Source organism: Triturus cristatus, chromosome 5_2 (genome assembly GCF_964204655.1).
Source record: "Triturus cristatus chromosome 5_2, aTriCri1.1, whole genome shotgun sequence".
Lineage (NCBI taxonomy): Eukaryota > Metazoa > Chordata > Amphibia > Caudata > Salamandridae > Triturus > Triturus cristatus.
Genome location: NC_140588.1, coordinates 491462694 through 491751051, shown reverse-complemented (window position 1 = coordinate 491751051; position 288358 = coordinate 491462694).

Here is a 288358-nt window from a genome sequence, read left to right as displayed (position 1 = left end):
TTATATGACCTGTCATTGAAGGAGTCTTTCTGGTTTCTGCAGGCTGCTGATAGTGAAGCTAATAATTTATATAATTGATGTTATTGGTCACGAGAGTTTAGTTTCAGTCACTGAATTCCAACACCATACTTTTTATTTTATTTTTATGGGGAGATTGAAGAACCTTATTGTAACTGTGTCTTCTAAAGTTCTTAGGTGCCCAGATTCAGACTCAAATTTCAACGGCACGGAAATGGAAGACCTTCCCTCTTAGAAACCTGATAATTCCTCAGGCACCATACCTAAAATACAGTTTTCAAGTAAATTGCCTGCAATTTCCACCAAAAGACCCAAAAAAGATCCTCCTTCTCCAGAAAAATCATCCTCGTCAGTCATGGATGTTATTCTTGAAGAGATCCGAGCTCTGAAGCCCTTCATAGAAGAAACCAATAAAACGTTATAATTTTCGAATGATAAATGGTCTTCTCTGGACTCACGAGTGCTCATTGGGGAACAGCGAGCGGAGTATCTTGAAACTACGTGTTCTCGTATCTCATCTCTGGAATCTGAAGTGTGTCTTCTAAAAAAACAGGTTGAAGACTTGGAAAACAGAAATTGTAGGAACAACCTCAGACTTTATGGTCTTCCTGAACATATTGAAGGCTCCAACCCAACCGTTTTTTTTGCACAAGCTTTTGGATTTACCTGCTACTACTTCTTTTAACATTGAAAGGGCCCACAGGCCATCATGCTTTTTCCGCAATCAGCAGTCAAGACCAAGAAACACATTTTTTGGGAACGTCACTGTCTTTTCTTTTCCCAAGATGTAGCTAAAATCACAGCAGATCGTCGGAAAAAGTTTCTTGATCTTCGCCCTCAGTTACATTCACTTAATGCCAGATATGGTCTTCTTCATCCATGCATCTTCAAGGTTACGTATAAAGACAAAACTAAAACATATGATGATCCTGCTGTGCTGCAAGAGTTCCTTCGTCTACATGGTGCTGTTACTATGGATACTTCTGGACCTGCATAATTATCATTTATATCATGTCTTATGTAGTTTTTATCTTTTTCATGTTCTACGTTTTTCAATGAATGTTGTCTTCCTTATATCTCTGTAATGCTGATATCATGTTGTCTCTCTTTTGTTCAATATATCTTTTTTTTAATATTTCTAACCTTAAAGTTTTTTCTTATTACTTTTCCTATTAGTTTCCGTTCTCTCAATCACAATTGTTTTTACATCAACAATTTTGTTACCTCCTGATCCTCTCATAAAGTTGAAGTCTTTGATTGTGGTTCTTTTGGATTCGGTGGAGCTTTGATGCTGTCGTTGTCATCTTCTGGTGGAGTTACTCCCTAGTCGTGTTGTATTTGTGGGTATGTTGTTCAGTCGTCTTTGTATGACTTGTACTGTCTCTTGTTTCTTTATTCTTTTCCTTTTCACTCTTTGTTCCCTTCCTCTCACCTTCCATAACTGTTTTCTTCTGATTTTTCATCATTCCTCTCTTCTTTATATTTCTGACTTACCTTTTCCATTTCCCCTGATCTTCTCTCCAAAAAAAGTTATTTGTCCTTTATTTACTCTTTATCTACTTCTAAACTTTCTTTCATCATGCAACTGCTTTTATTCCTTCAATTTGTTTCTTTCTACACTTTTAAAGTTAATTTAGCTTTGTATCTTGTAAGCATATTGTTTGTTCATACTTTTCTCACTAAATTGCATTTCGGGGTACTACCTGGAATATTAAAGGATTGAATAATACTATTACAAGGCAACAGGTGTTATCTCTCCTGGCAAAGTTGAAAACTGATATTGCTTTGCTTCAAGAGTCTTATATATGTGATATTGAAGCCTCTAAGTTAAAAAGATCCTGGGTAGGCCATGTGTTTTATTCTCCGGCTTTAGATAAGAAAAATGGTGTTTTGATTTTATTTCACAAAAAATTAACTGTTTCTGTTGTTCATCAAGAAGGATGCTGAAGGACGTTGGGTTATTGTTAAGTTGCTTATAGATAAGATTCCTATTGTCATATTTAATGCGTATGGTCCTACCTCCATTGATAAAATATTCTGGTCTAATGTATCAGAAAAACTACTCTCATTTGAGGATGACTATGTTATATTTGCTGGTGATTGTAATCAAATCCTAGATCCCATTCTAGATAGACACTCTACTGTTAAGTTTACACCTTCTAAAATGCAAGCCCAATTCGTCTCCTCAATCCGGCGTAAAGCATTGGTCGATATCTGGAGACTTTGTCATCCCGATCTTAGAGAGTACAGTTTCTATTCAGCTCCCCACCACTCTCAATCCCGTATTGATTATCTTTTCCTAAGTAAATCCCTGTCCCAACATGCCATCCACTCTGAAATTGGTTCAATTTTAATATCGGACCACGCCCCGATTTTTGCTGATATTGTATGGTACCTTTTTCCCCGCATCCTGGGCGATGGCGTTTTAACAATTCCTTATTACTCGATCAAAATTTCTGTCAGGCTTGGAATTTTTCACCATCAACAACATCCCAGAGTCTCCTTTTGTGATGGTCTGGGATTCCTTTGAAGCAGCTGCCAGAGGTTTTATTATACATTTTGTATCACAAAAGAAGAAATCTTGTGAAACTCAGTCCCCTCAGTTACTTACTCAAATTAAACAACTAGAATACACGTATTATCATTCTAATAATGAATCTGCTTTGAAAAATCTTCTTGATGCCAAAATTAAGTTTAATAAATTGTCCACTGATGCAGCCTCCAACTACCTCCTGAAAAGTAGTTACCATTATTATGGTGGTCAGAATAAGATGGGTAAGCTACTGTCCAATTATCTAAAAGTAAGAAAAGATAGAACTAAAATAGAATCTTTGTAAGGCCCTGATGGCACCCCTATTTATAAAGATAAGGATATCTTAAATGAATTTGTTTCCTTTTATAAAAATCATTACACTCCTGAATCTCCACCAGATAATTCTGACCTTCTTTCCTATTTTAGATCCATTCCTTCTCCTCCATCTAATCACATTGATTTTTGACTCTTTGGGAGCTGATATTTCCCTAGCAGATATATCTCAGGCTGTTTCGGTACTACGTCGTGGGAAGGCGCTTGGGCCCGATGGATTTACCATTGAATTTTATTCTCATTTTGCAAATATCTTTCTTTCTAAGCTTCTCTATTCCAATCCTTTGGGAATACTCGCGCCTCTAGTGGCACATTTCAGGAAGCATTGATCTGCTTAATTCCCAAAGATGACAAAGATCATTCTCTTTGCAAGAATTATCGGCCTATTTCGTTAGTCAACACAGATTACAAAATCTTTGCGAAGATTCTGGCACTCCGTTTTGATCCGATTTTGCCTGATCTCATTGGCCCGAAACATGCAGGTTTTGTTAAAGGATGACTTGCATCTGACAATTCTCGAGTCTTTTTTAATATCCTAAGTAAAGCTTCTTCCCTTGATCATCCAATTGCAGCGATTTCCCTAGATGCTGAGAAAGCATTCGACAGGATTGGTTGGGACTTTATGTTTCAAGCTCTGAAATGGGCTGGTTTTCCTTCTAAACTGATTACTTTAATTTCTTTATTATATTCAGACCCCCGCACTTCAATATTTGCTAATGGCAAGACTTCTGATTATTTCTCGTTATGTAGGGAGGTGAGACAAGGATGTCCTTTATCCCCTTTATTATTTGTCATAGCCCTAGAACCTTTCTTAAATAAAATTAGACAGGATGACCGTATTACAGGCTTCCAATTTGGCTCCCACCAAATTAAGTTGTCAGTTTATGCTGCTGATATATTTTGATATTGCTCCAATCCTGAATCTTCCCTCACTCCTTTGCTTCAGCAAGTATCCTCACTTTCTAAACTCTCTGGTTATTGTCTAAACGCTCATAAATGCAAAATCTTACAGTTAAATTTTCTTTGTCAAAAACATCTCTTTGATTCCTCTGGTTTTTCCTGGCAGTCCCTTAAAATAAAATACCTTGGTTTATGGTTCACCCCTATGTTGTCCGATACCCTCAAAGTGAATTTTGATTACATTATTAAAAAATTAAGTGATATTATTACTCGTTGGCTTCCCCTTTTTCTCTCCTGGTGAGTCGGTTAGACTCTATTAAGATGATGCTCTCCCCTTTAGTGCTATAGATTATTTCTAGGATTCCTCTACATATCCCTCAATATTATTTCAAAAGAATTGATTTCACTTTGACAAAAGTTTTATGGAAGGGTAAACCTTCGCGTATTGCTTTATCTTCCCTCAAGTAAGATAGACCAAACGGTGGCCTCAAATTCCCCGACGTTAAATCTTATCATCCTACTTTCTCACTAAAGCAAGCTGCTAAGTGGATTTCTACAGACCTTCCCTTACATCCACCTCTCTGGTTACAATTAGAAAAATAACTTGCTGCTCCTTTTGACTTTCAGCAGATTCTAACCTTTACTGTCAATATTACTTCTTTGCACTCTCCAGTCATATCTCACTCTCGTAAACTTTATCTCCTCTTTTCTCTTCATCATATCCCTTCCTTAATTCCATTCATAATCAGCCTATTTGGCATAATAAATCTATACAGATTTGGGATTGCACTGTATACTGGAAAACATGGCATTGTAGGGGCTTACGCTGGCTTTCTCAACTTATACCTGACAATAAACCCCTTACTTTTTCTGATCTTCAATCTAAATTTTCTTTACCATCATCCTCCAGATTGCAATGTAATGTTCTTCAGCTCTCCCTCAAGCAATTTCTTTCAAGTTTACCAGCATCTACTGACCTTCCTCTAACCTCTGAATCCTTACTCTCAATTCTAGGAGGTTCTTCTTCAGCATCCAACATTTACAAATCCTTACTATTCTCTTCAGACAGGCTCAAATCAAAAACTGAGAGGATGTGGGCAAAATATTTTTCACAAACATGGCCAATTACTACTTGGGATAAAATCTGGTCTAAGTTTCATAAGACCTCTCGAGCTGCAAACACCAGACAAACCCTTTTTTTTCATCTACCATAGAATATTACTCTCCCCTATGTCCTTAGCCTCTTTTTCATCGGACTCATCCCCTACATGTTGGTCCTGTCCTTCCCCCGCCACAGATTTAAAACATCTGCTCTTTGAGTGCCCCTCATTATTCATTTCTGGCAGTTAGTCTGGTCTCAAATTAAGGTAAGTTTTAAGGTCCAAATCCCTTTCTCCCTTGCAAATTTTTAGGTACTCTCTCCCCCCAGTGGCCTCAAATGCCGCTAAGTTTTAAGCTTTGAGACTTATTATTAGCTATTGCTTTTCATTTGTTAACTTCAAATTGGAAACAGGCTGATAAAGTCACCTTTAGAGCTTGGTGGAATGCTGTATGTTTTCATCATCGACTAGATACTAACTATGTTTCTCCCATATCTCTATCAACTAAAAGAGATCTTTTATGGCTCCCCTTAACAACTTATTTATCCCAAGCTGCCTCTTCCTTTGTAGCCTCTAAAAATGTATCTGATGAAGTACGAAAACCACCTTAAGTTTCTCCCTTTGCCCCCCTTTTTATATGGTTGTTTAAATGGTTCTCTCTCTCGAATGTTTACCACAGCACTTATTTAAAGTTTCATTTTATTGGCATGCTTACAATGTTATATTATCTGTACAACTTGTATGATATTTTAGATGCTTTATATTAACTACTTTTGTTCCCTCTCCCTCTGATCCCCCCTTTCTTTTTTTTTCCTCTGTTTTTTCTTTTCTTTGCTCTTTCCATAATGTTTTTCCTCTTCTAATATACAGATACAAAGTTGTATTTCTATATTTTCTTCTTATTTTCATTAATCACTTTATTGTTAAATAGGTTTGATATATTCATTTTATTGATGTGTTACTTCTTTTGTTGTCACTCAATAAATCAAATTTAAAAAAAAAGTTTGTTTTTCTCTTTACATATTCCTGGTGTTCGAATACAGAGGCCAAATGTCAAGCTATGTCTTCATGTAGATTAATGTTTAGTTTTCTTTCTCTAACTGCCAAGTCAGAACATTTTGTAAAGTGAACTATCTGACAATCTTGTGGGGCTACAGTGAGTGCAAAAGGAAAGACTATAGTATGTCATCATTTTTCTAACACAGGACAACATTTAAACACTTTGGGCCCGATTCACAAAAGTAATCTGGGACAGAATCCTAACTTTACGACTTTAGGTATTCACAAAAGGCATTTAGTAGTAGTAAAGTTAGGATTCCTAACTTTACTACTATTAAACTGAGACAAAATCCTAACTTTACGACTTTCGGTATTCACAAAAGGCATTTAAGAAGTAGTAAAGTTAAGAATCCTAACTTTACTACTACTAAATGCCTTTTGTGAATACCAAGGATTTTGTCTCAGATTACTTTTATGAATCGGGCCCCTGTAAATGAACTCTAATAATAGTTCAAAATAGTTTATCTGGGAAGAAAGCACAAATGATGTACTTTTTTTGCAATTCTGAAATGTGATGAAAACACAGTTTTTAATCAGATAAAAACAAATCAAGATAAATGGTGATGTGCAATAAACATTTGCTGAAACCTGATTTTCAAAATGTTTGTTTGTGCTCTATGCTTTTTCCAGTAAAACTGCATTCCAGTGTGAATTGTGAGGCCATCTATAAGGAAAATGTGCTGGCTTTACAAGTTATAGAATTGCAACAATATGCTCCAAAATTCACTTCCGGCTTCTTAATTCTTACCACACAGTTACTACTCTCCTGCTGAATGAGCGTAACTCATTTGTTTCACTTGTTATTTGAGTTTTTTACAATCCTCTTGATTTAAGTAATGTAAATTGCTACCCCTCTCTGAAAAATGTTCCAGCACCACTGTTTATGCTTCCTTTTTACCTTCTATGTCTTATCAAAACATTGATTCCACTCTTCAATATAGCCATCCTGTTGCTTTTTCTACCTTCTTTGCCCTCTTGCTTCAATGCTTTCTGTCCTGTTGGTACTGTCTGTGGAATGCCCCTTTTGCATTACTTTACTTGATTTCACTCAACATTTTCTTACATTGTCTGTGAAACTCTTCTGAGATGATCTCAACAGCCAACGTAGTCACTTTTCCTCTATCTTCTTTCATTCTCCTCTGTAATTTTAATCTCTATTTTTAATTTACTTAATCATGCATTGCCTGTTTGTGCTCTAATTCCATTATCTTCCCACTCCTCTCTCCCACACAACAGGCCAGATCTACTTATCTGATACTGTGACCTCTATCATGTATGGCCTCTCTCTTTATCATTATTCTATCTCGTGTTAGTCTTGTTAAAGTGGAATCATCCTCCGCACAGCCCCTTGCACACTGCCCATCAACTTACACTGCTCTGTCCAATCCGAAATTCAATTGAAGAGTATTCAGATAATATTGGACCAGAAGCTACAGAGCTGTCTTATCATTTAGTTAGCATTTCTAGCTGAAGCATTGCTTTTGTGGTGGGGTCAAATCTGGTTTTTATATTTGGTTTGTGACTGTAATGGTACAATGTTCAAAAACATTTGGATGGGATGCTAAATAAGTAATTGCTAATGGATAAGACTAATGGAAGGTTTTCCAGCCTTTGCTTTTAATTTTCTATATGATACAACCAAATGGGCATAGGTCTGCACAGATAAGGATTGCAGTGCAACATAGATTGAAGCTGCACCTCTACAAAGAGGCTGAGGGCATTGATTGCAGCAGAACAGGTTGCACTATCCCCTTAGGGCCTGGGACAAAACCTCTGTGCATAAGGTTAGTGTTGAACTGAGCCTTTTCTACAGGGTCATCCCCAAACTTTTTGACTTCACCCTCCTGTTTTCAAAACCCGTTTTCCTAGGCATTTAGGAATCTACGCATGTTATCACAACTAAACAGTGCTAAAGTGCTCGTGCTCTCTCCCTTAAACATGGCAAAATTGCCTTACACCGAATTGCCATGCTTAATTTACTTCTACATCCCTATTAAAGTGGTACTACATGTACTTAGGGTACTAAATGCTTCTAGGGTGCCTGCAGCACTCATTGTGCCACCAACTTAAGTAGCCTTTTAAACATGTCTCAGGTCTGCAATTGCACATTGAGTGCAGTTTTAAACTGCTTTTTCAAACTCACAGAAAAACATCTTGCCGGGCCCAAACCTTCCTTTTTAATACATATGTCACCCCTAAGGTAGGTTCTAAATAGCCCATAAAGTAGGGTGCAGTGTATTTAAAAAGTTGGACATGTACTTTTAGGTTTTACATTACCAGGTAGTGAAAAACTCTTACATTCATTTTTCACAGCTGCAAGGCATACCTCTAGAATAGGATAATATTGGGGTAATGTATTACATCTAATAATTGATAACTTTCAGTTGTGAGCAGGTAGGTATCATGCTTGGTGTCTGATAAATTGCAATTAAAATTCCTCTTTAATAATAAAGTGAGATTTTAAGTTAGAATTTGGAAAATGCCACATTTAAAAAGGCAGCCGCACAATAGAGGGATTAGGTGTGCCTGGATAGGTTATCATCTGACAAGACGAGGCAGTGGAGCTGGGCACAGCCCCACTTGCTACTGAATAGGCTGTGCCGTGGATTCACACAAAGGACTTGTCACCACTGCATCGTTCATACAGCCAGTTTAGAGCCAGGGCAGGGGAACAGACTTTAAAATGAAATGTCTTGAAACTTCTCCTGCTTCAAAGAAGGCACCCGTATAAACAGTGGACCACCAGACCCAACTCTTCAGTACACTCCTGGGCCTGTGGGTAATATAGAAGACAGACTGCTGTGCTGCTGTGCTGCTGTGCTGATTTGCTGCAAGAAGGACTGTCACTCTGCCACTCTGATGCCCTGCAACTTTGCTGCTCTGCTGCCTTCTGCCCTACTAGCTTTAAGGAGGAATTCTCCCTTCATCCCAGTCTGAGGTGACACCAAGGGGCAATTGACTGACCTTCTGTTTTGAGCTACAGGGACATAACAAGCTCCATAGGCTCCCTGCAACGGCACAGTTGACCATTTGCCTGGACCTACAACTGCACCTGCAACTGGACCTGCCTTAGCCCTGCTGACCTCTACTTGAGTAAGTTCCTGACCCCCAAATGGTGCCTCTCAGGTCCTGGTCCCTTGATGTGGCATCAGTTGAACTTCTCTCTAAAGACAAAGAGAAATCCTAAAGTTTTGGTCTCTTTGCGAACACAAATAGGCCCTTTTGTGCCATGATATTGCCAGTGCGCTGCCTGCCAATGTGAAGTTTCAGCAAAAGCAACTCTGTGCCACATCGACTGCCAACGACTGCTGGTAGCACAATGACCATCTGTGACAGTTATAAGGATCTTCACGCTACAGTGATGACCGTCCCTGTCACCCAGCCTGCTCTTTGTGCTACATCAATGACCATTTGCAATGCTCTCTATTGTAGTGGCACAATCAGTGAAAAAACATAGTGTTTCTCTTTGGTTTCTCAGTGTGCCATTACTCCCGAGAAGGGAGGGACTCTAGATATAAAAAACTGTTCTACTTTAGCATGAATGTGAGAAAAAGAGAAAACAAAATGGAGTTGCTGGATGTGTGTTTTGGTGGGGAGAGTGGGACAAGTGGGGAAGGAGCCTGAGATGAGGTGTACTGAACTTTCAGGACATAAATCACTCATGCACAGTGTGAATGACTGGTGGGGGTGCACTGTGGACTTTATGGTTAGTTTTCAAGTTCAGAGTGTATAAACAGTGCTTTCTTTGAGCCAGAGGTTGCAGATGGTGCTCACCAGCACTTAATTTTGGGATCAGCACTTATTTTCTTAATTAGATTTTCACCCAGAGCAAGAGAGAGAAAAACTCTCATGGTGGAAAAGGAGGAAGTGAAGGCGACAGAAAGCAGGGATGAAAAGGAAGCAAGAGTGAGAGAAAAGGCACAGAGCACCTGGAGTTTTTTTTAAAGAAGTATGAGAAGAAATCAAGATTCTGCAGCCCTGGTATAAATCATTCCAAACTTCGATAGAACAGGCTGCGATCCTCTAAACAAAACTTTGTTTACAGGCACTTCATATATTAGAGGTTAGGCCATGTGTATAAAGCTCACTACTTTTCAAGATGAAAATGTAAAAAACTCCCTTCCTAATTGTAGGTGGGAAATGGATCCACGATGATCCGACAACAGCTTTCTATGATCATAGTTGATAATTATGCCAGGATACTTGCCTCCGGTTAATGTTTTTAACATTTCTTAATATATTTAAACATTTCTAAATATGATTATATTCAGCTGAAGACAAAATTAGAGTTAATTTCAACACAACTTCAAGGAAAATTTCAGATATTGAAAAAACTCACCAAGGTGTTCCCTGTGTGCTGAAGATATAGACTCTTGCTTCATCATCACATGGAGGACAAACAGTAGCCTGCTTAATCAAGCATGCACTACAATGCAACTTCAGGCTGGGTTCCTTTTGCATGTCTTACTAATTTATTTTGAGAGTTGTCATACATTTAGGGGCGTATTTATGAGAGGCTTGTGTCGCGTTTGCACCATGCAATGTGGTACATACATGATGCAAACCCCCAAGTAAGATTTTCGAAGCCACTCAAAGCCCTTTTGCATGGCTCTAAGTGACGCCATAAATCTGGAGTAACGCAAACCATCTCAAATTGCTGTGTTGCATTACTCTACCCTGGGGAGGCAATCCATGGGCATTGCGTGGGTGTTCCCAAGCAACTCCAATGCTTTTTGATGCATTCCCAAATTTACAAGAACCTGTAAACCTGGGAATGTGCCAAAATCTTAAACCTTCCCTGGGGTAGCATAACGAGGAAAAATATCTCTTTTTCTACTTGGTTCTTTCTCTTTCAATGTGTGTTGCATTCTGCAGCACACTTAGAAAGAGGAGTATTCCTCCTAGGATTGTTTTTGAGAAGGAAGTGGTCCTTTCCTGTACAAAAGCAATTCAGTATGCAACAAAGGCTCCCTTGCACCATGGTGCAAGTGTGCCTGCGTTGGCCATTGTGAGCCAGCGCATGAGAAAGGGCAGGAATGTGACATATTTCCTTAAATATGGCACATTCCTGCCCCCTCCCTGTAATATAGTGCTGTGCAGCAAGGTGACTTGCTGCGATGCACTGCCTGACTTTCCCCCAAATGAGTCCCTTAGTGTTACAAGTACATAGATTATTTGGTAATATATATTCATTGAAACTGTTCTCATTCTAGGTAACGTTTTGGGGGACCTACAACAGCATAGAAGGGTCTGGTCTGTCTCTGGTGGGGTAAGGTTTACCTTAATATGCTGGGAGGAGGATCTGTAAGCGAATGTGCGATATTACAGTGTTCAATCGAGGGCAATCATTGTGTGAATAACTGGAGATGCAGCACAATTTGGGTATAAAAAACGTTTGCACGTATTGTTAAGGGTGGAGTTGTGAGTGACATTTATGCCATGCACATTTACGTATGGACAAGCCATGCTTTTGCATTTATAATTGTTTACATAATCACACATTTTAAGTGCATTAAGGGCCATTTGTTGAGAAACAGTTGGCCTAACCAGGCATTAAAAAATCTGTGCTTACAGCATGGCAGTCAACAAATCGGGCTGGAAAAGAAAAGTGAGGCACTTCTGAAATTTAATTAAGGACAACAAGTAATTTGCTTCATTCACACATGTCAAGCCAATCTTTATCCACTGAAATAAAGGTTAATAAAAGTGTCTTGTACATAAATCACTTCCACGGAGGATTTAACACAAGCAACAAGGTTATATAGAGAGCGGAAAGCTGCCTACTCATTCAAGAATTAGTGATGATGTCGTTTTGTTTCACTTCATTAATAAATGTCCCTAGCTGAATGCAACCTAACAGTGAAATTGTTGAAGCTTGGTAAAGTTTCTGAGAATGAAGGCTGCTAAGAGAAAATAAATAATTTGAGATACAAAATGTTCCATCCTGATCCAGAATATGAGGATAAGTGGATGTTTTAAATCACACAGTACATATATGGTGGCGAACAATTAACTGTGAGGTTTGTGTGGCCTTCTAAAAGGTAGATTACACCCCCAAACTCATACATTTTTTATAAATCCTAAATATCTTTTAGTTATTTTTTTTTGTCAGGAATAGGGCTATTAATTCGGGAAGGGGATGCCTACCACTTACTAAATCCACTTGTGTGAGGACAAAATATAGTTCTAAGAGAATTTCTACTCAACCTATTGTAGATATTGCATAGGAAGCCGTCAATTCCCAGAGAACTGTGTCTTAAGTTCAAGCAATACCAACAAGTGTAAAGAAATTAAAACAAAACAAAACAATTCCCAATCAAATGTTGGAAATTATAAAAACAAATAATGTGCGAATGACACAAAGATATATTAAGGGGAGTCAGCGCATTGGTTTTTTGAAGTTTTAAAGGAAAAAGGCATGAAGCAAAAGTAAGGCGCCAATCAAAAGTCACTGTTCATGATTGGTCCATTTTGAGGCTGACACGATGGAGTAAAGGTCGAATACACCAAGCACGTTGTATTGGTCAAAGTTTTACCTTCAGACTTACGGTAATATTTAGAGTTAGCAGACTAAGCACTTTGACACAAACATGGGCAAACATGGCAGATATCGAGTCTACCATATTGTGGCCAGTAAAGGACCCTTGAAGTCAGATATGTCATCATTGAGCTCCCACTGAAGCTGTTGGTTTTGGTGCCTACTTCTGAGAAAGGCAAACCTAAATTTCATAGCTGCTGAAGTTGCTTCGCTAGTCGTGTAGATTTTCTGTTGTTCACCAGTTCAAAGTTTTATCTAAAGATTTGGTCACTTTTTTAGAAATCAAAATCTAGCTGGGCATGGCTGAAAGCTGCATCCAAGTAGGGATTCCACAAGGCTGGTTTCCTTTGCCGCAAGGCCCAAGTAAACCAGTTTTCAGTGTGACAAAAATCTCAGAGTGGAATCAGTCTGGTTTGCTTGCCCAGCTTGGGTGCAACCTCTATGGCCAAACTCAGTCTCTTGTTCCGGTCCTCCGGAGATGGAAAGAATTTCTATGACCCACTGCTGTAAAAGTTCCTCCTGAACACCCCTGTAGCACCGAGCATCACAGGGTAGGGTCCACTTCATCAGGTCTCTCTCCAACCAGGTATTCTGTAGGGTCCAGTCCTTTGTGGTCAGCTAAAATCTCTTGTTGTCTGGAGAACTTCTGCTTTTAGCTTACCTCAAGGATTCAGAAAGAGTTCAACTACATGCCTCTCGATGCTTACAGTATTCAGGAGTCCTTGAGTTCTTGAGTCTTTGAGTGAGTCCTCTTCTTCCAGCAGGCCATTCTTTTTCAGGTGGAGTGGTGCAAAGGTCCAGGAATCTTCTGAGGAGGTGGTGGTTGAAGTGCAAGATTCTTCCTGTGAAGTAGCCAGTGATTTGAGAGCTTCAAAAAAACAATCCTACCTTTTTTTTGCCTTTTCAGCACTTTCTCTGTACATCACTTCACAATTACCCAGACGCCTCGGTTTCAAGTTGATAGAATACATCTGCCACCAAGAAGGGATGTTTTTAGCTCCTTGGCCACTCCCTACTTAGAATTATTCACCTCCCATATGACAGGGTAAAAGCTGGTTATTTACCCTACTGTGACTGAGGTCTGGATGTGTGAGGCAGTCCTAGAAACAAATAGGAGAAGCCCTTCCTGGAATCTCCAAGTAAAAAAAATGCCAAAACTGCCCTTTGTTCTGCCAACTGTTCAGCTCACTACCATTTAACTAATCCCTGCAAAGTGGTTCACAGTTGATAACCATCTACTCTTCTTTGGCTCAGAGACAGGCCACTGTCCTCTGAGTCAGGGGTGTTGATACTGCCAGCTAAGGATGTGCTTTCCAGTTCTGGATGGGCTGAGTAGCAAAACTGTTTTTAGGTCAGTTTTGCCCAGGCAGCACAACATATGCTTTTAGAGTTACTTTGCCACATATGTTATCAAACATCTTACATCCTCATTAAACTGGATTTGGAGAATCAAATGAGAAGTTGCTTTGTGCCACAGAAAAGAAAAGTGAAAACATGTGATATGATCCGGTGAAAGTGGCATACTGCTCTCCACTACCATTACATCAGTACCCAGACAAGAGCCAGCAATGGCATTATGGGTTAAATGAACATCATACCATAGATAAAAATACAAAATCTTTAATACACCATGCCATATCATTACCGTTTTGAAATGTGCAATAAAACTGAACCATTAACATGGAATATGATTTTTGACACAAGAATAACATAAATCAGTCCAGGCAGGTGACTCCTTGAAAATTCATGATGGACTACAGGAGTACATATACTATCTAACTCTCTATCAGTGAAAGTGCAAAGAGGGCATACACCTTTCTGTTTGGAAACCCATTGCATTGGAATAATCCTGTTTTAGATAATTTGGAGAAAATTTACATAGGCATTTATGATTATCTGATGTAGTACTCTGTAGGGTGACTTTGCATACTCATTGATGCCACAGTGAATTAGCCCCTGTATCTGTTATTGAAACTATTTGTCACTAATAGCAGTAGGACACATTGGGTCCATTCATAAAACGTGAAAAAAGTCAAACATCTACGCACTGTATGTTTGCTACTATGACTTGCTTCGTTTTGTGACTTTATAGAGATTGACAAAACTCTCCAGTGCTACTCAAGTAACTCTGTGCAAGATGTAGATTACGAGTGCTCTTCTGCTCCACACATGCTCCTGCAAATCTTCTGTAGAACAGATACATCCCTATTCTTTATGAAGAATCAGCAAATAACACTTTGTAGAACTAGTTTTTTTACTACTTTATCTATGCACAAGAAAAATGATTTCCGTATGGAGAAACTACTTACACCACAACCCATTAGATTGCTGGCTGTTTCCTTCCCTTTCCAACCTTAGAGTTACAGTTACGCCAACGCTTTTGGGGAACTTGTAATAGTGTTTCTACAGTGATAATGCCGGAGCAAACTTTTTTTGGAAACCGACAATCCAACAGGTTGAAGTTGTTCCATACATTTTCATTTTCATCCCCCAGGAAGCACATTATTTCCTGCCCTTCTCAGAGAAAGTTTTCAGAAATATCTTCTAAGTCCGAAGGCAAGCACCAAATGGGGTCAACCCACTTTTTTATTCGACTCATGCTCCATTGCGGTTGGCCATATTTTTCGACTTTGACCCAGTCTTGTGCAACTAGATGGCCACGGTTGGCTCGCTTATCTTTTAGGTGTTATTTTTTTTAAACTTTAAAAATTCATATCTCTAGTTCTACTGATTGAATTGTTGTTGTTTTTGTCTCAGGTTTTTTCAAATGTATTCTATTTTACTTAATCGGTGTGGGATTTTTGTTGTGTTGTGGTTTCACTTTATTACTGTTTGTGTGTTGCATAAATACTTCGCATATTGCCTCTAAGTTAAGTCTGACTGCTTTTGTGCAAAGTTAGCAGAACTTTAAGCAGGGGTTAATTTAGGGACTTTTGTGGTCTACCATGACAGGGATTGTGGCTGTTGCTTGAACAGGGTTAACCAACAACCCAATTTCACACAGTCTAAGGATTTCTTTTGTGTAGGAAAATGTTCTTTCCTACACAAAAATAATCCCTCAAGTTGCACATGCACCCTTGCACCATGGCACAGTGGTGCTTGCATTGGCATTAGGCAGCGCTCGGTGCACCTGCACACGGAAAGGGCAGGATTGTGTCATATCTTAGAAGATATGGCTTATTCATCCTCGCTCCCTACCATGGAGCGTAGCAACTTGTCTTTTTGTGTAGGCTAGTTTGACATTTTGTTAAATCTTCCCCCGTAGGAAGAATTCACTTGGTCTCAGACACGATTATTGTATTATCACACTGTTCAAAATTAGGAAGTTAATGTATGAAGGCACTTTGTTAAAGAGAAGACTTGAGGAATACGCAGGACCGCCCGTTTGCTTGAAAGGAAGATGCAATCTTCATTGTCTAAGGCCACACAAAGTCAATGAAGTAGTCAAACAATTGCCCCCCTTACAATGGACGAACACGACGTGTACATTAATGCAAAACCTGGTGTTATATTCTGAGATCTGACCGAATTCCAACTTTACCTGTGTAATAAGACCACTGATTTTGATCAGAGGCACTACAGAAACATTCTCCCAAAACATTTAGCAGCAATCAATGCCTCTAAGCCAGGGGTCTTCAAAGTGTGGGGCGTGACCCCCAGGGGGGCCGTGGAGCGCTGCAAAGGGGGTCGCGCATTCCCGGTCACACTTCTGCCCACGCCCATACAACTACAAGGGATTCAGCCCCTCTCCTCCCCCGTAGTGTATCTCAGCTCCAGCTGCAGTGGGCTCCGCTGGGCTTTGTCTGCAGTCTTATCTCGAGCAGAGCACGCCTGAGTTTTTCACAGGTCTTTAAAGACCATTTGCATGTTTACATACCTTTTGTAAACTGGTTACTGAGACTTAGTTTTTCCCGCAAGGGAAACAGGCGTAGGCCCCCTCCTCTCTCCCCTCCCCCTGCTGCCTCCTCATCTCATCTTTTTTTCCCCCTTCCTTTGCTTGTTCACATTGCGTTTGAGGAGAAATTTAAGCTAAATCTATTTCCCCCATCCTGTAAATGAAGCTTCGCCCTCAGTTCAGCAGCAGGGATGTTAAATTCATCTGGCTTGAGAGGAAACTCGAGAAGGTAACACAAGATGCCAGCCACTTTCACGCAGACACACCGATGCATAACAAGAGGGCCATGAGCATGTCAGGGGGCCCGAGTGCTGAAAGCCGGGGAAGTCGCTCTACTCTCCAGACTGGGGGATGGGCCCTGCTTCCAAGAACAGGAAGAAAGGCCCTCTGATGCCACGGATCTGACACCCGGGGGGAGGGCAGCTAGGGTGGGCTCAGGCGTCTCATCTTAGACTCGGGCTTGGAGCTACTTGAACAATAATAGTTATAATTTCAACGTGCAACATTTAAATGCACCGGTGTTTCCTTTTGCCTGTTGCAATTCGCGGATAATTCCCCTGTCCATAAGTTTGTACTCAGGGAAAGTGAAAAATATCTCAATCTCTTCACAAGCTGGAGGTTTAAAGCTTTTTGGGGGCATTTTCTTAACATCCTCACATTGAAGGTAAGGGACAGCTCTGACGAAGGACAGAATGGAAATGCTCTGGTGGAAATGGGATGGGGGAGAGAACTGGATAGGGGTCTGGTATATGGAATGCGTGAAAGGGAAGAAATGGCGAGAGCTAGTGTGATGAGTGAGGGGAGAGGGATGCCTTACTTCCAACTTTGGTAAACACTCAAGAAGTATATTTACGATTTAAGAGAGAAGTGTCTACTGTTCATGCACATGTGAGGATAGAATGCCATTAAGAAAGACCCATGCCCCCACAGATCTGGCCTCCACCGGTCACACCACGAATTATTATTACCTATCAAAGAATTTTCAAAGTTTTTCAGTTTGCATGAGATACAAAAATAATGCAGTGGGCACCTGATTTTTAGGTCTTGCCTGACCCAACGCATGCGCTGATCCGGCGAGACATTTTGTGAGGGCTCCAAAAAGTGCTACCAGGCCAGCCTGGAGCTACAGTGCATGTGCGAGTCGCGCTTTACCGCGATTACTTTCACTTTCATGGCCGCTTTGATGTTTGATCGCGATCACTTTCGCGGCCGCACGGCCAGTTTGATGTTCTCCCTGAGGCTTCAATAGATTGCAGCAGTTATAACAAGCATTGGCATAGCCAATAGGTCTCACTTTTGGGACCTTATAAGTGTTTAGTTATGCAACTGTTGCATGACTAAACACTTATAAGGTCCCAAAGGCGAGACCTATTGGCTATGCCAATGCTTGTTTATAATTAGTCCAAGATAGTAAGAAAGCACCAGGACACAGAGATGGGGAGGACGGGCTTAGCTTCCATTGTGCAGCAGGTGTAGTGCCCCAGGGCCCAGAGGACTGAGGGGCACACTGAACCATGATTATTTCTGAATTTCATAATTCAGGCAGCAGTCAGTACGTATATTTCCACCTTTGCACCAGGGCCCTTGACACAGTAGCTTTGGTATTGTGCTGCATAACTAAATACTTATAAGGTCCCAAAAGTGAGACATATGGTCTATGCCAATGCTTGTTTTTCTAGTTCCAGTACCCCCTGGGCCCCCACTCTACAAATGTAAGGAATAGCTATTTTACATTTACTACAGTAGTGTGAGAATGCATTTCATAAAAAGAAATATAAAGTAGGGTTGCCAAAAGAAAAATACCAGCCATTTGATGTTTACAGAGCCTGGAAAGGCCTCCTCTTGACACTAAATAGGATTGTAAATAAAATCATATGCATTCATTCCTAATGTGACTTTTCTGTCTTTGTTCCCTTTAATTATCAGTCATGGATCATTGAGGCAGCCCTAGAACACAATTAAAAGTGCTTACTATTTATATTTGCTGTTCCAAGTACACTCAGATGAGTACTGAAAAATACAGCTTTAGGTGACTGCTTATTTTTGTACCGTCTGGGACATCAAAATAATGAGCAGGCAACCCTAATCATGAGGCTGGAAGTGTGTTGCCGGATCAGCATATTATTTATTTCCTCCACCCTTGATCCCTGATTAATAGGGCAATAGTTTAACTTATATCTGAAACCCTACGCCACCGTCAATAATATGCTGAGTTACTTCAAGTGTCTGAGAATGCACCCTGCATTCAGAGAACTCACTTCTCATTCTCACACTTCACTTTCACGCTCACCCCGCACTCACAGCGATCACAATGCACTCACACTGATCACCATGCACTCACATCATTCACCCGCTCACTCCACACTCACAGCGATCACAATGCACTCACACTGATCACCATGCACTCACATCATTCACCCGCTCACCCCGCACTCACAGCGATCACAATGCACTCACACTGATCACCATGCACTCACATCATTCACCCTCTCACCCTGCACACACAGCGATCACTCTGCATTCACAATGCACTTGCGCTGTTCACCCTGTACCTCACCCTGCAGTCAAACTACTCATCTGCACTCATGTGACACCTCATTCACCTGTCCCCTCACTGCTCAATTTGCAACTCACTCAAACAAGCCCATCATTAACCATGCATTCATTGTCCCCCTCTGCACTTACATCTGCACCCAAATTCATATGGTCACCTCACTCACCTTGCAGTCACTCCTTTTTCCCTACTCTCACACTGCTGCATCGCTCACCGTGCACTCATATGGTCACTCTTGTCATCCACAGAGTGCAGAGGGTTAATGTGCCTGCTACAAAGAACATGTACTATGCAGATCACAGAACTGAGTGTGAGTAAACTATGAGTAGCACTATAAATAAAAATTAATGTTTGTCAGATAGGTGCTACAGAGAGATGAGCTGCATTGTTGGTGAGTGGTAGTGAGGGAATTTATGGAGAAGGAGGAAACTGGGGAGGGGGCACCAAAAAAAGACTGTTGCACCGTGTGTGACCAGTGATAGGGCCTGGCCTGCCTGGGAGTGTAGGCCCCCACAAGGTTTGGGTCTAGTGGCTCCCATGCTTCTGCCTATTACTATTATTTTTTACATTTGTAGTGTGCTACTGTTACCAAAAGGTGTCCAGGGGCTAATGGCCATCTGCTGCCTGAAGGCAAATGAGAAACACACAGAAGGGGAAGGCGAACCAGCCAAATGAAGTGACCTACAGAACATAGAGCCAGGTTTTTCTATCTTCCTAAAGGATAACAGATTCTTGGTGGAGCGAAGCAAAGGAGGGTGCACGTTCCATAACTGTGTGGCCTGCACCAAAACAGCAAGACAGACAATTCGTGCCTTCCTGAATTAGTGAACAATAAGCAGAGTGGCACAGGCCAAGAGGAGCATACGGGTCCAACCCGTGTGCTCGGTGAGGAGAGATGAGAGGATGAGAAAGGACAGCAAGGGAGTGAGGGAATTTGATTGAAGAGGTCAGGGATGAGGAGAAATGTGAAGTGCCGAAGAGAAGTGTGGACTCGCAAGGAGTGAGTGTGAGGGAAAGTTGAGGGCACAGAGGAGGGCTGCAGTCAGACTGTGAGAGAAGAGAGCTGAGAGATGATCTGTGACCTAAAAAGTAATTTGATGCGACAGGGGTGAGGGACAGCAGCGATAGGGCGGGGTGGGTGCTGAGCAGTGATTAATTTGTAACAAAACATGTGCCAGGGCCCTCACCAGTAGGCCACCGCAACTTTAACCACCCACCCATTGCCTTGCCAGTGCGGCCAATGACAATACCTGTGCAACTACCAATCATAACACTTGTACAAGTGTGACTATTTCATGCCCCCAAAGCTATAAGAATGGCATGGATGTTAGGAGTTTATCGTTTTTAATGTATATTGAATTAATAAACAGCTGGTCTGCTCATCTCTAAATTACACAGACAGAGCCACCATGTGGCAGACTGTCATAGTGCCAGTGTGCACAATTAGGTGCCAGTGAGGAGCACCGGAAATCACCTGCTCAAATTAAGCACTGGTGCTGAGGTAACAGGGGAGAGGGACATTGGTTCAAGGAGGTGTGAAAAAACAAAGGAGAGATGTGAAAGATGAATGGGGGACTGTAGAGGTGTAAGATACAAATAGACAACAATTTGAATGGAGAGACTTGAGGTGAATGAGAAGTGCAGATGGGCACGGGAGGTGACGGGCCAGAGAGGCCATGAGATAAATGTGAGAGACTGTTAGAGATGAGGGCAGTGAAAAGACAGAATGGCAAGAGGTGATTAAGGGTGAAGTGAGAAGTCGAATGGGGATATTTCAGAAGTTGTAAAAAGGGGTGAAAGAAAATTGCCTGCAAAGTGAGAGAGGGATCCGGGATTGGGAGAGGAGAGGAGTGGAGAGAGGGATGGAAAGGAGGGGTGAGAGGAAAGCAGCATGGGTAAATTTCTTAACTCTGCACAAGATCGCCATGGTTTTAAGGGACCCCTGCTGCTCCCGGCCAGGGCCAGGTGAGCTTCTAATGTGGCCGCGCGTACCTGTGGCGTGGAAGACCCATCACAAAGGTTGACTAGACATCTTTCTGATGTTAATTGCTGTATTTTGGTTATAAACTGGTACTGATGGGGTGAAATCTTTCCTCAGTGTTGCTGTGTACAAAAAATGTAAAAATAATGAAGCAATTCTATCCCAAAATAACGCGGCAACACATAACATTATTTACATTTTCTTCCCACACAATTTAGTCAAGCCTGTCGTGTAATTTGGTCCTCACCTGCCTCGTAAATCCAGTAGCCCTGCCTACAGGTTTAGAAATGTTTGTCAGGAGGGGGTCCTTACGACTGAAAATGTTGACAGGGGGGTCTCGGCACCCAAAGGTTTGAAGACCTCTGCTCTAAGATATATTAGTCTGTAAGGAAGAGAGTCGACATTGAAAGCCCTCTTTATAAATCAGCGTTATATAATCGCGCCTCAATTAAGAGGAATACATCCAGTATGAGCCACGTGAAAAATTAATGGGAGGTATTTTTTGATAGCCAGAATGGAAATGCCATCTAGGCAGGTGACCAAATTGTCGTAAAATAAGCTTGCCAGTTACAATGAAATGTGACTACACATAGCAGAGACATACGGAAGGTCAGACAAGAGTCTTTTCCAGGTCAGTTCAGGCCAGGATTAATTCCTGTACCAACGTTCAACCAAGGACCAAAGTATATGGGTGTCAAATGTGGCTTTTGCTGCATCCCTAGCTTACCACGCCCACAACCTACCTAACTTTTTCTTTAGTCGTATCGTGCGTTTGCAAATCCGGCAACAAGATGCATGTTTCAAAAGTGGTGCATTCCTATTCGAGTGCCGAAAATGTCGAAGAAGTATGCATACCTGACTCAGGGCCGTATACAAACATCAATTGTCAAACTAGAAATTTCGCAGTCTTTTTCTTGCAAGGTAGATAGACATGTTGTTCTATCTTTATCTAGATAATTTATCATAAGACAGTAACACTCAATAAAGTCAAAGCTTTTCTTTATTAAATGCTCATGAGGGTCACAAACCAGAAGTTCTATAGAAGCAACTGTGTCACAGTAATAGCTGCTTTCTTTTCAACTGTACTGACTGACTTGACTCTCAGTTACCCAAAGAAGAACCCAAGTCGACACACATTTACTCTGATGGAGAGTTCTTTTTAACCCAACAGAAAAGCATGAATCTGGCAAGGCAAACGTCAGAAAAGAAGCAATATAATACACACAGGCCAGCCTCCTGTACTAACATATCTAATATGCTGCCCTTAAAACAAAAGATCTCGCCCAAAAACCAACAAATAAATGACTGCCCAAAGGTCAGACTATACTCCAAGTCCCTTGCATTCCAATTTCTGCCAGTAATAATGGAGTAAGACGGAGAATTTGCAGTGTTAGCCCTGACTCCATTGATTGACATTTTATCCTTGCCCCTGAAGTTTGGGTCTAATCCCGCCCCTCCCTGTATATTCCTTAGGTTTAGCAGTTAAGTGCAGGGTGGGGTTTGGCAAAGTCCACGTCGGCACGTGCGACCTCGCCTCTGCTGTATGGCACATTGCAAATGCATGGCCCGTCCTGTCAGTCCCACAGATGAGCCATCCCCAGAGTGCAGCTTCAAAAGAGTGGGAGGGGTGACGGCTAAGGAGAGTGACGGGTCGGGTACTCAGCACCCTTGCTTCTTGCACGTTCCCTCTGGAGCAACCTTGTGTTACATATTACGGAAACTTAAATTGCCTTAAATGAAAATAAATGTATGGTGATTTAGATTTTGGATGTTGCCTTCTTTATGTTGGAATGTTATATTTAATACTGTGAGCTATCTAAAAAACCTTTTCCTATTTAGCTCGTTACTGAGTGAATGATATAACTAAGTGAGAGCCTTTTGTAAAGGACAGGCAGCATGAAAAAACATTGCCAAAGAACGTTTTCTAACTGCTGCCCCTTGTGTGACGGAACTGAGTCTCAGTTCCCTCAAAATAATGTTGGTGGGGTCCATGGGTACCCACTGGCAAAACTGAACCTGTGCTTTCTGCTGTGCTACCAGTGTGCACTTGCAATGCTCTACCTCTGGATCCTCGCTTCTCTGCCAAAAGTCACTTTGCTGCTCTCTTGCACCATCTCCACACAGAGCTCATCCTTTTGTGTCTACAGATAACATACAAAATATTATAAAGCTCAGTTAATGAATGATCAGGAACAGAACAGGCTGCCCTTATAAGTTGGTGTTAGGCATCTGCTATAGCTATCCACGTGTTCATGCATTATTATAGCTTAAATGGCTTTTCAGTGTATAAAAGCCAATATGCCTGGCATAGCCAATGGTTGTTTAAGTTTCCCCCCCAAGAAGACAGCCCTCCGGAAAGGCACGTAGTTGAGCGTTCATTAAAATATAACTGCAACTATCTACAAGAGATTTTTATACAGCAATTGCGAATTCTGTTTTTTGAAACGGCAAGATCTGTCAAAACCTTGGTACAAATTATACAGTAGTAATAGTTTCTAAAGCTACTTTAATTAACTTCAAGATACCGGGCGAGAGATTGATTACTAGGCTTGCACTTAAAGCAATATTTTATAGCCTGAATATTGGAAAGTAAATTCAAGATTGGTAGGGAAGATCAGAAATGCAAACCTAAAAGCAATGACATATATATAAGCAACTTTGGCGCTGGAGCAATTTTCAGAGTGAGGGTGCTGCCATCATACTACATTAATGAAGTCATAGGGATTGTGAACAATCTCAGCATCACACTCACAGAACAACTGTAGCAAATGAGACACACACACAAAGAACATCTGTAGCAAATGAGCCACGTTCATGCAGCACGGGGGTGGTACGAATATAGTATGCAGCTGATAGTGTATTTTTGAACTCCCTGTCACAAATATATGATCAAAACATGGGGTGACAGCACACTGTCATTTACAGACAGCACATTTTCCATTGAAATAGCCAGCCACTATTTTTGCACAGACATGCAGTTTTACAGATAAAACTGTATAGTCAACAAACAATATCGGATCTCACTGAATATGTATCATTTGCTCGTCAGCAAGAAAAGTACCTTGATTAGTTTTGATCCTATTAAAATCTTTATTTACATCACACTTCAGAATTTTAAACAAAAACATGCCTCATGTGTGCTTTCCCAACAACTGATATATTTGAAAATATTTGTACAATAACTTTACAAGTATTTAAATGTTGTTGTATGTTGGAATAAAATTGACATCCAACATCCTTTCCTATTACACTCCCTGTAGCCCAGCAAGATTGTCACATAGCTGCTTTACAGACTCCTTTTACCTTGCAATCAGCGAAAAAAAGGCCATTATCCACAAATTTCTATGTGAAAAATATAAGCAGCAATTTGTCAGAAGACATAGACTGCCATTTGACTGCTATCTTTGAATGTATAACAAATATGATAAGATAACAACAAGGTTTAAAGTCATCGTTATTGGTCATTCGACTTCTGAACTTCAGCATGGTTATTTGGGGGAAGCTGCAGCACCCCCACTATCCTGGAAAAAGTAGGATCTTGCAGATATAGATGCATTTTGTATGATATAATAACACTTCTATCCTAGAACACATTTTGTCAGCATGTATTACACACTATATAGACATAGAGCCTATTTCACAGAGGCCTCTCAGACCTTTGAGTAAGTTTACTACTTTTTGGCTATTTTAATGATCCAAATGTAAATATACTCTAAAAGTGTAATTCTTCCATAATTATGTTCTTCTGGATCACATGTATGTGAAGTTACAAATTCTCATGGCTCACAACTCACTGTCAGTATTATCAAACTGCAGGTAGCAGTGTGTAATTATTTGTAGCTGAGAAGAAAAATGAATGGGGTGCCCTCCAGGCTATGCAATCACTTTAACTCATACCCTGCTGTGAGTCCTCCACTCACCTAACATACCTTCCTGTGACCCACATAAACCCGATCTCTGTTACTTCCTAGCCAGTCTTACCGACAGAAGTGTTTCTGTGGCTCTGTCAGTCTATGGCACTTCTAACCTCAATAACTGAGTTTACTTCCCACTCAGATTACCACATTGGCTTGGCTGCTTTTCCTGACACCAACTGGTGTTCTGTGGAAGAATCAGGCCTTTCGCTTTCCATTTTTGCTCCAGTGTGTCTAGCGCAGAAACATCCCGGAGCATATTGGGTATAGCCAGCATCCTTCATGCGATCTGTTCAGTATGAGATGCCTGCTCCTGGTATAGGGTAGATGTGGCCTTATACTGATACATGCTCTTTGTGCCCTGCTCACACTTCTCTATTGGGCACTTCTAGGATTATTAAGCCTTGCAAAAGTGGTTGTATCTTTGATTTTTCAGATATCTTCCCTTTGCAACTCCAACCTATACTGCCAATCAGCCAAGGGATGTTTCAAGGCAAATAAATCATAGTTATTTCACAGTCTTCAAGCAAGGTGGGGTTGATTTTTTCATCACTAAACTCTTAGGAGGATAGATTAGCCAAGTAGATAGCAACAATAGGTGGATAATATTAAGGGATAGCATGGCTAGCCAGAGTTAGTACAATGTCCTACATGTAGTCTTGGAGCTTCCTTAGTCGGGAAAGCCGGCATCCTTCATTCGATCCATCAGCATTAGGACTTGAACAATATGCAGTAGAGGCTGGTCATCTTTTAAATTTTCGGGGCGTAATACTTGTCTCAAATTTGAAAGAGCGAGCACAGTGAGCTCCAACCTCTTCTAGAAGGGTTTGTAGAGAGGAGGTAGCCCTCCCTCTCAAAATATTTAATGAGGTCAAATAGTTCACTTTAAAGAACAATTTTGACATAAAACCTTAGGTTCCGGAACGCACTCATTAAATATTCAAGTCCTTTCATGATGTACCAAGTTGATGAAGCTGGACTCTCAACTACAGTTGTCCCGATTGTTTGTTTCTTAAAGTGCGGTGGGTACCCTCATATAACAACAATTATCTACATAGTGCCTGAGCCAGAATTTTCTCATGGATACCCTTCACATGCTGCTATTGCCAAATTTTGCCAAAAATGACATAAAATGTAAAAGAAGTTTGCTTTTGACTAAATCCATTTACCATGCTTAACCTATATGTCAAATATTACCTCTAGTGTGTCAAGTCTCAGGGTCAGCATTTTGTCAAGAATGCCTGTTCGACCTGTCGGCCTTAGTGTGGTCGTCCCCTAAACATCTTCTTTCTTACCTACATTTTTGTTGCTGAAATTGTTTTTTATTGGCCTTAGAACTCTTTGCACTTTACCACTCCTGACCAGTACTAAACTACTTGTGCTCACTCCTCCAAACATGGTTTAATTGACTTACAGCTGATTGGCATACCTAAGTCCTTTGTAGTGTGGTATACTATATATCTAGAGGGCCAGTAAATTAAATGCTACCAGCGGACCTGCAGCATTTAGTCACCCACTTAAGTAACAACTTAAAACATGTCCCAGACCATTTCAGCCTGAATGCAGCTTTAAAAATGCCAGTTTGATTTGGCAATATAACTCCCTTACCAAGCCTTAAACCTTGTTGCCACGGACGCCACACCTTCCCAGGACCTCTGCAACAAGCTCAGCTCCTACTTCCATCAGGGGATCAAGGTCCTCTATAACAACTTCAGCGAACAGACACCGGACACCACCTCGCTCCCCACCAACAAGCCTACCATCACGCACTGGAATCCCGCCACCGTCGAACACATCACCGCAACCATGAAGAAAACCCACTCAGGAGCCCCTACGGACCCCTGCCCACCACACATACTCCACAGGGTCACTGCCACCATCGCACCCGAACTAGGACGAACCATCAACGCCTCCTTAAGAGCCGGCATTTTCCCAGACAACTGGAAACGGGTGGAGGTTAAACCGCTCCTCATAAAACCTACAGCCGACCCGACGGACCTGAAAAACTACTGGCCCATCTCTCTCCTCCCCTTCGCGGCCAAAGTCACAGAGAGGCTCGTAAACGCTCAGCTGGCCGCCTTCATTGAAGAGAACTCTATCCTAGATGCCTCCCAGTCGGAATTCTGCAGCAATCACAGCACCGAGACTGCCCTCCTTGCTGCCACTGCCGACATCCGCATGCTACTAGACCAGGGACACACTGCGGCCCTCATCCTTCTAGACCTTTCCGCAGCCTTCGACACCGTTTCACATCGCACGCTAGCAGCCAGACTTAAAGACGCAGGGATACAGGGAGCCGCCCTCGACTGGATCCAATCTTTCCTCTCCGGCAGAACACAAAGGATTAGACTCCCTCCCTTCCCCTTCGAACCCACCGAAATCAACTGTGGAGTACACCAAGGATCATCGCTCAGCCCAACGCTTTTCAATATCTACATGGCCCCCCTCGCCGCCATCGTCAGACAGCATAGACTCAGCATAGTATCCTACGCTGACGACACCCAGCTCATCCTCTTACTCACGAAGAATCCCGAAGGCACTAGACTTCTAGGAAGGAATGAAGGACGTCTCAGCCTGTATGAAAGACAGCTGCTTGAAGCTCAACTCAGAGAAAACTGAGGTCCTCATCCTAGGACCCTGCACCTCCACCTGGGACAACACCTGGTGACCATCTGCCCTTGGGAATCCACCCACCCCTACAGGCCACGCACGAAACCTCTGCATCATCCATAACTCCTCCCTCTCCATAAATGTAAATGTAGTGCATTTATATAGCGCTCCGCACCCCCCCGAAAGGGTCTCTCAGGCGCTGTGCACATACCACTGTGGAACCCTTCCTGGCCTTTCCCTGTGAAGTACCCCCAGCGCGTAGCGTAGCGCTGGGGGTACGCACCGTACATACACGGGTGGGGGTACGACTCGAACGTACACGGGTGTACATACACGGGGGGTTCGACACGTACAGTTCGACACGTACTCGGGTGTACATACACGGGGGGTTCGACACGTACTAGGGTGTACATACACGGGGGTTCGACACGTACAGTTCGACACGTACTCGGGTGTACATACACAGGGTGGTACGGCGCGTACATGCGGGGGCTGGGGGGGGTACGGCGCGTACATGCGGGGGCTGGGGGGGTACGGCGCGTACATGCGGGGGCTGGGGGGGGTACGGCGCGTACATGCGGGGGCTGGGGGGGGTACGGCACGTACATGCGGGGGCTGGGGGGGTACGGCGCGTACATGCGGGGGCTGGGGGGGGTACGGTGCGTACATGCGGGGGCTGGGGGGTACGGCACGTACATGCGGGGGCTGGGGGGGGTACGGCGCGTACCGGGCATCTGTTTGGACGTCTCCATGGTTGCTATTGGAGTTCGGTGCGGACGGTCTTTTAACCATACGGTTGTACAATCGGACGCCCGGGACGGATCGTGATTCCCCGGTCGGACTTCGCTTTTCACGTTTGTACGGTAAATCGTCCGAGGACGTGTCGGACACTTTTTCCGACCCGAGGACGTGTGGGGAATTATTCCCAATGCGACTCGTATGGGCTTTTTACCATGTGAATCGTGATTGCCAGTTTGTATGGCACTTGTACGATTCGTACGGTAAAAAGACCGGATACGAGTCGTACGGGAATTTTTTTTACCGGATCGTAATTGGCACCAGAATGTATGCATATTATGTAAACATTCAGATATGGATATAATGTAATATTGGTTTGAAACATGTGATACCTTTAATGATGCTTGATACTTTTCAATGTTATATTCGGTCCACAGTCCAGGTAATCTAAGGCTGTCCTTTTTCACGATTCTGAGAAACGTAGCCTCACTTTCAAACTTTGTAAATGGAAGCCACATTTTAGGAGAACAATGAGATCATTATTGTATAAATTAATAATATCTTCTCGTCAAGCACATCTTGTGTTTCCTTGGGGAAAATATCTTATATAAGATTTTGCTGAACGTAGCAAGTTTCTTTCATGTGATTAGGTTCCCCAGACTTTATTAGCATAATGATCCAACTGACCTTTTTTCTAGCAAAACCCCTTGTCAGTTGCAATGACAATTGTCTTTTACCTATTTTGCAGTGCTGCTTACTATGTTGTATTAAATGTAAGTTAGACTTTGGACATCCCGACGTGCTGTGTTTTATATTTTTCAAGAGCTACAGTGTTTGCAGTCTTGGCCAATGGTACTGACACTACAAGCTTTAAAATACCACACATTTCTCCCAAAACTAGCCCCTGATAGTAATCAAAACATTTTGTCAATTGGTAGTATCCTCAAATGTGGGCCACTTTTTGTGGGGTGCTCCAGCTTCTTAGATCCTGTGGCCTGTGATAGCTAATCCATAGTTATTGTTATGGTTACTAGAGTTAGGAATGTTTCAGGTTTTTCATCATGAATAATTTTGCACCTATTTGACAATGATGTTGGTGATTCCTCAAGTGGGTGCAAGGAAAATAGGGGGTTCCTGAAACAAAATGTTCTCTCAATGCATTTTCTGTAGACCATTGGATCAGATGTAGTGCTAAAATGGCGGGAAATTTGCGCAGTAATTTCACAAAATTACACAAAAGCAACGCTGTGCATGCAGATGAAAAGGCTTTATGTGATTGGCTCATGACTGCCTTTACAAAATTTAAAGCCAACCATGTTGTTTTAAGTACACTTTGCTTGTGTTCTGGGTTGTGCTTAAAGCTACAAGCTGAATTTTAATGTTGTAGAGACAGCCATTAGCCAATCATATATTGCCTTGTCATCAGCTTGTACCATGGTATACATTGAAGTTACTATGGTATGCTAGTGCATAACATTTAACTAAGTATTTGGACACATAACTTTAACAACAATTAAACTAACAAACTAACATTTACACTTCATAATCTATATTCCTGCCACATTACATCTACATCCATTCACTCGCTTTCACACTACATCTATTTAAACTTCCACTACACTTCATGCTACCCCTCTCTATGTTACTCCACTCTGCCCCACTTCACTGTACGCTATTCCACTATATGCCACTCGAGAGTGCACTATTTACTTTACAACACTCCATGCCACTCCACTGTACACCACTCAACTATACCACATTCCACTCTATGTCACTCTACTCTACGCTAATACACTTTACACCACTCCACTCTACACCATTTCAATATACACCACTCCACTGTATGCAATTTAATTCTACCCCACTCCAAAATATCCTATTAGTCTGTACACAACTACACTCTACCCTATTCCACTTTATGACACTCCTCTTTAACCCACTCCACTCTACACAACTTCAATATACTCTACTACACTGTCTGCAACTACACTCTATGCCACTCCACTCTATGTTGTCCACTTTACGCCACTCCACTCTACAGCACTACACTATGCATTACTCCACAGTACCCAATTTCACTCTATGTCACTCCACTGTATGCCATTCCCCTCTACGCTACTCCAATGTATGCCACTCCACTGTTCCCCATTCCACTGTACGCAACTCCAGTTTACACTACTCCTCTGTATCCCACTAAACTCTACGCTACTCCACTATATGCTATTCCACAGTATGCAACTCAACTCTACGTCACTCTACGCCATTCCACTCCGCTCTACTACACTGCACTCTATGTTATTCTTCTCCACGCCACTCCACTGTGTGTCACTCCAGTGTACATGACTCCACTCTACCACACTCCACTCTACACCACTCCACTATAAGCTATTTCACTTTATGAAACTACGCTCTACAACCCTCCACTCTATGCTATCCACTCTAAGAGACTCCACTCTACCCCACTCCAGTCTACACCACTTCACTTTATGCTGCTCCATAGTACGCAAGTACACTGTACTCCACTCCACTCTATTAGCCGCGGCCTGTGCAGGTAAGAGTGGTGGGCTGTGGGGCCAGGTGAGGGGGGTTTTGACAGACGATGAAGAGGGAAAATTAATTATTAATTTATTTTTCCCTTGTCATCGTCTGTTGAAATCCCCCCTCATCTGGCCCACCACCCCACTGCTCTTACCTGAATGGGTTGCGGCTGCACTCTATGCCATTACATTGAATGTCACTCCATTCTAAGTCACTGCACTCTACACCACTCCACTGTATGCTATTCCAATGTACATTATTCCAGTCTACACTACTCCAGTTCACCCCACTCCGCTCTAGGCAACTGTACTATATGCTATTCTACTGTATGCAACTACAATCTACACCACTCCACTCTATGCTATTTCTCTCTGCACAGTCCACACTATCCCCTCCACTCAACACCTCTCTTTTCAATGCCACTCAACAGTACATTATTCCACTCTATGTCACTATGCTCTACACCACTCCACTCCACTCCATGCCACTCCACTGCCCTCTACACCACCTTACTCTATGCTACTCCATTCTACACTTTTTAACTGTACTTCATTCTACTGTACACTATTCCACCATGTGCCACTTCACTCTCTCCATTCTACGACACTCCAACCTGTACCACTCTACTCTACACCACTCCAATACACGCTATTCCACTTTATGTGACTACACCCTACCCCACTTCACTCTATGCAATTCCACTGTAAGAGACTCCACTCTATCCCACTCCACTGTATGCTGTTCCACAGTACACTCACTACACTGTACTCCACTTGACTCTATGTCATTACACTGTATGCCACTCTATTTTAAGCCACTAAACTTTACCCCACTCCACTGCATGTTATTTCACTATATACCACTCCAGTCTGCAATACTCCAGTTTACCCTATTCCACTCTAGGCCAGTGTACTATTCGCTATTCTACTGTATGCAACTACACTGTACACCACTCTATGCTATTCCAGATTGCACAATCCACTCTACCCGATCCACTCTACGGCACTCAACTGTACACTATTCCACTGTATGCCACTCCACTCTACACAACTCCACTCCATGCCACTCCACTCTACTCCACTTTGATGTATGCCACTCCACTGTATGAGTTTTTGTGTACATTACTACACTCTACCACACTCCACCCTATGCCACTCCACTCGACACAACTCCACTGTGCTTTATTCCACTCTACACCACTTCACTCTATGCCACTCCAGTCAACGTCACTCCACTGTGCACCATGCTACTTTACATCACTCTAACTCTACTCTATTTGACTGGAGAACCGACAGCCCAGCCTCTAGAACACTGGGATAAGTTTGTCACATTACTCGGAGAAACATTTTTAAATAGGCAAGGTCCAAAACAGAGGAATGCTTCACTAATTCCAACTAAAATGGCAAAATGTCCAGCATCTATAAAATTAAAAAACTTATAAATCAAACACTAAAACAACTCCGCAAATCTCCAAACAATCCGAGTCTGCAAAGCTCCCTCCGTGAAGTTAAGAAATCATTAAAAAAGAGGAGATGGGCAACTAAAAGTACAAAGGATAATGAATGATGGGCAAAACTTCTCCATGAAGCTAAACAGAAAAACAGCTCCAAATGTTGGCAAACAGTTAATAAATTACAGCGGCCCAACCATCCTGGTATAGACTCTAACATTACAGAAGCGGATTGGAATGAATATTTATTTAATCACTCCAATGACTCGAAGCAAAAAACAGATACCTCCCTCATTTATCAGGGAAACGCTAGCATTATCAGCCCAAAAATAGAAGCAACTATTCAGCATCGTCCCAGCAAAGAGTACACCAGCAACACTTGGCAGACGCAATAGGAGATAGACTTGTCAATAAGCCAAAACTGCCTATCCATTGCAGCAGAAGAGCATAACAGCCCTGCGGCAATGGCCATAAAGAAACAAATAGCTAAAGGCTGGCGGGAGCTCCCGGCCCCAACGGCATTCCACCAATGCTGTTTAAACAAGACCCAGAATTCTGGAGCAACGCACTGGTACCAGTTTTCAGATATGCACTAAGAACCCCCACACCCCCAGATTCTATTCATGGAGAGGCTCAATTATCAGCCCTATATACAAACAAGGTGAGAGGTCCATCCCAAACAACTACCGGCTTATAGCCCTCAAAGATACTGAGGCCAAATATTATGCAGGGATTATCCTAAAAGAACTAGCCGACTGGGCCTCTGAGAACCACATCATCCCCACAACACAAACAGGGTTCCACCAAGGCCAAGGTACAACAACCTTGACCATGCTTATGAACACTGCGAAAGAGGGCAAATACCCCCTGTACCTCTGCTTTATAGATTACACAGCAGCTTTTGACCACGTTGACCACACTAAGCTCTGGCACAAGCTGGCCAGCTGGGGGATACCAACTTCTCTTTTAGATCAACTTAGGCACTTGCACACCAACACGTGGATCAGGATAAAACTAGGTGGCGGGACGCACCTCTCAAATAGAATTCTCACAACTAAGGGACTAAAACAAGAATGCGTCCTAGCCCCACTGCTATTTAACCTTTTCTGGGCAGACTGGGGGAACTGGACAGCTGTTCATCACACGCCCGAAGTTAGGAGGTATGACACTGACAAATTTGTTATACGCTGATGATCTAGTCTTGATCCGTCGGACCCCTATCGGTCTTCAACATCAATCATGACAGTAAATTTCCACAAGAAGACAAGTCCGAGCTGGTATATCGACGGGAATCGTCTAAATCAAGTAACAAGCTACAAGTACCTGGGGATACTTTTAGATCAAAGCAATTCCTTCAAGCCACAGTTGTAATCCTTGCGATGGAAGGGTGCTATGACCTACCTGGCACTTAAACCTCTGAAGAAGATGCTGTCCGATCTATCATTAGACCCTTTCTTACAAGTCCTGCAAGCCAAATTACAGCCCACAATCACCTACGGGAGTGAACCAATGAGCGGAAGAGAGGCAGCAACTTTAAACAGCATAATAACAACCTCTTATCGAGTGATATTCCAGCTCCCTAAATGCATTTTGCCGTCCCAAATATGGCTGGAATTTGGGCTACAAAATCAGGCGACAGAGAGAATGGGAGCCTATGTAAAATGCTGGCATAAAATCAGAGCTGCCGAAAACGGATCCCTAAATAACCATCTCTGGGTAGAACTAACGCGTACAGGGAAATTGCCAGCTAACAAGTATCTCTTGGATTCTATCAAAGGTATAGGTCTTACAGACCTTTTGAATACCTTAACGGCTCACTGTGTGTTAAAAAAACTAGTTACAAAGTCAACAAGACTTATATCTGCTGTAGAGGATAAGGAAGCACTGTCAAAACGAGCCCTTGGCTGGGTTGTGTTCAACAATTATGAAGCCTGAAAACCCCAACCTTACTTTAATGCAGGAATAAAGATAACAACTAAAGAGAATTTTTTAACACTTCACTTGGGAGTTGGTTCAATTAACACATTCTTACCACCTTGGGAAAGTAGAGGAGGAGACCAGCTATGCAGGCTATGTGCTTGCGGAGTCGAGAACCTCATCCACATCATTTGTATCTGCGACAAACTAAAGGACATAAGGAATACTGACCCCACCAGGTAGGTTGCTCCCCTCCGCACAGCACCACCTGTGCATCCCTGCCCCAGCTGCCGCTGCTGCTGAGGAAGTTTGAGGCCCTCCACCACCTGTAGGCTACCACCTGCGCCTCATCCCTGGTGGCCAGTGGTAGGCCGTAGGTTTGTTAATCTTCCGCTCGATTGTTTTATTGTATTGCCTGTATTTCATTGTTGTGTCTGTGACTGCTGTTGTTCTGTCTTCCCCCGCTGCCTGTTCGTGGTCCATGCCTGTTTTCTTCCCTCTGTTCCCCTTGCTGTCCCCGTGTCTCTCAGCCCAGTTTTACCTTCTGTACCCCTCGCTGCCCCCATGGCTCTCAGCCCGTTTTTGCCTTCTGTTTCTCAGCTGCCCCTGTATTCTTGTGCCCTGTTTGCCTTCTGTGACAATCGTTTTTCCTGTATTTCTGTGCCCTTTTTGCCCTCTGTGCCACTCGTTTTTTCCCTGGATTTCTGTGCCCTCTTGCCTTTTGTGACACTCGTTTCAACTGTATTTCTGTGCTCTTTTTGCCTTCTGTGGCACTCGTTTTTTCCCTGGATTTCTGTACCCTCTTGCCTTCTGTGACACTCGTTTTTCCTGTATTTCTGTGCCCTTTTTGCCTTCTGTGCCACTCATTTTTTCCCTCGATTTCTGTGCCCTCTTGCCTTCTGTGACACTCGCTTTACCTCGATTTTGTGCCCTTTTTGCCTTCTGTGCCACTCATTTTTCCTTGTTTTTGTGCCCTTTTGCCTTCTGTTCCCTTCTTCTTCCCTCACCGCCCCCGCCGCTGCGTCCCCTGTGGCCCCGCCCCCCTGACTGCCCACTGCCCATTCACTGCCCCCGCCTCCCTGCTGCTCCTCCCTCCCACTTCCCCATATATGCCGGCCGCTATGCGGCCGCGCCGCTGGCGTACCGATGGCGCACCTAGGGCAAGCCCGTCTGCTCCCGTCCATGCCTTGACTGCGCCCAGCGCCAGAACCCCTGGCTCCCGCACCCGCCAGGACGACCGCCGCCACAACGACGCCAGCACTCTGCACGCTCTCAACTCCGGACGGACCCACACCTGCTTCAAGGCCGCCCCGAAACGCACACACGGTCCCTTCACCTGCCGGAACTGCAGCTACACCAGCCTCAGAGCCGATGAACCACCCGCCAAGAAAGACCTCAACCACCTTCGATGCATACTACTGAACAACCGCTCCGCACGCAAACACGCCGTCGAGCTCTGGGACCTGCTCGACACAACATCCCCGGACGTCGCCTTCCTGACAGAGACCTGGCTGAACGACTCCCGACATCGCCATAGCCATCCCAGACGGCTACAAGATCACCCGCAGAGACCGCACCAACGGAGTCAGAGGAGGAATCGCCATCGTCCACAGCATCAGGGTCTCGACTAGCACTGAAAATGCCCTCAGCACCGCCGAACACATGCACATCCAGATCCACACAGACCCTAACTCCACCCTCAGAGGCACCCTCGTCTACCGACCCCGTCCCCAGTTCATCTACTGCATCGCCGACTTCATCAGCATGCACGTCCTGACCTCCACTGACTACATCCTCCTCAGAGACCTGAACTTTCACCTTGAGAACAACAATGACAACAACTCCACAACCCTGATTGATAACCTCGCCAACCTCGGACTGAAGCACTCCGCCGGCCACACGCTAAACCCCGTCTTCTCCTCAAGCCTGCATGTCTCCATCAGCCACACCACCGAACTCCTCTGGACCGACCACCGCTGCATCCACTACACCTTCCAGAAACCCACCACACACCACTGCACACAACAGATCCCCTGCCACTGCTGGAGCAAAATCACCAAAGACCAACTACATGCAAACCTCGCTCTCAGCCCACCCACCGAACCCTCCAACACCAACGTCGCTGCCCACAGCCTCAGACGCTGGATCGAGGACTGCGCCAACACCCTTGCCCCGCTGAAGAAACCCCCCCACAGAGACATCAGCAAGAGGGCCAGCTGGTTCACCCCAGAACTCCTTGCCTCCAAGCAAGCCTGCCGGAAACTAGAGAAGGAATGGCACAGTGAACAAACTCCGGACAGCCACGCAGCACACAAGGACGCCATCCGAAACCACCACCACCTCATCAGGGTGGCCAAGAGGACCTAGGACCTCCTTCAAAGACCGCCTCAACAACAACGCACACAATAGCAAGGAGCTCTTCAACATCATGAAGGAACTCTCCAACCCCATCTCCAACACCAACGACATCCCACCATCAAAAGCCCTGTGCGACTCCCTCGCCACCTTCTTCCACCGCAAGATAGCAGACATCCACGACAGCTTCAACACCCAAACAGCCCCAACAGACAGCAACACAACAGACCCTCGGCACACCATCGGCCACGACCCCCTGCTAGCCTGGGCCAGCGTGAGAATCGATGACACCATCAAGACCATGAGCACAATCCGCTCCGGCTCTTCGTCAGACCCATTCCCGCACCACGTCTTCAACAAAGAAAGCAGCTCCATTGCACCCCACCTGCGCAACGTCATCAATCTCTCCCTCGAGACCGCGACCTTCCCAGATAGCTGGAAACATGCCGAGATAAACGCCCTACTCAAAAAACATAAGGCAGACCCAAGAGACCTCAAGAACTTCCGGCCCATCTCTCTGCTCCCCTTCCCAGCCAAGGTCATCGAGAAAATCGTCAACAGACAGCTAACCCGATACCTCGAAGAAAACAGAATCCTGGACCCTTGCCAGTCAGGGTTCCGCAGCAACCACAGCACTGAGACTGCCGTCATTGCCGCCACCGACGACATCAGGACCCTGCTGGACAATGGTGAGACCGCAGCACTCATCCTCCTAGACTGCTCCGCCGCCTTCGACACAGTTTGCCACCGCACACTACGCGCACACCTCCACGCCGCAGGGATCCGAGCAAGGCTATGGAATGGACCACCTCCTTCCTCTCCGGCAGAACCCAGAGCGTCCGCCTCCCTCCATTCCATTCCAAAGACACCAAGATCATCTGCAGCGTACCCCAGGGATCCTCCCTCAGCCCGACACTGTTCAACATTTACAAGGCCCCGCTCGCACACGTCGCCTGACAGCACGACCTCAACATAAACTCCTACGTTGACGACACTCAACTGATCCTCTCCCTCACCAAGGACCCCATCACCGCCAAAGCCAACCTCCATAAAGGAATGAAGGCCATCACCGACTGGATGAAGATCAGCCGTCTGAAGCTGAACTCGGACAAGACGGAGGTCCTCATCCTCAGCTCCAACCCTTCAGCCTGGGATGACTCCTGGTGGCCCACAGCACTGGGGGCAGCCCCGACACCCACCGACCACGCACGCACGCAACCTGGGAATCATCCTCGACTCAACGCTCTCAATGACCAAGCAAGTCAACGCCGTCTCCTCCTCCTGCTTACACACCCTCCGCATGCTCCGCAAGATCTACAGATGGATCCCGACAGATACAAGAAAGACAGCCACCCAGGCCCTCATCATCAGCAGACTCGACTACGGAAACGCCCTCTATGCGGGAGCCCCGACCAAGCTCATCAAACGACTACAACGCATCCAAAACACCACGGCACGACTGATCCTCGACGTACCATGACACGGCCACATCACCCCCCACTTGAGAAACCTGCCCTCGCTCCCCGTCAACAAGAGGATATCCTTCAAGCTCCTCATCCACGCACACAAAGCACTCCACAAGACCGGCCCAGCCTACCTCAACAGACGGCTCTCCTTCTACACTCCCAACCACCAGCTATGCTCAGCCGACCTCTCACTCGCCACCATCCTGCGCATCCGAAGAACAACCACCGTTGGGAGATCCTTCTCCCACCTCACCGCCAAGACATGGAACACCCCCCCACTGAGCCTACAACAGACCCAAGACCTGCTAACCTTCAGGAGGATACTCAAGACCTGGCTGTTCGATCAGTAGCACCCCCCCAGCACCTTGAGACCCTCGCGGGTATGTAGTGTGCTTTACAAATGATTGATTGATTGAAAACCATCCTTTAACCAGCACGGCATCAGCTCCTGCAGGCAGGCGGTAATCCTGTGCTTTAATTCAACCTTAGCACAGTTGAATTGTCGCCTTACAAAATTCTTTGATCTCACCGAACAGAGACTGAAAAACATATTTTGCTGGTTATGAACTGGCTCCACATGATGGTACTGGGTACTATTTTAGTCAGCTCAGCAAAGTTACTTTAAAACTTAAGCACAGCATCATTAGCTCACCAACAGACATAACTTGAAGCTGTTCTTGTTGCCCTGAACTCACTGAGTGGCAAGAGAACCTCTCAGAGAAAAAATATTAACCCAAATTTTGATAATGAATTTGGGGGACTGATTGCTTAATAACACAACCCACATGAGATTGACTTTTAATCTGACTAAACACTAATTGTGTTTTTGTATACACTTGTATGTACGACACAATGTGCATCATTTTAAAATTGGTTAATTCTTTTGTAATAGTGAATTGTGTTTTGATTTTAATGACCACATAATATATGCAACGGTTTTAATTAATCACGCATAATAAAAATTACCTTACCCTACTCTATTTGACTATATGTAATTACACTCTCTGCCACGCCACTCTATGCTATTCCACTTTATGCCACTTCACTCTACCCCAGTACATTGCAAGCTATTCCACTCTAAGCCACTCCACCCTAGGAAACTCCACTCTATGGTACTTCTCTCTACATCAATGCACTCTATGCTATTTCATTGTATGCCACTCCACTTTACCCAACTCCACTCCACGACACTCCATTGTACTCCGCTCAATGAAACTGTTCTCCACTCAATGATAGTCTTTGCCCCTCCACTCTTCCACACTATACTCTACTCTATAACACTCCAGTATACAACATTGTACTCATGTCAATGCAAGTCTACAGCACTATAATTTACTCTATGCCACTGAACAACACTGTACTTCACTCTACTGCTCTCTAGACAATTTCCTCTATGCCGCGTCACCCAACTTTACTATGCTCTACTCTATGAGACACTACCCTACTCTACTCCACTGTACTCCACTACTTCTTTATGTATCACTCCACTGTACGCTACTCTATGCTACTGAAATCTATGGCAGACTATGCCACTTCACTCTACTATACTGTACTCCACAATACTCTACTGAATGCCACTCCCCTGTACAACACTTTAATCCACTCTGTGACACTCCACTCTAGTCCACTCTATAACACTTTCTGACATTCTACATCACACCAGTACACTCCACTGGGCAACAATTTACTCCACTATATTCTATGCCAGTCCACTCCATTCCACTCCATTCCATGCTACTCTACAACACCCTACTCCACTCTACGCTATGCCAATCCATTTGACTCTACTCCACTCTAATGTACTTCATGACACTTTCCCCAATTCCATGCCACTGTGTGACACTCCACTCTACACCGCTCCAGTCTACCACACTCTACTTCATTCTATGCAACTTCACTCTATCAGGGATTAGCCAATTTCTAGATGTTTTAGATTTCGGATCACATACACTGGGCACTGGACAGCAGTACCCCAGCATTCAAAGCCTAAAAATCAGCAATAAAATTCAGAAAATATGGGGATGACCAAGCAAAAGAAGCAATAATAATAATAATAATAATAATAATGCTTCGTAGAGCACAGAAATATGGGTGTTGTCATCCTGATACTAGAGGAACCAAATGTCCCAAAAGAGAGATGGATCTACTCAGAAAGAGTCAAGTAATAACACATTTAGGTATCAAAACTGTACTACGTGTATTATACTTTGAATGTGCTTCATCAAATTTTCCTATTTTGATCTTAAATATGTATTTCCCTAATCATCAAGTATTTACAACCTATGTATAAACCCATACGGGACATGTAGTCTACAATTGCAGAAAGCTGAGAACAGTGGAACTGGAAAGCACTTCAGATTTCCCAATCTTTGGGGTCTATTGCGATGGCGGGCGGACAATGCAACAGCAAAAGGGACCGCCCGCCATTGTTGCGGCGGTCCCGCCATATGAATTAAGATGCACCCACCACACTGGCGGGCGCATCCTGCATTTGATACATTGCGGCAGGCGGTTCTGCAAGCTGCACCCGCCGCAAGGTACAAAATGCATGATGTGCATTTGAATGCACAACGTGACAGGCACCGCGCGGTGCCTGCCACCTTGTGCATGCAAATGTAGGGGGGTACCATGGGTACTCCCCAAGTGCACCCCATAACCCCCCAACACCCGGGGGGCCCACAATTGGTCCCCAATTCAGAAGACTGCATGCCTTTCCATTTCGGCAACGCTGCCATGGAAAGGAATATCTCAGCCTGCATCATGATATGGATGGCGGTGTCTTGCAGACACCGCCACCATATCATGCCCTTTTTCCGCTGGGGTCCCCCTCGCCATCGTAATGTGGCGGGGGAAAATGGTAGGCGGGCGGTGGTAATTGGCCGGCGGATCGCCACCGCCATACGGGCGGTGGCGATCCTCCCGCCAACATATTCGACCCCATAGTTCTGTTCCTTAAGCATCTAGACATCTATTGGAGGCATATACATGCTAAATGTTACTTTAAAGAAGGGTACGCCTTTTGTTAGGCTAACAATAACAGGTATTTTTCACTGCTGAGTATTTGAGGTTTTATTTTAAGTTGCAAACATTGTGTCCAGACATATGTGTCATCATATTCCTGGGCTCATCAACAGCTATCAAAAATATTCTGCAAGAAATTATAACATTATTTACCGGAGTGCTATAATCATACATCAGAGCATGTCAAACACAGGAAAGAGGTAGCAGCAAGTAGCATTTGACATTCAAATTTACGGAAGTTGTGCTCAGTGTGTCAGCTTGTCAGGGGTAATTTGTGATGGCTATATAGGCCAGGGGTTGTCATTCACGGTGTAGGAGGGCATGAGCCAGTCATCACTTCTCAGGAGGACTGAACATTGGCTCTGAGTGCAGGGAAAGTTTCAGGTTCTTGGCAATGCTGTTGCTTTGCAGATTCTCGCAAATCATCATAGGAAGTAATTTGACTAGATTAACAGAGAGTAGGTTCTTCAATTTCAGTTTTCTGCACTAAAATAGAAAAAACCATTAGGTGTGACGGCTTCAGTTTGTATTCATTCTGCATGTTAGTCTTCAGCCTTTCAGTTCGTATTCATTCTGTGAGTCAGTATTCAGTAATATGGGCTTGAGATTAGAATTTACATTAAATTAGTAAACTTACAATAGTCGCTTTGACTAGTTATGGATCCAGATACATTCATCCCCATATTGCTCTCCTGCGACCATTGTCTTTCCATTGCCAGAGACATGCGTGGCACCATCTGTCATCCATGGCCGCCAGACTGGGATCAGAAATCAGCCCTGGTGGAGTCGCGCCCATCACGACCCAAGATGGATGCCTAGCTATGGAGCTCCGCACTGCATCGGACATCGCGGTTGCTTACTCAGCGGTTCCAGCACCTTTCCTGACATCATGAGGGCATATTCTTGAATTGGAACGCCTGCCCTACAGGAGGCTTTTGTTTTCACCCCTCTTCACCGTGGATTTCTAAAACAACTATGCAGGTGACTCCTTAGCTGCTTTGCAGCCGCCATTTTGTTTTCTAATTCTCATCTCTTCTCCTCAAGTTTTTTCACATGGCGTTCTGAAAGGCTATTTTCCAACATTTTCTTCACCTTTTTCACCTTTTCTTCAACTGAATATCTTTTCACATTGGGAGGTCTATTTATTTAACGGAATCTGCTGAAGTTTTGTGAGGCAATTTTATAGCTTTCTTTTTTGGTGCTTTTTTAAATAAGACTTTTCCTGGTCTTTGAATGCAACATTTCATGGGTAGGAGCAAATATTTACTCAACTATACTAAAAGACAAATGTCCAACGTTCCAGCAGCTTGCTTTACCCATTCTACAGCTCGAAATAATTCCTCACACCCCTCTGAGTTTTTGGCGCAAAAAGCTTGTTCTAGTAACATAGCTCTATTGACCATGGCCTCTAAAGCACTACCTTCGGCTACCGTTCAGAGAATCAAACACGACCCTCCATCTCCTCCTAAATCTGTGTCTCCGGTTTCTTTGGATATTGTTTTGTAGGTAATCCGTGCCTTTAGACCTTTCATCGAGGAAACTTACTCTCGCCTACAGACCTTGGATAATAAATGGTCATCTATGGAATTCCGCCTTACTATGCTGGAACAGCATATTAGCGATGTACAAGATTCATCCTCCAGAATTTCCTCTTTGGATGACCCTGTTGCATACTTTACTTCCTTTCTCCCACAGTTCTTGGGTCTCCCTACTTCAACCAAATTAAATATTCAACGAGCACATCGACTGGGTCCATGTTTATCCTCCTCAGCTGCTCCATCTAAACCTCATGGTGGAACCCAGCCATATGCAAATCAGGCAAGATGGCCGACTGACCTCGACTAGAGCCGCTGCTGCCTCTCCCTTCTGCACCTGTTTGAAAATGCTGGGGATTGCAGAGAACCTAACAAACAAGGGATGCTAATGGAAAACGAAGGAAAGAAGTGATTTCATGTACTCATTTTCTGATATGTCATGCGGCTGCTAAGTGCCGGGATCCTGCTGCACAACAGGTTGATCATTGCAGCCCTGCATCTGCTGATCCGGAACACCCGCTGCCCTTCTGGTGTACTGCAGGAGCTGCCTCACCGCTCGGACCGGGCCATGGCTAGAAGACTGGAGAAGGTATACAAGGTGGCCAAAGGGGGACCGAAAGACCCTCCAAATGCGTTGGCAGGTTCGGGGGGGCCGTGGGGGTCCCAGTGCCCCCAACGCTAAGGCTACAGCTAACGCCGGTGACACAGCGTGGGGGCTAAATTCGGGACGATGACGCGGCCAGGCAAAAAGAGCAGATGGCGGCTCCAAGGATGTTGGTGCTGCCGGAGGGACTCGACTTCAGACTACAGCGACGGGTACACTGAGGCAACCCACAGTAACTTAGGCATTTTCTTTGTCTAATGCCCCGCTTGTTTTTGCCAAAAATATTTAAGAAACTCCCCTTGATCCGACGTCTGCAAGAGCTGAAGAGACTGCTGTGCCTGCCCAGTCAAGCTTGGTTACAGGGTTGGAAATATTACCCGGACCGGATCAGCAGCTGAAATCAGGTCTGGCTCACCAAGATGGAAACTTGCAGACAGATCCTGGCGCCTGTATAGACCCGCCCGAAAATAATATAACAAGTGCATTTTTACTACAAGGACCACTGAAGAACAGTAATTTACTTGTAATCACAATACCTGCATCCGAAAACGGTGATGGTGGTTTAATGGATCTGTTGGAGTCATGTGGGATCCAAGTGGGGCTCCAAGAGAAGAGTCGGGCAGAGTCTGCTGGAATAAGCCATAAAACAGCAATAACAATATCGACACAGCTGTCATCAAGGGGTGGCCTGTCAGTATACAGGATGACGTCACTAATGCTACAGACAGTGATTCTGGGCAAATGCCCCAGCTCCTGACCGCAACGACGCTTGGCTCCCCTGAAGGAGATAAGTTCTACTCACTCAATGATGATTCAGATCATGACTCGTTAGTTTTGAGTGATTCAATTATCTCTAGCGGTACGGACTGTGGGGAATCTTCAACAACACAGAAAGCTCATTATAGCAAACCGACCTTGTTAAAGTGAAGAATAAGAACTAAAATAAGCCCTGTAAAAAATGCTCTGACCACAGTGAGAAATCTGGAATGGGACTAAACTGCCACAAGTATGGTGTATAAAAATACGGGGGTTGCAATAGAAGATGGCCCAGCTGTACCCCCGGGTCCTGTTGCCCCCCCTCTCTGGATTCAATATACTCTACCCTAAAACAAATACAGGGTGAGGCCAGAATCGAAAGTAGGCGGGAGCTACAAGCAACAAAAAAACTACAGGCCTCAATACGTAAAGCAAATAAATGATGTATTGAAATGACCGAAAGGGTTACAGAAGTGGAGGACAGGACAGTGGCTTTATGGGAAGCGGTTGATAAACTACAGGAGTCTAAGGGGCAGCAGGAAAAACAGGCAATGGATATGTGTTGGAAGCTCGAGGATTTCGAAAACCGACAAAGAAGAAATAACGTTCGATTACTGGGAATCACGGAAAACGCGGAAGGGGGGAATATAATGTCTTTCGTTGTATCCCTGCTAAAAGGCGCACTTCCGGAACTCGCACAATGGAACTGGGGGACTGAGGTCCAGCGGGCCCACCACTTCCCAATCATGCAGAAACGAAATCACCTAGCTGGGCAAGAAGAGCGCCCCAGAGCAATCTTGATCTACATTGGGAATTTCCTGCTCCGACAATCCATAATAGATATGGTTAGACCAGACGCCAAGAGGACTTTCGATGGGCACACCTTCTTTGCACGCTTGGAGTTTTGCCATGCTACTGTGGAGCGTAGGTGGAGACTCCGCCAAATGATAACCGCATTCCAGGGGCAGGGCTGTGAGGCATACTTGCTCTTTCCAGCCCACCTTAAGGTTATTGCTAATGGGCGGGTTAATATGTTTTTTTCAGAGGTTGAAGCCCAAGAATTCCTGACAGAGCTGAAGGTGGCAAAAGGAGTGGGAGGAGTGCTGACATGTGATGTTTCATGACTCTGTCCAACTGCTAAAAATGCTAAAACAAGCCAATCGGTATGAGCGATAGCTGAAGGGCAGAGTAGTTGTTTATTTGTAATACGTTATACCCTTATCTCTAATATGTTTTATAAGTGATGGGTCTCAAATTGGATTTGCTTTGTTTGTTTCGCTTCACAAAAGGGTGCGGAGGGGGGTAGCCTAGACTGCGAGATCGGCCGCCACATATAGGTCGGGTAGTAGGGGGGAGGGGTTGATGGGTGGTCTGGCCCGGGGGGGTTGGGACACCGGGTAGGGTAAGACACAGCCCAGCACAGCATAGTACAATGTATGAGGAAACGAGTTTTTGCACGTTTTAGGCATTTTGGACAGGTTATTTATAGAAGAGAAGAGGAGATTAAGATGGTGTTAAAGGAAAAGAAAAACAATAAGCTCATGATGGAGGAAAGAGGTTTCAAACTATTTTATGAATCCATTAAAGCTTAGAATTATAACTATTAATATTTGTGGGCTCAATGGCCAAGCTAAACATCAAAGGGCGGCTATTCTATTGAAAACTATGAGAGCCGATATCTTATGTGTACATGAGACCCATATAGAAGGCCTGAGGGGCGGCGTCCTTGAAAAACTTGGGTTTAGGTTATTGGTTGCCAGTGGCGGACAGTGACATTTGAAAGTGGTGAGGTGTAAAATGTTTGTCATACTTCAGCATAGCGAGCGAGCGTAGCGTGCAAGCCCGAACAACCTAAGGGGTGTTCGGGGGGATTCTCCCCCCGAGAAAAGTTTGAAAAAAGAGTGGAAATATGGTGCATTTTCAAGCAAATTTGAGAAAGCAGAAAGGTTAATAAAGCAATTAAGAAAGTGCAGTTATTACAGTAATAAAGAGATCATGTCATATAACATAGGTAGCTGCTTATTCAGTATAACCACAGAGCTTCATAACAGACTTTGAGATATAATGCATTTCTGAGTACCTCACAGGTGTTTTTTATTTATCAAACAACTAAACAGGTGGTCGGAAACTAGCATCATTGAACATACATATGTTTACTTTTTGTATCTAAAATCATCAAATATAACAATTTTGGTGCTTCCTATGAGGCAATTATACCTTGACCGGGAAAAAAATCAATTGTAGTTTTTATGTACATCACATAAAATAGGATTCCTATTGGTACAAAGAAAATGGATTTTGGGGTTTGACTTACACTGCAAACTGAAGAGATAGTTAAAAATAGGTAGAAGGATGGCAAACGTAAAAAGGATTAAGAAGAGCAACAAGAAAAAAAGCATTGGCAAATTAAATCATTGGGCCCTGGCACTGACGTTCATTTATTTTTAGGAAAATTAAGGGACACGCCACCCCCAATGCATAATGTGAAGAGGGGCCCCGACCCCGAGTCGCCCACATCTCTCAGATATTCACTGGCCTTGGTCGACATGGCCGGGGGGGACAGACACTGACGGGTCAGGGCCAGGGGACCTCAGTCGAAGGGCTCGGTCTCCAGGCCCTGGCTCCAAATGCTAGTTTCTGCGGGCAGGCTGCCAAACAAATGTCGCTGTCTGCTGTTTCTGGTTCTGGCGCTGCTATTCTGCTAATTAATGACTAACTAGGGCCGGAGGGGAAATGACACTACAGAGTCAGGCCATGTTCTCTCCTACTAGAGGTAAATGTTTATCGGCGAATACCTACACAAGGCGTGTTTGCGCTTTGTAGAAAGGGTGTCCATGTTGGTCATGCTTAGTGTGGCTACTTTGGGAGTAAACTTTTGCTGACGAAATCCCATGAGAGAAACGCGTGTCTTAAAAGCTTCTTCAAAACAGGCACTGCACTCCTACTGTTTCCCAGAGAGCTGCTTCTAAATATTTACAGCAGGGCATAAAACAGAAGTAAATACCTTCTGGTTCGCGCTATTAATGTGTTGAGGAACAGTCAGGAAAAAATAGCGTGCATCATTTAGATGGGAGGAAGGGCTGACTTCAAAGGAGTGTTCGCGAATGCTTTTGATGGAAGTACATTTTAAATTTTCTTACAAAAATCGATTGCACAAGAATTTAAATTAAAACAAAAATCAACCCAGTGGAATACATTAGTGCCCCTGTCGACCTACATTGCTGCTGCGCCTTTCACAAAACCAGCACTCCAGCAATCTGTTTAATGCGCGGGCACAAAAAATGATCTGAGGGGAAGCAGAAACAGGCGAACCACAGACACAAATTAATTTTAACAGTTGCTTTAGCCGCAACTACACACTACTCCGGACATCCAGTACGAATATAGGAACTTGGAGATGATGATGACGCATTTACACCACATCTGACATGGAGGCAAAGCCAACAGCACGACACACACACACTTATTCGCCGAATCCCCCCCCGGCCCGCCCCCAAACCACACTCTCATTACAATTAAGCCTCCACATAGTGAGTGATAGGACTCACTATCTGACTGACTGGCTGCTGCACTGTGTCTCTCTCGTCTGCTCGTCGTGCTCGTGACTCTCTGACTCCTCGCACCTCGTGTCGTCTCTCGTGTGTGTGTGTCATGTGGCAGCAGGCACTGGCGCGGTGACGTGGTGCACCGCCAGCGTAGAGAAATGGCCAATCACTACTGCATGGCTTCACATTGCTGCAGTGTGATTGGCCATACGCACGCACGGCACGACTCAAGTCTGAGTGACTTGACCAGACCATGCTGCTGCACTGCGCGCGCTGCGCAGTGAATATAGACTCAGCCAATCCTGGCGCTGCATTACCAGCGCCACTGCGCCAGCAGCGTCAGGATTGGCTTAAGAGCAGGGTTAGTCCCTGCCCATAATGAGACCCGGGGGGCTGCGTTATGAGAAGTACCCTCGGGTCCCAGTCACCACTCACTGTAGTCAAAGTTTCTAAGTACACGTGTGCGCTCACTGCACATGTTCGGGCCAGGATTCCACAATATAGCCCAAATCTTGACATGCGCATTGCGCACTGCTGTCTACTGCGTGCTGCTGTTTCCACGTCAGCGGCTGCCCCGCCCCCACACACACCCAGCCACAGACTGCGGCTGAGTGCGCGGTGTGCACTTAGTCAGTGCGCTGGCAAATTTAATTTGCTGGAATGATCAATTTTATATATTGATTATTTTGATCCAGCTTATCCAACTTAGTGGGGCAACGCCCCAACGCCCCCAATGGACGCACCGCCACTGTTGGTTGCTACTGAACAGGGCACCAGTATAAGAGGAGTTGCTATTCTTACTCGACAGAATGACATGACTGTTAAAAGGAAATTAGCAGATAGATGGGGCCGGTGGACGATATTAGAATGTGCGTTTGCTAGGGAGGCTTTTACTGTCTGTTCGCTGTATGGTTCGACTGCTGATGAACCAGAGGTATTTGAGTATTTAGACACGGAGTTAGAAAACTGGCCCAACCCCCTAATAGTTTGTGGCGATTTTAATATCAATGGGCTTGGGGGGTTGTGGGGTGGTGGGGGAGATATTTACTCAGGGCGGAAAAAAAGGGTCTTTAAGGCACTCACTAATATGGCTAGCAACCACAGACGTATTGACTTATGGAATCATATAAAACAGAAGGATCCCGGGAGCACTTTTTTCTCTGCTTCACATAAGGCAGTTTTCAGACTCGATTATTTTTTTATTTCACATTCACTTGCATATCGGGCAAGGATAGAAAAGTACCCTAATATACTATCTGACCATAACCCTTTGGCTCTTACCTTGGCTTTTACTAATGGTCTGTGTAGCGAGTGGACATGGACTTTTGAAAGAGGGCTCCTAACTGTCCCCGAATATGTCTTCCATATGAAGGGATGGATTATGTCATACTGGGACTCAAATAGATATAGTGCGAGCTCTGGAATGGTGTGGGACACTTTTAAGGTGGGTATTAGAGGGGAGACACTTAGCTTCAGCCTTTCTCGACAAAAGAAGGAAGCATGCCGGGTGGAAGCACTGTACAAAACGCTGGCTAGTATTGAAGAGGAATTGGCAATTGCAGTAAACGCTGATTTATCACTCGATGATATTTTACTTCGGCTGGCTTGGACCAAGGCAGAAATAGGAGATCGTGCTGCCGCGAAGGCAGCCAAACTTTTTTTTAACTAAGAGAGAACACTGCTATGAATTTAGTGAAAGAGTTGGTCATACGTTGGCAGCCAGACTTAGACAAAGGAGTGTCAAGAGTGAAATAAATGAGATCATAGATGAGAGCGGGAATTTAGTCAAGGACCCATTCAATATTCAGGAAGTATTTCAGCGGTTTTACCAGCGATTAATTGGGCTGGACCCCCGGTCCAGAAGGAATCAACATTAGGATATCTCAATAGCATACCACTATCTTGTATTAATGATGAGGCTAGATTGAGACTTGAAGGTATCTTGACATATAATGAGATCTATTGTGCCCTGAAGAATCTCCCGTCACGTAAAGCCGCTGGACCCGATCAGATTCCCCTGGAATTTTACAAAACTTTTTGGGATGAAATCGGACCTGTTCTGGTGGATACGATCTGCCTAGCACAACTCGGGAGCTCGGTCCCCGACTCTTGGCCAGGAGCCGATATCATTATATTTCTAAAAAAGGGCAAACCACCCCAGGAGCCCGGATCATATCTACCTATCACCTTAATAAACCGCAACGTAAAGATTATGTCTAAAGCTTCGGCGACTAGATTAAATTTCATAATAACGAAAGCAATCCACCCATATCAACATGGGTTTATTCCTGGAAGAGGGACTACCCAGCACATCTGAGGGGTAATAACCCTATCTGATGCAGCAGAAGTCTCAGGGGACCCTATGGCTATGCTTCTTCTGGATGCAGAGAAGGCTTTCAATAGGGTCTCCTGGGACTATCTCTGGCAGGCAATGAAATGGTTTGGAATTGGGCAGGGATTTACAAAAGCTATCTGTACCATGTATAGCGCACCAACAGCCTGCCTTAGAGTTAATGGGAAGTATACTCTCCCCTTCGTGATTATGCGGGGTACCAGGCAGGGTTGCCCCTGCTCACCCCTATTATTCGCCATATATATTGATCCCCTAATCCGGCAGCTGGAGGCATGCGTGAGATCGAGTCTGTTATTTATCACGGGGCTGCCACAAAAGTCTTAGCATATGCTGCTGACGTCGCCTTAGTTACTCCTAATCCTGTAGCAGCGATTGTGGCAGTTGAGGAAATTGCCTTAACCTTCGGCTCAATCTCCGGATATGCCCTAAATAAACAGAAGACACAGATTTTCGTGAACAGGGAGATAAGACGCTCCGATCCGCAGATGACAGATTCAGCGACATATCTTGGGATCACTATTACTCCAGATCTGAACAACCTAGTGGCTATTAATATTGATCCCATTATCCGGAAGGCCAACATAGACTTTGATAAACTTCATAACTTACATTTGTCATTGGTTGGCCATTGCAATGTGATAAAAATGGTATTCTTACCAAAGATATTGTACTTGTTTAGAACAGTACCTTTGGAATTTGAGAAGAAGTGGTTCACCGCACTGGATAATTTGGCTAATAGATTTGTCTGGGCTCATGGTAAAACCAGGAGGGCCCTACGCTTCATGACTCTACCCCAATTGAGGGCCCGGACTACAAACTATATTATTGGGCTGCTGCTTTTCAATACATGGTTGGACTATTCGATGACAGTTCTGAAAACTCGAGCATGGAAGTTAAGATCCCAGATGTATATAGGTTACTGGTGGGGGAAGATACTAAAAACTGCTTTATGAAATTATGTGAGCCAAGCTATTTCAAGCGAACTAAATTTAGAACTCTTCAGGCTGCTTTTAACCCCTTGCGTGTGGGTTTATTTCTCCCGCTTTGCGGGAAAAATAAACAGCCTTCGCTAACACGACGTCTCCCGGCCGTCGTGCGCACACGCCCACCGTAATGCATGACGGCCGGGAGACGTTGTGCGCACACAAGGGGTTAAAATCTGGGCCACTTTAAAAAAAAAAGACCGGTTTAGGGAGGTTGAATTATTATACACAAATGTATGGCAATCCAACGCTGCCAGAAATTTTTTCAGATCAAACTATGGTGCTCTGGGCAGGATGTGGCCTTACGAAAGTCAGGGATCTATTAGGTACTGACGGAGTCAATCAGTTTAAGGATATTCGAGATAAATTTGGTATTGGGACCGGGAACTTTTTTAAATATCTTCAGCTCAGAAGCTGCCTGAGTAAAAAGCTGGGGGGACCCAATGGGTTCGGTAAGGTGAAAACCATAGAAGTTATAAGAAGTGGGGATGGCTGTACTATTAAAGGAATTTATAGCGAACCTACGGCACTTAAACTAGACGATCTAGAAAAACATGCCGAAAAATGGGTAGACAGGCTAGGCACTGATCCGGACAATTTCTTCCAGTCATTAGAGCTGGGGCAGACAGTACTATGCTCTGCTGGGCTTCAGGCCCAACATTAAAAAACAGTGTTTTCCCTGTACTACACTCCGGCAAACATTTTACAATGGGGGGGGGGCAGCAGGGAACTACGTGTCCACGTTGCGATTCCTCACAGGCTGATTTAGACCATATGTTTTCAACCTGCCCCCAATTAGACATGTTAAAGACCGCAATTTTGACATTTTTAGAGTCCACCCTGGGTCTTAGGGCTAAGCTAACCTCATCCTTAATTCTTTTTGGGGTTGATAACACCCAGGGACATACTATGTCTCTCCGCTTTCTCTTTCTCGCCATGGCAGGTCTACGTATTTGTGTCGCCTCAGCTTGGTTAGATCCAGCTGCTCCTACATTCAATCTATGGTTGGCCCGGCTCCTCTCTGTATTTAACCTTGAGAAGAGAATCTACGAAAGAAAAGGCAAGAAAGGGAAATCTCTTGGTAGACATATCTGGGTACCCCTATATAGTTGGAGGGAATCTCAGGCTCAAAATAGGCCCTAGGTCGTGTTAAAAGAACGGCGCTTACACATCGCCTAGATACATCTTTGTCCGCTATGTATTTATCCATAATATCCATTTTCATATAAACTGTAGCTTTTGGGCTTTTTTTATTTAATCCTTTTCTTTCTCAAATGTCTTTAAATGAAATGCTGTTTGTAAAAAAATGGTATTATGTTTCCTCAGATATTATTGCAATGAATTGTTAATTGCTGTGCAAAATAAAAGTAAAAAAAATATATATATATCAAAAAAAATAAACCTCGTGGAATAATCCTTTTATTTCTACAGTTCTCAGACCTACTACAAATGCTAAGTGCAGCTAAGTCCAAAAAACAGCTGACTTGGCATGGCACAAAAGTATTTATCTCTCAGGATGTTTCAATGCCCACCGCCAAGCGCGAAAATAATTTCTTGATCTGCATCCTGCTCTTTCTTCCTTGGGTGCCCAGTATGGATTAATCCACCCATGCCTGTTTAAGGTCACCTTCTTAAACAAAACTACTACTTTTGAGGATCCAGCGGATTCTACTGCTTCAATGGAGATTGCTGGCCCTCCTCCTGACAATTGACTTTTATGTGTCTTTTGTTGTGCTATTTTCGTGGATTATCCTGTTATAGGATTATTTTATTTAGTTCCATTGTTTTTCTTGTTTTTACTTGCATAACTCTCTGTTTCCTATTACAGGTTCTTTGAAATCCACTGTGTTCCTATTTCATGTTCCCGCTTCCGTTTATGTTAATTGACGACCTGGTGTGGTGCGTTGCCCTTTGTTGGGTGTGCTGTTTTCGTTTGTCTGTTGCCGCCTCTTATCCTTCCCTTTGTTCCCCGTAAGGTACGTACCACAGTCGTCATCTTTGACATGTACTGTCTTCTCTTATTCTTATTTTTCCTTTCCTTCTCTTTCCTCTTTATTGTATTTTCCCCCTTCTTTTTCCTGGTGGTATTGCATTCTTTCTCTTATATGCTTTTATTCACACTTGGTTTCTTGACTTTCCTCTCGTGCGTATTTTTTCCCCTCTCCTTGACACCTCAACAGTTTCTTCTATTCCTCTTCCTTCCTCTTCTTTTCTCTTACTTCATTACTTCATTGTTGAATGTATTATTCTTTATTTATCGTTGATGTTTTTACATTCAGAGTTATTTCTTTGAATGTGAAAGTTTTTTTTAATCCAATTAAAAGACAGAAAATATTATCACATCATGCCGCTTATAACCCTGATTTGGTTCTGCTACAAGAAACTCACCTTAAAGAACCAGAGGAATAACAATTGAAAAAAGGTTCTGTTGTTTCAGTTTTAGTTTCTCCTACCGCCTCTAAAAAAAATGGTGTTCTAATTTTAAGTCACAAAAAATTGAAATGTAAAGTTATATCGCAGGAGACTGATACTGAGGGGAGATGGTGGTTAGTTAATTTGCTCATTAATAACACATCTTTGACGGTATTTAATGTTTATGGCCCTACTCAGCCAGACTACTCTATTTGGCCTCTGGTCACACAAAAATGTATTCAGTTTAAAGATGATCTCTTTATACTAGATGGTGATTGCAAATCAAGTTGTTGACCCCTTTCTTGACCGTCAGTCTCAGGTACGCTTCATTCCTCATAAATCCCATAAACAATTTCTTGATTCTATTTCCCAATCACACCTTGTGGATGCTTGGAGGCTTTCTCACCCTGATACTATTGACTTTTCTTTTATCTCTCCACCTCACAATTCTCTTTCCCGCCTAGACTATATTTTTCTTTCTCAATCTTTACCTCAAAATATTTTCTCTTCCTCTATCGAACCCATTGTCGTTTCTGACCATGCTCCGATTGTGGCTGATTTTGATCTACTCCCTCCACACCATAAATCCTCCCATTGGAGCTTTAATAATTCTATTCTACTAGACCCCTTTTTCTCTTCTTCATTTACCTCCTTTGCTAAAGAATTTTTTTAACTGAACAGTGATCATAATACTTCTCCCCATAGATTATGGGCCTCTTTTAAGGCCACGGCTACAGGTTTTATCATAGACTTTGTCTCACAAAAAAGAAACGTTTCCTTCAACAACACAAAGCTACTCTAGCAAATATTAAGGCCCTAGAGCACACATTTTACACCTCACAATCGGACTCTATCTTACAAGATCTTGTTCGTCCTAAATTAAACTTTAATAAAGCTACCTTTGATAATGCATCTTCTATACTTCTTCGAAGTAGCGTTCGATATTAAGGTGGACGTAATAAAATTGGTAAACTTCTGGCTAATTGCTTTAAATCTCGAAAATACCATAGTCTAATTGACTCTATTTATTCCTCAGATGGCATCCCTAATATACAAACACACCTTATCTCCTGATCCAGATCGTCCTAAGAGTAAAGTAGAACTTGCCTGGGAGTTGGATCTGGGATGTAAATAGACCATGAATTTCTGGGACAAATTCTGATCCAGTTCTCTCAGAATTTCTAGATCTTTTTCTATCACTCAATCTATATTTCTCCTTTATCATGGACTTTATTTCACCCCTACTTCTATTGCTACTTTCTCCCACTCTACTGACACGAAATGCTGAACTTGTGGTTCTCCCGCAGCTGACCTCATGCACCTTCTTTTACTTTGCCCCCCTGTTATTTGTTTTTGAAACAAAATGTGATCCTATATTTCTTGTATGTTTAACATTCTCATTCCATTGTCGAATCCCATTCTTTTCTCTGGGAGTTTGTTTGAGTCTTTAGATCTCCCTGCTCATAAGCATGGCCTTTTTAACCTTATGTTGGCTTTAGCTTTTCAACAAATAGCAATTAATTGGAAAAACTAACAAAACTTTCTATCCAACATTGGTGGAATAACTTGTGCCATCTTCATCGACTTGATAGAGATTTTGCATCCTCTTATAAGCCAATGGTTAATAGAGATCTATTTTGGTTGCCTCTTCCCACTTATTGTGAGAAAATAGTATTAACTAATAATTCTCGTTTAAATTCTGAAAATTTTAAACCTCTGTAATTGTTTAATTTCTCTGTTCTTGTTCTCTCTAACCTCTTGGTGGCAAACTGTATTTTCTAATTATAATAAGATTACTGTTTACATTCATTTGTAGATTTGCAATATTACATATTCTTCAGTTGTGTACCTTCTTTCTCCCCTTATCTCCCTCCCCCCATTCTCCCCTCACCCTTATTCCTTTAGAAAACTTAACCAGCTTTATTTTTTGCTCTTATGGCTAGCTATTTAGCTTGTTTTTCTTTTATTATGACGTTTTTTGTATTTGCTGGTCTTATGTATTTCTTGTCATTATCTACATGAAGCTTTTTTAAACATAGAAATCAGCCCTGGCAACACAGCTGGACCGACCCTGGTGGGGGGGGGGGGCTTGCTACTGAGAACCTCTGGCCCTCCTTTGCACCGGTGTCGCTTATGTTACAGGGTGCTGATATTGGAGCACTGCTGCAAAACCGGCCCTCAGTAACCAATAAGGCCCCCATTGCCCAAAAACCAGCATCCACCCTTCCGGCGTACCAGGAAAATGCCCGGTGCCCCTTACGGGCCTGCTGTCATCGCTGCTAAGATAATGTAAGGTATATCGCATCACGTTTGCACCTACAGCACGAGCAGAATGGGTACTGTATATACACAGCTAATTATATTAAATCAGAATGACGGATTGTAAAGCTCCAAAAACTACAGGAACTCACAGAGGTCCACACAGATAGCCTGAGCCGTTAGCCGACTAAACACCCAAGAATGCGCCCTCTCGCCCGTTGTTGCTTGCTGGCTTTGGGTTCCCCCCACCCACTTCCCCGGCCCCTCGATTGCAATTACCTGAGGTTTGATAGGATTCCGCATTTGCAGAGTACTGTTCCGCTGCACTGCAGCTTTTCCTGAGAGCCGGAAGATCGCTGGTAGGGCTGGGTGTGTATCCACTGTGTTTTCACTATTCAGAATGTATGTGCAACTATGTGAGCTGAATGTTTCTCTGTTGTTTATTTAGTTTGTCAAAAATTTTGAACCAAAACCTCCTGATTGGGCAGCATCTGTCGTTCTGCAATATTTTGGCCCTTTCAGGAAACAATGGTACTGATTCTGTTTTATGTATATGTGCATGTATGCCGTGCTTTTGTATTGCTCTGTGAAAAACAATAACAATTCGTTCAAAAAGACTAATTGTAGAGGGAGTGCAAAAGGGATGGGTAGGTTTGAGTGGAGTATCAAGGAAAGGCTGAGCATGATAGAAGGATTTGAGAGCCAGAGACTGATGCACTATTCAGATTATTAATGATCCAAGCACGTCAACCAGTGGTACATTGTTACTGGGAAATCACATACATATCTGCATTGGCTTTGACGGAGAAACTTGCTGCTGAGAAGTGTGCAATCTGCAGGCCAGAGTAAAATAACTTTAGTGCTGATTCTGACTTTGAACACCACAAGATTGATAACATTTGCAATAAAACATGCATTTACACTTATTTCATTGAGTGTGAATCAGATATAAAATTTGAAATGCATTAGCATTGATGAATATTTCTTCCAATTTAGAGGAATTCCGACCTGGCAGTCCTTAACCGAGCAGGATTACGGATGATTTTCATATTCTGGGTCTCTTTAGAGGAATCCTGGGTTGGTATGTCTTAACGGAGCAGGATTAAGGATGATTTTTGTCCTGCTGGTCTCTTTCTGCAGTGATATAGTGAGAAACAAGCATTTGCAATGCAATAGGTCTCGCTTTTGCAAGAGTTTGAGCTATTGGCATCCTAAATGATAATGCCTTTTATTTATGTATTTTGAAAACCTTCAAGTGGTGTGTAAACAACACGCACTTTATACTTAAGTGATTGCTTACGAGAAGCAAGGCTGGCATTAAATGAGGTTAATTTACTGCCAGCCTTGCTTTTCGTAAGCAACTACTAGAAGTACAAAGTGCATGTTTACACACCGCTTGCAGGTTTTCAAACCAAATAAATAAAAGAATAAAAGGCATTGTCATTTACAATGCTAATAACGGAAACTCGCAAATGCGAGACCTATTGCATTGCAAATGCTTGTTTTTGTTATTGTCTTTGTTTTTTGTGATACCGTAAGTGCGAGGCTGTATATATAATTCAATTAGCTGGAAAATCAATGGAAAATGCAAACATTCCCAGAAATAATCCCTAGTGTATCTTTTGAGCCTGCTAGATTGTAACTTTGCTTCCATTAATTTCACTGCCTCTGTTATGAAACTTGCAGTCTCGGATGCATGATATAATGCCTAGCCACAGTTTAGTCTAAATGCCACATGGCTGTAATTTACCCAAAGTTACTTAGTGGAAGAGGTTATCCTGAATCTGATTCATTGTTGCCCATTAGCAGGGTACTTGATACGCAGAACGATTGACACTGTTTTTAAGATCTGGCCGAGAGACCGCTTTAGCTCTCTTTTTGTCCTCATATAGTAAAACATCATACATAAATAGTAAATACATGTATACAACAACCAACACGAGGGATGAATGTTGGTGGTAATTAGAGCAGGACAGAAGGTGGGATGGTGCGGCAGCGGGTGTGAAAGCAAGCAGAAACAGCTGGGAGGAGGCGGGGGTGGGGGGGAAGGGATCCAACACAAGCGACAGAGAAGCAACAACAGGAGCGAATGAGGAACTATGCTTGGCTTGATTGCTGAAAACAAAGTTAACCAGGAGAGAGGGACTGGAGGGGAGGAGCGAGGATCAGCTGAAAAACCAAGCTGCAAGCGCTTGTGTTTTTAGCCGATCTTGGGGGCATATTATCAAGCACGGCGTTAAAATTATCACTGCTTTAGCGGCAGAAAACTGCCGCTAAAGCGGCGACAATGGGCTTGATAATATGCCCTGGAGAATTCCCATAGAAGCCAATGTTGACACCAGAACATGGGCTTCTATGGGAATTCTCTGCGGCATATTATCAAGCCCATTATCGCCGCTTTAGCGGCAGTTTTCTGCCGCTAAAGCGGCGATAATTTTAACGCTGTGTCTTGATAATATGCCCCCTAGTTAGTTTGCAAGCAATTGATGAGGATCAGCTAAAAACACAAGTGCTACTGAAACAAAGACACACTTTATTCCGCCTGTACAGTCATTATATTGGGGACTGATGTCCTTAACCTCTCAACATTGTAAGGATACTGACTTGCAAACACAGATGCAGAATTTAGAAAATTCATCCCGTCTGTATAAAGATTGTAGCTCACATTAGGGATGCAAACGTGGCCCAGAGCAGGGGACTCTGTGCCATGAAGCTAGCAAACCAGCCTGTCACTGCTATGGCGCAGCTGCTTCCCAGGAAGCAATCTCACGTCTGACCATTTGGGAGGCTGCACACTGTGCGCGGAGTGAAAGAAAAGGGCTGTGGGAGGGAAACGGAGAGCAGGGGCAAGCGCAGAACTCCGGAAAGGAAAGAAAAGAAGCAAAAAAAGAAATCGAAAAGTATATTCTGTCTCCTATGCAGCACTGATATTAGGAGAAACCTCCATGTTGACCGCAGAGCGTGCGAGGAGCATGAGGCACGAAAGAAATAAAACAAGCATTGGCATAGCCAATAGGTCTCGCTTTTGGGACCTTATAAGTATTTAGTTATGCAGCACAATATACTTGGTGCAACAACATCAACTGTTGCATGGCTAAACACTTATAAGGTCCCAAAGGCGAGACCTATTGGCTATGCCAATGCTTGTTTAATTTTAGCCTTTAACACACATGCCTTTACTACGCATCTCGTAGTAAAGGTATGCGTGGTAAAGGCTATTCGTGGTAATCACGCATGCGTTATAATGCATGCGTGGTTAAGTTATGCATGGAAACGGCTGCGTTGTAGTGGCTGTTTCCCGTATTTCAGTATACATCAGAATTAGGAACATAAATGAAGTACATTTTTGTTATTTCTGAAGTGAGTTGGAAACACATACTTTAATATGATCAAAACAAATCATTACACTATGTGATGCAATTTCTACACATTTTCCTTAGTGCACTGTATAGTTTTATTAGGAAACTATGTCTGTGCAAATGTAATGGTCATTTAAATTGAAAATGTGTTATCTGTAATGGCAGTGTGCTACCACACCATGCATACTCCACTCTACGCCACTCCACTCTACTCCGTACCACTCCAATCCACGCCATTGCCCTCTACTCTGCACCATTCCACTTTACACTGCTCCTCTCTATGCCACTGCACTCTATGTCACTTCATGGTATGCCTCTCTACCCTGTACCACTATACTCTATACCACTCTTCCCAATCTACTCTTCACCACTGCACTCTAGACCATTCCAGTCTAGGCTACACCAATCTACTCTGCACAACTCCACTCTACGCCAATGTAGTCTATGCCACTCTGCAACAATGCACTCTGCGACACTGCACTCTATGCCAATCCACTGTGCACCACTCTAATCTACTCTGCACCACTGAACTCTATGCCACTTCTCACTACGCCATTACACTCTATACCACTCTACGCAACGCACTCGACCCTGCACCACTCCACACTATGCCACTTCACTCTACTCTGAAACAATCTACTCTACGCCACTGCACTCTACTCTCCTCTCTTAACCACTGCACTAAGCCAATGCACTCTACACAACTGCACTCTATGTCACTACACTCTGCATCACTCTACACCACTGCACTCTGACACTGTTCTCGGCAACACTGCACTCTCCGTCACTGAACTCTACGCCACTCCACTGCATTCTACAGCACTCTACTCTGCACCACACCACTCTATGTCACTATACTATATGCCACCCGACTCCACTCCGCACCACTGCCCTCTGCATCATTTAACACTATGCCACTCCACTTTGTGCCACTGCACTCTACTATGGACTACTCTAATCGATGCCGTTGCATTCTGCGATGATGCGTTGTATGCCACTGCAACTCAATGCCACTGCACTCTATACCAGGCCACCATACTCTATGCCACTCCAGTGTATGCGACGGTACGTGACTCCACACTATGCCACTCCAATACACAACACTCTTTGCCACTCTACAACTCTATTCTTCGCCATTACATTCTACGTCACTACATATGACTCTCCTCTACCCCACTAGCTTTTAGCCAAGATTAACAGCTGCCAAGCTGCTGTACAACATGGCTAAAGACACATCTCCTGGTACTAAAAAACAGGGGTGGAGAGTAGGGGAACAGAGGCCGGAATGCCTCTATGAGTGGTTTTAAGAGGATATTGCCACAAAATCCTTTTATTGAATTTCCAGTGAGTTCTATACTCAAAAAGAAGTGGATCTTCATGTCCTAATACGAGAAATGACTAAGGAAGTATTGATGATCTCCCAACTGAATGTCTTGCTTGTAAGGACATGCTTCAAATTCATGACTAATATCTCTCGGGACTGTGAGGCCTGATAAGGCCTGATAATGTTGTTGGTAGTTTGTTTTGTCTTTTGAGGTTAACTGGTCTCCAGGATAGACTGGAAATGTATTGAGATAAAAGTCCAAGAACCAGAGTGTGTGATTGACCAGTGAAAGATTCTTAGTTACTACTGGGAATACGAAATAGACATTTAGCAGTTGCACAATCACCGCTGTTCTTTTAGGTACTTCTGTGAAACTTCTTTTTTAAAGTTCAGAATTCCTGGAAATTGAGGTCATAATATAGAGGAGGCCTGTTGTTACTGGAAAGGATTCTGTTTGCTTTTATGTTAAGAGGGCTTGTGCGGATGTAGCTCTGCTCTGAACATCTATTTTCCAAGATTTTTCCAGATGACAGAGATCACTGAAACCTTTTTCTGAAGTTTCTGGAGAAAAGCCTATCTAGTAACACTTGTTTTAACTTAAAGTCTATGTTTTGTGAGAAAATTGGCCTATTTTGGGGTTTAAATGCTCCATAGAGCTGAGTTATGGAGCAATGGGTTGAACCCAGTGCACCAATCTGATAAAGAGATGGCCTCATTCGATAGTCACCTAGGGCCAGATGTATGAAAGATTTGCGACTTGCAAATCGGTTGCATACAGGTTTGCGAATGGAAAAAGGTCCGTACACCATGAACTATAGACATTGTCAAACGTAAAATAGCGACACAACTGATTTGCGACTCCCAAATTTTAGTGAAAGGAAATAGTGAGTCAGTATTATGGAATCACAAATACTGACTCGCAAACAGGATGCGTGCGTGAGTCGCAAATAGGGATTTGTCGATAATTGGTCTATTTGCAATTTACTCCCAATTCAAACCAGGTGGTAAATGGCTCTGAACTGTAAGAGCAGGCCCAGAATGCACCGTGCCAGTCCACAATGGCTGCCTTGAAAGTGATAGCAAGGAGGATGCGCATACTGGCTGCTCAGCAGAGGTGCAGACGGAGACAAGAGAGGATATTCAGAATAAGGCTGACAATTTTTGACCAATAGAAGGGATATATGAAAAATACAGGCTGAGTAGCACTGTCCTTTTGAATGTAATTGCCCTCTTAAAGCCACACCTAGAAAGCAGTACTCTGTGCAGCAATTCCATCCCCATCCATGTCCAGGTGTTGTTCTCGTTACACCTAGTAGTCACTTGTAGTTACCAGGATGTGGTAGCTGTTGCAGGTGGGGTGTTGCAAGGTGCGCTCTTGCGTTTGTTCCCCTCTTTTCTCTATGCTATGCTCCCCAATATCCATCACCACATATACATGTCCAGGAATGAGGGGTAAATGTGGATTACCTAATTTCAATTTGACCATATTGCAAAATCTCCCCAGGTCACTCATGAGTGTATAGATGGGACACAAATGTTCATATATCCCCCATCCAATTTTGAATACCTTTTTAGGTACCATAAAAAATGCATTCCCTTAATATGTTGTTTGCAATGTCCACAACCCAATCACTGACATTGCATCACAATATCCAGGAAGTATCCATGACTCATAGATGTTCAGGCACAGCTGATTATACAGATGACCTGAAAGTGGGGAATTTGATGAGGATACTTATTAGGTAGTGACAACTAATGTAAATGCTGATAAGTAAATGCCCAATCTGCACAAAATGTATGTTGGCCACATTTATGTATGTGTTTCAGGAGACAATGCATATGCCCTACGCTCATGGATCCAAACACCCTAAATGAAATGTGATACAACATTGAACATCGACTTGCCCAGGACTGTGATTGAGCAGACATTTAGACTTCTGAAATCCCGGTTATGCTGCCTTCATAAGAATGTGGGAGCCTTGCAATACAGATTAGAACCTGCTTGTAAGATTTTAGAAACATGTGCCATCCTCCATAATGTTGCCTGCAGGAGAGGACTACACATTGTGGTCTCTGAATCCAATTCAGAGGAGGAGGATCCTGGTTCAAATGTTCATCAGCCATCAGAGGAGAACAGAGCAGTAGAAAGGAGAATGCCCAGGGAACACACTGCTAGACATTACTTCACCAGATAAGACATTCTCAAATCCACAATATTGTTAAATAATGCCACTACACTTGATTGAAGGCTCAAAGTAAAGCTACCTTTAATGACAGGTGTCACCAAACAGTTGAAAGACAAGCTCTCATTCTCAATACTTCTTACACCATGTAGTCAGTATGTAGCTTGGTTACAGCACCGATAACATAAAGAAATTAAATATTTCCACTTCCTGAGTGGGGCAACTCATTTATCTTCTGGGAGAGCATCTGGTCTGTGTAGTACCACCATGTTGAGGTGCAGCACTGCGATTGGTAATGTGTCGCAGCACACATGCCTCTGTGGCAGAAATGCTGCTGAGGCTCGCCACTTCATTGTCAGGAGTCTCTGCACCCACACCAGTGGCAATATTTGCTGTCTGGTTTGCCTCCACTGCAGATGTAATCTGGCCAAGACATTCCCCTTGAAGTGGCCCATCTGCACCTGTAGCATCACAGTATGTTTGGATAGTGTAGCGGTGGCCTGTGCGAGTTGCCCACTGGCCCAGGTCATGGCATCCATTCATACAGCACTGCTTCTCGCTCTGCGTCTTTGAGTGCGCCTATTCTCTGACATCTCAGTGTACAATTTTTCTATAGCACCTGTTAGTAGGTCCATTTTTGTGTCCATGCGGGCCTGATTATCAGCCAACTGATTGGCCACTGTGCTGAGCCCTACTGTGATCGACTGTTGCTTTGCCTGCAATTTGCGGTTAACCATCCGAATTTGTTTGTGCTGTAGGCACTGAACCTGCAGCATTGATGCATTAAGCCCACCAAACAACACCGTTGTTCAGCAGTCACCTGAGACTCAGAAGCCTGCAATGTGTGACGGCGCCTTCAGCCATGTAGGGTGTAGCTCTGCTATTGGGACCTGATGACTGGCTGGAAGGTTGGAGTGGGTGACTGTATGGCACCCTCACCCTTTGCTGATGGTAGATGTGGGGAGAGTACACACTGCTGAAGTGGCCAAGAGAGGTAGTGGCCATGATCTCAAGCAAAACAGTTTCCTCTTTCTCCGTTTGTGCCTGTTCTCCACCCTCATCTGTTGGGCCATCAGTGCCTTCTTCAGGTGCACCTAATTGGATAATGGCAATACCATTAAAATATGTTACATGTGAAACACATTCTTATTTGTCATACAATAATTTTTCTGCAATTTCTTACACTGACTACACTGTTACTCTCTATGACTACAATTCCCATGATGGGCCATGTGGGATATTTTGGACATGGAATTATCCCATCCAGATATGTCTGTTTTAGTTTGTTTTGCATGCATGTGGACAGCTGATTCAAGCCCATAAATGTTGCACTTACTTTGCAGGGTACAGGCGCAGACAAGTCCAGGTTGGCATATTCTAGCCTCTGGCTCGAGAGTGTCCTCCTCCATTGCCTCCTGTGTCATGGGTGGGGGTGCTATGGAGGGTCTGCCATCTGTGGCATGGGACTCGCTTAGCCATTTTGCAATCTTTTCCTTCGTGTGGGAACAGAGGTCATACTACCTCATGCAAATCTCTTTGACCGAGCACTCTGCCACCTCCGCAGCACGAATCTTCTGTTCCATCCCTTTCCATATCTTGCGCTTCTATGACTCAGGAATGTTCATGGATCCTGGCCAAACAGGAGGTAGTGATTGTTACAACACTCCTCAGTGAGAATCTCTAGTTGCTGCTCAGAAAACGTCAGGTTTCTCTTCCTCCCCCTGCTTCCTTCCCCTGCTTCTGGCTGACCATTCCTGATGTTGGATGACTGGTGTTTCGGGTCCTCAATTCACTGCCTGTGCTCTGCAGCTCTCCTGTCTCTCTCTGCCTCTTTTCCTGGATGCTGAGATCCTGAACTTCCTGTTTCAGGGGTAATTTCCCTGACTCAGGAAGCAGAATTGCATTTTTTTTAAAGAATTTGTAATTAGCAATTGAATTGGTAATAGCGAATTGCAATTACCTATTAAGCGATCTGACTCATTTCTGGCCAGCCTGCGACCGTACATGCCATTTAACGATTTCCTAATAGTAAATCACTAAAATCTGCAATTAGGAAATTGCTAAATGGATTTTTCATACATCTGGCCCCATGTCTTGTCTGGCTCTGGGCTATTTGAAACCTCTATACAGTGCTGCATAATACCTACAACAAAACCATTCTGATGTTGTTGAGCCCTTCCCAGATACATCCTTTTCATTTGACCCACTTGAGCTGCATACAGTTTCAAAACTGAAAGGCATGAATCTTATTAGATGAAGACACCAGCTTTAGACTAGCTATGTTGGCTTTCATTTAATCACATCATTTTAAACCCAGTGACTGGCTTTCATCAAGGACTCTGGCAACACAAATCCAACCTCAGGGAGCCCTTTTTAAGTACTGCTTCCTAGTTGGTACCACTTCACTTTCTAGGTCAATCATTTTTTATCATTTGGAAAATAAAAACGTTCACTGAGATGTGCCACCAGCTTGCATTGGCCACTAGCACTTGCGGATGGGATGCAAGCAGTACGGCACTTAAACGTTGTGCTGGCATTTATGTTTTTGTTCCTGATGCAGAAATTTTGTATGGATAGGTTGATACTAATATTACTCACACAAATTTCCCTAAGCAAATCTACTAAAGTTCTATCTGATTGTTTTGCAGTCTGACCCCCACAGAGGTCAAACCATGGTAAGGGAGAGCGAGTAGGGTAGGATTCTTGGTGCCAGGCAAAAAGCCAGAGGATTTATTGATGATCGATTGGGAACAACTTGAGGGGGCGGGGAGCCTAGCTTGATGCTGATGTGGAAAGTTCTTCAATTTGTTCATTCGCAGGCCCCCCCCGAAGTCCATCAGCTTAATTTTGAATAAGCAGCCAGAAAGACGACTATTTAGAAAGTTGGATTAAATGAAATATATCTTAATGTAAGACATCAAAGATAACTATAGTGCTACTATTTAACGAGGATTTTAGAACAAGAAGGTACTAAAACATTTGTGGGACATGAACCATCTAAGACGTCAACAAAAATGTTAAGTGTTTCTCTGATTAGTTTCATTTAGTTCAAATAAATTTGGCTTTACACAAAACTAATACTGTTAATTACAACTTCGTGAAGGCACTACATACTGTCAGTGTGACACTTTTCTCCCATCATTGTTGCTAATGAGAAAACCCTGCTTTTATTGGGTTGATAATCAGATGTATAAAGATGGTTGAAGAATGGTGGATGATGGTGGACATAAGTATTCTTGTGAGTGTTCTGCAAATGTAATATCCGTGTTCAGACTGGTGAATCTGCAAAGCCAGAAATTATTTAAGCACCGGAAAGAGAAAATACAGAGATTTCTATTTTTCTGAGGTAGGGTTCGAAAAACTTGGAGAGGACATTCCAGGGTTTAATGCTTTTCCAGAAAGTGCATGGGTGATGGAACATGTGTCCTCATCCTTGGGACTCATGGAGGCCCTGCCTTCCACCAGCCTCTAGAACAGTAAATAGAAACCCGTATATCTCACTGTGCCCCAGAAGTGCAAGTACAGGAGACAAGCTTTAGCACAGAGAGCAAAGTCCCCACCATCAAACTGTTGCCACCCTGCCTCGCTGCCTGGCCATACTAGAATAAAGCAGTGAATAATACCACTCCGTTCCAACATGGCAGAAATTTAGCAGGCTGCTGGCAGGAGAATGGAATCCACTATCCAAATAGGGTAATTATTGCCTGAGTCCCTACCTTGTAGTTGACAGCTGGAGTTAAATGTGGGGACCACGGAGAAGTGAGGTACTGGCTCCATCTTCACAGGCCTAAATCAATGAATACACGAGCAGTATTGAACAATTCCGTTGAACTAACATTGTTTTGATATATCTTTTCATTGTACTTCTAGAAAATTACCTGCACAAATGGTCATTCATATCAATGATTGATGCAAATGAAAAGGGGCTGCATTAAAGGGTTATAGAATGTAATGGTGTGGATATGTACAGAGTCTTCAAAACAAATACACCACACTTAGTTTTCACGCTAAACCTATTTCTAAAAGGAACTCCATTAACCTCCAACAACAAAGATGTGTTTGTCTCCAAGAGGTGAAAATGTTAATTAATACATAATGTAGCTTCATTTGCATGATCTCATTCAGTTTTTCACAACGTTAACATCTAATTCAGAGAGATGCTGTATGCAGCAGTTGAATATATGAAAATAAATAAGCAATTAGTAGGTTCCCCACTAGTCTAAGTCAGTGGTTTTGGCTTTATTTAGAACTAGAAACGTTTTAAAATTGTCTTTAGGATTTAGAACAAAAGACATGACTCCAATTACTGCTGATAACTTAGGGCTAGATGCACAAAGCATTTTTCCTGACTGTGAATTGGGTCGTCTGCAGCAGGAAAACTGCTTTTTGGAATGTACAAAGCCCAAATTGCAATTTGGTAATGTGTTACCGAATCGCAAATTGGGTTTTGCAATTTGGTATTTGGAAGGGGCGTGTTGAGGGCGTCCCATCCAAATACAGTATTGTAATGATAAGTACAAATGTTATGCAACCGAAATGAGGGCACAAAATATTTGCAATTTACCACCAATTGAAGTTTGGTGGAAACCCATTCACAAATGAGAAGGGAGCCCCTTCTGCTTTGCACATAGTTGGTAAAATACTTTTTAAGAGTTAGGATCACTTCCACTGTGTTCCCTTAAGGAAATCAGGCTGCATTAAAACAAAAAAATGTTGCTTTGTTTAAAAGCAGTTACAGACATACTGGTCTGCTGACCCAAGCAGGTCACCATCCCTGTGATGGCTGTGATTCCTAATGGGTCATAAATTGCGACCTACCTCATTAATAATCATGAGTTAGGTCTATTTTGACCCCTCTAAGAATGGCAAATGAATCTCAAAAGAGTATCATATGCTAGAAATAGCAATTTCCTTATTGTAATAAGCAGGGAATCGCAATAAGGTAATCGCAATTAGGAAATCGCAATTCATCACTTTTGTAGATCTAGCCCATAATTATTGGTGATGACAAAAATAAAAGAAATTCAAGAACGTGAAACTAAGGGAACATATATATACATTCCTGATTTAAAACAACGATGTACTTTGGATACAAGTAATATATGCCATCATTTTATCCTATCTCCTTTATTAACCCCTTCCCCGCTCATGACGGAACTGCTCCGTCATGAGCCACGGTTGTCGTGTGCTCATGACGGAACGGTTCCGTCATGCCACGACCGTTTGCGGCCGCTCCGCCCACGCGGCGCTATTTCCCCGCCTGTGCGGGGGGACAACGCAACTGGGCGGAGTCATGATGGAACCGTTCCGTCATGAGCACAGCTCAACCGTGGCTCATGACGGAGCGGCTCCGTCATGAGCACAGTGCCACCGCGCTGCCCCCCCGCACCCCCCAGCGCCGCGGCGGAATTCCCGCCGCGGCGAAGGGGTTAAACACAGGAGAGAATGTTTGCTCTGTGCATGATCAAAATATACTCAATGAAAAATCTTGTGGTACACGTCACTTCAGAAATGTGAGCTGTGGTATTCCATTGATTAATTTGTTTTTGCATTTTTTATGGAAGTATTTTGGTCATTCATGATCAGTAGAGCTGAAACAATTTTCAGAGTGGTGGTGCTGCCACCAGTGATACATCATTGAAATCACAGGCAGTAGTTAATTTGTAAAAGAACAAGTGCCAGGCATAAACTTTTGTTCAGAAGCCTACGGCTCCTGAACAAAAGGTTGAGGTGCTGTATACCGGGGCTGAGTATTCTCATTCCAACTCCTGCCCCTTTATATTAGCAGCAGACACTCCCTACTTCTTTATTTTACTCATGCATGTTCTTTCTCACCCCTGCTTTCTCCCTTTGCCACTTTTTTTCATTGTTTCTCTTCCTCCTTCATTCCCCCTTTTGTGCTTTTCTCTCTCTTGATTTGGATTTTAAAAAAAAGTGGTGGTCTCCAAAAATAAGTGCTGCTGGGCCTCACCTGAATTCACTAAAATTTGGCACTGGTGATAGGGATTTTAAAAAATCCAGGTGACACACAAAGTGTTGCAAAAGAGCCAAGCCCATTCATCAGGAGAACTATAAGGATGTAGTATGTAGCCAGGGATGCATTTTGGAGCACACTGACATTTACAGAGAGCACATTTTCCATCAAAATGGCTGCTAAATTTGCTCAGACATGCAGTTTTATTGACATAACTATAAAGCACACAAACAATAAAGTGTGAAATTCGAATTTTAGCAGGTAGTTATCATGTATGTCTCAGTAACTAAAGTGCCTTGATTTCTGTGTATCCTATTAGAATCTTTCTAACTTCAGAGCTCCAAACAAATGTGCATCATTTGTGCTTTCCTAACTGCTGATGTGTTTTCAAAGAGCAGTACAGTTCATTTATTGCTATTTACATTTTGTAAATTTGTGTAGAAAATAAAGTACATCCAACAGCCTTTGTTTTCGCACTCCCTGTATCTCAGCAAGAGTGTCTCATAGTTCACTTTATAAAATTCTCTCAATTTACAGTCAGAGAAAGAACAAAACACTATCCATGTTAAGGGATAAATTGCAATTGCAGAAGACATAGACTGACAATTGCCCTCTGTCTTTGAATGTACACAAATGAGACATGATAAAAAATATAATTAAAGGCATCCTTATTGCTCATTCGCCTTCTTTTTTGCTAAGAACACTTTATTTGTTTTATTGTAGGCACATGGCAGTCGCACACATTACAAACCCTTGCAGAAGCTTTTTTATACAGTGCTGGGGGTTGCCCTCATTCAACCCACCAAGTCTCTTGGATTACACACAATTGTAGTATCTAGTCCATAGTCTGCAGTGTTGGCTCCTCCGCTAAGGCAGACGAGCATCGCCCCACTGCTGCAAAGCAGTGTAAGAAAGAACAAATATAATGATAATAACTCAAGGTTATCGTCATTGTATTTGTTCCTGCTGTGCAGCTTTGTGGGGCGGGCTGGGTTTACCCACTCCAAGAGTGCAATGACTGTTTGGCCGGCCCTCTAGGACCATCCAAAACAGTCATGTGCACTTTGCATGGTTTCCATGCAGGTTGGATTACAGCCTGAGTGGAGATCATGCCAATCCATTGTGCTCGGACCAATCACAACGCTGCAATGCAGTATTGTGATTGGCTTAGGGGACGTAGCCTGGCTGCTTCCTGTTCTGGCCCCGTAGAGGAGAGACTGAGACGATGTGCGGGAGACCAGCGAGAAGGTGCGTTCTTTTACTTATATTTTTTACATCACTACTTCCTCCCCCCCACCTGCCCCTCCCCGCCACTCCCAATTCATTCCAGCCGCTACTGGTAGTATGCCCACCATTTCCTCCATATCTTCCGGTGTTTCCTGGGGCAGCTGTAGTATACTCATAAATGAAGTCCAACTCAAGAAGTATGGTATAAGATGAGTTCTTTATTACAGCCCCCCGCACACGGGAATAACACCACCAACGCTGACAGTCTCCACAGCAGAACTGTCTTACTACAGAACTCACACACACAATACATTCTACAATCTAGAACTGTATGACTCTTATACATCTTAAAGCTATATACTACACAATCCCCCTTCTTTAATGAAAACACAAAAAAAAAAAAAAAAAAAAAAAATGAATAAATAAATAAATAAATGTAACTTAAAATCTACATATTATTAAGTACAATCAAAAATTTCTAGCAATTTTGGTTTCTTGACAATTCTACCACTAGACGTTTTAACAATGTTTTCATCGCAAGACACTTGTGGTAAAACAGGATCCTGAACATTTTGATGATTGCCCCCCAGAGAAACATTTTCATCACATGGAACCTCTGGAACAGGAACACTATCTGGAACAACACTACAATCTTGTGAAACCTCCAAATTAACATCAGAAGATATCCTTTGATTAACATTTTCATCATTTGGATTAGAATCATCAATATGTTGTGACAATTTACATGTATCTAGCCACCAAAAATTCTTGCATTTGTTCCGCTCTTCAGATTCAGAACTATATGAAACTGGTGCCAGACGACTACAATGCCAAACCTCACCATTTTGAAGTAAAGCTGTGTTATTCATAACTTTGACAACCAATTTGGGCTCACTAAACTTGCTTTCAGTCTTAGACACTTTCCTAGCACTTTTAATTCTAACCCATTGACCACTCTGTAAATTAACTTGTTTAGTACCATGTTTTAAATCATAATAGGACTTGTTTCTCATTTGAGAATCTTTGATATTCTCTCTTACAACAGGAATATCACACAAAACCATCCCACTTTTATTCAACCATCCTGGATTAATCTTTGAATGGGGAATCCTCCCTCTCATTAAGGAAAAAGGACTTTTACCAGTAGTACCATGAATAGTACTTCTATAGGCCCAAAGGAGTTTTTTTAATTCTTCTTCCCAAGATAGGTCACCTTTGTTAGCAAGTTGTATGACACCCTTAATACTGCGGTTAGCTCTCTCAACAATACCATTGCCACTAGGATGATATAATGCTGTGAATCTCTGTTGAACCCCAGAAGCACTCAGATAATTTTTCATCTTACAGGATTTGAACTGTACACCATTATCAGATAAGATAAACTTAGGGAAACCTTCTCTTAAAAAGATATCATCTAAGAATGTTATCACTGTTTTGGTAGTGATGGTATCCACAACACACATTTCTAACCATCGTGAAAAGGTATCGACGAGTACCAAAATGTATTTCTGCGAATTATCATGCCAACAAATTGGTCCCATGCAGTCAATAGCTACAACTTCCCAAGGAAAATTGGGGCAACTAGGAGAAGCTAAAGGTGGATTGAAAGTTTTCAATGTTTTATCCGAAACTTCGCACTTAACACACGATCTTACACACCTTTCTACATCTAAGTCAATCTTAGGCCACCAATACAGTTCTTTTAGACGCAATTTGGTGCGAGTGATTCCTGAATGCCCCTCGTGGCCTAAACTAATTATTTTATTCCTTAAGTTTTTCGGTGGTACAATTTTGTCACCCCGTAAAACAAACTCGTCTGAAAGACTCAGTTCATTCCGAACTTCCCAGAAACCACGCAAGTCATCATTCACAAATTTTTTATCAATTCCATTCCATCCTTTCATAATTAATTGTTTAAGAACAAGTAGAATTTGATCTGAATTCTCTGCTTCAAGCCATTCCTCTTTACTAAAACTGCACTGGACTTTTGACGAAATGTGAGCTACTGAGAATTCATTCCAAGGATTCATATCGAGCTCAACTAAAGGTAAAGACATGCGACTCAAAAAATCTGCAGTAAAATTTTTAGCCCCAGGAACGTATTGCACCTCGTACATGAAATCTTGCAATCTCATTGATAACCTCGCTATCCTGGCTGTGGCACTGGTTAACCCTTCAGTGGTTAGTAACTTAGTCAAAGGCTTATGATCACACCGTAAAATAAACTTCCTACCCCAAAGAAATTTTCTAAAATGTTCTAGGGCCCACACACAAGCCAGGGTCTCTCTTTCAACAACTGAATAACGTTCCTCAGTAGGGGTAAGGGATCTTGAAGCAAAGGCAATAATAACTTCTGCATTATTCTCACCCAATTGTGTAAGCACACTCCCTAACCCCTTGCTACTGGCATCAGTGGTGACAATAGTTCGTGCACCAGGGTCAAATCCTTGGAGACTAGGTGCTTGCGCTACAGCTTTTTTTATTTCTTCAAAAGACTTTTGACATGAATTACACCAAATAAATTGTGCCTTATTTTTGAGAAGAGATCTCATTACACAAGTTTTTTCTGAAAACTTGTCCACAAATTTAGAGTAAAACTCTGCTAGTCCCAAAAAGGATCTAAGGTCTTCTTTAGATTTGGGAGGGGGAGCATCTTTAATGGCTCTTACTAAGCTGGCCTTGGGTCTAATACCTAAAGAACTTACTTCATGGCCTAGGTAAGTTACACTATTTTCTGCAAATTTACATTTTGAAAGCTCCGCCGTAACCCCTTTATTTTGTAAGATATTCATGACTTTCCTTAAACGCTCATCATGAACCTTCTTATTAGGACCCATTATAAGAATATCGTCCTGAAAGAAAATTATACCTTGCATATCACCCAGAAGTTCGTACATAAGCCTTTGAAATACCGCAGCCGCGGATGCTAACCCAAATGGCATGCGACGAAATTGGTAACAACCAAAAGGGGTACAAAAGGCTGTAAGGTGTTTACTCAATGGATGTAACGAAACTTGATGATATGCACATGACAAATCAATTGTTGAAAACCATTTAGCCCCTTTGGTGAGTGCAAGCATTTCATCGATTCTCGGGAGAGGAAACTGATCAACAATTATATTCTCATTCAAATATCTCAAATCTATGCACATGCGAATTTTCCCATTAGACCGTCTAGCAATCACTATGGGAGAAATCCATTCAGATGCCTCAATTGGTTCAATAATATTTGCATCTAATAATTTCTTTAATTCATTTTTAACCTCATCTCGAACAATTAATGGAATGTGTCGTACTTTATGAACTCTAGGAACTGCATTGGGTTTGGTCAAAATTTGGTGCGAAAAACCTTTAAGGTTTCCAATGTTGCCACTAAACAATTTTGGAAACTCTTCTAAAACCCATTTCTTAGTATTCTCCGCTTCACACATGACAAGCACTTGCTCAGGACTATTCGGATTCAAAATGATACTTAAAGAACGTTGGTCTCTCCAACCTAAAACTGAAGGCCCATCTTGAGCTACATACAATTTACATAGTGCTCTTCTACCCTTGAACTCAAAAATTAAAGATCTGAAACCCAACATATCAATTTTTTGCCCCGTGAAACTTTCTGGATTCACATCAGTGGGTTGCAATTGTGGACCAATGGCATTAACAAATTTGTCATTCCAAACTGATTTAGCAATGATAGTGAAAGGAGACCCAGAGTCCGCTGCAACCTGTAACACCACACCTCCAAAGGAAATCATACATAAAGGTTTGTTGCTATCATTGCTCGTAATATTGACCACAACATGTTTTGTAATGCCGCTGGAAATACTCGAGTTCTCTGGAGAGTCTTCATCTTCATTGTTGTCTGACAAATCTGAATTGCTGTTAGTGATGCAACTTACATGTGATTTTTTATAACGCTTCCTTCTACAAACTTTAGAAAAATGTCCCACGATTCCGCATACAGAACATTTTGTAGATTTAGCAGGACATTTTTCAAATCTCGCAGTATGCGCAGTACTTCCGCATCTGTAACATACAAAGCCGGACTGAGAAGAAGAATTTTCCTCTTTCTTGGTGTAAGGTGGTTTCCAATTGCTTTGATACGATTTAGATTGTTTGTACGTAACACTTTTGTCTTTTCTGGTGTCAGTAACTTTATTAACAGTGACTGTCTCAGTTGAATGAGAAACAGCTTTAGCACACCTTTCTGACAATTCCGCCTTCTTAACTAATGTAATGATGTCTTTAAGGCTAGAGTCACCCTCAATCCAGAGTTTGTCTTGGATACTTTTATTCTTTGTACACATGACTATTTGGTCTCTAATCATGTCGTCATGTAAAGCCCCAAATTTGCACTTTATGGCAAGATTCTTTAAAGCGGAGACATAATCTTCGATTGATTCATTAGTCTCCTGTTTCCGTTTATAAAATGTGCGTCTAGATACTGCCGCACACACAATAGGTGAGTAATGCTCATCAAGATCAGCAATTGCGCACTTGAACACGTCAACATCTGCGCTCCTCTCATTTTTCTGCATCTGATTATATACCCTGAGACCTTCAGGTCCTAAACAATGCATTAAAATTCTTTTTTTCCTTTCAGGAGACATAATACTACCATTATCCTCCAAGGTAGCAATGTAATTAATGAAATACTCTTTCCATTCTTGCCATTTAATAACGGGTTCTCCAGGATTAACTAAGAATTCTTTTGGATTGCTGAGAGTTATGCTGACATTTGTACTTTGTGAGTTCTTGCTTGCAGTGGAGACTGTGCTAGATTCACCATCCATGTTCACTTAATTTTAAATGTCTACTATAAATAAGTATGGCAAATAATAAAATGGTAATGGAGGAATTTCTATGCAAAACGGTAAATTTCTTGAACTGAAAACTGTCTGAAACGATGTTCCGATCGAAATGCTTCACTTGTATTGCATTTCTAGCACTGATCAGATACCCAAGATGGCCACCAGGGTCACGTTGCGTGACCTCGTAACACACGTAGACTGACGTATTGCGCGTTGCTCTGCCACCAGCTAGAAGCGTCTTTCAAAGCAAGCTTACGCGCTGAAGAATGGACGTCGTCACTCGCGCGAGGTAAGCAATACTGAAGTCTTAAAATAACTGCCGCACTTTCAAATATACGCAGCACTAGCGTTGGCAGGGTTGACTAAATGGATAAACAAACAAAAAGAAAACTATCTCACGGATTGCTAGCAAGCGCAATTGGACTCACGCACAAGTTGTAACTTCCGTTGTGATTCCTTTCGTCGTATAATCCATTTATTTCCCAAATTGAGTCTGAAATCACGCACTCGTTCCAAACGTTGGCAGGGGGCTGAGCATCCTTGTCGCCAATTCAATGTAGTATACTCATAAATGAAGTCCAACTCAAGAAGTATGGTATAAGATGAGTTCTTTATTACAGCCCCCCGCACACGGGAATAACACCACCAACGCTGACAGTCTCCACAGCAGAACTGTCTTACTACAGAACTCACACACACAATACATTCTACAATCTAGAACTGTATGACTCTTATACATCTTAAAGCTATATACTACAGCAGCCTCAGGCTAAATAAATCAGTTCAAAACTTGCAGAGGGCTCCATGTCCGCTCCCCACTCCCTCATCATCAGGGCCTTTGGTGACCTCCAGTATTTAGCCACGTCCCATCTTGCTAACAGTGTGCCAAGTGCGACGGAGGTTTGGCCCCCCTTGGGCCTCTCATGTCGTACACCAGACCCAACAGTGCAACCCTTGGTGATTTCTTAAGGCTCCGCTCCAAAACCACAGATAAGGCAGCAGATATAAACAACCAGTACTTCTGGATGATGGGGCACTCCAACACCATGTAAAAAAAGTCACCTATATCCCCCCACATCTAGTGCAGGTGGGGGCAGGATGTTTGTGGGGACTCCACAAATGCTTAGGTGTATAATAGGTGCTGTGGAGGTAATTTAATTGAACAAGATGCAGCCAGGCTGAAATAGATAAGGTCCATGGTGCCATACACACCTTTCACACTACTCCCCATCCACTGGGCCCAGCCATCCCTCCCAATACTCCCTCAAATGCATCAGTGTATGTGGGGAATGAATTACCAGCCCTAACACCCTTAAAGTCAGTCCACCCAGTCTAGCCATCTGTCAACCCATAGGGGGGTTTCCAGCATCACTAGTCGATTCCAACCTGTCCATCTCAGGACAGCTCTCCATGTCAGGAAAACTACTCTGTTGATCTCAGGGAAAAAGTGAAGGATCTGCATGCTGTAAAACATGCCCATAAGATTATCAAAGCTAATCAATGAAATCTTTACCCTAAAGGTGGGGTCCACCCAACTCCCGGCACAACCAGTCATTCACCACTACAATGGGTGCTGCCTAATAACAAAAATAAATGTCGGCCATTGCACGACCCATTCAAGGTAGGTCAGACACACTTATCAAAGACATCTGGGGAGCTTTATTGGCCCAGAGGAATTTTCTTTCTCGAGTGGTTATGGCAACAAAGCTTCAGTTGGGGAAGAGGAAATCCTGGAGTACATACAGGAGTCATGAGAGGACCATTATTTTGTACAGGCCTACCCTGCCCAACACATTGAGTGGCAATTTAGTCCACCTGTCTAGAACGCTCTGGATCATGTGGGTAAGGGGGGCAAAGATTGACACTCTGGACTAGATCCATCTCCCACGTCATCTGGATCCCTAGGTTATGGAAGCTAAGGCCGCAGATTAGTAGAGCAGGGAGCCAGCTTTCGTCGTCCATGTCTCCTCTAAGAGGGATCAGTAGTGATTTGGACCAACTTGCTGTCAGTCCCAATTACCCCACACCCCCCAAATTCATCAAGAGGGAAAATTAGGAGGGGTCTATTCTATCCTCCAATACCATCTCCCAGTCAAACCCCCAAACCTGTGCATTACAGTGTATCCATGAAGCCAGGGGCTCTATTCCCAGGCAAAAAGAAGTGGAGACAGAGGGTATCCCTGTCTAGTACCCTTACAAATTTTGAATCTGAGGGAGATCTCACCATTCACCAGAACTTGCGGGGGCAGCCGGCGTACAGAACACGACTTAAGGCCTGATGGTTGCAAGCCCATTTTGACCAGCACCTCATCAAGAAATGCCCAATCTAAGGAAGCAAAGGTCTTCTCTAAGTCCAGCAGTATCAAGACTGTGGCACAGTGGAGGTTCTGGAATCTGGCCAGGACGAGGGTAGCCCTGCAAATGCATTGTCTAGTGCTACAGCAGCGAATGAAGCTGCATTGGTCTGGATGGACCAAGTGGCCAAGCACATGACTATGGCACCTCGCTAGAGTTTAACTTCAGTGTTAATGAGAAAAATAAGCAGCAAAAAGTGCATTGGTCCAGGGGCTTGAGAGGTTTTTGCAGGACTTTGATAGTGGCCAGGTCTCCTTTGGGCAAAAAAGCGCTGCGGTCAATCACCTCAAGGATCTTATTTAGGATAGGGGCAGAATGAATGTATTGAACCTGCGATAGTACTCTGTGGGGAACCCCTCTAAGCCTGTGGTCTGTCCAGGCTGAGTTCTGTTAGGGCGTCACCGAGCTCCTCTATTGTCAGGGGCTGCTCATGGGCCTCTCTTTCCGTGGATGTCAGAGTAGGCAGTGGGATATCTACAATGAGGGGCATCCCAGTCTCACATGAAGGGTGAGGCCTCACAGCGTACAGGTAATCATAGTAGCTCGCAAACACATAAGCCACAGCCGGTTCTGTAGTGACCAGTGTACCATCTGGACCAATGATATTGGGAAGTACCTTCCATGCTAAGTCCCTAGACGCCAGCCAGTGAAGATGCCTTCCTGACTTGTCCCCCATTCATACACTCTTTCTGCGGAGGCTTCCTAGAATCTATGGGCCACATCCAGGCATCATTGTCATAGGCCAGACATCTCCACTGCCAAATAGCAGCTCTGAAGCTCTGACAGGGTGCTTCCACTATCAGTTTCAATCTTCAAGATTGAAGTCCCCAATTGTGCTATCCGAGTCTGTGTCTCGTGGGCCTGACCCCCTAAGGCGGTAGCAGGTGTTCCCTTGCATAGATGCCTTGCCAGCCTCCCAGAGAGTACCTGTTGAGTCAACTGTTCCACAGTTAATATCAAGGAAAACCTCTGGGTCTATCTCCAGTGTTTGAACAATTCATTTGTCATTCAGGAACCAAGCTTTGAGGCACCACATTTGTTTTTTCCCTTCCCTCCTGGTGTCTCCCACCTGAAGGGTGACTGGTGCCTGGTATGATATTCTTCTACTGAGGCTGAGGGTTCCCGACATGTAGAGGAGATTGGTGGCCAGCAATAGGAAAAGTTCTATATGGGAGAGTGAGCTGCGGGCTGCCGAGATATGTGAGTATTTATGTGCTATAGGATAACCGATCTGCCAAGCGTCACACAGCCCCAGTCGCAAGGCAAAGACGGATAGACCTCTATTCTGCCTAGGTCTCCTAAGAGAGTCCAAGGGACCCAGGATATAATTGAATTCCACCCATGACTCGCCTGCCGGTTAGGAGATATATGGCTTAGTCCCTGAGTGATAGATGTGTAGCGGTGGTGATCTGCATGGGGACATATAAACTTAGGAGATTATTCTGGGAGCCCTCTACCAACACAAACCTCCAAAAAACATCACAGGTTATGCTGGACAACACCATCAGCATAGAATTGTGGAGGAGAATATCCACTCCCCTAAACCAATTCCGAATTCCGAGTGATAGACTCACTACCCCTACACGGCCAGAAGTCCCCCTGAGGTGTGTTTCTTTTTAGCATTACAACCAGGGAACCATGCCTTTTGGGGAACTGCAGGACCACGTCCCTCTTACCCTATTAATGCAGTCCATGTCACAGCCATGAAGGCCATCATGGTGGGTCATGTGAAGCCCTGGATTGGGGACAATGGAGTGCCTTATGAGTGCCTTGGGGGATAAGTAACCTCTCAGTGATCTATGCCATGTGGGTTACAGTGAGTCTGTAGGGTGTGCTCACCACACATAGAGCCTAACATAATAACTATAAACCAAACAGAATAACAGATCAACCATAACTACATCTCCCCACTCCCTATACCTTCACGCAAGAAAGGCATCTCTCACTCCAAAACTTTCTCCATCACAATTGTGGGTGGTGAAGGAAGCTGATGACAGAGGTACCGTCATGGGGCTCCCAGCCCCTACAGCTAATGAGGGATAAGATGGTACTTGTGTGGTTTTGATAAATGAAAGCCCTAAATTCACACAGCATTATCAAATATTGTCCTGTGTGCCTGGGCCGGCGGCCTTTTGGTGGTATCATTCTCCGTTGTGTGTGAGCCCCTCATTCCTTCGTAATCCAGGTCTGAGTTGGCTGAGACTTTCTGATGGTTGTGGCACTCTCTAAAGGAGCACTTCCTGCTTATTTGCCTTCTTAACGCTAGAATGGTTATATTGAGGTGCTGAAGCCCCCCTACTTCCAGCACCAATGTTCATAATAGTGCTTTACTCATGGATACTAGTATCATGAAGCTATGTGTTTGGGGAATTCTTTTTCTCAGAACCCTCATCCCTCGTTCTTCATCTTGTCTTCTTAATTACCAGCTGGGCTACCTCCTCTCCCTCTAAAACTGTGTGTACCACTTTGTATGGATAAGTGTTTGTAAGAAGTTGGGTTTTTGATTGAGGGGGTGAAGACCCTTCTTAAGCAATAACCACAATCCTTGTCAGGGTGAACCACAAAAGTAACTAAATTAACCTGTGCTAAGCCTGTGAAATTTTGTCACAAAAGCAGTCAGGCTTAAGTTAGAGGAACTGTGTCAACTATTTATGTAGCACGCAAACAGTAGTAAAGTCAAAACACAACAGAAGAACAATCCCACACCAGTTTAGAAAAATAGAGAAACAGTCACTAAATAAAATGTCACCAAAATGAATTAAATCCAATCAGTATAACTGAAATTATGAATTTTTTAACTTTTAAGTGAAAAATAGTGCCTATAAGATCAAAGCGCCAACTGCAGGCATCCAGTCACGCAGGACTGAGGCAATGTTAAAGGTTATGGCCAACTGCGATGGAGCGCGGTTCAGATACATAAGGTGGATTCAGCCTGGTCTCTAACTTGGAAGAAATTTGGAAGAAAAGTTCCTAAAAGGAGAAGGTTCAGTGGGACAAGGCAGACGGTGGTTTCCAAGGAGGCGGCCTGGTCATTAGGGAGTTGCTGGTTGAAGTTGTGATAAGAATTTCCATCTTCAGAGAATTTTCACTTTTGTGGATGTCGAAAATCTTCAGTGGGATGAACTGTATGCTGTAGCCAACGAGGGCTCCATGAGGCTGGATACTCTTTCTGAGAGGTCTCGCTGAACAGGACTTTCTACTGCTGAGAAGAACATAGCGGGAGCTACTCCAAAGCCAGGCCAACCTACAAATGCACCTCAGGCAGATCAGCAAGCACGTATGTCCTGGTCTTCCGTCAGATCTCAGGCCACTTTGGTGAAAAGGTTTCTAAGCCTCACGTTTCAGGTTTTGGCTGTAGGTGCACCTTTAACACAACTTCCAAAGGTCTAGGACTGGTTGGGCACCACTTCGGGGGGGTCAGGACTCATTCCAGGCAGAGGCCAGGTGCAGGGTTCAAGGTCTTTGTCTCTGGAGCTCACACAAGAGGCCAGCTAACTGGCCCTTGGAGTCCCTCTGATAGTCCTGGGATCAAGCAGCAAGGCAAGTCTAAAGCAGTCCTCTGAAGTACAAGGCAGTCCTTCTAGCGGTCCTCCCCAGGCGCCGGAGTGTACTGAAGAGTTGTTTGAAAGTTCCAATATTTATACCTGGTGCCAGCCTATGAAGTGGGAAAAGCTTTTAGACTACCCCTACAACTTGTTCTGGAAAATTCCTCCCTTTTCCTGCCCAGTCTCCAAGTGATATATGGTAACAATAGGGCTGGTGCCAAGTTAAATGTAAGTGTGGCAGGGAACAGCTCCACCTCTCCTATCTTGGCAGAATAGCCCATCCCAATTACATACCTCAGACCTGTTTAAAAGGGCTACTTAAGTGGGTGGCTCAATCAGTGCTGCAGGTCCACTGGTAGCATTTAATTAACAGGCCCTGGATATATGTAGTACTACTTTACTAGGGACATATAAGTAAATTCAAGGTGCCAATTGGGTGTAAGCCAATTTTCCCATATTTAAAGAGCACAAGCACTTTAATGCTGATTAGCAGTGATAAAGTGCACCGAAAACAAGTAATGAAGACACCAAAAGTTTGGGGGATACCCTACAGACAGGGCCAAGTCCAACATTGGTATTTTTCTTCAGTAGTTCCTTGCTCACAGTCAATAAACTATAGGCCCAGTTGATGAAGGTACATTTACCCATATGTGTAAGTTTACTATTTTTCTGTATTCACTAACTCCAAGTTTAATTTTGATAGTTAGTTTATGACTTCAGGACTCCACTATCCAGGTGGGGATCTCCGCACATAAAAAGATAGGACAGGCCTATTTTTGCATGTGCATAGTCTCCACCCCAAGAGCAGGAAAATTAAACTTGGACTTTGCGAATACTAAAAAAAATAGTAGCTAACTTATACAAAAGCGTAAGATTATTGTTGTTAATCAGGCCCACAATTTGCATGAATGAAACCCCATAAAGTCAGTTCTTAGTTTGAGCCGATGGTTTCCGGTGCTCGTCACTGGCACATAGTTGTCAACACCGGCACTTTTGAGAGCTGCCACATGGTGGCGCTTTTTATTTCATTTAAAGATAAACAGAACAACAGTTGATTATAATTTCAATATTCATTTAAAACAACGAATTCCTGCACCAAGCCATTCTTTTTGCTTTGAGAGTATTGAACAGGTGAAGTTTGAACTGTCACACTTGTAGGAGGCTGATGGCTATTTCTGTTGGTACTGTCATTGGCAGCGGAAATGGTCGGTGCAAGCTGCGATGACCTACTGAGGAGGGACCTCGCACTTTTTTTACAAATTAAGCACTGCATAACGTTGACTTATTACCAAAAAATGTCCACCCTGAGTGCATCCTCTCCAGCTTTTTCATCCTCTAATGATTTACTTTTCAAATGTATGAAAAGTTTAAATTACTATAAGCTGAGTAAATGTCTAAAAGACCCTAGGGGCATATTTACATGGAGGCAATAATAAATTATCGCCGCTTTAGCGGCCGTTTTCGGCCGAAAAGCGGCAATAATTTTATCGCCTAATTAGCAAGGCCACGCTAACGCGTGAAACCTTGATTTAGCGTGGGGATTCCTAACGCCCAGCTTTGCATCTCTAATGAGATGCAAAGTGGGCGTTCCTGACCTGACATGACAGGAGAAATGTCGCTAAGCGACATTTCTCCTATCATCAAGCCCCACGCTATGAAGCATAGCGTTAAGAAAAGTAGCGATAACCCCTGTTATCGCTAATTTCCTTACGCCTGCTTCAGGACTCACTTAGCCATGATATCCTATGGAAGGTGGATATCATGGCTAAGTTTGTGAGTCCCTATCAACAAGCTAACATGAGATTATCGCTAGGTTTCCAGCGATAATCTCACGTTAGGCAGTTAGCGCTAGGATTTTTATCACTTTTGAGATAAGCGTTGCTAATAGCACGCTATCTCAGCGATAAAAATCCATGCTAGCCGGCGATCATTATCCTAGCGCTAAGTGCGCTTAGCGATAATTATCGCCGGTTGTTGTTGATATGACCCCTAAATCTTTTTTGCAGCAGTTTCTTCATTTAACTGTACCTCCTTATCATCACTTCAGAAGGAAGGTTTTCTACTTTATGTTCTGCCACAAAAGCAAAGTAGGGTACTGTCTGTGGGACCGAAATATTCTCATTGTGCATCCAAGACAAAAAACTATTTTTAAATCCCTACACACTAGTTTAGTGCATCACATAGAAGAAGCTTTCTGAAGTTTGTGAATTCAGAAAATTTCTCACAATTACTCGTAAAAACATAACTGGTTTCCAGGAGCACTGGACAAAATGTAAGTAATAATTATTTATAGAGCGCACTGTGACCAGAAATGGTATCCTGCCGCTAAGAGCCACTAAATAAGGAGACAGCAGATCCAAAAGCTTAGAAGCAGATTGCTAATAAGGGAATAGCCAGATTTTCAGTGCCTCTCTAAATTTTATTAAGTCAGAGTGAGCTCGTAGCGGGGCTGGTAGTTTGTTCCATATACGGGCTGCGTTAAGAATAAAGGTGCGTCCTTATCTGACTTTTTAAAATCTCAGTTAATGAACACAATTGCCTGTAGTGGATCAGAGATTTCTACCAGGAGTGTGTTTTTCAAATTTGTTTTGTAGAGGTATAGGTCCTTTTTTTGTAGTGCCTTATGCACAATGCAGAGTGATTTGACGATTATTCTCTGTTTGATAGGCAACCAGTTGAGCTCCCTCAGAGCTTCTATAGCAGATGAGTAGCGAGGTTTATTTCAGCGTAAGTTTGGCAGTGATTGTCTGAATGCATTCTAGTTTTTTTAACTGGTAGTTAGGGGCTCCTAGCAGCAGGATATTGCAATAGTCCAGCCTGCTTAATATTACCCCACGCAAGACTAATGCTCTAGCTGGTTGGTCAAGCAATGGATATAACTTCCTAAGGGCGCTGCTGTTCACACATTGCAGACTTCTTACAATTGTCCTGGACATGCCCAGGGATTGCCAATTTCTGTGTTTTGGTTATTAGGGAGCTGGGAGACATCATAGACATGACACACACACCTGATTCTATACTGGCTCTATTAGGGTTTTACAAGCCCCTATCTAAGGCAGTCAGAAGACTTGTTGACATTGGTCTGTTCATAGCCAGATGCAGAGATGAGATATGTTGGTCAAGAGGCACGATCCCTACGATCGCTGGCTGGTCAAGAGATATGCTGTACTGCCGCACGCAGACTGAGAACTATAGAGAACTTCTCCCACCGCGCAGCCATCCTAAAAACTTCTGGGCACTATACAAGACATACCTAGTGACCAAGGATAATGCGGCCGAAAGTGCGGACACTCCTGCACCTGGGGAAGAGGGTTTAGGAGAACAAGGGTAGTGGTTACTGTGCAATATTGACTGACAGGAACACTGAGGTCAGAATGATAGAGGACCAATCACTGATGCGTCAGCATGATCAGGAGGCAAAAAGCGACCTTGTGTTTAGGAAATGAGATGTAAGCACTGTCGACCTCAATACAAAATAATGTTGCGAAATGGGACTGTTATCATGGAAAGCAGACATTACTGGTTATAAGCTGGCCGGACAGACTGTGATATTGTAATCCACGCTTGATTCCTGTGCAGCATTGCCAATGTACTGAATGGGTACATGTCTCTTTGTTATTAAGAAAAGGTTAATAAAGGTTGTTAAGAAAAAAATAGAGATATATATAACTTTCTAAGGGCCCGAATCAGTGCAAAACAGGTCCTGGTAAGTCCATTGACTTGATTTTCCAGAGTCAGGCCTTGGTCGAATGTCACACCCAGGTTTCGTACCGCTACGGGGTTACCCATTGGGGTTTCCGTAGGTAGCAGCCAGAAATTGGATGGTAAAGGTACCGGAATTTTATTAGAAGGGCAGCAGAGGAGTTCCGTTTTATTTCCGCTCATCTTAAGAGAATTTATGTTCATCCAATTAAAGATGTCCAGAATACAAGCTTGAAAATTGCTAATGTTGTCCTCCAGATTATTGTTCAATGACAGAATCAATTGTGTATCGTCTGCTTAGTTAATTAACTTAATATTATGAGTTTTTATAATTGATATAGGAGGTTTGATATAAATGTTGAAGAAGATGGGGCTCAGGGAGGAGCCCTGAGGAACACCATTTGTGTCTTTCTAAATTTGTATGAAAAAGGGGGAAGAGATATGGCTTGGCAACGCTCTGACAGGTAGGATTCTAGCCATTTCAACATCTTTCCCCCCACACCCACTGCTATAAGTCTGGACAGTAGGGTGTGGTGGTCCACCGTATCAAATGCCACCGATAGATCTAAGAGGACAAGTACAACTGATTATCCATTATCAGTAGTCCTCCGCAGTTCATCGGCGGCACAGATTAGGGCGGTTTCAGTTCCAAGATCAGGACGGAATCCGAAATGCTCTTCCTCAAGTTGTGCGGCATCCTCTAGATAATGTGTGAGTAATGCACTTATGTAGCGTTCTCGAATTTTTACTGGAAAGGGAAGAAGAGAGATCGGCCTAAAGTTGGCTAAGTCAGAAGGGTCTGCTAAGGCTTTTTTTTAGCAGTGGTTTAAATATAGATTTCTTCTAACAGTAAGGTACCTTCTCAGTTTCTAAAGAGTGGTTACAGAATTGTAGGAAAGGGCCAGCGAGCTCGTCTTCACATAGTTGCCATTGCTTTGGCGGCAGAGGGTCCATCGGTGACCCTCATTTTATAGTCCTATACAAGGATTTAAAGTTCTCCCCAGAGATAGGATCCAGCCTAGTGAGTGTCACAGAGGGTGGGTCTGACGGGGAGAGATCTAAAAGGGGAGACAATCCAAGTTGAGCTGGACTTGGGGGATGTGTAATAGAATGTTTACCTACAGTAGGTTTGTCAATTCCCTCCAGAATAGATTTAATTTTATTCTCAAAATATTCTGATAGATTATCACATAGTGTCTGTAATGGTTCAATCTCTCGCTTGAGACGAGATGGGTCAGTAAATTCTGAAAGAATTTCAAATGTTTTCCTTACTTTGTTGGGAGCTGCAATTATTTGGTCATATTAGTAGTTAGGTCTTGTTTTCCTCATTTATTTTTATAATTACGTAACGCGTTTTTTAAATGAAGCTTACCTACTTCAAGATAGTGACGCCTTCATTTCCTGTCCAATTGCCTGCATTTTAATTTGGCATTTCTCAGTGTAAGATGTACCAGGGAGCTGAGACTTGTTTGAGACTTTTTTCCGATTCTTTATGGAAGTCAGGGGTATAATTTCGTCTAAAGTTTTTTAATTCATAAACGTTGCTTATGTGCATGTCAGGTAGTTTTGCATGCACAGGAGAACATGCCTTTGCGGGAGTGCAATTTCATTTTTTTTCCTCCTTTACCACTCGGAAAACAATTCCTTCTATAACTCCTTTAATTTTGTGAGTGCTCCCTTCCCATACCAACTCTTTACAAGATTAAATATTTTCCTATTTCCAGGATAGGAACCGGTCGCATGAGAGATTTATTATTTGCCATAAATTTCATTGGATTTACCCTAGAATTCGGATTCTTCACCGCATAGGAGGATTTTTATATTGCGCACGGGAATATTCACTCTCAGAAGTTTAAGTGAGGTCATTTTATTAAACGATAAATTCCTTACATATTCAAACTCGTTCGATACATTTCAAAAGTAAAATTGGCTTAGTAAGTAGTCAATTTCATGTAAATAACTTGTATAGCTGAAATGTAAACATACATATTGGTTTGTGAATCGGGCCATATGTGTTAATTGCAACATATCATTTTGGAATGATTGAAAGTTGTTGAGCTATTGATGGCCTTACTTGTCCTCTGCCCCACTGGTAGTTCAGAAAATTCATCCTATTACTACGATAATCCTAAAAAAAGTGGTCGAAATCCAAAAAGTGTTTGAAGTTTTCTAGGGATGAGCTTACATGCAACCCTGCAACAAGCTAGACTAGTACAATGTTTTCATAAACACTTATATTTAATATTATCGTGACTGAGTCATTTTATTTATACTCATTGTCGCATTAAATATCCAGTTTTGTGTTACCACTAAGGTAGTAAATACTTGAGCCTAACCTATATACCTATCAACCGGGTGCAAAAGAACCAAAACTCCTTAGCAAGATCCAGCGATAGACTGAAAACATCGGCTCAGTACACGGTCCCATTAAAAGACTGCACTGGCTGCTCATAAATAAATCTTTTTGAAAAGCATCTTGTATAATGTACACAAATTATAGTAACGAAGACCCTCACTTTCCACTTTTGGGTGCATCCGTTTGGAACTCCATTCACCTTGAAATATGCACCCAGTCATTTTTAGGAAAGGTCTTAAAACCTGGAACTCTGTTAAATATTTGTAAAGTGGTCATTTACAATCTTAAAGCCCTTTCTTGACTTTTTATTACCATGGGACTCCATTTGTGTGTCAGTACGCTTTACACCTCCACAAAACTAAAAAACACATAAACACATTTATAAGCATGTCTTGTCCTCTCTGAGGCTCTTTAATATGAATAACGAGCTATTTTAAATGATAAGCCTGCATCACGTTTTCATTTATCACTGAATATTCTCAAAGTAGTCTTTCTATGGGTGTTTGGAAAGAACAGCTTTATCTGTCTGCCAGATCTTATGTAGTGAAGAAAAATAATACAGAGAGGTGCTTTGATCAACCCAGTTCACAAATTGCTTGCTAAAAGTGTCATTCACAATGTGAATTAGCTAACAGGAGTGCAATTTGTTGTTTGGAGTGTTATCATAAGTCCTGCAATGTTTCATGTTTCAAGTTTGCCAACTCAGAGGGTACCACCGTGTGTCACACGATTTAGGATCCCTTCACACGGTCACCCTGTGAGTAGCTGGAGCTGCTAAGACCTGGCAGCGGAAAACGAGCTGAAAAGTTCTGTAAACAGTGGATTTCCAGATCGATTTCGGCGTCAGTATGCAGCCAATTTTTATTGAGAGGTTTGAATACACCCCAGGACATTGGCAACAGCCTCAATGACCCTTTGTTTTTTGGGATTGGATGAGGGACTTGGTGAGAGACAGGGAGCCTCTTAGATAGCTCTGGGCACGAGGCCCAGCCTCTCCAAAGCCCAGCCCCTTATCACTATGAAATCCATATGTTAAGTTGTCAGATAAAGTGTAATTAGCCATTTTAATTCTCATTGGACGGTTTTCTCTCCAATACAGAAACATACTGCTGAAGATAATTACACCAAACTTGGCACAAAGTTAGAAATTTACTCGGGAATTGTGTTTTTGTTGGTTTGGTGAAAATCCATTCAGTAATATTTATGAAAATAATATTTAAAGAAGAGGCTGTGTTTTGTATTTCTATTGTGCTTTATCACTCGTACTAGTGTGTAATGGTGCTAAACACATAGAACCCTGTGAAGATATTCAGAACCATCAGAACTGCAGAAGGCTGATGGGCCTGGGGGGTATATTCAGGTTTTCCAGGGCTTTGTAAACTTCAGTTCAGTAGGAGATATAGGGGAAAATCTTCCAATGACCAGAACATTTCTGTTGTGCATAGATTTTAGACAGGACTTTGAGGTTGTAAGAAGGTAAAGACTGGCAGATCTTGGTGGAAGGGAGGGATGAAATCACTCAAAATGTTAGTAGAGTGGTGAGCTGATGAGAGAGTAAAAGGCTTTGTGGATGTGACAGGTCAATTTAAAGAGAATGTGCTGCTTCACCGGCAGCAAGTGTAGGGAAGAAAGACAGATGGAATATGTTCCCTGTAATTGTTGCCAATAGACAGTTTTGCTGCATAATTCTGAATCAGCTGCAATTTACTGAACATTCAAGAGGGCAGTCCCAGATTTGGTTTTATCTGCTGGCCGAAAAGATAAAAGATACACTTCAGGTGTGGAGTTGGGAAAGACACCTCAGCTGTGTAATCCAGTTCTGAGTTCACTTTTGTTCCAGATTTTTCACCACTTCAACTGGGATGGAGTTGGGGCCAGTGAAGAGGGTCAGTATTAAAAGTTAAACAATTCTGGAGGATTTAGGTGTGCTCAAAATGCCAGTCTTATTTCCATTGAGTTTAAGAGCATTTCTGCTCTTCCATTGCTGAATATTCAAGAGGCATTCATGCAATTTGGCTGCCATCATGAGAGGGTAACCTTCAAATTTGACAATGATTTCAGTATTGACTGCGTAAAGGAAAAAGATAAAATAAAAAGACTTAATAAGGTAAGCCAAAGGGATAACAAGAAGAATAAAAAGAAGTAGAGATAAGATGGAACCTTGAAGCACCCCGCTAGAAAACGGGATTTGGACTTGAAAGAGGCCTGATTCACCTTGAAAGATTACTGGAATAAATAGCTTGAAATCAAGTGCAACAGCTAAATAGTGATGTTCAGTTCTGAAAGCCTGGTCACAAGGATGCCATGGTCAACTTTATCGTAGGCTGGTGTGAGAACTAAAACGGTCAAAGTGGGGAGAATGCCAGCATGAGTAGCCCGCCAGAGATTGTAGAGTACTGAAACAATGGTAAATTCAGCTCTGTAGCCTGTTCAGAAGCCCATCTGAGTGGGATGAAGCCATTCATTGATGATCAGAAAAATAGAACGTTTTCAATAGACCAATCTTTCTATTAGCTTTGTGAAATAGATGTGTTGTGTTTATTGTAGCGCGCAGCGCAAGGGCAAAGAGAGATTTGAATGTAAACTTGTATGCGCACGGACCCTGGTTAGACTCTATAGATGTTATAGAGTCTGGGTCCGTGCTGGGGGAGTACTCGGAAGGCAGTTACGAACCTGCCTTAGCTGTTGGTGGATGTATTTCGTGTGGTGCTGCATTTCTACAATAAATCCTCGTGTTACACATTTTTCGGATTCTGGATTCATTCACAACAGGGTCTTTAGTTCCATGTGTCCTCGGGTATTCAAAGAGGGTTTCTTTAGAAGGGGATTTTCATCAGCCTTTTTAGAGATATCTGTGCTATTTCCTTCCCTGAAAGAAGAGCTAATGATGACTGTAGCCTAGCTGGTATTATGCATGAGGTAATCCTTGTGCTGGGCCACTGAGTTAGGTTCCCAAGGGGACTACAAAGTTTACTTTGCGCAAACAACATGCCAAGTTTGTTGCTATACAGAGGAGAAAAAGCTGATAAGATGAGATCATCTGGATGAGGAAGCAACAGGTCTGAGAGTAATTGAGAAGATACATCAACAGACAGCTGGATATCCTAAATTTTCTTTTTATAGAAATCCACAATTAAAATGTTTTTTACATTTGAATTTATAGCCTTATTCTGGGGGATGGCTCCTTGAGAATTTAATGGTAGAAAACACAGCCTTAAAAGTTTTGGCAGAATCAAAGATTTTCTTGGAATATAAGGCAGGTTTAACCTTCCAAATAACGTCTTTTTTCAGGCATAGAGTGACGCGTAAACTATGCAAAAAAAGAAGCAGATAACTCTGGGTAGTTCTCAAGTTTAGGTGGAAAGCAGCTCCAGTATAGAGCACTCTCAATACCAGCGACACTCTAAGTTTGCTGACATCAAATGTCTGCTTTTCTATCAAAGTCTTTAAGCATAGGATTAGGGCAGTGCCATCCACACCGAGATAGAAACAGTGCTATCCTTGCTGAGCTGTAAAATGGTCAAAGCCTTTTACCACTCCAGGCACAGTATTACAGCTTTGGATTGGTAAGTACCATTCAAGCCAACCTGAAATGAATAAAAGCGACCCCTGACACGTGTTTCACTCTCATTAGAGCTCTTCAGAGAGGTACAGCTTTGTCCACGCCGAGATATGCTTAAAAACTTGGCTGTCGAAATGGTAAAAGACTTTGTCTCTTTCTATCTTGGTGTGAATGGCACTGCCCTAATCCTAGTAACTGGTGTTGAGAGTGCTCTATACTGGAGCTGCTTTCCACCTAGACTTGAGAACTACCAAGAGTTCTCTGCTTCTTTTCTTTCAAATAACGTGTTTTTAGTTGTAATTCAATTTATTTTATTTCGAAGTGGTGCTGAGATTTTAATATCTGCACCATTTGTTGTCTGCACTTTAATTAATATGTGACAAAGAATGATGTGGAGTATAGTAATTGTTCCACCAGAAGAAGTGTGCCAAGGGGGAGTAAGCTACATTTAATTTAGCTAAATTAAATGTAGTTATGGTATTACATAAATCCCCATCCGTCACCAACACCTTTTTCAAACATTTCTTACAACAATGGAGGGGAGGGGTGCTTTAGAACTACCTGTACATCTGGTAAAATGGAGAGAAAGGGTATACTCTGATGGCTATTCCATGGAAACAGGACTGGAATAAGAGTAAAACGTGTAAACACATTCAAGTACTTTGACGCCAGAACAAGGGAAGGCTGATCAAAGTGCAGATATAAATCCTTCATGGGAACCAAATGTGAGTTAGGGCTGGCTGCTTTTGGCTCGGGCTAATGCCAAAGAATTATATGCACTTTCAGAAACAAATGGAGGATAATAAACTAAAATGGAGGATCAATGAATACCTGAAGGATCTTTAAATTACAGTGCTGGGTCACACCTAGAATTTCTTTCTTTTTTTATCCTGTACCAGTAGTTTTTGATTATAAAGGCAAGATCTTGTCCTCTTTTTCCTGAATGATGAGCTTCATGAATTGAGAAACCGTCAGGTTTGATTTCTCTACTGACTTTTAGCTTCAATCAGTAAACCAAGTTTCCATGATTGCAATAAATTGGTTAACATCAACAATCAAACCTTTTACCTCCTTCAGCGCCGCGCCGTGCTGAAGGTTCGTTGCGCGGACGGGGCCGTGACGGAGCGGTTCCGTCATACGCACAGCGCGATCGATGCGCATGACGGAACCGCTCCGTCATGCGCATCGAAAGGGTTAAAGAAGGTGCCTTTTGCACTTCAGAGCAATTGTTTATCAACAGGCCATATAGCATCTGTTAGACCTGGCATCCTTGGCGTGGTTTCCCTGACTTTTTGCCTCTACCTCCTGTATTTTTGACATTGTGCTGGATTTTGTTTTGCTGATTTAGATGCTTTGGGCACTTTGCCACTGCTGATCAGTGCAAAAGTGCAAGTGCTCCCTGGTTAAATTATTACTGTGATTGGTTCTCCATGATTGGCATATTTGTTTTACCTGTCAAGTCCCTAGTAAAGGGCACTAAGTGTGTCAGGGCTGGTAATTCAAATGCTACTAGTGGGCCTGCAGCACTGATTGTGCCACCCACCTGAGTAGCCCCAAAATGGTGTCTCAGGCCTGCCACCGCAGTGCCTGTGCGCAGTCTGTGAACTGCCATGTTGTCCTGACCAGTGTACACACTGACCAGGCCTAACCCTTCCCTTTTCTTACACATTGGACACCCCTATGGTAGGCCCACGGTACCCCCCTGGGAAGGGTGCAGTGTATGTGAAAGGTAGGACATGTACTAGTGTGGGTGACATGTCCTGATAGTGAAAATACTGCCAAATTCGTGTTTCACTATTGAAAGGCAATCTTGCCCATAGGTTAACATGGGGAATGCTGTTTATCATATTTACCTGCATATCTTCCCATAGTGGCAATATGGATATATGGAGTCTTGTATCTCTGAACTCAGGATTTGATAACACATTTTTTAGGAAAGGTGGTTTTTAAATTCCGTGTTTGAAAATAGCACTTTTAGAAAGTGGCTATTTTCCTGTTCAACCTTTCTGTGTGCCTCTGCCTGTTTGTGTATTGACTGTCTGGTTTGTGAGTGACAGGGGTGGGGGTGGCTGCAGGAGGCTGGGGGAGTCAGCACTAGACTGAATAGACCTATCTACACTTAGAGAGGTGGGAGGAGTTGCACCTTGGCCTGAATAGGACTGTGCCTGCCTTCCACAATGCTGGCTCCACCTCCTGCGGTGTGTCTGATGGCCCTGGCCTCCCCTCCCAAAGGAAGAAGACATGGCCTAGCAGAGGGCACCCAGAACTGGTTGGGACTGGATCCTGGACCCCTCGCACATGGAGAACAAAGACTTTTTGGGGTATAAAAGTAAGACCTGAAACCCCTGTAAACTAGACTTCTACAATCAAGAGGAACCTCTGCCGGAAGAAGAACAGCTTAAGAAACTAAGAAGGAAGACTGCCCTTGCTGTGTGCTCTGGGGCTGACATGCAGTTTTGCTGATTCAACTAAAGGAGAGACAAAGGGGAATTTGCTGTGTGCTGTATTTCCCCCCACCTGCTTGAAACCAAGACTTTCTTGTGTGCTGTGCCTGACTATAGTCTCCAAGGGTCTGAGAAGAGCTGGCCTCCTGTTGGGAACACAGGGATATCGTGATTCCCAGAAATGACCTTTATTTGCCAGCTGAGTGCGTGTTGCGGTGCACAGTCGGTGCCTGTGGGTGGTCTGCTCTTCGGTGTGCAGTCGGCACACAAGGAAAGCACCCGTGACAAGAAGTACGCACTGCGGGCCGGTATCTCTTCACCACCGGCCCCCGCTTTTCAAACGTGTTGTGCAACCTCCCTTTTTCTTCGCCGCATCTCGAGCTAATAGCCCGAGGTCGGGTTCGCAGCCTCCAGAGATTTCCTTATCGTCATCGGAGGGCCACACTGGGATTGGTTCCAGCCGCCCCGGAGTTCCGCAGCGTCATCGGCGTGCTGCGCTCCCATTGGTCCCGACCGCTCAGGATTCCCGCAGTGTCATCAGTGTGCCGCGCTGCCATTGGACCTGCCTCGTTGAACCTCCCGGACTGCCCAGCGCTCGCCTACCAGGTAACTGTCTCCAATCCCTTACTGGAGCGCGTGCCTACCGCAGTGATCACCGAGTGCACTGCCGGTGGGCTGGGTGTTGCACTGGTTTGCCTGTGCTGAAGAGGCCACGGTTGTCTGCAGCGCACTGTGTGAATTTTGATCCTATGGGGCAGCGGGGGCCATAGTGAAGGTCTGAGTCCCTTGTAGGTACCAAGTGCAGCATTTTCAGATACCAGCTGTGGTACTGGGGCACCCGTGTTAATTCCTAACTGTGTTATTGAATCCCCTTCGTTGGGACTAAGGTCGATACCCTAGATCCTTGCTGAAAACGAATCTAACATAACATAACAAAGAACAATTTTAAGGACTGATAAACTTCTTATTTATATGTACGTGTACCTTTGCTGATGATCTGAACTAAACTAGATATAAAGATATTGTTATTTTTATAAACCATTGGTGTGGTGTACATTTGTGGTGTTTCACTGGGTTACTGTGCATGTTAGTGCAAATACTTTACACACTGCCTCTGAGATAAGCCTGTCTGCTTGTGCCAAGCTACCAAGGGGGTGAGCAGGGGTTATTTTAGGCGTGTACCCTCTTACCCTGACTAGACACAAGGGTCCCTATTTGTCACAGGTATCTACCCATGCCAACTAGAGACCCCCAATTCTAACAGCATCAAATTGTAACTAAGTCAGGAGGGAATGGAAAAGCACAACACTATTCAATTAGGTATCATTTGAAGGTAAGTTTAGTATCTATACAATACCTCATCAATGTATTGTTCAAACCTGAAAGGTCCATATGGAAAGAGATATGCAGGACAAGTCTGAATTCAACAATTATAATACAATGAGAAGAATATTTGCAATGAGATACAACATATAATATCACTAAATCAATGTTATACCTGGTCAGTGTAATATTAACAAATAGTAGTCAGAAAATTTCATGAAAAACGGTGCAGGAAAATTAAAGGTGATCACAATAAAAATTATGAGAGGTCAAAAGATGGGATACAGGTTCCAGGATAAAGGAGATATTTTCCCAATGTTTAAGCAAAGTCCAATCCTCCAAGAGATCAATCAATGAGGACCTCTCTCAACCAGAGGTATCCAATGGCATTTCAGCCCTTATTTCAATCAAAAGCAGAAACAATTCTAAATGTTGAGAACCATACCGAAGAAACATATAACTCTAGAGAAGACCAAATCAATCCTTACAATGAATTATCACAATTCAGGTAGCTACTAGGTCTTCCTGCTACTTAAAAGGAAGGGAAGAGTCTCAAATACAACTGCTCAGAGGGCATCCTAAAATCCGCCTCAAACAACCTGGGTGGCACCCGGCAAAATAAGTAAGGAAACGGGTCGTTGCTACTGCGTTAGTACAATATTGCTCAGTCAGAGGAGTGAGGCGTAGGAAAAGGACAAGGAGGTTTTTCAACTTTTAAAATCTAACTCATTTAAAGTAGTGAACATTTTTTGACAAGCTCATATGAAGATAAAAAGAGATTAAACAGGGAGATATTAGTAATTGGAAGTGTGATTGGAGACTGATGGAAACTAGGTTAAAACAGGCAACATTACTGGGGGCTGGTCACAGTCCAGTCGCGGAAGGTCACAGACAGGCTTGCTGTAGGCGAACTAAAGGTGCACACGCCGTATTGGGGATACATTTAGGAAAATGTTTGAGATATCTTGAGAATCTGTTGATATTATAAAATCCTAAAATTAAAAAGAACTAAGCCTGTTGGTCAAGAGAACCCTTTCTCTCATCGGCCATTTTGGATACCTGGATCTTGAGCAAGATCCATGGATACGAATGGATCCGATTGGATGCCAACAACAACCATAACCTCACCCCCAGGTGGGAGGGGTCCCCATATTTAAAATAGAGAAAAAAAATCATTCTGTTGCGAGGTCAGTAGCACCAGTGATTAAATTCTTGAATCCTAGAGACGCCTTCCAGTGTTGATTTGAATATCCCATTTTGGATAAAAAAAATGTACACACAAAAAAGATAGAAGAGTCTGGTCAAAGACAAACCCTGAAGCCAAATGCCATTGTTCAGTACTTGTGAAGTGGTGCTGGATACAGAGGTGCTAGTACTGCCTGCCGAGTACATCAGGTGCAAGCTTCGGAGGCTCCAGGGGCTTGGCTGCAGAGGCCCTAGTACTGACACTTGGTACAAAACCCCAGGGTGCAAGCTTCATGGACACAGAGAGCCAACCTGTGGAGGCATTAGTACCATCTATCTGATACAGCTCCACAGGGAGCAAGCCTCACAGGCTCAATGGGCCTGGCTACAGATGCACTAGTACTACTCAACCATTAAACCACCAATGAGTGCAGGATTTACAGACACAAGGGGTCTGCTGTGGAGGTGCTAGCACAGTCTGCCCAGTACACACCCATTAGGTGTAGTCTTCATGGTCTCAAGGGGCCTTGATCTGTAAGGGCTAGTACAACCCACTCGATATACTGCTAAGGGAGCAAGCTTCATGGCTGCGCATGGCCCTGAGATGCAGCTTCAGGCAGTACAACAAAGTCTCCATCCAACCAGCATACCAATGTCAAGGCAAGCTTCACAGACTAAAAGGGAATGGCTGCGCATGTCCCAGCAACTGACTCTTGCTGTGTACAGTCAAAGGTCAGGAATAATAAAGGTGCTGACAACTGAGGAGGATATTGCACAGGATCTGACAAGATGCCAGGTCCTGCAGTCCACCTCCGCTGCACATATCCAATGGATATCTGCATCTTGGGGTTGAATGGTCACAAAGCGAGGGGCACAAGGCCTGGCAAGAGCTAAGGCCCTGCACACTGCCAACGTAGTGTACAAATTTGAGACCCCACTACAAACAATCAAAGGTCATCAATGATGGATGTAGACACCCATGAAAGATGGGTTAGAAGGACTTGCTGGAGGTCATATTCTGAACTCTTCCCGCCGCTGCACACAGTCAATGGCCACCTGATCTTTCTTTGGTGCTCGGACCCTGTCCTGTAAGACTTTGTGGTTTACTCAACAGCATGCAGTGGAAGGAAGTACACAGAGCATGATATGCAGTAAATACCTGCTTTTCATATGTCTACCCGCCATGCCCAGTATTAGTTCAGTTGCCTACAACAGTTTCTTTAGAGACTGCAGTCCCTTGCTCACTTTGCCACTGGATTCAAGCAAGCCTGGCTGAAGACGGCTGAAATGCCAGAAACCGGTCCTAGGAAGCTTGTTTCCGGTCCAGGGAAGGCATGGCTTGGCAGTTCGGGCTGGACTGTTCCCATGAGGCACAGGGTCAGACTGATTTGCATATGACCATGTCTGAACTGGGGTGGCAGAGTGGACTAAAGAACGGTGATGGATCAAACCCAGATCTGTTGACTGGGTGTGAGTGTTTGATTGGTTCTGATGCTCCATCCATCACCACCCCCTTTTGTACCGCTTTGTTCGCCATAAGTTGGCAGGGTATGCTCAGACGTGAGTCCCTTGCTCACTTTGCCACTGGATTCAAGCAAGCCTGGCTGAAGACGGCTGAAATGCCAGAAACCGGTCCTAGGAAGCTTGTTTCCGGTCCAGGGAAGGCATGGCTTGGCAGTTCCGACTGGACTGTTCCAATGAGGCACAGGGTCAGACTGATTTGCATATGGCCATGTCTGAACTGGGGTGGCAAAGTGGGCTAAAGAACGCTGATGGATCAAACCCAGATCTGTTGACTGGGTGTGAGTGTTTGATTGGTTCTGATGCTCCATCCATCACCACCCCCTTTTGTACCGCTTTGTTCGCCATAAGTTGGCAGGGTATGCTCAGACGTGAGTCCCTTGCTCACTTTGCCACTGGATTCAAGCAAGCCTGGCTGAAGACGGCTGAAATGCCAGAAACCGGTCCTAGGAAGCTTGTTTCCGGTCCAGAGAAGGCATGGCTTGGCAGTTCGGGCTGGACTGTTCCCATGAGGCACAGGGTCAGACTGATTTGCATATGGCCATGTCTGAACTGGGGTGGCAGAGTGGGCTAAAGAACGGTGATGGATCAAACCCAGATCTGTTGACTGGGTGTGAGTGTTTGATTGGTTCTGATGCTCCATCCATCACCACCCCCTTTTTGTACCACTTTGTTCGCCATAAGTTGGCAGGGTATGCTCAGACGTGAGTCCCTTGCTCACTTTGCCACTGGATTCAAGCAAGCCTGGCTGAAGACGGCTGAAATGCCAGAAACCGGTCCTAGGAAGCTTGTTTCCGGTCCAGGGAAGGCATGGCTTGGCAGTTCGGGCTGGACTGTTCCCATGAGGCACAGGGTCAGACTGATTTGCATATGGCCATGTCTGAACTGGGGTGGCAGAGTGGGCTAAAGAACGGTGATGGATCAAACCCAGATCTGTTGACTGGGTGTGAGTGTTTGATTGGTTCTGATGCTCCATCCATCACCACCCCCTTTTGTACCGCTTTGTTCGCCATAAGTTGGCAGGGTATGCTCAGACGTGAGTCCCTTGCTCACTTTGCCACTGGATTCAAGCAAGCCTGGCTGAAGACGGCTGAAATGCCAGAAACCGGTCCTAGAAAGCTTGTTTCCGGTCCAGGGATGGCATGGCTTGGCAGTTCGGGCTGGACTGTTCCCATGAGGCACAGGGTCAGACTGATTTGCATATGGCCATGTCTGAACTGGGCTGGCAGAGTGGGCTAAAGAACGGTGATGGATCAAACCCAGATCTGTTGACTGGGTGTGAGTGTTAGATTGGTTCTGATGCTCCATCCATCACCACCCCCTTTTGTACCGCTTTGTTCGCCATAAGTTGGCAGGGTATGCTCAGACGTGAGTCCCTTGCTCACTTTGCCACTGGATTCAAGCAAGCCTGGCTGAAGACGGCTGAAATGCCAGAAACCGGTCCTAGGAAGCTTGTTTCCAGTCCAGGGAAGGCATGGCTTGGCAGTTCGGGCAGACTGTTCCCATGAGGCACAGGGTCAGACTGATTTGCATATGGCCATGTCTGAACTGGGCTGGCAGAGTGGGCTAAAGAACGGTGATGGATCAAACCCAGATCTGTTGACTGGGTGTGAGTGTTTGATTGGTTCTGATGCTCCATCCATCACCACCCCCTTTTGTACCGCTTTGTTTGCCATAAGTTTGCAGGGTATGCTCAGACGTGAGTCCCTTGCTCACTTTGCCACTGGATTCAAGCAAGCCTGGCTGAAGACGGCTGAAATGCCAGAAACCGGTCCTAGGAAGCTTGTTTCCGGTCCAGGGAAGGCATGGCTTGGCAGTTCGGACTAGACTGTTCCAATGAGGCACAGGGTCAGACTGATTTGCATATGGCCATGTCCGAACTGGGGAGGCAGAGTGGGCTAAAGAACGGTGATGGATCAAACCCAGATCTGTTGACTGGGTGTGAGTGTTTGATTGGTTCTGATGCTCCATCCATCACCATCCCCTTTTGTACCGCTTTGTTCGCCATAAGTTGGCAGGGTATGCTCAGACGTGAGTCCCTTGCTCACTTTGACACTGGATTCTAGCAAGCCAGGCTGAAGACGGCTGAAATGCCAGAAACCGGTCCTAGGAAGCTTGTTTCCGGTCCAGGGAAGGCATGGCTTGGCAGTTCGGGCTGGACTGTTCCCATGAGGCACAGGGTCAGACTGATTTGCATATGGCCATGTCTGAACTGGGGTGGCAGAGTGGGCTAGAGAACGGTGATGGATCAAACCCAGATCTGTTGACTGGGTGTGAGTGTTTGATTGGTTCTGATGCTCCATCCATCACCACCCCCTTTTGTACCGCTTTGTTCGCCATAAGTTGGCAGGGTATGCTCAGACGTGAGTCCCTTGCTCACTTTGCCACTGGATTCAAGCAAGCCTGGCTGAAGACGGCTGAAATGCCAGAAAACGGTCCTAGGAAGCTAGTTTCCGGTCCAGGGAAGGCATGGCTTGGCAGTTCGGGCTGGACTGTTCCCATGAGGCACAGGGTCAGACTGATTTGTATATGGCCATGTCTGAACTGGGGAGGCAGAGTGGGCTAAAGAACGGTGATGGATCAAACCCAGATCTGTTGACTGGGTGTGAGTGTTTGATTGGTTCTGATGCTCCATCCATCACCACCCCCTTTTGTACCACTTTGTTCGCCATAAGTTGGCAGGGTATGCTCAGACGTGAGTCCCTTGCTCACTTTGCCACTGGATTCAAGCATGCCTGGCTGAAGATGGCTGAAATGCCACAAACCGGTCCTAGGAATCTTGTTTCCGGTCCAGGGAAGGCATGGCTTGGCAGTTCGGGCAGACTGTTCCCATGAGGCACAGGGTCAGACTGATTTGCATACGGCCATGTCTGAACTGGGGTGGCAGAGTGGGCTAAAGAACGGTGATGGATCAAACACAGATCTGTTGACTGGGTGTGAGTGTTTGATTGGTTCTGATGCTCCATCCATCACCACCCCCTTTTGTACCAACATCCCTGATGACATCATCCATACATGCCAATACTCTGCCATTGCCCATGTGCACTTGAAGTTAGCCAATATTCCAGCCCTGCGCCCAATTCTGTGTGAGCAACCAATCCACTATACACATGACATTTTGGCAATGTGAAGCAACTATTGGCCACTGAGTTTTCATCTTCAGTCAAGAGCCAGACCCAATGAACAACCCTCATTAGTTGGTTAACACAGCAGTGTTTAGTGTTAGAACCATGCACACAGCTAAATCTTCAGTGAGTTGCTCAACCCCACAGTGTTCATCCTTGCACCATGTGCAATGAAGCTTAATCTTCAGTGCAGTTGTGCATCCAACCTTCTACATTATAATAAACTACCATTTTACTTAGTCTTTGTCATAGCTCTTTTTTGAGAACCTTTAAAATAGCCATGCGCCCAGCACTCTACAAGCGGGGAATCGCCAATGCGCAAACTAAATCCACAGCTTATATTGAAATATCTCTCAGTAACCAACACCAGCTGCAAATGGCCTTCATCCTGTGCAGCAGAGATTACTGCCTGCTGATGTACAGCCTCCTCTCTCTAGATACCCAAGCCCCTTTACATAGCCGAGCACCTACTACTCACAGTCTTTGACCTGTACCGGACCCGTTGCCGGTTGGTGACCTCTGGTGCCCAATTAATGAGGTGTAGATGGCCAAGCCTTTACTACACACCACTTTCGCTTTGTACAGAGGTCTTGCGCTGACTACCTAGACACTTATGCCTCATTAGGTGGCCAAGCTCCTACATACGGTGAGACTTAGGCCTGTGCACAACTGTTCAAGTCCTGTTCTCCCACTATACACTGACTTAGCCCTCTGCACAGCTCTTCATGGAGAGTTCACTCCCTCTAGGCACAAAATCCACCTTAGGAGGCAAGTCCCTTATATGTAATGTCTTACACCTGTGTACACATTTTCAGGGAGAGCCCACTCTCTTCAGACACTCATGTCCCCTTAGGTGGTCAACCTCCTACTATGCAGAGCCTTTGCACAGTGTACAAATGTTCACAGAGAGCTTTTTTCCTCCAGATACTCAACCCCCTTTAGGTCACAAAGCCCCCACTATGCACAGTCTTTACTCTCAGCATCACTCCTCATGGGGGGGATGCCCACTCACCAAACACTAAAGCCCTCTTAGGTAGTCAAGACCCTAAGATACACAGTCTTCTCCTTTCAAGGAGAGTCCACTCCCTCCAAACAAGCAAGCCCCTTATGTGGTCAAGCCCCTACTATGCACAGTATGTGCCCTCTACACAGCTCTTCATGGAAAACCCACTCTCTCCAAATACCTAGGTCCTCTTAGGTGGCCAAGCCCCTAGTACGCACATCTTTCGCCCTATGTACAATTCTTTGAAGATCAGACTCCCTCCGGATACTCAAGCCTTCTTAGTTTGTTAAGCCACTACTAAGCACAGACTTCTCTGTCTACTCAAATTTTGATGTAGATTCCACTCTCTCCAGACACCTAAGTCCGCTTGGGTGGCCAAGCTCTTACTACGCACAACGTTATCCCTGTGCACAAGTCCTCATGGAGAGCCCACTCCCTCCAGATGCTCAAGCCGCCTTAGGTGAGCAAAAACCTACAATGCACAGCATTCGCCTTGTGCACAACTCTTCACAGAGAGCACATTCCCTCTGGATACCTAAGCCCCTTTACTTGGTGAAGCCCCTACTACACACAGCCTTGTCATATGCACAACCTTCATAGAGAGTCCACTCACTCCATTCCCCCAAGCCCCCTTCAGTGGTCAAGCCCCAACACAAGAAGTGTTCACACTCAAGTGATTTACCCAAATGAAGGTGAAAGGGTGGGAACTTCCTGTAAATGAATGAAGACAGTGATTTCACCCAATCAGATTTCTTTTCAATCTGTCATAGTCCCCGCTGTACCAAATTCTGGTTCTGTTAAACGCTGAACCTTCATAAAAAGACACACGTTAATTGTGCCTATGAAAAAACCTTGAAAAGATATCAGTATTTCATACAAAATATAACTCTAGCATTTTTTGCAGGTCCAGCAGTGCTCACATGGGCACCAGTACAGGAAGTAAAATCCTCACAGAAGTATTTCAGAACCCTCCATTTGGTTCTAGGATTCCCCCTGGAGTGGTGCAGGAACTGAATTAAAAAAACCAAAAACAGCCATTAAGTTACAAATTTAAAACACACTACATTTTAGTTCAGTAGAAAAACTGAACTTAGCATTCAAAGTATACCTAACCATGCTACTAAGAATTTACTTTACATGAAAAAACTCAACAAATCACTGAAAATTCGTTATAATGATGTCATGGTTATGTCTGGTAATAACATCCTACTTTATCTTGAATAAAAAACACAGAAATTCACTGAAAAAGCAAACGTTAATGTGACATTATAGTTAGGCATAAAGAGTAAACATTAACGTATGTTTAAAAAAAAAACCTAGACATTCATTGAACAACAAAGCTTAAAAGAATGTTATAGTGAGGTGACATTGTCAATCATAATTTAATGTTTTAAACTAAAAAAAAAAAATATATACCTGTTAAAGTTCAGCGTGCTAACTGTAACTTGTGCCCCTGCCATGCACTGCTTGTGACATCACATATTACATCACTCATGATATGTTCAATTACAACATTGATAACATCACTGATGACATTGGTAAAAGGATGTTTTGTGAATGGTACAGGGTGGGTTATGGAGAACATTGTCTTCATCGCATATCATTAATGGTTTGCACATTTGAGCCAGAACCAAACCTCTGCTTTCATGTTTTTTTTAATCATTCCATTGTTAACCTTTTTTTTTTATAGTATTTTCCCAAACCCCACTGCCCAGGCCTTCAGCCCAATCCAGCCCAGCCAACTAGGGTTAGCCAACTACTGATGTGCACAGCCTCTGTCCATTCACAGTTGGGGGCAGACGCACAGCATGACCTCTATTCAGCCTCCCACCAAACCCACCAAGGGCAACCAACCTTTGCCAAATACGACCTTCAGCCCTGCAACCACCAAACGATATGGGTTGCTGTGCAGGACTTTACAGAACTTTACTAGAGATAAGCTCTTTTTAGTTTATCAGGTGATAATTCTAAAAGGAACTGATTTTGGGGACATGTTTTATGGTTTAGGAATTTTGAGTGATGTTTACATTTTAACTCAACTATTGTTCAAACCAGTTCTTACATATTTTTATCAATGGAATTTTCAGTAGTGTTCCTTCATCTTGCCATTGTCTATGTGGCAATGTTGCTCATTACACCACATATAAACTAAACTCACCCTGCAGTGAAAGGGAGAAGATGCTAAGGTGTGAATTAATTTCTTCCCAGTCCGTCACCAGAATGTGTTCATGAACATTTAGCAACAGGTGACTTTTCTGTGTTTCTACAAGCATTGGGCCCGTTTCACAGAATTAACTTAAGACAAAATCCTAAACGTACTACTTTTGGTATTCACAGAAGGCATTTAGTAGTAGTAAAGTTAGGATTTTGTCTTCAGTCTGTCTGAAGTCTGTCTTAAGTCTGTCCTAAGTTTGTCTTAAGTTTGCCTTAAGTCTGTCTTAAGTCTGTCTTAAGTTTGTCTTATGTTTGTCTTAAGTCCGTCTTAAGTCTGTCTTAAGTCTGTCCTAAGTCTGTCTTAAGTCTGTCTTAAGTCTGTCTTAAGCCTGTCCTACTACTTTTGGTATTCACAGAAGGCATTTAGTAGTAGTAAAGTTAGGATTTTGTCTTAAGTTTGACTTAAGCTTGACTTAAGTTTGACTTAAGACAGACTTAAGACAGTCTTAAGACAGTCTTAGGACAAACTTAAGACAAACTTACGACAGACTTAAGGCAGACTTATGACAGACTTAAGACAGACTTAAGACAAACTTAGGACAGACTTAAGACAGACTTAAGACAAAATCTTTACTACTACTAAATGCCTTCTGTGAATACAAAAGTAGTACGTTTAGGATTTTGTCTTAAGTTAATTCTGTTAATCGGGCCCATTGTCTCTTTCTGCCACCTTCCATACTCCTTATCTTGCTTTGATGAGATATCACTGAAGTGTAAAAGGTGCAAAAGAATAGTGACCTGATGTCCTTCAACCAAGATTTTGGTCACAGATTTTTCACATGACCATATGTGAATTTATCTTCTTCACACCATTTGGGTTGGGTGAAGAATTCCTAGACATCGGATTCCTTTCTTCTTCTGTTTCCTTATGCTGCTTGTCAAGGTACTGCAATTCTTTCTCTTCTGCTCAACTGCGACCGTCATGACTTGTAGGGGGGTTCGCGGGTGGGGGGGGGGGAAATACAAATAAAACGTACTTTACTGGGTCCCGAGCTGCCTCCACTCCTGGTTAGGTCCCGCGTTTTCCAGCTGCTTTCCTGTAAGAACAGGAAGCAGCCAGCAGGCAGCCTCCTTCCCCTCTCCTAAGTCAATCACAACGCTGCAATGACAGCATTGTAATTGGTAGGGAAGGCGCCCAGCCAGGGGCCTATGGGGAAGCCATTTTCTCTATGTAGGCTGCATGCAGCCTACATAGAGAAAAGAGAGAGTGCCCATGACTGCTTTGGTCGGCCCCAGAGGACCAAGCCACACCCCTCTGCCCTCAAGCAGGACCGGTCACCTGCCCGCCCCCAACCAGGCACTTCTGCTTTCTCGCAGTGCGAGAAGCAGAAACACAAAATGGTTGTTTTACCATTTTATGTTTCTGCTTCTCGCACTGCGAGAAGGCAGTGGGGGAACGCTCCTCTGCCCTAATGGAGGAGCCAATGCACTTGATACTATTGAAAGTTTAAATCTTCTGGACAGGGATTTTGCTTTCCTATTTGGAACAGTGAGACATTTTCAGACTGCCTGCCTCTCTTACAAGAGTGCCTCGGAAATTACACTTTTTTCCCTGGGGAAGGTTACCTGGGCTACCAGCAATCCAGCATCTTCAATTGGATTGGTCCTTGGATGTTGCAGAAAGTGCATCCCATGTTTCTAGGGCATACTGGGTCTACCTTCTTGTGAGAGGGGCTTTGGACATTTTTTTGTGTAGTGCCCTGGACACCTAAGGGATGTTTTAGGTAAATAAAGTTAATTGCTTTAATTTTAAAAGGCGCCCAATATGTCTGTGGACTAGTTGCCAGGCCATGGAGTAAACATCCAAAAAATGGCACTGATTATCTGAGGGATCGACAACTGCTAATCTGTCTCTATGAAAGACACCTACCAGTGCAAAGAGTTCAGAGATAGAGACCTAGCATCTAGGATCCTTCTTTACCACTCACCAGAGATGGGGGAGGGCTGTAGGAAGTACCAACTGATGGTAGTGTAGGTGAGCTGAGTACTGACTATGTCTGTTGAGCATACTGTAACAGCTGGTATAGTTAACCCCTCGTCCTGCCTTGTGGTGTAGAGGTCAAAACAGGGGCAGTTCCTCCATTATGGCAGAAGAGCTTCGGCCCACTGCTGAGTGCCAGCAAATTCAAACACATGAAATGTAAAATGATAATAAAACTATTTTATTATCATTTTATTTTTCATCTGACCTGCAGGATGCCAGTGAGCTGAGTCTTAGGGTGCCGGAGGGCCACCCTTTGACAGCAGCTGCAGCAGGTTGGAGGAGTGGTGGGCACTGTAAAAATGCATGTTGGTTTGGCTGGCTGTTTTAGGACTGCCAATCCGACATGCGCACTTAGCATTCCTTACACGAGTTGTGTTGCACAGCCAGGTGGAGAACACACAGACTCCCAGGCCCCGTTTGACTACCAAACCAGACTGCTCAGACCCAAGTAACAGTATGCCCAGCATGAAAGCAGCATCAGTATTAGCATCTGGGAGCCTGCGCAGTGTGCACCAGCCTGTGGGAGTCGAGGATCTGGAGAGGAGGAAGGCAGTGGCTGCAGTGGCAGGTAAGTATTATTTTATATTTTTTAATGTATTCTAATGTCTATGTTTTTTATTTTTGTATTTCCCCTGCACTGCCTCACCACTTCACATTCCGAGCAGTCACCACTGGTCAAATCCCCAGTTGGCCAGCAGCTAGCGTGGCCTAAAAGAAGGGCCTGAACGCTGCCAATGTATGTCCACTTTGTCATGTTTGAGGTAAAAGTAATGTCCCTATAATTCAGACTATATACCGGCAATGTTCAAATTGATCCCTGTGAGTATGGACTAACTAGCCAGAGTCAGTAGGATCCTCAGATATCTAAGTAACAAGGGACTGGCCACCAATAACCGTAAATCTCCAGTTCTGCTTATATTTACAGTCACTTTATTCCACTTTAGCAAGCTCCAAGAGACTTCAAATTGATTCAAAGGTAATGGTCTAGATGGACTAATCATTTTAATGGCAGCAAATGCTCCAATCCGGCATTTGTGACTGTTGAAATGCTTTTTCTTAAGTACTAATCCCATTTTAGAAGGTGGAAAATATCTTCAAGCTCCTGAAGTTGGATTGCAAAATCATACTGATTCAGTATCTGGAAAGAGCATGCTGCAGGAGCCCCTTTCAAATACCGTATCACCATCTACCATATCAATATTTTGCAACCAAAATCCAGTTGCAAAACAGTGATATTTTACCAACACATCAAAGGAGGTGGTAATGCATTCCCCTATGCAAATGTATTTTTAAAGTTTTTTAGAAAGTATGCAATGGTCAAGGGACCACTGCCATGTCTTAAATAAGCAATAAATTTAATCCTTTGTTTTTAAACGCATACATCCCACATTACGCCCCATCTTAAGTCAACCTTAGACAAATTCCCCTCATTCAGGAACCCAATATATCCCACATTATGCCCCATCTTAAGTGTATACTACTAAATTGAAGATCGGCCTCAAGACATACAGCCGACATAGCTGACCTCATTCTCACACAAGAACCGGATTTGCTCATTTTAACCGAAACTTGGTTAAATGAATCCTCTACACCAATCATTGACTTACTATTGTCCCCGAACTATGACATCATTAGACTGGATAGAATTGATAAGACAGGGGGTGGTATCGCTTGCAGACACCGGAATAATATCTCAGGAAACAAATCCCTATCCCCTGTATTCCCTTTTTGTGAATACATATGCCTTGACATCAATAGCAATGGCAAACCAATATGCTGTCTACACACCCTTTATCACTCACCAGGTGATAACCACACTTTTACCGAACACTTCATGGACATAGTTTGTACTAATGCTGGACATCAAATTACCCAAATATTTCTCGGAGACCTCAATCTCCACTGGAATGACCCCAATGATGCAGTGGTCAATAGTCTCAAAAACTTCCTCGCTGACCTCGACCTCACCCAAATTTGCAACAGCTCTACACATGATAAAGGATCAATCCTTGATTTAGTAATCTCTAAAGTTGATTCCATCGAGCTAGATAGGATCCATCCATGTGATAGGTCATATCATCACATCATCACCTGCTTTATCAATGAAACAGTGAAATGTAGCTTGGTTCAACCCACAAGACCTAAAGTATGGAAGAGGGATCTGAAAAACATTAACCCTAATATAAGCACAACTCCCAGCTACAACTCACTTCTTCCTCCTGAAGGAATATCTGATGTTCATAATCTCACCAACCACTACTTCAATTCCATGAACATGATACTAAATGAGGTAGACCCCCTTCAACTGAAGAGAGCCTCCACAAAAGATTCTAAGCCGTGGTACGATGGAAGATTAAACGAGGAGAGACGAGCCCTAAGAATAACTGAACGCAGATGGAGATCAGCTCCATCCGCCAATCATCTCAAGATACTAAGAAAGAAGAGATACGCATACTACAGAAAGATCAAGCGCATTAAAGCAGACTTCTTCACTCACCAATTAGACCAGGCAACAATCTAAGGATGCACCCCACCGACCCCAAGATAAATGTGGCCCACGCCCCAAATGTGAAGAATTTGCTACCTTCTTCACTCAGAAGATCGACAGCATAAAGAAGGACCTTCTCAACGATCTAATCACACACACTGTCGCACATACGAACCCCTCACCTTCCCTTACAAATGCACCACAGTGAAACCCATCAAAGTTCGACTTAAAAAATAATGCATCTTGGTCTTCTTTCAATACCTACAATGAAGAATCTATTCTCAAAATGCTTACTGCCCTGAACCCGGCCACTCACTTCACTGACCCACTCTCTGCAAACTTCGTAAAAGACTTCACCCCGCTGCTGCTGCTTCTATGAACCAAGATCATAAATAACTCTTTATGCCAAGGTTGCATGCCTGACACCCTCAAAGTCGGGCAGGTATCCCCCATTCTAAAGAAGCCTATGGCTGAACCTGCAGACTTAAACAACTACCGCCCTATATTCAACATCCCTACCTTGGCCAAACTCTTAGAAAAATGTGTACACCTCCAGTTGGTAAGACATATTGAACATTTCAACCTACTCAACAAATACCAATCAGGTTTCCGTGGAGGTCATAGCACTGAATCAGCCATGACCCATATAATTGATGATGCTCTACAAATCCTAGATCAGAACGGAGCCTGCTTACTTATCCTGCTAGACCTTTCCTCGGCCTTGAATACCGTCATACACGATAACCTGATAGACCTTCTGAGACACAGAATGGGATTATCTGGATCAGTTCTAAATTGGTTCACTTTGTTCCTCCAAAACAGATCGTAACGATTTAAGGTCAACTACTCATTGTCCAAACCTGTCCCGGTCACGTTAGGAGTCCCACAAGGATCTTCACTTTCTCCGACACTGTTCAATTTATTCATGGAACCACTCACTGAAATTCTCAATTCGTCTAACGTGCAATTTCACATGTATGCTGACGACACACAATTATACCTTAAGATCCATACCCTAGAAGACATCAAAGCGCTCAACACAACTCTCGGAAAAACTCAGACCTGGCTGGCAGAAAACCATCTAAAACTGAATGCCCTCAAAACTGAATTCCTCCTAATCGTTCCTCCCACCCAAGTATTCATAATGCAAGACTGGATCAAACACCTTACTGCACTCAACTGCCAACCTCTCATAGTTGACTCAGTGTAATCGCTGGGAATTACACTGGACAGAAACATCAATATGCAAAAACATATCAGCAACGCAACAAAAGGAGCAAACTTTCAGATACATACTTTGAGAAAACTGAAACCTTTCCTGCCGGAAAAAGACACCAAACTGGCAGTACAAGCTCTAGTTATCCCAAGACTTGACTATGGGAGTGTCTCTCTCTGCGGCTTGCCCAGAGCTGCAACTGCCCCTCTAAGAGCCTTAATCAACGCCGCAGCTAGACTTGCCACTGGCTCCAAAAGAAGCTCCCACATAACCTCTGATCTAAAATCCCTTAACTGACTACCTTTTGAAGCCAGAATTCATCTGAAAATAGCATGTATGACACATAAAGCCATTCACCACAACGCACCTAGCTATTTGGCACAGAAACTGGCGCCCTCGTGTGGGGTCAGATCTTCAAGAAGTGCTAAAAACCTTCTACTGAAACCGCAAAGATTCAACAAGAAGAAAACATATACCCAAATTTTTCAGGGATGGCGCCTACAATATGGAATGGAAACAATCGCAATGGACCGCACTCCGCTAGCCCCTCCTCCGGGTCGCCCCTGGGGAAGCTGGTACATGGAGTTCTTGAGTGGTTCACCCCAGTGGGTGCAAGTCAGTACTTGTTGAACTGATGATCTCTAACATGAAGTTCTTGAGTGGTTCACCCCAGTGGGTGCAAGTAAGTACCATGGGGCGACCCGGAGGAGGAGCTAGCGGTATGCGCTCCATTGCGGTTGTAGAATATGGAATGCTCTACTCCCAGAAACTAGACTTAATCCCTCTATGGCAACTTTAAAAAAAGAAGTGAAATTGCTTCTCATGGCTAAATTCACTTGAGCATGGATTACTGTTATTGTGCTACACAACATATCTTCTACATAGAACCTTTTATTGTCTACTGTCCAGCCAGGTTCCCTGAAAATTGTATCTATATTTTTCTTGATATACATTGAATGTTTTGTTATGTACCTTAGACCCATGTATCCATGATAGGATGTTTATACTATCATTGACAAGCATTGAACCTTATGTTATTTACTTTGTACCTATCTCACTAAGGGGCATATTATCAAGGACCGGCGTTCAAATTATCGCCGCTTTGGCGGCAGAAAACTGCCGCTAAAGCGGCGATAATGGGCTTGATAATATGCTCTATGGAATTCCAATTGAAGCCCAGGTTAGATGTCCTTCACATCTAACATGGGCTTCAATTGGAATTCCATAGAGCATATTATCAAGCCAATTATCGCTGTTTTAATATGCCCCTAAGACACTTACCCTGTAAAGCGCTCTGATACCCGCAAGGGTCTGATTCTTGCTATATAAAACTTTCAAATAAATAAATAAATAAAAGGAAAATGGATTGCATTTTTTAAACAAAATTATTTTATTAAAAGGCAATCACAGATATGGATGTCTGCTTGCCACAACATGCCACCATCCCTTTGATGGCCTCCAATATTAGTAAATTGAAATTTGCGACCTAACACATTAATATTCATGACGTAGTTGGATTGTGACTCTCTATGTTTCCAATTTCTGAGGACTAACCTATTAGCGTATAGGTCAGGCCTAAAAATAGGTTATCACTGAAATGTTACTTCATTACGGGGCTATTATGTATTTCGATTGGTGTGCTTTTCACCATTTGATATTCATTTTCATGATAAATATATTTGTATATTAAAGCATTAATAAAATAGTGTCTTCATAAAAGACATACCTTGGGCTGTAGACTATCTTGCTGCAGTTGTGAAAACCATGTTACGCTGTACACCAGGCATCTTTGGACCAAGCCTTGACTGCTCCTCCACAGCTATCCAAAGAGTCAAGAAGAATAACAATAGCAACTGTGTGGACACCAAGGGGCTGATTACTAGCCCGGTGGCCCACAGCCCGCCAGACTTGATGGGGTGTGGTGGTCTCCCAACTCTCCTAATACAATAAGGGCTGTCGGACAGCCATTGCTCCGACACAGCCACCAGGGAACCACCTTTCCCTGGCGGTGTAGCAGCAGTCAGGAGGCAGAAATATGCTTGGTGGGACCACAGTGGTCCCGCCAAGCATATTACAAGTTTCCTCTCCATCACAGTTTTCATGTTTGTTCCACCGCCATGTAAACTGTGGAGGAGAGAAAACAAAGGGGGCCCTACAAGGCCCCCTGGTGCCTCACACCCTGTGGATGCAAACAGTTTGGCACAACATGTGTCCCTCTGTGTGCATGCACATCAGTCCCTGCACAGCATGGACTTTATAGTCCTTAGGTGCGGCACTGAAAGTGCGCCACAAAAGGTTGGCACACTTTCAGTGCTTCTCCTAAAGGAAGTCTTCTGGAGGGGAGAAAGGACAATGGAATATGGACCCCCCCAGACACTCCCCTGCAGGTGGGTGCAGTGACTCCTGCCTGCAAGGGGATCTCTCTTCCCTCTTGAAAGTGTAGGTGGCATACTGCCTGCACTGTGAAACATGGAGCTGCTTTATAGCACCCACTCCGTATTTCCCTTGAATGCACTGCCTCAAGGGAGTATGAGTTGTGGCTGCCCACTATTCCTGTTTCATTCACTGTGTATCTATTGAAAGGTTCCCCATGGCATCAATTGGGACAGTGCACCGTGTACATAATACAGCACCAGCAGTCTTACCTTAGACATTTCTTGGTTTTCTTGTAAACCCATGTCTGGTGGCAGACCCCATTTGTGGCTAATCACTGTAGTGGAACTTGAATATTAGTCAACTTTGTTCTTGCAGTTGATTTGTGGATGCATATTTATGAGGTGCTCCAAACTTTAGTTATTGGTTTCTTCTTTAACACAGTTTTAATGTACCCTGCCTATTTCTCACTTCTACTATTGTTCCTTCTTACTGAGTTCCAACGTATTCTGGAACCTACTACCCCCTTCATTTCAGCTTTGAACAATTCTGCAGCTGGTACTATGTTTGCACTGTTTTTTTAGATGTTAACTGAAGCATGAACTTGTGTCATGCCTACCCTCCAATCCCTATACTGTCAGGCTCTTGTTCGGTTAATCATGCCCTCTGCTGTCAGCTTTATTTTATTTGTCAGTAGTTCAACGATACTATATTCTAGTTTTGGGTCAAGCGAAAGAACGATTTCTGTTTACTGCTCAGTTATATACTGGGATCTTTGGCCACAATCTTCAGTTACATGATGCCTGCATTCAGTAGAAAGGGCTAATGGGCAAGTAAAGAAAATTATCTTGTTTTCTTTGTTTATCATGGTGAGCAGACTCAACACTATCTTAGAATACCCTGGCTATATATAAGACCAACCACTCAGCATTATGGATGGCATGAGGATGTTGATGTTGAATTAAGCATTATCAACACAGTTAACTAAATGATATCAGCTCAGAGTCTTAGAATAAAGGGTTCTCTCACATACCCTCTTTGCCCTCACAGCCATTGTTGTGACAGTGAGGACCTGGGGTCACTGCACCCAAGGACAACATGGGGACCGCTTTAAGCAAGACATTAGAAGTAGAAAGATGCTTGTGTTTGTAATACTTTCAAATATTGCTATTTAATCAGCATACTGTTTGCCTTAAGTAAATAGCCAAGCTTAAAAGAAAGTCTTTCTAAAGGTGAACTTACTTCAATAAGCTGCTTTTTGTGATTCAAATGAAGTTACATAGCTTGTATTTGTCTCTCAAAGGGAACTTTAAGAAGGATAACAACGTACCCTATTCAATAGTTGGAGCACATGCAAGAATGTGAAAGAGGGGGTTCATAGACAAGAATATGGAGTACTATTCACAAAGATAAATGTAATTTTACCCTTTTTAGACTTGCCAACAATCCACAAAGGGATTTGTGATGCGTGAAAATCATTTTCATGTGGATTTCTATGCCAGGAGTATAAATAAATTCACACTAGTAATTCTTACTCAAGGAGTGGGAAGTGATCATTGCAAGGCATTGTTTGCCTCGGAAGTTTGGAAACAATAACAAACATATGCATTTGTGGACATTACTAAATTCCTCTTAAACCCTTTTCCTCTCTGGAAATGGTAGATTTGCCCCAGACAAAGGGGGCTATTCTCAGCATTCGGCGAAAACTATCGCTAACCTCAGTTAGCGTGCGTTTTCTTAACGCCGTGTGCCATGGTAAATTATCGCCGTGTTAGTGGCGTATTCACAACACACCGCTAACAGGCGATAGTTTTCCCTACCGGGTCAAATGTCCGGCGATAAGGTTAGCATCATGGCAATAAAATTTGTCACTCTAATGTGAAAAATGTGGCAATGGGCCAATTAGCGACCAGGAACGGCATGCTAATTACCGTCAGCGCACCTTTTTTCACGTTTGGCGTGAAAAACCACTATAAAACTCCCGCTATGCAGCACAAACACAAAAAAAGATACATTTGAGAAGAACCACAGAGGAACCTGGACCCAGCACAGAGGCCAACAACAACCCCAAAACCACCCAGGAGGACCAGCCAGAGACCCAGGGGAAGGGCAAGGAGAAGAGGAAGAGGAACACACGGTTCAGTCATCTGGAAAACCAGGTCCTGATTGAGTAGGTGACAGAACACCACCAACAACTCTTTGTCAGCTCCACTGTGACATTGGCAACCAAAAAACACAATATGGCAGTCCATTGTGGCCAAGGTGAATGCTATCAGATCTCCAGTAAATGTGTCCGCCTGCATGTCCATGAGATGCAGTCCTGTGTACAGAGTGACGGCCTGCAGCGTGAGTACTGTGGGGCGATGGTGCATGGCCCCTGTGCGGGGTGGCGGAGGGGCATGATGGGGGTAGTGGAGTTTGACACACGATTTGCTGGAGTTCGGTAAATAAATAAATAAATCCAACTAATTACCTTGCACTTACTGCATCACTAACTCTTCGGTGCAGCAAGTGCAAGGTAAATAGTAGGATTTATTATTAATTACTTACCTAACTTAAGCATGTCGTGTGTCCAACTCCACTACCCCCATCTTGCCCCTCACCTGCCCTGCACCAGCCCCCCACACCACCACCCTGCCGAACTTCCACTGTGTGTACACCAAGTGAGAAACCATCTGGTGAGTCTGCACACCAGAAACACATGCGGGGGTTATTAACAAGGAAGTGGCGGAGAGAGGCGTTAGCCTTCTTGACTTAACGTCTCTCTCCGCCACTTCAGAAAAGCAAGGCTGCACCATATCCACAAGGACATGGTGCAGCCTTGCTTTTCTCCTTGCGATGGTGCTAAGTTTCATAATTTAGCGCCAATGCAGGTATTCTTGCACCAGAGTGCAAGGGTGTCTGCAAGCAGGGAGGTTTGTTTATGTACAGGAAGGTGTCCCTTCCTGCACATAAACAAAACCTAAAATGCCACTTTGTAACTTACATGTGTGCTGCTTCATGCAGCACACATGTAATTACAAAACGGCATTGGTAAAAAAGGGTTGTTCATGTACAGGAAGCTGTCCCTTCATGTACATAAACAAACCATGGCATTTTGCTTTTTCAATGTGTGCTGCACAAGGCAGCACACATGGAAAATGCAAAAACGAGGAGAAATAAAGCAGTTCTCGTATCCCCAACTTAAGACCATGGTTTACCTGGTCTTAAGTTTGGGGTTGGCTCCTAATTACACTGCCCTTGTGAATAGGGGGCAGCGTAAATATCAATGGGTGTTGTGGTGAAACGCCATCCACAACACCCATTGCACGCCCCTTTCACGCTAAACACAGTGTGAAAGTGGGCCTATTCACAAGACAGCGTTAAGCCACGTTAATTGGCTTAACCCTGCCTTGTGAATAAGGCAAGGCCCCTATCGCCACCACAACGTCACTGAAAGTGACGTTGTGGTGGCGATAGGGGCTTGTGAATATGCCCCGTGTTAGAAGGGCGACCTCCGGGGAGTTCGATAGTGTCGGACTGACCACCCCGAGAGGCACCGTTCCGCTTAGGAAGTAGCTGAGCGCCGCTGAGAAGACTCCCGGGCGAGGTCCTTCTCCTAGGATCTTACAGCCAAATAATCCCCCCCACCACAAAGAGACACAACAAGGGTATCAAATCCTACAAGTCTTTATCGGTTGCAAAAGGCAGGTTTCTGTGGCAATATTTACAGGCGGATCGAGGGATCCCAAAGAGTCTCGGGGTCGTTCAGGGACGGAGTAGCGGGACAGTCTCAGTACCAGCCTGGTACGGGAACACCCTGCGCTCAGCTCTCAATCCTCGAGCTGGGGGGGTTCCGGGAGCCGGGACGTCGTCCGCAGGGCACGGAGGGTTGCCTCGATGAGGTCGAGCCGTGACGAGGTCAGCAGGGCTCCGATGGTTACTTCTGCGAGGTCGAGCCGCGACGAGGTCAGCAGGGCTCCGATGGTTACTTCTGCGAGGTCGAGCCGCGATGAGGTCAGCAGGGCTCCGATGGTTACTTCTTCGAGGTCGAGCCGCGGCGAGGTCAGCAGGGCTCGAGTTCCAAGTTCCAGGCAATGAGTCTCTCTCCGTAGGGTCAGACGCGATCCGATCAGCAGGGCTCTGGACTCCAGGATACAACTACTGTCCTGGTTGTGGGTTGCCCCAGATATATGGCTGGAGCCCTTTGATGTCCGGACCCTCGCGCCGGGGGGGCCGGAGGGGCCGGGATGAGAGAGTCCAGACACCCAGCGGGGGGTGGAGCCATCGCCCAGGGAGGCCGGAGGGTGATCGGACCCAGGCGTCGGGGGCCGGCTGGAGGCCCCATCGAAACTCCCCTCCTCCGGGATCTGTGGAGTGGCCACTCGACCCCCTTGGGTCGGGCCTTGGCGCCTCGATGTCGGGGCTTCGCGGGGACCGAGGCCCGGGCGGGCCGCGTCGCGAAGGCTGATGCGGGTAGCGGGGTACAATCTCGGGGGGCTTCGAAGGGTTGGAGTTGCCCCCTGTTGGTCTGGTAGGAGGGTTCGGGACCACGCCACGAGGCCGGGTCCAATACCCCGCAATGTCACAACAAACTGATCATGCAGCCAAATGGCTCAAACGTGCATATCCCACAATGCACACAAACAGCAGACTTTACTCAAAAGGTGATGTAATACAATGACCAGAGGGGCTATGCCTACAACACCACTGGGCGGGGACAATGCATATCAGGAATGTGTCAACCAAATCTGTACTGCATAACTTGTCTGTGTGCCAGACTCACAGAACTACAATGTCCCTGTAAAGTAGAAAGACAACCAAAGCATGGCAACAAGCAACAAGCAAGGATAGCAAAGTAGCAACAAATAATGACAAGTAGCAAAATGGCACAAACACCCGTTAGGTCGAATTGCACACCTCCACTCCCAAGTGTACACATCTGCAATACAGAAAACACCATTCCACATGAGTCCTGGTGACAGTTGCCCATGACACCGTTATGTGCATGTAAACCCATCTGTTTGTTAAGTGAACTATGTCACTGACCAAATATGCAGTCATGGTTGTTATCACCCACACACAAATCCATGCATTGAATATTCGTAACCAGGACAGCATGTATCATCCATGTGACCAGTTGTGTGTCACATACACAAACACACATCACCCTGCCATTTGCATCTGCAAATATGCATTGGAATTCCACATCCATCTAATCCAGGGTGACTTACACATCACACGTGGGGTCAACGTAGAGTGCAATTTTTGTTCTCACTGTCTGTCCAGCCAGCAACAACAATAGAAACTCACGCAGCACCATACTCACAATGGGTAAGCCAACAGGAGGGCAGTAAGCAATGCACACAAGACAAATAACAATAGACAAAGCTACCTGGATGCACATGTATACAGCACACATTGAAACAGCAAGTAGGCCTTAGTAGCCAATGCGCCTAAAGGGGGCACTTCTCACACATAACTAATCTTGCAACTAACCGATGCACATGTGCAGTGCATAGAAAAGGTGCGGGTCTGTGAGCCACACTGACAATGCAAGTGACAGTGCATGATAAATACCATGCCTGCACCCCAAACATCTCCACATGGGGCAGGCCATGTCACTGAGGTGGCTGAGTGTGGCCCACATCCTTAAAGGAGCAGGTCACACTCTGACACATCCTCGTGTACATACAACCCCTGACGTAACCAAGACCTCTGCTTGGAAACAATGCACAAGTGTCCCAACTCTGACCACAACACATTTTTAGCCCAGCTTGCAACATCTCAGCATTGTAAATGCTCAGAAGTGGAGGCCCACTGCCTGAAAGGGATAAGGGGCATAAAAACTAAAGCTGCATGGGCGAGTATCCCACAATGCAGCGCACACACATACAAATCGAAGTTCATCAACATTGACTACAATGTGGGACAAACTGCATCACCTTCACAACTGAACAGAGAACACAACTGGCACCGCCTCTGTGTATAAACTGCCCAATCACATGTCATAGATGTAAACTTTGATATGACAATGTACAAGTACAACCTCATATCTGTGATGTAGTCGAAAGAGTCAATATCTTATCTTATCTGTATCTTATCATTTACTGTATTATTCTTATTGTGTAATTCTTCACTGTGCCGTTCCGTATTATTTTTATTGTGTAATTCCTCACTGTGCCATTTCGTTTTCATCCGTTTCTCCTCTGTGTTCTGTGCCCCGTGCCCTATGCCGTCTGTTCCTTATCGCCGCTCCTACTCCCTTTCTCCCCGCCGCTGCGTCCCCGCCCCCCTGCTTGTACTGCATTGCCTCTGCACTGTTAATTGTCTGTTTCATTCTTTTCCCCCTCATATTCTGTGCCCTGTGCCCCTTCTACCTTCTTTCCCTTGCCGTTTCTGCCCCCATTCATCCAGCCGCTGCGTCCCCTGCGGCCCCGCCCCCTGCTCGCCCATTCGTCCACTCCCTCCTCCCAGCTGCTCCTCCCTCCCACCTCCCGTTCTTATGGCGGCCGCTGTGCGGTGAAGAGAGTGACCCTTGACCCTGTTGCAAGGCAGGTCGCTCCCCATGCCGCGCAGCTCCACCTGACTGTGCCAGTGTTCCCTGCTCGCTGCTGCTGCCACTGCCGTGAGTTCGAGGCCCTCCTCCACCCGCAGGCTACCACCTGCGCCTCATCCCTGGTGGCCAGTGGTTGGCTGAAGATTTGCTGACACTGTATCTTATCGTTTACTGTATTATTCTTATTGTGTAATTTTTCACTGTGCCGTTCCGTATTATTTTTATTGTGTAATTCCTCACTGTGCCGTTCCGTTTTCATTTGTTTCCCCTCTGTGTTCTGTGCCCCGTGCCCTTTGTCTTCTGTTCCTTATCGCCGCTCCTACTCCCTTTTTCCCCACCGCTGCGTCCCCTGCGGCCCCGCCACCTTGCTTGTACTGCATTGCCTCTGCACTGTTAATTGTCAGTTTCTTCCTTTTCCCCCTCATATTCTGTGCCCTATGCCCCTTCTACCTTCTCTCCCTTGCCGTTCCTGCCCTCATTCATCCCGCCGCTGCGTCCCCTGTGGTCCCGCCCCAGCTCACCCATTCGTCCACTCTCTTCTCCCAGCTGCTCCTCCCTCCCACCTCCCCTTCTTATGGCGGGCATCTGCACCCCTGGACCGTGCCCAGCACCGAACGCCACAATGCCCATCTTCTCTACGACTCCAGCACCCTCCACGCACTGAACACTGGACGATCACGCACCTGCTGCCTGGCCGCACCCGAAGCGCACACAAGGACCCTTCTCCTGCCGAAACTGCAGCTTCACCAGCAGCCGACCCGCCAACCCACCGACCAGGAAAGAACCCAACTACCTCAGTTACATCCTTCTCAACACCAGCTCTGCCCGCAAAACACACCGTTAAACTCTGGGACCTACTCGACTCAACCTCCCCAGATGCCGCCTTCCTGACGGAGACCTGGCTGAACCCCTCCTCGGAACCCCTCCTCGGCACCCAACATCCCGGAAGGCTGCAAAATCACCCACAGGGACCGCAACAATGGAGAAGGAGGAGGAATTGCCATCGTCCACAGGAACACCCTCAGAGTCTCGACCAGCACCGATGACACCCTCACCACTGCCGAACACCTGCACTTCCAGATCCACACCGACCCCAACACCACCCTCAGAGGAACCCTCACCTACAGACCCCCCAGACCCCGACCACAGTTCAGCAACTCCATCGCCGACTTCATCAGCACACACGCCCTCACCTCCACGGACTACATCCTCCTCAGGGACCTGAACTTCCACCTCGAGAACAACAACGACACCAACTCCACCACCCTGATCGACAACCTAGCCAACCTCGGACTCAGACAACTTATCACAACACCCACCCACTCCGCCGGCCACACGCTTGACCCCATCTTCTCTGCAAGCCCCCACGTCTCCTTCAACCACACCACCGAACTCCACTGGACCGACCATCGCTGCATCCACTTCACCTTCCGGAAACCCACCACGCGCCACCACTCCCAACAGATGCCTCACCGCTGCTGGAGCAAAGTCACCAGCAAAGACCAGCTAACCACCACCCTCGCCCAGAGCCCACCCGCCGAGCCCACCAACACCACCACCCACCACCTCCGACAGTAGATTGATGACTGCACCAACACCCTCGCCCCGTTCAAGAAACCCTCCAACAGTCACACCAGCAAGAAAGCCAGCTGGTTCACTGAAGACCTCCAGGCCTCCAAGCAAACCTGCCGAAAGCTAGAGAAGAACTGGCTCCGTGAACGAACACCGGACAGCTACACAGCCCACAAGAATGCCACCCGCAGACACTATCACCTCATCAGATCAGCTAAAATGGCCTCCTTCAAAGACCGTCTAGACTACAACGCACACAATAGCAAAGAGCTCTTCAACATTATAAAGGAACTCTCCAACCCAAGCTCCATCACCAACGACATCCCACCTTCGCAAGATCTGTGCGACTCGCTGGCCACCTTCTTCCATCGCAAGATAGCAGACATCCACGACAGCTTCAATGCCACAACCGCCCCGACAACCACTGAGACCTCCGCCCCCACGACCACCATCGGTACCAACCGCCTGCTCTCCTGGACCAACATCAATGACGACGACACCATCAAGATCATGAACCCCATCCACTCCGGATCTCCGTCAGACTCTTGCCCACACATCTTCAACAAAGCTAGCACCGCCATTGCACCCCATCTCCGGAAAGCCATCAACATCTCCATTGAGACAGCAACCTTCTTGGAGAGCTGGAAGCACGCCGAGATCAACGCCTTGCTCAAGAAACCAAAGGCGGACCCCAAGGACCTCAAGAACTTCTGGCCCATCTCCCTGCTCTCGTTCCCTGCAAAGGTTATTGAGAAGACTTTCAACAATCAACTGACCCGCTACCTCGAGGAGAACAGCATCCTGGACCCGTCCCAGTCTGGGTTCCGCAGCAACCACAGCACTGAAACTGCCCTCATCGCCGCCACCGATGACATCAGGACCCTGCTAGACAATGGAGAAACCACGGCCCTCATCCTCCTGGACCTGTCAGCCGCCTTCAACACGGTCTGCCACTGCACACTACGAACACGCCTCCACGACGCCGGGATCCAAGAGAAGGCCCTGGACTGGATCACCTCCTTCCTTTCCAGCAGAACACAGAGCGTCCGCCTCTCCCCCTTCCGCTCCGAAGCCACCAAGATCATCTGCGGTGTACCCCAGGGCTCATCCCTCAGCCCAACGCTGTTCAACATCTACATGGCTCCGCTCGCCCACGTCGCCTGACTGCACGACCTCAACATCATCTCCTATGCCGATGGCACCCAGCTGATCCTCTCCCTCACCAAGGACCCCCACACCGCCAAAACCAACCACCACAAAGGAATGAAGGCCGTCGCTGAATGGATGAGGAACAGACGACTGAAGCTGAACTCGGACAAGAAGGAGGTCCTCATCCTTGGATCCACCCCTTCGGCCTGGAACGACTCCTGTTGGCCGACAGCACTGGGAACAGCTCCAACACCCACCAACCACACAGGCAACCTAGGGATCATACTCGACTCCACCCTCTCCATGACCAAGCAGGTCAACGCGGTCTCTTCCTCCTGCTTCAACACCCTCAGCAAGCTCCGCAAGATCTACAAGTGGATCCCCACCGAAACGAGAAGAACGGTCACCCAGGCTCTCGTCAGCAGCAGGTTGGACTACGGAAAAGCCCTCTACGCAGGAGCCTCAGCCAAACTCCTGAAACGTCTTCAACGCATCCAGAACGCCTCTGCATGCCTGATCCTCGACATCCCTCACTGCAGCCACATCATACCCCACCTGAGAGACCTGCACTGGTTCCCCATCAACAAGAGGATAACATTCAAGCTTCTCACCCACACACACAAGGCACTCTACAACACCGGACCAGTGTACCTCAACAGCTGACTCAGCTTCTACACCCCCACCCGCCAGCTCCACTCCGCCGACCTCGCTCTCACCACAATCCCCCGCATCTGAAGAGCGACCTCCGGCAGCAGATCATTCTCCCACCTTGCCGCCAAGACCTGGAACACCCTCCCCATCCACCTGTGGCAGACCCAAGACCTGCTGTCCTTCAGAAGACTCCGCAAGACCTGGCTTTTAGAGCAGGTGCAGCATTCCCCACCAACCAGCGCCTTGAGACCCTCACGGGTAAGTAGTGAGCTTTACAAATGCTTTGATTGATTGATTGATTGATTAATTGAACATCCAGCAACAAATAGGCAGCCCTTCCCAAACAGTCACAATGTACATTGTCATGCAGTCTGCTTGTGAACTCATCCAATGCATGATCATCCATGAAACACACAGTTAAAATGCATCTGCCCTTTACATTGCAGAGGGACAAACATCACCTCCTAAACAGCAGCCTGTCCCACTCTTCACTGATGAAGAGGAGGAAGTCTCCACCATCAACACGGACACCCTCCAACAGCTGGAAGACTCCATCAGCACCCCACCTCCAGGAGCAGGGTAACCCAGCTGCATCGTGCAAACCCCAACCCCTGCACAAACCACACAGCAGCAAGCACCTACCACCACGGCTGTCTCCCAGGACCTCCCGGACCCAAATCTGAAATTACAACACCGTGTGCTAGAGGTCCAGCAGGAGATGGCTCATCAGGTGCGGGTGGGGTTTGACAGCCTGGCGGCCAAACTTGATTCCGTTTGTGGGTGTCTGAGCTCCATCCGGGACCACGTACAAAACATCATGGACACCCACAGTCTGCTCAATGCTCTCCAACACTCCTTGACTGACATCGCTGGAGCCATGACTCAGAGACAGGAACAACTATGCAGTCAGAGTGGCTCCAGTGATGGCAGCTGGAAGTTGGGCGGCATGCGGAGGATAATGGAGAACATGGAGCCGATGCAGGCGGAACAAATGGCTGCCACTGCTGCACACCTGTGAGATGTAGCTAGAAAATTCATGCCCTGCAGATCATCATCACTGCATTGCTTCAGCAAGGTCTGGCGCAGATGAATGCTGCTGCTGCTGCTTCTACATCCACATCTCCACGCCCTGAAGTGTCAGTGCCTCACACTGCTTTAGCCAATCAAACACCACCCACATGTGAGGCACATGACACATCAAAGGATGAAGATGAGGATGAATCTGCCTTATTGCAAAGAAGGAAGCGGTAGCATTTATCTATGCCAAATGGCCAGTTCCTACTTGGTTCTGGGCTGAGCATCATGTTCCGTAATATCACCTTCCTCTGTCCCCCAATATACTCTGTGACACTCAACTTGGATTTCAACATGGACTGCCATATTTTGTTTGGATGCCAATGACACAGCAATCAGACTGCTGACTGAACTCTTTCTCATCCTTTGGACTTGGCAACCCTAAAGGACTCCGTCTGGCCCTCCACTGGGCATCAATGTAATGATTACATGGCCAAGTACTGGTCCAGTCTCCAACTATGTCAACAGCCATGTGAATAAATAGTTTTCAATCACACAGATGTCTGTTGTCCATGACCAATCCAGTACAGCAGTCTCTCAAAATGTAGGAGCAGCGAGTCCACCAAAAGGTACACCAAGGTAAATAATACAAATGTTAATTTTTTACTGTGATCCTGTGAGGCAGTGAGAGGACCGGGTATATGAGGACAAGCTCTGCCCCCATTGCTCCAATACACCAATCTAGCAATATCGCTACTTAGCCCCACATCCATGAAGGAAATAGGAATGTGTTTAAAAAAGGAAAAGTCTGTTGCAGGTCACAAGTAGTGTCACCCTTTATAATTGCTGAAAGAAAATCTCCTGGCATATCTACTCACACTCTACAGGGTGGACGAAGCCTGTTGTGCACACCACATACACACTCATGAAGATACTTAAGGGCACATGTCTACCAGCCACTAATTTAACCACAATGTCTGCGTCAGTGAAATCTGTGGACGAACAATGCTTACTGACTTTGGAGCCCCACAAGGTGTGACCACTGTGAGCGGGTAGGGCAATGTGACAAGGGATGTGTGGTGCACTGCACTGACCATATAGTCAGAAGCAGGGCCACCATTTCAAGGGTGACATCACAATGAGCCAAAAGGTAACAGCTGGGAGAATTTGCCATGACACAGACACAAGAGTGAGCAATGCGACATTTCCCCTCTTGTGTGCAGCAGAATTGTGTGCACGCACAAAGACTTTAATTGTGACAAAATCATGACCTACAAACTTTTCTGATTCACAAAAGGGATTTAGGAGAAGTGAAGTCAGTACATCTAATTGCACTACTCCTCAATGCCAGTTGTGAAAACTGGAAAACTTAAACTCATGACTTACTCTCAGATGACTTACGTGAATCAGGCCCACTGTTCTGCCATATGCAGTTCTCAATGGACCCACAGAAAGACTCCTACTGGCATGTCCCGGAGGTTCAGCCTCCATGCACAGGAACATGTAATTTTATTTAATATGACACACTTGCAATACGCAGCAAGTGTGGCAAGGTCTGTGCAATGTAGATGGACTCTGCGCAAGGAGCATGTGAGATTCAGGTCTATGACGTAATCTGTGGTACCCGGCGCATACATCCATCTCCATGATGGATAGCAGTAGCTTCTACAATATCCTCTCAATGCCATGTTGCTACCTTGTATTGTAAACGTGCAACAATGTGCTGGCCAACTACCTGAGTCACACTTAAGATGTATGGCTTCCCAAACGACTGCCCCTAGACTAGGCCGTAAATCCTCCTTGCCACCCTGTTATCCATGCAAGTTTACTGAGCTCACATCTAAGGTATCCTGACACAGTCCATCCTGCTAAGTAAGATGTCATGACCACACTTACACATTCAACAGAGAGTCCATTGATAATACAAGATACATACAAGGTAATAAGACACACTCCACCACATCATCCCTGACATAAGTGCAAGCAGAAATCCAAACTAGTAACCATTTATTGTAAATTTAAAAATGTTTCTCTCTTAAACTCAGTATAATCATAACTACTACTAATTATTATTATTATTATTATTATTATTATTATTATTATTAGGAGCTTATAAAGCGCACTTATACCCGAGGGTGTCCTGGCGCTGACAAACTGAGCATCCCTGGAGAGCGAGTGACTAATCCCTGAACAACCAGGTCTTCAATCCCCTCCTGAAAGAGAGAAGTTCCTCCGCCTTCTAATGTGTGCTGGCAGACAGTTCCATGCGGTGGCCGCACCATAGGAGAACAGCTTTCCTCCCCAGCTGGCCTTTTTTGTCCTGGGCACCACCACTAAATTGCCCTCCATGGAGCGCAATGCCTTCCCCGGCACATATGGCTTGAAACAAGCCCTCAAAAACTCTGGGCCAGTGCCTTTCAATGCCTTAAAAACCGTACACAAGGCCTTGAATTGAGAACGTCTGTGTATCGGGAGCCAATGAAGTTTCCTCATTCCTTCTCTGACTGAGGCATGCATAGGCGTGCCTGTCAACAGTCTCGCTGCCGCGTTTTGCACCATCTGCAGTCTGTACAGGTGTTTCTTTTTCAAATTGAGGTACAAACTATTACAGTAGTCTAGGCGCGACAGGATGAGAGCTGAAACTGCTAGCCGGAAGCCATCCATGGGAAGCAATGCTTTCACTTTCCTCAGTATCCTGAGGATATGAAAGCAGGACGAAACCACTCCACTGACCTGTCCTCCAAAATCCAGTTTCTGGTCCTTAATCACACCCAGATTCCTAGCTTTAGGTGTGGGCACTGGCGGCTTCCCCAAGGCTTCGGGCCACATAGCTGGAGTCCAGATATTAGAATTATTTCCGAATATCATCACCTCGGTCTTTCCAGCATTTAGCTTAAGGCAATTAGCGGCCATCCAGCTCGCGATGCCTTTAAGACAATCATGACATCTTGCTGACAGATCCACTTGGGAACCTCTTTGTATAGATAACACGATCTGCGTGTCGTCTGCGTACGAGGTGAGTTGGAGGCCATACGATCTGATCAAGGCTCCCAAGGGACTCACATAAACGTTAAAAAGAGTGGGGCTCAGGGATGACCCTTGCGGAACCCCACAAAGGAGGACAAAAGGTTTAGATACCTCTGCTCCCAATTCCACTGTCTGGGTTCTGTCAGCCAGAAAAGACTTCAGGAGGTTCCAGGCGGTGCCTTCCACCCCAGCCATTGCCAATCGGTCCATCATAACTCCATGATGGACCGTGTCAAAGGCCGCCGACAGATCTAGCAGAATCAGGACCGCCTCATCCCCCTGATCCACCGCCACTCTGATCTCCTCCGTCGCCTTAATCAGGGCCAGTTCCATGCTGTGCCCTGCGTGAAACCCAAACTGCATGGGATCGAGGGCCTTAGATCTCTCCAAGAAAGAGGTAAGTTGCCTGTTTATGGCCTTCTCTAATAATTTTGCTGGCAATGGGAGCCGCAAAATCGGTCTATAACTGTTTGGGTCACTCTTGTCCAGAGTGGATTTTTTTGTTAATGGTAAGATAGAAGCAGCCTTCCACCTCCTAGGATAATTACCTGACTTAATAACAGAGTTGAACAGTGGGGTAAGCGTGGCTGCAATTACTTCTGGACAGCTTTGAAGAACCGCCACCGGACATGGATCACTGGGGGCTCCTGAACGGGCCGCAACCACAAGACCCCTGACCTCCTCCGATTGTAGCGTGCTAAAGCCCCTTAATCTATCCTGCGACTCTGGTGACCCGACCATCTTACTCGGACCAGCCTCTCCCACACCTTTGTAGTCTTCGGAAAAGGAGGAGAAAATCCCCGCCACTTTATCCTGTAAAAAAGTGGCCAAGGTCTCACAAAGGTCAGAACTAGTCGATGAAATCGGCTCAACTGGGATCGTGAGCTTAATTATAGTTTTAAACAACTCTCTGGAGGATGAGCTTGCCCTCTCTATTTGCTCCGTAAAATATGTTTTTTTTGCCTCATGTATTAGATTTTTATAAATGGAGAGGCTATTTTTATATCTTTCTTTGTTTGTTGGACAATAACCATTCCGCCATATTCTCTCCAATTTCTTACAGTCCGTTTTCATGGCCTGCAGAGAATCTGAGAACCACGGGGCCGAGGGTAAGGCCCTTCTGGGCGTAAAAGATTTAACAGGTGCAAATTTATCGCAGGCTCTCTCAATCCATTTGGAGTACGAGTCTGCGGCTTTGTTTACATCCAGTGGGAAACCAGGGGCATTGGCCTTTAAGTAGTTACCCATATTTGCCCCATTTATCTTCTTCCAAGCTCGGGTCACAATCATCTCCCTAGGCTTGGTCTTCGGTTGTGTCTGGGTTCCTGATGAAAGTGTGAAAATTATTGCAGCATGATCAGACCAAGGAAGTGGCAAAACTTCCACCATATCCAGATCCGGTTTGTTTGTAAATATGCCATCGAGGGTATGCCCAGCAATATGCGAGGGTCCCACCACCCTTTGTTCCAGCCCTCCTGCCTCCATGAAGTCCAGCAGTTGCTTACTATCTGGGTCTAATTTGTCATCCAGATAAAAGTTGAAATCCCCCAAAACGGTGAACGAGTGGGCACAAAAACCATCCTCTACCAAGGTACTGAGTGACTCCAAAAAAGTACCTCTAGGCCCAGGAGGACGGTAGATCAGAAGAGCTTTGAACGTATTGTTGGGGGAAAGGCGAACAGTGATAGAAAGAGCCTCACATGCTTGGTTTGAAGCTGTCGAGAATAAAGGCTCCAGACTATTGTGATAAATCACAGCAAGCCCACCCCCCCTTCCTGAGGGACGGGCCAACGTAAAACAAACAAAGTTAGCAGGGAGGGCCTTCACAATATCAGGGCCTGAGGCACTATTTTTGTCCATGCTTCCGTAATAAAAGCCATTTTAATCTGAGGCTGTTGCATGAACAGACAGCATTCCAGGCTGTGCTTCACCAGTGATCTAACGTTCACTAGCAAACAGTTCCATGGTAAAGCTTTAATCCCTCGGGCCTGTGGGCCCGGCTCCTCTTTCCCCCCAACTCTACCCTGGCCTGCAAAGACTTCCAGCAATGGGACGTTGCAGGACCTGCAATCGGTACCAGAATCTCTAGGAATCATCTCAGGGCGGATCCTAGGACAACCAGCCTTCCCCCCCTCTGGATCAAAGCTTCTAAGGTGGTCAGATGTATATCTCAGTAAGTCTACTGTACCTGAGCCAGGGAGGTAGCCCTAAGCCCGGACAGAGCGCGGACGGGCGCAGACGGGCTTGCCTTAAGCGCGCCTTCGGCACGCCCGCTGCGCGACCGAGGCATGCTGGGTTTAAGACTGTCCTGCCTGCTCCCGCGCCCAATCAAAGCCCTGTTCCCGCCTCCATCAACCACCAATGACCCGCCTCTCACTCGACGTCACTAGAGGAATCCCGGAGCGAGATCGGCTCGGATCCCCACCCGGTAAGCCTGTGCAAACAATGCAAACAGTACAGACAATGCCCTGAAGCAGTGTGTAATCTGTGAACATTAAAAATTGCAGCAGTTAGGTAGAATACAAACTCAGTAAAAGCTCTATAAAACTCTGTAAAAAGCACTATTAATTTCATAAAAAGGAGCGCGACCTGGCGGGTATTGAACACAACCCGAACTCCAGGGATCAGCTCCAGGGATCTAATATAAACTAACTAGAATTAAGAAAAAAAGTACCTAAACTATCTATCCTAACTAATCCTAAACACGCAAAACATATCTAAGACATCAACCCCCCTCCCACCCTTAAGGCACATCACAAGACAGGAGAAAGACATCTAAGCTATACATAAACTAACTCACATTTAACCTACACAAAGATATATTTTTTTCCATTTATTTTTTATTTTTTCCAAAAAGACATCAACCCCCCACCCAAAGGAAAAGGAAACGTATACCCAAATACTATACAATAATAAAAATATAAAACTACCGTAAAATCTAACACTAACTATACCTACACTAAAACTACACTACCTAACACTTAAAATACTTACCTAACACTACCTAAATTACAAGATAAAACAATGGTGGAAGGGAGAAGGATGGTGCACAACATGTCCAGAGATTATGGTAGTCCAAGGTGTTTTTTTATGTCCTCAAGGTACCTTGTCTGCTCAGCCATTTCCTGCCTCATCTCGGCCAGCAGCACGTTATTGTCCATAATGAGCCTCCTGTCCCAGACAGTAAATGTCAACACCCGATCCGCAGGGGCAGGTGGGATTGTCCCTTGGGTGTGGGTTGTTGTAGGGGATGGGACACTGAATGTCAACGTTGGGACCCAGAGGGGCCTGGAATGACCTGTGTGCTACTGTGTCTGCCACGTGTTGCCACCTCGGTCACCGATTTCGACGTATCAGCTGCCCAGTCCTCCTGCTACCTCCGCGCCATGTTGTGGTAACCCTTTACGACCTTCTTAATTTGTAGGTACCGCTCCTTCCTCACCTGGAAGGCGTGTGACTCCGCTGGTGTCATGTTGTCTGTAAAATGTGAACAATGGGAAATTGTGAGTCCTTTAGACGATGTCAATATTCTCCATTCAATTCTATAATACAAGATCACTTCAGCATGGGAGCCTACACTCTAGCATAACTATGTGAAGTCAGAGAGTGACCTAGACAACTAAATGTTGAATCCTGGATCACTGACTACATGCTGGGGAGAATGACATGACAGTGCATGGCATGGGACATGTACTACCACAACCAAATTACACTGACAGTGTCAAATTATGTTGCCATGAGATTCCCTGACTGAGGGTGACATGTACAAGGCATCATAGGATGGAGGTATTAGTCATGTGACACAGTGCTACATCATATGTACAATGTTCATGTGCAGACCTGTGTGTCCTACAGCAATTGTTTGCAGTTCATCAAGTCAGCGCTAACACAGGCACTCTTGAACAAGAGTGCAAGGGTGTCTGTCTTTAGGGGGGCTTGTTAATGTGTAGGTAGATTACCCTACCTGCACAGGAGCAATCCTGGGACAACCCTACTCACACTTTAATCTGTGCTGCATCATGCAGCACACATGGAAACACGTTGGGTGGCTGAACACAGACTTGTACATGAGGCGCTGTCCTTCTCTCCACCACTACTTCACAATGGGTGATGCGTTGCTGCTAGAAAGGGGGAAGTATCCTTTACTCTAAATTGTCACTCATGCATGTCTTGGATCCGCTGATATCACTCCGTAGTAAAGCCAAATATGCAGGCCTTTAAAACGCAAACCTTTACAATGCAGTCACCATTGTAACGGTACCCTGGAGTCATAATGGTTATAGTGTTGTTATGGGTAATGCTTTCTCACGGATAGCGTTCTAGAGGCCTGCAGTGTAAAAAATATGGCACAGCCATAAATGCATAGCTAAAGCATGCGGGGTAAATGCATGCGGAGTAATGTCAACAATTGGGACAGAGGAGCTTGTACACCTGATCCAGAGTTGGTCAGGGAATGACCCCAAGGAGACAGCTTGACAACACCATTGCAGTGGCCAAACATGCCAATGAGATTCATAGGGCCATCTTTGCTAGGTGTTTGTGGAACATGCCATTGATATGCTTGCCTCAAAGCTATGTACTGCCACTTCTGTGCAGCTGATATGCAGCATACCTACAAAATCTCAGTGCAGAGCTGTGTCTGAGCAGGCACGGCCTGAAAACCACTGCCTCCTTGTGCATGATCGGGCAAACTTGCATAGTCATCTCAGTCAACGATGTACATGCATTCTTTGTCTGCTGATACTCATCGGCAACACTACTTACATGTCTCCTCTCCTATCAGTGCACTCTGTAATCCACGTGCATGTGCTGTGGTGAACGAACCCATAGCCCGAATTTCCATGTCTATCACTGACTGGGGATGTGGAAAGTCCTAACTGGGAGACAAATGAATTGCTCCACCTTCACTTCCAGATTTGTACATGCTTCTGACTTCCACAATACATCATCACACTGTAGTCCTGGTACATGTGATACACACCCATACTGCATACTACAACATTGATCATTTGACACAGACATTTATCACACTGCACTTTGCCAATATATAATGTCCAAACTCACCAGTGGCGTGTGGGTCCTGGAATCTGTCAATGTCCCCCCGTGTGATGATAGGTCGTCCAGCTGTGAGACAACAAAATAAATTTGTTTTGGTATCATACGTTAATTCACATGTGTAATATTCATCATACAAATCATCACCATTACTGGAAATGCTACATAACTGTAGGGTTGCATTACATGTTGGCTGCATGATTGGGTCTACTTTGCCTGCCATTCACACAAGACCTGTGAATGCTGAAACTGTCCAAACAAGACAATAATGCTAGCAAACCTGCACATACTAGTGGTGTGACACATTCACAAGGCCCCATTTCTATATGCCCCATGATGTAATACATTCTCTGTGTACAAATGTATCGCTGCAGATCGCACACAGCAGTTTCACAGATGTTGGTGGTGTATGACACTCTGGAGATGTCCTATTTCCTTTCAGCATTTGTTCCTATCTTATACATTGTCACACAGAGACTATGTACAAGGGCAGCGTAGCTAACGTAACACAATTTATGAGGACAGCATTTTTACACTTCATTTTGGTCAGCACACAGGTCACAGAAACAATGCCTTGGATTGTTCATGTACAGTCACCCATCCTGTACACCAACACTCTTTAACCTGCACGTATTTTTGCACAGGTGTGCCAGCTTTGGCACAACAGTGATAAGTGTTGCTTCAGCGCATTGGGTAACACAAACTTGTACCCTATGCTTGTCAATATGATGCAGCCTTGTGTCTCTGATGTGCCAACATTAAGTGTGAACGCATTACGTCTCCCGCCTCACTCTGCAACATTTTTGCACTTGGACACCAGTGTGTCCCACACAGCATATTGTGTTATTTGTTACTGTATTCATGATTAAATATCACAGTTTGAACTTACCACACTCTAGGCCACAGATGAGTCCCACGTAGTCCAAGAGGTCATCCTCCCGGGCCAGGGTATCCTGTCAGCAGTGCTTCCACTGGCGCACAGTGCGGTCAACTCCTAATACGCGCAGCATCTGCGCCCGCACATGCTCCCACCTCTGCTTACACACACTGACTGGGTATCCAGCAAGAATACAGCCTCCCCTCTCCACCATCAAGGGCAGGTTAAACGTTATGAGCCATAGGAAGCACCCCAATGCCCCCTCGGACATTCTGCCCCCCCTGCCCACACCCACCATCTCCCTGTGCACACCTACCCCCACTGCCAAAAATGAAGAAACCCTAGATAATATCCCCAACAACTACAAATCAAGTTAACTACCCCAAGACAAACACCTGACAAGATTGAGGACATGAGACAATGAAACACGTAAAAACAAGGACATCACACTTCACATAGACACTCTCAACAGGACACAGGACACAGCAACTCTCAAACTCTCAAATCTGCAACACACACCACTAAACACCTCTAGCACTCGCCACAATCACCAGCAATGTGTTCAAAAGAGAAATTGAAAGTGCACAGCACTCCTCCAGTAAACCAGAAGCATGCAGACATCACTTCCTGTGTGTATGCGGCCTGTTTTTTGACTTAGCAATGAAAATCTGCACGCACAGAGGCTTTGAGGGAACATTTCATATAGTTCAATGTGTCTAGCGATGTATTTTCCATCGCTGATATGCAAAATACATCGCAAACTCGGAAATGCAGGCAGTTTTCCACGCTAAGTGCAATTCATTACACAGAATAACAGTCTTACCTGAAATTTCCTTTCTTGCCACAAAGAACACCATGAGAATCTTGCATTGACCCCAAATGACACCCATAATTTCATAATTGACCCAAATGACACCCTTAATTCCATACTTGACCCTAAATGACACCTTTAATTTAATAATTGACCCCAAATGACACCCTTAATTTCATATTTGGACCCCAATGACACCCTGATATTCATAGATGACCACTACTGACACCATATATGTAATTGCTAGTCACATGTGACACGCTGAACATCAGAATCAGAATTTAGTAACACTTTTGACACACTAACATGTCTGGTTTTGAACATATCTCACCCTAAACAGCATCTCTGTTCGGAGGTGACATATCCCCCCGAATTTTACAATTGGGATATTGCTACAGCACTCCCACTGGTCAGAGTTATGTAATATTGTGGAAGTGAAACATGCACACAGGGTATGTGTGTAGAATTTTTTATTTGCATATATTGTGCTTGGGGTAATTTTGAACGTATATATGATTGTTGAGGACACTCACGATGTAACGTGCTCAGGTGAAGAAATTGGTGATGATTCTGATTCTTAGGGCTGATCCTGCTGCAAAAGCTTTGGGGTGTGCTCCACCTGCCTCATCTTCCTCATCATCGTGATCCTCTTCCGGTGCATCTGGCACTTGGATCCATGGGGCATTGGTGTGTACACATATATTGTGCAATACACAACATGCTATGCTCATATTGCACACAATGTCTGGACTGTACTTCCACCTGTGATGTCAAGGCACCGGAAACATGACTTTAGCACGCCAAATGTGCACTCCACTATGCCCCTGGTGCATCCAAGGGCCAAATAATACTGCCCCTGTGCCTGTGTGTTGGTGGGTCGGAGGGGTGTCATCATCCATGGAGTGAGTGCATATCCTTGATCACCTGTCACATGTAATGGAGAGATGTGTCCATTAGTAGTTATGCATGTTGTGTGGGCAGTGTTAATAGTTTTGTGGTGTGTGATTAGCCCTACTTTGGGATTGATGTTAGCCATGTGTAGCGTCTGCCAAAATGACCAGCACCTATGCAAATTACATTGCCTCACAGCTGCTCGTTCCTCCCCCAAGCCTATTTACTTGTGTGCACTGCGTGGTTGCATCGCTAGCACTCCAACAGCGCACCAATGCCAGGCCTGTCTGCACATGTCTGCAAGCCTGACACCTACACCAACAGGGTCCCTGGCTCTCCTAACGTCTAGTGCTACCACTCATCTGTACTTCTCGTAGTCAATGTCACAAGAACGTTTAGATGCCAATGGGCCACACAAGACACAGCTCACATTCCGTTCAGCTGCTGAGGCTGCCGCTAGACCTTCCCCACCACACAACCCCTGCAGTTTCCGATCCAGACCTGCCACAAAGCAATAGTCTGTGGCATCCTCACCAGCAGGGCCCACGGAGGGCGGGAACGCTTCGCAATCAACATCAACTTCATCTCATGCCATGTCATCTACTCCATGGACTACGTACTCATCCATGAGCGGAGCCTCCACCTCACATACCACAAGAACTCAGAATCCATTACCCTCTGGCAGATGCTTGCTAACATTGAACTAAGCCAACTCTTCACACCACTGATGCACAAGGCAGGGCACACCTTTGACCCCATCATCACATGTGGAAACTGCATCCACTTCATCAACAACACAAAACGCCCATGGTGTGACCAGCACAGCATACACCTCATTGTGAAACCCCATTACATCCCAACCCACAGCCGGCGCCACACAGAGTTACTGGAGCGGAGTCACCAAGGATCTGGCACACTCCACCATCAACAGCAACAGCCATACCACTGCAGGCAACGCCTACAGCACTGTCCGGATTTTCAAAACATGTATCTCCAACTGCGCATAGACATTTGCCCCAATATGCAAGTCCAAAATACAGCGTGCTATGCATGCTACCTCAGTCACCAACAACATCAAAGATGACAGATGCATCTGCAGATGCCTTGGTTAGAACTGGAGTTACATGAAGGGAACCATTAGACATCACCACCTTATGGACACCTAGCTCATACTCTCCCACACACACACCAGACTGGGGTTCCAGGATGGATTGCGTCAATTTGCAACATGGATGTTCAACAGCTGGGGGGTGCTCTACGAAGTGGAGACATTAGTCCGCATCCTTGTGACAACATCTGGTGGGCCCGCGCCTTCGGCAGCTCTCTCCACCACATCTCTAGGTACCTAAGCATTATACTTGAGTCCTCCCCCTCCATGTAAAAACAGGTCTATGCAGTGGCCTGCAGCTGCTTCGACAGCCTCTGCATCCTCCATGCTACCTTCACATGGTTCCCACACCCCGTCATGTAGGACAGTCACCATCCCTGTCATTGCCATCAGGCTGGAAAACAGAAACGCCCTATATGCCCACATGGACATGTCCATGCTCTGCACACTCAAGACTGTCCGGCACACCGCCGCAACACTCGGCCTTGTGTACATTCTTTCTTCGTCGGTCAAGTACCTCCGTCGCACATACTTGGTTCCCACCTCTCACCACATTTGCAATTGTGTGGCATAGGGGCTATGGCTTTGGGGATGGTTTGTCTACATGGCTGGCCGCAGTTACCACAGTAACTTGTTATGCTGGGCATGTTGATTGTCATGTATGTGAGTATGAAAAATGTGCATTCTCACAGTTGTTTGTTATATGATTGTGGAGTTGAGGTGTGTGGTATGTTCAGTTAGGACTTACCAACAAGCAGTGTATTTCCATATGTGCCACCCTGAAAGCGTTGGTTAATGATGGACTGGCAGATGGAGTAGGAATCATGCACACTGCCTGGGAACTTGGCTACAACATAGGTGAACAGGCCCGGTGGTCCACTATTGCCTGCACATTGATGGAATGTGTGTGCTTTCTGTTGCGGTATATGTGGGCAGTGTCCGCAGAGGGCACAAGTAGGACATGTGTGCAGTCAATTGCCCCCAACACATGCGCGAAGCCAGCAATGGCGTAAAACCCTTGCTTGGTCTCCAGTTGCTTCTGCACAGTGTTGGGGAAGTGAAGGTGCTGGGGTATCAGGCTGATGATTCCATCCAAACCAGTTGTGAGGCACTTTGATAGGGCTGGCTGTGAGATTCCTCCAACTCTGGCAGTTGTTGGTTGGAATGTACCTGAGGCCAACAGGTGCAGCACAGCCATCAGCTTTGTTTATGGAGGTATGTTGCTTATCTGCTGTGTTGGTGCCGTCAGCCTGTGGGCTATCTGTGTCAGGATGAGGAGGATGTATGTCCTTTTGAGCCTGTAGTGGGCAATGACATCCTCTGGCGTTAGGTCGGTCAGGATGGTGCATCGGCAGTAGACCCGCTGTCTTATTTGGCGCAGCCTCGGTGGTGGTCCTGGGGAAGGTGGCATTGACGGGGATTGTTGTGGCCTTCTTAGTGCTCCAAGCTGCATGATTGGTACCTCCATGGCATCAGTGGATCATAAGATGAGGCTCTGGGCTAGTCTCCCTTATATACTGCCACTTTTCACCATTTTTAAGACCTCCTTTTCCACTGGTCTTAAGTTCCTGCAGCTAACGGGCCTTAGCGGCAGTATTTTTATCGCATCGCAGGTCTGGGCGAGCGTTGAGAACATCGCGTAGTGGGGTTCGCGTGCGTTTTAGCACAGGAACGCCTACATTGCATATGATTAGCGATAGTTGTCGCTGACATTGGCGATGGTGTAAGAGCCGCTAACTGCTGTTAGCAGCAGCTTGGTAATAGGGCGATAAAAATATTGCATCTTTAGCGGCGAAAAAGTGCCGCTAACACTGCGATATCACCTTGAGAATATGCCCCACAGTTTCTCACAACTACCCCTTAACATTAGGAAGGGAACAAATCACCCTCCAATTTGTTCGAGGTGCTGGGGAGGGCCTTTCTCCACAACAACAAATGTTTTCTCTAGAGATTTTGTTTTAAATCTGCATTTGCGCGGGAGGCTGCATTTCCCTTGTGTGGAATTCTCTGCTATGGAGAATTCCGCAAAGGAGAATAGAAGCCTCCACAAAATATCACATTCCTAGAATTGGGTCTGGACACCTGCACCTGCTACAGCTTGCTTTCCAGTTGGACTTTAGGAATATTTACGAACAACATTTTTTTTAGAAAAGTATGTTTAATCAGGGATGTAAATCATGTAAAGCTCTGCAGTCAGAGACGGAAATCTCTGACCATACTTTCTATCTTTTTTGTTAACGAGGCCCAATATGTCCCTAAGGAAATGTATGCTTCAGCTCACATTCTCCAGTTGGTTTCCTTATTTTATTGCAAGACCTGAGACCCTAGCAAAACAAATTAAAAGCATAATGTACCACTTTATCAGCAGCATAACGATGCGTGGCTTATAATGCGTGTTTAAGACTCGAAAATGCCCTTTAGCATTACAGTTGATTGAAAAGTTGTAGTGGCCATGGCAATCCTAGCAGATTGAGTTCTGAATTTAGAAATACCAGTATAATGTTTACTGCATAATTCATTTTTCAATTCTGGGCAAATCTGCAGAAGGATCAGGGAAGTGAAGCGTTTCGGTGGCAGTGAGGAGTTTAAACTGCAAGTCTGGTATGCTTCAAAAAATCATACCAAACTTAAATGTATGTCTCCTGAAATAAAAGATACAGTGGTGGATCAAACAGGCGAAGGTATTGCGTTAAATATATTATGGGCATAAAGGCATACATTCAGGCGTAAATTAAGACTTACTAAAGCCAAGGGCTTTAAAATGTGAAAAGTTACAAACCGAACACAGACAAAATAACATGATCAAAATGTTAAAAATGTTTTATTGTGCCTCGGGCATAATAGGCATCCTCTAGAGCTAATAAAGGAACTGATTAAAAAAAAACATTTTAGTACTGGAAGTAGTATTACAGAAATGTACTGTTAGGTACTATCACATGCATCTGCTTCGAAAATGTCCAACTCCTTAATATGGAAAGTGCAAAGATGGCACAGCTCTTTCTACTTGTACTAATTTATATGTTTATTCTCTATAGCGTCCCATTTTATTCCTATTTTATATTTTGCAGTTAATTAATACAGGCAAGTAAGAGTACCTAAAGCAATAATGCAGGAGTGCCTTTGTGAATAGGCCCCTAGGCTAAGAGATAGATCACTAGCAAAAAAATAAAAAATACATAAATAATTAAAGTTAAAATTGCAGAGCAAAAGACAATGAAGATGTTTGACTGTGCAGCTAAACAAAATGAAACCTTAAAATTTTTATTTTTAGAATGTCATAGTGTTTGTAAAAAAACATTAATTTATACTCTAGTAATGTGAGCAAAAATGTGTAATGAATGTATTAGATTATACCAAGTATGATCCAATTTGAGAATAACAGACAAAAGTGTGGGTCAGATGTAGAAAGCGTCTTTACTGTCGCAAACAATTCAATTCACTGTTTCCACACAAAAAAATGCTTTTTCTAATGTACTAATCCATTTTTAGGAGGCTGTAAACTTTTACATGCAACCAAAATTAAAATTTGGAAAGCCTGTGTTTGGAAGTCCAGTATACAAACCAAGGGCTCATTTATGACGGCCCTTGCTCTATGGAATGTTACTTATTGTGACATTCCGTGGAGCAGGAGCCTGCTCCAAATTTACGAAGCAGCACTAAACCACGCTTAATGCTGCCTCGCAAATATCATCCCCTTTAATGCATTTTTTTGCGTTAAAGGTGCCTGAAATGGGTGTTGCTAGGGGCGTTCCCTGCAACATCCATGGCATTTTGACACTGTCCCAGGTATAAGAGAAATCATAAATCTGAGGCAGCACCAAAAACTTACGCCTCCCCAGGGGAGGCATAATTGAGGCACAGCGAGTAGTAATATCTTTATTTCTTCTCATTTTTCCTTTGTCTATGTGTGCTGCATTCTGCATCACACATAGAAAGAGGAAAAGGCCTCTTGTGATTGTTTTTGTGCAGGAAGGTTTCACTTTCGGCAAAAAAACAATCATCCCCTCAATGCAGGCACCTTTGCACCATGGTGCAAAGGTGTCTGTGTTGGCGCACAGCAGTCTATTGTGCGCCGCCGCTGCGGAAAAGGACAGGAATATGCAGTATCTCATAAATACAGTGCATTCCTGCCCTTTTCTTTTGCCGGAGGGAAGCGCAGCAGATAGATCTGCGGCGCTGCCCTACGGTAAAACCTCATAAATGAGGCCCCAATTCAGGACCTGCTGCTGATATTTGGCCCACCCACACAAGTGAGGTATCATTTTTTATCAGGAGACCTGGGGGAACACTGGGTGGTGGGAAATTTGTGCCAGCCTGGCGATCCCACAACTTTACAACACAGGAATGTGGGAAAAATGTGAAATTTTTCAGCTAAATTTGAGCTTTGCAGGGGATTCTGGATAGGAACGCATTGGGGATCCACAAAGTCACACCTCCATGGACTCTCACAGCTGTCTAGTTTTCAGAAATATGTGGCTTTGGTTGATGCCCTTAGATGGCCACTGAGCCCGGGACCGAAAACGTAGATTACCCCCCTTGCAAAACCAGGTCATTTTGTGATAGATACTTTTCATTTCTCCACAATATGTTTTGGGCCCTTCCCTGCCGCAGGTACTTGGCCCACCTACAAAAGTGAGGTACCATTTTTATTGTGAGACTGTAGGGAATGCTGAGTGGTAGGAAATTTGTGTCAGCTCCATGATCCCACAACTTTCCCACACAGAAATGTGAGAAAAATTTGATTTTATTTAGCTAAAGTTGAGGTTTGCAGGGGATTCTAGGTAGGAAAATGTTGGGGGATCCATAAAAGTCACCACTCCCTACATTTCCCCTGGTGTTTGTTTTCAGAAATGTGTAGGTTTGGTAGGTTTCCTGAGATGGCCTCCATGCACAGGACCAAAAACGTAGGTGACACCCTTTCAAAACCAGGTGTCAAAACCTCTGTTTGAGGTAGCTGTTGCGCTTTACGAATGCATTATTATTTTTATAATAATTATTATTATTTTGTTGTTTCCCTGCCCGGGTACTTGGCCCACCCACACAAGTGAGGTGGTATTTTTATTGGAAAACCTGGGGTGACGATGGGTGGTAGGAAATTTGTATCAGCTCAGTGATTCCACAACTTTCCCACACAGAAATGTGCGAAAAATCAGATTTTTTCAGCTAAATTTTAGGTTTGCAGGGGATTCTGGGTAAGAAACGTTGAAGGATCCACACAAGCCGCATCTCTCTGGACTCCCCTAGGTCTCTAGTTTTCATAAATGTCTGGGTTTGGCTGGTTTCCCCCAGATGTCCATCGAGCCCGGGATGAAAAACGCAGATGCCCCTTTTCTATCACAAAACAAAGGGCAAAAAGGGGACACCTGCATTTTAGGTACCTGGTTTGGTGGCCATTTAGGGAAACCTACAAATCCCAGACATTTCTGAAAACTAGACACTGGGGGAGTCCAAGGAGGTGTGGCCTGCGTAGATCCCCCTACGTTTCCTTACCAAGAATCCCCTGCAAACCTCAAATTAAGGTAACAAATCACATTTTCCTCACATTTCTGCCGGGGATTACCGTGCTGGCATAACATGCCCACCACCCTGCATTCCCCTTGGTCTCCGGAATAAATTGATGGGTGGATCAATGCTTAGGGATCGCCCTCCTGAGGTGATTTCCATGCAGGGATCCACTAGGGAGAGGTGCCATTGGAAAGGAGAGATTCTCTCCTTTACAATGATACTCCTCCCGTGTGTTACGGTGCTCGTGGGGCTGAGATGACCCCACGAGCACCGAAGCACTGAAACTGAAACTAGTCGATCGGCTGATTCAGTTCCATTTCCAATGTAATGACATGCGCACGATTGTCATTACATTGGAAGAAATATGACTCAGGAGGTTAGGAAAACTCTACCCCACCTCCCGAGGCAAAAAAAGGAAATCCCTCTGCTGTTTACAGCAGATGGATTCAGTGTGCTTGTGCATATGATGCAACAGTTCCGTCATGAGCACATGAGCACTGGTGCTCATGATGGAACCCTTCCATCATGCGCACCAAAAGGGTTAAGACACCTTGGAGATTTTATCGTATTTACAAGATCCTCCACCCTCCACTAGCCTCCTACTTCCCATCAATTAGGATATCTATTTGCCATTATAATAATACATAGCTAATGAGGAAGCTTGAGGATGAAGCATGACATTTGAGAAGGTATATGAGGACTTATCTAACAATAAAATTGTTAATACAGTTTGTTCATTCGGCACACACACTGGACTTAATATAGTGTAACATGAATTTCGAAAATATTCTTGGCACCATATAGTTTTTCATCTGGATTACTGTTTCCAGGGAATATATCATATGTACAACAACAACCAAACCCCCCTTTCGTTACATCACACAGAAATCTTCCATGTTCTCTGGGTCACATGTTTATTGTTAGAGTTAGACCACTGATGTATTCTGGCATCGGATCTTTACCTTTCTAGTGGTATGCCCTATGTAGAACAGACCACATGGACATTCCAATCTGCATATCACAAAGCAGGAGTTACAATGACTCGTTCTGTTTTGATACCACATTTAAGTTTGTAAACACTTCATCCACCACAATGATATTGACCCTTAATAATAAAAAGCCCAAGCAATGCCTGAAAGGGCTTATTTCCCATCTGGGTGTGCATGGGCTTATCCCTGAGGTTGGATGCCCATCAAAAAGCAATTTGGAGCAAGGTATATTATGTAATAAATTCCTCTTTTCCTCTTGACCTGATGAAATTGCGAACGATTTTTATTTGCAATAAAAATTGTTGATCATTCATTACGTTGTTGGTCTGAGCATGTCTAAATGGTTTTAATCATGCTTCAAAGGGCCATTCAATTAAATACATCTGGGGATACTTTAAAAAAAATATATATATTTCCTTATTGATGATTGAACGATCATAGAGAAGATAACATTCAGCGGAGAATTTAGCAGGGCACAATGTCTTTTTTCTTATCTGCAACAGGATCATCACAGTATACAATGCAAATACCTTGTATTTTGCCACATAAACTGCATATCTAGGTAAAGACATTAGAACAAAAAAATTACCATTATTTTAATCACGTTGTAGAGAAAACACAGAGCTTATACCATGTGCAGGAAATAACTGTGTGCCCACAACAGGATGCTGTATACTACAAGAGATTGTGTGCTATGTGGAGAAGGAGATTAACAGACGCTCTATCGTCCAGGAGGACTAGCTCCACCAAGGATAGGAGGGGCATTCATCCCACCAGCAAGGTGCAGTCCAGGCAATCTACACATCTCCCCAGTTAGTGTGAGCCTCAACATGCTCTGCTATTCAGGAACAAGCACCCATTTGACTAGCTCAATCACAGCTAGATATGTCTTTCCATCTGGGAGATTGGGTGTGACTATGTGTCCTGGTATGGCACCATGCAATATCTCTAGTTTGGCTACAATACCGCTATGTAAATTGGTAAGCCATAATGGGATGGGAGGTGTCACTGGTTCATGACTATCCTATGCTTGGCTTCCACTAGCGCCAGGTCTAGAAACATATTAAGGGCCTTGCATGCTGCCACTCGGGATACCCAGAAGAAAATGCAGACTTTTCATTGGCACAGTATCTCCCACTGTCTCAGTTGGTAACACTGCTATCGTCATCCAATAAGATGCCAATTGTGTGCATGATCATACCACGTGAATGAAGTTAGCATCTGGGTTGTGGAGCATGAACAGGAGTCTGGAGAGCCTTGATGCATATGTGCATGTCTGAGGAGCGTGAGGTATCTGTGATGAAGGTAACTGAATTGGGTGTATTTTTGCCTGGTATTCAAAGAGACACATTTCGGCACCCCCAGGCATTGCGCCCACAACTTGTCGGTGAACGTTGTAGAAAGTTCCCCATCCCAATAAGCATGGAGCATGGTAAGGGAGAGATCCTTGTCACTGCATATGAAGTCATACAACATTGTAATATCATGACAGCACGTCCCAGGTGTAAGTATTGTTTAAAGGATTCTGGATGTTTTGGGTTCATCATGTGTTTTACCCCAGACTTTATGTAAGTGTTGAGTAACCAAAGCATACAAGAAGAAGGAGCCCCTTGGAATTCCATAGTCATCCATCATGCTTTCAAATGTACAAAGAATCTTGTCAGAGAACAAGTCTCCCCAGGACGTGAAGCCCGCATTAATCCAGGCAGTCGCATCAGGCCTAGAACCTAGGTCCATGAAACCGGGCATCACCCAAAGGGATAACTCGGGAGGGTAAGAAGGATTTGTGTAGGTTAGTATTCCAACAAAAATGGGCCATGGGCATTAGGATGTTCCCTACTTTCTCTGGGCTTGTACCCACTGAGCCCAATAACCATTCCAGCAACTTAGACGGCTGTGACCCAGTCTACCAATATCCCAGTTCTGTTACACTTTGGCCAGATAACCAGCACATTGGCCATTGTAATTGCACAGTTTTTTTTATCCAGAGTTTTATATAGCGCAAACTTGACCTGAATCCAGTCAGGTATCAGAGCGCTTTACATAGCACCAGTTATGTTATATGAGGACACACATTCATTTTTTTTGTTAGGCACGGGGAGATTAAGTGATTTGCCCAGAATCACAGGATGTTTGGTGTCATTACCGAGACTCGAACCCAGTTCCCCCAGGTCCGAGATCGAGCGCCCTAAACTTTAGGCCAGTTGCATTAAAGTATTCATAATTAGGGGCACCCAGGCCTCATTCCGCCAGGGGGGCATACAATTTCATTGGGCACACCGCATTCTACCTTTACCCCATATTAAGGCAACAAAAAATGCCCCAAGGTCTTGAAAACATTTCTGGGGAATTTGAATGGGGAGAGCGGCAAAAAAGTATAACAATCTGCGTAGCACCAACATCTTTGAGATAGCTATGTGGCACATAGGGGATGCAGTAGCATAGTCCAGAATGCCAGAGAGGACCAGGTGCTGGTCACTGCCCTGTCCACATTACCATCCAGCAAATCTTTTAGAGAGTGATATACCCAGACTTCCAGATATTTAGGGGAATCGTAGGACAATGGGAGAGGTGCAACGGGGAGTAAGTACCCTTCTTTGGTCAGGAGACAGTAAGGTCATCATAAATAGTTGGGATTTATCCCAGTTCACTTTCAAGCCTGATGCATGGCCGAACCGATCAAACAACTCCATAAGATCCGGAAGTATTGTTGCGTCTTCCTGCTGAGATACTAATGCATCAACTGCATACATGGATATTATGTGCCATTTGCTATTTGCTTTTATCGCCAAACTTGTAGCATGGTGTCCAAGGGTGCAAGCAAGTGGCACCATTGCCAGCGTAAAAATAATTGGGGATGGGGGCAACCCTGTCAGGTGCCCCACTTTATGGCAAAGGGATCAGAAATGGTGGGTCCCGTTTTTACTCACGCCACTGGTGAGTTATACAGTAATGAGATCCATTTAAGGAATCTGGGGCCCATCCAAACTCAGTAAACACCACCATCAGGTATCGCCATCTCAGGGTATCAGAACTCTTCTTGATATCAAGAGAGGTGACCCACAGGTGAGCCTCATGTCCCTCACCCAGCCCATTTCCATAAAGAGTCTAAGCAAATTTAGGAAGGTGTTCTTGGCATGTATAAACTCATTCTGGTCATGATGTACTACAGTTTTTACAGTTGGCCAGTACCTTTCCAAGTATCATTTACTCTGAATTCACAAGAGATAGTGGTCGATAGGACCCCAAAAGTAATGGGTTCCTGTCTGGTTTGGGCAAGACCACCAGCACCGCTTCCCATAGGTAAGGGGGCAACTATCCCTTAGAGTATGCTTCGGTATAAACGTGAAGCAGGTGAGAAACCAATTACACATTATAAGTAGAGTAAAATTCCAAGGGCCAGCCATCCGCTCCAGGGGTCCTGCCCTGGGCCATTTGCCTAACTGCGTTGGTTATCTTGGTCTCAGTAAAGGCGAATTCCAGTTCTTCCTGCTGCAAAGGTTAAATGAGGGGGAGAGAAATTCCCTCAGAAAAGGAGCGTAGTGTGGCAGGATCCCACCCTTGTGGGGCTTTGTACAAGGAAGTAAAATATGAGCAAAAAGTGGTGTTGATGCTTTCCTGCGTATTAATGATGTAATGTAATGTAATGTAATAGAAACTTGTAAAGCGCACTGCAACTCAACGAGCATCCTGGCGCTGAAAGAGGGAATAGCAGGGAATTAGGGACATATATAGAGGTATTAAATTATTAGGAAGGAGTCAAGTTAAAAGTAAATGAGAGGCCCTGAGGTCACTCAGCTGGTGCAGCCTCAGGGGGAAGAATTAAGCACTCAGATGGAGGAGTATTACATTTTTGGAAAAAGCCAGGTTTTGAGTTGTTTACGAAAGGCCATAAGGTCTTTAATCTGGCGCAACTCCAGGGGCAGAGCATTCCATAGTCTCGCAGCTGCGACACTAAAAGCTTGTCCCCCAAACCTAGTTCTTCTAATTCGAGGTACTCCCACCCGGCAGGCCGTGGAGGAACGAAGGCAACGAGAGGGTATGTACCAGCGAAATTTAGTCTGTAAAGGTAGGGGACCCATGTCATGCAGTGCCTTAAACACAACACAGAGGGACTTAAAATAAATCCTCTGTGTTATGGGGAGCCAATGTAGCTCCGCAAGGGCCTGAGTGGAGGAAGAGTGACGAGGGCGCATCAGTGTCAGCTTAGCTGCCATGTTCTCAACTCGCTGCAATTTCCCAATCAGAAATCGATGGGATTCCAGCAGCAGTGAGTTACAATAGTCCAATCTGCTCAGGATCACACTCCTAACTATCAGGGGACGCACATGAGCCGGTAACAGAGGGAGAATCTTCCTCAAGGTTCTTGCAAGAGAGAAACAGGTCCCCAGAGTCTTGTTGACATGTGACTCCAAGGACAACTTGTCATTAAATATGACTCCCAAGTTATGAATTGCCCCAACAGGTTGTAGTGGAGGATCTGCGGGAAGAGGCCAGAAGTTGACCGGGAGGGAAGTAGAGACTTTCCCACCCAGGGTGCAGAGAATTTCAGTTTTGTCTGCATTGAATTGCAGTGAGTTAGATCTTAACCAACAAGCCACATTCTGCATACATGCGTGAAAATTCTCCAGGGAGGATGACTGCTCACCTTCCAGTGATAAAATCAGCTGGGTGTCGTCTGCATAGTTTACTAAACCTATGCCATAGGATTTTATAATATCCACCAGGGGACGCATGTAAACATTGAACAGGATGGGGCTTATTGCAGACCCCTGCGGTACACCATGCTGACTTTTGGTGAATTTGGACTGAAAGGGGGAGAGCTACGGCCTATCCAAAAGATATGACTGGAACCATTTCAAAGCCAGACCGGTCACCCCCGCTTCATTCAGCCGCTCCAGGAGGACCCTATGATTGACCGTGTCGAATGCGGCAGACAGATCTAATAGGATCAGGATGGCATGATGACCCTTGTCTGCACGCAGACGAAGATCATCCAACACGGTCAAGAGGGCAGTCTCCGTCCCATGCCCCGGGCAGAAACCAAACTGGACCTCGTCCAGAAGGTTGTTTGCTTCGAGGAACTGGGAAAGTACTCGGCTCACATAGCGCTCGAGAATTTTGACTGGGTAAGGGAGGAGTGAGATAGGTCTATAGTTTTTAAGGCACTCAGGATTGAGTGAGGGCTTCTTCAGAAGGGGGGAGACAACTGCTTGTTTCCAGCAGGGAGGGACCATCCCACTAGACAGGGATTGATTACACAACTGTCTAAGTGGAGGAAACAGTTCAGATTTGAACGCTTTCCAGACCTTGTGTGCAAAAGGGTCTAAGGGTGAGCCGGAGGAAACCCCCATGGCGAGCTGCTCAAACACCTCTATAGAGAGGGCATCAAAATTATCCAAAACGGGGATCACATCCGGGACTCTACCTAACGCTCTTGTTTCCACCTGTTTTTCCTGTGTGGGACCGTAGGTCTTAGCCGACCTGTTGTTTTCTTCCAGCCCTTCTATAATTTTACCAATCTTTTCATTAAAAAAGACAGCCAAGCTATCGCAGAGTTCTTGTGTGGGAAGGACCGTATTTTTTGTACATGTTGGATTGGCAATATCATTCAGAATATTAAAAATGCTCTTATTGCTGTTTGGAGCTTTCAATATTATCTCGGCAAAGTACTCAGCTTTTGCAGCAGCAATACTTTCCTTATAACTCGAAATTCTCGCTTTCCAGCGATTTTTATCTACATCCGAATATCCCTGCCTCCATTTACGATCAGCCTGTCTACATCCCAGTTTTAGCTTTTTCAGGGCAGCATTGTACCATGATGCAGAGAGTTTGCCATCTCTTCTGAGCCTTTTCTGTGGAGCGATCCGATCAAGATGGTTCTTAATGTGTAGACAAAAAGAGGTGTAGTTGTCACCCACTTCTTTCCCTGGATCGAACAGACCTTCCAAATGGAATGTCGGGGAGGAGGTGATATTCCTCAGCAGGCCTTTCCAGTCTCTGCCAAGAGAGCATCTTACCTCCTTCCTAGCCATATTGCTAGCATTGATATTGAACACATCAAATTTTATCAAATGGTGATCAGACCAGCCGACTGGGGTCAAACTTATAACTTCCATTGAATCTTCCCTGGCAAATATCTGATCAAGTATATGCCCCCCGGTATGTGTAGGCTCCGCCACCCACTGGGTAAGGGACACATCCATACATGATTGTAACAGATTATTATATCCTGGATCCATACTTCCATTAGCCCAAAGATTAAAATCCCCCAGTATGAGGAGCCTAGAGTGTGTAAGCGCCATGTTACTAAACACGTCTACCAGGTTTTTTTGTTGCAGGAGGCTGGCTGCTCCCAGCGGTCTGTAGCAAATAATACCCGTCAGCACCTGGTGCCCAAGAGTGTGTAGGGCGAAACCCAGCAGTTCAACCCCTTCAACCATGTCAATAGCTATGGGCGACACATTCCAGACCTCCTTAAAGAAGATTCCGACCCCTCCGCCTCTACCGTTAGGGCGGGGTTTATGGAAAGCCTTATAGCCCTGCGGGCAGGCTAGACCAAGTTCTAGATCAGAGTCTGGATGGGTCCAGGTCTCTGTTACTGCCAGAACGTCTAAATTATGTAGTTCCAGCAGCATCTGTGTTTCCAAATGATGTTTGCAAAGAGACCTGACATTGATCATACCACATTTTAGGACACTTTTTCCAGTCTGAACAGTTACCATTTCTACCGTGCCCCCTTGTTGTACATCCCTCACTGCCTTGACCTGCGTATCCATTAACTGAGAAGATACCAGTAGTCCTCTAGGAGCGGGAACAGCGGATTGATCTGCCCCCACATCAACATAGTAACTGGCGCTGGACGCGGACAGGTCGCGGACGGGCGCAGACAGGCTTGCCTTAGGCGCGCCTTCGCCGCGCCGCCGGCACGCCCGCTGCGCGTCGGCGCCATTGTGCTTTATATCACTGCAAATGAGGGGATTGAGGAGGGAAAGCTAGACCGTCGCTAACAGCAGTGGCTACCCCAGGAGTGGCCAACCGGAAGTGAGGAAAGAATGTTTCGCAGCACCACTCCCTCCACTACAATCAGCACAAGCTGCGGTGGAACGGGGAGGAAATGCGAGTAGGAAACAGGTAAGTGTTAGCGCTGTAACTAAACAGTGATAGACTGCCCCAACACACAAAATCAACGAAAATACAGTGAAAATACAGCGACGCAAATTAAGTATAAGTTTAGGTGATAACGTTTTTAAAATGGTAAAACGACAGAATTGCCAGAATTCAAGGTTTGCTGTCTATGTACAGAGTCCTCAGGAACTTAGTTACCGCCATTGATATGCCCCAACCTGTCCCTTATCGCCATGATCAAGTTCCTAGGTGAGTCCAAATGCAGCAAACATGCCAGGAGTCTACCAGCCTTGTCACCCTCAGCATGCCGTTTAGCTAAATGTTCTCAATGATCGAGGGCTCCCAGCTTTTCTAGGGTGGTTTTGTATGTTAATTTGGCCCTAGCCAGTGGAGCCACAACTGACTGGTTGGTGGGGAATAATTGATCGGCGTATGTCAGTCTCCACGGTAGTGAGCTCTTAATGAAGAGTTAGCTTAGTGCCGTAAATCGCTTTGATCATGTGGCCGCAGAGCACGACCTAAATATAAACCACTCAATCCCGACTCCTAAGGCGGAGTCTTTTTTGTCCTGAAAGTGAGAACTGATGTTATCAGAGAGGGTAGAATAAAGTGGGGTTTCACGGAGTGCCTCCAAGGGCATATGCCATGTTGTGATTTTAGGTCAACTTCTTCCCCAAGTCAATTTTAGCTGTAGAAATTGTTCAGCAATAGCACTCCCTGTCACATTTACATTTGGCGATCTTCGCCCAAAATACAGAGTCATGAATGCTTGCGTTCACAGTAAAAAATGTCCGCTAGTGTTGTATATTTGTCTTCTTTTTATTCTTTAGTAAGGAGTTTCCCAGCAGCAAATAATCAAGATCAGGCCAACACGTGTTTCGTCTGTACCACAATACGTATGCAGACTTTATCACGGCTGGAAAAGTTTAGCTGTAAAGGGCAGTGATCAGAGAGGGTGCGCCCTACATATTCAACCCATGACACTCTAGCAAGGGCTTTTCAGTGAGCAGTAAACAAGATCAATTCCGCTGTGTAAGTGATGCAGCCCTGAGTAGTGTGAATATTCTCTATTGTCCGAATGTAGACTCCTCCCCAGCTTCCTGTACCTGAGTGTCAGTGGCCCATTTCTGCAAATTTTGTGTGAGAGATATCAACTGAGCCCCTGGCAGTGGGGGGCGGGAGCGGTCTTTATCGAAGTCTGGGGTGAATTTAAAGTCCCCCCACCCAGAAATTAGGAGTCAATGCATTTAGCAGTAACGTTGGGGTCATGGATTGCAGGAAGGGAGCCTGGTTTGTGCTAGGGGCATACAGAGATATCAGTGAGAGAGGGAGACCATCACGCAGACCCTTCCACACAGCATAACGTTACTGAGGGTCAATTTGAGTATGCAAAACATCTAGTGGTGTCCTGGGAGACATCTAGATCAATGACCATGGCATACTGGAGTATGTGGTTCCTGTCAACACCCCTCTCCAATGACCGTGCATAGATTATAGTGTTTCTGATGAGTGATGTGTCTCCTGGTGGAACGCAATTGTGATCCTTCATCTGCAGAGATATTGATAAACATGGTAATGCTTAGCATGCCCTGGCAGGCCACAGACATTGCAGGTCAGCAGCAAAACAGAGGATTCCTGCGTAGCAATGTTAAGAGCCATTGCATTAGATCTGTGGTCATCCCCTAAACACCTTTATTTATTTTTATTTACAAAGTTTTGTAGAGCGCGAACAAGACTCAAGCAGGTATCAGAGTGCTATACAGAAGCAGGTCGTCAGACAAATGGGGCGAAAATAGGGGCAAAGCAAGAGTAATATATGATCTTGGGGACCCCATGCCTCAAGGCTCTATGTATTTTCATGTGAAGGGGAGGCAAGTGCCCCCCTCCCCGAGCCTTATCAGGCCCTAGGTACCTCATACACCAAAGACTTTTATTTTTAATAGGGAGGAGTGCATACAGTGCCTCTCCTTGAGCCTAATTAGGCCTGAGGACCCCATCTCCCAGGAGACTATGTTTTTTAAAGGGGAGGGGGACAAAGTGCAACACTTACCTGACTATGCCCTGGGAACCAAATCCCCAAGGGCCTTTTTTTTAAAAAGGAGAGGGTGGCCACGTGATCCCCTCCTTGAGCCTCATTATGCCCTGAGGTCTCCATATCCCAGGGCCCTATGTATTAAGGGAGGGTCCCCGATGACCTCTCTTCCAGAGCCATATTAGGCTCTGTGGACCCCATCCCCAAGCCATTATAGGCCTCAGGAGCCAACCCCATGGTGAGACCTTACAGAAAAGGGGAGGGGCTTTGTGCTTCCCTCCCCAAGTCTTATTATGCCCTAGGGAACCCAACTACCAGGACCGTTCGAGTTGGGGCCCCCTCCATAGATATTATTACATCCTGGGTACGCCATCTCCAGGGCCATTTTTATGAAAGGGGCGGGGGTCATGTGGCCCCACATTTCTGAGCCTTGTTAGGTCCTGTGGACCCCATCCCCCAGGGCCACTACTAAAATGTAAAGGGGTGGAGGCCATGTGGCCCCCATCCACAAGCCATTTTCACCCTGGGAACCCCAGCCCCCATGGCCCACATCATTAAAGGTGGGTCCCCTGGTGCCACCATACCTTCATTGGGGACCGCATGAGAAGCCTCAAGGCCTCCGCGCCCCCAGACATTTCTTCGTATGCAGCAGAAGGCAGTATTGCTCCCATCTGGAGGGAGCAACTACTTATGCTGCTTCCTTCAGGCGGGAGCAATTTTTTGGTCTGCTTCCCTGCCAGCATCAGTGTGGGCAAGTAAATAGATTAAAAGTCTGCTCCCAGCTAGGAGGACCATTTTTAAAACTCCTGCTTTCTGGGAGCAAACTTTGTATTTGTTCCAGCTTGGTGGGAGATAAAGAAATGCTTCAGTCAAGCAGTACCAAACACATGTTTTCCTAGCCGAGCTGGTGCAGGTAGGAAAACTGCCATGTCCCAGGGTGGGCTCCATGAGACAAAGCTAGTAGGAGACGGGGCCAAATGGCCTCCCTCCCCATATTGATTCATTTCGGCCCCAGGAATGGGCTCTCCGGAGTCTGTAAAGGCTAGGGGGAGGGTGCCATCTGACCAATGCTGGGGCAAATTTGCCCAAAGAAAAAACAGCTCCCTAAGCCAATCCAAATGCTCAACTTTTTTTAATTGGGTTCAAGGGACTCTCAGGAAAGTCCCTTGAACCCAACCATTGAGATATCTATATTATTTTAACCTTAATATCTCAAAAAATACTGAACAGATTTATGCCAACTCACAAAACGCACAATCTGCGTACCAAGATCAAGCTTCCTGCCAAATTTGGTGGAATTCCATTCAGCAGTTTTTGCTGTTGCTCTTTTTAAAGAAGTCTATGGAAACTGCATGGTCCCCACTTCACGGATCACCCCAAAACTTCTCATGCACAAACTAGTCAAAAAGTAGCACCTTTTTCAAAGGTTTTGTGGAGATTCGTCATCGGGGCCAAAGTTATTAGCAACACATAAAACACTTTTCCCATTGAACTACTAACCTAATTACTCAGTGGTGTGTAAATATATATATATATATATATATATATTTTATATGTATATATATATATATATATATATATATATATATATATATATATATATATATATATATATATATTCACAAAAACACTTCTCCTGTTCTGGAGCCCCCGACCCTTCAGGGCAGCCTCAAATCCAATGGGCACGGAGCAGCCCATCCATTTTAACACCAAAGAAACACTTTGAGGCTCATTACTGGTGGTGAAGCTTTATTCAGCATCCAACCGGCACAGCATGTTTTCCGTTTCCCTTTCTAACGTTTCGGCGTGTAATCAGCCTTGCTCACAGATTGGAACTCAGGTTTGCAAAGTGCGTTCTTGCGTGCCTTTTTAAATTTTACATCACGTGACTTCATGTTAAAAATACAATTCCCATAGTGCATTGTTGCATCCATACGAAATAACAGTCTGGAAGTCCTCATTTTTATGCCATCATTGGAACATCTTATTCGGCGCAAGCACTAATGTTGGTGTGGACAATTGAAGAACAGTCAGGTGAGTTCAAATTGCGTAGTGCTGTAATTCTACTGATACATGACAAACCTTCAAACACCAGCACGATCAAATTGGGATGTTCTCCCCTTCGAATCCCTTCCATACGCGCACAATTTTCGCTTGATTAGCATTCCCAGATGGGCTGGGCACGTAAGTGGGTCATGCTCCTCCATGAAATTCACAAAAACACTTCTCCTGTTCTGGAGCCCCCGACCCTTCAGGGCAGCCTCAAATCCAATGGGCACGGAGCAGCCCATCCATTTTAACACCAAAGAAACACTTTGAGGCTCATTACTGGTGGTGAAGCTTTATTCAGCATCCAACCGGCACAGCATGTTTTCCGTTTCCCTTTCTAACGTTTCGGCGTGTAATCAGCCTTGCTCACAGATTGGAACTCAGGTTTGCAAAGTGCGTTCTTGCGTGCCTTTTTAAATTTTACATCACGTGACTTCATGTTAAAAATACAATTCCCATAGTGCATTGTTGCATCCATACGAAATAACAGTCTGGAAGTCCTCATTTTTATGCCATCATTGGAACATCTTATTCGGCGCAAGCACTAATGTTGGTGTGGACAATTGAAGAACAGTCAGGTGAGTTCAAATTGCGTAGTGCTGTAATTCTACTGATACATGACAAACCTTCAAACACCAGCACGATCAAATTGGGATGTTCTCCCCTTCGAATCCTTTCCATACGCGCACAATTTTCGCTTGATTAGCATTCCCAGATGGGCTGGGCACGTAAGTGGGTCATGCTCCTCCATGAAATTCACAAAAACACTTCTCCTGTTCTGGAGCCCCCGACCCTTCAGGGCAGCCTCAAATCCAATGGGCACGGAGCAGCCCATCCATTTTAACACCAAAGAAACACTTTGAGGCTCATTACTGGTGGTGAAGCTTTATTCAGCATCCAACCGGCACAGCATGTTTTCCGTTTCCCTTTCTAACGTTTCGGCGTGTAATCAGTGATAGAGATCAGGGTATCAAAAATATGCCCACTACCACAGATAGAGTAATCTCACAGTTACACGCACATACATTCATCATACGCTAGGGCCCATTTCACTAACATACGCTCGAATACTCTACCAGCAATAAACCTGTGGGAAGAAAACTCCTAAACCACCCTGCATCTATATCTAAGCGATTGGACCTGATTATAGTGGTTGTCCCTAAACATACTCTATAACCTATACAACAATAATCAAAAATGTACACAATAATTGACAAGAAAGAATATTCAACACCATGTTTAAAAGTTATATTGCTTTATCTAAAATTAGTCAAAGTAAAATCAATCAGAATAAATCATTTCTCATAGTTACCTATTCTAACTAAGTGTCAGAACGGGTCAGGACCAGTCTCTCGGTAAAGTCTCTCAGGACAGAGTCCTCAGCATCGAACCTCAGCAACGCGTGAAGGCGGCCAAAAGAGTGGGGGAGCCCTCCCTAAACTAACAGTTTTTATAATGGAAAATACAATAGAAACACACATAAAGTTGGCTGAATAAACTGTATCACCGAGCAGAACGAGAAGGAAGAAATGTAGCTTTGCTACATCTGGAAATCTCCGCTCAGGAAAAGTCACAAGGCATAAACTACGGAACAGGAACCAAGGAAATAAAACATGTAACACTTTTAATCCGATTTCTCCTCGGTCATCGAGCCACAGTTCAGAGTTTCCCTCTAAGGCTCCTTTGTCCTTTGAGAAAGCCAAGGACGCTTACACTTTTCTTGGAGTACACCCAAAGCTGCTGCCGTCCTCATGGAAAATTTCATAGAAGGACTATGGTCAGTTGTCTTCAACCATTTTCCAGCAGGGGTCTCTCTTGCCACATCACAGAAATATTCACTCGAGGCCAGGCTCACAAATCAACCATCATGGATTAGGCCTCCATAGGCCACAATAGACCATCTCAATTTAAAAGAAATAAAACAACGTTAATACAACATAATGATTAAACAGTGTTAACCCCACTAATACCCTTATGTGTATGCATTTATCTAGCTTTGCGACATAAAAAGCATTAATTCTGACAGCGTTTTGTGCTCAAAATAAATAGCACACAGCAACGTTTAAACACGAAAACTTGCACGTTATTGTAAATACATGAACAGCACACATAAGCTAACCCTCATGTAACTTTCTCTTGTGTTAGGACAAACAAGTTAATTAGTGAAACATACTTGCACAAGACAAATAATTAATTGTTAATTATTAATAAAGTTAATAAAACGCATAGACATGCCAGAGCTTCAAAAGCCCAGAATTTTCTAAAAGAAAACTCTGCTCCAGCAATCCCCCCTTTGGTGATTTTATCACCAAATAAACCCAAAAAAAAAATTAGTGAAAATTTAGTCCCATTTTAGGAAATCAGAAATGTCTCTTCCCTTTAGACAACATTAAACACCAGTCACTCTTTCATCATCTCTCTTTGTCTCTAAATAAACACTCTCCCTCAATTCTTCTAGTTCAATCTCTTCTGGTTCTCTTTTTGAAAGTTTCAAACTCTTGTTTTTCTTTTCATTTTTCAATTTCTCTTTCCCTCTCCTGTTTTTACAACACACACACACCAATCTTAATATCAGTAAAGCAACAATTATACAAGACAAAGGAAATAATATTCTACCTATAATAGTACTACCTATTTTTGCAATAAAATCCTTAACAGCTATCATTTTATTAGCTAGTTTAGTCCATAAACTCCCAGTTTCAAGTGGTACTAAATCTTCATGCAAATCAGTAATATTTTTGATATAGACCTTCAGATCTTTACTTTCATCGGGAATGTAAGTGCAACAATGTTGAACTTTTAAAATTCCACAAACTCCACCCTCTTTAGCCAAAAGAATATCAAGGGCAAGTCGATTTTGCATTGACATGGCACGTACGGCACTTAATTCCGTATTCACCAAAAGAAACCCTCCTGCGGTATTTGTCGATAAGCGATCAACCACTGTGGGCAGTTTCCGGATTCCATAAGCATTTAAAGAAATTCCCACTGCTGGAATTAAAACCCCAAAAATGTCACCCACAATTTCAGACCAAGTTTCTCTCTTAAAACGTGTTAATAGATTAATGTCTTCTACATCTTTTACTTTATCCGTGTGAAAAATCTTGGGAAAAACCAGACCCACATAACATGTGCCATACCAATGGTCAGGCAACTTGTAATAAGCCTTGTTCCCACAAACATAGTACACTCCTGGAAAAATCGTATCTTCTCCACCTCTGAAACCCCAACCTGTCGCAATGAAGTATGTATCATGGCACTCACTAGTTCCCACAAAATATGTATCATATTGGGATTTCTTTCTGGTAATGCATAGTTTACCCTTCTGTGGTGCATCTAGAGCCAAAGTTGGACTAACCCCATTCCTCAACTCCTTTCCCATCTCAATGTCCCAAATTGTCTCACTCACTTCATATTTTCCCCCTTTCTCATGCATGTTCACTCTCCTTTCCTCAACCATATCCAGGAAAGCTTTCTCCTCTCCTTTCAAATTGCAAGTTAAATTATTCTTAAAAATGTAATCTAATGTTAGTCCTTTTTCTTCAATAAAAATCTCACCAAAAGTGTTAGCTTCTTTAGCTGGATTCAGCTCTTTGTTCATTGGCAAGTGCCCAAAAATACTATCTCTGTTAGACATCTTATAATCTATTTTCCCTAACAAATAAAAAACACTACTTAAAATACTACAAGAAATACCATATGTAGCTGGTAAATGGTGATAAGTAACACCCTCTGAAACGGATGCAGGTAATTGCATGCAGACATAGCAATCCCTCATTTCCATCGTCTTCACATATTCATATAACAGTTTAGAAAAAACATTACTAGAAAAATTATTAATTGACCTATCTTTGTGTAAGTAACTACTACTTCTAATTGGAACTACTTTTTGTGAATTCTTCTCTTCATTAGTCACATTTGCTATATCCATTCCAAATGCTACTCTAAAAGTAACTAATAAAATTAAAACACCCCATAGAAGCATTAATAATCCAGTACAACAGCAGCACATTTTGCACCACCTCTTCAAAAAGGCACATCTATTTCTATTCTCCTCTATGTTAGCCATTTTAGTTTAGCTTCTACTACTCCACTACTGTTTGAACTTCTTCAATTCTTCAGCAATTCTTCAGCTTTCAGTTTATCCAAATGATCTCCTTATTCACTTGATCCAAGTGAATCCTTCTTTCACTCAGTTTGGATACTTGTCATTTTTCACTTCAATTTCTTCAACATCAAACTGTATCAGATCTCCAACGTCGGAATCTTCAGTACTCGACTCTTCTCCAATGTCAGTCAAGAGTACTTTCAGAATTTCACCAGTATCTTCCTCAACCACTTTTCTCAAGACCACTTCCGGATTATCTCGAGTCACTGCTTCCTCTTTTCCTTCTTCAAACAGTGTCACATAAGACCATTCCGGTGATCTGTACTTTTGGTTGGGTCTTTTAACTCTTCTTATTTCTACTGTTTTTTTTGATTTCTTTGTTTCTTTTCCTTCAGCTCTCGGAGTTTGGCTTGATACTTCATTCACTTGTTCAGCTTTTGATGAATTTGCTCTTAATATTCTGTATCTCACCCTTTTCACTCGGTTGTTAGGCCAACGATCTCCTCTCACAACCTTTTTCGGCTTCAATTGTTTAACACTCTTTTCTCCAATCGAAGTTCTCTTTCTCAGAACTCGACCTTCTGTTTGTTCATCTTCATCATCTGTTTCAAGTGCCTCTTGTTTCCGTTTTCCAGTAGCTTTTCTTTCCTCCACAGATTTTTTCACCACTGTTTGAGACTTCCCTACTTCTGTCCCTCCTCGGGTCTCCGACACGCAATCTTCTTGCTGTCTACTTGTCCCTTCACCTAGCTCCTCATCAATGTTCCCTACACCTCCTCGGGGGTCTTCCGCAACCTGTCCCTCTCCATCTTCTTCTGACCCTGTTTCTTCAAGAATAATCTCAAGTGGTTCTTCAATCTCCTCCTCTTCTGATTCAGGAGTGGGCTCAATGTGTTTTTTCTTTTCTTTTCTTTTACTCCCACTGCTACTTGAAACTTCAGGCTCTGTAACAGAATTCGATTCTCCCTCTGATACTCGCAGTGAATCTCTTGAAGCTCTCTCTGCTTCTTTTCTCACTGATTCTGTATCTTCAGGATCTTCACCATCACTGGAATCTGACTCTTCATAATACTCTTCACCAGTTCCCTCTCTCGGGCTTGGAACTCTCAGAGTATGACTAGCATGTACCCAGTGCTTCACTCCAGCACACTTTACTGCAGTCGTTGTAGTCAGAATGACTTGTCTTGGCCTTCCCCACCTTGGAATCAAGCAATTTCTTCTTCTGTGCACCTTAATCCTTACCCAGTCACCTGGACGCAGATAATGGGCTTGCTTCTTCTCAAGTGTGGTAGCTTCTTCTCCAATCTGGTGAAACACAGAATGAACTGCGTCAGCCAGGCCTTTACAGTAATCCAAAATCATGTCATCAGTTATTGACACCAATTTATTCACAGGCACGAATGCATGGCGCATAGCACGTCCCATGATTATTTCATGCGGGCTCAAACCAGTAGTTCTGTCTGGAGTAGATCTCATTGTCATCAGGACAAGAGGTAATACATCTGGCCATTTCATGCCAGTGGCTAAACACATTTTTCCAATCCTATTCTTGATTGTGCCATTGATCTGCTCAACCACACCAGAAGCCTCTGGTCGGTATGCACAATGTAACTTCTGCTGTATTTTCAATGCTTCACAAATCAAACCAATGAGTTCATTTTGAAAGTGTCTACCTCTGTCAGACTCAACTGTAACTGGAAACCCGTACCTAGGAATCAACTCCCTTAACAGTAACTTCGCCACTGTTAATCCATCATTTCTTCTAGTCGGGTAAGCTTCCACCCACCTTGAAAACAAACACACTCCCACTAGAACATACCTCAGTCTGTTCACTTGGGGCATTTCAATGAAATCAATTTGCATTCTTGTAAAAGGACCTCCTTCTCTGCCAATTGTCCCAAGACTCACCACTGTCTTTTTCCCAGCGTTGAATTGCTGACAAATTAAACATCTTTGACAGATGCTCTCCGCAATTGTCCTAAACTTTGCATTGTACCAGGTTTGCTTAAAGGACCTTACCATTGCGTCCCTCCCCAGATGTCCCTGGCCATGATGCATCCTTGCCATTGACGACAAAATTGAGTTAGGCATTACTGGTCTGCCATCTCTGTAGACCCAAACATGGTCTGTTTCTCTTGGAGCACATCCTGCTTTAACCCAATCTTGTTTTTCTTCCTCTCCTGCCTCATCTTGTAACTGCTTTACTTCATCCCACGTTTCTAGGACATTAGTAAACATCACAGAAAGGAGAGACATTTCTTCCATCCTACTCCTATTAATAGATTGGTTTGTTTTAGCGCAATATTGCGCCACATCGTTGGCAAACGTGTTACCAACAGAGATAAAATCGTCCCCTGAACCATGTGCGGTACATTTTACAACCGCTAACTCTTTAGGCAGCTGTATCGCCTCAAGCAATTTTCCAATCAACTCAGCATTCTTTATCGGAGTTCCACCCGATGTCAAGAAACCTCTTTGTAGCCACAGTTGGCCAAAGTCATGCACCACTCCAAATCCATATTGACTATCAGTTAACACGGTTGTTCTCATGTCTTTCCCAATCTCACAAGCTCTTGTCAATGCCACTAATTCAGCAACTTGCGCAGATTTCACTCCTTTCAATGGTGATGCTTCCATGATCTCTGAAACTTTGCACACTGCATATGCTGCACATAGCACACCATTATCATTTCTCAGGCATGAACCATCCACAAACAACACATGGTCATTCTCAGGTAAGGGAATATCCCTTATGTCTGGTCTCGGTTTTGTACAGTACTCAAGCACATCCAAACAATCATGATCATCTTCCATCTTCATATTCACATTTTCAATATCCGGCAAGAGTGTCGCTGGATTTACATTCACACATCTCTCAAGAGTCACATTTGATGCTCCCAGAATCACCTTTTCATACTTAGTCAGCCGACTATGTGACATATGCTGAGTTCTGCTTCTTGTCAAAAGAATTGCCACATTGTGAGGTACGAATACCCTTACAGGATACCCCATTATGATCCCCTCACTCTGTTCCAGGCTTCTGCATGTCGCAGCTACGCCTTCAGACAACCTGGTAACCCCACGGCTAACTAAGTGTCAGCACGGGTCAGGACCAGTCTCTCGGTAAAGTCTCTCAGGACAGAGTCCTCAGCATCGAACCTCAGCAACGCGTGAAGGCGGCCAAAAGAGTGGGGGGAGCCCTCCCTAAACTAACAGTTTTTATAATGGAAAATACAATAGAAACACACATAAAGTTGGCTGAATAAACTGTATCACCGAGCAGAACGAGAAGGAAGAAATGTAGCTTTGCTACATCTGGAAATCTCCGCTCAGGAAAAGTCACAAGGCATAAACTACGGAACAGGAACCAAGGAAATAAAACATGTAACACTTTTAATCCGATTTCTCCTCGGTCATCGAGCCACAGTTCAGAGTTTCCCTCTAAGGCTCCTTTGTCCTTTGAGAAAGCCAAGGACGCTTACACTTTTCTTGGAGTACACCCAAAGCTGCTGCCGTCCTCATGGAAAATTTCATAGAAGGACTATGGTCAGTTGTCTTCAACCATTTTCCAGCAGGGGTCTCTCTTGCCACATCACAGAAATATTCACTCGAGGCCAGGCTCACAAATCAGCCATCATGGATTAGGCCTCCATAGGCCACAATAGACCATCTCAATTTAAAAGAAATAAAACAACGTTAATACAACATAATGATTAAACAGTGTTAACCCCACTAATACCCTTATGTGTATGCATTTATCTAGCTTTGCGACATAAAAAGCATTAATTCTGACAGCGTTTTGTGCTCAAAATAAATAGCACACAGCAACGTTTAAACACGAAAACTTGCACGTTATTGTAAATACATGAACAGCACACATAAGCTAACCCTCATGTAACTTTCTCTTGTGTTAGGACAAACAAGTTAATTAGTGAAACATACTTGCACAAGACAAATAATTAATTGTTAATTATTAATAAAGTTAATAAAACGCATAGACATGCCAGAGCTTCAAAAGCCCAGAATTTTCTAAAAGAAAACTCTGCTCCAGCATCAGCCTTGCTCACAGATTGGAACTCAGGTTTGCAAAGTGCGTTCTTGCGTGCCTTTTTAAATTTTACATCACGTGACTTCATGTTAAAAATACAATTCCCATAGTCCATTGTTGCATCCATACGAAATAACAGTCTGGAAGTCCTCATTTTTATGCCATCATTGGAACATCTTATTCGGCGCAAGCACTAATGTTGCTGTGGACAATTGAAGAACAGTCAGGTGAGTTCAAATTGCGTAGTGCTGTAATTCTACTGATACATGACAAACCTTCAAACACCAGCACGATCAAATTGGGATGTTCTCCCCTTCGAATCCCTTCCATACGCGCACAATTTTCGCTTGATTAGCATTCTCAGATGGGCTGGGCACGTAAGTGGGTCATGCTCCTCCATGAAATTCACAAAAACACTTCTCCTGTTCTGGAGCCCCCGACCATTCAGGGCAGCCTCAAATCCAATGGGCACGGAGCAGCCCATCCATTTTAACACCAAAGAAACACTTTGAGGCTCATTACTGGTGGTGAAGCTTTATTCAGCATCCAACCGGCACAGCATGTTTTCCGTTTCCCTTTCTAACGTTTCGGCGTGTAATCAGCCTTGCTCACAGATTGGAACTCAGGTTTGCAAAGTGCGTTCTTGCGTGCCTTTTTAAATTTTACATCACGTGACTTCATGTTAAAAATACAATTCCCATAGTGCATTGTTGCATCCATACGAAATAACAGTCTGGAAGTCCTCATTTTTATGCCATCATTGGAACATCTTATTCGGCGCAAGCACTAATGTTGGTGTGGACAATTGAAGAACAGTCAGGTGAGTTCAAATTGCATAGTGCTGTAATTCTACTGATACATGACAAACCTTCAAACACCAGCACGATCAAATTGGGATGTTCTCCCCTTCGAATCCCTTCCATACGCGCACAATTTTCGCTTGATTAGCATTCCCAGATGGGCTGGGCACGTAAGTGGGTCATGCTCCTCCATGAAATTCACAAAAACACTTCTCCTGTTCTGGAGCCCCCGACCCTTCAGGGCAGCCTCAAATCCAATGGGCACGGAGCAGCCCATCCATTTTAACACCAAAGAAACACTTTGAGGTTCATTACTGGTGGTGAAGCTTTATTCAGCATCCAACCGGCACAGCATGTTTTCCGTTTCCCTTTCTAACGTTTCGGCGTGTAATCAGCCTTGCTCACAGATTGGAACTCAGGTTTGCAAAGTGCGTTCTTGCGTGCCTTTTTAAATTTTACATCACGTGACTTCATGTTAAAAATACAATTCCCATAGTGCATTGTTGCATCCATACGAAATAACAGTCTGGAAGTCCTCATTTTTATGCCATCATTGGAACATCTTATTCGGCGCAAGCACTAATGTTGGTGTGGACAATTGAAGAACAGTCAGGTGAGTTCAAATTGCGTAGTGCTGTAATTCTACTGATACATGACAAACCTTCAAACACCAGCACGATCAAATTGGGATGTTCTCCCCTTCGAATCCCTTCCATACGCGCACAATTTTCGCTTGATTAGCATTCCCAGATGGGCTGGGCACGTAAGTGGGTCATGCTCCTCCATGAAATTCACAAAAACACTTCTCCTGTTCTGGAGCCCCCGACCCTTCAGGGCAGCCTCAAATCCAATGGGCACGGAGCAGCCCATCCATTTTAACACCAAAGAAACACTTTGAGGCTCATTACTGGTGGTGAAGCTTTATTCAGCATCCAACCGGCACAGCATGTTTTCCGTTTCCCTTTCTAACGTTTCGGCGTGTAATCAGCCTTGCTCACAGATTGGAACTCAGGTTTGCAAAGTGCGTTCTTGCGTGCCTTTTTAAATTTTACATCACGTGACTTCATGTTAAAAATACAATTCCCATAGTGCATTGTTGCATCCATACGAAATAACAGTCTGGAAGTCCTCATTTTTATGCCATCATTGGAACATCTTATTCGGCGCAAGCACTAATGTTGGTGTGGACAATTGAAGAACAGTCAGGTGAGTTCAAATTGCGTAGTGCTGTAATTCTACTGATACATGACAAACCTTCAAACACCAGCACGATCAAATTGGGATGTTCTCCCCTTCGAATCCCTTCCATACGCGCACAATTTTCGCTTGATTAGCATTCCCAGATGGGCTGGGCACGTAAGTGGGTCATGCTCCTCCATGAAATTCACAAAAACACTTCTCCTGTTCTGGAGCCCCCGACCCTTCAGGGCAGCCTCAAATCCAATGGGCACGGAGCAGCCCATCCATTTTAACACCAAAGAAACACTTTGAGGCTCATTACTGGTGGTGAAGCTTTATTCAGCATCCAACCGGCACAGCATGTTTTCCGTTTCCCTTTCTAACGTTTCGGCGTGTAATCAGCCTTGCTCACAGATTGGAACTCAGGTTTGCAAAGTGCGTTCTTGCGTGCCTTTTTAAATTTTACATCACGTGACTTCATGTTAAAAATACAATTCCCATAGTGCATTGTTGCATCCATACGAAATAACAGTCTGGAAGTCCTCATTTTTATGCCATCATTGGAACATCTTATTCGGCGCAAGCACTAATGTTGGTGTGGACAATTGAAGAACAGTCAGGTGAGTTCAAATTGCGTAGTGCTGTAATTCTACTGATACATGACAAACCTTCAAACACCAGCACGTTCAAATTGGGATGTTCTCCCCTTCGAATCCCTTTCATACGCGCACAATTTTCGCTTGATTAGCATTCCCAGATGGGCTGGGCACGTAAGTGGGTCATGCTCCTCCATGAAATTCACAAAAACACTTCTCCTGTTCTGGAGCCCCCGACCCTTCAGGGCAGCCTCAAATCCAATGGGCACGGAGCAGCCCATCCATTTTAACACCAAAGAAACACTTTGAGGCTCATTACTGGTGGTGAAGCTTTATTCAGCATCCAACCGGCACAGCATGTTTTCCGTTTCCCTTTCTAACGTTTCGGCGTGTAATCAGCCTTGCTCACAGATTGGAACTCAGGTTTGCAAAGTGCGTTCTTGCGTGCCTTTTTAAATTTTACATCACGTGACTTCATGTTAAAAATACAATTCCCATAGTGCATTGTTGCATCCATACGAAATAACAGTCTGGAAGTCCTCATTTTTATGCCATCATTGGAACATCTTATTCGGCGCAAGCACTAATGTTGGTGTGGACAATTGAAGAACAGTCAGGTGAGTTCAAATTGCGTAGTGCTGTAATTCTACTGATACATGACAAACCTTCAAACACCAGCACGATCAAATTGGGATGTTCTCCCCTTCGAATCCCTTCCATACGCGCACAATTTTCGCTTGATTAGCATTCCCAGATGGGCTGGGCACGTAAGTGGATCATGCTCCTCCATGAAATTCACAAAAACACTTCTCCTGTTCTGGAGCCCCCGACCCTTCAGGGCAGCCTCAAATCCAATGGGCACGGAGCAGCCCATCCATTTTAACACCAAAGAAACACTTTGAGGCTCATTACTGGTGGTGAAGCTTTATTCAGCATCCAACCGGCACAGCATGTTTTCCGTTTCCCTTTCTAACGTTTCGGCGTGTAATCAGCCTTGCTCACAGATTGGAACTCAGGTTTGCAAAGTGCGTTCTTGCGTGCCTTTTTAAATTTTACATCACGTGACTTCATGTTAAAAATACAATTCCCATAGTGCATTGTTGCATCCATACGAAATAACAGTCTGGAAGTCCTCATTTTTATGCCATCATTGGAACATCTTATTCGGCGCAAGCACTAATGTTGGTGTGGACAATTGAAGAACAGTCAGGTGAGTTCAAATTGCGTAGTGCTGTAATTCTACTGATACATGACAAACCTTCAAACACCAGCACGATCAAATTGGGATGTTCTCCCCTTCGAATCCCTTCCATACGCGCACAATTTTCGCTTGATTAGCATTCCCAGATGGGCTGGGCACGTAAGTGGGTCATGCTCCTCCATGAAATTCACAAAAACACTTCTCCTGTTCTGGAGCCCCCGACCCTTCAGGGCAGCCTCAAATCCAATGGGCACGGAGCAGCCCATCCATTTTAACACCAAAGAAACACTTTGAGGCTCATTACTGGTGGTGAAGCTTTATTCAGCATCCAACCGGCACAGCATGTTTTCCGTTTCCCTTTCTAACGTTTCGGCGTGTAATCAGCCTTGCTCACAGATTGGAACTCAGGTTTGCAAAGTGCGTTCTTGCGTGCCTTTTTAAATTTTACATCACGTGACTTCATGTTAAAAATACAATTCCCATAGTGCATTGTTGCATCCATACGAAATAACAGTCTGGAAGTCCTCATTTTTATGCCATCATTGAAACATCTTATTCGGCGCAAGCACTAATGTTGGTGTGGACAATTGAAGAACAGTCAGGTGAGTTCAAATTGCGTAGTGCTGTAATTCTACTGATACATGACAAACCTTCAAACACCAGCACGATCAAATTGGGATGTTCTCCCCTTCGAATCCCTTCCATACGCGCACAATTTTCGCTTGATTAGCATTCCCAGATGGGCTGGGCACGTAAGTGGGTCATGCTCCTCCATGAAATTCACAAAAACACTTCTCCTGTTCTGGAGCCCCCGACCCTTCAGGGCAGCCTCAAATCCAATGGGCACGGAGCAGCCCATCCATTTTAACACCAAAGAAACACTTTGAGGCTCATTACTGGTGGTGAAGCTTTATTCAGCATCCAACCGGCACAGCATGTTTTCCGTTTCCCTTTCTAACGTTTCGGCGTGTAATCAGCCTTGCTCACAGATTGGAACTCAGGTTTGCAAAGTGCGTTCTTGCGTGCCTTTTTAAATTTTACATCACGTGACTTCATGTTAAAAATACAATTCCCATAGTGCATTGTTGCATCCATACGAAATAACAGTCTGGAAGTCCTCATTTTTATGCCATCATTGGAACATCTTATTCGGCGCAAGCACTAATGTTGGTGTGGACAATTGAAGAACAGTCAGGTGAGTTCAAATTGCATAGTGCTGTAATTCTACTGATACATGACAAACCTTCAAACACCAGCACGATCAAATTGGGATGTTCTCCCCTTCGAATCCCTTCCATACGCGCACAATTTTCGCTTGATTAGCGTTCCCAGATGGGCTGGGCACGTAAGTGGGTCATGCTCCTCCATGAAATTCACAAAAACACTTCTCCTGTTCTGGAGCCCCCGACCCTTCAGGGCAGCCTCAAATCCAATGGGCACGGAGCAGCCCATCCATTTTAACACCAAAGAAACGCTTTGAGGCTCATTACTGGTGGTGAAGCTTTATTCAGCATCCAACCGGCACAGCATGTTTTCCGTTTCCCTTTCTAACGTTTCGGCGTGTAATCAGCCTTGCTCACAGATTGGAACTCAGGTTTGCAAAGTGCGTTCTTGCGTGCCTTTTTAAATTTTACATCACGTGACTTCATGTTAAAAATACAATTCCCATAGTGCATTGTTGCATCCATACGAAATAACAGTCTGGAAGTCCTCATTTTTATGCCATCATTATATATATATATATGTATATATATATATATATACATATATATATACAGTTATATCTATTTGTAATCTTATTTTGTCGAGCTGCCACAATGCTTCCTGATCATCGGCGGGGCTTGCGTTGCAGCGCTCCACCACACACTGTGAAGTTGATCATTTTAACAGTTCCTGTTCATATAAAGAGAAACCACGGCACCCCAGTGCTGATACATCCAATTATACTATATTCAAAAGAAGCATCTATGCGTTTCGGTGCCATTGCACCTTGGTCATGATGTAGATCTTTTGAAATTGTGCAGTATTTACTTCATAGGTTATATTTTTACAAACACATAAACAACAAGAAAGGACTACAACAAAGCATATGTTCACATTATTGGTTTTTGGTTCCCATCTTTGAACATGATCACACATTCTCAAGACCCCAAATCATTTTACTTAAAGTATGGAAATGAACTTGCCAACAGCAATGGTTTGTTATTGTAATCCATAAACTAATTGTTGTCAACGATAATATTTGTTTAATTTCTCCCAAGTGGGCGTCACTGGCAATGTTACCCTTTCACGCTATGTTTTCCCACTCATTTTATTCTACATTTCATTTTTTTGTTCATTTATCATACAATAGCAATCAATCAATCTATCTATCTATCTATCTATCTATCTATCTATCTATCTATCTATCTATCTATCTATCTATCTATCTATCTATCTATCTATCTATCTATCTATCTATCTATCTATCTATCTATCTATCTATCTATCTATCTATCTATCTATCTATCTATCTAACTATCTATCTAGTATCTATCTATCTGTCTATCTATCTATCTATCTATCTATCTATCTATCTAGCTATACTAACAAAGTTATTAAAAATATACTAAACTAAAACAACTACTATAATTAATAAAACTAGATACATCTTCAACAAAAGGGTAAAATATATTTAAAACTCTAATTTAAAAGTATTAAAGTATTAAACATATAAAAGTGTGAATAAATATTAAATTAAATATGCGACTTAAACTAAATGAACATTTCGAATACTACCAAAAAATGACAAAATGTTAAATTTAGAGAAATAAAATGTACCACTCTTACTTCAATGTAGAAAACAGTAGAGAAAGTAATCTACTTTAGAAGCATACAGCTATTCCCTGTCTAACCTAACCAACAGAAGGGAAAGCAGTAGACATTGGAGGGGTGAGATTTACTATTCCCACTCCACCCCAAGCAACAGTAATAAAAGTGTTGGACTTTACAGATGTCAGGTTATATATTCCCACTCCAGCCTAACAACACTACAGTGAGAAAGCATTGTGGAAGGGTCAGGCGTACTATTCCCAATTCAATATAAGCAACAGTAGAAAAAGTGTAGACTTTGGTGGGGTCAGATTTTTCTATTCCCACTTCAGTTTGAGCTACAGTAGGGAAAGTGTGGGACTTTGGAAGGTGTCAGATTTTCTATTCCCTCTTCTAACCTAAGATACATTAGTGAAAGTATTCGACTATAGAGTTGTCAAATGTTCTATTCTAACAACGTAAGCAACAATAGGCAAAGCACTGGACTTTGGAAGAGTTATATTAGCTATTCCTACTACAAGCTAAGCAGCAGTATGGAAAGAGTTGAAAAAGTATACAAAACTTAAAACATACAAAATTATTAGAAAATTAAATCAGCATAATTTTTGGGACCTTTTGTTTAAAAAACAATCTCAATAAACACTAAAAGAAATCTAAAAATGTACTGATATATAAAATACCAAAAAGTGTTTATTTAAATATTATTTACCAAATAAGAACACAAAACATTTACAGTAAAACCCTCAACATCCTACTCCTCTATAATCCAGACAACGTGCAAGAAAATATGAAATGATAGTACAAAATAGTAAATCCGTGAACATAAAAAAGAATGTAACTAACTAAATAATTTACATAATAAATACCATATTTACCCAAATCAAATACAAAATCAATTAACAATGCACAAACTAATTCCTCAATGATGAATGAAATGAACAATTCAAATTACTTCAAAACCAAGTAACCTAATAATTTTACTGAGTTGATGAAAAAGTATAATAATTTAAAATATCTATAAAAATATCTTTCCACCCTACTCCCTTACAAACCCCAAACCCAACAACAATTAAAAAAAACTATATTTTAAAAATAGTAACACAACTTTAAAACCACTACTAAACAAATTACAGACAACTAACTCTAAATGAATAACTTAAAACATACACAATCATAAAACATTACAAAATAATAGAAAACTAAATTTTAGATCATAACTATATAAAAAGAATTATAGTCAATTCTTAAAAACAAGATATTCTTACCTGCAATATTCTGTACCATGACATTCTTGTCACCAGGATATTTTTTTATTGATATTAATGTCAGGCAATATTTTGTTTTGAAAAATTAGTTTGCCCACTAATGAAAGATCTATTATATAGAGTCATAGTATGAGGAATCAAAAAGATTTCAAAAGAAGACAGAGAGAACTTTGATGAGTTTTGTAGTTCCCTCCTGTCTTCCCATATTAGAGGCTAATGTTACTTTTTTATTGTCTCTGGGGCCAATGGTTATGAGTCTGGCAGTCCTTTGACCACCAGACTCGTGGTGGTGTGACAGTCCAGCCACTGCTACAGCAGCGATCTGACTGCCCCATTATGACTTTAATGGTTGGACCGCCATGGAACCACCTCCCCCGCCAGAAAACTACTGTTTCCTGGCAGTGGTGCGGTGGTCCAGAGGCCGCAATATGCTTGCCAGCATATTATAGGTTTCCTCTCCACCACAGTTTCATGGCCGTTCCACCGCCATGGAATCTGTGGCAGAGAGGAAACAAAGGGGGCCCTACAGGGTCCCTTGGTGCCTCACACCATGTAGATGCACACAGAGGGCCAAACATGTGCCCCTCCTATATGCAGGTACGCCAGCACAGCATGGACTTTACAATCCATGCCATGCAGGAACTGTTTTTCGAGTTCACATTGTGGTGTCCATTTTTAGAGGCAAAGCCATTGGAACACCAAAAACCAGCCTGACACACTGAAGGAAACTCCTAATTTGGCGGGTGGCTCGTCCACGGCTTTGGCACAGCGGAAGTGTGACCATGGTGTACCGCCCGCTCCCGCTGCACCAAAAGTCATATTCTGGCCCATGGTCTTCTTATACCGTGATCTGGCCAAGCATAAAAGAAATCTAAAGCCATCCAAAAGCAAAAGTGAGGCTGCTCAAGCTGATAATATTATCAAGAGTGAACTTGGAGAAATGCTGCAAATCCTCAGTCCATCTGTACCAATATTGCTAAGACAGTAATAGTTGTCTTTTTTATGCAAACAAATGTGGGGAAAGAATTGTAAATAGTACCCTTTAAATGTTTAAAAAGACTCTTTTTTTTTTGTAAATGTTCCCTCTTGTGACTGATTACTTCATCTAACATTGATTTGTTGGATTTTGTAAGGAAGATCAATATGTTTAAAGCAACAGAGGTGAAATGTAACTCTTTCCAAGTGAAATCTGTGGTCCTACAAGCAGATACAGATCTAGTTCAAGAGGGCTATCATTGGTCTCTATTGGTGAGTTCCTGGCCCCTCCTTAAGTGTCCCACTGTTGCTTGAAGAATCACAAGGGGTTGGGTCCCTGCCCGGTTATTTTTATGGATGACCTCTTTAAGAAGTCATATTGTTGGAAAGTAGTTTATTTGTAGGGGCTAATTAGGTACCTTGCTATTAGCAATAAGGCCAAAATCCCAGTAAAAGGTTCAGTTGAGGTATCAGTAAATTATTCCCTCATCAACCCTTGGTAGCTGGCAATGAGCAGACAGGCTTAAATTAGTAGACAGGTGAGTAAAACATTTAAACACACCAATACATTAATTCAATCAGACACAACACACAATTTATTCAAATAGATTATATTTTTATGAACAAAAAGACACTGAAACAACAAATCTCCAATGTAAGAAACCAGTGATATACTTTTTTGAAAGAATAAAAGTAAAACTAGTGATTAGAAGCAAATGGCACTCAAAGGGTTAAAAAAGGTCGTGCTGGACCAGGAGAAAGTCAGGAGTTCTTTACTCTTACTTCCAGAACTGTTTCTTGATGCAGGAAAGTGGTCCACAGCATCAGCCAAGATATCAGAAGCTCTGGTTTGCCTCTTTAGGTCTAGGACTACACCTCCTACAATGCACCTGGTCAACTCAAGGTGCTTTTTAAAAAGGTAGGTCCAAACAGCTTCAAATGTCTGGAACTTCTTCCTGAAGTTCCTCTTGTGTGTTAAAAGTGTCCAAAACACAAATCCAAGGGTCTAGAAGCTCTGAGATGCTCCTTTGGATGTTTGGGTTACAATTCACACAATTCATCTAGCCAAATCCTTAAAAGTCCACTGGACGCACTCCAGGCTGCGGACTTCTTGGGGGAGATGGTGAAGGTGAGGACTGTTAATCTGTTATTCCTTAATCCTTATGAAGTGAGACAAACTCCTTAGGGCAGGTGCAGTCCTTTGGAGTGCAATACTTTGGCTGCCTATCAGGGTTCCAGCATGAAAGTCCTTCTCCTTAATGTTGTTTCAGGCAGCAAAGCACTTGTATCTCTGTTTTACCCGTAGCTTTCAGGGGATCCTTCATTATCAACACAGCCAAAAGAATCACTGATGAAATGCTTTTTCAAATTCACCCTAGTGAGAACAATTTTAAAACCACTATTCTCATTACGGTATGCAAAAAAAGACTTGATAAAATCAATAAAGACATAACACATCAGAAAGAATTCTTCACACAATCTAAGATTAACAACGTACAGAAGGACATTAAAAAGTTCAGTCATGAAACCACTTACCCTTATGTGACAGATGAACAATACACAGAAGACCCTACTGATACACAACAGAAAAAGATCTACAAAAGGAGATATACATCACAAAACTGGTCCTTTAGCTCTGGGAGTTACAGTAGTGATGATAACAGTCGGTATACAATACCACAGATGGAAACACCACAAATGGGCCCAACAAATCCAGGCTTTCTAATGGGATTTTGGCCTCAAGCGTACCCTCAGTTCCACCAAGGATTTCCCTTCCAGTTTGGTAGGTTTTTTTAGGAAGAAGACACATGCGAGGCAGAGGAAGACAAAGAGGAGTGCCAAACATTCAATGGTTGGAACCCGACATACGAGGGACAAGGAGTATATCCAAGGATAACAATCAGGTGGGTCCGAGAAGCAAGACATCCCAATAGAGGTTGTTAGGGAACCACGGGACCAGCAGACTTCAGAGAGATCCCTGGTAGTCAATCTGAGTACAGTGGTCTTCCCAGAAATGGAGTTAGAAGTCATTAATGAAAGACTTGGTTTTGTACCAACCCCTAGGGTGTACAGGCTGTATCTAAGAATTGGACTAGCTGATTTCTTTAGAAAGATGAGACTAAAAGCCTTCTTCAATGATTGTCCTGATAAAGACACCAGGATAAAGAACACGGGTGTGAGGACAAAATCAACATTTTTACCATCTACACAGCCAACTCCTGCAGCAATACAAACCTTTGAAGGAGCTGTTACCAGAGTGATAGATGCCCACTTCGACCAGCTTTCAACTAGGGAAAGGGAATCAATCAATCAATCAAGGAATTTATAGAGCGCGCTACTCACCCCCGAGCGTCTCAAGGCGCTAGGGAAGGGGTGCTGCTACTGCTTGAAGAGCCAGGTCTTGAGGTGCTTCCTGAAGCTGTGGTGGTCCTGGGTCAGTCGAAGGTGAGTAGGGAGGGAGTTCCAGGTCTTTGCTGCGAGGTAGGAGAAGGATCTTCCTCCTGTGGTGGCTCTGCGGATCCGTGGGACGATGGCGAGGGCGAGGTTGGTGGACCGTAGCTGGCGGGTGGGGGTGTAGAACGTGAGTCGGTTGTTGAGGTATTCAGGGCCCATGTTGTGGAGTGCTTTGTGTGCGTGGGTGAGCAGTCTGAATGTAATCCTTTTGCTGACGGGGAGCCAGTGGAGGTTTCTCAGGTGCGTAGAGATGTGGTTGTGGCTGGGAATGTTGAGGATGAGTCGTGCGGAGGCGTTTTGTATGCGCTGGACACGGTTCTGGAGTTTGGCGGCTGTTCCGGCATAGAGGGCGTTCCCGTAGTCCAGTCGGCTGGTGACGAGGGCCTGGGTGACTGTTTTTCTGGTTTCGGTGGGGATCCAGTGGAAGATCTTCCGTAGCATGCGAAGGGTGTTGAAGCATGAGGATGAGACGGCGTTGACTTCTTTGGTCATTGTGAGCGAGGAGTCTAGGATGAAGCCCAGATTGCGTGCGTGGTCCGTGGGTGTCGGTGCGGTGCCCAGCGCCGGGGGCCACCAGGAGTTGTCCCAAGCCAAGGGGGATGGTCCGAGGATGAGGACCTCCGTCTTGTCCAAGTTGAGTTTGAGACGGCTGTGCTTCATTCAGTCTGCTACCTCTTTCATTCCTTCCTGGAAGTTTGGTTTGGCGTTGGCTGGGTCCTTGGTGAGGGAGAGAATCAGCTGAGTGTAGTCGGCGTAGGAGATGATGTTGATGTTGTGTTTCCGTGCGATGGTGGCGAGGGGGCTCATGTAGATATTGAAGAGAGTAGGGCTGAGCGAGGATCCTTGGGGTACGCCACAGATGAATTTGGTTGCCGATGAGCGGAAGGGGGGAAGGCGGACTCTCTTGGTTCTGCAAGTGAGGAATGAGGAGCTCCATTCCAGGGTCTTCCCCTGGATGCCTGTGTTGTTAAGGCGGTGTACTAGAGTGCGGTGGCATACGGTGTCAAAGGCAGCTGAGAGGTCCGGGAGGATGAGGGCGGCTGTTTCCCCGTTGTCCATCAGGGTTCTGATGTTGTCTGTGGCTGCGATGAGGGTCGTCTCGGTGCTGTGGTTTGCCCAGAATCCGTACTGGGAGGGGTCGAGTGAGTTGTTGTCCTCGAGGAAGGTGGTCAGCTGTTTGTTGATGGTCTTCTCGATGACTTTCGCCGGGAAGGGAAGGAGTGAGATGGGCCGGAAGTTCTTGAGGTCCCTGGGGTCTGCGGTAGGTTATTTCAGGAGGGCGTTGATCTCGGCATGCTTCCAGCTCTCAGGGAAGGTAGCTGATGCTAAGAAGCTGTTGATGATGTTCCGTAGGTGGGGTGCGAAGATGGTGTCGGCCTTGTTGAATATGTGGTGGGGGCATGGGTCGGAGGGAAAGCCCGAGTGGATGGTGTTCATGGCGTGGATGGTGTCTTCGGTGCTGATGGGAGTCCAGGAGTAGATGGTGATGGTGGGGGTCGCTGGGCTGGTGTCCGGAGGTGGAAGTTGGGGTCCGAAGCTGTCGTGTATCTCAGCGATCTTGCGGTGGAAGAAGGTTGCGAGGGAGTTGCTGAGGTCTTGCGTAGGGGTGATGTCGTTGTTGCTGGCGTTGGGGTTGGAGAACTCTTTGACGATGCTGAAGAGTTCCTTGCTGTTGTGGGTGTTGTTGTCGAGTCGTTCCTTGAGTGATGTCCTCTTGGTGTTCCGGATCTGCTGATGATATTCGCAGGTGGCTGTTTTGAGGGCAGTCATGTTTTCCGTTGTCCGTTCTTTGCGCCAGGTCTTTTCGAGATTACGGCAGGATTTCTTTGCGGCTTTGAGGGCATCTGTGAACCATGAAGGTTTTCTGGTGGAGGTCTTGTTGTTGGTGTTTTTCAGTGGGGCGAGGTTGTCGGCGCAGTTGGTGATCCAGTGAGTGAGGTTGAGTGCTGCGATGTTGGTGTCAGGTGTGTTGGTGTCGGTGGGTGGGTTCTGGCTCAGTGATGTGGTGAGTTGGTCCGTGGTGATCTTGCTCCAGCATCTGCGGGGATCCAAAGTGTGTGCTGGTGTGAGGTTGTCCTTTTGAATGTGAAGTGTACGCAGCTGTGGTCGGTCCAGTGTAGGCCTGTGGCGTGGTTGAAGGCGATGTGGTTGCTAGCTGAGAAGATGGCATCGAGGGTGTGGCCGGCGCGGTGAGTGGGGGAGTTCACCAGTTGCTTGAGTCCGAGGCTGGTGAGGTTGTCGAGTAGCGTGGTGGTGGCGTTGTCGTTGTTGTTTTCCAGGTGGAAGTTGAGGTTCCCTAGGAGGATGTACTCTGGTGAGGCTAAGGCGTGCGGGCTGATGAGGTCGGCGATGGTTTCGCTGAATTGTGTGCGTGGGCCCGGGGGTCGGTAGACAAGTGTTCCTCTGAGGGTGGTCTGGGGGTTTGTGTGGATCTGGAAGTGTAGGAGTTCGGCGGTGGGGGTGGCATCTTCGGTGTTGGTCGTGATGCTGATGGTGTTCCTGTAGATGATAGCGATCCCTCCTCCTGTTTTGTTGGTGGGGTCCCTCCGGGTGATTTTGTAGCCGTCCGGGATGGCTGTGGCGATGTCGGGGTCTGAGGAGGCGTTCATCCAGGTTTCCGTGAGGAAGGCGACATCCGGTGCTGTTGTGTCGAGGAGATCCCAGAGTTCGATAGCTTGCTTGTGTACGGAGCGGGTGTTGAGGAGGATGCACTTGAGGTGGTTGATGTTGCTGCTTGGTTCGGCAGGCACGGATCGATTTTGGAGGCTGGTGAATTTGCAGGCTTGACAAGTGAAGGGTCCGTGGCTTGATAGCAGGCGTGCGGTTGTCCGGGATTGAGTGCGATGAGTGCGGCGGTGTCATAACTCCGATGGTTGTGTTGGGTCTTGCCAGGTCCAGGGGTTCCGGCGCTGGGCGCGGTCTAGGCGTGGACGTGCGTAGACGAGCTTGTCTTTGGCGCGCCTGCTGCGCGTGACCACTGCGCGTTCGCGTGGTCCCCGCCATAAATGGCGAAGTGGGGAGGGAGGAGCAGCTGGGAGGCGGGAGCGGGGCGGCGAATGGGAAGGGGGAACAGGGTACAGAAACAAAAAGGGGGAGAAAATAACAACAACAAGAGGTAGGAGAATCTGCCCAGCTGATATGTATGACAAAGAATATAGATGGTTGCTTTCAGATAAAAATAGTTATGAAGTCTTGACAAAGGACCCGACCTGGTGTCTCTGTCACATGCCCATAGGGACATTGTCAATTTTCACTAACTTAACATGTGAGCACGCTGCCACTTGTTTGCTGCTTTGCACACATTACTACACGTCTTTATTTTTTGCAATAATTTCGAAGACTGCTTTCACATGAGAACTCATTGCTGTGTTCACTCTCTGCATGTTCTTGGGATTTTGACTGAACATTATGTGCAAGGTCAAGCAACAATGCCCCTTGTTATTTTGTTCTGGCCAGTCCTTAGCCCTTAGACAAAACATACTGATGTAGCTGTTATTTGGATAGCGTACTTAGGTTTTAGTGGGGTACACAAATAGGTGAGACACACTTGGAGAGGGACCTTTCCAGGTAGCATCGCACCCATGATGTAGAGCCACCATCTATAGGCTAAGGTATGGGGTCTGCTGACAAAGCACAGAGATCTTCTATTATATAATAATACTTCTTCTTAACAAGGGTAGGGATGTTAGGCACTATAGTCCATTGTCTTTTTATGATGACTTCTCCCTTCATGATTTATGGACTGACTGCTATGCTGACAATATTGGTACTATGCATTTTCCTGCTTGTTGTGGCATGTATACTGCATGTTAGGGCACGTTAGTTAAAATAAATATTTGAAACTGTTTCGTGTCTCCATCAGATCTTATTGTGGACAAGTACAAGAGAGTGACCAAAAAGGTGTGTCTTGTTACCGCAATTCCTGAGAGATCTGGGAGTGTTGTGTTCTAGGGTGTCTAATCATTTGTGTCTCTGTGAGGGAGTAGGAGAGCATGTGTGACACTATAGCTAGTCGGTCCTGGGTTTGTGGGTACTAAAGAGGTAGGAAGACTCAGTCCCGATATACCAAGGTCCCATTTCCTGTGCATAGTTCTGTATCTGTACATAATCCCTGCAACGTATCACTAATGAAATCAAAATCCTGGTTGAAGAAGCATTGAATATGGGATTGATCACCACACAGGAAGCCATGTTCCTCACACCAAAAATGCCCAGAGTAGCGCTGTTCTACATTTTGCCCCAAATTACACAAGAACAATTTCCCCCATTCAGGATGTCACATTGTTTCAAGGATCAACTCTATTCTTGATCCACTGTCACAATTCTGTGACTGGTTCTTATGACCATTAGTAAAAAAAATTCCATGTACCTGAAGGATACTAAAGAGGTGCTCTGTCTTCTTAACACCCTAAGTATTGATTCCAATGTGGACATCTTGATGACAATTGACATAGAGGCCTTATATACATCTATAGCCCAAGAACAAACGCTCTTTACTATTGAGAATCTTCTCAGAGCCACTGTCATTGATACTTTTACACCAATTGAGTTTGTACTAGATTGTGCAAGAATAGCTCTCTCTCAAAACCTTTTGGGATATGAGAGCACCATATTCGGTGTAGGGCACTTCTATGAGAAGTACCTTCATACCAAGTCTAGCATGCCATACATCCATCAGTTTGCGTGTGAACACATTTACAATCATTCAAACCCATATTTAATGAACATCAGACTATGGCGTAGGTACATTGATGATGTCCTTGTGATTTGGAGAGGTGTTGTGAATTTAACAACTGAATTTTGCTCCTGGGTCAACACCAAGGATCCTTTTTTAAAATTCCCTCACAACATTGACAGGACATTAATATATTTTTGGATCTCAATATCAATGCAGTGGGAGATAAAATAACCACTAAAGTACATGAAAAACCAACAGACAAAAATAGTCTGTTGTGATTCGATAGCCGCCACCTAAAATCTGTGAGGGAAAAATTACCCTTTGGGCAATTTCTATGAATTTGACAACACTGCTCAGACACTGATGCCAATAACGAACAAGCAGATAGATTAGCCGATACACGCAGATATCCACTCAGGGTGGTCGCTAAGGATAAAAAATGAAGGAATACCACCTGCGCATAAGTGCCACCAAGAAGACCTGCATCAAGAGCAAAATCCACTCCAACGCAAGTCACACAAAAGAACTCTTCAACGTCATACAGCAGTTCACCAAACCCCCCATCGAAGCCCCGGACGTCCCTCCATCCCAAGAACTCTGCAACAAGCTCAGCTCCTACTTCCACATGAAAATCAAGGCCCTCTATGACAACTTCAGCGAACCGACTCCTGACACCACCACCCTCACCACCAACGACAACCAGCCAATGATCACCTCCTGGAAACCTGCCACCACTGAAGACACCACCGCGACCATGAAGAACACCCACTCAGAAGCACCCATGGACCCCTGCCCACCACCCATCTACCACAGAGCCGCCGCCGCCATAGCTCCCCAAATAGAATGGACCATCAACACTTCCCTCGAATCCGGCATCTTCACCAACAACTGGAAACAGGCAGAAGTTAACCCCCTCCTCAAGAAACCTTCTCCCGACCCAACGGACCTGAAAAACTACTGGCTCATCTCCCTCCTTTCCTTTGCAGCTAAAGTCACAGAGAGATTTGTCAATGCCCAGCTGACCACCTTCATGAGGAGAACACCATCCTTGACCACTCCCAGTCCAGTTTTCACAGCAACCACAACACTGAGACCGCCATCCTCGCCGCCAGCGATGATATCCTCATGCTTCTCATGCTCCTCGACCAGGGCCACATCACGGCCCTCATCCTACTAGACCTCTCAGCAGCCTTTGACACTGTCTCACACCACACCCTTGCAGCCAGACTCCATGACGCTGGAATAAGAGGAAGCACCATCGACTTGATCTGCTCCTTTCTCTCTGGCATAACCCAAAGGATCAGACTTCCCCTTCCTCTCCAAACCAACAGAGATCAACTGTGGAGTACCCCAAGCATCCTTGCTCAGCCCCACTCTTTTCAACATCTACATGGCCCCCCTCGCCACCATCGTCAGACAGCATGGGCTCAGCATAGTATCCTACGTCGATGTCACCCAGCTCATCCTCTCCCTCAAGAAGAACCCCGAAGACACCAGACTCAGCATCCAAGAAGGAATGAAAGACGTTGCAACCTGAATGAGCAACAGCTGCCGGAAGCTGAACTCGGAGAAGACCGAGGTCCTCGTCCTAGGACCCTCTCCCATGGCGTGGGACAGATCCTGGTGGACCCCTGCTCTCAGACACCCACTCACACTGACGGACCATGCCTGAAACCTCAGCATCATCCTGGACCCCTCCCTCACCATGACCCACCAGATCAACGCTGTTGCCTTGACCTGCGTCAACTCCCTCCACATACTCCATAAGACCTTCAAGTGGATCCCCACAAATGTAAAAAGACCATCACCCACACACTTGTAACAAGCAGACTGGACTACAGCAACGCCCTCTACGCCAGAATCAACAAAACCCTGCTACACAAGCTCCAAACCATCCAGAACACCACAGCCAGACTCGTCCTCGGAACCCCACGACACCAGCACATGACCCAGCACCTACGAGACCTCAACTAGCTCCCCATTGAGAAGAGAGTAACCTTCAAGTTACTCACCCACACCTACAAATCCCTCCACAACATCGGCCCAAATACCTCCTTCTATGTACCCAAGAGGAACCTTCGCTCCACCGACCTCGGCCTAGCAGAAACCCCCCGCAAACGCAGAATTAGAGCAGATGGAAAAGTCTTCTTCTACATCACAGCAAAGACCTGGAACGAGCTCCCAGTCAACATCAGATGCTCCCCCACTCTGAACACCTTCAGGGAGAATCTCAAAACCTGGCTCTTCAACTGACCCAGAGCAGCACCCCCCAACCCCCCCCCCCCAGCGCCGTGTAGCGTGCTTTTGAAACCCCCTGTATGATTGATTGATTGATTGATTGATTGATTGAAGGGAGGCCCTTTTGAAAACCTACCCCAGGGAGACAGACCACAGGATAACATGTGTAACCACATTCACACCAGAGTCAAATAAGCTGAAGCAAATAATCTCCAAGAATTGAACTATACTAAAAAAGACAGGTTGTGATTAGAAATTGCCACTATTATCCTTAACACACAGTATGAGGAACAAATTGGTACACTCATCTACCTCGAATGAAAAGAATACAACAAAGATCACAAGAATGATGTGGGACCATCTCCCTGTAGTTATGCATTTCCCATGTGGTAACTGCTCATTATGCCTGTTCACCAAACAACCGAAAGAGGTTGAGATTTGGACTGACTGATCCTGGGTTTTAAAACAAAATACCAACTGCAACACTGAGAACATGGCATATATGATCACATGCCCCTGTGACAAAAAATATATTGGTATGACAACCAAAAATATTTGGCTAAGAATTAATGAACATTGGAGCACTAATAGGTGAGGGAAGACATCTACCTGCTTAATGAAACAATACCTCAAAAACAACCCACCAACAATCATTTACTGTGGGTTATACTGGCGGTCATAGGATTCCGACCAGGAAATGACATGAGCCAAACAATGCTCGAAAAAGAACAGCGGTTGCTGTACCATTTGAAAACTCATATAGATCGCCTGAATGACGACATTCCATGGCTACAAATATAAGTTTACTCCACAAGCCGAACCATTATTATGACTATGTTACCCCTTATAGTAACAAATATGTAATAAGGTTATCGCTTCCACGTGATATTTTCAAGTCTCCTTTTGCATCCTTGTCCTTGATACACCATAAAAATATTGGGCATTGGAAACACTAGCATCTTCATCATATTGATAAAGATCTATTTACAGTTTAAGCTATAATCTCTGTAGCAAAATGCCCCCTGAAAGAGAGTCAATAAGTACAGTAAACACATATAAATAGAATACACACAAGGTTGGTAGCCCTCTACTAGTGTATTTGTGCAAAACTGTCACTCTATTAGCACTAAACCCAATCACTGGTGAGTCAAATATATTTTTAATGCGCATACATGTTATTAGGCACTAAAATGGCTTTTAGATTGGCCATAGGAAAATCAAATCTTGAGGACACAGCCGGCCGAAAATCAAAAAGTAATTAAAAATTAATACATGCGGCTGGGATGAAATGGTTTTCTATTCCGGCCTATTGCCAAACATTGGATGGAAATTCTCCTCATGAGGGACTATATGGAACCCTCGATAAACATGAATGTAATGATACGGAGGCCTGGACTATACTTCCCAATTTACCCAGCCCGTCGCTTCGCCCTACATCATTGGCCAGGTGCCATTTCCGAATAGATCCTATTAGAACACCGACATGCCGCAACCGCAATAACGTCAGGAAGAGGTCTGTGCATACACAGTAGGGGATTCAGCGAAAGTGCCCTTTTGACGAAGTAAGTCAGAAGGAGAAACAGAACATCCCCCTGTCCACCCGACTGCCTTTTACCAATATGGGTGCCTAACTGATTTTCTATACTTTTGTAATTTATTATCCATTTGTGCTACAGAGTGTGACTATAAAGCTTCCTCTCAACTCTCCCATTAGTTTGGATCATCTTATAATTAGGGTTAGATATTTTAGATTTTGAGAGTGACGGATGTGCTTAATTGAGTCTAAAAACTCGAATTTATATTACGCACTTTACGACTGAAACATGATTTGGATGATGGTCTTGCACATGCATGGGGATGTTATTGTGTGCAGTATACACATGGCTTGACACAATGTGACCATAATGACAAATTAGCTAGATTTGCATACAGATTATGTCCTTATATAAGTATATGTAGAAGCTTTTGTTAAGATGGAAGCAACCTTACTGAAAAGACCATAAATTAGCAATCTGGTATTGTATGCGTTAAGCCGCTATGCATGTGTAGTGAATAAGGAAATATTACAGGGTCAATTAGGGTCCAATTCGGTCCTGAAGAAAGCTCCAGACCCCGTAGGGGGCCAGCTAAGGGCTGAAACATGTTGATTAGACCTGATGTGGACATGAGCACAATAAGAGGGCCTCAACCTTCCCATTTTGCTTTTTAATCATCCCTCTTCCACCAAATAATAAAATACAAGAAAGATATAGATGGTAGAGATTTTAGTTGGACACTCCCTTCCCTTGGTTCCCTTTTCATGATTCCCTTTAAGCTCTGAATACTGGAAGGCCAATGATGAAGCATGACAACCGGGGTGTGTGTGAGAGGCCATTCTGATAATATTTTAAATGCCCATAGAACTAGATGATTGGTGTTGCCAGTGAGTCCAAGTTCACCTTTATTGAGGGAATTTCTATATAATAGGGTGATTGAGTCCAGATTTTGGGATTGATTGATAAGGGCATGTTTGTTTTATGGTGTGTTTGTGTCTTGATGGGAGAACACAAACGGTCTGCCCACTAAAAATCTCTAGTCTTCCCCAAACCCAGTACATGTAGGGGCTATTGTGATAGACAGTCCTTCCCTAATCCCTTATAAGCAAGGCAAAGTCTGTAAGTCTGTATACTAAAGTGTGCAGCACGTGCAGTCCTTACCAATGCAGTTCTTTTGGGGTTCAGGTCAGGGGTTCCAACAGGACAGTCCTTCTTCTCTTGATTATTCCAGGAAATGGCCTGAGTTGCTGTGGAGCTCTCCCATATCTATCCATTGTTTCCTGGGCAATAAGTAGGAGGGTACCCCTGACCAATGTGGTACAGGATGGAACCCAGAAGTATGACAACTTCCTCCAAAGTGTGGCATATATTCCTGTCCCAAAAAGCACTATTCTTCCAAAATACAAAATGGAGAAAGTCTCTCCCGAAGAGTTAGTTGTGGCTAACCTAGCCCACTGGTGTGGTTAAGATTATCTAATACTCCCCTTTCGGCCCCTTCACTAATCAAATTAGAGGGATTCCTGTGTGGCAGGAGGTGCAGGGTGTGGGGATACAGTTTCAGTTCTCCTCCCACAGGAAATCCTTTGTATTTCTAGCAGGCCACATCATACCTCATTAGGACAGATTGGCACAGCCTGGCAGAGACTAGCCAATCTGGAGAGGGCTGCTGGAAGGCAGGATTTTGGCTTACAGAAAATACCGCTTTTTAACTTATTTTCTGTAATAGTTATAACAAATCTAACAATGGCAAGTTGTTGGGTTTATCATAAATATTCTTTTAAGTTGTTGCTGTGAACAAAGGCCTCTCGGAGCCCGAGGGGATATAAGCCCTCTCGAGCTCATAAAGGCCTTAGTTTTATTTGTTAGACCATTCTGCCCTCTAGTGGCAGAATTTTCTTATAGCCTTAATGCCCTTCATAGCTGGGCTATATCGGCCATTAAAGTCCTGCTGGAGCGGGCCTTTAATGGCCGGTATAGCCCGCTACGGCGGGCTATAAGGCTATATTAAAGTATTCCCATGTTAGCCGGTGTTGCCAAACTGGGGATAATGGAATTGGATGTTTTTTCCTCACCAGGGCATATAAAACATAATTTATATTATCCATGCTTATAGTCATAAGGAACCGTACCCCTAGGCACCTAGTGGAGACCTTAGAGGTGACTTATATGTACAAATAAGGTAATTTACTACTTTTTAAGTACCTTTAATTCCAAAGTAAAATTTGCATATAATTCTACTTTTTAAAGCAGCCTGCAAGGAAGGACTGACTTTTAAAATGACAGCAGGCACCACAGAAGTTTACACTTAAGCACATTAAGTCTGCTGGGCCACTAAACCTACATGCCCAACTATATACTAGGGATTAGCAGGTAGGCTGTCAGTACCAATTGTAATTATACCCAATTACCATGTACTTTTAATTGGAGCTCAGGCCCAGGATCTAGTTAGCAGAGCCCAGGGCACAATCAGATTCAGACAACCAGCATCTAGTAAGTCAAAATGGGGATAAATATTGGGAGGGGCTCCCTGCAAACAGGTCCTGATTTCTCACACATATTCTATGAGAAACTAATGCAAAGTGGTCATTGACACTAGCAAATATTTGGGTTACAACCTCAAATCATGTACCCACTTTGAATACTTTTTGTTTTAACACTGGCATGAGCACCAGTATCAGAGTCGTATGATGCCCTAAATCCATTAGTGGCTAATAAAAGCTTTCATCTAAGGGATGTGGAATAATGTGAAGGGTCCTGTACTCTCTTCAATCTCCTGTCATGAAATGTGCATGAGTGGAATTATTATTGTGAGTGCTATTCATTTGAAGCTCTGAAAGAGTATAATATTTTATTATTCAGGAGATTGGGCTTAAGGAGTTCTCTCCGGTTCCAGAATTCACACCTCAGGAGTTACACGCAGTAGCAAACAAAGGTGGAAGCTGTCCAGAGGTCTGCTAACATTGATCTCTAATGAAACCATAGAGGATTTTTTTCACCATTCACTTAGCAAGTAAAAGGTGTATGACCAGCTTAGTAAATGTACATACTGATGTAAATGCAGTAAAATAACGAGTCCTATTGAATAGTTATATTCCACCATGGATCTACCCTAAGGATGGAAATTTGGAATTATCTGTGAAAAAGCAGCTCCTAAATATTAAGTCACACTACATCAGACTTAATTACTTTCGGCATGTCCGTTTTGATACCTCATGGTATGATAGTGAACTGAATTTTTTTTTATACTGTGGCAACATTTTCGAAGACTAATATTTCCCTAAGGGCAAATACTCCCGATCTTTATGAGTTTAAGATTTATATAGTATGGGGTAAATTTGCTTGGATGGAAATTGTCATTGTTACCATCCCACTCTGACTATATTGTTGTAAATTTGATACAATTTGAGGTACAGAAATTAGATGGTAGTGATCATTGGCCCATATGTGTGTAAATTTGAGACCCTTACCCTATCTGTATGGGAAGGTGTCTGGTTATACTGGTAGGGGTTTCCCATCATCTGTGTATGTATTTGATTAGACTATATCTAACCTGTGTAATTCCACTCAATTCAAACAGGAGATGACACAGGTGTTTAACCCCTTTTATAAAGAGAATATAAGCTTATCATTTGATAATCTATTCAATAATGTTCTGTCTTGCATAAAGGTTGAAATGTTTTATTTTTCATTTAATAATAGGTCACTGTTGCCCAAACAACAAACTCTGCAGCCATATTTAATACGAAATTGTGAAAAATGAAAATAACATTCCTCTGTTTAAACACTAAGTTACATTAATTTCAACTGAACGTTGTTGCTGGTATAGAATATCATACATTAAAAAAATCAATATAGTAAACTATTTAAAAAGTTCAAGAAATATAGATATTTTCAGGGGAAATTAGATAGTATGAATAACAAGACCCAGGGAGGTGACTTAAAGTTTTTTTGAATTTAGTAAACTTGAGGTTCTTTGTATGTTAAACTACCATGAATTGTGATATTTCGGAGGAGAAATTGGTGCTGCCCAGTGAAAATTTGTATGACTATGTTGAAATGTCATTACTAATAGCTGATTATTTGAGAAAGATCATTACGTTGATGCACCTAACTCCAGAAGCAGGTTCAGATAGCCTTTCTGCAGTAATAGTCAAAAGCAATCAAGAGTGGTGGTTGGCTCAGTTGATGGTGTACTTTGGCTAGTTTATCTAGCATGGGGTGTTGCCGGTGTTACCCGATTCAAGGAAGGGCATGGTGGTTAAACCAATACTGAAAAATTGTGACCCCCTCAATTCACTCTAAATTATTAGAACCTTTAACAAATAGACCACCCTGATTGGTGGATGAGAGCTGTCATCACTGGGGAGTGGACGCATCCCTCTTTAGGGATGAAAGGGTTTTCTCATTTATTTTAAGCTGCATATGGTACATATAAAATGATTTACGTGGGTTTCTGTGGATTGTACATTGGTAACTGCTGAAATGTTCAACTCACATGCTATGTAAATGAGAACTAAAGTGGGGCATGTCTTATTCCTTAGCTGATTTAGACTTGCTATTGTTATTAATAAAATCAAAAAACTTAATTAAAAAAAACCCTAGTTAGAAACTGATTCCAATGGAACAGTGTGGATTTAGGGAAGGTTCTATCATGGTGGACGACTGATTTTCCCTGTGGACTACTGCAAATAAATCAATTTAGACTAATGGTTCTTTGTTCATTTGTTTTATTGACTTTCATTCAGCCTTTGATGTAGCTGATAGAGAGAACCTGTAGATGAAACTCAAACAGTGGTCTATCCCTAAAGAAATAACATCAGTTTTGCGCATCTGCAATGTGCTGATTGGGCATGTGTGGAAGTTGCATCCAAAGTTAGATTGTCAAAGATAGTTCTAATATGTATTGGGTAAAAAATATGGATGTGATTTTTGAAGACTTTTAGCAGTAAAATGTTGTCTTTGGTTTTCTGTGTTGCAAAATTATTCGGAGCATTTTTATGAGCCCATTGCGCTGCTGGAGCATCACTTTTTTTTATGCTCTGGCAGTACGTATCCCAAAATCATATCTATGATGCCACATAAAGCCACTATGCGTGGCTTTCAATGACCTCATAGATATGTAGTAAGACAAGGCAACACAAATCGCTGAGTTGCCTTACTCTGTGTTCTGGAGGCGTTCCATGGGCGTTGGGTGGGTTTTCCCATGCAACATCCATGGATTTTGACATTTCCCCAAATTTTCACGAGCATGTAAACCTGAGGAAACACCAAAACCTTTTTCCTTTTTCCATGTGTGATGCATTCTGCAGCATGCATAGAAAGAAGAGGACGTCTCTTAAGATTGTTTCTGTAAAGAAAGGTTCCCCTTCCTGCACAAAAACAATCCTGCTGATAACACAGGGCACCATTGGACCATGGTGCAAGGGTGCCTGTATTGGTGCTAGGCTGCTAAAATGGCCCCAGGGGGGAGTGGAAAGGAATGCATGTGTTGCATAAATATGGTGCATTCCTGCCCTTTCACTTTGACATAGGGCAGGACAGCAAGAAGACTTGCTCTGCGGGCCTATGCCAAATCCCCGTCAATGAGGGCCTTTGCTTCTGTAATAGGGTGCCCTGGCATTTAGTGCAAAGTCATTGTTTAAAACATTAGTTTTTATCTCCTTTGTGTTCCAGGTTTCAGGCAATTTGTAATGAAATAACATATATACCTTAGCAAGGTACTGTAGTGATCTTCTCTACATTATTTTATTCAGACTGATATCAAGAGTAATGACAGAATTGCATCTTATTGTTGGTGGATGATTCAAGGGAGTGAGCAGTCTTGGGCTGTTAATGTGTTCAAACAACTTGATTTATGTTCCGACAACAACTAGATTTATTAAAACTTCCTAACAATTAAACTGGATTATTTATGCAGTGGAATCCTTTCCCCAGGTGTAAACTTCATAATGTTTTGGCAAATGCTAAACCTTAGATGATGCGTGCAAGTGTCTGATTGGTAAGCAATCAATATCCTTAGCTTAAAGATCAATTTCAAGCTGTGTGGTTTTCCAGTATTTGGAGAAGCTCCCAATTTCTAGGCGAAGAAGGTTTCCCTTTTTATTTAGTATTCAAAGTCTTCTGAAGCATGGCAGTTTGCACTCTATGATGTTGAACTAGGCAGGAAATTGTTATTCAAATTAAACAGATGCCCCCTCTTAATAGTGAAAACTGCAATGTTAAAGTGCGCTGTTGCACAGTTTCCTTTATAATAAACAACACTCTTTGCTCCTATGGATTTAAAACAAAGAAAAAAGCAAACTAAAGTTATAGGACCAAAAACAGTGGTACTAGGGAGTGCTGATAGTCAGTAAACCAATATATCCTTAATATGGTTTTCATTCTATATCACTGCTGTTGATTTATAATGAAGACGAGCAAGTAAAAGAGAACATGGCTGATGATGCTGAACATTTAGTGGCAGGTATTAGTCGGATGAGGAACACTTGCATTTCTCAAGAAGACTGAAGAAAGGTTTTGAAGTGAACTGAGAGCTGAAGAGTGTGATAAAGTTTGTAATAAAAGGAATGGCCAAAAGAGAAACGTTTACTGCTGTGCCTGTAATGACACTGGAAGGTTGAAAGATAATAGCCTGTTATTATTCAAGGAGAAGTTGATTCTGCCTGGTTGAATCAGAGGATGACTTTTGAGATAATACATGAGGTGCAGATAATAATTACTCACAATATAAAATGGTTGTAAGGACATCACTGGTAGCAGGTTGTGGATAGTGATGTTGAGAACAAATGTAGAGGAGTCCAACCAGAGAGATAAGGGATGGAGGTGTAGAATTCCACAGATGATTGAGGAGAGTTGTCTTAATAAAGTATGAGAAAAGCTTTCCATTCATTTTCTGAGAACTTTTTAGGTAATTCCAGCAATGCAAACATTTTCTATTGTGATAGTCGATACTTTGTCCAAATGAGATGAGGTGCATTTTGTGATGGCACTTGATACTAAGAATGTTACACCGTTTCTAACTGATAAGTTTTTCAAGGGAATTTTTTCTAATAAACTGGTCTCAGACAAAGTTCAATTTAATTCGAAGGCTATGCTGATGTTTTTGTAAATGCATGTATTATGCACAGAGGTGTTGTCTATATCATCTACAAAGGTTACTGTATAGTGGAAATTATTAAAAGATTGGTGAACTACTAAAGCACTGGCGATGTGGTGAGTAGAGGACTTGGGGATGCAGTGAGATATTTTGCCCGTATTGCAACATGCCTCATGGAGTGATGGTAATTACACTTTTCAGAACTCTGTGTGGAAGATCAGTACAGGATTTGCTTTTTCCAGTATCATAGGGCAAGTTTTAACTTATGAACTTAAAGGAGGAGAAAAGCAAGGTCAAGGTAAGTGGATTTGAGAATAGCAGTGAAAAAAGCAAATAAGAATATGATCTACGCAGGAGGCTGAACACATTTGACATTAAAAAGAATGATACAGTATATTTTAAGTTGCTATTAGGAAAAATGAAGACAGGTCAAAAGAGATATGGGGAGTTCTTGGAAGTTAATCAATTAAAAGGAAGTACTTTTGATTTGAAGAAAGCACACTGGCCGAATTGTCAAAAAGTGGTGTAGGGCATTATATATTTTCATATGATCATATTATTATGCTGATTTGATTGTTTGACTTGTGTATGTGTGGGAATGTTTTTGTGAGAATGGGAAGATGTGTGTGTTATGTCCTCAACCTGGTTTTAATGATATAGTATTGCTTTGGTTCACCCTGGTGAAATGTTAAGGAGCTCTATAGAATATACAGGTAGTTGAGAAGAAATTAGTTGATATGTGATGACTGCTGGGCCACTTTTGTGCCCTGAATAAACCTAGGCCTTAATTAGAGTTTGGTGGATGGGATGCTCTGCCACAAATGTGGTTGATATCCTGCCCACCCTATTACTAGTGCATTATCACCTAGGGCACTTGTAAAATAGCAGAAAGAAGACCTGTCATGTTTTGAAGGATTATCCCATAACTAAATTCAAATAACACTGGTAATTCTTACCTACATGAAGCCTTGTTTCCTGTGTGACCTGCTCAGAGATGAACTCCACCACAGGATGAAGGAAAGGAGTTCCCTATGCACGAACATTGCAAGAGAATGAGGGCGGGGTACTGTAAGTTTTTTCTGAAGGAGTCTGACATACACAGGTGGAGCTACCATTCTGCCAAACTCATGCTTTGCCCACCTCTTAAAAAAAGTGGGAGAAATGCCAGGTTTCAAACAATGGAGCCTCAATTGGCAATGTGATCCTATAACATTGACACAGGATTCTGTATACCAAAAGTGTTGAGTCATGACAGTGGATAATCTGTTTAGCACTGATTTTTCTAGCCTTAGTCATGGGGAACTGGGCATGCTTGCAATGTGAGCCATGGGGAACCTGAGCAGGAAAATTGATAAATAGCTCTTATGCTTTGGGAGAGAAGGTCCTGTACATCAGTGTCATTTCTATTTTGCTTTTCAGAAACAAACCCCACTTTAAACATTTGTTTCTGAAAAGCTGGAGAATGCTTATGTCATTGGTTATTTTTATGTTGCAGATATATGTTTCTGTTTCCAATCATGTGTACAATGCTTTGATACTCCTGGTCATGTTTACACTTTATAAAACACTTTAAACAAATACAATTAGATTAAAAAAATGACAGTCCACTAGCATCAAACTGTGACTTATGGCCTGCCACTAGAGGGTAACAGGCGTAAGTCAGTCTCACCAAGGGAGCTCGTAGTCAACTCACCCATGTCTAAATGATACCCTCAAAGTTGATAATTAAAATAAACAAACTGAGGGAAAATTGGTGCATAAATAACTTCTACTAGACCTCAGCTACTTACATATTAGAATAAATGGGAAAATAAAAACCGAGAAAACATATTGTAGCAAACCAATTCAATGAGACCCAACTTTAAGGAATGGCAATTTTGAGAAAATACAAATGAATCAAATATTAATGGAAACATTTTGAAGGAAAGATAGTTTTAAGTAAATACAATTACATTGAAAATGACATTCAAATAAAAAACCTGAAATAAATAAAAAGAAATATATTATATTTAGAATTGAAAACGTCATTACATTTGTAATTGAATACATATTAAAAAACAAAAACAATATCATACCCCCATATGTGCTTTCTCAGTAATCATTTTATATTGCAATCATTTTTCTATGGAAAAAATACAACTGTCTTTCTCTTTCTCCATCTCTCTCTGTCTCTCTCTCTTCCTCTCTCTCACTCTCTCTCTCTCTATCTCTCTCTCTCTCTCTCTATGAATATATCTATATAGTCTATATATATATATATATATATATATATATATATATATATATATATATATATATATATATATATATATATATATATATTTAAATATATTCACTGAAAAAACTACAGGTTTCAGATACGTTATTGTTAAAAATTAGCATTTAAAAAATCTCTGACATTCACTGAAAAAAACCACAGGTTTCAGGGACGTTATAGTTAGTTTTACGATTCACTTATACAAAACCAGAGAAATGTGTCCGTTATAGTTAGTTCAGGTAACAGTAACTCGCGCCCCCGCAACGCACTGCTGGTGACATCACATATTACATCACTCATGACATAGTTAGTGACATCACTGATGACATCTCAAATTACATCTCAAATGGTATCACTAATGACATCATCCACTTGATAACTGATGCACCTCCTCACACCCTAATATAACCTTTCAGACATCCACTCTAAAATACAGACTACCATTTTCAAACCATAAACACACTAATACCAGTTAGTACATACCCAATCACTGATTCATAGGTCTACACACACATCTACTCACTCACCCATACAGTCACTCATACACGCAGTCACTCATGAATACAGCCTCTGATATTAGGATGGGGCCGAGTGACCCCCTTCCCATTCTTTTTAATGGATCAGGCCCTGGGGGATGGGGTCTTCAGGGTACACAAAATATTAGGAGAAGGGAGACCACACAGCCACCCTTCTAACAAAACAAAAAAAACTGGCATCTCGCCAGAGGCCCCACCACCTCCCTGCACCGCTCTGCAAAAGCACCTCCTGGTGTGTCCTAAGTTGGGGAATTAAGTCCCCTTGAATCCTGAGGGTCCCTGGGGGCCAACTAGCCAATTTTGGCCAGTGCATGGCCTCATTTAAAAAAATATATATATATTATTTATATACGGGAGGGTGGTCGCATAGCCCCCCTTCCCTGGGCCACTTCTGGCCCTGGGGACCCCCTCCCCTGGGGTCTGGACAGCCTTCATATTTTTTTAGTTTAAGTGGGGGGATGCGTGGGCCCCCTCCTGAGGACAATTATGGCCCCAGGAACCCCAACCCCGGGCCAGACTTCTGTTTAAAAAAAATAAAACTTAAAGGGGCGGGCCGAGTTGCCCCCTCCCGTGCCTCTTCTGGCCCTAAGGACCCCATCCCCTGGGACGGGCCCTCACTTTGGTGACCTCAGGGGGAGCCCCAATGCCCCTGCCTTCCCTGCCGGCTCCCCGCCTCCTGCAGGAGCCGGCATTGCTTATGGACAAGGGGAGCTGCTGACATTCAGATTTCCTGCTCTCGCTTCCATGAGGCAAAGCAGTGTTTGCAGTGACAGGGTGGGAGCCATGCTCCTGCCTTGTCTTTGCAAACTGCAGTGTCACAGGGGTAGGCACTCCAGGACATTGCTGGAGCTGGCCCTGGGGGGTGGTGGTCTGAAGGGCCATCTAGAGCTCCAGGAGGGGACAGCAGCCCCCCTCCATCTTATTTAAAGCCCTGGGGAGGTTGTGGTTCTTGGGGCTGGGGGTTCCCAACAGACCCCGCATTTAAATAATTAGTGCCCCGGGGTGGTGTTGGTCCCCGGGCCAGTGTGGGTGGGCTTGTGCCAAGAGCTACCTCTCTGCCAAATTTGGTGCAATTCCATTCAGCAGTTCGGACTGTAGCCGCAACAAATGTTTCCTACAGAAATTTACATGGAGAAAGCACGTTCTCGGACCTCCCCTTTTTTCTCGGCCCCCACTTGACGAATCACCCTGAAACTTTTAAGACAGAAGCTGACTAGGGCATCCTATTAGTTTTGAAATGTTCGCGAACATTTGTCAAACGCAGCCGAAGATATTGGCAAATCAAAAAATGCTTTTCCTATGGAAACTAGGTCCTCAATATAACTACCTACTGGCAATTGTCAGTAGGTAATATATATATATATATATATATATAACCTACAGTATGTTGTTATAGTGAGGACCTAGTTTTCGTAGGCAAAGCATTTTGTTACTTGCCTATAATTCTGGCGTCGTTTTACCAATCATCAGGAAATGTTCCCAAAAAGTGTCAAGGCAGGTTCCGGTTGTCATGGAAAGTCATGGAAACACTTTAGAAAAAAACTTCACAATATTACAGGTAGTAGGGTGGCTCTGACAAGAGCCACTGCATTTGTTGTGTGTATTTAGCTGCTATACATAAGACCAGATGCAGAGTTTCAGATTACTTAGAGACACCCTTTTGCCTTCCTCTATAAAGTACACTCCATCATTTATATAAATTTTATGCATGTCAAATCGCAGATTGCTGTTATAAATACAGCCCATGTGTTGGTCTCTGAGTAATGCAGAAACAGTTTTATTAACATGTTGCGTGGCTTTGTCAATCTGTGGACTGAATTGATTTGACCACTTCCATTACTGTCTTTATTATAGTACACCAAGATAGGTGAGGAAAAAGCAACGTCAGTTCTGTGAAGGTTTCTTTCATTAGGATTTCCAGCACTCCCCCATTCAATGTGCCTTGGTCATTGCCACCACAGTGCACAATCATGAGGTGAGGAGCTTGAGAATCCACATTGGATTTAACCAAAGCCAGCAAATGAAGAAACCTTAACCCTATATGGCCAAAGCAAGTAATCTGCATATTTGGCAAACCCAAGTCCCTGTCAATACCTCTCTTTTTTGCAACCTCTTTAGCCCAATATATATAGCAGTGGCCTACAATCTATATTCTAAGCATTTTGAATTGAACAAGCAATAGTAGTCAGGAGAAAGCTGGAGCTGAATGAGGTAGTTTTTCAAAGGAAAGAGCAAAGAGTGCACTGTGGACCAAGAGCTACCTCACTGCCAAATTTGGTGTAATTCCGTTCAGCAGTTCGGACTGAAGTCGTGACAAAAGTTTCCTATGGAAATTTACATGGAGAAAACACGTTCTGGGACTCCCCTTTTTTTCTCGGCCCCCACTTGACGATTCACCCCAAAACTTTTAAGACAGGAGCTGACCGGAGTGCCCCATTCGTTTAAAAAATTTTGAGAATATTCATTAAACACTGCCAAAGATACTGGCAAATCAAAAAACGCTTTTCCTATAGAAACTAGGTCCTCACAATAACTACCTACTGATGACCGCCAGTAGGTAATACATATATATAACCTACAGTATGTTGTTATAGTGAGGACCTAGTTTTCATTGGAAAAGCATTTTTAAACTTGCCTATAATTTTGGCGATGTTTTACCAATCATCATGAAATTTTCCCAAAAAATGTCAAGGTAGGTTCTGGTTGTCATGGAAAGTTTGGGGGTGATCCGTGCAGTGGGGAGCAAGAATTTGGGAAAAAGAGTGTGTTTGTACTGTTAATTCCCATTGGAACCTTGAGCCACAGCTACAGCCTGAACTGCTGAACATACACCAAATTTGGCAGGGAGATAGATGTTGTTTAAAGGAAGTGCCTTTTGCTTATTTGATGTAAATCCATTCAGTAGTTGTTGTGAAATGTAAGTTTAAATGTATAGTGATATCTCTGGTCGCAGATATTTAGCGACGGGGTCGCGAGTAATTGTGAATGCATGTGACAATGGGAGTGCTCTGATTGGCTAGACGGAACCTGAACAGAAGGTTGTTGCCACCATTTAATTGCTCGAGAACGGATCACAGAGATGAACATTTCTGAAAAAGCCAACATAAGGGGTCAGGGCAGAGGTACTCTGACCTCATTTTTGAGGAATGGGGATTTTTAGTAACACAAGTTAGGGGTCCAAAATTGTTTTTTGATCGCTCACGGTATTCATGACAATACCCGGAGTGCCAGCATGGGCCCCAGTGTATCATTGTGGGGACATCGCAACTATTTACGTTGTCGGGAATATTAGTGCAAATATAAAAAATATATGAGTGAATCATTAATACGCATTGTCATAGAGCTATTCAGATTTTGATAAATGTTTTTATAGAGTTATTTTTATAGTGAGTTATCTACTGTGATGGTTAGAATTAATTATATAGTTATAATTTATGATTGTGGTGGTGGCTACTGAAGTCCTGCTTTTGCTTTCACAACGTAACCGCGGGGGTTGCGATGACCAACACCGTGGAAATGCAAAATAGGTTTTAGAGGTGGTTGTTCTAGAAATACACTAGAAAAACTTGAGTTGGAAGTGTACAGTAATAAACGCCTAGTGTTTAAAATAATGTAATATGCGTGCATACATGTGTTTTTACTTTATGGGAAAGGCGCTACCATCGTGGTTAAAAACGACATTGCAATGTCCGAAATACCCACGAAAAGGGAAAATAGGTCTGAAAGATGGTTTTTAAAGAAACTTAGTACAAAAGTATGAGTTTAAACATGCTTTGAAAGAAGTACGTATATAATGATATGTGTAGGGTAATCTTCAGAATGGATTTTTTTACATATTATTTTTGGATGTGTTGGTGGTCATTGAATGTCTGCTTTTGTTTTCCATTTTTGCGACATGTCTGCAGGGATTGAAATATCGCCGTGAAGATCCCCCAAAACTACGGAAAAATACACTTTAGAAAAAAACTTTACAAATTCACGGGTACTAGCGTGGCTCTGATAAGAGCCATTGAATTGGTTGTGTGTATTTGGCTGCTATACATAAGAGCGGATGCAGAGTTTCAGGTTACTTAGAAACACCCTGTTGCCTTTCTCTGTAAAGTGCATCATTTCTATAAATTTCATGCATGTCAAAACACAGATTGTTGTTATAAATATAGCCCTTGAGTTGGTCTCTGAGTAATGCAGAAATAGTTTTATTAACATGTTGCCTGGCTTTGTCAATCTGTGGACTGAATTGATTTGACCACTTCCATTTCTGTCTTTGGCATATATTATAGTACACCAAGATAGGTGAGGGAAAAGCAACATCAGTTCTGCAAAGGTTTCTTTCATTAGGATTTCCAGCACTGCCCCATTCAATGTGCCTAGATCATTGCCACCACAGTGCACAATCATGAGGTGAGGAGCTTGAGAATCCACAATGGATTTAACCAAAGCCAGCAACTGATGAAACTTTAACCCTCTCTGTCCAAACCAAGTAATCTGCATATTTGGCAAACTCAAGTCCCTATCAATACCTCTCTTTTTTTGTGACATCTTTAGCCCACAATATATAGCTGTGGCCTACAATCCATGCTCTAAGCATTTTGAATTAAAGGAGCAATAGTAGTCAGGAGAAAGCTGGGGCTGAATGAGATAGTTTTCCAAAGTAAAGTCAGAAAAAATGGAAGTGTTTAATTTAAAAAAAATATATATTTCATTGGATGCTGTCAGCATGAAAGTGAATAAAATGAGGTGCTGTGTTGGATGGCTATGGATATGCTTTTGAATCTGTGGAAGAAACCACACATGCTGTATCTCATTTAGAAGTAGCATGTTCCTTCTAGAATGTGCTGGGAACTTGTGACCTGCTGGTTCCACTGGGTTTTTAGGTACACTGAGCTAAGAGTGTATTGGGGGGAAGGGTGTTAAAGAGACAGATTTTTTTTTTTTTAAAGTTGAGGAGCGATGACACAATTTGAGTAATGGCAAGCATTATTTCCAACTCAGTACTATGTAATAAACTGTTGTGTAGTATTTCAAGTTTAAAAAAATGAAGCTAGATAAAGGTTTGAACTTTTTCCGCATTTTCTCGGCGATGATCACGAAAAACAAAGCAAACACACATAGATAGGAATCTCTTTTTGAAAGAGAGCGAAAGAGTTAACATTACCAGATACTAACCATTCACAAGCATGTGGAGATAGTGTAGTCTGAAATGAAAGACATGATTTCTTATTCTACATTTCTCATGATCACAGAGTGCAAAGTTGAAGAGGTTGCCATTTATGGATTATATGAATCAGAGTGGTGTACCATTCTTGTGCTTAGTTTTTTAAAAATCCTATCAGTGTCAAAACTATCCACAAAGAGCTGTGGCCACTGCAGGTATAGTGGTGGGGCAGTGGGGCCAGCTGGGGGGGATTTCGAGAGACGATCACAAGGGAAAATTAAATAAATATTTATATTTCCCTCGTGGTCATCTCTCAAAATCCCCCCAGCCGGCTCCACCGCCACACCGCTCTTACCTGCATTGGCCATGGCTGGTTTTAATCCTTTATAAAAATTATATTACAAATGTACCCATCCATTTAATCAGGCATTACCCATGCACCAATCCAATGGCCCAGGCACTACCCATGCACTAATCCAATGACCCAGGCTCAACCCATGCACTCATACAATCACCCAAGCACTACCCGTGCAGTCATGAAATCAATCAGGAACTACCCATGCACTCATCCAATCTCCCAGAAAGTATGCGTATACTCATTAAATTACTCAGGCACTGCCCTTGCATGCATCCATTCACTTAGACACTACTCATGCACTCACCCAATCACTCAGGCAGTATATATTCACTAATCCATTCACTCAGGCACTATCCATGCACTCATCCAATTGCCCAGGCACTACCCATGCACTCATCCAGTCACCAAGGCACAACACATGCACTAATGCAATTACCAAAACACCAACTATACAGTATGTTATTCACTCAGGCACTACCCATGCAGTCATGTAATCAAACAGACACTACCCATGCACTCATCCAATCACTCAGGCACTGCCCTTGCACTCATTCATTCACTTAGACACTACTCATGCACTCATCCAATCACTCAGGTATTACCCATGCAGTCATCCAATTACCCAGGCACTATCCATGCACTCCGCCAATCACCCAGGCACTGTCTGTTCACCTTGCACTCATCCATTCAATGAGGCACTACTCATGCACTCATCCAATCACCCAGGCAGTACCATGCACTCATCTAATCACTCAGGCACTATCCATGCATTCATACAATCACCCATGCACTATACATGCACTCATCCAAGCACCCAGACACTACCCTTTAACTCATCCAGTCACCCAGGTGCTACTCTTGCACTGATGCAGGCAATGAGGGCCCAATTTACAAAGGTAAACTGAGACAAAGGTCTAACTTTACAACTTTCGGTATTCAGAAAGGGCATTTTCGAGTAGACTTTTTTCTCTCAGTTTAACTTAAGTTTGCACTCAGCTAGACTTAAGACCAAACTTAAGTTAAACTGAGACAACAGTCTAACTTTATGGTGTTTGGTATTTACAAAGGGTATTTACAAGTAGTAAAGTTAGACTTTTGTCTCAGTTTAACATAACTTTGCACTCAGTTAGACTTAAGACCAAAACTTAAGTTAAACTGAGACAAAAGTCTAACGAAAGTCGTAAAGTTAGACTTTTGCCTCAGTTTACCTTTGTGAATCAGGCCCTACATATGCACTCACCCAGTCACTTAGGCACTACCTTTCTATGCATCCATTCACTGAAGCACCACCCCTACACTCATCCAATCACCTGGGTACTAACCATGCACTCATCCAAATACCCAGCCACCACCCATGCACACATCCAATCATACAGGCACTACCCTTGCACTCATCCATTCACCTAGGCACTACCCATGCATTCATCCATTCACCCAGGTACTACCCATGTCACCTCTTGCCTCTCCTCGTATATCGAGGATAATGGCCTCCTCGCCTCCCATCAGGCGGGTTTTCGCTCAGGTCACTCAACGGAGGTAGTGGTTCTCGCGGTTCTGGATGAACTCAAGGGGAAGGCCGATTCCAACCTCCCCCAAGCCCTGGTCCTTCTCGATCTGTCCGCTGCGTAAGACACGGTGGACCATTCCATTCTTCTCGCCCGTGTCAGCGCAGCGGGCATTCGGGAGGCGGCCTTCTCCTGGCTGGCATCCTTCCTTCGTGATAGGTACCAGGCGGTTCATCTCTCTGGTTTCTCTGCCCCTCCCCACCCGGTCACTTGTGGTGTTCCCCAGGGTTCCTCTCTTTCCCCCCTTCTTTTTAATCTTTACATCTGTCCCCTCGTCACCTCTCTTCTTGAGCGGGGGGTCTCTGTGTATAACTACGCGGATGACCTCCAGCTCGTCTTTGATCTCTCCTGTTCTCCTGACTCTCTTTCTAAGTTCAGTTCCACCTTAATCTTTATTTCGGAGTGGATGAGCGCCAACCATCTTAAGCTCAACCCCGATAAGACGGAACTTGTTCTCACGGATGGTCCATCTAACCCCTGGTCCCCAGCACATTGGCCCCTCTCTTTTGGTCCCCCTCCTACGCCTTCTCCTTCTGTTCGCACCCTTGGCATCAAAGTTAGTTCTGACTTAACAATGCATAGTCAGATTATCTCTGTTGTGTCTTCCTGCTTTCTTTCCCTTCGTCTCATCCGAAAAATCTCACGTTTTTTCACCACTGATGCACTCAAAACCATAGTCCTGGCTTTAGTCATCTCCCGCCTCGACTATGGGAATGGCTTGTACGTGGGCATTCCTGCCTACGAGTCTCGACGCTTACAGGCCATCCAAAATCAAGCCACCCGCCTTATTTTCTCCCTTCCTAAATTCTCTCACATTACTCCCATTCTCAAATCTCTTCACTGGCTCCCTATCCGTTTCAGATCTCTTTTCAAACTAGCCTGTTTCGCTTTTCGAGCTCACTCCCGCTCTGCCCCTCCCTACATCAACTCCCTTATTTCATCCCACGTCACCAGTCGAACCCTTCGTTCTTCTTCTCTTTCTCTTCTGCACATCCCCCGTTTCCGCAAACTCAGAACTGGTGGTACTCGCCTCTCTGTTTTGGCCCCCCAGTTCTGGAACAGCCTTCCACTTCATATCCGTTCCATCCCCATCTACACCCATTTTCGAAAAGCCCTCAAAACTTTTCTTTTCATTCAGGCTTTCTCTTCATAGGCTCCTCGGATTCCTTCTGTGAGCTCTGACCAGGTCCCCAGCGCCAGGAAGCCGCTTGGCCGCAGTGCGCTTTATTAAATACTTTTTCATTCATTCATTCATTCATTCATTCATTCATTCATTCATTCATTCATTCATTCCATGCACACATCCAATCACCCATGCACTTTCCATGCACTCTCCCAATCACCAGGCACTATCCATGGACTCACTCATCACCCAGGCACAACCCTTGCACTCGTCCAATCACCCAGGATCTATCCATGTACTCATAAAATCACCCACACACTATCCATGCATTCACCCAATCACCAAGGCAATGTCCATGCACTCATCCATTCACTCAGGCACTACCCTTGCACCCATCCATTAACTCAGGCACTACCCATGCACTCATCCATTCATCCAGGCACTACCCATGCACACACCTAATCACCCACGCACTTTCCATGCACTCGCCCAATCACCTATGCACTATCCATGCACTCAACCATCACCCGGGCACTACCTTTCAACTAATCCAATTAACCAGGCACTACCTTGCACTCATTGAATCACCCAGGCATTACCGTTACACTCATTCATTCACTCAGGCAGTACTCTTGCATGCATCCATTTAATGAGGCACTACCCATGCACTCATCAATCACCCAGGCACTACCCATGCACTCATCCAGTCACCCAGGCACTACCCATGCACTTATCCAATAACCCATGCACTATCAATGCATTCTCCCAATCACCCAGGCACTATCCATGCACTCACCCAACCACCCAGGCAGTACCCTTGCACTCATTCATTTACTCAGGCACTACTCTTGCACTAATCCATTCTCTCGGGCACTACCCATTCACTCATCCATTCACCCAGGCACTATCCATGCACACATCCAAACACCCAGTCACTACCCTTGAACTCATGTATTCACTCAAGCACTACACATGAACTCATGCAATGTCCCAGGTACTACCCATGTACTCATCCAATCATGCAGGCACTATCCTTGCACTCATCCATTCAATGAGGCAGTACCCATGAACTCATCCAATCACCCAGGCCCCAGTCTTGCACTGATCCAGTCAACCAGGCAGTACCCATGCACTCATCCAATCACTCAGGTGCTGCCCATGCACTGATCCAATAACCCAGGCACTATCCATGCACTCACACAGTCACCTAGGCACTACTCTTGCACTCATCCATTCACGCAGTTACCACCCATGCACTCATCCATTCACCAAGGCACTACCCATGTACACATCCAATCACCCAGTCACTAACTTTGCACTCATCCATTCTGTCAGGCAGTTCTCATGCACTCATCTATTTACTCAGGCACTACCAATGCAATCATCCATTGACCCAGGCACAACCCTTGCACCCATCCATTTACTCACACACTACACATGCACTCATTCATTCACCCGGCCACTAACCATGCACACATCAAATCACTCAGGCACTACCCATGCCCTCACCTATTCACCCAGATACAAACCATGCACACATCCAATCACCCAATCACTACCTTTGCAATCACCCATTCAGTTAGGCAGTTCCGATGCACTCACCCATTTAGTGAGGCACTACCCAGGCAGTCATCCAATTACCAAGGCTCTACCCTTGCACTCATGCATTTAATCATGCACTACCCATGTACTCATCCATTTACCCATGCACTGACCATGCACACATCCAATAACCCAGGCACTACCCTTGCACTCATCCATTCACCCAGGCACTACCCATGCACTCATCCAATCACCTAGGCACTACCGATACACACATCCAATCATCTAGACACTACCCATGCACTCATCTATTTACTCAGGCAGTATCCATGCACTCATCCAGTCACACAGGCACTACCCATGCACTCACCCTAATACCCAGGCACTATCCATGCACTCATCCAATCACCCAGGCACTACCTTTTCACCCATTTGTTCTAAGAGGCACTACCCATGCACTCATCCAAATACCTAGGTGCTACCCTTGCCCTCATCCATTCATCCAGGCACTACCCATGTACTCATCCATTCACCCAGGCACTATCTATGCCCAAATCCAATCACCCAGGCACTTTCCATGCATTCACCCAATCGCCAGGCACTATCCATGCACTCATCCAATCACACATGCACTATCCATGCTTTCACTCAATCACTCAGGCACTATCCATGCACTCACCCAATCACCGAGGCACTACTCTTGCACTCATCCATTCACTCAGGCACTACCCATGCACTCATCCATTCATCCAGGCACTACTCATGCACACATCAAGTCACCCCATCACTACCCTTGCACTCATCAATTCACTCAGGTACTATGCATGCACCCATGCAATCACCCAGGCAGTACCCTTGACCTCATCCATTCACCCAGGCACTACCCATGTACTCATCCATTCACCCAGGCACTACCTATGCCCACATCCAATCACCCAGGCACTTTCCATGCATTCACCCAAATCGCCAGGCACTATCCATGCACTCATCCAATCACCCATGCACTATCCATGCTTTCACCCAATCACTCAGGCACAATCCATGCACTCACCCAATCACCCAGGTACTACCCTTGCACTCATTAATTTACTCAGGCACTACTCTTGCACTCATCCATTCACTCAGGCACTACCCATGCACTCATCCATTCACTCAGGTACTACGCATGCACCCATGCAATCACCCAGACACTACCCTTGCACTCATCCATTGACTCATCTACTACACATGCACTCATCCATTAACCCAGGCACCAACCATGCCCACATCCAATCACTCAGGCACTACACATGCCCTCATCCATTCACCCAGACACTACCCATGCACACATCCAATCACCCAGGCACTATCCTTGCACTCATCCATTCTCCCAGGCACTACCCATGCACTCATCCAATCACACTGGCACTACCAATACACCCATTCAATCACACAGGCACTACCCATGCACTCATCTATTCACCCAGGCACTATCCATGCACTCATCCAATCACCCAGGCACTACCTTTGCACTCATCCATTCAAAGAGATGCTACCCTTGCACCCATCCAATCACCCAGGTGCTACTCTTGCACTCATCCATTCAACCAGGCACTACGTCTGCACTCATCCAATCACTCAAGCACTATCCATGCACTCACACAATCACCCAGGCACTATACATACACTCAACCAATCACCCAGGCATTACCCTTGCATTCATCCATTCAATGAGGCACTACACATGCACGCATCCAATAATCCAGGCACTATTCTTGCACTCATCCATTTACCCAGGCACTACCCATGCACTCATCTAATCAGATAGGCACTATCGATACACCCATCCAATCACTCAGGCACTACCCATGCACTCATCTATTTACTCAGGCAGTATCCATGCCTTCAACTAATCACTCAGGTGCTACTCTTGCACTCATCCAGTCACCCAGGCACTACCCATACACTCATCCAATCACTCAGGTACTATCCATCCACTCACAAAATCACCCAAGCACTATACATGCACTCATCAAATCACCCAAGCACTATCCATGCACTCACCAATCACCCAGCCACTACCCATTCACTGAGGCACTACTCTTGCCCTCATCCATTTACTCAGCCATTACGTTTGCAGTCATCCAATCACTCAGGCACTACCCATGCAGTTATAAATTCATTCAGCTTATCTTTTTTTAACCATCAAAGGTGGATTTAAAAAGAGCCATTTTATCAGTTTTTTTAATACTTCATATTTTGTTCTTTTCTTTTCAAAGAGATAGAAAACATGGTATAAAAAACTAAAACAAGCTGCAGAAACAAGCTGCACAAACTAACTTAAAAATAAATAAATTACATTTTGACTGCTTTGGTGTAACTCTCACAGCTGCAAATGACTACTCTCCTGCAGTGACTATGGTGGTACAGTCCATGCAGTACATTGCAATACAATGGAATTCTGGAACCAGATCTACATGACGGCTCTCAATTTCAGATGGGACTTTTTGCCCTGTTACATGTGGTGCAGCTGAAGATGCTGATGGTCCTGCAGTTTCTCTGTCTTTCTTTATCCTTTTTTAAAGCATTATTAATGCACGTTTTAAGATGGTACAACATAAAAGTTTTACCCCAGGAGTATTTCTTGTTTGAACCTCTTGATAATGCTTTCTCGCAAAGAGAGAACTTTAGAAACTTCAAATAGTCTTAGACTACCTAGATGGGATAGTGAAATATTCCCAAGCTTTAATGCTATTCTTCAGCTCGGGCTCTTCATCTTCTACTTCTCCTCCTTCAACCTCCTCAATATCCTGTTCTGCTTCCTGTTGGAGCTGGTTCTCCTTTGCACCTCCTACTGACATTTTCTCTTAAAAAACTGAAAAAGTAGCCTACCTCCATAATGAGTTCCCAAGTGCACACACCCTGCTCAGATTGATTCCCCAATGAATGAAACATTTGAGAAAAAAATATGGGTGAGGACTTCCTATTAATATACTTGAAAACTGTTTTATCGAATCATCATCATTTCACATTCTTATAAGGTGATGTGATATCAGGTGATGTGATCTTCGCGACTGTACGTAATCATGAACTACGGAAATGGAATATGAAAGTAGGTTTGAATAATGTAAATATAAAAGCATAAATTAAAAGCTGTGGTATATAATCACCTCCTGTCACACTTACTCTAAAATATGTGTATATACATTTTTTACTTTTCAAAAACACACTATTGTTGCGATTATAACCATGTTCGCAAACACCAGCATCACCGCAAAAATTAAAAACATAGATTTCAATATTAGTTTTAAGCTAAATAACTACAACAATATAAGTTTAAACAATATAGAAGTACACCTCTACTGTTAAACAGACTGTAAAATGTGTCTATATATATGTTTTACACTTTGTATAAAACAGGCGCTCTTCACAACTACAGACATCACTGCGATGCATGGCATAACAATGAAAACGGAAAATAGTCTTTGAAAATCATTTTTCTGGAAATTCACTACAAAAATATGAGTTTCAAAAGTACACTAATAAAGCTCTACAGCTAATCATACTGTAGAATGTGTTATATATGTTTTACACTTTGTACAAAACATGCGTTCTTCGAGACTACCAATGTCATCACGATGCCTGTCGTCACCGCTAAAACAGAAAATTGTCTTGAAGATGATTTTTCTGAAAACTCACTACAAAAATATGAGTTTGAAAAGTACACAAATGAAGATCTACTGTTAAATATACTCAACAATATGTGTATATATTTATTTTACACTTTGTACACACCACATGCTCTTCACTACTACCTAGGTCCTTGCGATGACGCCGGTAGTCACAAATATTAAAATTTTTGGTAAGGGTGGTTTTCTCCTAATTAATTACAGAGAAAAACGATAAAACAATATTTACCTAAATATTTAGACTTATACTTTAGTTAAAAAATACCTTTCACTGTTTATTTCAGTATATGAAATGCATTTGCTGATCACACATTCTCCACAGTAAATACAGGTATGTTGTCCAGACTCAAAAAATTATTAAAAATAAAAACAGTTATTAATGTACATTCTGATGAACATATACTAAATAAAAAATGTGTTGTTTATAACATATTTATAATGTAGAATATCTAATTATAGAATGAAAATACTTAAATCTTAGAAGCTCACTTAAAAAAATGGATGTTACAATTAAGAAATAGAATTTAAAAAGCCTTAGAAATTCACTGAAAAAAGCAAAGGTGGCAGGAATCTTATAGTTAGGCTCTGAATTCACTAGTACAAATCCAGTGAAATTCAGCATTTATAGTTAGCTGAGCTTACTATAACATACCCCACGCAATGCACTGCTTATGACCTCACATATTACATCACTCATGACATGGTCAGTGACATCACTGATAACATCTTAAATGACATCACTGATGACATCATCAAGTGACTGTAAGTTTTTTAAAAAGTTTATGGGTGTCAAATATAGATACTAACCTACTACATAAGTTAAATTAGTATACTAGGTGCAGTACTACTGAGTGATTCTACTTGTAACACATATTATATGAGTGGGTGTGTGGCTGTATGAATCCTTGTGTGTATGGGTGTGCAAATGGCTGTATGGGTGCTGGGGTCTGAAGCAGGCATTATTGCCCTTTCCTCTGGTCTCTCCTATGCCCCTACCTTCCCCAAGTGTGGGCTGAGCCATGGCATTGGCATGCTGGGGTGGGCTGCTTGGCTTCCTCCCTGTCTTTTTGCCACTTGCCTGTGTGGCCTGGATGTGGCTGGTTCCTGTGCCTTTATCTGTGCCCTCTGTGTTAGGGTGTTTTGGGGTTGTGGCAGTTGGCCCTGGGCTGCTCCTTCCAGGCCATTGGGGGCACCTTGTTGGTAACCTTGTATCTTGCTGGTATGGTTGTTTTTTGGTCTGCTGGCTTCTCAGGTGTCTGTGGGGATCTCTGAGGGGTTGAGCTGTGGGCCACCCTGCTTGTCTCTCATGTGTTTGCCCTTTTGCAGCTGGTCTTGGGACTCGCTTGGGGTTGTTCCTTGGTGTCATCCATTGTCCTCTGGGCCGCTTGGTCGGCTATTGGTTCGGTTGGGCTTTTCCTCCCTTCCATGTTTCAGGTTCTTCTTCGGTAGCCTGTGGCTTGGTCTTCCCCGGTCCAGGGTTTCTCGCTTGTGGTCAATCCCTGGGTTTGTGTTTGTGGGTGACACCCTTAGTGTGGGTTGTTTGGGGCCACATCTTCCCTGTTGGAACTATTTGGTCATGGCTACCACTGGTCTCAGTGCCCTCGGGGGTTTTGCCTCTCCTTGCTCTTGGTGCGGTGCCCAGGTCTAGTTCTGGGTTGGCTGGGGTTCACACCTCGCTTTTCATTGGCTGGGATCCTGCTTTTGGGTGGGGTTTGGGCTTGTGGCCTCTCCCTTGCCTTTGGGCAGGGTGCTGGGTTTGGGTCCCCGTGTCCCCTGCATTTGTGGTAGTTGCCTCGGTCCCGGTCTGCTGACCTGTCCCTGAGCCCCAGATCCTTCTATGGGATTGGATGATTTAGGTTGTTGCCCAGTGTCCACACTGGTGGTTGGTGCTGGACGTTGCTACCCTCAAGCCTGGTCCACCTCTGGGGGATTTCTGTGGCAGTGTCCTCTGGGCTCTCTGATGGCCAGATCTGTCGGGTTGGGGGACTTGCTTTTGGTCGCTGCAACCTCCCTTCCTGGCTTGCTCTGTGTAGGCCTGCCCTTGGTTGGTCCTCTGGGTCGGCGCCTTGGCTCTTTCAGAAGGCCCTGTCCTATTTTCTTTGGGCTGGTCAGCTGTGGGCCTCCCCAGGTGTATTGGTGTTGGTCCTGTAGTTGGTCGTGTCGATCCTTTGTCACCTGCTTTGGGCAGGACCTGTTGGGTCTCGCCTTGATTCCCCTCAGCCTTCTGGTCGGGTCATTGTGTTTTTTTTGGCGGTGTTGAGAGTTCTTCCCTTCCCTGCTGGGGGTCACTCACTGTCATTTCTGCTGCTTGTTCTATGGCACTGTATGGTGTTCCTGGCCTAGGTGGCTTTCTTGCCGTGTGGGTGCCCTTCCGAGCTTTTTGTGCCCTGTGAGTGCTTCCACTTCTTCTAAGCCCCCTTGTGCTAATTGTTTTAGAGGACCTGGTTGCATTCCCTTTGGGATTGGGTCTCTGTGTTTTGCCTCCTTTACGGCCTTGGCTGGGAGTCTTGTGTCCCTGTTGGTGTGGCCCTGGATTCTTGCTGTGTCTGGTCGCCTTGGGTCTTATTCTATGGGTGGCCTCACCCCTGTCTTTCTGGTGGGAACAGTCTCTGGTCCTTGTTTTGTTCTTCTTGGTCATCTCCTGCTTGTTTTGGGGGATTTGGCTCTGGTTTTTGGTTGGGGGCATCGCAGATTGTGTGCTCCTGTCTGAGTTTTTTTCCTGTGGTTCTTCTATTTACTTCGTTTGGGATGCTTCTTTTTACAGTGTGGTGTCCTTGGTGCTGTTGAGAATTTGGAAGGCCGGGTTATGGGCTTTGGTATGCTCCAATTAGTAAGGAATGGGACGAGGACTGGAGGGACCTGTGGGGTAATGCCCTTTTACTTACTGGTAATCTTCATTACTCTTGGCCCCATTATCCTCCTTTCATTCCTTACACCCCTCCCTTCCGTACAGATGGCTGGCCTTCCTGTTGATGGCTTGGTAGTTCAGGTGGAATGCTGGGTAGGTACTGCTTATGTACTCCCAGTGGGAGGGGTTGGGGTTAGGTGTCCCAGAATTCTCCTATTTTTTTTTCTGTCATGGAGATGGTCATCTCCAATTAGTAAGGAATGGACAACGGGACCAGGAGTAATGAAGATTACCAGTAAGTAAGGGCATTTTGGTGATTACTCATGATATGCCTCTGGTACTTCCATTAATAATATCTCAGATGTATCAGGGTCACAATGCTAACAAATCATTTTGGTAACAGTGCACGCACAGCTGTAGTTTTCCAATGAAAGTTTGTTAAGGTGTGCCGTGCTCCTGGGTATCACTCTCTGAACCAGAGTGTATACATATCAACCTAGCTGCATCCCGATAAATGTGGGGTCCGGGCAGCTAGGTTGAACAAATCATTTTGAACATGGTTGAGTTCCTTCAAGCCAATGGCAAAAAGGGCATCACTGTAAAAGCACTGAATATATTTTTTCAAAATGACCAGTACAAATTTGCTTTACATAATATTATTTTCCTTTTTAGCATTTCACTTTTTTAAAAATTGTTGCATGTGGTAAGATATTTGAGGATGGGTTCAGGTATTTATATTTTATTTGTTTTAAATGTTTGTTTTCACAAAATATTGCTTTTAAAAAACATATATATATTTTACGTCCTCATCTCACCATTCAGCGTCAGCAACTTTAGCTAGAAGCCATCTTCCGGACCTAGACACCCCGGGCTTCTACAACTGCATTGGCTATAGGTCTGACGAGGCCAGCTTCTTTGTGTGAAGCTTGGTGTAATAATGGGACCGGGGTTATCTAACCCGCCTTGTTTCTCTTCCCCATGAAACAAACTGGGACCAAATGTTAGAATTATCATTACTCGAATAGCCCTGATCCTGCCGTACCAAAGCAAAAGCTGCTTTCAACCAATCTTCGTAACATGGGGGCTGTGGGTCTTTCCAGAGTTTACAAATCTCCCTACGGGCAACAAGAATTAAATATAGTAACAAGCCTCTTTCCATTGGCTGCAGGAGATTCATCGCCTCGAAATCCATACCAAAGATTACCGTAGAAAGGTTCACATTGAACTTAATTTGGAAAGTGGCACCCAGCATGCGCTCCACATTGTGCCAGAACCCGCTTAATTTTCAACATTAATAAAATATATGTATATCATCAGCTTTAAGATAGTCACATCTCGGACATTTAGAAGAAGCTAAAGGAGCAAATCTAGCAATTCTTGCAGGAGTATAATAAAGTCTATTAATTACAAAAAAATTATTATTTTTCAAGGATGCCGGTTTGACAAACTTATATAGAGTTTGCAGTGATAAGTCATACAAATCTTCTGCCTTAGATTCCAAGAGTGACTGATTCCAAAATGTATAATGTGGGGGAAGTTCTGCGAGATCTGCATTGAGAAGTTTCTTATACCCATATGCAACCTCCTTCATTTTAGGCTTCGGATTTTGCAAGGTAAGCTCGATTTCCCAGTCTCCTTTTCAGCTGCATACCAGGAGGCCAATTGTAAATATTTGAATTTAGAGAGAGAGAGTTACCTATTTTATCTTTTAATAGATCCCACGGGCGAACTCCGTCAGAGGATACAAGATCAGACCAGATCAAGATGCCAGCCCTTTTAATTGGCAACGCAAGACTATCTTCCAAGCAGGCTGGCGTCCCAGGGGAGTCCCAAATAGGGGCAAATTCAGAATAGTACCCTATTCCCCATCTACGTCTAACCCTATACCACACATTCAAGGCTGCTCTGAAAACTTTTAGGCAAACTTTTTTTTAAAAACCTTGGTACCCCAAATTTGTATAAGAACCCTTCGCCCCACCCTCCACTATGGCCATTTCTCTCAATATCTTCCTCCAGTTCGTTTCCTCAGGTGTTATCAGCAGTGTCCGTATATTTTTGAATTGAAACGCTAACGAGTACCAGACAATATCCGGAAGAGCGAGACCCCCTTTCAGCAACTTGCATCTCAACTTCTTCCACGAGAGTCTTGCACTCTTGTTAGACCAGATGAAACTACCAATTTTGCTTTGAACTTTACTAATCCCCTTACTAGGGAAATCTAAGGGAATAGCATTAAAAGGTATGTTAGCTTAGGTAAAATGACCATCTTGACTAGATTGACCTTGCCATAGATGGTCAATGGAAGGTTTTTCCATCTGGTGAAAAGATGGTCAACCTCTTTAGCCACCCTTTTAAGATTAATCAGAGGTATATCATCTAATTGGTTGACTATACTAATTCCCAAATACCTAAATTGTCTGCTCGATCTGCCTTCCAGCAGCATCACCTCAGTTTTAGAGGAGTTAGACAAAATATTGCTTTACAGGTTGTAGGTCCTTAAGGTGTGGTTAACTTTTTAAATAAAATAAAATGTAACAAAATAATAATTGTCCTAACTGAATAAAAAGGTATGATTAAGAATTTTAATGTTACTTTTTGATTTTGAGAATAAACGAAAAATGTTGATGTCAGGTTTTTTAACAGAAAAAGAAGAGAATGAAGGAAGAAAACAAGAAGAATCAAAATAAGAAGAAAGTGAAGAGGAGACATTTTTATAAAGAAAGACGATGTATTCTGAGGTGTAGTCAGTCAGTCAATAACGCTTATTATATGATTAATACAAATCTTTACAATGTCGATAGGGATACTCTAAGCAGAAATAATGCATACAACGTGTGTAGAAAGCAATAAATATGTGAATCAGACACATAAGAATGTAAAATACATTAAAAAGCTTTTTTATATAAAAAAAAAACAATATTAACAGATTGCATTCTTGGGTGGTACATAAACTTGATTTTTTATAAATAAAACTTTGTGATGAAAACAAGAATTGTCCTTTATTAAATAGATTACTTTTGGTCAAGAGGATTCCACAAATATCGCCAAGAATTGAAAAAAACGACAACACTGGGTAAATGATTTTTTTTAATGTGTAGTTTACGTAATATGTTCAAGTAATAAACAAACACATTTCTTAAAAACCGTCAAGAGCTCCAAAAATAATTTAGCTAAATAAATAGAAATACTTTTCTGTGACATTTGTTGTTATAAAAGGCTGCAGGCTACCTGTCAAAGATTGAGACTGCCTAATTTCTTGAAAACTTTGCTCTTTTTCAAAGTAGTCAAGAAAGGACGTATGTTAGGGTGATGTTTGCCAATTGCATGATTGAATTATTTATGACAAACCTCTATTTCAATACTTGTTTTGTTCCTCCTTCTAAACAGGTGGATTAGAAGTTCCACCACTCTATTGGGAAATGTGGTTTACGCTTACGACCAGACCTGTTCAGATAGCCAGGCCATGTCTCTTCAAAATAGGTAATTAATGGGGCAATTGTTTGTTCATTTTATGGAAAGTAATCAAATTCCACAACTGTAGTATAGTAGTCATCTACACTCGTTTTTTCATTTCATTCTCAATTTCACTGCTCGATACATAGTTTTCTGCTAAGGATATTGTTTTAAATTTTACACAAATATGCCTGCAAAAAGTGGGAAAAACAGCCTTGAATTTGGGTATGTGGATATAGTGAAGATATTGTTTTAATCATTTGAATTTAAAGATCGATTATTATTTTCCAGGGACTTTTTTCATGGTTTTAGTTTGTGGTCTTCTGTTTATTGTGCAGTAAAGCATACATTAGTGGTGTGAAAAATGAGGCCCTATTTGCAGTCCTCCCACTTTTTGTCCCCATTTTGACTACTAGATGCGAGTTTTCTGTCTCTGATTGTGCCATGAGCTCTGCTAACCAGACCCAGGGCCTGAGTCTGATTAAACATACCTGGTAATTAGGTATAATTACAATTGGTACAAATAACCTATCTGTAAGTCCCTAGTATATGGTAAGGAATGTAGTTTTAGAGGCCTTGTACACTTAAGGTACTTAAATGTGCACTACTGTGTTGCCTGCTGTCATTTTTAAAGCTAGCCCTGTCTTCCAGGTTGCATTTATATGTAAATTCAACTTTGGAATTGAAGGTTCTTCCAAAGTAGTAAATTACCTTATTTTTACATAAAGGTCACCCGTCAGGTCTCTCTTAGGTGCCCCGGGGCTAGGGTGTCTTGTAACTTTAACCAGCAACATTAAAAAATATGATGTATATGCCCTGGTGAGGGAAAAACTGCCAATTTCATTTTTCCCCATTGTAATGCATTGGCTCCATAGCTAACATGGAATATTTTAATAAAGCATAACTATTAATAGATAGGAGCTAACTATGTAGTTCAAGGACTTAACAGAAGAGTTATGATAAATCCAACAACTCACCATCATTAGATTTGTTATAACTATTACCGAAAAAACGTTATAGAACTTTCTTATCTGTTAGCCAAAATGCAGCCTTCCAGCTGCCCTCTCCTAATTGGCCAGCCTCAGCCAGGCTGAGTCAAGCTGTCCTAATAAGGTGTGAAGTGGCCTGCGAGAGAGACAATGGATTTCCTGTGGGAGGAGATCTGAAACTCCAGGAGCAATAGGCAGGATCGAGGTAGAGTACCAAAGCTGCTATTCAAAGAAGGAATTACATTTTATGACAGCACAGGCATATCCCCACATCCTGAGCCCCCAGCCTCACACCAGCAGCCCCAGTAATTAGATTAGTGAATGGGCTTAAATGAGAGTGTTAGAGAATCTTAGCCAAACCAGTGGGTTGGCCTACCCACCTCTAACTCTTTAGGAGAGACACTCTCTATTTGGGATTTTAGAAAATAGAGTTTTCTGGTACAAGAATATTTCACACTTTGGATGAAGTGTTCCTACACCAGGGTGGCACCCTGCATCGCACTGATCAGGGGTGCCCCCATGCTTGATGCCCAGGAGCACTGAATAAATATGGAATAGCTGCATGGCAACTCAGATCTGCTGTCTGAAACAAGTAGAACAAGGACTGACCTGCTGGAACCCTAATCTGAATCCAAAAGACTGCACACTGAAGGACTGGTACTACAGTCCTAAGGTCTTTACCTGGCTTCACAAGGATTAAGGAGTGGACTTCCTGACAGCAACAGGTTAACAGAGCTCACCTGCACCACCTCCCATAAGAAATCCCCAACCTGGAGTGCGTCCAGTGGACATTTATTGATTTGGCCAGGTGCATTGTGGGAATTGTAGTCCCAACATCCCATGTACCATAACAGAGCTAATAGTCCCTTGAACTGGTGTTTTGGACCCTGAACCCACAAGAGGAACTTCAGGAAGACATTTTGAGAAGTTTGAAGCAACTTTTGTATAAAACTCCATAAGTTGGCCATTGTGGGAGTTGTAGTCCCAGACCACAAGAGGCAAACCAGAGCATCTGAACCCATGCCTGGTGCTGCGGAACACTTTCCTGCATCTAGGCACACTTCTGAAAGTAAATGTAAAAGTGTTGCATCGTGGGTGGCCTGACCTCTTGACTTTTCTCTGGTCTAGGACAACTTTCTTAAACCCTTTGAGCACTATTTGCTTCTAAGCTCTAGGGTTTCTTTTAATCGTTAAAAATTCATACCTCTGCTTTACTGCATTGTGCTTTGGTCATTTTGGTATCTGTTTGCTCATAAAAATATAACCTATGTTTTAAAATTTGTGTTGGACTTCTAATGTCTATTGTGTTTTACTTTTTTAATCAATTGGTGTTTTTAAATGCTTTACACACCTGTCTCCCAGCATTATCAGCTATCCAGCGTTGAGAAAGGGATTCATTTATTGAGACCCTGATTAAACCTTTTCTTGTGCTTGTGGCCTTATTACTAGTGGTAAGTCCCTACTTATCACTGCTAGGAAACCACTTTCCACGAAGTGTTACTGTGGAATTAGGGGCAGTAGCATGGAATGAGTATATTTGTGTGAATGGATGTGGAGTGCATTTGAATGTGCCATTCATTGCCCAAATATCACAGTTTTCGAGGTTCACTATGTTATGAGGAGTTGAGAATTTTAGAAGTCATTTTTGTGGGCTTTCTTTATCACATAGAAAAAAATATTCATGAGAAAAAGACTGTTAGTTTTTCAGTAATATTTATTTCAGAAAAAATATGATGAGGGTTAAAATGTAGATTATGTGCCTGGTTTTATCTTTGGATCATTTTTCTTAGGTTTGATATGGCAGGTATGGTACTAGCAATATGTGATGAAATATTTTGTGTTACCTCTGTCAGAATCAGAATCAGAAAAAGCTTTATTCGGTAAGATATTCACGAACCATATACATTTTACATTGAGCATTAATACTGTACATTTACAATACTTAAAAAAGCATGGAATTTTTCCTAAAAGACATTATTGCCGGCAGAATATAAAATCTGTGCAAAAATAGCAATCTTAAGTACATAGATATTCGATTATTTGTCGGTTTAATTTTCATGAAATGATTTTTTTTTTTATAGTTTCCATCACTAAAAGGCGAAGAAGAAAGGCCCCCCAGCAGCAGAATTAGGATGCGTTGGGGGGTATTCCCAATTCATCGTAGGGTACATTTTTTAGTAGTATCCGCCTTAGAGTCGTTTTAAAAATATATTTCGTTTTATGGTGTATTTAAAAATACTTTCCAAAAGGTGGTGTACAATCTAAAGATTTACTCTGTGGTGCACACAGAATTTCAAAAACTTGATCATATTTCTCACCAACAGTTCTGTATCTAACATTTGGAGGGCCATAAGGGCAGGTCGGCATTGTTTTAAACCCATCAGTTTCAGCAGAGGGATCAGGTACAACTTTCTTGGTTCAACATAAGATTTACAAAACATGATTACGTGCAGAGTAGACTGAACTGAGGAATCATCGCACGGGCAGTGAGCCAGTTGATTTGACCAATCGTTTATCGCCGGAAATGTGATTAAACGGTGGAAAATATTGAATCGGAATCTTGTTAGTAAAAATTTGTCATAGCTACTTGAATTCAGGGTCAAATATGGCTCAATCTTGTCAGTTGTTTGGATAGATAAAGATTGCTGTACAGAGGTTTTGTTTATTTCTAGAGCCAAGCGTAGGTCAGCCAGATGGGTTAAGCACTCGTTTCGTAGTTTCTTTCTGGGGATAGAATTTAATTCCTGTGGGTTAAAATAGTAGTGCTCGTGTCCCAGATCAGAAAGGAATTTCTTTACGTATAATAGCCAATTAATTTTAAGCCCATGATCTAGATTCATACAGTCGGTAATGAGTACCTGTGTAAATTTTAGCTCTATTGTGGTCCAGATGCGGTGCCAGAGAAGGATTGGCTGTGTCCTAATCACGTCTGTAATGTATGGAAGACCCAGTTCACTGTGAATGTTGTATGTAGGGGTAGACGGTGGGACGGCCAGTAAACATTTCAGAAAATTGTTCTCTGCTATTTGAATAGAGTCCACTTGTGCGTTTCCCCAAATCCCTGCCCCATAAATAGCCGTACTAAGACATCTTGAGTGATAGATATCAAGCAATTCCTTTGGTGGTCTCTTTCCATGTCTCCGCGCGAAAGCGACCAGTGCCATAGTTGTGTTTTGAAATTGGAGCTTTCTCATCTCGATTGCCCTTATCCAGGTGCCTTTATGATCTACTATGACTCCCAAGTATGGGTAAGTGGATGTATTTTCTACTCTGGTTTTATTTAGGTAGATACCTTTTCCTTTACATATTTGTTTCCCTGATGTCATTATGAATGTCTTTTTTACGTTGATATTTAAATCCAGTTGGTTCATAAACTTTTTATATCTATCTAAAGAACGTTGTAGTTCAAGAGGGGTACGGGCGATTATAACTGCGTCGTCCGCGTAAGGGAGAGTGGGGATTGGCCGTGCTTGGATTTGGGGTAGGTCGAGGACACAACCTTGCCAGACTCCCTGCTCTACCCCAAATGATGATGTTAACTGCCCCCCTGAACCGTATCTTACCTTTGCGGTTGCGTTAGAATAGATTTCCCTGATGTAATTGACCAATTTGGTGTCTGCTCCCATATCGATCAGTATGCTCCACAGTTTGTTGTGTGCCACACAGTCAAAGGCTGCGGAGAGGTCTACGTATGCCATGCTGCCACCCTTTGCTTGGACATACTTTCCTCTCAGCAATGTAAGGTTTAAGACCTGTTCGATAGTGCCTTTTCCCTCCCTGAAACCATACTGGAGGTCGGATAGTATGTTGTTTGTTTCCGCCCAGCCTTGTAAACGTTCCAGGAGGATTCTTCCTATTACTTTGCCTAGGTAATCCAGTAGGGATATGGGTCGGTAGCACGTTTGGTTATTTCTGTTGCCCTTTTTAAAGATAGGGTCTAAGATAGAATCGGACCAAGAGTCGGGTAGTCCCACCTTGCCTATTGCATCTAGAACCTTGAATAATATAGGGGCCCAAATGTCAATGTTCGATTTATAGAAGTCCATAGGGACCCCATAGGGGCCCGGGGCCTTTCCAGATCTACTTGAATTTAGAGCTGACTTGACCTCAAGAAGATTGAGATCTAGGTCTAGTGGGTTAGTCGAATCGATTGGATGAATATATTTCTGTAGGCTTGTCCCTACTGGAATAGAGAATATTTCTGAGAAATGTGTAATCCATTTGTGTTCCGTGATGGTTGTTTCAATTAGGCCATGTTCTTTTGGGCCTGAAAGGAAAGAGGAGTTGACAATCTCCCAGAAAGTGGCGGGATCGTTATTTTTACAACTGTCATGTAGGGCGACCCAGTGTGCCTCTTTTAGTTCTTTCTTCCAGCAAGTTAAAGTCTTGTTATATGATTTCCTTGCTTGTGAGACCTCTGATAGATCTCTTGGGGATTTTTTAAAGGCTTTTTTAAGGGTTTTATGTGCTGCTGTACATGCTGAGTTAAACCACCCAAACTTAGGTTTTTTCTTTGGGATTTTCGCCCCTTTGGAAGTTCCTGTCAAGGCTTTCTTAATTTCAGATGTTATTGTATTATAGTTTACTACGATCTCATAAGGAGATGAGTTTTCAGTTAGACACACTAAGTAAGCTGGATATGCCCCTCTAAGTATGGTCTCTAAGGTGGCGATGGGATCAATGTGAGACCATTTTAGAGCATAGCCATTTGGTCTGGGCATCGATAAGTTATCTTCGTGATATAACGTTTGTGGCTTTTTTTGTGGGGCAGTGATTCGGATAGTGATGGATAATGGGAAGTGATCGCTGAAAGCGCAGTCATGAGTGATAAACGATGTGATCACTTCTGTGGGGCTATTTCCCGCTAAAATAAAATCTATGCAAGATGACAGACCTCTACCGTTGAACATTGGAGCGAAGGCGACAGTAGGCTCGAGTAATTCGTTGGCAAAGGCTAATTGTTGAAGGGTCATGGTCTCATTCATTAATGACCCTTTTTGAGAGTGTGGGAAGTGTGTGATGTTATTGTTTTGATGGTCTACATGACCACATCTGTCGTTTTGGGTGTGCTTGCACAGTGTCAGATTAAAATCGCCTCCCCATATAATTATTGGCTCTTTCCCTGAGTTGATGTTATTTTGATCTAATAAAAAATGGCATATTTCTTTTAAGGCCTCCATAAACTTGGTATCTGTAAGATTGTTATATATAGTAACTATCAAGATAGGTGGCGATTTTGTGATAGTTATTCCTGTTATCTGGTATTGTGTCTCATTTTTCAGGGCTTGAGCCTCTAGGGTTGGGATTAAATTTGAGACATAACACACTAAGCCGCCCTTTGCTCTGCCTGATGTTGTTGCCAGTGCTGGACTAAAGAATGTTTTGAAGCCATTTAAGTGAATTGGGGTGGTTGCCCATGTCTCCTGTAAACAAACTATGTCGTTTTCTTTTATGAATGATAACCACCCGTCGTTGTTAACTTTTGATCGGAGGCCCGAGACGTTCCAAAAGAGTATTTTTAAGTACGAGTCCATCAGGGAATTACTATTTGTACTGTTAGGGACAGATTGAGCGGTTTGTCTGGTTACGGAAGAGTCCTTGAGAGGAGGAATACTGCCAGATTTATATGGTCTCTCTATAATGGGAGCTGTGGTTTCATGCACACCGTTGGGGTTTGGGATAGGAAGATGCTGGGGTTGGACTGTACGGAAAGTGTGATAGGGAGTGAGATGTACCTTGCTTTTTTCTTGACTGTGATTTAAATAGTGTTTTTTTTTAACTTGGCTATGATTTAGATCGTGCACATTTTTTACTCCACTGTCAGTCCGAGTTACGTTGTTGAGGGTAACATTATCTGACGGTGTTAGCTGTCAGTCCACCTCCACTAATGTTGTAAGCTGTTTGAACCTATTTTGTGAAATGGTGCAGCCATTCCATCTGTTATTAGGATTTGTTTCTGTGGGGTAGAAATAGTCAAGCGATACCAAGTTAATAACTGTTTTTGGATTTGTTTTTTCCCTTTTGGCCATGAGTAGAGATCACACTAGTCCCGGTGATTTAAAATTCACTACAATACAGTCTCCTGTAGTGCTTTTGTGGGAGTGGCCGATCCAACCTACTCTCCTAACCATCAAGATCTGGTTAATATGATTTGGGTGAAAATATTTATATTTGGTAAGCCAATCCGTGACCTTGTTTCTAAGTGAGATCCATGTTTCAGTTGATCCTTCGTTTAAGGGAGGTACACCTGTTAGAACTAGAGCATAGAGGCAAGCAGCAGGTGGCAGATTTAAAAGATCTCGGTTTGATTGGGGGAGAGAATTAAGCCGGCTCGTTTTATCCTTTTGGTGTCCTTCGTCAGTTCTTATTGGTTGTTCCACTGTTCTTGATGGTCTAGTATCTCCTATTGTTCCCTGATTGTTACCTGGTATTACTATAGAAGGGAAAGTATGGGTGTTTGTTGTAGGATTGTTAGGGGGTTCCTTGGCAGATGGTAAGGGATGTGGCTCTTGGGAGATAAGTTGGTTATTGTCAGCTTGGGATCTGGGTAAGTTAGGTCGTATTTTATTGTCAGTTAGTAGTTTTTCTAATCGGACAAATTTATCTTCGAAAACTGAGGAGAGTATAGAAATCATTTCGCCCAGTTTTTCTTCCAGTGCTCGGTTCACTGATGTTAGTAGTGAGTTTTCGCTGTGTTTGGAGATCGTCTCTGTCATTGCTGTGTGTGTTTCTAAATGTACAGGAAAGTTTTGGTGGTTCTCCTCTGTCTGCGTTCCTGTATTACATAGGACTGGGTGAGTTGGGATCTTCCCATCTTTTTTTTGGGAATGCCCTTTTGTAGTTACCCCCCTCCCTCCAATCGATTTTTGTTTATTTTTCCCCCAAGTTAAAGGTCCTTTCTGTTGTAGAGGAATGATTTTTGGGGGTACTTCTATGATCTCAGGAGAATTTTGAGAAGAGGCAACCAGGGGATCAGGTGAAAATATCAAAGTTGGTGTTTTGTTTAACAGGGAAGAACTGATGGTATCAGGTTCTCTATTTACTCTGTTGGATGGATCTAGCGAGAGCCTCCTCTCAGTGGATAGTATTTCTTGATCTATTAACGATTCGGCTCTTAGTAAATAGGCATCTAGTGTGCCCTCCGTACATTTACGTTTTTCCATGTTTTGAAGGGGAGATTATGTTAAATAATTAATGCAAAGACCCGCTTCAACCAGTTAGCCACTATGTGTCCTGTGGGAGGGCTGATGGACACCAGTCCGAGTCTGTTACTCTCTGCACAAGCGTGGCACTTTTGTGTGTAACGTACCTCTTCTTACCAGTGTCTTTCTTGCGGAGCTAAGGGGGGTGGCCCGGCCCAGCCTCTGTCTGCCCCTGATGGCCACAGACGGCCCGCCCTTTGCCCGGGATTCTCTTTAATGCTCCTCCGGGCGCGGAAACAGCGTTGGCGGCTTTCCTGGCGCTAGGGAGCCTGGGATAGGTAGTCCCCACCTCCACTCTGCGGCCGCGATGTCTGGAACTGCGGCGGCGGGAGGCGGGAACAGGCTGGAGACTTTAGCTGCAAGGAAGGAGGCACAGTTCTCTGGTCAGGTATTCTCCCCCAAATGTTTGCCTAGCGCCCGCCCTGCCGGGGTTGGGCTTCTCTTTAATGCGCCTCCGGGCGCGGAAACAGCGTTGACGGCTTTCCTGGCGCTAGGGAGCCTGGGATAGGTAGTCCCCACCTCCACTCCGCGGCCGCGATGTCTGGAACTGCGGCAGCGGGAGGCGGGAACAGGCTGGAGACTTTAGCTGCAAGGAAGGAGGCACAGTTCTCTGGTCAGGTCTTCTCCCCCAAATGTTTGCCTAGCGCCCCTACTTATCACTGCTAAGAAACCACTTTCCACGAAGTGTTACTGTGGAATTAGTAGCAGTAGCATGGAATGAGTATATTTGTGTGAATGGATGTGGAGTGCATTTGAATGTGCCATTCATTGCCATGTTTGTGGGCTTTCTTTATCACATAGAAAAAAATATTCATGAGAAAAAGACTGATAGTTTTTCAGTAATATTTATTTCAGAAAAAATATGATGAGGGTTAAACTGTAGATTATGTGCCTGGTTTTATCTTTGGATCATTTTTCTTAGGTTTGATATGGCAGGTATGGTACTAGCAATATGTGATGAAATATTTTGTGTTACCTCTGTCAAAACTGAACCACAGGGTTCATTGGAGGTAGCAGTTAAGTCTTTTGATTTTCTGTATTTTTTCCCTCACTTCAATTTTCATTACAGAGGCAGAGTGGTTATGCTCAGTTGTTTTTAAAACAAGATTGCCTGGTGTAACAGCTCTGCCTTTGCAATAGGTTGCAAAGTACTCAACACAACTCCAGTGGCTCACTGCTCCACACCTGTACTGTTCTGTACTTTTTCCAAGATCCCTGAGAGGTCAGGGTTGTGATGTTCAGTTGCTGTCAGAAACCATTCCTTCCCTAGATTGGAGGGGCTTACGGTGGCACTGTGAGCAAGCTGGTCTATAGGGCAACATATCCTGCAGGGGTGTCCAGAATCAGTTTTGACACCAAGCCCTTAGTTTATGTTGTCAAAACAATGCGCAGGTCCAATGGATTGGTAGGAACTAAACAACAGAACCGTTGTTTAGGTTAGTATTGATTGAAGTTAGATTATTAAATTTGCCATCTTCCCGCTGTCCTGTAGCTGTCTCAAAATGTCCTTTTACTGCAGTTAGTGTAGTAATTCTGCACTCTTTTCAGTGTCCTGCACCTTACATAAAAATAGTCCAAACTGGAATAATAATAATAGTGTATCTTTCACAAATCCCACCGTCCAGCACCTTCCCAGAGGATAACTATGACTGCAATATGAATAGTACATGTTTACGTGTCCCACTGTCTAGCACAATTTATGAGGTTAGCCCCAACTGAAGTAAGATTAGTAAATTTTCCTTTAGTAATCAGGCAGGAGAAGTACAAAGTACGAAAATATTTTAAAATATTTTGGAATGTACTTAGTACCGACAAACTTCTGGCGAAATCCATTGACAGTAATCCTAAAATTACATTTTGCAGATGCCCAGCATTAAAAGATATGTTGTGCAAGAATGTGTTAGTCCCTGAGACTGACTTTCGTTCAAACATTCAAGGGTTTTATACCTGCACATAATGCAAGGTATGTAGGAACAGCACTAACTGTAAACAGATTAGATTATCCAAATCTTTGAAACCATTTATCATTATCATTTATCATTAATAAACATTTGAGCTGTAAGTCAGATTTTGTGTATATGCCCTAATATGTCCTTGCCAGTTGATATATATTGGCAGTACCATCCACCAGGTTAAACAACGAATTTTAGAACACATGAGGGCAATAACAAATGAAGACAAGCAATATCCCATTGCTCGGCATTTTAAGGAATGTCGTAACGAAGATGTGAGTATGCTGAGATACTGTGCCCTAGATAGAATACCTATATCAGAAAGGGGTGGTAATAGGATTCAAGAGTTACGGAGATTAGAATCAAGAATGATCATAAAATACGAAACTAAGTACCCTGAGGGCATTAACAAAGACGAAGAGTTGTCTGTTCATCTTGGCTGAGATGTACTAGAATTATGATTAATTTATTGATGTTCAAAATATAAACCCACAGGATTGCCTCTTGTCAATTAATCAGTGATGTCATGAGTGATGTCACTGACCATGTCATGAGTGATGTAATATGTGATGTCATCAGCAGTGCATTGCGGGCGCGCGAGTTACAGTTAGCTGAACAAACTATAACAGGGGAATTTCAATGGTTTTGTACGAGTGAAAAATCCAGCTAATTATAACGCCCCTGAAACCTATGGTTTTTTCAGTGAATTTTTAAGGTTTTTTAAATGCTAATTCCTAACTATAACGTGCCTGAAACCTATGGTTTGTTCAGTGAATTTCAAAGGTTTTTTAAATGCTAATTTCTAACTATGCCTACAGAGATAGGACATGTGAAGAAAGAAGAAAATAAGCACAGAAAGAAAAAAAAGAAATGCAGAAAGAAGCAACAGAAGTCCTCAAAGACGAAGAAAAGTGCAGGAAGAAGGATAACGTGCAGAAAGAACAAACAGAAGAGCAGAAAGAAGCCTTGTTGCAAAATCATCCTGTACCCTCAATTTTTTCAAATGGATACTGGTGGTAACAGAGTCTGACTAACCAGTCCTAGAGCCAGTGCTATGTTAAAAGACACTCAGAATACAGTGAAATCACCTACATACACTTGGAAACACTATGTGTTGGGGTCCCCCTGTGATCAGCATGACCTTCTCTGTAAGCCCCTAGTATATAATAGGGCAGGGGATTAAAACTACCTCTTAAAACGCGCCACAGGGCGTGTTTGCACACGTCACCTCAGGCCCCGTCCCCTCACTTCCCCACTGTGTAAACACGCCCTGTGGCCATTTTAAGTTGGGAGATTAAGACCCCTTGAATCCTGAGGGTCCCTAGGGTCCAACTAGACCACTAGGTACCTCCAGTAAGCGCCACAGAGCTGCGTTGCAGAGAGATGTAAAAAGGGGCACGGCCTAGACCACCTCTCTGCAACGCAGCGCAGTGGCGCTTACTGGAAGCACCTGGTGGGCTAGTTGGGCCCCAGGGTCCCTCAGGATTGAAGGGGAATTATTTCCCCAACTTAAAATGCGCCACAGGGCTTGTTTGCACACGTTAACTCAGGCTCCGTCCCCTCCCTTCACCACTGTGTAAACACGCCCTGTGGCCGTTTTTATTTAGGAGATTAAGTTCATTTGAATCCTGAGGGTCCCTAGGGTCCAACTAGCCCACTAAGTACCTCCAGTACGCGCCACAGAGCTGCGTTGCAGAGAGGTGTAAAAAGTGGCACGGCCTAGACCACCTCTCTGCAACGCAGCGCAGTGGCGCTTACTGGAAGCACCTGGTGGGCTAGTTGGCCCCCAGGGTCCCTCAGGATTGAAAGGGAATTATTTCCCCAACTTAAAACGCGCCACAGGGCGTGTTTGCACATGTTACCTCAGACCCCATCTCCTCCCTTCACTACTGTGTTAACACGCCCTGTGACTGTTCTAAATTGAGAGATTAAGTCCCCTTGAATCCTAAGGGTCCCAAGGGTCAAACTAGCCCACTAGGTACCATCAGTAAGTGCCACAGAGCTGTGTTGCATAGAGGTGTAAAAAGGGGCATGGCCTCAGAACACCTGTCTGCAACGCAGCTCCCTGGCGCATACTGGAGATACCTGTTGGGCTAGTTGGCCCTCAGGGACCCTCAGTATTGAAGGGGAATTAATTCCCCAACTTACAATTGGCCAGGGGGCGCGTTTGCAGAGTGCTGCAAGTAGGGGGCATGGCCTCCAGCACGATGCCAGTCTTTTATTTATCTTATTTTTTTAAGAAGGAGGGCTGTGTGGCCCCCCTGTCTTTTTTAAATTTACTGGCCCTGGGGACCCCATCCCCCAGGGCCTGCACCCTAAGTTTTTTTTGTTGAAAAAAATAAATTTGGCCCTCCCAAGGCCTTAATCAGCCCCGGGGAACCCAACACCCGGGTCATGGCCTTTTATTTTTTTTATTCTTTAGGAGGGGGCTGCGTTGCCCCCCTCCTCAGGCCACTTATGGCCCCGGGGACCCCATCCCCCGGGGCCGGCCTTTGTTTTGTATTATTTTAAAAAAATATATATTTATAGAAACACCTAGAACATGCTGGACAAACCGTATGTACCTATCACCATGACGATTTGTGTGATATTCATTAAAAGGCGACAATGCATAGAATGAATCCACATGGAGTGTATTTACACCGCTAGTGAAGCTCTGACGTGTCTGACGCCCTACCATGCCTAATCCCGGCGCCCCCGCCGGTGGGTACTCTCCAAGCGGACACCCTTGTCGTTTATTTATACAAATATGGGTAGCTATTGACGGGCACATTTAATATACACGCACACCAAGCCATTTAAAGGGGATTCGACAAAAATTCGACCAAACTATGCAAGAAACCCCCCTGACGGTTAATAAAATACACATCCACCGCCGGATGTGTAATACTTTTAATTTTACTCTCTGGAAAGGAGACAAACCTCTCTTGAGAGTCACAGCGTGCTCCTGGCTGAGCCCAATGCTGTGTTACACCCACCTGTGCCCGCGGAGTGCCTCACACCTCTGTGTTGTATTCCACCAGCTAGTGCGTATGCTATGACACTCTCTAGCCCATGTGCACTGTAACACCCCCCCGTGAATATGTCATGCCACACTTGCCTTCGCATGGGTTAAATTGCCCCATCTTACGTGCCTTCCTCGTTGCCTATGTTATAACGCACAGCGCTATGCCATAGATATTACAATCTGGGATCCATATCTTTGTCACAGTGCATATGCAACGTTACACTCCCCAGCACATATTTTATATTACAACTTTAGAAACTAGTTAGGTTACACAACACTGCCCTGTGCATATTACACTCCAAGGCGCATATCGCATAGCACGTGCTAGTGCCTGTGCTATCTCGTGCTTTCCAATGAATCTGTCATTGCGCACAATGTATTGCATAATATATTTCACGCCCCGGTTCATCTTATATCACACTTTTTGGTGCATAGTTTATACCATATACTATATCTAGTTTTCATTTGCAATAGTGCTCTCTGGACTATGTTCTATATAACACTGCGTCCACCTACCCTTTTCACGGGCATTACATTTTGCGATGGGGGGTGGAGGGTCAGGGGGTTTTTCTGCCAAGTGAGCCCGGAGTCACAGTCACAAACGTCCTCTTCTTCCTGAATAAAAGTGAGATTATGCTGCATACTTGTTCATATTTTAAGTAGTTCGCACAGACACACATTTTAAAAACAATAAAGTTCCTAATACCCACCTTCTCTGAACAGTTAGCTTGCTGCCCCATCCACCTCCTCCCTATCCTCTGTTGTCTGAATCCATGGACTAGCCTCCTCCCTCCTGCCAAGCATGGTCTGATGTGCTGCCACTGCCCTCCATTTAGCATGATGTACCAGTCCACTCCTCCTGCCCTTCATTGCCCAATTATATGGCTCATCATTGACCTCCTGCTTAGCCTCTGTGCTTAGCTTGCTGCCCCTATTCTCCTTCACCCTGCCCTCCGATGTCTTTGTGCATGCCCCTGCACCATCCGTTTTGCCCACCATGTTCCATGAACCTGCCACTCCTATCTACTCTGAGTGTTCTGTTGAGCTGCCACTCCCCTCCCACCTGCCTAGCATTGTCAGATGACTGTAACCTGTCCCTGTCACCTCCACCCTGCCTATGCACATACCATGCCCCTATCCCCTTCCTCCTGTCCTCCATGGTCCATTTTACTGCCACACCCTTCTGCCCTCCCTGGTCTTTTGTGCTGCAACTGCTCCTCCTGCCTGCCCCGCGCGGTCTGTTGTGAGGCCCCTTCCCCTGAACTCTCTTGTCTGTGCCCAGGTCTTGACCCTCCGTTCTATCCTCCATGGTCCTTTGTGCATGCCCCTGCACCCTCCTTCTTGCCCATCCTAGCCATTGTGCTGCCACTAACCCTCCTGCTTGCCATGCATGGTCTTCTGTGCTGCCATGGCCCCTCCCACCTTCCCTGTGTGGTCAGCTAGCTGCCCCTGACCCCCTCCCACCTTCCCTCCATGGTCTGTGTGTATGCCATCATAGTCTCATTGTTGCTCTCCATGGTGTGTCTTGTTTCTAGTGCCCATCCTGCCTGACCTCCATGGTCATCTTGCTGCTCCTGTCCTGCCCCCTTGCCCCCAGCTCTCTGTTTACATGTGCAGACCCCTATTCCCTACCTCCTGGCTTGTCTTTTCCATTGTAATGCCGCTGATCCATCCCGCCTGCCCTTTATGGTCTGTTATGCTGCAGCTTTCTCTCCTGTCTGTCCATTATGGTCAGCTAGCTACCATTGCCTCTTCCCCCTCTGTTCTCTGTTGTCCATGTGCATGGTCCTGTCCCCTCCCTATTGCTTTCTATGGATTGTTGTGCTGCACTCCCGTCCCGCATGCGCTGTGTGGTGTATTGTGCTGCTTCAAACCCTGATGCCTGCCCTGTAGGGTCAGTTTGGTGCACCTCTCCATGTCCCTCCTGTCCTCTGTTATCTGAGTCCATATCCCTACCCCAATTCCTCCTGCCTACCATGATCCAATGTACCATACTTGCGAACATTTTGAACTTAGTAAGAGGGAGATTTTGAAAAAAAACTGGGGTATTGATATTCCCCTTTGAGTTACATTGAAAAAGAGGAGATTGTAGACAGGAGACAGATCAAATAAAGCCCATTTGAGCTTAAAAACATTGGACGTTTCCTGGCTGAAACGGGTCTGTTGGCATGTATGGTTGTACTACCACTGCCACTTCCTTCTGCCCACAATGGTCTATTATATTGCCACAGCCTCTCTTGCCAGTCATGTATTGTTGGTTTGTTGCCCCTGCCCCCCTTTCCACTGCCCTCCATAGTCTGTTGTGCTGCCACTGCCCTTCCTGCTTGCCCAGTGTGGTCAAATTGTTGCCTCTGCACTCTCCTACCTGCCTTCAATTTTCAGAGTCCGTGCCCCTGGCCTCTGCCTCTCAACAGTATCCTAATGAACAACTAGATTGCTAACATTCTATATTCATTACAAAAGTGTGGAACGCCTGATGTCATCTTGATGTAATCAAAACTTTAATACCTAGAGCATTTCCTTTAGAAATTACATATATGAGAGGGTCTTATTTGCATCAAAATTATGGTTAGTGCTCTAAAAAACTAAAACGTGGACATATTTTCTGAGTTTTCAAATAGCGACAAAGAACTTTTAAATTATTTGTAATCTTTATGTTTTTTTATCCAGTTGACCACTTGATTAAATGTTGCACTTAGGGGAGAGGATGTGGTGTTACTTCCAGAGCTGCAGACTTTGCAATTAGGGAACCAGGTTGGAGTTTCTGCTTCAGCTCAACATTCAGTGATTCTGGCCAAATCACTTAATCTCCCCATGTCTACAACCAAAATGAATTTGATCTTGTGTGATGTAACCAATGCTCATGTAAAGCACTCCAATACCTGACAAGTTTGCAATATATAAAACTGCACATACACAAAAAATAAGTGTTTTGCACTCTTCTGTCATTAGGCTACATGTGGGCTACATCTGGGTGATATTTGAGCTGCATTTGGGCTCTTTTGTCTCTGGAGGCCATCTTGGGAGATTTATTTGTTATGAAGTTTCCTAATTTCCTCATTTACTGCAGTCTCCTCAGTAGGACATGCTTTCAGTTTTTTACTTTGATTCCATCAAGAAGGTATTCAGATATGTCACACATTTGCCATAAATTCTGAATGTTAGCACTCTAGTTGCTCATTAGATCACTGTAGTAAAGCTACTGCTCACCACGGAAGTCTGCTGCTGGTATTAAAAGTTCATGTTTCAGTCTGCATATCAGAATTTTTTAATGAAATAGAAGAGGATTTGAGATTTCACTCAAAATGTGCCCTAATATATCTTTGTTCAGCACTCATCATAATTTCTATGGCAAAATGAACCCCCTCATTGTGTTCCTTTTTAAATTAAATGTTTTAAGTGTTACCAGTTTATTCCAAACAAGATGGCTTCAGGTGTGCCATACTTTTGTCATAAGTAAGACAGTAAGCGCTCTAGTTGTTCTTAAGAACACTCTGGGACATTCTGTCATTGGGCTATACTTGGGCTACATCTGGGAGATATTTGGGCTACATTTGGGATCGTTTGTCTCTGGTGGCCATCTTGGGAGATTTATTTGTTATGAAGTTTCCTAATTTTCTCATTTACTGCAGTCTCCTCAGTAGGAAATACTTTCAGTTTTTTACTTTGGTTCCTTTAGGAAGGCATTCAGATGTGTCACACATTTGCCATAAATTCTGAATGTTAGCACTCTAGTTGCTCATTAGATCACTGTAGTAAAGCTACTGCTCACCAGGGAAGTCTGCTGCGGGTATTCAAAGTGCATGTTTCAGTCTGCATTTCAGAATTGTTTTATGAAATAGAAGAGGATTTGAGAAGTCAAAATGTGCTCTAATTTTTCTTTCTGTAGCACTAATCATAATTTCTATGGCAAAATGAACCCCCTCCTTTTGTTCCTTTGTAAATTAAAGTTTTAAGTGTTACCACTTTATTCCAATCAAGATGGCTTCAGGTGTGCTATACTTTTGTCATAAGTAAGACTGTTAGCGCTCTAGTTGTTCGTTAGAACACTCTGGGATATTCTGTCATTGGGCTATACCTGGGCTGCATCTGGGTGATATTTGGGCTACATTTGGGCTCTTTTGTCTCTGGTGGCCATCTTGGGAGATTTATTTGTTATGAAGTTTCCTAATTTTCTCATTTACTGCAGTCTCCTCAGTATGAAATACTTTCAGTTTTTTACTTTGGTTCCATCAAGAAGACATTCAGATGTGTCACACATTTGCCATACATTCTGAATGTTTGCACTCTAGTTGCTCATTATATCACTGTAGTAAAGCTACTGCTCACCAGGGAAGCCTGCTGCTGGTATTCAAAGTGCATGTTTCTGTCTGCATGTCAGAATTTTTTTATGAAATAGAAGAGGATTTGAGAAGTCAAAATGTCCCCTAATTGTTTTTTCTGCAGCACTAATCATACTTTCTATGGCAAAATGAACCCCCTCATTTTGTTCCTTTTTAAATTAAATGTATTAAGAGTTACCACTTTATTCCACTCAAGAAGGCTTCAGGTGTGCAATACGTTTGTCATAAGTAGGACTGTTATCGCTCTAGTTGTTCTTTAGAACACTCTGGTAAGCTGCAGTAGAACACAAAGGAATCAACTGACTGTCTCTGCCCTTGTTGGGTGTACATGTTTTACTGAGAATGTCAGACTTCATTCTCACATGGCTGAGAAAGATAATGTGAATTTACAGAAAATATGCTCTCAGTTTAGCTTATAGATCACCTTCCAAACCTCTGTGGGAAAAGCATGAGAAAATAGTTTTCTATAATGATATCACAGCAGAAGGCTTTTTCACAGGGTAAAATCACCTTAGAACACACCACAATTCCTAAAATGAGTATGGTACCATCAACAAATGATGTATAATGTAACTAAAGTCTTAAAACCTTCTATTAACTGCAATGCTTTTTAATGAGGTGCTATCATGTATATTGGTCCCAAGATGGCTACCAACACTTCTTGGATGAAATACTGACAGCCAATCAGATCTCACGATGAGATGTGTGGTTAGGCTCCGCCCAGATATATCTATCTTTTTAACTCTAATTTTCTCAGGAACTACTGAACGTATTTACACCATTTAAGCAAAAGGCACGAGTCTGAACTGAGGACTACCTCTATGCCAAATTTGGTGTAATTCCGTTCAGCAGTTCGGGCTGTAGCTGCGTCAACAGGTCCTATGTGAAAATGCATGAGGAAAACGTGTTTTGGGTCCCCCCTTTTTTCTCAGCCCCCGCTTAATGAATCACTGTGAAATTTTCAGGATAGGAGCGGACCGGAGCTGGCCAAAAGTTTGGAAAATTTCGCGAAGATTCGTCAATCGGCGCCAACGTTATTCCAAATAGAATGTTGCGGATTTCCTATAGAAAATAGGTCCTAACTATAACTACCTACTGGCGACTGCCAGTAGGTAATATATTGTATAACAATGTATTAAGGTTAATCGAAAACTAATGCTGTTTTTTGGTAATATTACTTACGTTCATCAGTAGGTGACAGTGTTACTTTGTGACTAAAACTTTGGTACTGGTTAGCATGTCTGATCTCCTCAGAGGGTTGAAAGACAATGGTTATAAAATGGAGGACGGGTGACTTTATAGTGTTGGTGGGGAATAACTACTTTTTAGAATAAAATAAGTATCAGAAATGCTTTTTTGTACTTTAAACATATGACTGGACCATTAATTTAAGTTATAATTTTTTTTTTGTCAGAACACAAGTCTTTTTCTGTGTATGTGAGATCCTCCATCTTGGTGGTAGCATGTTTCTAAATATGTAAAATATAAAATGTAGACCATCTTTTGTACTTTGATTTATAGAGTAATTGAACTTTTGTGATCTAATCAACATTGCACATTGAATGTACACATATTTTTAATATTTAAAAAGAAATCGAAGTAGTGGTATGCATGGTAAAAGTAGGCATGGCAGTGGTTTGCAAGGTAAATGTATTTTTGATTTGTGCAAATGTAAATGTGTGATAAAGGCATGCCTGGTAAAATCTGCGTTGTTAAAACTTGCATGGTAAGGCACCCATGGAAATGTCATACAACCCTCCTTAGAAGCAGAAGCTTAAATTGCTGATTGATTCTGACGTTACCAGCATTTTCTTTACATTTACAGCACTCAATCACTAGGTAAACCAATATGTAGAAAGTATCACTCAGTAATCGGTGCATAGTTCATACTGAATCTCTGGAACCATTTCAAAGTGCATCCTCCCGATAGGCACCTTTAACCTGTGACATTCGGCATAACATTTAACGTGTTGAAGGCACAAATTATAGAATAAAAGTAGAAGTACAATGACTAATATGACTGAGTTTTAACTGAAAAACAGATTGTTGAGATTAAACTTTGCATATGCTAAAGGGCAACAATGAAATTATCAGCCAGATCATGGTTTAAGCACTAGACATGGGCTCTCACATTTTCATATCATTGATATGGTAAAAGGAAGTTCACTTTTTGGGAAGAAGGTAATAACAAATGATTTAAAAAAAAGAGGATAATATTTTCTCCATCTATTTATCTCTCCATCTTTCCTTTCTTGGCCAAACAGAATTAGAAGCAGGGCCTATTTTGCAGAAGTATATATGTTATTAATGAAGCCAATTCAGCATTGTAAGACTGATGGATTATTTTGAAATTCTTTATCAATATTAAAATATTTCTCTCCAAAATGAGGAACTTCGATTATGTATTTATTTTTGAGCACGCAAGACAGTCATTGTCGCAAATTGATTTTCACGACACCTAATTTCATTTCTTTTGGATTAGGTCAAGCTGGTACAATTTTATAGGAAATTGGGTATTTGAGATTCCTACCATTTTATCACAATACGTGAATGGGTTGAATGGAGAATGGCAATCTGAACAACTTTTTGTCTTTTTGAAAATAAAACAATGCCACTTGGACTCAGCAACTATTTGCAGTATTAGTTGGTTTACAATTGTATACAAACAGACGACACTTGCCTCCTTTGTTTATCCTTGTAGAGCTTAGAACACAGGCAAATCTAGTTTTGAGATGTCTGGATGCATGTCAAGAACAAAGTCTGTTTCTACTACAAGGAAATTCAAATAGACCTAAGAAAAGGGAAATCTGCTCTCACTCAGCTTTCCCCAAAGAGTGTTGGGTACATGAAAAACCAGATGTACTAAAACTCAACAAGCACAGTAGCTGGGAGGAAATACACAGCATTGTGTTGCGTGAAAAAGAGAATATTGTATAGCAATCTATTTATCAGGTGTAGGACACCGATTATGTCATCAGCTGTGCTTGTGCTAAAATTGCCGTGTTTGTGTAATGACTTGTCTGAGATTTATCCTCAAGGCACAGTTTGCAGTACAATATTCTATGTGGAGTCATCTGCTCAAGGATAAGCCAGGTAAAATGCCTAATTTTTCAGAAATTACACACTTAATATGAAATATAAATTGATATCAGGCTGCTCATTGTTTGCTCCATGTTTCGTTCTACACTTGAATTCCATGCAAAGTCATCTTGCTACATTTTTTTGCCTCTTTTTATTAAAATATAATTAATAAACAAATACATATATATATGCCAATGATTAAGGGACATTAAAAAGACCTGAAACGCGTCTGGCAAAGAACAAGGATGAAGCAGTTTCCATCTTACCCGTCTGTAGCCTTTGCAATAAATAGAGGATATGATACTTACAGTGCGGCTCTTCCATGGGAGTAAAACTGTTTTGGATTATATATATATATATATATATATATATATATATATATATATATATATATTCACAAAAAGCTTCCCAAGATTTGGGGTCGCGCTCCACGACAGATAAGATTCCACTTTTTTTGTTCAAAAGACCTGCAGCTTCGCATTCCTGCATATCGTCCCTTGCCTTACGCGTTTCGAATCCTTGTGATTCTCATCAGAGGCCCGTGCAGCAGTCCTTTTAAAGAGTTTGTTTGGCCTCAGGTGTGCCTAATAAAGAATCATTTGTTGAGCACTCTGGGAAATGTAGTACGTTGAAAGCGCCACACATCGTCGTGTAATCTCCTTTTATTTTGCAGGGTAACAGCGCGATCATCTCACTTGTCACAGCACGATAACACCAAGTTCCATACGCGTTTCGGGCATGCAAGTGCCCTTGTTCACCGGCTTGGTTTTCATGGAGAGAGGCAGAAATAGTTCATCTCACACCTGTGATTAGTTTATAAAGTCCGCCCTCATGGGCGTGTGCAGCAGTGCATTGTGGTTATTGCAGTTTTCATATCAAATATTTCCTCTGTGGATGCTGCAATTTTCTCTGTAATACTAATTTCAATTACCACAGTGGGTTGCTGTTGTTTTGAAAGGCAATCGCTCTGCTTAGTTTTCCTCAGACAAAGTGGAACACGACGTTCCAACTGCGCCCTGTTAATCATGGCGCTGGACCTGCCTCGTCTGCAGTGGGGCGCTTCCGCGACCTGGCTAGGCCACTACATATCCAAACGAAAAAAGCACCCAACGCTTGAAAGCGCCACACATCATCGTGTAATCTCCTTTTATTTTGCAGGGTAACAGCGCGATCATCTCACTTGTCATAGCACGATAACACCAAGTTCAATACGCGTTTCGGGCATGCAAGTGCCCTTGTTCACCGGCTTGGTTTTCATGGAGAGAGGCAGCAATAGTTCATCTCACACCTGTGATTAGTTTATAAAGTCCACCCTCATGGACGTGTGCAGCAGTGCATTGTGGTTATTGCAGTTTTCATATCAAATATTTCCTCTGTGGATGCTGCAATTTTCTCCGTAATACTAATTTCAATTACCACAGTGGGTTGCTGTTGTTTTGAAAGGCAAACGCTCTGCTTAGTTTTCCTCAGACAAAGCGGAACACGACGTTTCAACTGCGCCCTGTTAATCATGGCGCTGGACCTGCCTCGTCTGCAGTGGGGCGCTTCCGTGACCTGGATAGGCCGCTACATATCCAAACGAAAAAAGCACCCAACGCTTGAAAGCGCCACACATCGTCGTGTAATCTCCTTTTATTTTGCAGGGTAACAGCGCGATCATCTCACTTGTCACAGCACGATAACACCAAGTTCTATACGCGTTTCGGGCATGCAAGTGCCCTTGTTCACCGGCTTGGTTTTCATGGAGAGAGGCAGCAACAGTTCATCTCACACCTGTGATTAGTTTATAAAGTCCGCCCTCATGGGCGTGTGCAGCAGTGCATTGTGGTTATTGCAGTTTTCATATCAAATATTTCCTCTGTGGATGCTGCAATTTTCTCCGTAATACTAATTGCAATTACCACAGTGGGTTGCTGTTGTTTTGAAAGGCAATTGCTCTGCTTAGTTTTCCTCAGACAAAGCGGAACACGACGTTCCAACTGCGCCCTGTTAATCATGGTGCTGGACCTGCCTCGTCTGCAGTGGGGCGCTTCCGCGACCTGGATAGGCCACTACATATCCAAACGAAAAAAGCACCCAACGCTTGAAAGCGCCACACATCGTCATGTAATCTCCTTTTATTTTGCAGGGTAACAGCGCGATCATCTCACTTGTCACAGCACGATAACACCAAGTTCCATACGGGTTTTGGGCATGCAAGTGCCCTTGTTCACCGGCTTGGTTTTCATGGAGAGAGGCAGCAATAGTTCATCTCACACTTGTGATTAGTTTATAAAGTCCGCCCTCATGGGCGTGTGCAGCAGTGCATTGTGGTTATTGCAGTTTTCATATCAAATATTTCCTCTGTGGATGCTGCAGTTTTCTCCGTAATACTAATTTTAATTACCACAGTGGGTTGCTGTTGTTTTAAAAGGCAATCGCTCTGCTTAGTTTTCCTCAGACAAAGCGGAACACGACGTTCCAACTGCGCCCTGTTAATCATGGCGCTGGACCTGCCTCGTCTGCAGTGGGGCGCTTCCGCGACCTGGATAGGCCGCTACATATCCAAACGAAAAAAGCACCCAACGTTTGAAAGCGCCACACATCGTCATGTAATCTCCTTTTATTTTGCAGGGTAACAGCGCCATCATCTCACTTGTCACAGCACGATAACACCAAGTTCCATACGCGTTTCGGGCATGCAAGTGCCCTTGTTCACCGGCTTGGTTTTCATGGAGAGAGGCAGCAAAAGTTCATCTCACACCTGTGATTAGTTTATAAAGTCCCCCCTCATGGGCGTGTGCAGCAGTGCATTGTGGTTATTGCAGTTTTCATATCAAATATTTCCTCTGTGGATGCTGCAATTTTCTCTGTAATACTAATTTCAATTACCACAGTGGGATGCTGTTGTTTTGAAAGGCAATCGCTCTGCTTAGTTTTCCTCAGACAAAGCGGAACACGACGTTCCAACTGCGCCCTGTTAATCATGGCACTAGACCTGCCTCGTCTGCAGTGGGGCGCTTCCGTGACCTGGATAGGCCGCTACATATCCAAACGAAAAAAGCACCCAACGCTTGAAAGCGCCACACATCGTCGTGTAATCTCCTTTTATTTTGCAGGGTAACAGCGCGATCATCTCACTTGTCACAGCACGATAACACCAAGTTCCATAACCGTTTCGGGCATGCAAGTGCCCTTGTTCACCGGCTTGGTTTTCATGGAGAGAGGCAGCAAAAGTTCATCTCACACCTGTGATTAGTTTATAAAGTCCGCCCTCATGGGCGTGTGCAGCAGTGCATTGTGGTTATTGCAGTTTTCATATAAAATATTTCCTCTGTGGATGCTGCAATTTTCCCTGTAATACTAATTTCAAGTACCACAGTGGGTTGCTGTTGTTTTGAAAGGCAACCGCTCTGCTTAGTTTTCCTCAGACAAAGCGGAGCACGACGTTCCAACTGCGCCCTGTTAATGATGGTGCTGGACCTGCCTCGTCTGCAGTGGGGCGCTTCCGCGACCTGGATAGGCCGCTACATATCCAAACGAAAAAAGCACCCAACGCTTGAAAGCGCCACACATCGTCGTGTAATCTCCTTTTATTTTGCAGGGTAACAGCGCGATCATCTCACTTGTCACAGCACGATAACACCAAGTTCCATACGCGTTTCGGGCATGCAAGTGCCCTAGTTCACCGGCTTGGTTTTCATGGAGAGAGGCAGCAATAGTTCATCTCACACCTGTGATTAGTTTATAAAGTCCGCCCTCATGGGCGTGTGCAGCAGTGCATTGTGGTTATTGCAGTTTTCATACCAAATGTTTCCTCTGTGGATGCTGCAATTTTCTCCGTAATACTAATTTCAATTACCACAGTGGGTTGCTGTTGTTTTGAAAGGCTATCGCTCTGCTTAGTTTTCCTCAGACAAAGCGGAATACGACGTTCCAACTGCGCCCTGTTAATCATGGCGCTGGGCCTGCCTCGTCTGCTGCCTCTCTCCATGAAAACCAAGCCGGTGAACAAGGGCACTTGCATGCCCGAAACGCGTATGGAACGTGGTGTTATCGTGCTGTGACAAGTGAGATGATCACGCTGTTACCCTGCAAAATAAAAGGAGATTACACGACGATGTGTGGCGCTTTCAAGCGTTGGGTGCTTTTTTCGTTTGGATATGTAGCGGCCTACCCAGGTCGCAGAAGCGCCCCACTGCAGACGAGGCAGGTCCAGCGCCACTTGGGCATTGTATTGAACTTTATTTGTCACAGATTAAACTGAACCAACGGAGGTAAAACAGTGCCTATTATCATAAACTACAAGCACCAGCTGTTGAAATAAATTTGTGGTGAAAGCCACCCTGCAGCAGGCTCGTTCTCACCTCAGGGCAACTTTGTTTTTGGATTTAAATGCGGCAGCCTGGCCGCAGAGAACTTGCCACTACTGGTGTTCTGGGGCCTGTCGACTGAATGAATATTCATGTTGGATTCAAGGCGCTGCAGGGTAGAAAGATGTAATCATCAGCTATCTCGGCCTGGATGCCCACTTGAGCATTGTATTGAACTTTATGTGTCACAGATTAAACGTAACCCACTGAGGTAAAACTGTGCCTATTATCATAAACTACAAGCGCCAGCATGCTTTTCATGGAGCCCACCTGGGAACAATTTATTAGCGCATGCGTAAAAGTGCTTGGGGCAGCATTTCCATGTTTTTACTTGTGACTTTCCTCCGAAGAAAAAGCTGTTATGCTTTAAAACGCGTCAGGAATGGTGAACTTTGACTCTGGACTGCGTAAGCTGTTGAAATAAATTGGGGGTGAAAGCCACCCTGCAGCAGGCTCGTTCTCGCCTCAGGGCAACGTTTTTTTAATATATATATATATATTCACTTAAAAAACCATAGGTTTCACACATGTTATAGTTAGGTGGATATTTCACTCGTAAAAAACCAATGAAATTCCCCCGTTATAGTTAGTTCAGATAACTATAAATCACGCGACCGCAATCCACTGCTGATGACATCACATATTACATCACTCATGACATGATCAGTGGCATCACTCATGACATCACTGATGACATCACCCTTGTGATAGAGTGGCGGCCGCGCGAGTTATAGTTATCTGAACTAACTATAACGGGGGAATTTCATTGGTTTTTTACGAGTGAAATATCCACCTAACTATAACATGTGTGAAACCTATGGTTTTTTAAGTGAATTTGCAAGGTTTTTTAAATGCTAATTCCTAACTATAACGTGTGTGAAACCTATGGTTTTTTCAGTGAATTTGTACGGTTTTTTAAATGCTAAGTTATGTATGTATTATTATTTTTTTTATATATTTATTTTACAATAAACTACATATTAAAAAAAAAAACATTATTTTTTTTTGGGTTTTTTACCGTGCGTGCACGGTGCGCGCACCCCCGCGATTTAAAAAAAAAAAATTACAATGTTTTTTTCTGCCTTCGGGGTCCTTCAGGGACCCCCTGACAAAGGCTAGGGGGTCAGGAACTCTCCACCCTGCCCCCTTTTCACGTTCGCCACCTTCCTTTTTCACTCTCGCACTGAAAACAAACAAAATGGCGGCCGACACTTCCTGATTTAGACCGATTCGAATGTTGACTAACCACCAATCAGAATTACGCTCGTGCACGGTGCTCGCACGGTGCGAGCATGGTGCGCAGCTATAGATATGTATGTGCTTTTAACTGCAATTTTCTCAGGAACTACTGAACAGATTGACTCCATATATGCAAAAGGCACATCCCTGAGCTGAGGACTACCTCTCTGCCAAATTTCAAGTAATTCTGTTCAGCCGTTCGGGCTGTACCTTGGACTAAAGGTCCCTATGGAAAATTGCATGAGGAAAACGCGTTTTGGGACCCCCCTTTTTTCTCAGCCCCCGCTTGACAAATCCCCCCAAGACTTTCAGGGTAAGAGCGGAGCGGAGTGCCCCACCTATTTTGAAAATTTGGCAAGGATTCGTCAACCGGCACCAAATTTATTCCTAATAGAATGTTTTGGTATTCCTATGGAAACACGGTCCTAACTATAACTATCTACTGGCGACCGCCAGTAGATAATATATATATATATATATATATATATATATATATATATATATATATATACACACACACACACACACATATATACATACATATTACCTACTGGCAGTTGCCAGTAGGTAGATATAGTTAGGACCTATTTTCCATAGGAAATCCGAAACATTCTATTTGGAATAACGTTGGCGCCGATTGACAGATCTTCCTGAAATTTTGCAAACTTTTGGCCAACTCCGGTCCGCTCATGTCCTAAAAATTTCACGGTGATTCGTCAAGCGGGGGCCGAGAAAAATGGGGGGTCCCAAAACGCGTTTTCCCCATGCATTTTCCCATAGGATCTGTTGACGCAGCTACAGCCCGAACTGCTGAACGGAATTACACCACATTTGGCAAAGAGGTAGTCCTCAGTTCAGACTCGTGCCTTTTGCTTAAATGGTATAAATACGTTCAGTAGTTCCTGAGAAAATTAGAGTTAAAAAGATAGATATATCTGGGCGGAACCTAACCACACATCTCATCGTGAGTTCTGATTGGCTGTCAGTACTTCATCCAAGAAGTGTTAGCAGCCATCTTGGGACCAATATACATGATAGCACCTCATTAAAAAGCACTGCGGTTAATAGAAGCTTTTAAGACTTTAGTTACACTATAAATCATTTGTTGATGGTACCATACTCGTTTTAGGAATTGTGGTGTGTTCTAAGGTGATTTTACCATGTGAAAAAGCCTTCTGCTGTGATATCATGAATCATGTTTGAGAGAAAACTATTTTCTCATGCTTTTCCCACAGAGGTTTGGAAGGTGATCTATAAGCTAAACTGAGAGCATATTTTCTGTCAATTCACATTATCTTTCTCAGTCATGTGAGAATGAAGTCTGACATTCTCAGTAAAACATGTACATCCAACAAGGGCAGAGACTGTCAGTTGATTCCTTTGTGTTCTACTGCAGCTTCCCAGAGTGTTCTAAAGAACAACTAGAGCGCTAACAGTCCTACTTATGACAAACGTATTGCACACCTGAAGCCATCTTGATTGGAATAAAGTGGTAACACTTAAAACATTTAATTTACAAGGGAACAAAATGAGGGGGTTCATTTTGCCATAGAAATTATGATTAGTGCTGCAGAAAAAAAAATTAGGGCACATTTTGACTTCTCAAATCCTCTTCTATTTCATAAAAAAATTCTGACATGCAGACAAAAACATGCACTTTGAATACCAGCAGGAGACTTCCCTGGTGAGCAGTAGCTTTACTACAGTGATCTAACCAGCAACTAGAGTGCTAATATTCAGAATTTATGGCAAATGTGACACATTTGAATGTCTTCTTGATGGAACCAAAGTAAAAAACTGAAAGTATTTCCTACTGAGGAGACTGCAGTAAATGAGGAAATTAGGAAACTTCATAACAAATAAATCTCCCAAGATGGCCACCAGAGACAAAAGAGCCCAAATGTAGCCCAAATATCACCCAGATGTAGCCCAAGTATAGCCCAATGACAGAATGTCCCAGAGTGTTCTAACGTACAACTAGAACGCTAATAGTCTTACTTATGACAAAAGTATGACACACCTGAAGTCATCTTGATTGGAATAAAGTGGTAACACTTAAAACATTTAATTTACAAAGGAACAAAATGAGGGGGTTCATTTTGCCATAGCAATTATGATTAGTGCTGCAGAAAAAAAAATAGGGCACATTTTGAGTGACTTCCCAAATCCTCTTCTATTTCATTAAAAAATTCTGATATGCAGACTGAAACATGCACTTTTAATACCAGCAGCAGACTTCCGTGGTGAGCAGTTGCTTTACTACAGTGATCTAATGAGCAATTAGAGTGCTAACATTCAGAATTTATGGCAAATGTCTGACATATCTGAATACCTTCTTGATGGAATCAAAGTAAAAAACTGAACGCATTTCCTACTGAGGAGACTGTAGTAAATGAGGAAATTAGGAAACTTCAGAACAAATAAATCTCCCAAGATGGCCACCAGAGACAAAAGAGCCCAAATGCAGCACACATATCACCCAAATGTAGCCCACATGTAGCCCAATGACAGAAGTGTGCAAAACATTTGCAGTTTTATATAGTGCAGACTTGTCAGGTATTGGAGTGCTTTACATGAGCATTGGTTACATCACACAAGATCAAATTCATTTTGGTTGTAGACATGGGGAGATTAAGTGATTTGACCAGAATCACAGAATGTTGAGCTGAAGCAGAAACTCCAACCTGATTCCCCAGTTGCAAAGTCTGCAGCTCTGGAAGTAACACCACATCCTCTCCCCTAAGTGCAACATTTAATCAAGTGGTCAACTGGATAAAAAAACAGAAAGATTACAAATAATTTAAAAGTTCTTTGTTTCTATTTGAAAACTAAGAAAATAAGTCCTCATTTTAGTTTTTTAGAGCACTAACCATACTTTGAATGCAAATAAGACCCTCTCATATATGTAATTTATAAAGGAAATGCTCTAGGTATTACCGTTTTGATTACATCAAGATGACGTCAGGCGTTCCACACTTTTGTAATAAATATAGAATGTTAGCAATCTAGTTGTTCATTGGGATACTGTTGAGAGGCAGAGGCCAGGGGCACGGACTCTGAAAATTGAAGGCAGGTAGGAGAGTGCAGAGGCAACAATTTGACCACACTGGGCAGGCAGGAAGGGCAGTGGCAGCACAACAGACTATGGAGGGCAGTGGAAAGGGGGGCAGGGGCAACAAACCAACAATACAGGACTGGCAAGAGAGGATGTGGCAATATAATAGACCATTGTGGGCAGAAGGAAGAGGCAGTGGTAGTACAACCATACATGCCAACAGACCCATTTCAGCCAGGAAACGTCCAATGTTTTTAAGCTCAAATGGGTTTTATTTGATCTGTCTCCTGTCTACAATCTCCTCTTTTTCAATGTAACTCAAAGGGGAAAATCAATTCCTCAGTTTTTTCAAAATCTCCCTCTTACCAAGTTCAAAATGTTCACAAGTATGGTACATTGGATTATGGTAGGTAGGAGGAATTGGGGTAGGGACATGGACTCGGATAACAGAGGACAGGAGGGTCATGGAGAGGTGCACCAAACTGACCCTACAGGGCAGGCATCAGGGTTTGCAGCAGCACAATACACCACACAGGGCATGCGGGACGGGAGTGCAGCACAACAATCCATAGAAAGCAATAAGGAGGGGACAGGACCATGCACATGGACAACAGAGAACAGAGGGGAAAGAGGCAATGGTAGCTAGCTGACCATAATGGACAGACAGGAGAGAATCCTGCAGCATAACAGACCATAAAGGGCAGGAGGAACGGATCAGGGGCATTACAATGTAACAGACAAGCCAGGAGGGAGGGAGTAGGGGTCTGTACATGGAAACAGAGGGCTGGGGGCAACGGGGCAGGGCAGGAGCAGCAAGATGACCATGGAGGTCAGGCAGGATGGGCACTAGAAATAAGACACACCATGGAGAGCAACAGTGAGACTATGATGGCATACACACAGACCATGGAGGGAAGGTGGGAGGGGTCAGGGGCAGCTAGCTGACCAAACAGGGAAAGTGGGAGGGGCCAAAGCAGCACAGAAGACCACGCATGGCAAGCGGGAGGGTTAGTGGCAGCACAATGGCTATGATGGGCAAGAAGGAGGGTGCAGGGGCATGCACAAAGGACCATAGAGAATAGAAGGGAGGGTCAGGACCTGGACACAGACAAGAGAGTTCAGGGGAAGGAGCCTCACAACAGACCGCGCGGGGCAGGCAGGAGGAGCAGTTGCAGCACAACAGACCAAGGAGGGCAGAAGGGTGTGGCAGTAAAATGGACCATGGAGGATAGGAGGAAGGGGATAGGGTCATGGTATGTGGAAAGGCAGGGTGGAGGTGGCAGGGACAGGTTACAGTCATCTGACAATGCTAGGCAGGTGGGAGGGGAGTGGCAGTTCAACAGAACACTCAGAGTAGATAGAAGTGGCAGGTCCATGGAACATGGTGGGCAAAAAGGATGGAGCAGGGGCATGCACAACGACATCGGAGAGCAGGGGGAAGGAGAATAGGGGCAGCAAGCTAAGCACAGAGGCTAAGCAGGAGGTCAATGATTGGCCATAGAATTGGGCAATGGAGGGCAGGAGGAGAGGACTGGTACATCATGCTAAACAGAGGGCAGTGGCATCAGACCATGCATGGCAGGAGGGAGGAGGCTAATCCATGGATTCAGACAACAGAGGATAGGGAGGAGGTGGATGGGGCAGCAAGCTAACTGTTCAGAGAAGGTGGGTATTAGGAACTTTATTGTTTTTAAAATGTGTGTCTGTGCGAGCTACTTAAAATATGAACAAGTATGCAGCATAATCTCACTTTTATTCAGGAAGAAGAGGACGTTTGTGACTGTGACTCCAAGCTCACTTGGCAGAAAAAACCCCTGACCCTCCACCCCATCGCAAAATGTAATGCCCGTGAAAAGGGTAGTTGGGCGCAGTGTTATTTAGAACATAGTCCTGAGAGTACAATTGAAAATGAAAACTAGATATAGTATATGGTATAAACTATGCACCAAAAAATGTGATATAAGATGAACCGGGGCATGAAATATATTATGCAATACATTGTGCGCAATGATAGATTCATTGGAGAGCACGAGATAGCACAGGCACTAGCGCGAGCTATGCAATATGCACCTTGGAGTGTAATATGCACAGGGCAGTGTTGTGTAACCTAATTAGTCTCTAAAGTTGTAATATAAAATATGTGCTGGGGAGTGTAACGTTGCATATGCACTGTGACAAAGATATGGATCCCAGATTGTAATATGTATGGCATAGCGCTGTGCGTTATAACATAGGCATCGAGGAAGGCACATTAGATGGGGCAATGTAACTCGTGCGAAGGCAAGTGTGGCGTGACATATTCACGGGGTGGCGTTACAGTGCACAGGGGCTAGAGAGTGTCATAGCATATGCACTAGCTGGTGGAATACAACACAGAGGTGTGTAGCACTCGGCGGGCACTGGTGGGTGTAACAGCATTGGGCTAGGCCAGGAGCACGCTGTGACTCTCAAGTGAGGTTTGTCTCCTTTCCAGAGAGTAAAATAAAAAGTATTACACATCCGGCGGTGGATGTGTGTGTTATTAACCGTGAGGGGGGTTTCTGCATAGTTTGGTCGAATTTTTGTCGAATCCCCTTTGAATGGCTTGGTGTGCATGTGTATTAAATGTGCCCGTCAATAGCTACCTATGTTTGTATAAATAAACGACAAGGGTGTCTACTTGGAGAGTACCCACCGGCGGGGGCGCCGGGATTAGGTACGGTAGGGCGTCAGACACGTCAGAGCTTCACTAGCGGTGTAAATACATTCCACGTGGATTCATTGTATGCATAGTCGCCTTTTAATGAATATTACGCAAATCGTCATGGCGATAGGTACATACGGTTTGTCCAGCATGTCCTCGGTGTTTCAATAAATATATATATTTTTTAAATAATAAAAAACAAAGGCCGGCACCGGGGGATGGGGTCCCCAGAGCCATAAGTGGCCTGAGGAGGGGGGCAACACAGCCCCCCTCCTAAAGAATAATAAAAAAAAAAGTCCATGACCTGGGGGTTGGGGTCCCCGGGGCAAATTAAGGCCTTGGGAGGGGGGCCACGCGGCCCCCTTCCAAATGTATTTTTTTCAACAAAACAAATTAGGGTGCAGGCCCTGGGGGATGGGGACCCCAGGGCCAATAATTTAGAAAAAGAAGGGGGGCCACACAGCCCTCCTTCTTAAAAAATAAAATAAATAAAAGACTGGCATCGCGCCGGAGGCCATGCCCCCTCCTTGCAGCACTCTGCAAACACGCTCCCTGGCTAGTTGTACGTTGGGGAATTAATTCCCCTTCAATACTGAGGGTCTCTGAGGGCCAACTAGCCTAACAGGTATCTCTAGTATGCGCCAGGGAGCTGCGTTGCAGACAGGTGTTCTGAGGCCATGCCCCTTTTTACACCTCTATGCAACACAGCTCTGTGGCGCTTACTGGAGGTACCTAGTGGACTAGTTTGACCCTAGGGACCCTTAGGATTCAAGGGGACTTAATCTCTCAACTTAGAACAGCCACAGGGCGCGTTTACACAGTGGTGAAGGGAGGGGACGGGACCTGAGGTGATGTGTGCAAACACGCCCTGTGGCGCGTTTTAAGTTGGGGAAATAATACCCTTTCAATCCTGAGGTACCCTGGGGGCCAACTAGCCAACCAGGTGCTTCCAGTAAGCGCCACTGCTCTGCGTTGCAGAAAAACACACATTCACTGGATGATGTCATCAGTGATGTCATCAGTGATGTCATTTGAGATGTCATCAGTGATGTCATGAGTGATGTCACTGACCATGTCATGAATGATGCAATATGTGACATCATCAGCAGTGCATTGCGGGCGCGTGAGTTATAGTTAGCAGAACTAACTATAACGGAGGAATTTCGATGGTTTTATACGAGTGAAATGGGCAGCTAACTATAACACCCCTGAAACCTATGGATTTTTCTGTGAATTTCTAAGGTTTTTTAAATGCTAATTTCTAACTATAACGTCTCTGAAACCTATGTTTTTGTTCAGTGAATTTCAAAGGTTTTTTAAATGCTAACTTTTAAGTGTGATAGTAGTTATGTCTATTTTTTTTACTGATTTTCTACAGTTTTTTAACTGTTTATTTATAAATATTTTATTCATTAAATAACATTATATATTTTTCTGAAAATTCCCAAAAAAAATGTTTTTAATTAAAACTGAAATATTGATAAATTTTCTTGTTTTCATTTTTTATTTGAATATATTTATATTATTTTCTCGCGCACTCAAAGTGTGCACATCACGGTGAGTGCGCGCATTCTAGCCGCCATTTTAGAAAAGTCATGAAGGATCCGCGTATGGTGTGCGACGGCTGCGTGTTTTTCAGTCACATCATATACATTTAATATCACGTGATATGCGCGATTGGTATGCGACCAGTCTGCGACTCCTGCTCCCGCGCATTTGCGACACAAATGCGCATTACGGTACGAGAGGTTTGTGCGCTTGCGGATCCCGCGTGACATCATATACGTGCTGGGGCGCGCTGGGTGCACGACTCCCGCAAAAAAAAAATATGTTCCAAAATGATATGTATGTGTCTTTAATATACATATTAAGGCAAGAGATTATGTAAGATATTCATCAAAATAATATATTTGTACTTATAATAAACTTATATTATTTTTAAATATATTTTCGCGAAGTCGGGTGCGTGCGTCGTGAGTGCAGAAAACCAGGTCAGCAGAGCTGCTGTAGAGCCAGAGAACCAGGTCAGCAGAGCTGCTCTAGAGCCTAAGAACTAGGTCAGCAGAGCTGCTCTAGAGCCAGAGAACCAGGTCAGCAGAGCTGCTGTAGAGCCAGAGAAACCAGGTCAGCAGAGCTGCTTTAGAGGGAGAGAACCAGGTCAGCAGAGCTGCTTTAGAGCCAGAGAACCAGGCCAGCAGAGATGCTTTAGAGCCAGAGAACCAGGTTAGCAGAGCTGCTTTAGAGCCGGAGAACCAGGTCAGCAGAGCTACTCTAGAGCCAGAGAACCAAATCAGCAGAGCTGCTTTAGAGCCATAGAACCACCAGGTCAGCAGAGCTGCTTTAGAGCCAGAGAACCAGGTCAGTAGAGCTGTTCTAGAGCCTGAGAACCAGGTCAACAGAGCTGCTCTAGAGCTAGAGAACCAGGTCAGCAGAGCTGCTTTAGAGGGAGAGAACCAGGTCAGCAGAGCTGCATTAGAGCCAGATAACCATGTCAGCAGAACTGCTTCAGAGCCATAGAACTGGGTCAGCGGAGCTGCTTTAGAGCCAGAGAACCAGGTCAGCAGAGCAGTTTTAGAGCCAGAGAACTAGATCAGCAGAGCTGCTCTGTAGCATAAGAACTAGGTCAGCAGAGCTGCTCTAGAGCCAGAGAACCAGGTCAGAAGACCTGCTGTAGAGCCAGAGAAACCAGGTCATCAGAGCTGCTTTAGAGCCAGAGAACCAGGTCAGCAGAGCTGATCTAGCTGACTCTGACTGACTGACACTGACTGACTGACACTGACTTACTGACTGACACTAACTGACACTGATTGACACTGACTGACACTGATTGACTGACACTGACTGACTGACACTGATTGACTGACACTGACTGACACTGATTGACTGACACTGACAGACTGACTAGCACTGACTGACTGACACTGACTGACACTGACTGACACTGACTACTCTCTACTACTCTACTACTGACTCTCTACTACTCTCTACTACTCTCTCTCTACTACTCACTCTCTACTACTCACTCTCTACTACTTTACTACTCTCTACTACTCACTCTCTACTACTCACTCTCAACTACTCACTCTCTACTACTCTACAGCTCACTCTTTACTACTCACTCACTACTACTCTATACTACTCACTCTCTACTACTCACTCTCTACTACTCACGCTCTACTACTCTCTACTACTCACTCTCTACTACTACTCTCTATACTACTCACTCTCTACTACTCTCTACTAGTCACTCTCAACTACTCACACTCTAGTACTCCACTACTCACTCTCTACTGCTTACTCGCTACTACTCTATACTACTCACTCTCTACTACTCACGCTCTACTACTCTCTACTACTCACTCTCTACTACTCTCTCTACTACTCACTCTCTACTACTCTCTACTATTCACTCTCTACTACTCACTCTCTACTACTCACTCTACTACTTTCTACTACTCTCTATCACTCACTCTCTACTACTCTACTACTCACTCTCTACTACTCTCTACTACTCAGTCGCTATTACTCTCTACTACTCACTCTCTACTACACTCTCTAGAACTCTCTCTCTCTACTACTCTCCACTACTGCTCTCTACTATTCACTCTCTACTACTCATTCTCTACTACTCTCTCTACTACTCACTCTACTACTCTCTGCTGCTCTCTACCACTCACTCTCTACTACTCTACTACTCTCTCTCTACTACTCACTCTCTACTACTCTCTCTCTACTACTGTCTACTACTCACTCTCTACTACTCACTCTACAACTCTTTACTACTCACTCTCTACTACTCTCGCTCTGCTACTCACTCTCTACTATTCACTCTCTACTACTCACTCTCTACTACTCTCTACTACTCACTCTACTACTCTCTGCTGCTCTCTACCACTCACTCTCTACTACTCTACTACTCTCTCTCTACTACTCACTCTCTACAACTCTCTCTCTACTACTCTCTACTACTCACTCTCTACTACTCACTCTACAACTCTCTACTACTCACTCTCTACTACTCTCGCTCTACTACTCACTCTCTACTATTCACTCTCTACTACTCACTCTCTACTACTCGCTCTCTACTACTCACTCTCCACTACTCACTCTCTACTACTCACTCTCTACTACTCACTCTCTACTACTCTCTACTACTCTCTCTACTTCTCACTCTCTACTACTCACTCTCTACTACTCTAATTCTCTCTACTACTCGCTCTACTACTCACTCTCTACTATTCTCTAGTACGCACTCTACTACTCTCTCCTACTCTCTACCACTCACTCTCTACTACTCTACTACTCACTCTCTACTACTCTCTCTCTACTACTCACTCTCTACTACTCACTCTACTATTCTCTACTACTCACTCTCTACTACTCACTCTGTACTACTCACTCTCTACAACTCACTCTCTACTTCTCTCTACTGCTCACTCTCCACTACTCATTTTCTACTACTCGCTCTCAACTACTCTCTACTACTCACTCTACTACTCACTCTCTACTACTCTACTACTCTCTCTACTTCTCACTCTCTACTACTCTCTCTCTACTACTCACTCTCTACTACTCTCTCCTACTCATTCTCTACTACACACTCTCTACTACTTGCTCTCTGCTACTCGCTCTCTACTACTCTCTAGTACTCACTCTACTACTCACTCTCTACTACTCTCTACTACTCGCTCTCTACTACTCCACTACTCTCTACTACTCTCTCTCTACTAGTCACTCTCTACTACTCTACTACTCTCTACTACTCTCTCTCTACTACTCACTCTCTACTACTCACTCTCTACTACTCTCTACTACTCACTCTCTACTACTCTCTCTACTACTCTCTACTACTCACTCTCTACTCCTCTCTACTACTCACTCTCTACTACTCTCTGCTACTCACTCTCTACTACTCTCTAATACTTTCTCTCTGCTACTCACTCTCTACTACTCTCTACTAGTCACTCTCTACTACTCACTCTCTACTACTCTCTACTACTCACTCTCTACTACTCACTCTCTACTACTCACTCTCTACTACTCACTCTACTACTCTCTACTACTCACTCTCTGATACTTTCTCTACTACTCTCTACTACTCACTCTCTGCTCTCTATTTCTCGCTCTCTACTCTCTACCTCTCTACCTCTCTCTATCTCTCTCTCTACTACTCTACTCTCTACCTCTAGCTCTCTACCTCTACACCTCTTCCTATACACCTCTACCTCTCTACCTCTCGTTACATGCACACATATGCACATATATATATGCATATATATGCATATGCATCTATATATATGTATGTGTATATATGTATATACATATATAAACATATCAATATAATCTGCATATCTATATAAATATAAATGCATGCAAACATATACATATACATATATGCATACATATGCATGGTATGTACATGAAAGTTTGAAAAACTCTAATATAAGCAAAGCTAAAAAGCCACCTAATTACAAATTGAATTGCTTTAACTTAAACGAGGGCGAGACCTATTGCATTTTCAATGCTTGTTTACTTTGATTCCATCAAGAAGGCATTCAGATGTGTCACACATTTTCCATAAATTCTGAATGGTAGCACTCTAGTTGCTCATTAGATCACTGTAGTAAAGCTACTGCTCACCAGGGAAGTCTGCTGCTGGTATTCAAAGTGCATGTTTCAGTCTGCATGTCAGAATTTTTTAATGAAATGGAAGAGGATTTGAGAAGTGAAAATGTGCCCTAATCTTTATTTCTGCAGCACTAATCATAATTTCTATGGCAAAATGAACCCCCTAATTTTGTTCCTTTGCAAATTAAATGTTTTTACCACTTTATTCCAATCAAGATGGCATCAGGTGTGCCATACTTTTGTCATAAGTAAGACTGTTGGTGCTCTAGTTGTTCTTTAAAACACTCTGGGACATTCTGTCATTGGGCTATACTTGGGCTACATCTCGGTGATATTTGTGCTACATTTGGGCTCTTTTGTCTCTGGTGGCCATCTTGGGAGACTTATTTGTTTTGAAATTTCCTAATTTCCTCATTTACAACAGTCTCCTCAGTAGGAAATACTTTCAGGTTTTTTACTTTCATTCCATCAAGAAGGCATTCAGATGTGTCACACATTTGCCATAAGTTCGGAATGTTAGCACTCTAGTTGCTTATTAGATCACTGTAGTAAAGCTACTGCTCACCAGGGAAGTCTGCTGCTGGTATTGAAAGTGCATGTTTCAGTCTGCATGTCAGAATTTTTTAATGAAATAGAAGAGGATTTGAGAAGTCACTCAAAATGAGCCCTCATTTTTCTTTTTTCCGCACTAATCATAATTTCTATGGCAAAATGAACCTCCTCATTGTGTTCCTTTTAAATTAAACTACTCACTCTCTACTACTCACTCGCTACTACTTTCTACTACTCACTCTCTACTACTCTCTACTACTCTCTACTACTCTCTACTACTACTCTCTACCACTCACTCTCTACTACTCACTCTCTACTACTCACTCTACTGCTCTCTACTACTCTCTACCACTCACTCTCTACTACTCTACTACTCACTCTCTACTACTCTCTACTACTCTCTCTCTACTACACCCTCTCTACTACTCACTCTACTACTCTCTACTACTCGCTCTCTACTACACACTCTCTACTACTCTACTACTCTCTACTACTCTCTACTATTCACTCTCTACTACTCACTCTCAACTACTCACTCTCTACTACTCTCTCTACTACTCACTCTCTACTACTCACTCTACCACTCTCTACTACTCTCTACCACTCACTCTCTACTACTCTACTACTCACTCTCTACTACTCTCTACTACTCTCTCTCTACTACTCACTCTCTACTGCTATCTCTACTACACTCTACTACTCTCTCTCTACTACTCACTCTCTACTACTCTACTACTCACTCTCCACTACTCACTCTCTACTATTTGCTCTCTACTACTCTCTACTACTCACTCTACTACTAACTCTCTACTACTCTACTTTTCTGTACTACTCTCTCTGCTACTCACTCTCTACTACTCTCTACTACTCACTCTCTACTACTCACTCTCTACTACTCTACTACTCTCTACTACTCTCTCTACTACTCACTCTCTACTACTCACTCCCTACAACTCTTTACTACTCTCTCTCTACTACACACTCTCTACTACTTGCTCTCTACTACTCACTCTACTACTTACTCTACTACTCACTCTCTACTACTCCACTACTCTCTACTAATCACTCTCTACTACTCACTCTCTACTACTCTACTACTCACTCTCTACTACTCTCTCTCTACTACTCACTCTCTACTACTCACTCTCTACTACTCTCTATTACTCACTCTCTACTACTCTCTCTCTACTACTCTCTACTACTCACTCTCTACTACTCACTCTCTACTACTCTCACTCTACTACTCTCTACTACTCACTCTACTACTCATTCTCTACTACTCATTCTCTACTACTCTCTCTCTTCTACTCAGTCTCCACTACTCACTCTCTACTACTCTCTACTACTCACTCTCTAATACTCACTCTCTACTACTCTCTACTACTCACTCTCTACTACTCTCTACTACTCACTCTACTACTCACTCTTTACTACTCTACTACTCTCTACTTCTCACTCTCTACTACTCTCTACTACTCACTCTCTACTACTCACTCTACTACTCTCCCCTACTCACTCTCTGCTACTCTCTCTAACTCTCTACTACTCTCTCTCTACTCTCTACTCTCTATTACTCATCCTCTACTCTCTACCTCACTACCTTTCTCTTCCTCTCTCTCTACTACTCTCTACCTCTCTACCTCTCTACCTCTACCTCTCTACCTCTACACCTCTACGTCTCTACCTCTACACCTCTACCTCTCTACCTCTCTCTACCTCTCTCTACACGCACACATATGCTTATATATGCATATGCATTTATATATATGTATGTGTATATATATATATATACATACATATATAAACATATATATAATCTGCATATCTATATAAATACAAATATAAATGCATGCATACATATACATATATGCATGTTATGTACATAGAATTTTGAAAAACACTAATAAAAGCAAAGCTAAAAAGCCACCTAATTACAAACACAATTGCTTTAACTTAAACGAGGGCGAGACCTATTGCATTTTCAATGCTTGTTTACTTTGGTTCCATCAAGAAGGCATTCAGATGTGACACATTTAGCGCTCTAGTTGTACGTTAGAACACTCTGGGACATTCTGTCATTGGGCTATACTTGGGCTACATCTGGGTGATATTTGGGCTACATTTGGGCTCTTTTGTCTCTGGTGGCCATCTTGGGAGATTTATTTGTTATGAAGTTTCCTAATTTCCTCATTTACTTCAGTCTCCTCAGTAGGAAATACTTTCAGTTTTTTACTTTGGTTCCATCAAGAAGGCATTCAGATGTGTCACACATTTGCCATACATTCTGAATGGTAGCACTCTAGTTGCTCATTAGATCACTGTAGTAAAGCTACTGCTCACCAGGGAAGTCTGCTGCTGGTATTCAAAGTGCATGTTTCAGTCTGCATGTCAGAATTCTTTAATGAAATAGAAGAGGATTTGAGAAGTCACTCAAAATGTGCCCTAATTTTTCTTTCTGCAGCACTAATCATACATTCTATGGCAAAATGAACCCCTCATTTTGTTCCTTTTTAAATTAAATGTTTTAAGAGTTATCACTTTATTCCAATCAAGATGGCTTCAGGTGTGCCATACGTTTATCATAGGTAGGAGTGTTAGCGCTCTAGTTGTTCTTTGGAACACTCTGGGAAGTAGAACACAAAGGAATCAACTGACAGTCTCTGCCCTTGTTGGATGTTCATGTTTTACTGAGAATGTCAGACTTCATTCTCACATGACTAAGAAAGATAATGTGAATTTACAGAAAATATGCTCTCAGTTTAGCTTATACATCACCTTCCAAACCTCAGTGGGAAAAGCATGTGGAAATAGTTTTCTCTCAAACATGATTCATGATATCCCAGCAGAAGGCTTTTTCACATGGTAAAATCACCTTAGAACATAACACAATTCCTAAAATGAGTATGGTACCATCAACAAATGATTTATAATGTAACTAAAGTCTTAAAACCTTCTATTAACTGCAATGCTTTTTAATGAGGTGCTATCATGTATATTGGTCCCAAGATGGCTGCCACCACTTCTTGGATGAAGTGCTGACAGCCAATCAGATCTCACAATGAGATGTGTGGTTAGACTCTGCCCAGATATATATGTGATTTAACTTTTGATTTTCTCAGGAACTACTGAATGGATTTACACCATTTAAGCAAAAGGCACGACTCTGAACCAAGGTCTACCTTTCTGCCAAATTTGGTGTAATTCCGTTCAGCAGTTCGGGCTGTAGCTGCATCAACAGGTCCTATAGGAAATTGCATGGGGAAAACACGTTTTGGGACCTCCCTTTTTTCTCAGCCCCGGCTTGAGGAGTCACCATGAAACTTTCAGGATAGGAGCGGAGTGAAGCTGGCCAAAAGTTTGGAAACTTTCGCGAAGATTCCTCACCCGGCGCCAGACTTATTGGGAATAGAATGTTGCGGATTTCCTATTGAAAATAGGTCCTAACTATAACTACCTACTGGCGACCACCAGTAGGTAATATATATATATATATATATATATATATATATATATATATATAAATTTATATATATACACACACGAAACAGAGACAGTATCTGTTCTTCTGTGCTTTGCCCATCAACAGCTAACATGTAAGAAAAAGTCACATGCTGATTTATTATGGTTGCAGATATTCAACTTTTGCATCCTTTTTAATGGAGTCACGCAAAAATATATGATACTGTGGGCCTGATTCACAAAGGTAAACTTAAACTTTTTTGTAAGTTTATGATTGCTTGCTATTCACAAAGGGATTTACGAGTAGTATATGTAAGATCGTGGAGTCTTCGCACATAAAAATACCTATCTTTTTATATGCAGAGACTCCACACTTGGAAAGATACTACTTGTGAATCCCTTTGTGAATCGCAAGCAATCGTAAACTTACACAAAAGTGTAAGTTTACCTTTGTGAATCAGGCCCTGTATTTCTAAGAACTTTATTTAGACTGGTATTTATTCTATTAAGTAGGTGGGTGCATGCCTGTAGAGAGCATCTACACTCTTAGTCTGTGTAATCCGCCTGCAGCAAGCATTATGCTACCCCCACACAAAATCACAACATAGCCACTGACTAGTAAGCCATCTTTTTTGTTTTATCCAATTACCTGCTATCATGTTCATTGCATACTCTGTATTGGCTTTTAAATTAATCCATCCATCCATCCCTCTTTCCTACTGCTCTTATACCCTTCTCTCCCCCACCTTTCTCTCTCTCTCTCTCTCTCTCTCTCTCTCTCTCTCTCTCTCTCTCTCTCTCTCTCTCTCTCTCTCCCTCTCTCTCTGTTTTATATGTGTGTTAGCATACCTAACTGGCTACAAGCTGGCTACATGAACTTTGACAACATCTTTGTGTGAAGGCGAGGTACTACCTATTCAGTTGCAAGTGGGGTTATGCCCAGCTCTGTCCCCAATTCTGCGGGTTGATGGCCCATCCATGGACACCTAATCACTTTATTGTGGGAGGAAGTCCAACTGCCATCTTCAACCAGTCATGTGACCCTGGAACAGGTTTCATATGCCAAATGATTTGGACAAGAAAATGCCAATATTCTAAAAGTGTCTATCCATAATGGGGAGTGACCCTGTTGAGAAAACACGGGGTGAGATTCATAAATAATTAGTGCGCAAAAATGTTGCCCCTCATGCCATGGAACTGTTAGGAGAAACAACTGTAATCTATTTAAATATTTCGCACATGTACTTAACAACCATTGATTGCTATTGTTTTAAGGCAATTTAAAATATATCCTCATATCTTCATACCTGCTACCTTTTCCTGACATACATTTGCAATCAGATATATAGCTGAGTATTAATTCCACAACCAACTTCATAAATCAATAGCACACTTTTTCATTTTAATGTGGTTCTATTATCTGTCAATAACAAATATTTACATATATATACATAACAAAATGACATGAATATTACATTAACCAACATAACTAAACAACAAAACAAATGACATGACTTACCAAAAGGTACAGTAACTTCAGCGTACAATTTTCACAATCTTTTATCAACATGAATAAGTGTCCAACATAAATTTGCATGTGCAACATAAAAAAGTGTCCAACATAAACCATTTTACGTCACTGGGAATACATCAATGTTATCCTTGTATACAGCCTCAAAGATACCTTATAGCCCATGTGTGGTGGGTGCACAACATTTCACATTTGAACAATTTCCTTAGGGATACAAATCCTCCCAGTCTCTATTAAGTAGCTGTAATTGACCTGGTGCAGGTGCAGCTGCCTTCCAAACCCACTGTACTACGCCAACGGATTTCAAACTTCTGTGTTGATCTGGTAATTGCATAATTAAGCTCTTCCACAGGGCTGTCCTTATTTTAGTGAAAGGCACACAGGAGTCTAGAGACAGTTGACTTCACCTCCTGGAGTTTCTAGTATGGTGTCTTTCGTAGGTGAAGTGGGATACTCTGCCACAAAAAAGTTGGGCTTTGTTTTAGCGAAATTTCTGGACCATTACATCCCGGAGGCCCAATCATAAACAGGAGCCTTCATGATGCACACCTTGTCATCCTTCCCTTCATTTAGTGCATCAAGGTCTGTCGGTTCCCCGGCAACCAATGGTTGTTAAGTATAGCTTTGCGTTGTTTATTCTCCTAACAGATCCATGCTATTAGGGGCACTATTTTTGTGCATTAACTTTCTATAACTGGCATTTTCAGAATTGTGAATTAAATTCCCCTTTTACCATTTAAGAGGGTATTAAGTTATAATTTGCTAGACAGCAAACTCGAAATGGCAGGCCTGAAACATGTTTAAAGTACTACTCAGGTGGATAGCACAATGAGTGCTGCAGGCCCACTAATACCATTTAAGATACAGGCACTGGATACATGTAGCATAGGCCTGTATTTAAAGTTCTGCTATGCTCATGGAATTTGCGAAATTGTTGGAACCCTGCATTCTGCTGAGAATATGGAGTTCCAAATAAATTCCGCATTCCACCACGTAGCGAAATGTATTTTTGGTTTGCACACTCAAGTTGGGTTTTTATATGTGACGACGAGCATGACAAACGCTCGCAAACTCTGGTGAGATTTTCCGGCTGCCCGCAAGCACCAGTGTGACTTGCTGAGCATTGGCGAGCACATGCATGACTTGCTGGCTGCTAGCACTGCTTTACGTCACACCTGCGACATTCGGCCCTTTTTTTCTGAAGACATTGAGCCCGAGAGAGCCCCAATGACCGTGGCTGCATCCTTGAGCATATTTTCTCCTCATGGTGCCGTTCACGCCAATTTTGAGCATGACAACACATGTCTCATTACCGAACATCAAAAATGTAGTGCAAAAGGGTGCGTTGAGCAGCTCCACCCACTCATAAAATTCCATGGAGTCTCACTGAGTTTTTAGGGTGCTCTGAAGATTTCTGCTTGGCAGAACTCTGTGAGCTCCACCCATGCCTGATGCAGTTCCACTTTATTAGGGACTTACAAGCAAATTAAATGTGCCAATTGGTTGTAAACCAATGTTACCAGTATTAAAGGAGAGAGAGCACAAGCACTTTAGCCCTGGTCAGCAGTGGTAAAGTGTGAAGAGTCCTAAAAGCTAACAATAAATGGTTCAAAGTACAGAAGGATGAAGGCAAAAAGTTTGGTAATGACCCTGTAGAAAGGACCAAGTCCAATAGCTGCCAAAATGTTAAACAATATAAAAAAATATGTTATCACTTATCTCATCTTTGGTTAGAAATGTTCTCACCACATCACTTCACCCTTCACTGGATGCCTATGTTTCAAGTTAGAGGTTGTAGATTAGGGGTGGGTGGAATTTTGGCATGTTGCACTGATTTTTAGTGCCAGGAACTTGTTCCACACTGTAAAATCAGCGTGAAAGGCACCTCACACTACGCCAGAGGGTGCTACTTATTTTTGCTGCAGGAGTAGATTATATACTCGAGCCACAGCATTAACTACGTGAATGGTAACGGCCTGCTGCGACCACCCACAGTGAGAAATCATTCTGGGACATGTCTAAGCTCTAAATTTGTCTTTCTCTCACTTGCCAATTTAAGGTTGGTGAGCCATGTGTAAGAAAAGCACCACTTAGTGCTTCCAGGTAGTGGCCCTTCCTCCGTTCAAATCAACCATCAGAAGCGTTGGTCAGGGTGTGCCTCAAGGGTCAGCCATCAGCCCTATCCTTTTTAATCTTTACCTCCGCCCCCTGATTAAGCTGATAAAATCTTTCGGCATTGCAGTTACTAACTATGCGGACGACACCCAACTTATCTTCTCGTTTGAGGGTAAGGAGGCGGTGTCACAAGAGACTTTCCATCGCTGCATGACCTCTACAGCAGACTGGCTGTGCCACAACTCTCTGCAATTTAATAGTTCAAAAACTGAGGTCCTATACTGCCCATCTGGCAGCACCCCGAGGCCTTTTCCATCGAACTTCTGGCCTTCATCCTTCCAGGGCACCAGTTTACCAACAAATTGTGTGCGGAACTTGGGAGTCTATTTTGGCTCCAACCTTCAACTGGATGTTTCTGTTAATAAAACAATGGCCACGTGCATGGCTTTGCTTCGCACGTTAAGGAAAATCTTGCCTTTTCTCCCAGCGCAGGCAAGACCAGAGGTAGTGCGGAGTACCATCCTAAGTAGACTTGACTACTGTAACGCACTACTTCTGGGAGCCCCGGTGACCCTGGTGGATAAACTTCAACGCGTGCAGAATTTGGCGGCTAAACTGGCTCTGTCACGCCGGCACGCGGACTCCTCCACTACTGCGCTCAGGGACCTCCACTGGTTACCTGTCCCTCAGCGGATTGAATTTAAAGCCCTCTGCTTGGTGTTTAAAGCTCTTCATGAACAAGGCCCTTTTCCCTTACAGAATATGTTCTCGTGGTATGTCCCGCGTAGGTCTCTCCGCTCCGCCACGGCATGTTTGGTTGGAGTTCCAAAAATCTTAAGGACTCGTTTGGGAGGCAGGTCCTTTCGATTCACAGCAGCAACGCTGTGGAACTCTCAGCCGTTTGCACTGAGGAGTACGGGAGATTTCCCCTCCTTCAAAAAAGCCCTGAAAACTCACCTTTTTCCAAGAGCGGCGTAATTTTTCTTATACAGTGGATCGTTTCTTTTCATGCAGGCTTCTTTCACCATCAGTCTAAGCACCAGGATGCCCTTTGGGTGACAGTCATTGCGCTATACAAGTATGTCTATACATACATACATACTCCGTAGTTCACTGAGTTTTTCAGGAGCTCCGCGTTTCAGGTGTAGTGTGGAGTGGGCAAAACTCTGCAAACTCGGCCAGCAGAGCAGAGTTTACCACCCACCCCTATTGAAGATGACATTTCATGATAATAAACATCCCATACTGACTTATCTCTTCTTATATTGTCTTATGTTCAACCCAGCTTCTTGGTCTACCAGTATACTATCTTATTGATTTAATTTTCTACCAATTTTTTTGCCTCATAGTAAATTTCAATAGCACTTTAGTGACAGAACTATATACATACAATAATATGATGTGGAATGATAGTAGTCTCTTTGAATATCCTGAATGCAGCGGACAGGAAGATAAAATACACAAAGTATGCCAATTGGGCTATATGAGGTAGATAGCTCACAATGATAACCCATTACCAGTTGGGTTCTCCCATCTGTAACCATAGAGGATAACATCCAGCTGGGCCACCTATGTTTTTCCTTTAGAGACTACAACCACTAAGTTTGTCATTAATTAAAAGAGGAAATATTTTTACTGTGCCTTGCATTGTTCTCCTGGGGGTGGATGTTGCCATATTAGGTAAGAGTCCTACAGCTCTGAATGAGTGATGATATGTGAGAATGGCTTTGCTGCTTCTCAAAACTACATGTTTTTCATCATACTAACCAATGTAACCAGTGTCTGTGCGAAATTTGTACTTGGAACTGAAAATTGTCAAAAACATTGCTTGCACTCAAACTCCAGAATCGATTCACTAATTAACTCTGAAAGAGGAGATAATAGTCACAGAGGTGCTCAGTCCTTCCCTGGGCACCTATGTGTGACTGAGCTGATCTGGGTATGGAGTATCAATGACTTAGATAAATAACGTAAAAACTCTTCATTGGTGCGAAACAATTCTCCTTCGCAGAAGGAGGTTCACCAATAAATCAAATAATCTTATGACCACTGTTCTTTTTCCTGAAGCACCTATAGTCATTGATTAGCACAGCAGTATTAGGGTGATATTCACAAGGAGCTAACGCCGAGTTAACGGCACTTTATCACAGCCAAAGTTGCAATAAATCGATTGCTCCATTCACAAGCTGGTGATAACATCCCACAGCACCAGAATACCCACAATAGCAGCCGCAAAAAACATCGCCACAGAAGACCCCCGCAACTATTGCTAATGAGATGCAGCATAGGTGTTCCCGTGCCCAAAGACGCGACAACACCACTCCACAACATTCACAACGACCAGCCAGAACTGCGATAAGAACACAAAACAGCAGATAAGGTGCGTTAGCAGCAGGAAAATAACACCTGCTCTGACCTGGTGCAAAGTTGGACCACAGCCTGCACCACAAAAGGGAGCACAGCCCACAGCCACATTGGAAGGGCAACAGATGCCAAGGAGCCACCAGTCATGTAGGCCGGACACCCAAGAGGGCCACAACACCCACCGCCACCACCGCAGGACCCCAACACCTACCCGGACCACCACAGAGCAGAGCAGACAAAGACAGCGGATCCCCAGGAAATGCACCGGCCACACAGACCAAATACCTGACAATGTCATTGCCCACTACAGGCTCAAAAGGACAACCATCGTATGCATCCTGACCAACAACGCCCAACAGGCCGGCGGCACTAACACAGTGGACAACCAACATCCCAACCCACACAAAGCTGCTGGCTGTGCTGCACCTGTCGGCCCCTGGTACCCCCCAACCAACACCCGCCACAGTCAGAGGAGACACACAGCCAGCCACATCCAAGTCCCTCAAACCTGACCTGGAAATCACCATCAGCCTGTTACCCCAGTCCCTATACGTCCAACACAATGCGCAGGATCCACTGGACACCAAGCAAGGCCCATATGCCATAGCTGGATGCACACATGTGTTGGGGGCAAGCCACAGCACACAATCATACCTGTGCCCCCTGCCGACACAGCACACAATCACCGCAACAGAAAGCACACATCTCACATCTATGTGCAGGCAACAACCGAACACCGTGGAACCTCCACCAAACTCGCCTCCAAATACCCAGCCACTGTGCACGATTCCTCCATCCTCCGACAGTCCATCTGCGACCAGCATCCCCAGGATGGCATCAAGGGAAATGCATAGCCCCTTGGCAAGTTCTCAATAAACACTCCACTCACCTTAACTCCACAACCATGCAACTCACAACTCTGGCAATGCACACGTCACAAAATAAAACCAACATGGTAAACAACATGCCCACCCACCAGACACGACAGAACAACTCACAATGGTAAACTTGGCCAAGCCGTGAACATGAGCCATCAATGGCATGGCACCTCAGCCACACACTAGCCCAATGTGGGGAGAGGTGGCATCCAGGCATGTGTGAAGGAGGCAGGAGAACCATGACTAGGAAAGCACACAATTCCAAGAGTGGCAGATATGTGTTGGACAGACCACAGAATGCAGAACACACCCATATCCATGGTGACATACACCTCTGGTGTATGGAGTGTAGTGGACACAACCATGTCACCCCGGCCAGTGGGGGAGTTCGCAGAAATGTTGTCTGTTACGTCCTCTCCGAAAGCGTGAGCGGAGAGGGATGGCCCAGCGTACGCCAGGCCAGCGTAGGGGTGTGCATAAAAAGCCCGTAGCCCTAAGCGTGGTTGTGTACTGTGAATGTGCCTGCGATCTGTGGATGAAGCACTCACACCCGTGGAAGGAAGAGGAGGAGTTTCTACCCGCTGCAGTTGCGGTTTGCGGCCAGCACCGCTGCCCTTTCGTCCTTCTGCCGCCTTTCAGCCTTTCAGTCGCTATCTCGCCGCGGCCATCATTGCTACCGCTGCCGCTGACATCAACACTACTGCTCCCTTGCAGAGCAGGATTGCTGTGCTGGAATACGGTGCAGCTGGGCGGCTGGGCGGTCGAGTGGCACAGCGGACGGCCCTCGGCGATGTGGCTTGGCCACCCCGCTGCCTCGTCTTGTGGATTGCTAATTGCGGGCACTGCAGATTGACTGATTCTTGCTCCTCCCTCTCGCCCTGTCAATGCTAGCTGCCCATCTCAGGGGCAGAACGAGGGCACGGGAAAGTGGCCAGGCTGAAGGAGAGTGCTGAGAGAGCCATGCAGGACTTGGACTTGGTCAAGGAAAAGTATTACAGCGTTACAGCGAGTAAGCAAGTAAGTGAGTGAGAGGAGCGGGGGTGTGGGAGCCAGTGGGGTGAGCAGCCTTGGTGTGATACCTGGTTAGGCACTGGGGGGGAACTTCTGCCACAGTGCTGCTACTTTGCAGTCAGGAGTTCGCCCTTGGAGCTCAGAGCTTGGGTTGCCATCTTGTCGCCATTCGGGGAAGACTGCAATTCCACGCTCTGCTTGGTCATTGAGATAGGGCGCCAATCAAACAAACAAACAATAAAACAATAAAATAAAAAGGGAAAGTAGAATAAAATAGAAGGGCGAATCATGACTAGCAGGACTAGACAGAGCACCCTTCCCTGCAATAAAAAGGAAAAGAAAAGCACAAGGAATGACGGCTAATAACAACAAAGCAAAAATTGAGGGGGAGGCGCAAACATTAATTTCGCCAGTTTTTCGCATCTTTACAAGTACAAACAACGCACCAAGCAAGATCACCTTATTAAAAGATCCAGTAGGAACAATGCTCACTAAACAAGAGGGAGAAAACCAATTACCAGCACCAATCACACCGATAAAGAAAAGAACAACAAGGAACACACAAACCAAGGACACATATGAGACAAATGTCTCAAATAACTCCAATAATTCAAGAATATCCATAGGTTTAACCGAGTGTCTGTCAAAACCAGAACCAACGGAACAACAAGATAACTCATTGTGGTCCGTAACAGATCTAGAACTTATCACATCTAGAGGACAATCCCTGCAAGCGACTGAACACCCACAAGAGGAGTCCGACAGTCCACTTTTGCAAAAAACTCAAGAGCAATTTATAAGCACTGAGGCTCAACAACCAATTGAGGTTCTGCTAAAAAACATTAATCAAACATCAAAGCAAGCACATCATGTGGAAGCAGTTCAAAACACCCAGGCACCAGAAAAAACTACACAAATTTTAATACTGTCACCATCACCATCAAAACAGTCGCCCAAAGGCACGAATCTGTGTCAAAGCCCCGAGATAAGCGATTCAGTATTAATAACCAATACAGTGCCAGCAATTGACTCAGGAACCATATGAGACATCTTCTTTAAAACATCATAACTTACTTTGGAGGCACTGAACTACCAATCAAACATGATGTACGTTCAAGTAGACCTGCTAAATATCATGGCAAATGCAATTACAGGGATTGATCAAAAATTGGCCAACCTCAACTCCCTAATCACGCGAGCACAGGCCTACTCAAACACATTAAATATGGAGTGTGCCTGTTGCCCAACAATTGATAAATTAGCAACAATTCCGGAAGTCCTGGCCACCCTCATTGAGGACCTAAAGATCAGAGTAACCAACGACAACCATAACAACACGCTTGCAAGGCCTCAGCACAGCGCCAAAAAAGAGGAATCAAGCAAGGTCTGCGTAAACACAGACTCAGCACTTGACAATCAACTGATAGCTACTACAGAAAAATCAAATACAGAGGACAAGTAGGGAAACTTAACTCAACCAACACAGGTGAACCTGACAAGACGCATGAAGAAAAAACTAATAAAACAAAAAAAGTGCAAAAAGACTACACAAATTAGAAGAAGTTGGGGGCAGTCAACATATGCCTCAAATGAACTAGTAATAACACCAGATCAAAAACAGGACCTGCAATTGAACAAAAAACCATATCCAATCTTTACCAAATTGTCAAAAGCAAATAAACAGCCAAAAGATGGTCCTGCGACAGCAAAAGTCACATTCGAACTAGCTACCCGAGAAATACAGGAGAAATTTGAACAAGTGGAGGTAGCAAAGAGGGACACACCGGATACAACAGCAATCTGCTTGGAAAAAACATCAAATGAGCACCCCAAAGACAAAACGGGGTAAGGAAAGAAGCAACCTCAGTCGGTCACATCTAAGTTCTCAGGAGAGATAATGTCCGATGGAATCAAACCCCTGCATAACGCGACTCACAATTGCCATCTGGCCTTTACAAGAGATGCAAAACTAAGCATCTTCCAACCACTCTATAAATCAAAGGGCAGACACGACATCTTAAACAGGGGCAACTTACTAAGGCTCCTTCAACACATACCATCACTGTCCAACATAACAAGTGCAGATATGGTGAGTGTTCACTTCGAACCAAGCGACGAAGAGCCCAACCATGAAAATACGGTAGTGACCTGGATAAACCATTACATTCCAGAATCTGTGCTCTTGGAAATTGTACTGTATAAACATTTATAGAGCGCACTGCAACCCTACGGGCATCCTGGCGCAACCTCACAGGAAATCTTCAAAAATTGGGGGATAGCGATCATGATACCCATGCAAGAAAAATATCCGCTAATTTTACTTGAATCATCAAATACCACCAAAGACACAAGGAAAGTAAAGGAACATCCTCGCAGCATACTGAAAGGTACCTCGAATACACAATTAGATCAGAATTATAAAACCCTAAGTATATCTGTTAGAACACAGGAGGAAATAACCACGCACAGAATAATAAAAGAAGAGGCACCCCAGAACATTTGGTGGAGGGAGAAATATAAGGGGAACAACAGTGACACACAAAGCTGCACTCGTCATACCTGACGAAAAAGAGCACACTGCTGATTCTTCGGGGGACCCTCGAGCACAGCCCGATACAAAATTGTCAATAGTGGCAAACACCGGCACACCAGGCCGATCTCAAAAGACACACCAAAGCTTTAAACGTGTCTCCTGGAACGTGGTAGGTTTACAAAAAGCTCTTAAACCAGTCACAGCAATAAATACATTTCTAGAGGGTGATATCATATGTCTACAAGAAACCTAGTCAACAAAGCCGGTACACCGGGAAGGATATGCTGGATTCCACCAATTAGCCACCAAGCACAACCGCTACGGAAGACCATTAGGTGGGATATCGACTTATGTTAAACATGCAAAACAACTAATAGTAAGGATTATAAACACCGACTCGAATATGCTGCAGGCACTCTAATGGAAGGAAAAAGGGACAAGGAAGACAGCGTTTCACTGCTTTTAATAAATGTATACATGTATCAGTGTATACTTGGTCAATCGAAACATAGAGGTCACAAAATTTATGATTACAACAATACAGGAAATTCTATGTACACACTGGTCACCGGCGAAAATGCTCGTGGGGGACTTCAATCTGCATCATTTGGGAACAAAGCAGTGCGAAAGGAAGTACCTAACCAGCGCACTAACTAACAAACTCCTTTGCGCGCGCTGCATCGCAAAAACTGCGATGCAGCGCGCACAACTAAATTCGTTTTATTTATTTAATTGTGTACTTACCTCCGTTCATCCATATTCCGGTGTTTACATTTCCCCACCCTGCCCCTCCCCCGCCCCGCTTCTCTGCCCCACCGAACTCCCTCCACGAACCGCTACTGATATATATTATCTACTGGCGGTCGCCAGTAGATAGTTATAGTTAGGACCGTGTTTCCATAGGAAATCTGAAAATTCTATTTTGAATAACTTTGGCGCCGGTTGACGAATCCTCGCAAATTTTTCAAAACTGGTGGGGCGCTCCGCTCCTACCCTGAAAGTCTCGGGGTGATTAGTCAAGCGGGGGCCGAGAAAAAAGGGGGGTCCCAAAACGCGTTTTCCCCATGCATTTTTCCATAGGGACCTTTAGTCCAAGGTACAGCCCAACCTGCTGAACAGAATTACTTGAAATTCGGCAGAGAGGTAGTCCTCAGGTCAGGGATGTGCCTTTTGAATATCTGGAGTCAATCTGTTCAGTAGTTCCGGAGAAAATTTCAGTTAAAAGTACATATATATCTATAAGCGCGCACCGTGCGCGAGCGCAATTCTGATTGGTTGTTAGATGTCAGTAAACATTCTAATCGGTCGAAATCAGGAAGTGTCGGCCGCCATTTTGTCTCTCGCAGTCTGAGGCAGTGAAAAACAAAGGTGGAGAACGTGAAAAGGGGGCAGGGTGGACAGTTCCTGACCCCCTAGCCTTTGTCAGGGGGTCACTGAAGGACCCCCAAGGGTGAAAAAAACATTTATTTTTTTGACAAAAAAGTGCGGGGTGCGCGCACTGTGCATGCACGGCATGCACAACACATCGTGGGCGCTCGGTGCCGAGCGCCCACGGTGCGCGCTCGGTGAAAAACCTGAAAAAAAAAAATATTAATAAATACATAACTTAGCATTTAAAAAACTGTACAGATTCACTTAAAAAACCATAGGTTTCACACACGTTATAGTTAGGAATTAGCATTTAAAAAACCTTGCAAATTCACTTAAAAACCATAGGTTTCACACACGTTATAGTTAGGAATTAGCATTTAAAAAACCTTGCAAATTCAGTTCAATTTATAGTTAGCTGGACATTTCCCTCGTAAAAAAACAACAATGAAATTCCCCCGTTATAGTTAGTGCAGGCAACTATAACTCACGCGACCGCAATCCTCTGCTGATGACGTCAGATATTACATCACTGATTACATATGTGTCTTTCTGAAAAATAAATATTTGTAATATATGTATAGCTAAAGATTAATGGAAGAAGACATGGGTAAATAGGTGTCTAAATACAGTGATGTAATATCTGACGTCATCAGCAGAGGATTGCGGTTGCGTGAGTTATAGTTGCCTGCACTAACTATAACGGGGGAATTTCATTGTTTTTTTACGAGGGAGGTGTCCAGCTAACTATAACATGTGTGAAACCTATGGTTTTTTAAGTGAATATATATATGTATATATATGTATATATTACCTACTGGCGGTCGCCAGTAGGTAGTTATAGTTAGGACCCTGTTTCCATAGGAAAACCGCAACATTCTATTTGGAATAACTTTGGCGCCGGTCGACGAATCCTCGTGAAATTTTCAAAACTAATGGGGCGCTACGCTCCGCTCCTACCCTGAAAGTCTCGGGGGGATTCGTCAAGCGGGGGCTGAGAAAAAAGGGGGGTCCCAAAACGCGTTTTTCCCATGCATTTTTCCATAGGACCTTTAGACACAGCTACAGCCCGAACGGCTGAACAGAGTTACTTGAAATTTGGCAGAGAGGTAGTCTCCAGGTCAAGGAAGTGCCTTTTGTAGGTCTGGTGTAAATCTGTTCAGTAGTTCCTGAGAAAATAGCATTTAAATCAATATATATATCTGTGGAAGCTTACGGTGCGCTTACCGTGCGCTTACGGTAAGCTTACCGTACGCGTACGGTGCCGTGCGCGAGCGCGATTCTGATTGGCTGTTAGATCTTAGTAAACATTCGAATCGGTCGAAACCAGGAAGCGGCGGCCGCCATTTTCTCTCTCGCACTCTGAGGGGGGGAGGAAAAACAAAGGTTAAAAACATGTAAAGGGGCAGGTTAGACAGCTCCTAACCACCTATCCTTGATTAAGGGGTCCCAAAAGAACCCCCAAGGCAAAAAATTCAATTCTATATTTTTTCGGAAAAACAGCGATTACGCTTACCGTACGCGTACGGTAAAAATTAATTATAAAAAAAAAATTATCCACATTTTCCCCCCCCCGTGTGCAAACGGTGCCCCTCAGGGCAGCGTTTGTGCACGGCTAATCTTTATAAGGAACATTTAATAGTTTACCTTTCAAAACGAAGCGCATAATATGTCCTCCGTGTGCGGACGGTGCGCGAAGCGCATCGTGCGTACATGGCCCATCCAGCGTAACGTGGGCACGCGGTGCACGTAGCGCACCGCATGCCCACCGTGCGTGCACAGCACTAACTGCGTAAAGTGGGCGCACGGTGCGCGAAGCGCACCGCGTGCTCACTGTGCGCGCACGGAACGAACTGCGTTAAGTGGGCGCGCACGCCACGAACGGCATAAAGTAACTTAGCATTTAAAAAACCGTACAAATTCACTGAAAAAACCATAGGTTTCACACACGTTATAGTTAGGAATTAGCATTTAAAAAACCTTGCAAATTCACTGAAAAAACCATAGGTTTCACACACGTTATAGTTAGGAATTAGCATTTAAAAAACCTTGCAAATTCAGTGAAAAAACCATAGGTTTCACACACGTTATAGTTAGCGGACATTTTACTCATAAAAAACCAATGAAATTCCCCCGTTATAGTTAGTGCAGGCAACTATAACTCACGCGACCGCAATCCTCTGCTGATGACATATGTGTCTTTATGAAAAAAAAATATTTGTAATATATGTATAGCTAAAATTTAATGGAAGAAGACATGTGCAAATAAGTGTCTAAATAGAGTATTAGCATCAGCAGAGGATTGCGGTCGCGTGAGTTATAGTTGCCTGCACTAACTATAACGGGGGAATTTCATTGGTTTTTTATGAGTAAAATGTCCGCTAACTATAACGTGTGTGAAACCTATGGTTTTTTCACTGAATTTGCAAGGTTTTTTAAATGCTAATTCCTAACTATAACGTGTGTGAAACCTATGGTTTTTTCAGTGAATTTGCAAGGTTTTTTAAATGCTAATTCCTAACTATAACGTGTGTGAAACCTATGGTTTTTTCAGTGAATATATATATATATATATATATAAAGTATCACCGTTCCGTCTGTTCTCGGATTTCCAGAAAAAACAGGTACAGACCACAGCGTGTTGAAGATTTCAGTGCAGTTTATTGCTCAAGTTGTCAGCAATTTTGGCTTAGTAGCAGCATTACGCGTTTCGACAGTAAACAACTGTCTTGATCACATGACATGCTTGCGGCCAATCAGAGCTTTTATATCGGTGATAAAACAGTGAAAACAGACTACAAATGCCGCCAATTTCTAAAATCTCAATTGTAAACATAGTACACAATATTGTTTGGCATATTGTTAGAAATTTTACAAATAAGTATTTCTATACGGGCAAATGTGCAAAGTTTGCAGTTTACAATAAAATAACAAATATGTAAACATAGTGCAAGTGCGAGTGCTAAAAAAATATATATATATAAATATATAAGATTAAATTCGAACACCGACAAAAATGATTAAAATACATATTGATAAAATATCCATATTAAAATCATATGAAAATCAATCAATGTAGAGAAGCTAAGTGCATGTATTGTGCATGTGTGTGTTGTCTTAGAAACTCTTATAATGGCAAAAGTGAACGTGAAGTAAAAAATGAATGAAACTGAACGTTATACGTGTTGAATATATATATATATATATATATATATATATATATATATATATATATATAGAGAGAGAGAGAGAGAGAGAGAGAGAGAGAGAGAGAGAGAGAGAGATTTCTGCTGCATTACATGCGGATCATAAATTTGAACTACTCTTACATTTGAGGATTCCCCAAAATCCATGAAAATGTGTGAAAAATAGGCACGACATCGACCTCAATTTGTTGTTTTTAGATGGCTCTAGGTATGCCCTGACAATTGTAGTTTGAATGCCTAAGTGCTCACCAAATAGAGCTACTGCACTGATGGCTGGCCTTCAAGGGACAAGATGTGCCATGTACAGTAAATATTGCACCTTTGAAATCCTGTGACACCCTCCCTGTGAGTCTGTGAAACAGGGGATGAGGTACTGCTGATCAATAGTGATAGTCCATATATTGTCCAACCTTTGCCCTTTGTGGCCCTTTGCGGCTTAAACACTTCAAATGGGCTGTTTTGAGGTTCTGAAGCTGTCCTATATTTTACTTTAAGTTTTAACAAGCTTTCTTTTACATAAACCTTATAAAGTTTATCAAATTAGAAAAAATTGCAGACGTGTGAGTCTCCCGGCTTTGCAACTGCATACATTCTTAGCAATTACAGACCTGAGCCTCGTCAACATAATCCCACCGCAAACCAAGCACAGACCCCATCCAGGTGAACATCACAAATTCTCACTAGTTAATTATAAATCTGTGCCTAGCAAACCTGAAACCGTATTGAAACAAGTCTAAATTATAAATCTGAAGACACACCTTCAACTGCATATACTAAATATTAAAGTACCTCTATGTAAAATGTTTTCAAAACTAATATAACATGTAAATGAATCAAATGCAGATTTCTTATTCATTGGTGCAGCAAGTTACAGATACTGTGTGTGCCTGATTTAAATGTTAGTAGGCAGGTGCTCTGCCGCAAACATGACAGATATCCCATCTGCCATGTTACAACTGCATTAGGATATAATGCACTTGTAATAAAGCAGATAGGGTTTCCATCAGGTTTGTAATGGAGACCCCACTTGCCAAACTCTTAATCACGCACTTTGTGTTATGTATGTAAAGAAATGCATGGAAGAATTGTCTGTATTTAAATGTGTATGGTTCTTAACCCTGGTTAATTTTCCCAAAAATCACTTTTTAATCCCTCCTTTCCACTACAGATAAGTAAAAGGACAAACCAACTGCGTCGTTGGCCATTTAACATAGTGAGCACTGGAGGTCTCTGACGCTGTTTTGGCTGACGGTGTGTTATATAGTTCAAGAGATGTAGCAGTGCTTTTTGCAGTATTTAACTTTGGAGGGCTGTTAAGCTTTCAGCTGGATAAGTAGGAACATTTTTACATCTCTAAAGTAAACACATAGCATAACAGAACATAGCACAATACCGTACTACAAAGCAAATTAAAAACAATAAATAGAAGAGCACAATCCATGAAACAAGGCAAATTAAAACACAACACAGCTACCACATTACAACACAACAATAATACAATGCAATAGTGCAGCACAAAAACACAACACCACGAAAAATAACGCATAAACTCATAACAAAGTGCAATTAAAAAAATGTGCACAAATATTCTTGTAGGACATTACGACCTTCATAAACCTGAATTCCTAATACAGTGGTAAATAGTGTTTGCACCAAGCACAGCCTTGCCTAACCATCTATGATATGTAACAGTGCCAATCAAAAATGTTTTGCGATCCAGCCCCTGTTCTCTTATGAAAATGAAATATTTTCAGAATGCAAGCTTTCGCTTACTCACTTGCTTTAGCACTTTAGGCATCAGTGGAATTACTACAGCAAAAAAAATAGTAATAATTGGGCGAGGGAGGAATAGTAACCTTGCAAGACAAAAGTAGTGATATAGTGTAATCTGATGTAACAAGGACACGTGAAAGGCATGGACTGTGGTGATGATTACTGACATTTCTGCTGGAAAAGGTGGATTGATAATGGTATTTTTACTATTTCAAATTTGTTTATAGATAACTCTATCCTTCCGTTACCAGCTCTAGCCACCACATATAATCTCCCATATAGTATGTATACACAGTATAATGAGCTTAAAAGTCTACTCCAAATCGCACTGGCTGCATTCACGTCCTCTAACACTGTTAACCCTGTTTTGCTGACTAAACCCATGCATAATACAATACACACGTCACATATAAATTGCGTCAGTAATTCAAAATGGATAGACCTAAATCTACAAATGAGGCTTTATGGGAATTTGATCTACATTGTTTTTGGTAAACCTCCTTCTGGGACAAACATTGGGCTAAAATACATTCTACTTCTCATTCTGCTAGTTTAATGTAAACTTCCATTTTTTTAAATAATTGATTATGTTACACTCCAGTTTGTTTATATAAAGCTAAGCTAATCAAACTAGACAAATGCTGAACCTTGATTTCATGTTGGCTCATGCTTACCTATGTTATTTTTGTACTCATAACTTCAGAATATTGGACTAAAAAAAGATTGAGGCGATTACATATGTGTCCTCACCTTTCTCATTTGATAAGGAGGTGTCATACACTCCATCTGGTCTCATAACATAAATGAAAGATGAACTTTCATACCATTTACTGCCAAAAGCTTTACAGGTAAATACTTCATATTGGAAGTCAAAGGAAAAGTTTCTATCAAGCATAGGGGGGATTTAAGTATATCATAAGCACAGACTAGATAGATTTATCTGAACTCTTTGCAGCTAGAATTCAACCATGGCAAATTGTGGCTCCAAATTACCAATTATTTATCTCACCATGCTAGCACAAATACCTATAAGTCTTTCAATCAGTAGCAATCTTGTGTTAAGAATATTGCAGATATTATGAGTATAATATTTAAGTATCGTCCCTCTTGAATTTCTATAATAAAATGTAGCATTACTTATTTACAATATCATTGTGTCTCTCTCTGTACAATAGTATCTTGCCTTTTTCTCTTCCTTCTGAATTCTTTTTTCTTACACAGAAACATAATTTTCCTATATTGCCCTTCTTGTAACTCATTCATTTTTATTCTATCTGGCATATATTGTATATAATCGACTGTGTTTAAGACTCTCATGAATGTATTGGCATACTCTACCATTTTAATGGTTTTATTCTTCAATATAAAAATTAAACAAAAAAACGTAACGGACATTGCTAGTTATACAAAGGATTGTGGGTAGTGGGTATGCAAATAATCCATGCATACATCCTGCCTATGCTTGAGTTAGGCACCAGGACACTTTGCTACTAACAACCTGATTTTCTCCAAAGATTAATTACAATGTGTGCGGCTCTCCAATGTGCTGGACACTATCAAGCACAGCAACTGAGGATGAAAGGCTATGTATGGTTTGTTGTTTATTCGGATGATTTCATTAATATCCCTGGATGCTATTTGTTAAGTTGAAAAATAAATGTGAAATGGGATTGCCCTCTCCCTGTGCTTAATTTGAGTCTGTGTATTCCGGTGCTCGGTACAACACTTTAATTGTCAGCACAGGTACCTAGGACAGTCTGCCACATGGTGGCGCTGTTGTTTTACTTCAGAGATTAGCACAACACTTGTTGTTTATTAATTCAATATACATTAAGACTGACTAATACATTAAGAATGACTAATACCTGCTGATAAAGTGTGACTCATTAGTTAGTCTGTTATTGTAAATGACAGTGGCAATGGGCAATGCAAGCAGAAGTGGCCTGTTGACTGCAACCCTGGCACTCGTTATTTTTACAAACTGAGCACTGCCCACTCCCGAAGTTGGGAAGATAAGATGGAGGGAGGGACTATCTGTACTGACGTTTACGGTTGCTGTACGTACAATACATACATACACTGTAGTTGTAAACAGAGAACTTTTATTTACACCGTCTACTGTATTCATTAATGTACAATGTATAATATAATGTGCATTTTTTCATGTTTTATGATTTTAAATGCCGGGTCAAAATGTGGGGAAATGCAAGTAGTTAGCATAAAAGTGTGTAGTCTATGCTGAGAAGTACTTCTACAGTTACACTCAAGGTATTTTAGGCTGCTGTAAAATATTAGTGCGGCCCCATCGAGAGCAGGAGAACATATATTTTGCATTGTTGCACTGATTTATTTTTTATGCAAAATCGTGCAGGGATGGTGTTTTCCTCTATATACACACTATGTAATGTATGGTTTGCAATGTATGCTCGTACATTGCTCCTGTGCCACTGAAGAGTCAATTTCTATCGAATTACGACACTTTAGAATGTAGATTTTGATAAAGGGGTTGTAGTTTTTGCTTTGCCATTCATTGAGATCTATGTATGCAGTCGGGAATATTCTTTCGAAGCAACCATCAAAAAGGCCACAGTCTTTTACTGTGAAGATTTCGATCTTTAAGCCGTAAAAAGTAATAATGAGTTTCAGTTTAAGGTGCAAATATTTAATGAAGCAAATTGAATGCTAAAAAGTATCTTTGCTTCAAAATAGACACTTTGAAAACAAATGATCGCCTCTGCAGCGCTAATTAGCAGCACAAAGTGTACACCACACATCAAACTGCAGAAACCAGCAGCACAAACGAACTATGGGGCAATGGATGGCATAGTAGATGTCATGCTATAAGAAATGGTCGTATAAGGGAATAGACTGAGCATTTTGAATGTTAAGTCAATGAACAGGCTGGGAAAAGCATTATCTGGTCTGCAGGCGTGGCCGGTACAAGTAAGATCGGTGAGGCGGGGCAGGAGCACTTCACCCACCCACCACCTCTATACACTGCTCCACCGCTCTTACTTGTACCGGCGACGCCTGTTGGCCTGTAGCTTCAGGTCAGGTGCGTTCTATCATTGGCGAACCAAGAATGTCTTGGACCCTGGTGCAAGGAAGTGGACTCCTTTGACTGCTGTTGGAATAATCAAATACAGCAATTATCAAGGTTCAATGGGCTCCTCAGACTTTGAGCCCTGGTGCCATTGCATCTACTGAAAAATGGTAGCTCTGCTATGGATTTCATTCTCGGCTTTGTAATTTTCGGTCTGGATTTTAAATGAATCTGGGAGGTCTTCCATCCTCCCTTGAAATTCTAGATCCTTGTTCTATGCAGTAATTAGGGAAAGGAGTTGCACAGGCAGAAGCATTGTGCATGCATGGATCCGCCTCCAAAATAATTGCAGGGTCCAAGCATAATATGATTACTGATTTCAACCGTAGGTATCTAGGGGCATATTATCAAGTACGGCGTTAAAATTATCGCTGCTTTAGCGCCAGAAAACTGCCGCTAAAGCGGCGATAATGGGCTTGATAATATGCCGTAGAGAATTCCAATAGAAGCCCATGTTGACACCAGAAAATGGGCTTCTATGGGAATTCTTAAGGGCATATTATCAAGCCCATTATCACCGCTTTAGCTGCAGTTTTCTGCCGCTAAAGCAGCGATAATTTTAACGTCGTTTCTTGATAATATGCCCCCTAGTCGATTGGTAAGTTTAGAAGAGTTAAGTGGACCATTCGGGTTCACAACAGTCTGAACTTTAAGAGCTAGGAAGAGAGTTGAAATTTCAACGTACATATTTGGGGAGCCAGTATAAAGGATTTGCCGCAGGGGTGATGTAGTGGTGTAACATAGGTCTCTGCAGCCCCTGCGGTGCAGGGGGGCGAGTTCCAGGGGACCCGCTCAGCACAATACCCTGGCCATAGAGCTCCTGATTGAGTCCAAAGGGGGTCCCCTCCACGTAGTTTGCAGGGGGACACCATCAATTTTCGTTATGCTAGTGGTGTAACATAGGTCCCCGCAGCCCCTGCGGAGCAGGGGGGGCGAGCTCGAGGGGACCCACTCAGAACAAATATCCTGGCCTTAGAGCTCCTGACTGAGTCCAAAGGGGGTCCCCTCCATGTAGTTTGCAGGGGGGCACACTCAAGTTTCTGTATGCTAGTGAGGTGATGTCAGGTCCTATCAGATGAGCAGTACTATGTGTCTCTCTGCATAGTTTGGCCATGGACTTCAGATAAAGTGTTGCAGACCTTGTACTGTATTAGCTGAGGAAGAACACGACCAGATCACCACAAGAGTCTGGTGAGGCAGAACCAGCCAGGATGAAGTGGTGTCCTGTGTGACAATCTGTGTTGGCGCCCCCCCTAATGACCTCCTTCCCCACAGATTCCCTCCCTACCACACTTTAACAGTGCCCCTCAAGTCTCGATCACCACTCTCTCGCTCAGATGCATTTAATTATGTTTATAGCTCCACACTCATACCCAGTGTAGGGTGTCTGAGCACTTTACATCACACACACATTACACAGAGACAATCAATCATATATGTGTAAATCAGTGTAAAGGATGTTACATAAGACAGAGGACTACAAGGTGTAGGAACCACATGTCATCCATACTTCTAGACAGTATATTTTAAGAGTGCTTGGTCTGGAGAAGCACAAACTCAGAATCTAAAACATAACAGCATAGTTGGGGGTTACATTTATTCATAAGAATTCGTTTTTTGTTTTGTTTTCTTTTTTTACCAAAATTAACCTTTTTTGAAACATTAGAAAAATGATAGACTGGGTGTGGGGGGATCCTAACATTCTAATCAATACCTTGCAGTTTGCATGCAGTTCTTTGATGACAGTTATTACCTCGCTGTTCTATATTAGGATTTTAACTTATGTACTGCAAGCAACAAAGGATGCTTCTGACAAAAGCACTGACCCATTTACATGATATGCACTTTGTGATCTGCAGCAAACACGTCCTTTGCATCAGGCAAATTAATCCTCTGCGCTACTCTATGATGAGTCAAAACGTCCACTAGACAAAACTCTTTAATTACCAGAGTTATCTTTATTGGTGTATAAATATTTCTGCAGGAAAGGCTCGTGGCAGCAAGTGTTTTTAAAACTATAATATAATTCCAATCACGCCACCCCAAGAAGTCAGCACCGGTGCAGTGGAACCGGTCACACTGGCCTAGAGCCGCCATAGAAACATTCACTGGAGGTGCAGTTGGTAGAGCACATTCTTTGTCACACTGTTGATATGGCAGTGAAGGATAAGGAGGGATTAAATATAGAACTCAAGATGTCAATGTTATGGTTGAGTAGAAAGCATGAATGGAACCAAGTCAAATCAGACGGCAGAAGGGATTCCTGGACTTATGAGCAGTACTCTGGTCTTAACAGCATCCAGGCTGAGCCAGTTGTGAAGTAACCAGCTATGAAGGAGAAAGTATTCCCAGCCGTAGCAGGCATTCGGAGTTTGAATACCAAGAAACCAAGTGCACAATTCGAGTTTACTTGTACAAACTTTTAGAAAGTCACTACTGTCTTAGTTTCAAAAACGTACTGTCAAGGGTTTATGTTTTAATACATAGTCTTGTTTTGAATCAGAACATAGAATGGGCTCTTCCCTTGCAGAGTGTAGCTAGGACTTTATCACAAAAATGCATATTTAATTATTTTATCAGATGTTTACTTATATCACAAATTTTACAGATGCTTGTTTGGCATTTATAAATTCAAAAGAGGGGGATTAATTGGCAAATAGCCGTTTTAGGTTATATATTGCTCACTCTAAAAGCGGTACTGGGGCACATCTCACTTAGGAAGGCACCTGCAGACCAGCACCTTTGTACACACAGATTGACCACAGCACACAGCTGAGCCACTCTCCAGTGAGTAAGGCGAGGGTATCACATCAAACCTTTCTTACTGAATCGTCATTTTTGTTTTTAGGCAAGATACCCATTCAGTTGAAGGCTTATGAAAAAATAATGACATAATTAGAAGAAACATGTTTGATTTCATGAAATCCTTCTTAGATGTGTGAATTCTTGGCGTATGTGCCACATTGTCTGTTTTTACTCTGGTAGTTATAGGGTGCAGGACATATATAGTTGTGTTCCTGTGCGTCCGTGAAAGTTAAACACAAACGATTCGTTACTAAATAAGCAATTTAAAAGAATCCGACAAGTGTGTGCATTCTGCTTTCTTAAAACACAAGCTTTGTTATTCCTTTTGTATCAATTTGAGTTAAACATATAATTAACACTGCCACAGAACGTGCTGCACAAAGTTTCAGGATGCGGCTTTTATTGCCCAATAATTTATCCAAATATGCCACATAATTTAGTCCTCTACTGTGGCACAACTTCACCGGCCACCACAGTGGGATATATAAAGTAAAAACAATGAGGTTATGTGTAGTGTTTGGAGTGAGTCATCCTGTAGGCCAGCGATACACATCTTGCATCCACGTGACGCTCAAAGAGTAGGATTCAAAAAGCACTGCCTACAGCCCTGATGGGAAGTGCACTGCTTGATTTTCAATGTCCTCTTCTTTATACATGAGATAAACATTGTTTCGTTCTGAATGCTGCACATTTCATATGCGCATAAACCAGCAGGAAACGCGCGTTTAATGAAAACTGCTATTTGATGATTAGACAGCCTTGTGAACTACTCTGGAAAACAGCTGACAACATATATCAGAAGTGTTTGCAAACAAGCTCTCGGGGAAAATACGCAAACACCGTGCAAGCATAAACTGAAGTACATCGTTTGTAGTCGTTGAGACAAACGAGTACCTTAATACAACGTTCAAGACGAAGAACATCACGCAGCAGTTGCCGGCATTCTATTTGCACGCAACGTGTTGTCCTCGGCAAACGTTTGCCTAGCACTGTAAACATGAAGCATTCTCTTAAGAAAGCAGAAGTCTACCTTAAAGGAAGAGTAGAAAGAGAGCAGTTCCTCGTCTTCCTCCGCCGTCTCTGTGTAATAGGCGGTGGCCGTGCTGGTGACAAGGGTGAAGGTCAGTTCCTCCGCGCCGCTGTTGGCTTCCGTGGAGCTGTCTTGCATAGCTACTGCCCGATTAATGGCCAGAGACCGAAGTCGGCGTCTTTCCAGGGAGTTGCACGCGCGCGAGCTCCGCTCAGAAGAGACGCAGCGGCCAACACAGCTGTCTGTACTGCTCCACCGCCGGCTACCTACACCGCCAGACTTCAGGGAAGCTGCCGACTTCTTCCTTTCCTTACACGGCGCACACAGGAAAGGGGTCTCGCCTCGCGCTCTATTCTACCTAACATCTACACAGGAGGTAAACCGGTGAGTGGCTGGCACAACTTGCTGATCTCTAGTTTCTACATTCAGTAGCCGACTGCGGATGGCTGTAACTGGCTGCCGTGTGCTCTGTGAACGTCTCAGCAGAAAACCACGCCATGAAACTGCGAGTCTTAGCAACGATCCCACCTCCTCTCCCGCAAATAAGACAGGGGGGTTCCATGCCGTCCGAAGCCCAAGTCTGCGTTGAAGTGCTTCCAATCACGCCGCATCCATCCGTGCCATTGTCCCATATGGTGCACTCCAGACGGAGGCTGCTTTTCGTGGAAATGCAATGCAAGCAGCTGCAAGTAAGTGGCACAGTTCACTTATCCTGGTCTTCCTCGGATACAGAAACGTCAGAGTGTAGCCACTCAGGTATTTTTCTGGGTGTTCTTCATTTGGAGGCAAAGTAGAAAAAAAGAAGAAATTAGGCTTTGTGTACTTATATTTATCGGTAAAAGTACTCCTCGCAAATACATTAGAATGACATCCCACGACGGTCCGTACACTTAAAAACTTGTAGCTTAAGGAGTAATCGGGAAGCTATGAGCACATATATGTAACTTCTTACAAAGTAGTTTGGAACCCCAAAATGAACTATACATTGACTGAAATTATATACAGGTCAATATTCACATGATGGTGATCCTGTAATTGATTCTACATGTAAGGAAGGCATCTAGTGTTTGTCGTTTACTCGCCCGGCCTCATTACAGGCAGTTATAACATATAAAAACGTTCACCTTCTTCAAGCTCTGTTTAAAAAGGATACCTGATATTAATGTAGAGTGATTATAAAGAGCTTGCACTTGCCATGTACACAATTAGCAACACACCGGGCAAAGCCCACATAAACAATGTATGAATCATGAATGTACAAAAAGTAGTTGATTAAACCGGTAACCCTAGCAAACTAAATACAGAGATTCAGAGTATTGGAAGATACAAAACAATCTGATGAACAACTTACTGGCCTGGGCAATTTATTGATTTATGCATTTATACTGGCACCACACACCAATTTCTCCAGTGACATCAAAGAATTCGTCGCACAAACCAATCATCAATGTCAGCACCTTCATCCTCCTCGGAGATCTTAATTTTTCCCTAGAAGACCACAATAACCCCAAATCTATGGTCCTTCTAAAAAACCTGGGAAACCTTGGCCTCATCCAGCACATTTTCAAACCCACCCTCACTACCAAACACCTACTGGACCTGATTTTCCCCTCAATCAGCAATATCATAGTTGACAAAGCCACCAACTATGACCCGGACATAACATGCCCTCATCAGTCTCAGCATACCGATTCCACAACTCCACAGACCATCCACCAGGGAAACCACCTGCACCTGCAGCTGGACCTGCTGCAGGAAAAGCATCACAGTAGAGGTGTAGGCTTCCGCCCCATCCACACACCAGCCCAAGCATACCAGCAACTTTCCGGAAGCCATCAAGAACCTCAAAAGCTGTATCACCACATGTGCCAACTCTCTGGCTCCTCTCAAGGGCAAACCAATGGTAAGAGTCCATTGACAGGCCAGTTGGTACACAGAAGAACACAGGATGACAAAACACCATTTCAAGCATCTGGAATACAAATGTAGAACAAGTCAAGACACCACAGATAAAGACATCTTCAAATCAGACCTAAGACGCTGCCACTAGCAGATATGGGGCACCAAGCACACAGCTCTTGCAGATTGCTTCTATGCTGGCACTTACTGCAGCAAGGACATTGTCATGATCATCAGTAATATCCCCACCCCTCCTGCCACCTCCAGCAATATTGCCCCCTCACAAGATCTTTCTAACAGTCTAACAGTCTGACACGCCACAACTATATCTTCACCAAAGGACTCCTACCAATTAGCAAAGAACACCCATCCTCAATGCCTTCATCGTCTCAGACACATTCCCATGCACTTGTCATGCCCCAGCTCAAGAATCCATCCGCTGACTCAGCCACACTTTCCAACTACAGACCCATCTCCCTCGTACCATATCCGGGAAAGGTTCTAGAGAAACTTGTCAACTAACACCTCACCGACCAACTCAGCAGACGCCATGCAGTCCAGGTTTAGGCCATACAGAAACATCACTCATCACCACCACAGATGACATCCGCATGATGCTTGACAGAGGAGATATGGCAGCCCCTATTCGTCTGGACATCTCTGCAGCATTCAACATGATTTAACACCCCACCCTCATCAGGCGCCTGCATGTAATTGACTTCCAAGAACTCGCTCTCTGCTGGATCGTCACCTTCCTAATGGATAGAACACAGGCTGTCAGCCCGGCACCATACTTATTGAAAGCCCAAATCTCATCTGTGGAGTGCTTCAAGATTCATCACTCAGCCCCTCCCTCTTCAGCATATACATGATCCCTCTGGCCAAAGTCATCCACCCACACAACATCAACATCCCCCCCTAGGCTGATGACATGCACCACTTGTTATCCCTCTCGGACAAGACCCTCAACAGAAGAAACAAGTTCACCGCCTGCATGACCAAAGGCACTAACTGAATGAAAGCTCAACACAAACAAAACAAAAGTAGTGATTTTCTAAAATAAAACCTCGCTATGTGGCTCCAACTATTGATCAGCCAAACTAGAAACCACACCCATAATCAGCACCCATGTCATTAACCTTGGAGTAATCATAATTAGCAAATGAGACATGCTGGTAGAAGTCAATGTTGTTACTACATCCTCCTTCCACAACCTGAAGATGCTGAGGAAGATCTTCAAATGGCTCCTAAGCAACACTAGAACAACTATCACTCATATCCCAGTCACCAGCAAATTAGACTACAGGAGCACCCTCTATCCAGGAATCACCAAGCTCCATCATCGTCAACCCCCCCACACAGAACTCACATCCCACCACACCTCAGGGAACTCAACTGTCTCCGGATACACAAAAGCATTCATTTCAAACTCTTCAAACACACATACAAGGCACTACACAACTTAGGTCTCACCTATCTGAATAGTCACATCTACTTCCACCAAACACTGAAACACCTCCGCTCTGCAGGAATTCAACACACACACATCCCACGTATACACAGAATAAGTTCAGGAGGATGGGAACTCCTATACATTGCTCCTAAAGCATGGAACAACCTCTCACTCCACATCGGAGCCCCCTCCTCTCGTCTTGAATGTGGCATGAAGTCGAAGGCCTGTTTTTTCGGTTAACCAACCTACCATTAGCATGACTAGGCACATACACCTGCTCAGCTCCAGGATACCTTTGCGGGTGATAGTGTATTCTACACATACACATAACACAACACAACATAAAATCACATGTGGAATACAGCATAGTTTTGTGTGAAACTTAGTTTAATCTTTATTGTGAGAAAAGAGGATGAAAATAGGTGGGGTTTGTTTAGGTTATGTAATATTTACCACACAGACTTTAAGGTACTAGAACTTTGACAGTACTACAAAGCCACTGTAATAACAATACACTGCTGTACAAATCTATATATTAGAATATAACTAGGTATCTCAAGCAGAAAAAATGGTGCACAATAGTTTTGCTCACGTTTTTCAGCTTTTGTAAAGTTCTACATAAAGAAAGTGTTGTTCCTCCTTTGCTGATGGGTGCATCCCCTTCAGACTCAATTATTATTCATTAAGTCCAGTCAGCTTCAGTGGACATTTTTGTTACTGGCATCTGTTTGCACCCATTCAGTCCACTGGAACAGATTTTGTTTATAAGAGAATCTCTTTGTGTACTCCTCTGTTATTACTGAAATATAAAATTCTGTAAACTAGTAAGTGTCGTGCGCATCCTATAAATAAGCATTTTGCAACATTTTTCAGTTGACATTTGATCGAAATGCATGGATTGCTCAGTGATAATTTGTATTAATCTTAGCTCAGATCTTCCTTGTCACAATCCTTATTCCTCGGGGATCTGAAGACAGGCAAGAAAAAATGAGCTCTTTATTTAAAATCTCAACACAACATACTTGTAAACTCACCCTTCTATTGTTATTTATACAAAATATCAAGTTTAAAACATCGATGTACAAGAATATCGGGTCTTCAATATCCTGACATGGAAATATCGATGTCAATAATATCGATTTGAAGGTAACAATATCGATATGCAAAATATCAAGCTCATTATTATCATTTGCAAAAATATAGTTGTCTAAAATATCGTTTTTTTAATTATTGTTATGTATTTTATTTTATATGTTAAATCAATATGATGTAATTTCTGTATAATTATTGTTTATTTTTTAATACATTGGTTATGTTTTCAGCAATTATTACATTTATTGCAATTACATTTTCTGTTGTTTAGTTCTATAGTGGGTTGTGAGTTTTTTAGGGTTGTAGGGTGAGAAGTAATTTAATGTATTATTTTTTGTAATTATTTATTTTAATTGATATTTTATATTTTTAATTGTATTGTTATAGTTTTTTTAAAGTAAACTTTATGTGCGGGTTGTGGGGTTTACAGGGGGGAAGGGTGGAAAGTAATTTATTTGTACTTAATTATTAATTAATTGTTGATTAATATAAATTGAAAATTAAATCTCTTAATTATGTAATTTTATTTTTGTGGGTGCAGGTTGTGGGGTTATAACGGCAAAGTGTGGAGAGTAGTTAATTTTTAATTAATTAATAATTTTATGCAAATATTATTAATTCATTAATAATTAATTATGTTTAATTGTAAATAAAAGGTGTGAGTTGTGGGGTTTATGGGGTAAAGGGTGGGAGTAAAATAATTTGAATTAATTAAAAATTCGTTTTTAAACTCTGCAAATTATTTAATTGACAAATAATTGTTTTAAATGTGTAATTATTTGTTTTTAGTTTGACTTTAGGTGTGGGTTATGGGGTTTATAGTGGTAAAGGGTGGGAAGTTATTTAATTTTAATGAATTTATATACAGGGCCTCATTACGATGTCGGTCGGAGTTGCCTCTGACTGACACCATCGCGGAATCAGGGCAGACCGACATCTGGTCACCGGTCCCGACCACATGATTACGATGCGACTGCACATTGTGCTGTCACATACTGCCATTTCTCAATGGGAGCTTGTTCGACGGCCGTAAACTTCCCTAACACACGATCCCATAGAGAAATGGAAGTTTGTGTAAATCCCTGCACCGTATGGCAGGCCCCTTGAGGTGCCTACCACACGGTGCAGGAATTTACATAGGGGGCCCCGGTCCACTACCATAGGCCGCAGAGGCAAGGGGACACTACTAAGGGCTCCCAAAGTCGCTTTCCAACATCCTTTCTGCGTTGGAAAGGCCGGCATGGAAAGACTTCAGAAACCAACATCGTAATCCTGCTGGCGGAAACGCCATCCTATTGGGATTATGGGTCGGTCTCCGACTGGCCGACGGGCTCCATGAACCCATCAGAAGCCAACTGGAACGACATGCCATTTTGAATTCTGACTGCCTAGATTGTGATTAGGCAGTCAGAACTGAAACGACGATGTCGATTGGAAAGCTTCAGAACACAAGTTGGAGGCTTTACGCCTGACATTGTAATCGGCTCCTCAAGTTTTAATAAATAATATTTGTTTAATTGATAATTTATTATGTTAATTGTGTTATTAAATTATTTGTTTAAGATTGTATATGTGGGTTGTGCGTTTTGAAGGGGTATGGAGTGGGAAATAAATTAACTTTGAGTAAATAATAATTTTTGTGGTATTATTATCATTGAAAATTGATTATGCTAATTGTTTAAATCATTTTGGATACATTTTATGAGTGTGTTTTGGGGGTTTATTGTGGGAAGTACATTCATAATAATAAATCAATAATTAATATTAACTGACTGTAGAGGAGATACTCAAGACATTGCGGGAGGCCAAAGCACTAGGGGGAGATGGGTGCCCGTCTGCATTTTACTAGGCCTACTCGGAGAAGCTGGTGCAGACCCTATTACAGATGTACGAGGAGGCATATGAGTGGGGACTTTTGCCCCTGACTATGCGGGAGGGGGAGATATCTATGCTTCCGAAACCGGGTGGTGAATGCCAGGACCTGGCAGTGTATCGCCGATTCACCATGATCAACTCAGATGTCAAAACACTGTGTAAAGCATTGGCAAACCGATTGGCCACACACATGCCCCACCTGATACACGAGGATCAATGTGGGCTCATGGCCGGATGTAACACAGGCATGAATATATGGTGAATAACACATATCATGCACAAGGTACAACACAGGGATGAGGAACTGGTGCCAGTGGCCGTAGACCTCGAGAAAGCCTTTCATACCGTTGAGTGGGGATATCTACAGGAAGTATTGAGGGCAATGGGATTTGGCCGGTGGTTCTGCCAATGGGTCTAACTCCTCTATACCAAGCGGAGTGCTCAGGTTAGGTGCGTGTCGGCCTGAGCCAGTCTGAGATTGGAACATTGTTGAAAGGCACATGTCAGAGTTGCCCACTGTCGCCGCTGCTCTTGACGCTAGCTATTGAACCTATGGCAGTTTGGGCTCGAAGGGAACCTGAGTGTTGGGGTGTACAGACAGGGGGAGATCTCACAAAATATCACTGAAGGCTGACGATGCCCTGTTCTTTAGCACTTCCCCTCAAGATTCAATAGCTAGGCTATTGCAGCTCTTGGAGGAATTTGGTGACTATTCCGGATTGCACCTTCACATTTCCAATCCTTGGGTGTACAGCTGATACTTGAGGACTCATAATTGCTACACATCAATGTGAAACCAAAGGAAATGATGGACGGAGTGTTGAACATTGCAAGCACTCACCCCCAGTCAACTGATCTGGGTTTAATCCATCACCGTTCTTTAGCCCACTCTGCCACCCCAGTTCAGACACAGCCATATGCAAAGCAGTCTGACCCTGTGCCTCATGGAAACAGTCCAGCCCGAACTGCCAAGCCATGTCTTCCCTGGACTGGAAACAAGCTTCCTAGGACCGGTTTCTGGCATTTCAGCCGCCTTCAGCCAGGCTTGCTTGAATCCAGTGGCAAAGTGAGCAAGGGACTCACGTCTGAGCATACCCTGCCAACTTATGGCGGACAAAGCAAAACCAAAGGAAATGATGGACGGAGTGTTGAACATTGCAAGCACTCACCCCCAGTCAACTGATCTGGGTTTAATCCATCACCGTTCTTTAGCCCACTCTGCCACCCCAGTTCAGACACGGCCATATGCAAAGCAATCTGACCCTGTGCCTCATGGGAACAGTCCAGCCCGAACTGCCAAGCCATGTCTTCCCTGGGCCGGAAACAAGCTTCCTAGGACCAGTTGCTGGCATTTCAGCCGTCTTCAGCCAGGCTTGCTTGAATCCAGTGGCAAAGTGAGCAAGGGACTCACGTCTGAGCATACCCTGCCAACTTATGGTGGACAAAGCAAAACCAAAGGAAATGATGGACGGAGTGTTGAACATTGCAAACACTCACCCCCAGTCAACTGATCTGGGTTTAATCCATCACCGTTCTTTAGCCCACTCTGCCACCCCAGTTCAGACACGGCCATATGCAAAGCAGTCTGACCGTGTGCCTCATGGAAACAGTCCAGCCCGAACTGCCAAGCCATGTCTTCCCTGGACCGGAAGCAAGCTTCCTAGGACCGGTTTCTGGCATTTCAGCCGTCTTCAGCCAGGCTTGCTTGAATCCAGTGGCAAAGTAAGCAAGGGACTCACGTCTGAGCATACCCTGCCAACTTATGGCGGACAAAGCAAAACCAAAGGAAATGATGGACGGAGTGTTGAACATTGCAAGCACTCACCCCCAGTCAACTGATCTGGGTTTAATCCATCACCGTTCTTTAGCCCACTCTGTCACCCCAGTTCAGACACGGCCATATGCAAAGCAGTCTGACCCTGTGCCTCATGGGAACAGTCCAGCCCGAACTGCCAAGCCATGTCTTCCCTGGACCGAAAACAAGCTTCCTAGGACCGGTTTCTGGCATTTCAGCCATCTTCAGCCAGGCTTGCTTGAATCCAGTGGCAAAGTGAGCAAGGGTCTCACGTCTGAGCAAAGCCTGCCAACTTATGGTGGACAAAGCAAAACCAAAGGAAATGATGGACGGAGTGTTGAACATTGCAAGCACTCACCCCCAGTCAACTGATCTGGGTTTAATCCATCACCGTTCTTTAGCCCACTCTGTCACCCCAGTTCAGATACGGCCATATGCAAAGCAGTCTGACCCTGTGCCTCATGGGAACAGTTCAGCCCGAACTGCCAAGCCATGTCTTCCCTGGACCGGAAACAAGCTTCCTAGGACCGGTTTCTGGCATTTCAGCCGTCTTCAGCCAGGCTTGCTTGAATCCAGGGGCAAAGTGAGCAAGGGACTCACGTCTGAGCATACCCTGCCAACTTATGGCAGACAAAGCAAAACCAAAGGAAATGATGGATGGAGTGTTGAACATTGCAAGCACTCACCCCCAGTCAACTGATCTGGGTTTAATCCATCACCGTTCTTTAGCCCACTCTGCCACCCCTGTTCAGACACAGCCAAATGCAAAGCAGTCTGACCCTGTGCCTCATGGGAACAGTGCAGCCCGAACTGCCAAGCCATGTCTTCCTTGGACCGGAAACAAGCTTCCTAGGACCGATTTCTGGCATTTCAGCCGTCTTCAGCCAGGCTTGCTTGAATCCAGTGGCAAAGTGTGCAAGGGATTCACGTCTGAGCATACCCTGCCAACTTATGGCAGACAAAGCAAATCCAAAGGAAATGATGGACGGAGTGTTGAACATTGCAAGCACTCACCCCCAGTCAACTGATCTGGGTTTAATCCATCACCGTTCTTTAGCCCACTCTGCCACCCCAGTTCAGACACGGCCATATGCAAAGCAGTCTGACCCTGTGCCTCATGGGAACAGTCCAGCCCGAACTGCCAAGCCATGTCTTCCCTGGACCGGAAACAAGCTTCCTAGGACCGGTTTCTGGCATTTCAGTCATCTTCAGCCAGGTGTGCTTGAATCCAGTGGCAAAGTGAGCAAGGGACTCACGTCTGAGCATACCCTGCCAACTTATGGCGGACAAAGCAAAACCAAAGGAAATGATGGACGGAGTGTTGAACATTGCAAGCACTCACCCCAAGTCAACTGATCTGGGTTTAATTCATCACCGTTCTTTAGCCCACTCTGCAACCCCAGTTCAGACACGGCCATATGCAAAGCAGTCTGACCCTGTGCCTCATGGGAACAGTCCAGCCCGAACTGCCAAGCCATGTCTTCCCTGGACCGGAAACAAGCTTCCTAGGACCGGTTGCTGGCATTTCAGCCGTCTTCAGCCAGGCTTGCTTGAATCCAGTGGCAAAGTGAGCAAGGGACTCACGTCTGAGCATACCCTGCCAACTTATGGCGAACAAAGCGGTACAAAAGGGGGTGGTGATGGACGGAGCATTAGAACCAATCAAACACTCACACCCAGTCAACAGATCTGGGTTTGATCCATCACCGTTCTTTAGCCCACTCTGCCACCCCAGCTCAGACATGGCCATATGCAAATCAGTCTGACCCTGTGCCTCATGGGAACAGTCCAGCCCGAATTGCCAAGCCATGCCTTCCCTGGACTGGTGTGTCTACAGGATCTTGCAATGTGTGTTTTAGGTTGATATATTTCAACTACTTACACCACACATACATGACACCAGAGAGGCTGCAAGACCATTCAGATGCGTGCCCTCGAAAGCGGCTTAGCTGGAGGGGACTTTCTGCACTGCTTATTGTGATATATCACGAAACCGAAAAAGCACAAGATGGCATATAAACTCTTACAACTACCCCTGGTTTTTAGCAAATCTCAGGGTCACAATGACATGGATGGGAAAGTGAACCCCCACAGAAGTGAGTGGATGCTGGCAGAGGAAGCCACATGAAGGCCAGTCAGAAGAATTACAAATTGAAAGAGGATCTTGAGACATGGAGGGAGTTAAGCAAGGTGTTCTTAGTCCCTTATGCAAATGTCAGTGGTCAACATGACTCGGATGCGAGTGAACGTACGATTGAGGAGGAAATAGACTAATGTTTCCAATATTATAATGACCAGCTCTTTGACATATCATAACTGGTAATGCCATGAGTGATAATGTACTGCCTACATATCTGCCCTTTGCCGTGGAACCTACCTGTCTGCAATGGTTAAAATTGTACACCTTCTGTGACTTTATTGAAAAAGACTAATAAAGTTCATAATAAGTTTGAAACATTTTTATTAATAAATAATAATAGATTATTGATAATTGGTTTGTTGTCAAATATTCATATTAATAGTGTCAACTTTTTTAGGAAAATATACATTTTAGGTGCAGGTTGGGAGTTTTGTGAGATTATACAAAGGTAAGTAAGTAAATTAAATGTCAAAAAATAACTTTTAACTAAAAATGTTGTATGAAAATTCTTTTTGAATTTCATAAAAAAAATATTTATAGGTATTTTTGTTATGTATTTAACATTGTAATATTTCTTTTTAAAATTAAATACATTTGTATATTTTTCAATATATTTATATTTTTTTACCCTCTGTTATCCAACACTTTTCCTACTGTTGTACTTACTGGAGTGGGACTAGTAAACTGAACCCCTCAGCAATTCAACACTTTCCCTACTGTTGTTTATTTGCTGGAGGGGGAACAATAAATTTTACCCCTCCGCTATCCAACACTTTCCCTACTGTTGTACTGACTGGAGTGGGAATAGTACATTTTACCCCTTCGCTATCCAACAATTTCCTACTGTTGCACTTATTGGGGTGAAAATAGTAAATTTCACTCCTCTGCAATCCAACACTTTCCCTACTGTTGTACTTGTTGGAATGGGAATAGTACATTTTACCCCTCTGCCATCCAACACTTTTCCTACTGTTGAACTGATGTACTGACTGGACTGGGAATAGTAACTTTTACCCCTTCACTGTCCAACAATTTCCTTACTGTTGCACTTATTGGAGTGGTAATAGTAAATCTTACTCCTCCACCATCCAACACTTTCTCTACTGCTGTGCTTGCTGAAATGGGAATAGTAAATTGTACCCCTCGGATACCCAACACTTTCCCTACTGTTGCACTGAGTGGAGTGGACATGTTAAATTTTACCACTCCACTATCCAACACATTCCCTACTGTTGTATTGTACAAGTGGACTGGGAATAGTACTTTTTATTTTCCTGCATTCCAATACTTTCCCAACTGTTTCTTTTTTTGAAGTGTGAGTAGTACATTTTACCCTTTTGTACTGCAACCGTTTTCTTTCTGCTGTAGTGGCTCAAATATTAATAGTAAATTAAACCTATCTGTAATTAAATATTTTTACTACTAATGTATTGATTCGATGGAGATTTTCAAAATGTTAACACTTTTGCATTGTGTGAGGTGGGAATTGTATGTTTTGCAAATATATATTTACTTTAAAAGTTTGTGTAGTTTTTGTTAAATTATAGTGGCAAAAGTATATGTATTACATTTTATATTTATATTGTCTTTTTTTTCTTTTTTACTGTTGTAATTTATATTATTATGTTTCTTTTTATTTGATATTAGATTTTTAATTATTGATGCTTTTCATGTGTGAAATATTTTTGACGACATTTTAAGAATTTTTAGTTGTTTAGTTTTTTATTATGATTAGAGTGGTTTGTTCTTGAAAAAGCCCACTAGACACCAGGGAGATTATTTGTTTATCACCTAGGGGCTCATAAGGATGGCGGATGGACTGGAGTCCATCCACTATCCTGTGGTAAACCGGGACCATCTGCAATACATGTGGCGGTCCCGCATACCAAATTAGGATGCGACCACCACCATGGCGGTTGCATTTTGCAATTTAACATTGCAGTGGTTGCTGCTGACTGCAGCACCCGCTGCAATGTCAAAAATGCATGTTTTGTGTTCACTGCACTATGTGACTGGCACCACATGGTTCCAGCCACTTGGTGCATTGAAATATAGGGGGGTATCATGGGTACCACCCCATGCACAGCTACCTCACCCCAACACAAGTGGGACCCGCTACGGGCCCCCAAATCCGTTTCCACCTGCCTTATTGTGGTGGGATGACCGCCGCAAAAAGACAGGCGGAAAGGGATATCGTAATCCCTACGGCGGTGCCTGCATGCTGCCCTATGTCATGGTTCCGCAAGGCGGGTGGAAAAGGACCGCCTTGCTGAACCATGGTGGACGGTCTTTGCGTCCACCACACTTCCCTGCGGATTCCCCTGCCATCATAATCTGGCGGGGGAAAATTGCTGTCAGATGGTGGAGGGCCCGCCACCTCACGGCTGGCAGTGGCAGTTCCTCCCCCATTGTAATGAGCCCCTAAGTTGGGTAGGGGCAGCTTGACAAGACATTGGTATAAGCCCTATCCCCAAAATAAACCCAACAGTCTTTCTACCCCACAGGTACAGACAGGAGGTCTTTGCATGCAATCCACCACCCTTGGGAGTCAGAAAGCCTCCAAAACACTCTGGAATGTTTTCATTGTTGTGAGCCATGGGCACAGCCTACCCAGACATTGCTCGGAGCCCCAACACTAACAGTCTCTCTGCTCCCCCAGTCTTCCTCCAATCTGCACCCGGTGGGGGAGAAAGTTCCCTAGACACCAGAGATTTTGTTTATGAGTAAAAAGGGTTGGGGTGGCCTGTCTAGATGATAGGCTGAGCTTCCACCACTAAAATTACTTCAACAGGCTTTCTGCCTCATGGGGCAGAAAGCCTACTAAACACAAGAGAGATTTATTTTTCTATTGCTAAAAGTATTGTGTGCAGTCTGCCAATTAATTGGCCTGAGCCCCCCCAAATGACCCCAACAGTATCCCCCCAGAATCAGTTAGGAGGTCTTTACCTCCAAACAGCTGCCCCAAGGGGCAGAAGCCCACTAGGCAGCTCACCTAGGCATTACACCATACACATATACCAAAATAGTTACATCAGTCTTTCAGCCCCTGGTGGTGGATTGAATGTGTGTTCCCAAATCTGCCACTGGGGGCAGAAAAAGCACTGGACACAGGGGAAATGATTTCCCCCCCAAAAAGGGTGTGGGTACAGTCAGCCAGGCATCACGCCATGCTCCCACCACAGGACAGGTGCATCGGTTTTTTCTGGCCCCTTGGGATGAATTGAGGATGTTTAACAAAAATCTGCTCAAGGGGGTCAGAAAGGCCACTGGAATATCAGAGATTTCAACATGGCTCAGAACAATCACAAGGCTTACGTGACCAACTCTGGAATCGAGCCTTCCACACCAGAATTGGCCATAGAGTGTTTTTGTCACCTCATGGATTAAAACATCCCCATCACTATGTCAAGACGGGAAATTTGATTCTTTTTGATGTATTTTTATTTACAAATTAGTAGCAGACTGGGGCTATGTCCTAATATAATCCTACGTCTATGCTGAATGGCTGCACTTTTCGGACTTGGATCAGCTGCCACCTGGAGAAGCTGATAAATTTCTAAAATCTAGGCACCTGGGTCAATCCAAGGTGGTGTGCCTCACATAGATTCCACAACATTTTCTAACCCATAATGCTCTGAAAATCTCAAACTTCAGCTAAAATCACAGTAATGTAAACTTCCAGAAACTATAGGCATCTACAAGATTCCTATCACCCACAATTCCTTTACATGTTCCGATGAAAATGACCTACCAGTTTATGCCTCGCATGACCTTTTCAAGTCAATACCCTAACACCTAGAACAAATGACTGATCTCTTGCCCTCAGAAAAAGACATGGAGACAAGTGAAATATACTCTGCCATTTCTAACCTTCTTAATGGCAAAGCACTGGGCCCTGATGGGTTCTCTGTAGAGTTTTAATCACAATTCTCAAGGGTTTTGATACTGAAAGTAATATTGATCTTCAATCATTTAATTTTTAGTAAAAGCTACATATGGGTCTTTTTGAGACGCAGTGCTCTGCATAATACCAAAAAAAAGTAATATGATTTGTCTTGTTGTAAACATTTTAGACCAATATCACTCATTAATGTGAATTTGCTTAGATTCTTGTCCTATCCATTAATGAGTTTATTTCTTAATTGGTTAGTGTAGAGGAATCCTCTTTTCATAAAGACTGTTATATTACAAGTATCTCTACGACTTTCCTTAACATTATCTATGACACTTCAAAAGTCACAGATGTATTACCAGTAATAGTACTTGATGCTAAGAAAGCTTTTGGCTGTGTCAACTGGAACTTTATGATGAAGGCACTCTAA